At 35.7% G+C, this 231,474-nt stretch overlaps 2 protein-coding genes across 5 annotated transcripts; one reads left to right on the top strand and one right to left on the bottom strand.

Moving 5' to 3' along the window:
• The first annotated feature begins 60,517 nt into the window (after positions 1–60,517).
• Positions 60,518–199,113, top strand: ABI3BP (ABI family member 3 binding protein). The gene is made up of 74 exons (XM_087937347.1): positions 60,518–60,708; positions 86,052–86,231; positions 96,387–96,446; positions 101,399–101,531; positions 103,767–103,948; positions 106,057–106,109; positions 113,313–113,361; positions 114,373–114,450; positions 115,004–115,096; positions 117,070–117,147; positions 118,597–118,671; positions 119,915–119,989; positions 121,553–121,624; positions 121,907–121,978; positions 128,189–128,263; positions 136,932–137,009; positions 140,185–140,265; positions 140,390–140,458; positions 141,209–141,274; positions 141,973–142,041; positions 142,275–142,355; positions 142,726–142,794; positions 143,110–143,190; positions 143,582–143,650; positions 143,996–144,076; positions 144,449–144,517; positions 144,832–144,912; positions 145,719–145,799; positions 146,172–146,240; positions 146,555–146,635; positions 147,027–147,095; positions 147,895–147,963; positions 148,278–148,358; positions 148,751–148,819; positions 149,165–149,245; positions 149,617–149,685; positions 150,000–150,080; positions 150,468–150,536; positions 150,882–150,962; positions 151,335–151,403; positions 151,718–151,798; positions 152,190–152,258; positions 152,604–152,684; positions 153,057–153,125; positions 153,440–153,520; positions 153,912–153,980; positions 154,326–154,406; positions 154,779–154,847; positions 155,162–155,242; positions 155,634–155,702; positions 156,045–156,125; positions 156,496–156,564; positions 156,880–156,960; positions 157,346–157,414; positions 158,610–158,651; positions 159,157–159,225; positions 161,344–161,403; positions 162,612–162,686; positions 164,193–164,267; positions 171,580–171,654; positions 174,460–174,534; positions 177,175–177,231; positions 177,809–177,883; positions 180,863–180,970; positions 181,432–181,539; positions 182,577–182,693; positions 184,960–185,025; positions 185,323–185,535; positions 186,874–186,982; positions 192,621–192,700; positions 193,258–193,287; positions 194,906–195,067; positions 195,863–195,985; positions 197,555–199,113. Exons 1-74 carry the CDS (start codon positions 60,630–60,632, stop codon positions 197,668–197,670), a joined length of 6,102 nt encoding a protein of 2,033 aa, XP_087793473.1. The 5' UTR covers positions 60,518–60,629; the 3' UTR covers positions 197,671–199,113.
• Positions 199,114–202,689: 3,576 nt separating this feature from the next.
• TFG (trafficking from ER to golgi regulator) lies at positions 202,690–223,104 on the bottom strand. 4 transcript variants are annotated; one of them, XM_026700838.2, is made up of 9 exons: positions 223,010–223,104; positions 217,623–217,729; positions 216,641–216,840; positions 214,612–214,695; positions 213,712–213,858; positions 212,776–212,943; positions 209,681–209,821; positions 205,982–206,074; positions 202,690–203,481 (listed from the first exon to the last, which is right to left on the bottom strand). In XM_026700838.2, the coding sequence occupies exons 3-9, from the start codon at positions 216,822–216,824 to the stop codon at positions 203,105–203,107; spliced, it is 1,194 nt and encodes a 397-aa protein (XP_026556623.1). In that variant the 5' UTR covers positions 216,825–216,840; positions 217,623–217,729; positions 223,010–223,104; the 3' UTR covers positions 202,690–203,104. The 4 variants fall into 4 exon arrangements, with proteins under 4 accessions (XP_026556623.1, XP_087793475.1, XP_026556621.1 ...); XM_087937349.1 differs by having other exon boundaries at positions 216,641–216,837; XM_026700836.2 differs by having other exon boundaries at positions 202,690–203,484; positions 223,010–223,103.
• Positions 223,105–231,474: the final 8,370 nt, after the last annotated feature.

Raw genomic sequence — 231,474 nt, 5'->3', positions numbered from 1 at the left:
GAAAGCTGAATGAGAGGCTTTCTTTTGCTAATTTCAAATACTGCATGTACCCTATTGGATGCCAGACCAAAAATAAAACAGAAATAAGATAACTACAGTAGAACCAGTCTTTAAAACTAACTAACTAACTAACTAACTAACTAACTAACTAACTAACTAATCAAAGAGCCGTTTGTTAAGGAAGAAGTAATTTACAGATTTCCAAGTGGAATTTGGTAAAAAAAAAAAAAAAAAAGCAATAGCACTTTTGAGTTATCAAGATACAATATTTCTTTCTGAGGCCTGGGAGAAAAATTAGGTGAACCATTATCCCATTCCTGATCAGTAATCCCAAATTTATTAAAATGATTTTATATCTTCACTGGGAAAAAACCCTACAGAAGGGAAGTAGATGCATTTAGTTTCTAATATTAAGGACTTACTATAGCAAACCAGCTTCTCAGCTATGAATTACCAAGTGGCTAGGTTGGTGCTTATTATGGACTATAGCCATTGTAGACCATGACTGGTCATTCCCTTGTTTCTTACCCTTCACCTCTCTTGGCTGTTTCTTGTGTGGGCTGATCTCCACGTTCCTGCCTTCTGATTCTAAAATGGACCATCTGGTTCAGATGCTAGAATAATCAAAGCAAAAACAAAAAACAAAACCACACACAGCTTGTTCTTCTGCTTCATTGCAGAGTGAAAGAAATTATGTAGAAAGGAAAGCCAATAGTTTATGATATTCACTAAAACTTTGTTCTAATATTACTATATTGCAACTTACAAGTTTGGGGGGAAAATAAAACTTTTGTAGTAATACATTGGTGCGAAAGCAAAGGGAGCATGATTCATCTGGTATGGACAGAAACTGAAAGTATGACAGTGGGAAATGTAAGGGTTGGATGAACTGTGGAGCTTTTTGAGGGATAGGAAATCATGGATTGAAGAAATAGGCTATTATTGGAATAACTGCTAGATATAATAGTATCTATTATATATAATAACAACAAGAACAACAATTCCAAGAACAACAATTCCAGCTGCTTACCAACAGAATCAATAGCAGCTAGGTAATTTAGAAAGGAACAGCTGCATATGCTCTGGAGGACCTACACTCTGAAGGGGCAAAGTCACTGACTGGAGCTAAGCTTTCACTATATCATTGTGCCTAATTCCCACGGAAGGACTAAAGACAGTCCAGGATGGAAAATTTCCTTTTCCCTTTTCAGTGGGGATATATTTGCAATGAGCAGTGAGTGGCAGGAGGGTACTGTCATCTGCTCTTGCACTCAAGAAATAATGAGTGGCCTGTAGTGGTGGGTCAAATATAAAGTGCCCTAAAGTACATTCACTCCTAGTCTAATTTAAAGCAAGGATGGACAGTGTGTCATCACCAAGTTCCTTCTGTGTAGCCCTCAAAATCCCATTTGTTTGTTTTCAAATAACACAAGCGCTTCACAGTTAAAAATCAAGGAATCTCCAAACTCCCCCCAACCTTTTCTTTAATATATTTGGCATAATTCATACTGAGGCCTTAGGCCCATCCTCAACTGTTGTGCAGACTTGGCTATCAGAAGAGTCCCTTCTACTAAATAAAATCTAACTGTATGATGCTCTTTATATGAATGGATATTTGTGGAATAACATAGAAACCACATGAAATAAAAAATCGTTCTACTTTCAATTGATGTATTGCAAAGAGAGCTCATTATGAGTGTTCCAGAACTCTAGAAGTGATGGAGCCAAAATAAACAGGTCATTTAAAAATGTTTTGAATAAGTAGAGACTATTTCTAAATAGTTTGCCAAAAATCTTAGTGTCACTGTGTGCTGCCAAAAGTTGACAGTGAACTACACCATTAAATCAAAATGGCCAAAGTGAAGACTCTGGAGTCCATGTTGAAGTTTCAGGAGGCTATTACCTGCAGACCATGTTATCTTTTCCTGGTGCATAAAGGAGCATCTATTACACAATGCTTCTGTCTCTCTTTCATTGTTTCTTCCATCATTACACACACACACACACACACACACACACACACCATCACCACCACCACCACCACCACCACCACCACCACCACCATTACATACCTGAAAATGTAGAACATCATAATCTTTTTTTTAGGCAACATAGTTTTCCAATATGTATTGAATTCCTTCACTCTATCTTTATTACTTTATTTCACCGATTACTGGCAAACAGATTCTTACTTGTCCTTGAGTAAAGCTTTTAATTGCCCTATATTGATTTCAGTATAACGGGTTGCTTTGCATTGATGTTTTTTTTTCTTTTGTTTAAAATAACAAAACCAGAACTAAAAAATATCTGACTAAGGGCTTATCCCCATTACCTCACTGCCCCGTGATTGAAGTAGATATCTCTATCCTTTTCACTCTGCCTACAGAAATATGTCTGTCCATTAGACCTGCCCACAGAAAGTAAAACAATTGGCAAACAGAGTCTTGAAACAGGCATAGCAGTCTCAGCTGAAAATCTTGCAAACTATCATCGAAGTGTCTCCAGTTAGACAGGATTTTCCTAAGCCAGTTAAGAACTGATCTGCCACTAGTACAAAATACAGTAAGAACGCTTTAAGGGAACAATGTGAATATGACATAATATTGTAAGATGTTCTGAATAGCATTCTGTGGAAAAGAATCATAGTGCAAAATCAATATGGGAAAATGAGATCAATTTGTCCTCCTATACTACAAAGGAGGAAAATAATAAAATTCCTACACAGATATCTTACCTAACACGTAATTTGGCCCTGAACATCAAGACTCCTGCTTGCTCCTGCCTCAAAGCAATGCAAAAAAAAAAAAGTCTATAATTTCTCTAGAACATCTGCAGGTACCGTAGAATTCAACAAATCAGGATGTCCACAAAAATGACATCAAGGGCAGCCATTCAAATTTTGTAGATCCCTTTTGATCTCAACACTTTTCAGACTCTATCTTGTGACACTTACTTAAATAAACATATTCTATAAATGTCTGGATTTATGAACTTGAAATAAATTTATCATTTATTTTGTTGACCCGCTTTTTTTCACCATATTCAGCACTTTCCTACTCAAGCAAGGAACTATCAGTAATAAATCTGAAGTGTGTGGGAGGCTATGAACAAACCTGTCACACCATAAAAATGGTTCTTTTAAAATATTTCAGTGCTTACAAACAACAGTTTTTGCTAGTTCGTTCCAAATTCTGACAAAGTGGTGCCAAACTTAAATGTTTATCATCTGCTGTTTGTAGAATACTACATGTCAAATGAAGTAAGATGGCAAAATGCTAAGCCTCTGGTAGGATAGCCAGAGGGGGTGGGAGGCTGTGGTGACTTAGTGGCCAAACATATGCATTACAGATCAAGACCCAGATTTAATTTATTTCATTTCCAGCTACATGGATCTGAAATTTGTCTGGTTAATTCCAGTAATGAACAATTCTGCTATGCAACTATTTATGTGATTTTCCACCGCATTATCTACAAAGCTTGCTTTTATTTAAACCTGTTTTTAATTTTAAATCTCTGTTTCTTCTACTACTAGGATGCATGTTATACTTCTCTTTTTTCTATGAAATATTTCTAGCTCAAACCTATAAGTCAGTGGATATGTTTTAAACAACTAAATAAGACTGAATGAAGTAGACTTATCTACTGAATTATTCTTTGTTTAGATTTTCCAAACATAAGGAAGAAAAATCTAAAAGTTTAATTGGTCTTTATAGCCATAATCCTCTGCAAAATTGCCTATTGCTATATCATTCCGCAAACTGATTGTAGTTTTTACATACATTCTCCTTCCAATTATTATTCAGGATAATAATTGTCATTGAATGATCTTTACCTAAATTGTTCTGAGATTGTGGAATGATTTCCTTTACATTAGGTCTTAGTAGTTCTTCATACTGTCATTTAGAATTTTTTTCAGTGTGTTATCTTGGCTAGTTAAAAAGAATGTTGAAACTATGTTAAGCTATATTATAAAGTTATATTTACTGTACTTGCTTTGTTCATTCTTTAAACTGCCTTGAGCTTTGGAAAGGGGAAGCTTTCTCAATTTGTAACATATTGTTATGACCTGAGTCAGATGTTGGCAACTCACGGCTCCAGAGCCTCATGTGGCTCTTTGACCCTTCTCCTGTGGCTCCCTGCTGACCTGGTCACATGACCCTAGTGTTTTTTCCATATTGCTCACAACTGACTGCATTTTGCGATTCCGCATCCTTCGCAGATAGTTCAGATTTGTCTGTGTTGGAATCTCAGTGTGGTAATGAAAATAAACATAAATAAGACCCTGCATCTGACCCCACCACCCACTAAAGTCACTAGAGACATTTTAATTCTATATGCAATTTGGTGAAAAAAATGTAGGAATATCAGCATGGTCCTCATACAGGGAAAACTGTTACAGATGCTTTAACTCTACATACATTTTATGAAGGACCTGTCAAATGGCATAGGCCAAGGGACTGGTACCTTAAATACTCAAAGAGTCATTTGGACCCATTTCCCACAGAAAAGAAAACACTGGGAGCCACAAAACCTGGGTGGCATGGTCAACCCACATCACTCTCACCTAGTCACATGACCTCCCAGACATGCCTACCCAGGTTTCGTGGCTCCTGGTGTTTTCTGTGGGAAATGGGTCTCTCTCTCTCTCCCTCTCTCTCCCCCTCCTCTCTCCCTCCCTCCCTCCCTCTCATTTCTGTTTTTCTCTCTTTTTCCTCTTGCTGAGGTAATTCCCCATTAGGAGAATGAGCAAACACAGGGAGACGTTGTGAGAATGGTGAAGAATAACACACCCACAGCATACAGCTACTCTGTATAGTAAAATGTAGGTTTTTACTTCAGAACAGAACAGAACTAAACAACCCAGGTTTCCATTTGAGGAACCACACCCAATTACACTTTTAGCATTTCCTTAAAGAGACAGTATTAAAATGTCTATCCTGGTTTATATATTTCCAACCCAACTATTAGGTGACTTACATTCCTAACATTCTCCCCTTTGGGTAGGACAATATATACAACCTTACATTCTAAGTCCATAATCCTCACAGCAAGCCTTATGCTTTACAGAGCCTTGAGCTTTTGTAAAATGATCTGCGATGTTATTTTCTGACATACACTATTCCAGCTTAATCATCTTACTTTGCACACATTTAAATATCTTAAATCTGTGTGTTTTGTTCTTGTCTTAACAGCAATATTCGAAGCCATCTATATTTCTGATTGGTTATCTTGATAAACAACAATAGAATCTGTTACATCAATTCCCATATCAATTAATAGTTGCTTATAAAAAACTAAATCTGTACATAATAAAGACAAACATGAGAATTCAGCCTCCATTGTTGACAAATTTAAACGTTTCTGTCTAATAGACCTCCATCCAATCGACACCTTTCCCAATAATACTACAATACCCGATATAGATTATAGTTGTGACTCGGAGGGTTGAGCCTGCTCTGTTAGAAGACCACAGACTCGAGTAATGAGGAAGAGGAGGATTTGGCCTTGAGTTTTGAACCTGCCTTGCTGGAAGTTTTGGAATCATCTCCCTCCCCAGGACCTTCCTCCCTGGTTGTGCCTCAGGTGTTGGCAGATAATCAGGAGAGTGTGCTGGAGTCCTTAGCTGAGGATCAAGCCGAGGAATGCTGGTTTGATGCAAGGCAAAGACGCAGGCAGAAGCGTGAAATACAATGTAAAAGGAAAGGTCAAATCAGGAACTGATTTGAGAGATGGACACGCCCCTCAGGACATAAAAGAGGGCATGTTAGCTCTGGATCAGGACAATTTGTTTATTTGAAAAAGCAGCTTGGACAAATCCTCTGTGCGGTGTCTGCCTTTTGATTTGTGGTCTTGTTTGGTATCGGACTTGGCAGACAGCTTCTGGAAGACTGCCAAGGAACTTCTCCAGTCAAAGGAATTTAACTCTGTCATTCCTGGTCCTGTCTGTTTATTTATATTCCTTTGGAGGCTTGGACTCTCACCTTGTGGTCACAGGTGAGACAGAACAGATTTATGTGTATTTATGTCTGTAACAAAACTGCACCAACATATGCAGTTAAATTCAGTTCATCTTTATGCTCCAAATACAATGCACAATGCATTGTTTGTTTCAGATATCTTAACACATGCTTAGCAGCTTGCCAGTGCCTTTCAGTCGGCTCAATATTAAAATCTGGCTAATTGGTTAACACTGTATGCTATATCTGGCCTTGACCAATTCCTGAGATAAGATAAACTACCAATCAAGGACTGACAAATGTTCTTATCAAAAACAGGACTTTGAAAATCACTGTGGCTAAACTCCTGGCTCATCGGTGTTTTAGCCGGTTTACAAAATTCCATTTTAAAACTTTTTAGTAATTGGTTAATTTTATCTGCCTATGAGATTTTGTATCCTCCCCTAGTTCTATCTATCTTTAAACCAAGATATTGTTTTATTTCTCCTAACTGTTTTATCTTAAATTTCTTCTCTAACAGTGAAATTTTAGTAGCTTCTTGTTCAGTTTTGGTGATTAATGCTATGTCATCAGTAAACAATAGCAACAATGAAATTACACCATTACTTTCTTTTTTAAACAAACATAGATCGGTCATGCCAGCTACAAAACCTATCTTAGTTAATTCTTTAACTATAAACTGGTTCCACTCATATCCTGATTGCTTTAAGCCATAAAGACTCTTTTTCAATCTCCAGCAATCAGTTGTATTATCGTTTTTGACACCTAAAGGTTTCTTTAAATATATAGTGTGTTGCAACGGTGCATGCAGATATGCCATCTCTACATCTAAAATTATTTACAATGTATTTCTCCTTAGCTGCCCACACTAATGCTGCTCGTAATGTTGTAGCCTTCAGACTAGGTGCAAACACCTCAGCGTAGTCATTTGCTATCTGGTTGAACCCGTGTGCTACTAACCTGGCTTTATGGGTGACAGTACCATCTACACTAGTCTTAATCTTATAAATCCATTTACATCCTATGGCATGTTTATCTGGCGGTAACCTGACATTTTCATATACCTCCAGTTTTTGTAAGGATTTCAGTTTCTTATCCATTGCTTCCTGCCAAGCAGCTTGATCCTTAGCAGGATACAGTTTTAGTTCACTATAGTTACTTGGAACTGTATTCATTTGGCATATAACACTAGCCTGATATCTATTAGGTGGTCGTGTTACTCAGGTTGAATGTCTAGGTATTACAGGGCTAGTTGGTGGATTCACCTGTGCCACATGCTCCTGTTCTTCTACCTCCTCCTGTGCCTGTTCTCCTACTCGCTCCTGTGCCTGTTCTTCCTCTTTAATGGCTATTCGTAGTTTACTTAATTCATCTTTAGGGACTATTTGGGTGTCAATAATAATATCGTTGCTGAATTCCATCTTTAGGGACTATTTGGGTGTCAATAATAATATCGTTGCTGGATTCCTGTTCCAGTTTATCCCACCCAACGTGCTCAAGAAATTTTGCACTAGTGCTACAATAAACATGAGCTGTGCCTTGATCCCAAAATCTAAATGATCTATGGTTGGCCTCATAACCTACGAAAAATAACTTCCTAAGTCTATGTTGCCCTATCATTCTTATTTGTGAGGGTATATGCACCCATGCTGGAGCTCCTAGATAACTTAAGTAACTCAAATTTGGTTTTCTGCCATGCCAATGAGTGAACAACAATTCTCCAGTTGTTGTGTTAACTACATTGTTTAAAACATGATTACTACACATTATGGCAGTGTTTCAGGTAAGCCTGAATCAGATAACATAGTATGAGCCATGGCTTGTAACGTTTGCCCTCTTTGTTCTACAAACGGATTATGTTGTGGTCTGTAAGGTGCAGAACGTTTATGCTCGACACCAGCCAATTTCAACATAGTTTGGAATCTCTTATTAACAAATTCAGTCCCATTATCAGTAACTAAAGTAATTACTTTACTCCTCATTTTTCTCTCTGCAAACCTTAGCCAATTAAAGAAATGTTGGAATGTTTTTGTTTTGTTTTTCATGAGATAGCAGAAACCGTACCTTGAGTAATGATCCATTATACTCAAAACATAACAGGCACCTCCCAAACTAGGTTTCTTAGGACCAATTATGTCAGCAAACACAGCCTCTAAAGGTTCTTTGGTCTTAAAACCATTAATTCTGTTTGCAGGAGTAACCTTGCTTTTCTCTTGGCTACAGGCATTACAGTTTAAATACTTGCTGCAGAGTTTCAATTTTACTCCCTCTGACAATTCACCAGGTTTTTTTGAGCATTTTGAAATTAATATGCCCTAGACGTCTATTCAGTAAATGTATACATTCATCACGTGGCTTAACATTGTTATAAACTGAGTTAGCCATCTGCACCTGGTCATCATGTATCACATATAAATCATTCTCTAAAGTAGCAGTAACACTTTTACCCTCTTTCTCTATTATAGAGAAAGGTTAAAGGTTACTACATAAAGGTTACTACATAACCTTAACTAAAGCCCTTACTGATAACAAATTAAATTTCAGTTTAGGTACATACAACATAGTTAAATGCTCATTTATACAAGAACAATATGCAGTACCTTCACCAGAAGCTTTCATCTTCCATCCATTTGACAATGATACATGTTGCTTACTTGTAGACATCGTTACAAACCTCTCTCTATCTTTCGTAATGCACTGCGATGCTCCACTATCAACAACCCACAAATCATGGTTTACAGTTCGATTGCTAGACAAAGCTAAACTAACATTCTTCTTAGCCTTCTGGTGATTACCAGTATTCTGTTGTTTTCCTTTCTTACAGAATCTAGCTATATGTCCCCTAGCCCCACAAGAAAAACATTTCCTAACAGTATAGGCAGTTGAAGACAAATCGTCTTCTTGTGGTTGTTCCTTCCTCAGTTGGTCCCTATCCAGCCATCTTCTTGCCTCTTCTTACAACCTTCTGGTTATGTCAGTCAATGTTAGTTTATCTCTGGGCAGGACTTCCAGTGAAGATATGTAATCATCATAACTTTCATCCAATGAAGAAAGAATGATGTAAACTTGATACAGCTCTGAAAATATCAGTTCCTCTTCATGTAGCTCTTGAAAAGTTCTTTTCATGAAGTTCAGATGAACTAACACATCTCCACCTTTCAGAAGATGTGCTCTAAACAGTTTACGTGTAAGATGTATGTGTGCACCTACACTGTCACAAACAGAAAATCCTCTTCCAATTCTCCCAACACTTAGCAGCAGACTCTTCTCCACAAATATGGACTAGCTGCTGGTCACTCAGTGTTAGTCCAATTATACAAAGAGCTCATTCGTTGTTCTGTTCAAAGTCAGAAAGCTTCTTGGCATTGTGCTCATTTTCTGGATCCCAAGCATTTACATCCGGTGGGTCTTGAACTACATTCCATAAACCTTCTCTACACAGAAGTAGACTGCACTTCATAGACTAGGAAACATAGTTTGTTCCATCCGACCGGGTTATCAGTGATAGACTTGTTGAAGGGTCTTGTGCCATCTTTACCAGGATAGTAACTCACAATTAAACAGTAAACAGCTGTCTGCATACAGTACTGTGTATTCACACCAACTCTCAGTTATCTGAGCCTGGTATGGCCTGGGCTCATAACCAGTGTTTAGGTAATTCCCTGTTAGGAGAATGAGCGCACGCAGGGAGACATAGTGAGAGTGGTGAAGAATAACACACACACAGCACACAGCTACACTGTAGAGTAAAATGTAGGTTTTTACTTCCAATAAATGTTTAAGCAAAGTCCAAACAAGCAGTCCAGGTCATTCACAATTAAAGCAGTCAGTTTTCAGTCCAGGGATAATCCAAATAACAAAGTCCAGTATCAAAAACAGTTCAGTAACAGACTTACATCAACTCCAAGAATAACAGTCAATAGGGCAACACTCTCCAGAATAGAACAGAACAAAACTAAACAACCCAGGTTTCTGACTCCAACTTATGGCCGTTTGAGGAACCACACCTAATTACATTTTTAGCATTCCCTTAAAGAGACAGTATTAAAATGTCTATCCTGGTTTATATATTTTCCAACCCAACTATTAGGTGACTTACATCCCTAACATCTCTCCCTCTCCCTCTTCTTTCTTTCTTTCTTTCTTTCTTTCTTTCTTTCTTTCTTTCTTTCTTTCTTTCTTCCTTCCTTCCTTCCTTCCTTCCTTCCTTTCTTTCTTCCTTCCTTCCTTCCTTGCTTGCTTCCTTCCTCCCTTCCCTTTCCCCCTATCTTTTTCTTTTATACTCCTTGAATACAATAACAAATCCAAAATAAAGTAATTAATTGTGGAAAATTGATTCTCCATAATATTCTAAGTTGATAGAAGCTGGTGAGATTGAACTAACAGCAATAACACACACACACACATTTATTTTGAGTTTGACAATATAATACATTATCCAAAATTATAAATAATCTTATTTTCAGATGCATTTTTGCCACTTTTGTTATTTCCTTAAAAAAAAAATCAGACTTGCTTCCAATTTGTGCCTTCTGGCAAACTGCAGTTTTCTTGGCAAGAGATCTAGCTTGCCATTGCTTTCATCGTAGGTCTGAGAGAGTGCTCTTTCTTTCTCTTTCTTCTTTTCTTTCCCCTTGTTTCTCTCTCTCTCATTTGTTTTCCCTCTTTCTCATTCTCTCCCTCCAGCTTTCTCTCATTTCTCTCTCCCTTTCTCTCTCCCTCTCCTCCTTCTCTCTCTCTTTTATTTCTCTCTTCCCTTTCTCTCATTATCTCCCTCCATAATTTCCTCATTTCTCTCTCTCTTCTTCCCTTTTCTCTCTCTCATCTCTCTCTCTCTCATGCATGCACGTGCTCGTGCACACAAGTGCAATACCCACCTGGACCGGATCCCAGCAGCGGTGATGACTCCTCTTCCCACTGCCGCCACTTCATGCTCAGATGAGTAGATAGTCGCACTGCACATGAGAGCCAGGGCTCTTCCCTCCCTGCATCGAGTGGCAATGGTGGCTGCTCCTCCCATTCCCCTCCTTCCTGAGCCAACACGAAGGGAACCATGGTTGGCGCTGAGATGTTCATGAAGAACACAGAATGGCAAAATGCAGCCAGTTGCAGGTAGTGTGGAGAAAATGCTAGGGTCACATGACTGGGTCAACAGGGAGCTGCAGGAGAGGGCTCTGGAGCCATGGGTTGCCAACACCTGGCATAGGCCATAAAAATGGCGTATTCCACCAATGGGGATATAGTGATAGTAATCTAGAAACTATGAATTATAGGCCCAAACTGAAAAGTTGAGCTGCCTAGGTTTGAGATGATTATCCCAAGCATAAATAACTGGAATGATAGAAAAGAGAGGGAATTCTTTGCAGTTGGCTTGAATGGATCAGCTTTCTTTATCCATCAGAATATCTCTAGATGAAGATCTGTCAGAGCCTTGATTTTAGATTTGGGATTCAGCCAGGATTCAAGTCAGCCAAGAACAAGTTTCTAAAGAGACTTTAGAATTGGCAGCCACACAAGTAATTCTGTGGTGCTTACTTACTGTTAACAACACAATCCAAGCTCCACACATAAAGCTGATTACTTAACAAGTAATTTGAAAACTTTTTAATTCTGGCCTTTACAAGGATTTTCCCAGTTCAAGGAAAAGAGAACTGCAGTTACATAAAGCATCTAAATAAGAGTAATTGCAAGGATCTCAGATACTTCATTTGGGAACCTGCAAAATCAAGAATAAATTATCTGCCACCACATTTCAGACACCAAAAAATTTCAGGTCTCAAGGGAATATTTATATGCTGCATATTATATTATCTATATGGTATGTACATGTGTTTTAGATCTCTTTCATGGATGCTTTTTATCATTCTGACTGCCATATTCTACATGCCATCAGTTCTTGCTATGTAACCAGCCCATTTCCATTTCAATGTTTTTACTCTCTTGATGATATTGTATACAAGATGGATAGATGACATCAGCAAGTATTTCAGGCACAATTGGCAAAAGAACGCTCAGGACTGTATTGGTTGGAAACATGCAGAAGAGGCCTTCATCTTGCAGTGGACAGACAATGGCGATGATGATGATGATGATGATGATTATAATATACATGTGTATGAGTGGATATCTGAATGGATGGATAGATAGATAGATAGATAGATAGATAGATAGATAGATAGATAGATAGATGATAGATGGAAAAATGGATAGAGGGATAGAACGAAAAATAGAGATAGACAGAATGCCACTCAGAGTAAAGGCTCATATTGGTTATATATTTTGGAAATCAAAAGTAAAATTAGCTACAGAAGGAAGGGAGAGTTTTAAAGAACAGAAAGTGTGGAAGGTACTCCGAAGTGCTATACAAAGGAAAAACAATCAATCCTATAAGACCTCTGAAAGAAAAAGTTTTAATAAAGTATGCTGTTTAGCACAAAATAAATTAAAGTACTGTATGCTCCTTTATTTATCCAAGCAGACTCATGTGAAACAGTGGTCAGTTCAAATAATTATTGAAAGTGGTGGTCATTCAGTTCTGTGATAGTAGTATTGTACTGTATTTTTACTGCATTTAAAGATGTTCGATTAATTTTATTATTTATGCTCAGGTAATCACAGAAAACCAAAACATCTTCTAACAGTATTGTCAATACTTAGATTTTATTTGGCAATGCTCTTGGCATAGGGTTGCTGAAGAAGACAATTGGAAACTTTAGTTAATTCATATTTCTGCAGGATTTCTAAAAAGAATTAAATTAAAAAAGATATGCTTGTACTATTACAATTTTACTGATAAACTACTAATTTTCCAAAGTCAACTTATGCTTTCTTCATATGTCAGAAATACAAATATTGATGGACTGTTTCATTCTTACTGTAATCTACATGAATAGTTTGGTAATAATCAGATTTTTAAATCTGAAGACTATCTGAAATATACTGGGACTACATAATTGAGGGACTATTTGCAGTGATACTCCTTGAAAATAGCTTGTGGCAGGTGCAAGCTGTGAGTGCTGGTATCTGCCACAAGCATGAATGGGGCTGCATGAACCACAGGCAGGGAACCCCTGCTCTAGAGTAATGATGACTTTGATTGGGCCTATTGAGAGGACATTTCAAAGACAAGGAGTGTCCACTACCCTCTTCCCCCCTCCCCCCACGCCAGTCTACCAACTTGGAAAGATTGGTGAATGCTGATCTAGAAAACGTATTTTAAAGAATGGCTAATGATGACATTTTAATTTAGCACAGCTAAAATGAATGTTTTTACTTACATTTATGTCATCTTGGTTTTATTAAGTAACAGGAGATTAAGAACAGATAGACAGTGCTTAAAATGCCCATGATTATGTTAATACTAGGTTTTTAAAGATTTGAACTAAGGGGGGAAATAGGATCTTGGCCTTTTAAGATGTTTTGCATTCAATAGTTTGACATTATACTGGTTGCATCTTTTCTTTGTGACATCTTATGTCATCACCTCAAAGAGTTAAAAGTTATCATTGAGAACAATACAACAATCATGGTATGCTTAGTTTTCTCATGGGTTTACAGAGAATTAAGTAAGGTCTTGCTTTAGATATACCTTTGACAAAAATTGAAGTCAAGCTGGATTTAGTTTGGTGTAAAATGTAATGCTTACCTAATTCTTAACAATTCCTTAAAACTAGGAATTGTTCTAAAATGAACTGTGGTTATTTACTAATAAGTGAAAGCACTTTCTTTTTGTTTGAAATATTTCTTCATTATCATTATTTTCTCAAAACCTTGGAATGAAGTTCTAGAACTAAATCATAGTGAGCTGTGGCTCACATACATCTATTTAATAAACCTTCCCAAGTATTTTCTTTCTTAAATCTTTTTAAAAATAATGTGTCAGGAATGATTACAAGTGATAGACACTAGTCAGCTGTTTGATTTGTCTTTTCTTTTCTTGAACAGCTGTTCCTGCATTAGTAGTGTGGCTCCTCCTAGAACTGAGCCATTTTATAATCTGACACCATTACTAACCCTAGCTCTGTGAGATTTTGCCAGGCAGATAGCAAATCACTTTTATAGCACTATGAAAAATCTCTGTGTTAGGTAGTTTACAAATATTGTATGGAACCTAGGTAGTGCTAGCTTCTTTAATTTCTTTCCACACTTTCTCATTTTCCTAGATTATATTTTTTAATTCTTTGGAGTTATATTTGTTCATGAAAGAAACCACTTGTTTAGTTCTGTTTATAGTTGAGATCTATTATTAGCTAGGAATTTTTTAAATATTCCTTGGACTAACTCTAATAGTATCTAATATCTGAAGGCTATTACATACAGGATTCAAAATTCTTCTACATCTGAATCCTGATCTTATATGCTTTAAACAGGGACCCTCCAGAAAATGCCATTTTTAAAGTTTAAAAATATTTCCCTCCATCCATTCAGAACATTGCTATAGTTATAGTAGCATTAAAATCCCACGCTTCCTGGACTAATCAGTTAATTTCCAGATAATCTCAAGATCAAGTCATTAAACCTCTTCAGACCAATTGCATCTCATCAGACAGTTTGTAAGACGTTATATATGCCATTCAGCTGGAAAGGAAACTGAACAGGGCCCCAAAACAATGATGAAGGAGTGAAACCATGTGTAGAAACGATGATAATTGCTTGATATTTTAGTAAGCAAGTTGCACTAGGAATATTACAATTTGTTTCAAAGAAAATAGGATATATGTGTGTGTGTGTGTGTGTGTCTAAGATAAGGAAGAGATTTCTTGTGGTGAGTTGGGCAAAAAATAAATTTAATAAATAAGTACGTTTAATTAATCAAATTTATATAGACTTCCATCTCATCAGAGGTGACTGTGGAGCATAGACAACTGTAGAAAACTCTAGAAAATAGGAATAAGAAAATAAGAATACTTTTAACCTTCTTTTTTCCCTTTTTTTTCTTTTCTTCCCTTTCTTTCTTTCCTTTAAATTTTTCCCTCTTTTCTTTTCTTTCTCCTTTTCTTTTTTTTTGTTTATTTGTGTATGTATTGTTGGTTGATTTTAATTGTAAAAACTAATAAACTATTTTTTTTTTAAAAAAAGAAAACTGTAGAAAAAAGTTGCAATGCTTTGCTTTGTTCATATGCCAACATAGTATTTTCTTTTACTGTATTCTTAAATTACTTTTTAAGCTAAGAATGAAGTAAATATTGTTTTTTATAAAATTTGAATGGGTGTGATCTTCATTTAGTTGTATGTCAAGTGGGTTGATGTCAAATTCTCTAATTATGTTTATTTATTTATTTTATTTGTCAATCACTTACAAGATAATAGGTATAAGTATATACAGAGTTATGAATACATGAAATGGATACATATAAGAAAAATAAAAGAAACAATAGGACAGGGATGGTAGGCACATTGGTGCGCTTATGCACAACCCCTACAGACCTCTTAGGAAAGGGGTGAAGTCACTAGTAGACAGTCTAAGGTTAAAGTTTTGGGGGTTTGGAAAGAAACCACAGAGTCAGGTAGAGTATTCCAGACATTGACAACTCTGTTTCTGAAGTCGTATTTCCTGCAATCAAGTTTGGTGCAGTTAACCTTGAGTTTGTATCTTTTGTTTGCTCTTGTGTTGTTATGGTTGAAGCTGAAGTATTCATTGACTGGTAAGTCATTGCAATGGTAAGTTGCAATGTATGATTTTTACCAAGGAAATAATTCAAAGCAGATGAATTCTGTGAAAACCATTTCATAAGCATTGTGTTTGTTTCAGCAGACCAAATATTTTAGAGTTTTCTGTTGAAGAACCAAAACATTGGTAAGAGAAATCATTTCATTTTATTTAAGAGCTGCACAAGACATGAGAGAACATCAGTATTCCACTGACATCATTCTCCTATTTTATTAAAGAGACAACACCACATTTAGATAGAGTTGCCTTTTCATAACATTTTCTTAATAAGGGCATGAGCATTAGCCTGGATTTTATGCTTATTTTTAATGCATGGCATTCATCTATCATCACATCCTCTATAGTTATGTCACATCTAATATATATTATGCCATGACATCCTGACTTTTTAATGTAAGCTTACTTGTATGTTTGTGTATGGAAGTCAATCAACAGATTGGATAAGCATTTGCATTACATCTGCTTTTGGGGTGTTTTGAGGTTATTATTTGGCTTATAACTTGAAAGCATTTCCAGGTTGTCTTGATTCCTTACTTTTCCTTTTAATTTAATAAGACTAACAGTGATCTATCATATATTGTCAAGCAAATTATAATTGGCTTCTTGGGTATGTATGATTTAAAGTAGTAACACATCTGGTTAGTGTCTTTTTTGAAAATAAGTATAAACTATTCTACTGGCACAGACTTTTGAAAGCTAACTGGAGCCTTAAGATCTGGCCAAGCAAAATCTATGCACTAGTAGATAAGTAGATAGGCTAAACGATTGATGTCTGTATCTTTTCTTATTGTGAAAAAAGGTATGTTTAAAAACTTGTAGTATCCATAAATAATGGTATAAAAGCTTTTCTCTGTTTTGTCCTACATTGCCATTGATAACAAATTTGTAATAGAATAATATACAGTGTTAAAGGCCAGCCATGAAGCTAATTTGAGTAAGAATTTTGTAGGACAGCTTCTCTTTTAACTGAAATACCACTGAATTGAAATATATCTTCTGGCTTCTACTTAAGCTGAAGTTGATATTCAATATTTTTTTAAAAAACTATTATTTTTAACTTTTAGAAAGAATAGGTACTCAGCTGAGAAATAGTAAAAAAAAGGAGTGAAAGAAAGAAAAAATATTTAAATAAATAACTAATTTAACAAGTTTGGAAATAAACTTCTCCATTTGCAGATTGACAGGACTATATAGTTAATTCACTGTGCATTCCCCTTTGCTGATGAAACTTAAGAGGGCTTTAATTAAATAAAATAGATAGATAGATAGATAGATAGATAGATAGATAGATAGATAGATAGATAGATAGATAGATAATCCAATATATATTCTGGATGATCTAGAAAAAATATTGCTTCAGACTGTAATGAAGTTTTTTGCATCATTGTACATAGTTCTGTAAATTTACAGTAGGTGATCAGTCCAGTCTAAAAATTAATACTTTAGTAATACCTTACTAGATATTAACCTAGTAAGCATAATCACTTACTAGAAAATAAGAAGATTCAAAGTTCTTTCTTTTGCTTTATGTTTCAGGAAAAGGAGATCTATTTTTATTATAATGGTTATAAGTAATGGCCAATTCTTGAACTATGGAAAGGAACTTCTATCATTTGAACACCTTTGAGGATTTCCAAGACTCTGGAAAAACTAGTTTTGGATAGTTGTGGGAAGTAAAGTCAAATACTGGATTTCATCCTATTGTCAAAAACTGAATTTTCCCCTCTGACTTTAAAGGGTAGAGGGCCTGAAATATCATCTTCTGAATACTTTTGTAGAGACAAAAATGATCCCTAAGGAAGAGAGAGGAAGGAAAAAGAATTGTATTTTTTTAAAAAAACAATGAGTACTTCTTATCTACTCACGTATTTATTGCTGTGATTATTTAAAACATGGAACACAGGGAATTATTTATCTTTTTTATTACTTGTAGCCTGTACATTCTGTCCCCATAAATAAAATAATTAATAATACAATTCTATGCATTTTCTTAGTAAAGAAATCTGATTTACTCTCTGCAACCGGGTTTATGATTACAATCTTAATTAAAGAAATAACAGATATAGAACTGCTTGTCAACTTCCATGACATAATTAGTTGTATTTGACAATTGAGACGTAGGCAGCTTATCAAAGTAAGATTTAGCTAGAATAATTATGGCGGCAAGGAAGTATTTTTATGATATATCTTTGTTGATTCATCACACAGTTGGGGGAAAACAATAAGAAACATTGAGCAAAACTCTGTCAACCTGTCATCATTATCTCTGAGCATTCTTGCAAAAAGAAAGGAACCAAGACCTGGGCTTCCAGATTTTGTTTGCCAACTAAACTTCCCAAGATTCACTGCCCCCTTGCCCTCTGGAGTACTTTTCTGCCCTCCTGGGAATCCAGATTACATTCCACCACAATACCTTAAATGGGCTAACTACAGAATACACCAACATCCAGGAACCATGACTTCCATGGAATTGAAATTTGGCAAATTATATAATCTTAACAGAATTGATAATGAGATGCCTAGTTATATTGCCTAATTGAATGGAAAATTATTCAAGATGGGGAAACTAGGAGTTGTTAATACAGGTGGGGAGGCAGTTTCTCTGGGGCCAACCACCCCATGGCTCTGTAGGCCTCTGTGTCTCCCATACAAGGTTACACAACCAGGTTTTGACCCTTTTGTGGCACATGATTTAAATCAATTGTCCTTTTTTTCAATCCATTTCCATTAATTTTCAGAGAGGAGGTGTCTCTCCGTAGTCCCATAAAATCTTCTCTCAAACTTATTTTAAATAGTTATGTAGTTGTCAACCAATACAAAAAAAGTATGCTACAGGATTTTATTTTTTTATTTTATTTGGTTTGTCAATTGCTTACAAGATAATAGGTATAAGTAAAAACATAGTTATGAATACATGGATACATATAAGAAAAATAAAAGAAACAATAGGACAGGGACTGTAGGCACGTTGATGGGCTTATGCACGCCCCCTACAGATCTCTTAGGAAAGGGGTGAGGTCAATAGTAGAAAATCTAAGGTTAAAGTGTTTGGGGTTTGGGGAAGAAACTACAGAGTCAGGTAAAGTGTTCCAGACATTGACCACTCTGTTGCTGAAGTTGTATTTCCTGCAATCAAGTTTGATGCGATTAACCTCGAGTTTGTATCTATTGTTTGCTCTTGTGTTGTTATGGTTGAAGCTGAAGTATTCATTGACAGGTAGGACATTGCAATGTATGATTTTATATACTATACTTAGATTGGACTGAAGACAGCATAGTTGTAGGTTTTCTAAGTCTAGAATTTCAAGTCTGGTGGCATTCTGCAATGAGTAGAATGAGTAGAGGATGGAGAACTCTTCTTGTGAAATATTTCTGGACTTTCTCAACTGTGTTAATATCAGATACATAATGCGGGTTCCAGACTGATGAGCTGTATACAAGTATTGGTCTAACATAATTTACTGTGCTTCTACTGTTGTACACATTCTTGATTATTTACTGATATTGACAATGTATCAATTAGAAAATGCTACAAGAATCTTTTCTCTTGAATTTCCTTGCATTTTCCCCAAAGTTTCCTTTGACTGTGAATGAAATTCAATTCCAGGAAGTCATTAATTATTTTTGGGCATTTTCTTTCTCAATAAACAAACTTTTTATGTTTCTTTTTTATTTTGCTCAGCCATGAATGTGTAAAAATCCTGAATTGTTGCAGTATTGGTTTGTTAGTACTAAGTTTTACTAGAAGAGCTTGACACTACACACTATTACAAAAACCTATTAGAAGAATATCATGCTGAATTAGGACTTTCCATTATTTTCTTTTTCTTCCCAAAGTATTGTAAACTAGATGAGGGTAGGAAGTAAACTAATTGAATGCCAATTGTGAAGCAACCATTGGCTATTTTGGGATAAAGTGCTTCTTGAAAATTATACATCATGCTAAACAATGGATCATTCAATGGTGAGAACAAATTGGACATACTGCAGAATGGGAATATAAAGTTTAGGGAATTATTTACAAGTGGAAAGACCAATGGTGTGGAACAACTCATAGTTTATGACATAAATATGAAAACAAAGTTATTAGAATAGGCATGGGTGAAGTTTGAACTCTCAACTAATTCAATGTAGTATTAATAAGAATTTGTGGAGCTTATTTTACTCTTTTAATCATGCTTTACAATGTCTTTTTTATTAATTATATAGCAGGATGAGTCCTGGTATGCTTTTACAATCAAAACTAACTTTTTGAAAGAAAGAAATTTTTGTACCTCGAAGGCCAAATGAGCTAACCCTCTTCAAGGGAGTTAGGAATGAAAAAAAAATTAGATTATGTTTGTTATCCAAAAATGTAAGGAATTCATGAAATAAGTTTATTTCACTCAAAGTCAATGGCAGTATGTTTGGGGCAAATTAATTCCTGAAGAGTTATACAAAAATAGTATCTTAAATGATTAAATAAATAATTTCCCATAATTCTGAGGTTCTGTGACTACCCAAGGTATGGCACCAAGGCAACACAATCAGATAATCAATAGGAGTCCCTTTATTAGCTTCAACTTTGCCCCCAATGTCCTGGTTACCTTCTGGCTGGAGAAAAACTGTCCCAGGAACAGCCTTTGACTGCAGAGAATCAAGTCCAAAATGTAGTCAACAAAAACTGTAATTACAGGTCCAATCAAGGCAAAATGAGGTAATTAGTCCAACAGGGCAGGAGTAAGAATTGCAGACTTGAAGACATAGCAATAACTCAAAATGGTTGGGAAGATGCCAGGAACACAGATAAGCAAAGTCAACATAAGATAAACTCATGTTTGCTCCCAGCAGCTGACGCACTCAGCATGCATTTCTTTTAAACCCAGCTGTGGCTAATGAAGAGAATCAGAGCCCTTTCCTCCCCCTAAGCCACATTGCTCTCTTCTCTATTCCTCCCTGCATGCCCTATGATGAAGAGGGGGTGGACCTGGGCCTTCCTCTGAACTCCCTCTCCCTTGTACTATATCTCCCCTGCTCTGCCCAGCTGGACTTCGCCCTTCTCCGGTTTCCTTCACAGCCAACGGAGCCACTCTCCACTCCCTGTCAGCTGTTTGTCAGATTCAGACTCCAGCAAGGGCATGACAGGTTCTATTTATTTCTGTTTCTAGCATGGCTATAATGCAAACTTTGAAATTTAATAATTTGCTTTTAAATTTATTTATTTTTTATGTATGTTAGGACAATTTTGGTATAAAGTAACTGGACTAATTACTGGTAATACACATTAACACACAATCTTAGACTTTAAGATTTTGAGAAAGAAAGGAAAATATCTATTTTTCCATTTCTTTTATTTTTTACTCCTTAGTTTCTATATTAGAATGTAAAGAATCTCAATAATCTTCGTGCATCAAAGTATACTGTTAGTACATATTGTTTTAATATTCATATTTTATATTTCAGGGATTGGCATTACAGATGAGAACCACTTTAGGATTTCTGCTGAATATTTGTAGATGTATATAGCTTTGGATTTTTGTAGCCATGCCAGTTCTAAATACAAGCCATGTGTAATGTGAAACCTCTTGGCATTCTTTGTTTAACATACTTTCCAGTTGAAGTTAAGCAGGTGAAAAATAACAGTGTAGAGTTTAAAACACTTGAACAAATTCCTGCATGATAAACATCAAGTCTGAATGCTCAATATTATCTGCTTTTTATTGTTCCATTCCATTGGTATATCATCACATCAATAACAACTTTCTTCTACACAATAGACAACAATCTCTCATCCCTTGATTGGCAATCTCTATTCACTGGATGCAATACTGTAGAAGACCATTACAACATATTTTTACTTGAAGTCAAAAGAGTCATCAAACTATATGTACCAATAACAGCTCCAAAAACCAGAAAAAAACAGATTACCCATAACAATAAGGAAGCTTCAATCCAAAAAGAGATCACTTTGGTGGAAAAACAAATCTGGTCACGTTGCCAACTTCAAAAGCTGATACAAAAATTTATGCCACCAGATAAAGACTGAATGCACCAATTATCACATTAAACGAGAGGAAAACCTTCTTTGCACCAAATCTACCCATGCTTTTTACAATTTTGTAAACAACAAACTAAAAGTCTCAAGGTCCACCCCAACCCTGAAAGGACCTAATGGTAAAGACTGTAACGATGACACTATTAAAGCCAACTGTTGCAATATCATGACACATCAGTAGGAAGTCACGTACTCAGAAAACCCAATACACATATAGGGCGACACTATAGGAACAGCAACGTGTAAAACCTGAGTTGGCTATAGCATAAGGATTAGCCATATATGGCAATATTCCCTATTCCTGTCTAACCTCATGTGTAACCTAAACCCCCCGCTTGCTGCACAATCAAAGAGAGGTGCGTAGTACTATCTGGGTTCCTCTCACCAAAAGAAACCTTTGTGTCGCTGTCATCTTTGCCATCAAGAGGAGCCCGCCCAGACAGTCTGCCTGGGTGCAGGTCGTCAGCTGATTCATCCTGGCACTGGGACCCGCAACGCATCAACTGGTGACCCCGACGTGATCGTCTCAACGATACGTCCCCGACAAAGCGTGATTCTTGTCTAGGAATGCGCTTCCTTCACTCCTGTACTACGCACCTGGAATAGGCTCGCGCATCGTAAGTATGGGCTCCTCACTTTCTCAAGTTCAGCTTAAGCATAGGGTTGAACTTCTCTCTTTAGTGAAGAAGGCAAATTATTTGCAAAAGGCTAACGGCACAAATGTATATCCTCTGTCAAAAAAGTATTTGGATGATTTTTTGAGTTATGTTCAACAACACTGCCCCGCATATCCCGCGGAAGGCACTCTTAAACGTTCCTCTTGGGAACAGATGGGGAAATGGATGCATGAACCACCTAGGGCTCTGCCTCAGATTATTTGTTCTTGGCGTGCCATTATGGCTGCCCTTAATATTCTCTTTCCTGATGATTCTATCCAGTCTTCCTCAGACCCACCTTCTGTTGAACTCTGTCCTGTTGCTGCCTCGGCACCTCCACCCTACTCCCCCCCACCCCTTGACTCTTCTCCGAACCCCTCTTCTCTGTTGCCTCCTTCCTCCACGGTGACAGATCCTCCTGTCCGTAATGCCTTTCAATCGGCTTTGGTGGAAGGAAAGCTATCTGCAGATGATCTTTCTTGTTTCCCTATGATTCTTCAAACCCCCGCAGCTGGGGGTAATCCTGTCCCTCATTATACCCCATTGGAGTGGGCTTTGTTAAAGGAATTAAAAACTGCTGCTTCTAAGTATGGTATTCCTGTCGTACAACTCTTCAGACCTCAGCCCAAAAAGCAGAATTAGCAGCCGTCATCTTAGCCTTGGAAAAATTTCCTCACATTCCAATCAATCTTATCTCTGACAGCTTGTATGTCACTCAAGTAGTATTTCACATATATGGCTCTTATCTTTCCCCCTCTGTGGAGACTTCCCTTTTAGCACCTTCCAGGTTACCTCTCCGAGGGAAATGTCAGAGCTGATACTGCTTGCCAACAGGTTTTTGCTGCTCAAACACAACCTGCCCCCTTAACGGCAGGAGAAAGCCATGCTTATTTTCACCAAAATAAAAAGGCTCTGGTCAAACAATTTGGCATTACCATGGCTGAAGCAATTGCTATCATCCAACAATGCCCCACATGCAGTCTCCAAGCGAAAGCTATCCCTCAAGGGGTTAACCCCAGGGGACTTCAGGCATGTGATACGTGGCAAATGGATGTTACTCAATACCCTCCTTTTGCCCCATGGAAATATCTTCATGTTACCATTGATACTTATTCAGGATTCATATTGGCCATGCCCCAAAGGGGCGAAAATGCAAAACAGGTAATCAACCACTGTATTCGAACCTTTTCAGTGTTGGGATGTCCAAAAATACTAAAAACGGATAATGGACCTGCCTACACAAGCTCTGCTTTTTCGGAGTTTTGCCATCATTGGTCCATTAACCACAAATTTGGAATCCCTTTCAATAGCCAAGGGCAAGCTATTGTAGAAAGGGCAAACCAAACGCTTAAACAAGCCCTTGATCGGTACACGGGGTCAAAAGGGATTAGCCCCCCCAACCTCCCGACACTGCAAAATCTGTTAAATGTCTGTTTGTATACTCTTAATTTCCTTAACCTCACTGGAAACCCTCCCTCGTCTGCTGTGTCTCGTCATTTCACTAAACCCTCTCTCCCCACTGCAAGACCACTTGTCTATTACAGGCAACTCCCAGATCCAGTTTGGAAGGGTCCTGCTGAACTTATCACCTGGGGGCGAGGCTACGCTGCAATTCAGTTACCTGAAAAAGTTCTCTGGATTCCTGGTCACTGTGTGCGCCCTTGCCACACCTCCCCACCTGATCAGCCACAACCCAACGCAGACTCTCTGGATCTCCACTGGCTGAAGCTCCATGATGAATAACTGCTTCCTCTTCTTCACTGCATTATTTTCTTCCTTTTTCCTACAAACATTGCCTGCAAACCCCCTCAATCTACACCAGCCAGTGAAACAAACTTGGACAATATATGATGCCTACGATCGTGTCTTATTTTCCATCAGCAACACCACTCACCCATACACCTGGTGGCCTACCCTCAAAGCTGACGTCAGACAGATATTGGTAGGCCTCACCGCCTACACCAGCACGACCGAGACACCCACACCTTCTCCGGGATTCGTCCATCGCTATCGATTTTATATTTGCCCTGGACATAGCAGACTCGCGAGAATATTCGCGTTTGCAGAGGCCCCGCAGACGCCTTCTGTGCCGCTTGGTCATGTCTCTCCACTGGTTCTATCTCCTGGTCGCCACCGATCAAAGACGATTATATCTTTGCCTTCCAAAATGGTTCTTGGCATCAAGCTGATTGCCCCTCAGGGGGCATATGGATTCCATGTAATCCCATGTATATTCTGTTTTCAGCGGGAGGGAAAAGGCTGACTACATGGTGGGAGGCGGGTCTTACCTGGGGAATCCGGATTTATGCTGATGGGTACGACTATGGCAATACCTTTACCATAAAACTCATCATTGAGCGGCCCGCTATCCAAGTAGGTCCCAATAGAAACATATCCCTGGTAGAATATCGTCCAGGCCATACAGTTCCCCAACCTTTGCTACAGTTAATAAACTCTAGTTACCTCCTCCTCAATGCCAGCAACCCTGCAATTACCAATGATTGTTGGCTGTGTCTTAATGCAGGCCCCCCTTACTATGAGGCCGTTGGTAGCACCACCAATTTCACTGCCCAAATATCACCTTCATCTTGTCGTTGGTCACAAGGTACTCAAACCATTGGTAACATTATAGGGACAGGATATTGCCTGGGAAATGTACCTAACACCACAAGTCATCATTGTAACCAGACTTACTTATGGCTCAATGGTATTTCAAGGGCACTTTGGAGTACTGGTGGGAATTTCAATACTGTTTTTCAGAACTTGTATTTTGTTCCAGACAACAATTCATGGTGGACCTGTGACACTGGCCTCACCGCTTGTGCTCACGGCCCCACCATCACTCAAAGGAATGGTTACTGTGTTCTCGTTTCGATAGTCCCAAAAATAACTTACCACTCTGGCCAAACCTTTCTGCAGGATAACACCAATTTTGCTCGTCCTAATAGAGAGGTAGTCACCACCCTTACCCTTGCTGTATTACTAGGACTAGGAGCTACAGGTGCTGCTACGGGAATTGTCGGTCTAGCAGTTAGTAATAATCAATACCAAACTTTGCGTGCTGATATAGACAAAGATCTTGAACTTCTCGAACAGTCTATTTCTCACCTTAAAACATCTCTTACATCCTTATCAGAAGTTGTTTTGCAGAATAGAAGGGGCCTTGATCTGTTGTTTTTAAAAGAAGGAGGGCTATGTGTAGCATTAAAAGAAGAATGTTGTTTCTATGCTGATCATACCGGATTAGTACAAGATTCATTAGATAAATTAAAAGAGCGGTTGGAAATACGCAAAAAAGGAAAGGGAAGCAGGTAACACTTGGTATCATAATATGTTTAATTTCTCCCCATGGCTCACAACACTTCTTTCCTCAATTGCTGGACCATTAATATTGCTCCTATTGCTGTGTGCCATGGGCCCTTGTGTATTTGGGAAAATAATGCAATTCCTCAAAAAACGACTGGCCATTATTGATACTGAGATTACCAACATAAACATGCTTGTAAGAATAAGGTCTGAGATCAACACTCCAGCAGAAAAAAGGTCTCTATTGGCATTCACTTCGGACTCGGAGGAGAACGAAGATGAATACCCAGAAAAAGGAGACAGCCCTTGCATTCTAATATGCCGGCAGGACTTGGACTCGGAAGAGGACTAGATCCTGCAGCATAAAGAACAGAGTGGCCTCAAAATAATAAAAAACAGAGGAGATGTTGCAATATCATGACACATCAGTAGGAAGTCACGTACTCAGAAAACCCAATACACATATAGGGCGACACTATAGGAACAGCAACGTGTAAAACCTGAGTTGGCTATAGCATAAGGATTAGCCATATATGGCAATATTCCCTATTCCTGTCTAACCTCATGTGTAACCTAACCCCCCCCCCCCCTGCTTGCTGCACAATAAAAGAGAGGTGCGTAGTACTATCTGGGTTCCTCTCACCAAAAGAAAACTTTGTGTCACTGTCATCTTTGCCATCAAGAGGAGCCCGCCCAGACGGTCTGCCTGGGTGCAGGTCGTCAGCTGATTCATCCTGGCACTGGGACCCGCAACGCATCAGCCAATCTCTTTAACACATTCTTTGGCTCAGTATTTGTAAACAGCAATGGATCATGCCCAGTATTTCCTAGTCGAACCACAGAAAACTACAATGATCTAATACATATCAATTTTACAGAAGACAATGTTGAAAAAGCACTACGCAATCTAAAACCATCTCTATCTATTGGACCGGATGGAATATGTGCCTACTTCTTAAAAAAGCTATCCACTGCCATAGCAGTACCTCTAAGCATAATCTTTGAAAAATCTTTCAGGACCAGCTCCTTGCCTAACCTATGGTTGCGGTCATCCCCATCTTCAAAAAGGGAGACCCCAGGAGGACGGAACTGGCATTGCGATGATACGGCATGTGAACTTGGAGGTCTTGGATCGCTGCCGATATCTTTGCTCCTGGACAGTCCTATTAGATCTAAACTGTCCCGAAGAGATGTTGAAAGTAAAGAGCGCATCCTGTCGATTCCAGGGATACTGCAAAGTCCCTGGTAGATCCGGGAGAAGCTCTTCTTGCCAGCGGCAAAGAGGCAGCCATTTAATGACAGCTCTGAAACAGAAGAGAACAGAGAGAGTGTGCCAGTTTGGTGAGAACTTTTTTCTTATTCTAAGATCTGAAAGGGTGCCCTAAGGAAAAGAAAGAATCTGTAAAAGTTTTGACAGAAGTGATTAGGCGGCGATTTTAAACAGGAATGTCAAAGTAATGTTTTTTTTCCCCTCATTGCTGGATTTTCTATATATGACCTTGTATTTTGAAACTGGACTGGTTTTTTTGTTTATATCTATTTTTTTTCTTCTCCTTTTTGTTGTGATATTTTAGGCTAGAGGCTCCCTTTAGTTATTTCATTTTTAAAAAATATCTTTTTCTTTTTTTAATTAATTCTTATTATATCCTGCTCGGAAAAGGAGGAAGAAAGTGAGAGGAAAGAAACTTTGTAACTCTGCCAACTAGAGGCTTTAAAATATTCTATTTCCCTGTGACCAGACTAAGCTGAGAAAGAAAGAACTGAGACTCTTTTTCAAGGACATTGCTATTTGATAAGATAGAGGGGAGAGCATGGGAGAGTATTATTGCAGGTGCTCTTCTGGGTTTCTATCAACAGCTGGAGTCTAGTGTTGAAACTTAGGGGGGAAAGGGTACTATGTTTTTGGAGAAGAGAGCTATAATAAGAGCCTTGGATAATTAAACAAAGTGTAGTGTGCCCTTTTTACTTTTTCTAAGTTGTGCTATTCCTCCTCACCAGCTTTATTGTATTTCTTTTTATCTTTTTTTTTTTGTAATAACTATATGGGTTTTGGGCTTTGTTGGAGCTTGTCTTTGTTTTTCTTTTTTTCTTTGGAAGTCCAATCTCTACATTTGCTTTTTATCTTAAAGGAAAAGCCTTAAAAGCCTTTTTTCTTCCTTTCCTGGTATTTTTGTTTTTTCATCTACCTTTCTGGTTTATTCTTATGTACTTTTTTCTATTTGAGACCTTTCAATTGGATTAAGGTGTTGAAGAATTTTTCCTTTTCCTTTTTTTCTTTTTTTTCTTAAGCCTTTTTTTTCATCTATTGATTGGATTAAGGTATACAAGAACCTGAAGAAATTTTGTCCTCCCTTCTTTTTTCTTTTATTATTATTATTGGGCTTCTTTTTTCTACTATTTTTATTTTGAACTATAATTGGTTACTTTACAATTGGATTAAGGTTTAGAAGAACCTGAAGATTTTGAATTGCTTAAAATGAGCAGGAAATTTACAGCTCCTGGTTCTTCAACTTCTACTTCTTGTTCTCCACCATCTGGAGGACAACGTTCAATACAGACAATGTTAAAGCAAGAAAAAGAACAAGAAAAAGTGACTCTGCAGATGCTTTTGCAAGGAATTCAAAATATTCAAGCAAGATCAGAGAATATTGAAAAGAGAATAGAGAACATCAAACAAAGAACAGAGAACATTGAACAAAGAACAGGGAAAACCGATGAAAAAGTGGAGAACATCCAACAAATGATGTTGAAGTATGATGAGAGATTCCAAAAAACTGAAGAAGAAGATAAACAAAGAGACAAGAAGATTGGAGATATTGATAATAGATTAACGGTGGTTGAACAAGATAAAAGTGGTATGTTGAGATGGGAGATGCATAGATCAGAATTCTATCTTAGATTCCAAAACGTAGAAGAAGAAAAAGGACAAAACTTAGCTGAGATAATGATAGAAATACTGGCTGAAATAATGATAGAAATACTGGAAATAACTCAAGAGAAGATGATGGATGGAATAGATGAGGTTTATCGAGTTTTCGTGAGATATGCAATGAGAAATAGCTTACCAAGAGAAGTTCACATTAGATTTACAAAGAAAGCCATTAAAACACAAATATTGCAAGTGACAAAAGAGAAAACATTGAAATACAAAGACAAGGAGATTGTGGTCTTGAAACAAATACCCAGAAGAGTGAGAGAGATGAGAAGAGAATACTGATTCCTGACTAAAATGCTACTTAAAAAAGAGGTGAATTATAGATGGCTGATTCCAGAAGATTTAATGTTCACATGGCAAGAACAGAGACATAGAATTGACTCAGTTGAGATAGCGGAATTATTCTATACAGAATGTTTTGGAGGGAAAAAGGAAGAGGCAGAAAAAGAGATCTCACTAATTGAATTCCAAGAGGACTGCCAAATGGCTACTGAAAAAGAAGAAGGTGCAGTAGGTGGAAAGGTGGAAGCCAAAGAGCAACATGAACTAAGATCTACGAGAGCTGCTAAACCTAACTATAAAATATAACCATGGAAGAGAAAAAAATGATTACAATTAATATAAATGGACTTAACTCAGCCGTTAAAAGAAGGAAAACCTTTCATAAATTAGAGAAATTAAAATTTGATATAATTTGTCTAAAAGAAGTACAAATTAAAAAACAATATGAACAATTGTTGGTACAGCCAAAATTAGGGAAAATATTTACTTCCTTGACACAATGTAAGAAAGGGGGAGTGGTTTTATATATTAAAGAGACCACCCCAGCAAAATTGATCTATACCGATGATGATGGAAGAATACTAATGGTGGAAATAATGGACAATAATATGAAAACACTCCTGATTCCAATTTATGCTCTGAATGACAAACAAAAAGAATTCTACAAAAAATTACTATGAAAATAATCAAACTGGACTATGCTAATATAGTTATGATGGGAGATTTTAATGGAATTGTAGACAATAAATTGGACTATACAGCACAGAAAACAAGAAAGCAAAATAGAAAGACTCTCCCTAAATCTTTTTTTAAAATGGTAGATGAAATAAACTTAAAAAATACATGGAGAGAAAGAAATGCTAAAACTAAACAATACACCTTCTATTTAAATAGACACTTATCATGGTCCAGAATAAATAAGATATGGATGTCAACAGAATTAATAACTAACATTCAAGAAATAAATATTGAAACAAGTACTTGGGCAGATCACAATCCAATGACAATTAAATGGAAAGGACAAAAAAGAAGATCTAGATGGACGTTAAATAATACTATTTTAAAGGAAAAAGGCTTCACACAGTGGATGGAGAAAGAATTGGCTTTTTTGTTTAGAGAAAACAAAAAAGAAGATACATCATTTCAGAATGTATGGGATACAATGAAGACATATGTTAGAGGCTTGATAATAGACTATACAAGGAAAAGGAATACTATGAAAAGACTAGCCTCTAAGGCCCTAGAGGATGAGCATAAAAGACTTGAAAAAGAGCTACAGAAAATGCCACAGAAAAAGGACATCAAGTTAAAAATGGATATAATTAAACACAAAATGGGTCAAATAGAAAAAGAAGAATTAGCACAGAAAATTAGAGGTGCTAAACAGAACTATTTTGAAGACACAAACAAACCAGGTAGATGGTTAACATACCACTTTATTTATTAGAAATTAAACTAGAAGAAGAACAAGTTAAAGAAACTATGATTGCTTGGGGGAAGAATTTTGGATATGGGATCGATTTAGAGAAATGGCAAAAATTGTGGTGTCAAAATTATAAAATGACAATGTCAACAGCATATAAAGAAAATTTGTATAAGATGTTTTACAGGTGGCATTTCCCCTGACATGAATAGCAATAATGTTCAAGAATAAATCTGAAAAATGTTGGAAATGTCATCAGACACCTGGCTCATATTACCATATGTGGTGGACTTGTGCGGATGCTAAAAAATACTGGACTAAAATCCATATGTGGTTGGAAAAAAATTTCAAAAAAACAGATAGACTTGAAACCAGAGCTATTTTTATTGGGAATTTTACCTGAAATATATAGTAAAGACTTGAAATACATGATTGTAAATATATTAACAGCAGCTAGGATTGTATTTGCTAAAAACTGGAAAAATGAGAAAATACCATCACAGGAGGAAATCATTAGGAAAATATTGGAATGTGCTGAAATGAGTAGATTGACATTTGAAATTAGAGAACAAGAGGATAAACAATTTTATAAAATTTGGGATCTTTTCTCTCAGTGGTTATACAATAAAATACAGTAATGAAATACGTAGACTTTTAGAAAGCAATAAATATATAAAGATGTACTTTTTTCTTATTATATCTACAAAATGATTTTAGGATAGATTTGGGGTGATAATATGAACTGTTACAAAATAAACTAAGTAAATTATGGCTATCCTGTAAAACATGAATGAATAAAAGTATAGTCAAATGATTGATTAATAATGATACTAAGGTATTTAATTTTTGATTGACAATATGAGATCATATGCTATGTAATTGTAATTGAAGACTGTGAAATGGAAGCATAAAACAATGTGTAAACCAACCGGCACACTGTATGTACACCTATGGAAGATAGCTTGATGTTTTTATGTTTGTTTGTTTAAGTTTGTTTTTAAAAACCAATAAAATTTATATATATATAAAAAAAGGGGAGACCCAGTTGAAAATTACAGACTAATCTCTTTATGCTGCGTCACCTGTAAAGTCATGGAATCAATTGTTAACCAATCCATTATCCTCCACTTAGAGAAAAACAACCTACTCTCCAATAAACAATTTGGTTTCAGAAAAAAACTATCCTTTTTTTCAGAGGCAGGCCGGATTGGACAGACCAACGGGCCGAATGTGGCCCGCGGGCCATAGTTTGCCCACCCCTGTGCTAGACCAATATTCGAATACAACTCATCAGTCTGGTACCCACATTATGTATCTGATATTAACACAGTTGAAAAAGTCCAGAAATGTCTCACAAGAAGAATTCTCCACTCCTCTACTCGTTGCAGAATACCTTATGCCACCAGACTTGAAATTGTAGACCTAGAAAACTTTGAATTACACTGTCTTCAGTCTGATCTAAGTATGGTATATAAAATCATACATTGCGATGACTTACCAGTCAATGAATACTTCATCTTCAACCATAACAACACAAGAGCAAACAATAAATACAAACTCAAGGTTAACCGCACCAAACTTGATTAGAGGAAATACAACTTCAGCAACAGAGTGGTCAAAGTCTGGAATACTCTATCTGACTCTGTGGTTTCTTCCCCAAACCCCCAAAACTTTAACCTTAGACTGTCTACTACTGACCTCATCCCTTTCCTAAGAGGTCTGTAGGGCACCAACATGCCTACCATCCCTGTCCTATTGTTTATTTTATTTTTCTTATATGTACCCATTTCATGTATTCATAACTATGTACCGTATATACTTATATCTGTTATCTTGTAAGTGATTTACAAATCAAATAAATAAATAAATATATAAATACATACATACATACATACCTATATCGACTTTTTGAGAGCACAGGGAAACTTTTGAAGAAAGGACTTATCCCCCATGAATATGTTGATTAATATAAGTACATACATATTAATTGTTGCTGTATAATCATTCGTTACTTCTGACTCTGTGATTCAGTGGTATTGGAGAAAACAAGAGCAATAAATCAAGAAAATAGTAAAGCCAAGGATTGTCCCTCTTACTTTGGAAAAAAATTAATTTAAAAAAAGACTAGAAGTAATCTAAAAGCAGATGTGGGGAGAAACATTTAAGAAAGATACTGAGAATAAGTGTTAGATGTGTTTGCACATGGTGAAGTCATGATAAACACTTAATAAAATGATAATCAAGTGATTAATCGGCTTATCAACCAATTAGAAAGCTCATCTGCAGTTCCTATTTGATGCAGCATAAAACGATTCAACTGTTATTTCTGAATTACAGGAACAGATGACATTGTTTTCAGCCTGTCTCTACCCTACTTGGGTTATGACCTCTGCGCGCATACATTTGTTTTCTAGAAAACAATTTTTCCCACCTATGTATTTAATCTGCTAATCAGCAATATTTATGATACACATTTAAATGCAGATGTCTTCATATTTTTTGTTAATTCTGTTAATTAATCTCATTTTGGATTTGGATCTGATGACTATTTTGTCTATTTTCACTGCAAAGTTGTTGTTGTGTTGGAATATGACATATCTGTTGGCCTTTGATCTTTTTTCCTTTGAAAGTCTTTGAGTTATCCTCTGCCCTTTTACTTGTATTAAATTTAAAATTCCTTTAATATCTTTATAAACACAATTATTTCCAACCCCAGGACATTTGATGCAAATATGTATGTTGTATCCAGCTCTTCCTTGAAGTATCTTGAGTTCAATTCTAATTCTATTTGCCCTGTTCTGTGCACTTCTGCGATAGTCTTATAAACTCCTACCCTTTTCATCTTCATTGTCTTATCCATTTCAGCTGGCAATAAATTACATGATACTCTGTGAATCACCAGCTGTTCCAGATTATGTCCAGTTGTGTAACTCCCATCATGATCATTAAAGTGTTTACTGTATGTTGTTTTGCCAGAGCTCTTTCTTTTGATAATGCACATGTTATTGAGTGGTTTACTCTGCACTAGTTGGGCTTCTTCCCAGCTCCATTCTTTCTATTCACTCACTGTCCTTTGCCAGGTTGTTATGTTAGTATCCTTCACTTGTGGTATGAAGAAAACTGTATTTAAAATTTAAAATGTTTAAATAAATCATGTGGAATCAATATAGGTATCTTTCTCCAAATATGTATAATATCGATATATGTATCAATATTGATGCATAATTATTTTTCTTAATACTAATTATTTCCAAAAATATAGAAGTATTTTCATCCTTCTCAATATCCCCAATTTTGTATTTCATAAGATTAATCAAGAATCAAATTTAATCTTTAACATTAACAATTATGTTTTTCCAGAAATTGAGAAATATAGTGTTTTAGTAAACTAACATTAAACATAGATTCATTCATTCATTTATTATTTAATTTTATTATAGCTGCTCAACTCCAATGAAATCCCATGAATTAAATAATATAATCAAATGCACCTATGCATTCATATTGCATAGGTTGATTATACACTAAATTTGATTTGATTATACACTAAAAATAATTATACACTAAAAATAATAAAATTTGATTATACACTAAAAATAATAAAAAAGGTGAAATGAAGCAGAAATACTAATATTTCTCTTGTTAATTTGATGCTACGTTTTTTCTTCTGAAATTAGAATATTAAGTTGTTTGGTTCATTAATGGCTTAGTTCTCCAGCTGAAGGCAATTATACAGGTGATAAAATATGTTGATGTTTTCTAACTTCAGGGTGTGATTATTCTTATGTCTACTTCCACTAACTAAGGGCTTTTTGAAGCAGCTACTGACCATTTGCAAATAAAGAAAAATCACTTTTTAAAGCAAGGGATAGCTTTAAACAAAAATCTAAACCCATTTACCTAGCAATTTCAGTTATGAACAAAAGGTTGATTAAAAAAAGGAAGTTATGTTAAAATTTCAGACCCGGAAAGCCAACAAAAATCTCTACTATTATTTCCCAAAACCAAAGCCATGGATCACCAAAAACCATGTGCTGAAAAGATTAGTCGATATAGAAATAACAGTTCCACATATTTATGCAACACTGATGTACATGGGAGAAAAATGTAACATACTTAATACAACATCCCAGCACAAAAAAGATGGAGAAATATTGATTTAATTGACACATGTGTACTAGAAGTCTCTTCTGTTTCCTAGGGCTCCAATTATGTAACTATAGTTACCAGTTGCACATTTGAAAAAAGCCAGACGTATTGCATCTGTGAACTTGATCTCTGCAGAATACATTGTTTGATTGTTTTATTTTGGTTCAGCTCCCAACTTGCTTGGAGTTGTGAATTCATTTAAGCTTTGCATATTGCTTTGCAGACTTGGTATTTCCTGTCTTGGTTTTTCCTGTAGAAAATAATCAATAGCCTTTTGCTTACAAGCGTTCTTTCTCATTTTAGAGATATATAAGTACAAACATCTCTTTTTTAATGTCCTTGTGGTGATCATTAAAACTGTGATGATTAGATTTAATTTAGTATCCATGAACTTTAACAGTTTAAATATTAGACCTCTTAAATTGGCATGTCCATCTGAAAATAAAACCAGTTATAATTATAACTGGTATTAGCATTCTAAATCTTCTTAAATTAAATATTTTCTATGATGATTATTTGTTATGTCAAGTTCCAACTGAATTTTATCATCTTTGTTTTTTCCCCCATTAGCTATGTGCAAAGAGAAACCAAACTGCACTCCTTAGCCAAGAACTTTGTTACTTAAGTTATTGAAACACAATCTTTCTTTAACATGTCAAGCGTGAGCTTTCTTATGTCAATGCACATGATAAGTGTAATGGGGAAAAAGCATGCTAAAGAAGCAACTTCTAAACAAATGTCTTAAAACTGCTGATGTGAGATAAAAGGGGGATCAATTAATGTCAACCAAGCTTTCTCTTTTTTTAAAAAAAGGTTTTCCTATAAGCCAAGTAGATTTTGATGCTTTTTTAGAAAGCTCTGTACCCCCGCCTCCTAAAAGAATGAAATATTTTGAGAAATATTAAAAAGGCAGTTTAAAGGAAATATTTTATCCTTTATTTATAAGGGAGAAATAAAAAAAATCTTAAAGGAGGCAGACACTAGTCCCAGGTTCCCTGCCCCAAGCAGAAACTGAGGAGGCCAGCTTTTAGAAATGCAGATTTGGCAATCCATTCAGAAAGACTAAATCAAGACAGAAACTCAGATAAGCAACAAGCAAAAGGTTGACAAAACATCCAGGATTTGCATTTTCCCTTTTGTCTATAGAGCCAGCCATGACCCCACAGGAATCTAACAACAGTCACAAAATATTAAATGACATATTATTGCAGAAGAACAGGAAGTTCAAATTCAAAGCCCAAAGAAAAAAGCCAACCATTCTCACCTCCATTTTGTCAGTTGCAACAGAATCACAAACCTTAGTGTTCTATTCATCATTAAACTTTCTTTCCAATCAGCCTTCATTTTACTTTATTCCTGGATTGACCCAAACCAGATAGATTTTCCATCCAACACTTTCATTTCAAATGATTCCATATGCAGTATTATTTGTTGGAAAGAATATTTTTTCTCATTTCTGAATTTTTATTTGTTTCTCCTGACTGTATGCTTTTGAGATAGATAAAATAGCAGTGAAAGTTAATTACTGTGGCCTTAATCAATGTGATTTGACTAGTTTATCATTTATCTTCATCTCTGTGCATTAGGAGAACAGGAAATGTATGTAAGACTTACTCCTATATTGTAAAGTTGGAGTCTCTATACAAAACCCACAACTAATAGTAGTAAATTAAATTTCATACATTTGGAGTTGCCAATTTGCCACATTAATATTCTACTAAAAAGAGTTCAAAATAAGAATAAATTTTAAAAATGCCTTTTGCCCTGTATAGTATTTTAAGATGTATAAGAACAGTAGGCTTTTAACAGTGCAAAATAGCAAACAAACAAAAGAAAAAACTAAATGTGAATTAACTTTGTTATAGATAGCAGAAACAAAGAATGTTTTAATGTATATTTAGAAAATTGCCATGGTAAGAAGAATTAAATCAGAGATGTTAAACAGTGTTTGAAATATAGAGAATGATTAAGGATCAGTGTCCTTTCCCCCAACCCAATCATTAAGTTAAATAAGACTTATTTTGGTACCAAAATCAACCCAAAATCCTGGTTACAATGAATCCAAAAGCTAAATTGCCCCAGAGTCTGCTAATGGCCTTTTGAAAGAAGCAAATCCTTTTCATCTCTCCGTTGAATGATGGCCCAATAGCATAAATCATAAAGCTGCTAAAAGTATTGATTCACAATATTTGTCATGTCTCTGGGATATATTACAAAGCAAGCCAAGACTTGATATTTTCACTCATTGGCTTGTTGGTGACACCACATTTTACTTAGATAATGCTGAGGTTACTATTATTAATCCAAAAGTACCATAGCAGAAGCAGGTATAATTGAACATTTTCTTCACAGTGGCCAGACACAAAAAGTTTAGAAAAACCTCCACCACCACCACCACAACAATAACAACAACAACAACAACAACAACACCTGGACTATAAATAACAAAACTTGAAGGAAATAGGGAGATGTCACTGTTTTATTTAGAAAATAAACTTATCACTATGGTATCAGAATTGAATCTAGATGAGCTTGGAACTATCCTTTACTTGTCTTCTGTTGAACAAATCACTGGGAAGAGCTCCAAGCATAACATGTGGTACAATTCATCTGAGACTGTTTTAAGGATAAAACATAAAATAATATGTAAAAAACCCCAAACCACATGATGAAATGTTCACATTGGAAATTCCCCAGTTTTCTGCTTGAAGATTCCTTCTGATTTCATTGCTGGGCAGAATACCAAGGTGAATATCACATCAGCTTAGTAACAATGAAAGCCAAAAGTTTGAATTATCAGCCAAATTCCAAAGATATATAATATTTCATGTGTCATTTCTGCATTTCTGAAATTGATGCGATCTTGTGTCAAGTAAGGATTTGAAAACAACAAAAATTATATTGTATGGCTTTTGTGAAGTGCTATTGGGTAATGACAAGTACACATTACATCTTTCTTCTTTCTACTTTCTAACGACATGCAGATATGACATCCCAGGATACTTGATTATTTCATGAAGTTCTAATAATAAGTGATGTTATTTTGTTATAAATCTAATTTTCAGGCTCTAAGAAATTAAAGAGGGACTCGTTCTTTCACATGATACTTTGCTTTTGACATTTATCTTGCAACTTCATTAAACAACAAAAGCAGCACAAGGTTAAATGAGTGTGAAAAAATGACTGCGAAATAAAATTCTAACCCTAACCCTTTTACAAAATGTATGGGCACTTAGAACTAAGAAAACTTAATTATTAGGTGACTATACAAATTGGTTGATGCATTTTGGATTCATTGTAACCAGGATTTTGGGTTGATTTTGGTACCAAAATAAGTCTTATTTAACTTAATGATTGGGTTGGGGGAAAGGACACTGATCCTTAATCATTCTCTATAGCCGCTTTGGACCAAGTTAAATTTTTAGAAAGCTGTCCAAGGTGAAAATTGGAGGCACATTTCTCCTGAATTTCTTGGTTTCTTCCAATACTATTCAGCTGAATTTTTAATTTACTCAGATCCTGCTTTTATCAGGAGTATTTTTTTCATCCATTGCAGTTCTAAGCATATTTGCTTCAATGTATTCAACAGAACTTTCTGCATTGTATGTATGCTCAGCATGCAGTGGAATAGTCTATTGTAGACCTTTTGGGAGTAGGATTATAGCCTTACACCAAAAATATACACACACACTAATTTCTGCAGAGATTCATTATAGTGCACCATGTGAAAATGTTTTATATTGAAAGAAAAGTACCAGAATTTACCATCAAATTATTTGATGTCTTTGGTCCCACCCAAGTTATAAAGGGTAGTAAAGAGAATTATTGAGTACCACTTTGTCTTCTGGCAAATTAATGTTTCAGGCCTGGGCCCTGGCAATGCTCATTAGGGTAGCATTTTGTAGGTAGAAATAACTTCTATGGCAAGAATTTTGTCCATTTACAAATCATATGGTTTCAAAATTCTAAAAAGCTTCTGATCCCAAATATATGTTCTGTTAAACATTTAAATGAAAACATTTGTGAAACATACATGAAAACATTTGTGAAAATTTCCTGACAAAAAGTATGGAAACAGAAACATTAGGAAGATCTACCAAAGTAATCATAAACCTATTGGCTATATATATTTAATATAAAGTCAGTAATCAATCTTAGGATTAGGATGGCTAGGATGGCTATTTGAAGAAAAATAGAATATACATCTCTCTCTGTCTCTGTCTCTCTCTCTCTCTCTCTCTCTCTCACACACACACACACACAAAATGTTATATTTTGTACTATTACAATGTTGTGCCAAAATCTAAAATATCTGCACAAGATATTTTCTAAGTTGTTGTAATTCATAATGGGGAGGAGAGGCACATATGAATAATTTATCCATATCTTTGCACATATTCATCATGTCTACAAAGCACTGAGAACAAAATATTTTTGTGCAGTGAAGTTTGGTACAGTAGTCAAATCACTAGCCAAAAAAAGACCCTTTCGAGTACAGAAAGTTCTAGCTCATTTAATATTGGAATAAAATATACACTGAGGTCACTTTTAGCTATGTGGCTGTAGTTATTAACTACATTTTTGTTCTATGTTCACAGTTGAAATATTGGCATTAGTTTCAGGAGTAAGATGTGCTTGATTGTCATGGGAATTTAACTGTTTATGTGAGTTTAGTTTATTGATTAGCCCATAGGCCATTGTGCAAAGTTTCAAACACAAATTATTACTAAAATCCGATAAAAAACAAATTAAATCAATCAGCAATGCAAAGTAAAGAATTAAGGGGTATCTGTCTACAGCCTTTAGTTTGAGAAGGTTATTCTCGGATCCCTTAATTCTTTGTGGTTATTGGAATTTCTCTAAACTTATTGAGGAGACCCTCCTTTACTTCAGATCAAGATCACACATGCCTTTTAGAGTCTTTCTAGCATGCAAGAGCATTGATTTTACTGCAGAAAGGAATTGTTCCTTATAATAGGAATTATTTGTCTGTTGGCTTGACCCTAGTAGTAAAGTTGTACAAAGGTGAGTCAAATTGAGTTTGTAGGGTATAACAGCAGAGAAATCAATTAGGGGTTTTGTTTTTGTTTGCCATTCAATACTTTTTTGTTTTTTTTGGTCACTTGTAACAGTATTATATATTACTACTACTGCTAATAGACATGGTAAATATTATGTAAATAAATTCTTATGGCTTAATTGCCCAATTTATTGTTTTAGTAAAAATTATTTCCTTTTATAAATTAATTCATGCACTCGGACACAAAGACACAAACACAGAGAAACACACAAACAATACATGGACAATTTATTTTATAGCATAGGATTAAGGTTTACTGTTTATAGTATTGCAAGATTATATTAATGAAAGTTACTAAAAGTTACTAACTAACTAAAAGTTACTTTGATTATGTTCTTTCATTTCAAAAAATGTTTCTAATCACTGTAAAGGTGAATGAGTTGTAAATGTAATACCCAGAAATTGTGATAATATAATGAGAATTAATTTTGTCCAGGAAATCAGTGCTAGGAACATAACTCAGTAATCATTTTCTTGGAAATGACATCATAATTGGCTGGCAGACACCTTTTTTACATGTGTACTCATCAGCATGGTTTTTAATTTGCTACAGCTAATGCGTGACAGTCAAAACCTCTGGCACTGTTTTTTATGCAATATGTTGAAGATTTCCTACAATAGTCATAGGAGCATGTCAGCACCTCATATCACTTTGTTTGCCAAGAATATAGCCACACATTACTCATATGTTATCAACAGGATAATCATTGCCAATTAAACCTTATGAATGAGTAAATTCTTTCCTCTTACAGTTGACTTATCCTACGATATTCTGGCTAATGGGTGTGTGCAGTTAACTCAACAAATACAATACACAATACTTGTTTGCCAATGTCAGTTGACTCCAACAGGAGAAGTGTTTCATAGTTTGTGTAAATTGCATGGTGAATAGGAGCAAATACATGAGTTATTTAAATCTCACATTTGTATCTGTTGTCAATAAAGTAGTTTACAAACATGGAAAAACAAAATTTATATAAAAATAAAACCAAACTAATTAAAAGTGACTCATTTAGCTTTCTCAGCTGGAAGAACCACACCCAATTTTCAGATATAACACTCAGGGTTTCCTTTTCAGTCTTGGGTAGAAACAAAACAGATTTTTTTTATTCCATATCTCCAGAAGCACTTAATTTTTTTCCTTGGTTAATCCTTTTTACAAATCAGTGCTCCAAACTTCACTATAGAAAAGCAACCCCAGCAAACCCTAAAATCAATTTATACTATTACTCTCCAAAGTCATGAAGCCTAGTCCTTTAAGAGACAACTGTGCATGACATATATACTATTTTTCCCTAAATAAATGCAATAGAAATGATCGTAGAAAATAACACTACTAATGGGGGATTAAGTTTTTTTTTAATTTGGACTGCATATGCTTTCTGCCTGCAGAATAAATACAAAGATGAAATTATAATAATTTGCAGTTAGGGAGCTGGACCTCTGGCTGTTCCATACGCCTTTGTTGAACATGACATGGTAGTAGAGTAAATAAACTTAGGAAACAAGATAGAGTTTGCACCCTTCTTTTCTCTTTTAAATACAACCAGAAACAAAACTATTTTTCCTAATCCCATCAGAACCAAACTGATCCTTCTTGCATCCAGACAAATTCTCCTTGCAATCTCTTCTAAACCAAAGAATAGAAATACCCTCCAAAGCTTACAGTTTAGCCCAAGGACAAACTAAGAAAATCATAACCTACAACCAATCTTTCATTGGCTGTTAGCTGACATTTCCTTTCCTTTAACAATGGACTTCTCCAGATCTGCTGCCCTCTTGAAAGGCCAATTTTGTCTAGAAGTGAACGATCCCCAAATATACTGACAAAGACTTGCCTATCTTCCCAAACTTGCCAGCAAATCAAATCCCTGAGATTTCCCATCTTGCAGCTCTCTATTTCTATAAAAATTGTTGTCCAGGTCTCTCCTTCTTATAAAGCAGGTAGCTAACAATTATTGCAACATAACATGGCTACTTTCCTCAGCATTGTGCTCTTTCTTCATACTGAATCTGCAAAATATACATTACATAGTCAGTGATAACCCAGCGTAACTGCCGATGCGTGTTATCTGCATAAATTAAAAAATGTGATTTGAAAGTACACTTTTGCAGCTTGTTATCAAAAAGAAGGCTTGAGAAGCTTTAAATTATGCAGATGTTTTTGGGAAATTGGACTGTTTCTACATTTTAAAGTATATTTTGATACCTATTTTTCTCCAGCCTTCATATGTTTGAGGATAGTGAAACATTGTAATGCTTTTGCTGTACAATCATGCAAAAGCTGTTAAAGGTGTTTTCTTCTCTTCTGGAAGTTGTGGAATAGAATATTTATCATTAGCACTCAAATAAAATGCAAACACAGGTCAGATCCCTAAATGATTAATAATATCAACACTACTACTTTTTTCATCGCAAAATCAGCGATGTGATTCTACACTAATCTAAATAGTGTGGTAACATTTTCATATTTTCATAACATTTTATTGTAATAATAAAATTTGAATTAAAATTTAGTGTTCTGACATTTTCTGATCTAGTAGCGCAGCAGCACAGCCTTAAACTTATTTCCGATGCCCAGAAACAGATAAAAGTCATGTTGAGATGCTAAGGAAATGCTCTGTAGGAGCATTGTATAAATATATCCAGGATTTAATGTCATTTTGCATGCACTGAATATTGTTAGCAGTGTAGGTCAAATATTTTAAATGAAAATTGTGTCTTTTGTTTTTTAGCTGAAAACCTGTTCGACCAATATATAAAGTACCTATCTATTAATATGTAAAAGTCCTACATTCTTATCTTTCAGCTTTTAGTTCTGCAGAAAATTGAAGTGATACATACCATCTATCAACCAATTTGAAAGATTATTTGGAAAGCGTTTATTTTAGATTTGTAATATTTATGAATTAAAAGATAGAAGGAAAATCAAGAAGAAAATTCCAAGTATATATCTTTATGACAAGCTGAATAAGCATTCTAATCCTTCCCCCTTACTTCATTTAGGACATCTTTTAAAAAATGTTGTATATATTATGTTGTAACCAATGAAATTCAGTACAGCAGAATGTCATTTTCTAATAGAACTGGCTGGATACTTTTAATTACAATGATATAGACATTTTTGGAGTCTTACAAATTGTAGGAATCCATGTTTCAGATCGTTTAATTATGTTACACACTTATAAAGGATAAGTTATTTCAAAAAATAAGGCAGGAACAACTTAAATATTTTATAAGGATTATGCTAAGAAATATGTAGAATAGGCTATCATAAATCATTACTGTGTGCTTTTACACAAAAGATTTTGCATGCCTATGGTATTGGAAAGAGAAACCTTTTGTGAAAAATAAAAAAAAAATTAAATGAATTTTCTAAGTAAGAAACTTTGTATGCACCCAAAGATAAGACATGTGGAAAATAGAAATAAAGGACAGATCTTTACCAAAATAAATGGCAATTCCAAACGTGAACATAATAGAAATAATACTACATACAACTGCAGTTGCCAAAAAGCCAAGGTATTGGGATCATTAGACCAAGTATATGACAAAACATCAGGATCTTACCAAAAGATATACAAAAATTCACAGTAATCATCAGTTTTATTAGTACAAAAAGCTGCATTTTAGTTAAGAAATCTGTAAATCAGATCAGTTGAATTCTTGAAACTCTGTTTCAAACCTACTTTCCAGACCTTACAGAATACCATTATTCATATTACTACCTTGTAATGTAATTTAATCTAAAACTGTCCTACTCTTTGTTGTCTTAACTAAATAGTTTTGCTTATTTCCTTCTATTATGTATGAAGCAACTGTCCCTTCCCCAAGTAAATCCAGAACCACAGAATTGCAATGATAAAAGACTACTTAGAATATTGAATTCAATTCAGAGTTCAGTGAAAGAATCCAAATTGAAGTACAGTTAGTTGTTGACTTACAACCAGAATTGAGCCCAAAATTTATGTTGTTAAGGGAAGCATTTGCTAAGTGAGTTTTGCCCCGTTTTAAGTTTTTTCTTGCCATAATTGTTAAGTGTATCATTGCAGTTGATAAGTTAGTAAGCTGGTTGTTAAGTGAATCTGACTCCCCATTGACTTTGCTTGTCAAAAAGTTGCAAAAGGTGATCACATGACATGGGACATAGCAATGGTCATAAGTATGAACCAGTTGCCAAGCATCTGAATTTTGATCACATGATTATGGGGATGCTACAAAGGTTGCAACTGTGAAAAATGGTCATAAATCACTTTTTTCAGTTCTGTTATAACTTTGAACAGTCAGTAAATGAACTATTGTAAGTTGAGGACTATCTGTATCCCCAATAGTTTTTTGTGGTCTCCTCCGTATAAACACATCAAGTGAAGAAGAGCCTACAACTTTTCTATTGAATTGCTCTGCTTTTTTATAATGTTTTTCTATTTTTTCTGTTTTTTTCTAAAGACTTTTCTTACATTCAGTAATCTTTTCGGTCCTTCTTCATGGACTGGAATAATGGATAAGAATAATACTAGAGTTTCAACTTCTTGACCAACCAATTCATATCTTTAACATATATAATTCATTTACTGTATTTCTATCCTGTCTTTGTTCTGTCAGGAAATTCAAAGCAATGTGTTGATTTCTATATAGATATTGTAATTAGTCACTCTCTCAACACTAGGTATAAAACAATTGCAAAGTGAAGGAAGATGGCTTTGTGCCTCAGGCCAGGCTAGAAATCATGGCCTTGCAACTTCTAACTTACAGTGGTGCTTATAATCACTACACAAAACTAATTCAATTTGTAACTACAGCATAATAGCATCTTTGTAATTCCATGAATGACAGGCTCCAATCTTTGTTATGACAGAAGGATAAAAACATGGGTTCTAATCGAACATTCCAGTCATCCTAGTCCCTGTGGTATTGCCACATGAAAATATGGATTCTGAAGGAAGTCACTGGGTCAAGTATGTGTTATAAAAAAGGTCCATGAAATGTTTTTTATAATTTTTTGTTGTTGTTCTTTAGCCCTTAAATCAGACCTGAGTCCTAGAAGCTATGTAGATATGTCATTTGATTCCCAACTTCTGCCATTGTTACTTTCTCATTGTGGAAGAAAATAAACCAACCAACCAGTCTATTAACCATTCTCTGAAGGCATGATCTAGATCTGCAAAGATACATGGCCCCCTCATAGGTAAATGTGTCATGCCCCTGGTGGAGACTGACTCTGAGGAAGAGGAGGAATAGCCAACAGGGAGTGGGAATGTGGCTCCAGAGGTGGTGGAGGAGGCTGGGGAAGGGCAGAGGCCAGCTGAGCAGTCAGAGAAGGATCCAGGCCCATCCCCTATCCATCCTAGGTCACACAGGGAGGAGAGGATCAGGGAAAAGTGAGGTCTACTCAAGAGGAGGTCTACTCATGATCCTCCTCGTGGCTTGCAGCTGGGAGCTATGTATATAAGTTTGTAACTATGCAGTTAGAATTGCTGGAGTTTTCTTTGAAAGAGGTTTATCTTTGCTGGCATTCTTCCCATGGACTCTCCTCGGTTATTTTCCTGGAGTTTATGATTGGTTATCTTGCTTGCTTCGGTTTGTTTTGATTTTCTTTTTGCCTCATTATTTACTTTTGTGTCTTTAAACTGTGCCTAATAAAATAGTGAATTTTAAGTTGAAGACATTACCGGACTTTAATGTAAGTTTTGGGTTTAGGGTTATTTTGAGAGACTACGGGTTATCACAAAATGTCTATTTTCCTTCTTCCCATTATTCGTAGTATATCATGAGATTTAAAGTAAACAAATCCAAGAGGACAGTGACTCATATTTCCCATAAAAAGTTTTAAAAATTTGAGATTTGTGCCAAAATAAGAAACAGCAGAATTGTTGATTAAATATGTATCAGTGATACAGAATGACAGTAAAGAGATTCATCATTTCCTTGCAATTAGCCTAACTTAATTTTAGAACTATAGGTTTACTCTATTCTTCTCTTTTAACTTACTTTTCACTGCTCCTCCCATGCCAGCAATTCAATCATACTGAAAGAGAAATATGGTGCTTCACATTCTAAGTGTTGCAATGGGGAAAGTGGACCTATAAACTGAGTCCTCTGTTTCTTATTCCATAAAGAAATAGGCAAGAAGAGCTGGGAAATGGAAACCCCTTCATAATCTAGGTAAGACATTGTCCACTCACATGTTTGAGTGAAAGTTGCCAGGAAGATTTCAGGTGAGGGAGATATAACCTACATTTTGGAAATGAAGAAGTGCTAATACAATCAATTAAATGTTAACTGCCCAAGAACTGCCTTTGTACTCTGAAGATTGCAGTAATTAGCGCTTATAGCGACCACTTTCCTTTCACGAGTAGGGAATATATAAATGTAGGACATATAAAGAATATGTCCTACATTTGTATATTAAAGAGTCCCATTCAAGTCAAAAATTGATTTCCCCCACAACTGAAAAACCAGTAGGTCAGGAATGGAGAACCTTTTATGGCTCACTCAGGAATTCCGGGAGTTGAAGTCCATAAGTGATAGAAGAGCCAAGTTTCCCTACCCCTGCTTTAACCAATCATTTTATCTTCTCCTTGGAGATTGGCAAGCCTTCATGAAATGCCCAGAAAGATGGATCACACAAGGAATTCCCCCATAAAATTTTTAATGATTGAGCAAATACATGCTCCCAATTTTTAACTACACCCAAAGCTTTCCAAAAACAAAAGATTCTAGGAAATATGCAAGGGAAATACAGTATTTATCAACATATCATCAGTTCATTTTAAAACTGTTTAAAATTTACTCCTTGAGTTCCCTCCATATTTTCACATTATATCTTCCAAATCTAGTTTTGAGAAGAAATGTATTCCAGGCCAAAGTCTTAGTTATCTGTACACAAAGCTTTAAAATCCTAGTATTCCCAGGAAACATTGTTTTTACAGAAAAAAAGAGCATAATGATCGTCTGAAAAAAAAATGTAGTGCCAACTGCTGAATAAGACAATCCAAACCCCAAAAATAAAAAAAAGATTCTTTGCTTTCTTGTTGCCTTTTTCCTCTGCTTATTCAGAGACTGGACTTGGAGAGAGACGCTTAACAGCATCTAAACTTTAGGATGTAACATTCTGTACTTTATTTTTTAGGAACCTGAGTCTACCTACCCCTTTTTCCAAATCTAGTCACCAGTTATGATAAAAAAATAATATTTTGTGTGTGTGTGTGTGTGTGTGTGTGAGAGAGAGAGAGAGAGAGAGAGAGAGAGAGAGAGAGAGAGAGAGATCAAGGAAATCCTAATCTGTAAATTAGACATCATCTAATCCTGTTGTTCGATAGTATTGCATGGATTCTCTCTGCACAACTTTATAGATTTGAAGGAAAATCTTTTACTATAGCTCCTTGAGAGAGATTATGATAAAATTACCAGATTTTTCTATCAATTATTACCCCGTTTACATATTTTATATCTATATTATTGCAAGGACATTTGCTAAATTTAAATTCCCCCCTCCATCCTTAGTTCATAATCTTATCTCTGTATTATTATACTCTGATGATGCTGACATTTTCTCTGTTTCCCAAGTGGGATTGTGGGTGGGATTGACAAAGTCTGCACATTGCATTGTTCTGCCAGACTGAAATAAAAAATTAAGGCTATAATTTTTATAAGGGTTTAAGCTTGCTTGCATGTGAAAAGTTAATAGCATTTCAGACAAAGGCCTACAAATCTCTTGGCATTCATCTCCAATCTCTTGGAAGCTACAGCTCTCTAATCTTATGCTGCAGGCAAAGCTATGCAAATCAAAGGGAAATTAATTAAATTAAATAGAAATTAATTGTGTCTGATGCAATTACTTTTAAGTCCAAAGTCTTAAGCTGTTTCCTTCACTGTGCAGTGTTATGTGTACAAAGATGCCTCGGCACTAGACTCAATGCAATTCAGATGCCTAAAATCTGAGCTTGGATTCCAGGTTCAGTTACCCATTTTCTTTTTCAATTACAGACAGGGTATATTTTTGTTGAGGCCCACCTAAGGTTGTAACAATTAAATTATAGACTGAAACAAATTTTGGAAGTCTCTGTACCTCTAGAAATCTACATTTTTCCATGAAATAACAAAAAAAATGCCACTGGTATACTGATCACTGTCTATCTATCTATCTATCTATCTATCTATCTATCTATCTATCTATCTATCTATCTATCCATCTATCTATCTATCATCTATCTGTTCTATCGCCAAGACAAAGCAGACTCGGATACCGGAGTTGAAATCAGCTCTTTATTAGCAACTAGTAACTTCAACTGAAGTTGAGCCGCGGCAGCCCTTTTTATAGCGGCTGCTCGCAGCTCACAACCAATGGCATGTGTTTAAACTTCCCGCCACTTATGCGGCCAATCGGAACTTGTTGTTCTTAACTTGTTTTGGGGTCTGGGAGCTTCTTTTATCGCTCGGGTTTTTTTGGGGGGTGGGTGGGGTGGATTCCTGCTTCATCAATAAGGTATCACAGGAACTCGACCTGGTTTTTAACTTTGAGTCCTGCTTCTCTAAATTTTGCCAAAACTGCCCTTAATCGGTCTTTTAGTTGTTTTTCGTTTTCGGCTGATATTAGTACATCATCGAAGTAGGGAACCACCCCTTTTAATCCTTGGAGGAGGCATTCCATTAGATGTTGGAAAACGCCAGGGGCCACACTGACACCAAATTGTAATCTATTGCATTTAAATGCTCCTCTATGCATTACGATGGTTTGCGCCTCTGCTGTCTCAGGATCAATGGGTAATTGTTGATATGCCTGTGCGAAGTCAAGCTTCACAAAAATCCTTCCTCTCCCCAATTAATGCAACAGATGTTGGACTACCGGAACGGGATATGCGCTCTGTTGCAATGCATGGTTCAGGGTGGCCTTATAGTCACCACAGATGCGCACAGACCCATCAGGTTTTATAGGAGTCACAATTGGGGTTTCCCATCTGGTGTGGTCGGTTGGCTCTAGCACCCCTGAGCGATGAGCTTGTTTAGTTGCTTGTCAATTTTGGTCTTAGTGCAAATGGTATCTGTCTGGCTTTAAGCCTGATGGGGGCTACGTTCGGGTTTAAGCTAAATGATATAGGGGTCCCATGGTACTTGCCTAAAGTCCCATCGAATATGTCATGGAATTCCTCCATCAGATCTTTCTCCCAGCCTGTCATGGTGACACTGTTGATCCCTGTCACTTCGATTCCGAGCGGTTCGAAACATTCTAACCCGAGCAGGCTGGGGTGATCTCTGTCAACGATGGTTAATGGAAGAATCTCAGTGTGTTTTTTATATCTTACTTTGAAATGTCCCAGTCCCACTACTGGTATCTTGTTACCCGGGTAGTCCTTGATGATCAGGCTTTGCTCTTCAAGTTCTCTACGTTTTATGTCTGGTATCAAACTTTTTACTGTGTTCCATGATATCATTAATAAGTACGAACTGGAGTCTACTTCCATTTCACATGGCTTGCCTTCTATCAGGACAGTGATTCGAACCTTTTTAGTGTTTGTTGTTCTGGCTGTCCCAATAGTGATTGTCTGATGCATTTCTTCCTTTTGTTGAGCCATTGATTTCTATGATCTTGGCTCCAGCGACTTCTGATTGGCCTTTCTTTGTTTCTGGGGGGTACTGCCATGTCTCTTTGGACTATAGCTCTTTTTGTTTCGGCAGACCCTCGCAATGTGCCCCCATTTTTCACAATGCCGGCATGTGGCATCCAAGAATCGACATTCAGATCTCGGGTGGTTTCCGCCGCAACGTGCACACTGAAATTCAGGTTTTCTCCCTCATCTCTCTCTCCAGTTCCTTTCTGAATGGAGTCTGTTTACCTCTTCATCTTCGGAATCGGTTGATGATTCGATATCCTCATGGTGAGAGGTTGTGGCAGTGTGCTTTTGGGCTCCCTCTGTTTTTTTCTCTTTATTCAGGCTCGGACTGTTCATTGTATTCATCTGCTTCATTTTTGCTGCAGACTTCTTTGCGGCTTCAGCGGCAGTTGCTTCAGCAATGGCTTCGTTTGCAGTGATGTTGGGTCGGTTTAGCAGTTTGGTCTGTAGGGTTGCGTCTCTTAGTCCAAGGACTATGCGATCCCTCATGGCTTCATCCATGTTGAGGAACTCACATGTCCCCCCCAATGTCTCTTAATGCTGCTACGAAGTCTCCAATATTCTCACCTTCTAGTTGGTCGCGCTTGTAGTATTCGTGTCTTCTAATGAGATTGGATACGACCGGCGCGTAATGGTTTCTCAGAATCCGATTTAGGTCTGGCCAGGCCATCTGTTTAAGATCATTTGGTCTTGCTAATGCCTTGGCCATTTTGAAGATAGTCAGGCCACAATGTGTTAGGAATACGGCTCTCTTTCTCTGCTCAGTGATTCCTTGCAGTTCGTTGCTTTCTAAGAACATCAGGAATCTGTCAATGTAACTCCCAGTCTTCTTCAGCTGGGTTGAACAGTGTGGATGGTGAATTGTTGCCGGCCATCTCATTGGTCATTCAGCTATCATTGCCACGTGCTTATGGTCTTTGTCTCTTCGATCCCACCTTCGTCGCTAGTGTTCTATCGCCAAGACAAAGCAGACTCGGATACCGGAGTTGAAATCAGCTCTTTATTAGCAACTAGTAACTTCAACTGAAGTTGAGCCGCGGCAGCCCTTTTTATAGCGGCTGCTCGTGGCTCGCAACCAATGGCATGTGTTTAAACTTCCCGCCACTTATGAGGCCAATTGGAACTTGTTGTTCTTAACCAATTGTTATGCTGTATTAACTAACCAATAGGAATGTAGTATTAAAAGTCTGTATTTGAATACACTACACTATCTATCTGTCTGCCTGTCTATCTATCTATCTATCCCACCTTTATTATTATTTCAAATAACTCAAGGTGGTGAACTATCCAACATATCTTCCTCCTTCTATTTTCCCTACAACAACCCTATGAATGTGGGTTGGACTGAGATAGAGTGACTAATCTGAAGTCTCTCACCTTTCCTGGTTAAGTCAAGACTTGAACTCATAGTCTCCCACTTTCTAGCCTGGTATCTATCTTAATTTCTAGACCAAATTTGCCTTATATTCCAAAGCCTATACAACTCAGCCAGTAAAAAGCTTAAAAGCAAAGTTAATATGCAAATGGACAGAACTACATTTCATGCCACCTCTATCTTGATCTCATACACCACCACCCTTTCAGTATCCCTAAATATATAGCAACAGCAGTAGAGTTAAATACTGCCCATAGTGTTTTACAGCACTATATATGTTCTAAATTTCTATATAATCACACCAAGGGAAAAACTGTATACCGCCTGTTAATTTGGAAAATCTAGACACTCTTTCTGGTACTGAAAGTGATACTCACCTACTTCAGGTTCCCTCCAGATTATTAATCCTGGCAGGTAGAATACTCAACCTGGCAGCAATAGAGTATATATTTTATTACATATTGGAGTTTCCAGGAAAGTGACTAAATTTTGCAATACAGTCAAAACCACTGAATTGAATTGGAATTCACCTACTGTAAAATTTGAAATGTATTGTCTTCTTCAGTTACTGTCCTTAACCAGTATAACCAATTTATATTAATGGGTGTTTTTATTTTGTTCCATATTCCTACCTGGACATTTTGTCCCCATATATTATTTTAAGCTCTTGGACTTTGGCTGAAATAAAGCATATTTATCTATCTATCCTTCCACATAGAAACCATTTTGACAATTACTCTGTGAGAGATACCAACATAGCAACTGTTTTGTTACTCCTTCAGCTGTAATAGTAGGAGTTCAAATGGCTGCGTGTTACAGCTTCATAAATCATTAAGAATTGTTGCCCAAGTTATTTTCTTTTCTTTTCCAACCTGTTTTTCTACTGTAACTATAAAGAGTGTCAAGTCTTTTATTATGTGATAAGCTGCTGTGGGACTTTCCAAGAAGAACTAATGCCTTTCAGAACAATGGAGTATAAGAATTAATAATAGCAGAACAGTAGGTTATTCAAATCATTTTGACAATAAAGAGAATTTAAATCCATCTGTATCTTCTTACTTATGAAACACTCTTTTCTGCACAAGTTGCTGTTTGCCCCATTAGAAACAACATAGGACTGAATGTTTACTGTATTACCTTTTGACCAGGAACCATATCTTTGCCTAATAGAATCTTATATTATGGAACAGACTTTACTATTTAACACTAATAAGATTTACTTATTACTATGGAAGCATAACAAATCCATGAATTCTACAACTGCATTAAAAAGAAGTAGGTCATGCTGTACAATTGCTTGAAATAAGAAAATCAAATATTAAATCATGGGTTATATTGTAAATTCTTCAAAATCCCCCTTTCTCAGTATAGCATATGTTATGTAACATTCTTTGCTTTTGGGGTTGTATAAACACTAAATGGTAAAAGACTTCTATAATATGTGATTGTTTATTGGATTGCTTAGTTTTGTCAAAGGATTGCAAAATATAGGATTTATTATGAGTACAGAGCAGGAAGTTCAGTTAAATGGATCAGTGGAACTAAGATGATAGACATCATAGTAAGTGTTATGTCCCTGGAACTTGCCAAAGTTCCCACCCAGGTCTGTTCAAGCTGCGGGGGCATTTGCTGCCCCTCATTGGCTGACTTACCTCGACAGCCGGCTATAAAAGCCGGCTGCAGGGTTCGGTCAGCCGCTGTTCGTTGGAAGCCTGCTCTAGGCAGAGCTGACACGTCCAGTCCTTTATTTCTCAAATAAAGTCTTGTTGCATCCATGCCCTGGTCTAGCCTCTCATTGCTCAATCTACAACACTGGCGACGAGGATGGGATGGCTACCAGAGGCAATCTGCAACAACTGAAATCACTTTATTGCTGAGCCGCAGCCGCGCCGCCGGAGAGCTCGGTCAGCAAAAGCGAAAGGAAGAGCGTCTGTAGCCGCTCGGTTAGCAAGCTACAGGGGAAAGTGAAACGCTGCGAGCCGCAGCCGCTCAGCTCAAAGGGCGAAATTCAAACGGCTGTCGCTTTGAATTCGAGTCGGAATACAGCGCGGTGCTGTCATTCCATGAGTCTCTGACGCCAACACAGGGCGCGAAATTCGAATCGCTGTCAGAGGCGGCCAGCTATTGCCGCCAACGCTCTCCAGGAGCGTGAAATTCAAATAACGCTGCCAACAGCCGTTGCAGCCTGAGCCACAAGCGTTAACCCAGAGAGAGCAGAGAGGTTCAGTGGAGCCTCTCAAGAGCTGAAGTCACTAGTCTGGCAAAACGCTGCAAACGGCAGCCACTACAATCACCTAGAGCGCACAGGGTCATTTTTTCCTTCCCAGAGAGATTTCACAGCCGTGTAACCAGCTGAAGTTCGCAACATGAACTCCAACCCAGCCTTCCCACCGTTCAAGCCTGATGAGGAGAAGTGGGAATCATACAAAAATCGTTTTAACCACTACATCGATGCCATTGGTCTGGCTGATGCAGGAGAACACAGGAAGAAGTCATTCTTCCTCAGTTATTGTGGAGCCGTCGTTTTTGATACCGCCACAGCACTCCACGTGAGTTAAAAAATGTTCCCTGGGCAGAATTGCTGGAGATCCTCACCAATCATTACTCCCCCAGGCCGTCACAGATCGCGAGGCGTTTCACCTTCCGGATGAGGAAGCAAGCTGAAAAGGAAACCGTCAACCAGTACATGGCCGCCTTGAGGACTGCAGCTCTCCACTGCGGGTTCGGGAACTACTTAGATGACATGCTCCTCGACCAGCTCGTCTGCGGGGTCAAGGACCTTCACCTCCAAAGGCGACTGCTTGCCAGGAAGGATCTCAACCTCTCCCAGGCCGTTGAGGAAGCCTTGGCTGCAGAACTGGCAACCCAGTCAGCCACCGAGATTCAAGGTTCCGTTCCCAAACAAAGCTGTGCCACCATCCACTCAGAAGAGGTGGTCAACGAAGATGATCCCAACGATCAAACAGACATCCACCGCCTCGCTCATGCCAAACAACCACAGGTAGGAACCAGGCAAGAAAGCAACAGTGCACCCAAACACATCATCCTGTGCCTATCCTGTGGCGGACCGCACTCGAGAGCTTCGTGCAAATTCAAGGGTGCCACCTGCAACAATTGCCACAAAAAAGGCCACATTGCCAGAGTCTGCCAGGCCGCACACAACTCAGCACAAAGGGTTCCTTCCTTTTCCCATTCTGGACCCCAAAGGCAAGTACTAAATTGTCACACTTGCTACCATGCTAACCACACCTGTCATTCTATTAGTAAAATCACGCTCTCCATTTTATTAGAAGGTAAACCTTGTCGTATGGAGGTTGACACGGGGTCAGCGCTCTCAATCATCTCTTGGAGCACACTCCAGAAGATTCAGCCCAGGCTATCCAGAAACCAACTCCAGAAGTGCCAGCTCACCTTGAGAGACTATCAAGGGAAGGACATTCCAGTACTCGGCAAAGGCAAGTTCCTTGTTAATTTTAAAGCTTTCAAAGGCCACCTGCCTCTAGTGGTAGTTAACGGCAACCTCCCTAGTCTCCTGGGGCTTGATTGGTTCCCCTACCTCGGCCTAGGGGTAACAGGAGTCCATGCTGTCTCAGCTTCTGACACTGACTCCTTATTCACTGACTACTCTGACGTATTCAGTGATGAGCTGGGGTGTTATAACGGTACCCCCATCTCATTTGCAGTTGACCCCAAGCAGTTCCCGTCCGACTGAAACCACGTAGGGTTCCATTTGCCATTCGGCCTAAACTGGACGCGGAACTGGACAAATTATTAAAGCAAGGGGTCATTGAACCCACAGACTTTGCCAAATGGGAGACACCAATTGTCACACCCTCAAAAAGGACGGCAGTCTGAGAATTTGTTCTGATTACAAAACAACAATTAACCGCTTTCTACAAGTTAGCGCTTACCCAGTCCCGGTCATTCAACATTTACTGCACACTTTTGAGCCGGGCAACATTTTTGCCAAATTGGACATGTCACAAGCGTATCAACAGTTCCCTGTTGACAACCAAACAGCCGAACTACAAACTATTGTGACTCACAGGGGTGCTTTCCGGTGCAGGCATCTCCAATTTGGCGTGAGTGTTGCCCCTGGCATTTTTCAATCCCTTATGGAGTGAATACTACAGGGCCTCCCTGGTGTAGTACCCTACTTCGACGACATATTGGTCTCGGCCAGGGACAGACCCCAACTCTTCCAGAGAGTCAGAGCAGTGTTAGACAGGTTCAGACAGCATGGACTCAAATTAAAAAAGGAGAAATGTGCCATTGCCACTAGACAGGTGGACTTTCTGGGCTATAGAATTGACGCCTCAGGCATCCACCCCCTAGAATCCAAAGTCAAGGCAATCCATGAGGCACCCACGCCTACCACTAAAGCCGAGCTACAAGCCTTTTTGGGATTATTAAACTTCTATGCATCATTCCTACCTCACAAAGCGTCAGTAGCAGAGCCTTTACACAGACTCTTAGATAAAAAATCACCTTGGCACTGGGGACACAAGGAAGACACCGCCTTTCGCACAGTCAAATCACTGCTCACATCAGACGCAGTTCTGATACAATTTGACCCACGTCTTCCATTAGTACTAGCAGCTGATGCATCCCCTTTGGGATTGGAGCTGTCTTAAGCCACAGACTACCCAACGGCTCCGAGGCACCAATCGCTTTTTTTCCAGAACGCTCTCAGCAACAGAGCGTAATTACAGCCAAATTGATAAGGAGGCTTTAGCTGCAGTCGCAGCGGTAAAGAAATTTCATGAATTCCTTTTGGCCACAACTTCGAACTGATCACAGACCACAAACCTCTCCTGGGTCTTCTCTCCGGAGACAAGCAGACTCCCAAGTGCTGTCTCCCAGGATGACGAGATGGACCTTGTTCCTGGCGGCATACTCGCATAAGCTCATCCACCGCCCAGGGAAAACGTTAAGCCACGCAGATGCCCTCAGCCGCTGCCCCCTGCCTGCTCCAGCTGAGGATCCGGCCCCTGTCCATGCCATCTTCGATGTCACCGACCTCGACCTTCCTGTCACCGCCCTCGACATCGCCACCAAATCCAAGGCTGACAAAACAATCGCCCAGGTACTGGACTGGGTGAGGAGGGGGGCGGGCACTAACCTTGCAACCGAGTTCACACCTTTTAAGACCCGTCAACAGGAACTATCTAGCTTGCAGGGCTGCCTGTTGTGGGGCACCAGAGTCATCATCCCGGCCTCACTTTGCACGCCAGTCTTAGAGGCACTGCACGAGGGCCACCCGGGCATCGTCCGAATGAAGGCACTAGCTCGTAGTTACGTCTGGTGGCCTGGCTTGGACGACGACATCGTAAAGTGGGTAAGCTCTTGCCAACCCTGTCAGGAATCCAGACCATCCCCTCCAGTCACCACCCCCACAAAGTGGGAGAGCGCCAACGCGCCTTGGTCAAGACTTCACATTGACTTAGCCGGCCCAATACACGGCAAAACCTTCCTGGTGGTCGTGGATTCATACTCTAAATGGATCGATGTGGCCCAACTATCCACGACCACCACGCAAGCGGTTACCAAGGCCTTGACCCATCTATTCGTGACACACGGTCTACCAGATACTATAGTTTCGGATAATGGCCCCCAGTTTGCCTCAACAGAGTTTAGCCGCTTTGCCTCCAATCTTGGCATCTGACACATCTTCACGGCCCCATTTCATCCTGCCAGCAACGGATTGGCAGAGAGAGCTGTTAGGTCCACAAAAGAAGCGTTAGCCAGATTCAGCAAAGAAGACTGGCACCACAGACTCTCCCGTTTCTTACTAAGCCAACACTCAACCCCATGCATGGTCACCAACAAATCCCCAGCTGAACTCCTGATGGGTAGACGCCTAAGAACTGTGTTGGATAGGCTCCACCCTCACTATTGCCCTGACACCCCTCTTGCTTCAATAACGGGGGTCAGAGATTTTGTCTTGCAGGAACATGTCTTTGCGAGGAACTACGCTGGAGACCCACTGTGGATTCCAGGGGAGATTGTAGCCATCACCGGTCCCAGGTCGTACCGAGTCCAGCTGGAAGACGGCCGCATCTGGAGAAGGCACCTGGACCAGCTAAGGAAGCGCCAGGGTACCCCCGCCGGTGCTGGGTCGTGGGCACAGGTCAGTCCCCAGGTGCCACACCAAACTCTCATCGGAGACCATTCCAGAGGCTCTTCGCCACCATCACCCGAGCATAGGGAGCAGGCAGTAGACCGAGACTGCCCGATGGGTTCCCCACCTGAACTATCTGATGGAGCCGCGACATCGCCAGCCAGAAGCACTTCACCGGTACCAGCTCAGACCACCGAGTGAGTCCGCACTCCATCACCAACACTACCTGCTTCTTCGAACTCTGAGACACTTGGTAACTCGCCTGAGTTACGACGCTCGGGACGCCAGCACAGGCCACCCGCTTATTTAAATGACTATGCGTATTCGCATCTGGGGGGAAGGGGTGTTATGTCCCTGGAACTTGCCAAAGTTCCCACCCAGGTCCGTTCAAGCTGCGGGGGCGTTTGCTGCCCCTCATTGGCTGACTTCCCTCGACAGCCGGCTATAAAAGCCGGCTGCAGGGTTCGGTCAGCCGCTGTTCGTTGGAAGCCTGCTCTAGGCAGAGCTGACACGTCCAGTCCTTTATTTCTCAAATAAAGTCTTGTTGCATCCATGCCCTGGTCTAGCCTCTCATTGCTCAATCTACAACAGTAAGTAAACTATAGAACTCTGAACAAACAAAGAAAATATCCTGAATATGTTGAAAATAAAGAGAAATAAATGTAATATGAAATGGATGACAGAATTAAATTGTCAACTCTTCAAATATAAAATAGTGAAACCTTTAGGGGAGCTCAAATATAATATTCATATAAAATGTAGAACTATTTCATAAATTTATTAAAATTGATCTTGGAACTTCCTCTGCAAGCAACTCTATTGGCACCAAATAGGATTATTGATCTACAGTGTTTGCTAAACGAATAGAAACCTACGTGATTTTGGTTTTTTGCCCCCTTTTTGGAAATGTACCATCTTAATTTCTGACTAGGCCTATTTCATATGCTTAAGGTCTATTTTTCCTGTCTCAACAACTCATACAATTTTCTTTGTTTGGCACCTGTTTCTGGATGAACAATACCAGATGTTTAGTTAAGATTCTGTTCACTGTGTCTATATCTGAAAGGGACATTCATGACAAAAAGTCATCAAAATAGAGTGACAGAATAGAACGTGGTGGCTAAACTTTTTGGGCTTTCGTGCTGAAAATTGCGCTCGTGCTTGAGTGTGCACGCTTGCATGCCAGCACCCAAAAGGCAATGCACATTCCTGCCCACGCCTCCTGTGCATGCATGCACAACTCCCCTGCATGCTGCACATCTCTGCGCATGCACATGCAATTCGCCCCGCATGCCATGTGTCTCTGCACATGCATGCGTGTATCCTGAGGTCCCTGCCACCGAGCATGTGCACCAGATACCCGACAATCAGATGTTGGGCAGGCAGCGCATGCGCATGCACACTGGGAATCTTCTGGGTGACCTCGCACATGCCGGCAGAAGTGCTCTGCGTGTCACTTCCAGCATGTGTGCTATAGGTTCACCATCACGGGAATAGAATTTTCTATTATAATAGAAATATAATTTTCTCCTAAAAGTAGATTCCTCTTCATAATGTAGTCATTCACATATATTTTTGTTACATCTTGATCATAACATCATATTTGACTTTTGGCTCTCCTACACTGCAGCCTTCAACTGTATATTTCCTCTATTTATTTATTTACTTGCTTATTTATTTATTTGTTTATTTGTTTGTTTGTTTATTTATTTGTTTTGTCAATTGCTTACAAGATAATAGGTATAAGTATAAACATAGTTATGAATACATGAAATGGATATGTGTAGAAAAAATAAAAGAAACAATAGGACAGGGATGGTAGGCACGTTGGTGTGCTTATGCACGTCCCCTACAGATCTCTTAGGAAAGGGATGAGGTCAATAGTAGACAGTCTGAGGTTAAAGTTTTTGGGGTTTGGGGAAGAAACCACAGAGTCAGGTAGAGTATTCCAGACATTGACCACTATGTTGCTGAAGTCGTATTTCCTGAAATCAAGTTTGGTGCAGTTAACCTTGAGTTTGTATCTATTGTGTGCTCTTGTATTGTTATGGTTGAAGCTGAAGTATTCATTGACAGGTAGGACATTGCAATGTATGATTTTATATATTATACTTAGATCAGACCGAAGACAGCGTAGTTCTAGGTTTTCTAAGTCTAGAATTTCAAGTCTGGTGGCATAAGGTATTCTGCAACGAGTAGAGGAGTGGAGAACTCTTCTTGTGAAATATTTCTGGACTTTCTCAACTGTGCTAATATCAGATATGTAATGTGGGTTCCAGACTAATGAGCTGTATTTGAGTATTGGTCTAGCAGATGTTTTGTATGCTCTAGTTATTAGTGTGATATTACCAGAGAAAAAGCTATGTAGGATTAGGTTAACAACTCTTAATGCCTTTCTGGCTATGAAGTTACAGTGGGCTGCAGCACTTAGATCATTAGAGATGAGTACTCCAGAGTTTGGATCATCAACAAGGTCTTGACTATTCAGCTTGTATTTTATTTTCTGATATTTTTTTTGCCAATACATAAGACAGAGCATTTATTTGCTGAGCTTTGAAGTTGCCATTTGTCTGACCATTCTCATACATAGTTGAGGTCTTTTTGAAGGGTAGCTAGTAATAAGACTAGTTAAAGAACTTCCACTATGAATTTCAAAGCCTTCCTTAGGTTTGATCATAGCAATTTCTTGATGTTCTGTCCAGACCCTACTTACCCAGAGCCCCTGCTTGCTATTTCCCCAGCATGTCACCTTAGCTGGAAGCAGTGGTGGGAGCCAAATTTTTTTACTACTGGTTCTGTGGGCATGGCTTGGTGGGCATGGCTTGGTGGGTGTAGCAGGGGAAGGATACTGCAAGATCCCATTTTCTCCACACTTCACTAACCTGCTTTCCAGCTCCATTCTCTTGTGTAGAGCAACCAAAGAAGATTCAGCCGATCAGCTGAGACTTGGAAGGCAGAGAATAGATGGGGGCAAGGCCCGTTAGAGGTGGTGTTTGCCAGTTCTTCAAACTACTCAAAATTTCCATTACCGGTTCTCCAGAACTGGTCAGAACCTGATGAATACCACCTCTGGCTGGAAGGGTCTATCCTTGCATTATTCTATCAATCAATATATAAGGAAATCTGTGGATTCACTTACAATAACGCTTGTTAGAAAAAAAATTCAATGTTTTACTGGAGAACTCATAAAAACAACTGTAACCGTGGAAAGCAGTGTCCATTCACTGGGGGAAAGATTCAATCTTTCCCACCAATTTCTCAATTAACAGAATTATTAGTTTTTTTAAATTTGTCAATTGCTTACAAGATAATAGGTATAAGTAAAAACATAGTTATGAATACATGGATACATATAAGAAAAATAATATATATATATATAAAAGAAACAATAAGACAGGGATGGTAGGCACATTGGTGCGCTTATTCATGCCCTCTACAGACCTCTTAGGAAAGGGGTGAGGTCAATAGTAGACAGTCTAAGATTAAAGTTTTGGGGGTTTGGGAAAAAACCAGAGTCAGGTAGAGTATTCCAGACATCGACCACTCTGTTGCTGAAGTCGTATTTCCTGCAATCAAGTTTGGTGCGATTAACCTTGAGTTTGTATCTATTGTTTGCTCTTGTGTTGTTATGGTTGAAGCGGAAGTATTCATTTAAAAGTTCAAGCTTTTAATATCTTTTATGTGTTTCAAGACTGTTTTTATTCCAGTTCATACAAATAGTGTGTTCTTGGGATTTATGCAAACTTTTAGAGTCATGCAAGTAATTAAACTTCTACACATTTTATAGAAGGAATCTCACATCAGAGCTCCAAGTGCTGTGTTTCAAGCAAGAGATTGGTAATACCATTATATTTAAATTATCTTTCCAGAGAGTTGCTATGATGTCACCCTGTCTCCTCCCACAGTGTAAACTAAACTGTCAAAGTTTAGCTGTCTCTGTGACAGAGAGAACCGCTCAGTTCCTTGCAGCTGCATTACCTTGTATCACACCCTTCAGCATCTTTAACAGTGGATTTTTTTGTTTGGAAGTATGATATCAAGATTGGTCTTTTTCCTTTTCTGTGGACATTTTGCACAAATCCTTGGAAATGCTGGGAAATTGCCAAAAGGCAAGTAGAAATGGTTCTCATACTTCGTAGGGAAGAAATGCTTAGCCTTAATAACAAAATCTTGTTTTCAGAAAATATGAAAGATTAAGAATGCAGTGAAGGAGAAATGAAATAGTAAAAATTGCAAAAACACATATAAGAGAGACAGAGACAGATGGAGTAATTTAAAACTCTTTGCATAAACAAAGGAAAGGATAAAACATACTTTTTAATTTCTTGACCTAAACAAGGAACACTGTAACCAGATGAAAAACTAGTTTTGTTTATTTTTTTTAAACATTTACTTCTTAGGATAGTATGTAATATGATCTCTGAATTCTCTGGATTCAGTTCTTTCAACTTCACTGTAAACACTTTAAAACTGATTTGATTTATTGTATATCATCAATACTAGTTTTCCTCAATTACTTGTATTTAGTATCTATTAAAATGTATGCTTGCATGCCTATAAAATGCAGTGTTAAGGAATATTGCACTGGACCCAATTTTTTATAATGTGAAAGAAATTATGCAAACATTTAATTTTTTTAAATATATGTTAATCTGACATTTTAAACTTCTTACTGAAAACAATCTGTGCTGTAACATTAATATCATATTTATAAATCTTGATTAAACTGCCCAATACATTGGTACTTTTTAACCCTATGGTACTTCCCATTCTTTTATTGACTTCGCTGAAATGCTTTTTAATAGAGTGTATGCTTCACAAATGCGCCCAGTATGTCTAGAAATCCCTTAAGTACATTTTATTTTTTTATTCAGTGGGTGGAAAAAAGTTAAGTTAGAAAAGATTATGCATGTATGACTTATTTCATGTCAGGTGAATAATGACCTTTTCCCACAAAACAATGTGTTTTTTTTTATTTGTAATTTGAAAAGCTTATATCCTTCCTACACAAAATGTAGTCTTTATCAAATGCATATAATTGTAATGTATTTATCAAAGGAACTGCAGCAACATGTTTACCTTCTGAGTTAAATAGTATAGTACTTTCATTACAACATGTGGATAATTCTATATATCTTCCTTATCTCTTTTATGGGATAATAATCATAACTATCTGAATGCAGAATTCTGACACAATATTTTATTTTGTGTCAATGCTTTTTGGCCCAATGCATTAAGGCAGATGTTTTCTCAAATTAAATGGCAAGTGAAAATACTAATTACTATTTTTCATTTTTCCAATTATTCTTGACTTTGGAAAGAAATAACCATCTACATATTCTAGTTTTCCAAATATGTACAACTGTAGTCTGAGGCTCTTTCTAATATACTGCACTTATTGCAATCTGAGATATTCCAAAGATTTATTTTTAGGTATTTCAAATGTTTTAGGTATTTTAAACATTTAATGACATTTGTTTCTTTGAACTCTTGAATTATTAAATTTAAAAAAAATAAAGAACACACTAAAGTTACTTTTTCCAGTGTAGCATTTCTATTCACAGTCTTCATAAAATAGTACAAAGATTCCAGCTAACAGCAGTGCTTTGAAATCAGTTCATAATGCTAAGAGGTGCCAAAGTTATTTTTGGGTAGACTTAATCATTTCAGTGAATTTTATTCCTGGCATTAAGTTATGAATGTAGATGTCCTTTTCCCAGTACAAAAAAGGAAGGGAAGGGAAGGGAAGGGAAGGGAAGGGAAGAATTCCTTGGTACAAGAAGAGGAAAAAAATCCTTTTTTTTTTTACCAAGCAAAAGAAATGTAATAGAAATAGAAAACCAGTAAGATGTTTGGATGTTAATTACTTGGATTTAGTATAAAAACTGTTTATAACAAATGTGCTATTCTTAAACCATCAATACAAAGGCTTTACCTTTTGAAATGCTGCCATTTTTTCATATCACATTTCACTCCAAAGAAATTTCAACTTGAAAATGTTAGTAGGGAAATAGTATTTTCTGTAGTGGTTACCTAAAATTTGTTTGGTACTTATAGAATCAATCAAAAGAGATTAAACAGTTATATCAAATCACCACCTGAAGAACAAATGTGACTAGAAATATAAGGCTCTCATCATGGTCATAATTTGTGATGTCATAAAATGGTCGATCACACACCGACCCAACTTTATGACCTTCTTGTAGCAGTCATCAAGTGAACGTAGTGGTCATTACATAAATGTGGCAGTCATTAAGCAAACCAAAAGTTCATGAAAAAAAAAAACAGAAATAAATATCGGTTTTCAGCAAACCCATCATAAAATGTGGTCCATAACTGAAAGATGCTGTACGTGGCCATAAATGCAACCTGGCTGCTCAACAACTGTAGTGCAGTCATGTGACCATGGTGGGCAATATCAGAACTTTGAATCCAGGCCATAAGTAACCCTCAGGAATTGTAGGTCTATTGAAATTTTGAACAGTCTCTAAATGACTGGTTGTAAGTTGAGGACTACCTGTAATGCCACAAATAGGATTTTTGATACATCTATAGTAGAAGTATGTAAATACAGTTTCTTATAACCTTATTTTAAAGATAAGTGTATTAATCTGAAACTCCTTGCTATTTCTGCCTTTGACATTTTATGGTTTCTTAACTAGCAAGACCCTGTCCAGATCCTCATCTCTAATTAAACTGACATACATGAAATATTAATTTGAATATGCCAAAAATAAAAACAGAGGTAAATGTAGCATGATTGCCCAAATGAGTGGATCAAACAAAATCTATTCCATTTACTGTATGCACTTTAGAATTTCAGATCAAACTCAAAAGTCGCTTGCCTTATTTTCTATATTATATCTTTCTTTAAGTGTTTAAAAACATGACATTTTTACACAGGTCAACATGTCTTTTTAAGGCCATAGGCTTCTTTCCAAACACTTTCTGGAATACCTGTGTATCTATACAATATTGATTGTTCATGTGGATATTCCAGAAAGAGTTAGGAAACAGTTTTCTATACTTTGAGCATGGTGCTAGCTTCAGTCCTTCAAATATTTTAGGAAATGATTGCTGTATATGTAAACTTATTTCAGATAAACATTGACAGACAAGTAATGCCAGAAGCATCCTGCAATAGCTGCAGATATTTAAAAATTAAGCTGTCTGTTATATGAAATGGAGTGTATACATAGATGTGCCCGTGTAGCTGCAGACAAGGAATAACAATACTGTTAGTAATATTTATTTTAATTTCCATTTCACATGAAATATTAATGGCTGGGCACAAGTAAATGTGGCTAGATGATGTACATATCTGTAAGACATTTAAAATGGGAACAGAGCTGCATTGTCTAATGTTTGTGGTATGCATTTACTATTCCATTTTTTAGTTGTTGACATTTTTAAGTGTTTCTCAAGTTTAGCAAAACCGCAATTCAGTTCTCATCTATTCAGAAGTTTTATTGATTCTCATGTTCCTAAGGAATAAATCCCTAAGAATACCAAAAGACATATTAGTATATCAAATACTATGCAATGTTATATGGAATTGTATTAGGTAAAAGGAAATGCTGGATTGAACATTGTTTATTAACTGATTAATTTTATGACTCAAAATTACATACAATTAAGTTTAAAATATGAATACATTTATTTTTCTTTTAAAAATGCAACTTACAGGTAGTTCTTGAATCATGACCACAACTGAGAGCAAAATTTCTGTTGTTAAGTGAATTTTTCCCCATTTTATGATCTTTGCATCATTGCAGTTCTTATGTTAGTAAAGTTAAGTGAATCCAGCTTCCCTATTGACTTTGCTTGTCAGAAGTTGCAAAAGGCAACATGATTCCAGGACATTGCAAGTATCATAAATATGAATTAGTTACCAAGTGTCTGAATTTGGGTCATGTGACCATGGGGTTGTAAAAATGGTTGTAAGGGTGAAAAACAGTCATAGGTCACCTTTTTCAGTGTCGTTGAACTGAATTGTTGTAAGTTGAGCACTACCTGTATAAAATTGAATGTTGTGAGATAAATTATAAATCCACAGCAGCATAGCAAATAAACAAAAATAATTTCAGTAGTTAATAAAAATAAGTAAAGTACTTTAATTAGGCATTTAACTTAATTAGGCATTTAACACATGTTATATTGAATAATGAATCCATACTGTGATCAAATTAGGAAAAGAAAAAGCATTGTTATATAAAAAATAGATTTTCTATTGTGAATAAATAAACTCAAATCAGGACTTCAGAATTGAGATCAAATCATATATACCTGATTGTTTAAGTCCTCAGCCATACATTTTCTTCTGCCTGTGTCAAGAGATGTCTTCAATACATAGGTACCAGCTATTTGTTAAATAGCCTCATAGATTAAATAGCTACAGAGATACTAGCTATTTGTTAAATATTTCTTCTCGACAGGCCTTTAAATTGGTGATACCCGCTTAGGTTCTATTAAAGCAATTGGACATAATGTTTTCCATCAGAAATTCAACACCATCTTTACTAAAAAAAATGGAATTAACATAGAAATGTCAGAAATTGGTGGCTTTCAGCATTCCAACTGTCTCATTGAAGGAAAGGCTCTCAATAGCCCATTGCTGCTGAACAGGACAGGACAGGACAGGACAGAACAGGACAAACCATAACTCATAAACCAGTTTTATTTTTTAAGACTTATGAAGGAATAGCAATTCATTTCTTCTATTAACTTTCATTGTCACTTCACTTAAGACAACTTCTGTTGTCCCACTCCCTTTTTAATCAATGAACATTTTTCCCATTTGCAATAAGTGTGGAACTTTTCTAAAAAGAAAAACAGCATGATTTTCCAACAACTATCCTTACTTGCCAGAACAGGGTTCTTTTGCCCTTCCTTTTTTTCTCTTATTGCTGCATCTGACTTACCTCTGTGCTTTCACTACAGCAACCTCCAAAGTGATAGATTCCACCTTCCTGTAAAGGCAGCAATTTTGTTTATCTAGTTTTATGGGTATAGCCCTGTGATGGCGAACCTATGCTATGTGTGCCAGAATGGCACAAAAAGCCATCTCTCCTGACACGCCAGCTGTTGCCTGTTGCTCTTCTGGGTTATGGAATGCACATGCATGCTGGCCAGCTGGTCTATGCACATGCATGTGTGTTAGAAACTGGAAGACCAGGTGGCCAGCATGCATGAGCGTGCTGAGAAACTAAGCTCCAGTTTCCAGTGCTACCACATATGTGCATCGGGGAGCTGCTTTTCTGGTTTTCGGTGCACTAACATGCACGCGCACTCCCACTTCAACACTCAATGCCAAAAAGATTAGCCACCACTGGTATAGCCTATATAATAAAGGCTGATGGACTGAAGCCAGCAAGTGTTTATGAATTTCTATATATGTGCAGAGTGAACAATCCACAAGAACTCCTACTGTCTGTCAATTATGCTGCTTATACAATGTGATCTTATGGATAATTATGCAAAAATCATTCCCAAGTGTTCCTAGATGCTTATCTATAAACAGATTCAGGATTGCAGTATCCAATTGTTCTAAAATATACAATACTAATAGTAAGCTTACTTGGTGTATGTGTTCCTATCCATTAGTAATTTGTGTGATTATCAATAACAGTTTATACTTCATTCATTCAACAACAACAACAAAAAGATTCACAATAATTTGCAGAAATCTGGAGACATTTTATTTAGTTTCTTCACTGGATTATGTGAACTATGACCATGTTGTCTATATAAATATTACCTATGGGCTATTTCAAATATATATTTTACTAACAACTTGGACACTACAGACATTCAAATCTTCTTAGAATCAAGCTCAGCTTCTAGGTATAGATTCATGGAGCTGATTTGCTATTGCCTTCTTCCAGGATGTTGTCCATCCTACTGCCCTCACTCCCTCAGTCTAAATTATTTCTCTGAGATTTCCTACTGGTTTTGTCTGCTTAGCTTTGAGTTCAACCAAATTGCCCAGGTACATCTGTTAAATAGCAATTTAAAAAGTTAATCATGAATTCCATACTTTTATTAGAATTGTACCTGTAAGTGCTGACATTTTTGTATGCTTACTTGCTTTTTAACAGAGGCTAATGTACATAATGGATACCTTGGAGTATGTTATGAATGCTTTAGTATGGAACCAGGCATGGAAGACAGAGTAAATGGCATAAATGATATTTTAAATATGACAGTCTAAACTCTCCTTTAGCAATGGTGCAACATTTACCATGTAGTGTTCATGAGGCATGATGGAATACTAATTGTGAGAGGGATCTTGGAATCTTAGTGGACAACCAGCTAAAAATGAGCCAGTAGTATGCAGTAGCCACAAAAAAAGCTAATGCAATCCTAAATTGCATTAACAGAGGGATACAATCAAGATCAAGTGAGGTACTAATACCACTCTATAAAGCCTTAATAAGACCACACCTAGAGTACTGCATCCAGTTTTGGTCACCACATTATAAAAAAGATGTCGAGACTCTAGAAAAAGTACAGAGAAGAGCAACCAGGATGATTAGGGGACTGAAGACTAAAACATATTAAGAACAGTTACAGGATGGCTACTCTAGTAAAGAGAAGGACCAGGGGAGACATGATGCCAGTCTTCCAATATTTGAGGGGCTGCCACAGAGAGGAAGGAGCAAGCTATTTTCTAAAGCACCTGTAGGCCAGACAAGGAATAATGGATGGAAACTGAACAAGGAGAGATTTCGCCTGGAAATAAGGAGAAACTTTCTGAAAGTGAGAACAATCAAGCAAAGGAACAGCTTGCCCCGGAAGTTGTGGGAGCGTCATCATTTAGACTTTCAAGAAGTGATTGGACTGCCATTTGTCAGAAATGCTGTAGGTCTCCCGCTTGGTTGGTCTAGATGACCTACAAGTTCCCTTCCAACTCTGATTATCTGTTAAATCTGTTAAATCTGAGTTATATTTATTTTTAGCTACCACATAGATAATTTAATCATGATAAAATCAATCAATCAGAAATTCAGATAATCCAAAGAAAGAAGCATTAATAAGGATATGATGTAACTTTCTCCAAGGTTGTTTTGATATACAATACAATAGATGACATTTTTTCAAATTAAGAAGCTACGTTCATCAAAGTTTTTAGAATGTTATAACAATACACTAATTGAAAGGAATGTCACGGTAATTCACTGTGATCAAAATAGATTTCTTGGACAATAGGAAACATTAAGAAATATAAAAAAAGAATGTTTGCAAATTAAGAGGTTGAAGCTGCTAGGTCAATAATAGCTGCAAAGGAGAATTAAACCAAATGCTTTTTGTCTTGGTAGGGTCATGGGATGAATAAGGAGGCATAGATTTTTTTTTTCCCAGAAAACAAACATTAATTGAAATATGGATGATATACCATAAACTGATGATATAGTTTAATCTGGATGATTTGGATAAATAATTGGAAACTGATGATGATAAAACTTGTACTTAACATACTTGGTATAGTCATATTCTATATTGATGGATTATGTGCCATTAGTCAGGGTTAATCTTTAGCAACCACACAGGTAGAACTTCTCTAGGGTGAGAAGTTGCAAACTTCTCTCCTCAGCTTGGCTTTCGGTCTTCCCACAGCACATATATCACTGTTCTGAATCCATACATCTTGTCTTCTCTATCACTCCACCTTTCCTATTATAGATTTTTCAAGGAATCTAGGTTATTGCATGGTATATCTAAACAATAATAATGTGAGTCAAGTCATAGTGTCTTGAATGAGAACTCATTTTTTTCTGTGATCCATTTGTAAATTAAAGATATTGTATAACAGTTTGCACATTCTGTTAAATCTTTTTTCTTTGATGTTGGCATTATAGATAGGGACAAGTCTCTTCCAGTCTGGTAGGCACTGTGTTCTTCTCAGATCAGCTGGCACAGTATGATTCTTCATCTATTGCTTTTTCCATTGCTTGCCATATTTCTGATATTTCATTATCATTAATGTAATGACAATAGTATTGATTTAACTTCATCTGTAAGTACTATTTGTTTATATATTTATTTCAAAAGGTAAAAATTCCAAGATAGGCATTTAGGATTAATAAAGCGTGGGTTCCTATGGGGCCAGTCAGCTACATGGTCCTCTATGCGCCCCCCTGCAAGGCTGCAGAGTCATGTTTTGACCATTTTGTGTAAGGCCGAGGGTGGTGGTTCATTTATAGGTCCTTACAAGTAAGAAATATCTTTAAGGTATCTTGGAATGGGACACTCCTACTGTAGTCGATGTGATATCTCTACTACAGAGAATATTTCCAACTTTTAAAATCTTTGAATCAATTATTATTTGCTCACTGGTGATGTTTTGCATACCAACTCAAGGCTAGAATTTCCTTCTCAGTTTGGAGTTCTTTTGGAAGATTTTCCCTGTTCTTCTATACATGTTTCCATCTTTGTTGTCTTTACTGATGTTGTAGTGCTGTCTCCAGTCTCATCTAACAATGTTCTGAATTTTTTTAAAAAATTCTTCCTGAGATCTTTGTCCTTTTTGGCCTTAGGTTCTGTCTTGGCTATTTCCACATTTTTCTGACATCCAGATTTCTACTTTTACTGTTTCTTGATTTTTTCACATTCATGCTTAAAAATTCTTTGATTTTACTCAAAAATTACTCTAGTTTTCTATCACTAATGTAATGTTCAGGATTTCAAGCTTGTCCCTTATGTTTCCTTGAAAATGATGGGTATGTTCTCAAAATAATATTATAGAAATTGATTGTGAAAACTTGCCTGGTAACCATATTTGTGCAATAGATCTTGAAGAGTAGTTAATTACAAACTGAGAATGAATTGACAGTATTTTGGATGCAAAACGTCAAATATAATTTTAGGATTCAATTTTAAAAAGTATAGTTTTGAAATCACTGGAAGTAATCATTTCATATGATTCTGTTCTAATAAGACTATCCACCCTGGAATAATGTATCCAGTTCTCAGAACTACAAAAGAATAAATCAAGAAGAGAATAAGTGATGCTCAGACACTATCAAGTTCTCTAAAAGAAAATTTGAAGGAACTCCAGTGGACTGAGGAAGAATATATTAATATTTAAATATCTGAAAGTACAGTACAAAGCATAGAAAAAAGTAAAGGGAATATTTTTGTTTAGAGTGCAGAACACAAAATAATGCATTGATGTTGTAGGAAGGAAGATTCTAACTGAATGTAATCTACTATATAAAAATTTAGTTCCATTCTGATCAATTTTGGAATGAACTGAATGACTAGTGAGAGCAATTGCCTATGTAAATTTTCAGTCATCCATGGTTGTCCTAAAGTTCTTTTTCAAAAGCAACTAGGTTTTCTTTGTTTTTTTCCTTGAAGGCATTTCACTTCTCATTCAGTCAGCACTAAAGAAACTTCTTGGATGAGAAGCAAAAAGTTCTCCAAGAAAAAACAAAGAAAGTCCAGTTGCCTTTTGAAAAAGCACATTTGGAATAGTGAGAACACTTCAATAATAACACCAATTACCAAAGGAAGGAGTGAACTTCCTTACACAGGATTGAACAAGAGAGATCTCTGTTTCTGAGCACTCTTCTTCAAAATATTTTTTCTTAATGTATCTGCATATGTTTATTTAGTATTTCCTTCTGCAAAATCTGTACTGACAAGCAAGTGCTCCTCTGCTAGCATGGAATTCTCCAATTATGAACAGCTAGAATTTTTGAAGTTCTAATGTAATCATAATATGACTCACATTGCTCATAGTAAAGGTTGTCTAAATGTTTTATAAAAACATACTTTAGAAATCAGGAAAAGCCAACCACTTTTTAAAAGTATGTACAGTGTGTGCATTTTGGAAATAGCTCTTTTATAACAGTTTTATATAAAAGATATTAATTTATGTAAAATTATCTAAGGGAGTTTGGAATTCTATTTTTCCATGTGCAGGGTAGACCTGCAAAAACTGGCTGGAATGGGACTAAATTTTATATGGTGGAAGAAACTGGTAGAAAAAAGAACAAATTGAAAAATGGGCCATAGCTGGTTTGGTGCTCTGGAGAAAAGAATTCCAGAAAAAAAAATATTCCAGTATATTGTATACCAAAGAGACAAGCAATTGGGTGGTAGTTTCTGAATGATCCACTGCAAATTCCTTTTTATTTTTCTAAAAGTCATGTGATACAGACCATATGTTGCATGTACGTATTTACACAAATATTGAGGCACACCACATGACAGGAGACCAGAAATACCAGCAAAGAAGGTTGCAAATGAAGATTACATGACTGTAAGATCCTGCAACTATTGTAAGCACAAACTACTGAAGTTCCCAGATGCTCAGATTGTGAATATGTGACTGGGGGTGGGGCAGGAGTTACCAGGTGAGTCAGAACTTTGAAAACTAGTCATAAGTACCATTTGTTCAGTGGCATCAGACTTCAAATGGTCACTGAACAAGTGATTTTTCATCAAATACTACCTGTAGACAAAGATAAAGATGCAACACAAGAGCAGAAAAACATACATACATAATCAGAGGCTACATATGTACACCTTTTCTGGTTAAACCTTTCCATACACATATTTGCATAGAAACAGTCACATATAGTAATAGCAATAACACTTAGACTTATAAACCACTTTATAGTGCTTTAGAGCCCTCTCAAAGTGGTTTACAGAGTCAGCATATTGCCCCCAACAATCTGGGTCCTCATTTTACCCATCTAGGAAGGATGGAAGGCTGAGTCAACCTCGAGCCTGGTCGGATTCGATCTGCCAAATGGCAGTAGGAGTAGCTTGCAGTACTCCACTCTAACCACTGCGCCACTGAGGTTTCTGATATATGCACACAATACTCAGAGAAATATAACATGTATGATTAGTCTGTAAAAAGAAATTGCACACATGGGGACATATTATCTCGTCACACAAAAGACTACATACATATGCCCTTTGGACATTGTTATTTACTTCATAGTGTTGGGGGGGTTTGAGGGAAGGCTATCTCTTTTTAGAATTTCTAGTTCTTAGGTAATATCTTCTGACTCAGTTTGTAATTGCCCACTTGAATGTGAGTTTGTTTTTCTGCAACATTTGTTTTTCCTGAGTTATCCTTCTCTACTCCAAGTGAAAAGACCCTTGCCTTTCTTGAATTGCTTGAATGTCATCATCATCTTTACCAATTTTCCCCAGTAAAATATACCTGATGGCTAATCATTCTTTCTCTTGAAATATCTTTTATTTTTCTTTTCTTAAATTCATCTGAGGTCTTCCTTATCGCTTCTGTCTTTTCAAAAGCCAAAAACCTAACACAAAGTTAAATATTTTATTCAACATCTTATTTTCTTCTTTATGAAAGCCTTTCATAATTGGTAATACAAGGGTCATTGTTAGATATTTTCCAAGCAAATGCTCAGGTGGAATTGTCTAACTTCATTTTTAATTTGTAGCCATTATTTTTTATTATTGTTCTTATATTTAAAGACTGCCTGACTCCAAATGATTTATTGTGACCATTCCCACCTAGATTAAATAACATGATCATTGTGTACTGCTTCCTGTTTCCTGTATTTTAGTACCAAAAGTTATTTTTGCTAGTTATTATTGAACTGAAAAGCCTACCGTTCTGTGGAATAAAATCAGGGTTATAAGTGGAAAGTATTCTTCTAGTACAAAAATGAACAACTTGAGGCCCTAGTCTTCATGAGGCCTCAAAGACCTTTATGTTGGAACATCATCTGACCTCAATTGCTAAAGTTTGGAGCATTCTTTCCCACAATTTTGAGATTGAAAGAAACATATAAATACCAATATTCAAAGACGTTTTGGAAATATATAAAGTCTATATTTTACATAATGAAAAAATAGCTGTCTAAATCTCCCTACCTCCAATTAAAAAGTGTCTATGATAATAGTATGACCATACCAACTGTGACATTTGCCTGTGTTAAACTGTTAAGTGCAGGCTCTTGTCCATTCCTTCTCTAGAACAATTCTTGAATTATTTTTACATTTTTTTCTAACCAGAATAGGTATATGACACATGTCCTAACCAGATAATGTTAGACTAAGTATATAAGGTATATAAATATTATTTCATACTGTTAGGTGCCCAGAACTCAAGTTTCTAAGGGTAGCAGAAGTATTCTAGAAAATGAGCAACCTCAGAAAGAAAAATGTTGACCTTTTAACCTGAATGATAGAAGGTGGAACTCATCCTTTCCCTATTCCCAATGTGAATTTCGTCTGAGTGAGCTTGAAATAGAAGTACCCTTTAGACCTCTTGGTGACATTTCTGTAAATACAGTGTTTACAGGAACCTGCTGGCAAAAGTAAAGTCAAGGGCATATGACTCAATACTGCAAGGGTCCCTTTGCCACTATTATTATCAGGGTACAAATCAGAGTTCACTCTACTTTTGTGTTATCATCCGAATATATTAACTTTAAATAAAAGTGTACATCTTTAACTGCTTTCCCATTTTGTGGTATCGTGATTTTTGAAGTAGTTGTTATTTTCAGTTTTTAGAACCATGAAACTCTGAAAAACGCTGTGCAGTTTTATCGAGTCACTATTATTAAAACACCTGTTAGATTTACATTTGTTCACAAAACTAAGAAACTAGATCACTATTTGAATTAAATTGTTATTTAGGCAGATGGTTTGGGGATGCTTATTCTTAAGGCATTTCTTCATGATAGCCTAGTATCAGCCTGTTCTTGCACTCCTGGAATAGTGGTGATGGGCTAAGTGATACTTGTGAATATGTCCTTGTTTGCATTCCATTTAAAATACTCTCTAAATCAGACAAAAAGGACAATGTAGTTGTGAGGCCAAAATGTAATATAAAGAAACACTGTTATTACAAGTATTGAATAGTATAATAAGAATAAAAACAAGTGCCACATTTTAGGTCATGTCTTACATTTTATTAACCTTCCAGCTGTCTTACAAGGTTACCTCATTGAATACTTTCCAACAATGCAGTATTACTAATACCTCTGATTTAAAATGGTTTCTCTGAGGGGATTAGAAATGTGGATCAGATGGCAAGCTAAGGTTTTATCTGACAAAGAGGACAAAGAGCTAAGATACCTGAATTAAACTTGGAACAGAATGAAACAAATATACATGACTCAACTTGCCAATGTTACAGAATAAGTACAATAAAATCCTATCTATGAAAACAAGATTAAACAAGTTGGATTTTAGAAGACTGCAGATGTTTTATGCTTATGGAACAGCATACTATTATTTTCCTTACCATCAGTGCTATTAAAGGAAATGTAATCCTTCTGTTTGTAGTGAATGAGCTTAAAGATATTTATCTGTGGTGTATTATGCTCATTTCTGACAGTACAGTCTAAGACTATTATGTTAAAACTGTTCCACGAGCAACAAATGTAGTTCAACTCTTTCTTACACTTTCCCAACTCATTTTAGGTAATGTTTCATATCTTATAACCAGTAAGAACTTTATATTAACTTATTTAACCAGTCAGAACTTTAAATGAATCACAGAATATCTGTACTCTTTATTATCTTCCTTCTTCATTTTCATTATAATCACATCTTATGCTATTTAAATGATCTTTTGTAATAGAAATTTTAAAAATAGAATGAAATCTATTGTGCCTTTGAATAAATTATCTTAACAATCTGACTATGTAAACAATGGTGACCATGGTATAGAGCAGGGGTGTCAAACTCACGTCGTCACATTGTTGTCACATGATGTATGGAACTTGTTTCCTCTCTGCAGGGGCAGGGCCAGCACATGATGCATCTGGCCCGCGCCCTGTGAGTTTGACACTAGAGCAATGATTCTCAATCTTGTCAACTAGAAGATGTGTGGACTCAACATCTACAATTCTCCCAGCCAGTCACACATGTTCAAGCTACCAAGGTTGAGAAACACAGATTTTCTTATGTTTCACTGACAGCTGTGACTGATATCTTCAGAGACTAAACGATCTGCTACACATACCACAAGAATATGAGGGATTGACTGGACTTCTTTCTTTATAGCCAGGTTTCCTGACTATGTGCATTGCTTACACCTTCCTTCCCTTTATTCACACTTTCCTCTTCCACTGCTTACAATGACTTTTTAGTGCAGATTGAGCCCTATATTACCAAACCTACAACCAGAAGGTATATTTTTATTGCAGGATCCAATCTGGATCAGTCACCAGGATCAGAGGTTTAGACTTCCAAGCTTTCTGACTCCTCCTGGAACCCAACCTTCAACACAAGTATGAAAACTCAAAAGACTAGATGTCTAGTCCCGGGGACCGAACCAGTCTGAATCCTGCAACATTATCCCGGAACATGTATATTTGCCCTGTATATTTTTATTTGTTTCTATCTGACTTTATTATTTTTACAAATAATTCAAGACAGGGAGCATATCCAACATACCTTCCTCCTCTTATTTTTCTCACAACAACAGGTCTGTGAGGAAAATTGAATGGAGAGAGGAAAATTGAACTGAGAGAGAGAGTAACTGGCCTAAGGTCACCCATCTGGCTTTCATGGCTAAGGCAGGAGTAAAACTCATGCTCTTCTACTTTCTATCCTGATGTCTTAACCCTAGACCATACTGGCTCTATGTACAGCTTTAGAACTATACTGCCATATAGTCCTGACACTACTGCAGTTATTTTTTTATAATTTTTATAAACAATCTTCCTTTATCACAACCAAATGGATTTATTAAGATATTCTTATTTTAGGAGGTTATGATTTGATCTTGTTGCAAGATACCATATTGTATGAAGGGAAAAAGGGGGAGTCTACACATGGCAGAGAGAATGATCAAGAATAGCAGAAGCAGCCATTACTTCTTGGTTAAACCAGATAGCAAGCAATGACAGGAAAAAATTCACATGTGGAAGTATTAAATGTTAACTTTCAAGAGCTAGTCTTCTGCAGACATTGAATGCCTTCAGGGCAGCTTGCTACTCCTTTTATGGACTTAGGCAAAACAGGTGCAATATTTCACTGTTCATGACTTAGTCCATTGTCTCAAATCTTCAACTGCAATTTTACTAATCTCACTTTGTTTGGTGCAATTTAAATTCTGTCTTAGTAGAAAGCTATTAATTCATCTCTTACAATGTAATTAAGACAAATGGATACTTCTCAGAAAGGCATTTTTCTTTCATGAAATGTTTACAATATGACTTAAAATTTATTTGGTCTCATTTTAAACATACACACTAGTAACTTATTCTTACAGTAAATTATATTGAAATAGCAGTTCTCATCATTTTAGCTTTATTTGAGCTAGTATGGTTTGTTTGTTTATATGCCACATATCTAACTGTCAACTGACCCTGGGTAGCTTACAACATCCAGGGTAGCTTACAACATTTATATAGCTTACGTAAAACCAGACACAAAAATATTAACAATATATATTAAAATGAACAAAAATAAAATTAGTTTAAAATCATGGGCTGGAGGTGGGATTTTCTTTCTAGTCTATTAATTACGTCCAATGCAGAAAGGCACCTACTGAACCTCCAGGCCAATTGGCAGAGCCAAGTTTGAAGCTCTTCTGCAAGGCCAAGAGGGTGAGAGCAGATCTCACCTAGAGGAGTACAATAGTTCAGAGGGTGAGGGCCACATCAGAAAAGGCCCTTCTCCTGAACCTTACCAGCTGGAATTCTTGGACCCTCCACAGTATTCCTCTTCTGCCAGAAGAAGTGGAATGTGTTAATCTCATTGGGATGAGAGTGTTCCTCAGATAACCTAGTTATGATTAATCATATGCTCAGAAATGGTTGCTTTTTGAGAGTTGTATCCCAAGGTTTCAGGTTATTAATGAGCATGTATAGCGGAAGCTAAAAAAAAGTTATTACAAGCACATAAGAACATTCCAATGCTTTATCCCTATGCAAATTTGTATGCAACACTGTGACACAAGCACGAATGGACAAAGCTTGCATCCTGAAGTCACAATGTACACTTCATTCTTTTGGCATTCTGGCTAGCTACACATACCTGTGAACTAATCTTTGGGTATATTAATATGATAATATGAAATGTTCACACATTAACACTAACAACTGAGAAAAGTTGTTCAGTTATGGGAATGTGACAATAAACACAGCTGGTTAAAGGAAGCAGAAAGAAAGTTGGCAAGAGAGAAATTGATATATCGCCTAAATAAAAATAGGTGACCTTAGAGAATAAGGTATGTTCAAGTTAAGAGCACAGCTTTAGATTCAGTATTTGCACATAACTCTATTTATGCCTGTTTTATATCTCTTTTGCCTGAATGGCAAAATATCATTGTGCCATACTTCTATATACAGTATGGCACTTTCCATCAAATCTAGAAAGGTATAATACTGTTCACTGAAAATCACAGTTCATAGGCACTGTTATTACATAAGAAGTAAAAGTAGAAGAGTTTGGGTTTATATTTTAATATCAAATTGAATACCTCAACATGTCAAACATGAAAAATAATGAAGAGGAAATAGTCTTTTCATGACTTTAAAAAAACAAATATTAACATATGCAGATTTATAAGAGTTATCTTGTGGAAAGAGAGCATGGTCCTTGAAAAAATTGCAAGGCAAAAACTTTCCCTTTAAGTGGGCAACAAAAGTTGAGGGGTTAAAAAGACTGTTCTCTCAACAGCTTTTGATAATTAGAACTAGCCACAGTCTTGCTAGCTTGGTCAACATTGTCTTCTGGTGGGCTCTTGCAGTAAGGTTAAGGGTAAATGTTTGTCTTCTTTGTCTTTCAGTTGTCTTTATTATTGTTTATGGTTAGATTATACATTTGTCAGGGTAGAAAACATGTTTTGATTAGATAACTTTAAAATAATGACAATCACCAAACAACAATTTATCTTGCTACTTGTTCTTTTAGTATTGACTAAACGCTGAATTATCGGATTTAATTATTGTATCAAGATTTATTCATATTCAATAAATTCCTATCACCAAGCATAATCTAATATGTCATAACATATGATTATAAAACTGTCTTGATCTTAAAATTTTAAATGTGGAGGGAGGGAATATTACATGATCTGAGATTAGATACTTTTGATATAAATATAAAGGAAGGAAAGAAGGAGAGAAGGAAGAAAGGAAGGAGTGTCCAATTTCCTTTGCAGCAAAAATGAGTACATTTACAAAATTCTTTCTTATTTTATGATTGCTAAATTCCCTCACTATTTTCTGTTATCCAAATCCAGTTCATTCTATTCAGGACTTGCTTGGCTATCCTTGGTGCATTGAAGGAGGAAAAGTAGGTTACACCAGCTGACTAGCCATGCTAGGCTTGCTGGCTCTTCCAGGCTCCTGCTCCGGTCTTACCTTGCCTTGTTTTGCCTCATGTTGCTTTGCCTCATCTCTGGCCAGGTCCAATGCCAACTTCTGGTCTCCACACGTATGAATGCAGATAGGTTTTCCCACTGAAGTGGTACCCATTTATCTCCTTGTATATTGCATGCTTTTGAACTGTTGGGTGAGCAGGAGCCAAGGAGTAAGTGGTGGGAGTGTACCTTGTCTGGGCTCAAACTGCTGGACTGCAGATCATTTCTGGCTGGCAGTTCCAGCGTCATGAAGCCATTGTGTACCACATCCCCTTATGATTCTGGTATAAGTCTGGTTTAAATCTAGGCCTCCATGTAGACAATATTTTATGATTCTCAGTTATTAGAAGTATTTGCTACTTAAACACATTTGCCTTTAGAACTATCTAAATATTTAAATCATACCATAAAAATAATTAATAGCACAAACTTTCCATCAAGGTTGTTCTTCAATAGAAATCATTGGTGAACTGAAGGACTAAGAGCCAGTATATTTTCAATCCAATAATGCTGTTACTTCTTTATTATGGTCACTGATTAGCATTATGCAAGCTAAAAAAAGAAATAAACAGATTCTCTGCTTTAAGTAAAATTCCAACACAAAATTCTAACTACATAATTGAGGCAATCAATAGTATGAGTCATTTCAGACAGACTGATATGATAATCTAGGTAGATACTTGTCTTCCAGCACAATGTACAGATTCAGATTAGAAATAAGGAGGTCTGTTAGTTAAGATTTTGCATTTTGAGACTGAAGAGAAGACAGAGGTCTTGAACAAAGACATTGCCAGCCTCACCTACAGTATGATACAATTTGTGAAACACATTTAAAATAATAACCATATTTCTTGTAAAATACAGATTTTTTTTTAAAATGTACCATTTTAGACCGTTTAAATTCTGCTTCAAACAGCTCCAGATTTTTCCTTGATAATGGCCTCATTTTCCAATTAAACACCAATTTCTGACATGGTGCCCTGCCATGTGGCATTTGTTTCACACACTAGACAATGCATGACTTGAATCTCAGTGTATAATGTTGTTCTTCTTTGTTACATAACACCAGTGTCACAGTTTCCAACACTACAAACATGTATTAAAAATGTGCCAGAACATACTTTCTCATAAGTAAATGGAACAAATTGCAATGTGCCAGAAAACAGTTGTGTTTTGGATGAGGAATTACACCAGAATTAGCCAAAATATTTGTTGTATCATTTAATGAAATTCAAAGAAGCTTGTAAATAAATTCGCTTTAGTTGAAATTATGAACTAAATTCATTCCTCAAAATTATATCAGATTTGTTTACAATATATGGCCTACTATTAGAATCTTGCATTGTTGGTAAGGCTTTTTTCTCAGGCATTAGATGCTACAGGTAGTCAATGACAGATAATTATAGCTACTGTAGGAGAACATCTAACATTTGGGAGCAGGATTGGAGATGAGAATTGGAAAGAGAAATCCTTGTTTTCAAAGGAACAAGAGTTGAGTATAATCTTCTGTATGATCATATGATTGTCTTAATTTGAGGATAGATTTTCTTTTTGTATGGCTGTGACAGTAGGATCATACAGAAGGTTGAATGCCAAAGAGTTGGTGCAAGGAGAGGAAATTAGTCAATCCTAAAGGAAATCAACCTTGACTGCTCTTTGGAAGTACAGATACTGAAGCTGAAACTCAAATACTCTGGACTCCAAATAGTAATAGCAATAGCACTTAGACTTATATACCGCTTCATAGTGCTTTACAGGATATTGACAGAGTCAGCATATTGCCCCCAATGATGAGAAAATGACAAAAGATGAATCAATGGAAATCCTGATGTTGGGAAAGATTGAAAGCAAAAGGAGACAGGGACAGCAGAGGATGAGATAGTTAGTTTCATCAACATAATGAACATTAATTTGGAAAAACTCTGGAAGACACTGGACATCAGAAGAACCTGGTATAGCATGATCATGGAGTTGTAAAGAATGAGACATGACTTAGTAACTGAACAACAGAAACAGTTTCTTCCCACAATGATTTTTTTTTGCAAATAACTTTTCTTTATAGTGTAGCTACGCTGCTTTTTACAGTGGACTATAATTTTCAAGAAATAGATTTGAACCAGAGTTTTTTAGATGATTTTAATTCCTACCTGATCCAATATTAAATAAGCAACTGTGACTTTAGAATATATTATCCAGTTATATATTAACAGTGCTGTATCTCATTCCTTCAGTTGTTGATCATACTATCACTCATTATTGCAGCAATAAATGCAACCAATACACTTTTTTTATTTTGCAGCATTTATATTGGACTTGAACTTTTAGTGAGCAACATTTTAATAGTTTTTAACCCATTTGCACGGAACCCTGGATAATGATTCTTTTTCAGAAATACTTTTTCTTCTTCCTCTTCTTTCTTCTCTTCTTCTTTTTTCTCTTCTTCCTCTCCTTGAATATTTATTATCATAGCATCTGGCTGCTTCCCTAGTAAAATATGAAAACTGTGCATAATAAAACTGGCAAACTCAAAAGCAATTTGTCATAAGTTTCCCAACTAAGTAGGCACTGTAAGACTAATGGACTTTTTCTATTGGTTTCTTCATGCATTTTTCATATTAGAACCTGTTAAGATACTCATGTGTCTCAGAACACATTTACTGAAATTAATTTTAACATGTTACCATTAAAAGGCTATAATCTACAGAAGAACATTGACATATTAATTCAAACTATAAGTCTTACTTCATGCTATCATTTAAATAGATTTATTGTTAACTAACTTGACATATGGTATCAATTTCCTTCATCTTCCATGATACAATAGAGATTTGGGAGGGGGGGGTGTTTAAAAAAAGTGGTCAGTAAAAAAGTATAAAATAAATCATAGTTTGCTGATTTCAGCAGATACCATGGGAATTCTACAGATGGACTGAGCAATTTAAAAACAGTGCAGATGTTTCTTTTGTTGATCTGCCTTTTTTTGATAGCAAGAGAATCACAGCTAAATCTGGAAATGACAATGGCACAGCTTTCTCTGATAATTTGTTTTTAATGAGGTGAATCTGGCTTCATTGAGCCATGTAGATGTGCCAATGAATGTAATAAGGTTGGATTTCTCATGTGTCTATAACAGGTGCGGTGGCTCTGCAGCTCTCACCTCACAATCAGGAGGCTGTGAGTTTGATCCCAGGTAGAGGCTAATATTTGGTCCTGCTTGAGCAGGGAAGGTGGACTAGATGACCTCCAAGGTCCCTTCCAACTCTCTTATTCTATGAAAATCTTTTGTTATAAGGAGCTTCTGTGGTGCAGTGGTTAGAGTGGAGTACTGCAAGCTACTTCTGCAGCCAGCTGCCTACAGTTTGGCAGTTCAAATCCCACCAGACTCAAGGTTGACTCAGCCTTCCATCCTTCCAACATGGGTAAAATGAGGACCCAAATTGTTGGGTGCAATAGCCTAACTCTGTAAACTGCTTAGAGAGGGCTGGAAAGCACTGTGAAGTGGTATATAAGTCTAAGGGTTATTATTATTATTGTGACTTGGCACAAGAGTCTTCTCCAGTGGATAATCCATTGATTTTGTTGTATGTGTAAAGGCAATGAAACCTAGCAAATCATGTTACTAAAATTTACTGAAATTCAACAAAACCAGTTAATTGACTGTATTCCATCAAGTCAATGTTATCTTTAAGTGACCACATAGATCTTTTTCCAGAATGAAGCTAAATGATAACTCCTATATAAAAACAAAATAGCCAATTATATTTCTTCAAAATACTGGAATTGTACAGATTCATATCATTATGATTAAGTAATCTGCAACATACAAATAATTAGTTAACTGAAGCTTTTAGTTTTGCATCTGAAATCTATAATTCCCAGTACGTGTAAAAATAGCAAGAATTATCTTTTTTAATATTTATCACATGTGTATAAAGGTAGGGTTTTGATCACATGATTGCATCTTTCTACCCCCCCCCCACCCATTTTGAAGCTGGTAACAATGTTGAACAGATGGAGTTTTTCCATACAGCTTGAAATTGTCCAATATCCAGAGCAGGCTTTCTAAATATGACTTAGGTAACAGGTAGGATGAGTGTGAGTTCATTTAGATTTTGAACATCATGAGAGATAAAATAGAACCTCATGGAATGCCCTAACAATTTTGGCTGAGAGACCTTTAGCTGACTACTCTTAGATATCTGAGGATTTGTTCTGATAATCATTAAGAAAGATGGAGCAACAAGATGGATTTTTGAAGACAGATTTGAATCAAAATTCTATCCCAGATTTTTAAAATAATAATTTTGTTTTGGTGAATGGCTATCTAATGACGATTGTTATTTTAATACTGTTTTCCTAATATTATTTTAGTTTTAAAGTTCTTGACAATCTTCCTCTGAGTAAACTAATAAAATTAATCAACTTTCACGGGAATCTTGTGCTAATATTGATGTATTTAACATATACGAGCTTGATCCAGGTCCTTCTTGGCTTCTTAATAGCATATAAAAAGAAATGGTAGAACTGAGACATGGACATTGTTTCACTTTGGAAAAGGGCAACACTGAAAGTCCTGAAGAAAGCTATGGTGCACCTTTGCTTAAGGGAACTCAAAAGAATACTATAGGAAGTGGGTCAATTCGATTCCTGAACAGTCATATTACAATTCTGACATGGGATAGAGAAGCCATTGACCACTCTAATTTTTGTAGGAACTTTGATGTAGTTTGGTAGTCCTCTTAGACCTCTCATTGGCATTTTATGCCATCGACTACAGTATTAAGGAGTGCTAGACATTAATATGGAAAGAAACAACCATTCTTAAGTGGTTCCTCTGATATCTCAAGATATAATTCTAATCTATGATGATGGAGGAGGTCAGGATGGTGACTATTTTCACAACATTTGTTTCTTCTCTGCTCTTGCTATGTAATATATTCATAGCAATGTTATGGTTTGATATCATCAATACACTGATATTTGGCTCAATATTATGATCTTGGGCCCCACAAGGGATGTTGTCAAAATCTGCTCCTGGTGTGTAGAGACTGTTGAAGTATGAATGGGACAAAATAGGACAAAGTTTATTTCAATAAGACAGAATTGCTGCCCTTGAGATAATGTTACTATGACTTGAGGTTTTGTCTTAGGTTCACTTTTCCTGCTGGAAGGGCTGGTAGTAGCCATAGCCAAAAGTATCTTTATCCAGTTCAGGTTGATAGCATAGCACTTGGACTTATATACCACTTCACAGTACTTTTACAGCCCTCTCTAAGCAGTTTACAGAGTCAGCATATTGGCCCCAATAATTTGTGTCCTCATTTTACCCATCTCAGAAAGATGAAAGGCTGAGTCAACCTTGAGTCTGGTGAGATTTGATCTGCCAAATTGCAGCAGCTGGCAGTCAGAAGAAGTAGCCTGCAGTACTGCATTCTAACCACTTCACCACCATGGCTCAGGTTGATGGGCAAGTTCCAGCCTTTTCTGGAGCAAAATGAATTGGCTACAGTGACTTATGAGTTGGACTTCTGTCTCTGAAATCAACCTGGAATAGCACTTGGTCCAAATGTAGTGGGCTTCACTTTTCAGAAAATAATTCATGTTTCATTCAGTGCTCTTAGGGGTATTTGTCATGAAAATTACATTGTATGTAGACATACCCATTGCCAAGAAGCCTTGAAAGATAGAAAGATACAAAAGCATTTAATGCTATTTGTACAGTTCAGTTGTCATAAAAATGTAACAAAAAGAGATATATTGATTATGGAAAGCAAAAACACATAAACATAGCATGCGAACATCCATTTTCTGAGCAAACTCTCTCAGAACTCAACAAAATATTTATCTTTCTTTTTTTTTGTTTATGAAAAAAAACTTTATATGCTACTTCAAAATTACTTTTGTTTTCTTTTCTCTGTCCCTAATTATATATAGTGGTACATTCCAGAATTGTTACTTCAGCATATCATTTCATTCTATTTAATAACTGACTTAAACAATGTCATTTTTTTTAAAGGTTTTGTATGACCCATGACCCATGACAAATCAAAGACCTGGTATATTTTTGTAGAAAGTCAGCAAAGTAAAAACTGAAATATAAAAAACCCACAACCAAGGCCATATGTTGTATGGCCTCACTTCTACATCAAAAGATATTTCATGTATTCCAAAAACTAAAAGGGGGAACTAAGCTCTCTTGACTCTAGGGATTAACCAATATTGAATTTCCTTAGCATATTTATCAGTGTATATAGTAGTTCCATTGTTCTTTTACATGACAGCACATATTCATAAAGTTGATGTTGTGCTTAAACAAGATAATGCATTGCAAAGTGCTGAATTTAGGAATACATTTTTGTTTGAATCCAGATCTTCAGTGAGCTCAATATTACCTCTTAGTGTTTTCAGCTAACATAGTAACATTTACAAATGAATTAAATTATACCTGTTTCATGACAAGAATATTGTTCAGAAAAATAATTTACTACCTACTACTAGGTATTAGCATTTAGGTTTCCACAACCTGTGGTGTATATGACAATATAGTTTATGGATGTTTATATCTGTTTGGACAAGGTTACTATAAATTACAACAATGTTTTTGGACATTGTGATGTGTTAGACTGATAAATATCTCAACAGCTAGCAATGACCAGATTTCTCATCAGATTTGAATCATGAAAGTGTTTGGTCCAGTAATCTGTTTATTGACTAATGATCTATTTCTTTATTTAATTGTAACTTTCTGACACTTTAATTTGTATTTCTTTTAGTGTTTATTGGCTACACATTACTTTGAGCACCTTGATGATAGGAAATATAGCTAATGAAAATAATAAATAGATATATTGCAAACTAATTCAGAAAATTGCTGACTATGTGGATACATTTGACATAAAACTGACTATATTATACTACCTAGTGCAGCATTTCATAAGATTGTCAACAGTTTGAAAATCATACATACTATTTGGTATAACATACAATTGAACTGCAGCACAATTAATGTCACTCAGTTTAATGAATTTATAGCGTATATAGCATCACTTTGGGTTTATTATTCGTAATCCTACTTTTATATAGCCCACACTGAGAACAATTACAATAAAAGTATTTTTGATGACTCTTATGAAACAATGATCACAAACAAAACAAGCCAACTTATTTATAATGTCAGCCATTATTTTACTTACATTGTATAACTAGCTGGATTCCTCCTGTTTCGTGATGAAATTATGTGATCAGGCTATGCAGGAGGCTTTCTTTCTTTCCTCTTTTCCCATCCTCCTTTCCCTTTTTCCCTTTCCCTTCCTTTCCTTTCCTTCTTTTTTTCCTTTCCCTTCCCTCCTTCCTTTCCTCCTTTCCTCCTTTCCTTTCCCTTCCCATCTTCCTTTCCTTTTTTCCTTTCCCTTCCTTTCCTTCTTTCCTCTTTTCCCTTCCCTTCCTCTTTTCCTTTCCTTTCTCTTTTCCATTCCTTTCTATCTATCCATCATCTATCTATCTATCTATCTATCTATCTATCTATCTATCTATCTATCTATCTATCCAGCAAAAGTGTTGTAAAATACAATCTTCCAACTGTTGTCCCAAAGGTGCTTTTTTCAGGAGCCAACTGGACTTTCTGGTTTTTCTTTGAAGATGTTTTGTTTCTCATCCAAGGAGCTTCTTTAGCTCTGACTGGATGGTGTGTAATGCCAAAGTCGCTTCCTGTTTGGAAGTATAGTTTGCATCCTTTTAGAGAGTCGTTGAGGCAACTTGGAGGTTTATCTGTGTCCTCGATCACCTGAGTGGTGCAAATGGCTATGAAGTTATTAAGGGATGGAAATGTGAGGCAACTGGCAGTTGGAACAGGGTTCTTTTCAGGTGGGGGGGGGGGAGTAGATCACAGCATCAAAGCATATTATTAATAATATATAAAATACTAATGCTCTGATGGTAATTTCGATAAATCCTTTCTTAGTGAGCAGCTAGAAGCCAAGAGGAACATATGTGTCAAATTTCAAGTTCGTAGGCTTTACAGTTCTGGAGATTTTGTGATGCTGCGCAAGTGGTATTTGGTGTGTGTGTGTGTGTGTGTGGTGATTATTTTATGCTGTAATCAAATTTTTCTTTATCTTGTTCTTTTGCTACATTTAGTTAAAAAACAAAGCCTGAAAGTTCAGATCAATGTAACCAGTGATGCAGTGTGCATGAGATACATTCGTCCAACTCCAAGCACTAAACTGGAAGGTTTCGTCCTGGGGTATGGAAGCAACTTCTTCTCTAACCAATATATTCCCCTACCATCTAATGGGAAAATGTACATGACTGAAATTGGTAAGGCTATTTACAATTTATAGATTATTTTCTTTTTTTTAATTATTGCACAAATTGTACATATATTTTCTTCTAGTTTGGGCTCAAAGATAGAGGCTTTGAAAGGAAAAGAGACAGTATGTGCTACCAATACTTGTTTGTTTGCATGTTTCCAATTACTGATGTTTTTCAAAATATCTGAATATGTAAACAGGCTAATTTGACACTATTGCAAATATTAGTAAGGACACAGCTTTTTTTTCCAAGATAAGGATCGCATGTTAGCCAGTAATTTTTTGATCTGTAACTAATGTTACAACACTTAGCCTTAAAAACACCTGAAGCAAATTTAGATTTAGACTTAAAATTAAATCAGAACTAACAGATCTGGGCTGCAAAAAACTAGATAGTTACTAGTTAGTTACTAGATGGCTCTGATAAATTCAGAAACCCTGTTTGCTGCCCTTTTTGCAATACAATGTCAGTTTCTTCTTAAGGCAGATTATTACAAGTAAGAACTTTGCACTTGGTGAGTAATATTCATGAAACTTTAGAGATCCTCAAAGCAATTGCTGGCAAGCATCAGGGCAAATTTATTTCATAGTACCATAAGTGTTTCCATAGTCAGCTGTGTTAAACAAATGTTCAGAATGGAGAAGTAGTTGGACTGGAACTTTTAAATACCTTCTGGCTATTTTTGGCAAGTTTAAATCTCTGTTTTCCAAGATGGATTTCTAAGGTTACAAACCCTTGTGAATACTTAGCATTGTGTTGCACAAGACTTTTTCTCCATTTAGAGCAAATATATCCAATACATACCTTGTAATTAAATACGTTTTTCTTTATAATTCCAGACATTTGGAAACCATGCTTTTCCTAGGATTAAACTAATCTAATAAATAAAATCAAATTAAACACTTTCCAGGGAGTTCCACATAATAATGAAGTAAATAAATTCACAGTCTTTATAAAATTTAGAATTGTTTGATGGATATGACTGTAGATCCATTGGTTGCAACAACAACAAAAAACAACAGCCCCCTCACCCAACCAACTGGCTTATTGCCTGTGCCTGATGTCAGTTTGGTCTGTGTTCAACTCAGCACTGCCCTGGTGAGTGGGCAGTATCCTAGTGTCACCACTAGGAGCAGCAGACCTCATTGCCTTTATAAAATCTAGAATATTATACTCAATTGTAATTTAAAAGTGCATCCATTTGCAAGTAAACTTTTTGCAATAAAAATAGTTTTATATTAGTCAATGAAAAGAAAAGAATGAAAAATGAACAGAATAACAGAGTTGGGGGGACTTTGGAGATCTTGTAGTCCAACCCCATGCTGGAAACCCTATAATTATATCAGCACGCAGATTTGTAAAACAAAAAAAGCATTGTCCTTAAAATAGAAAAATAGAATAACAAATGTAAATATTTTGAAATGCAACATGCCTAAAAGTGATGCCAGAAAGAACCAAGCTAAACTTTCAGGTACAATTCAGTACAAAATGACACCCAAATTGCATTGAAAATTTGAGATAATTTGGCAAAATTCTTCAAAAGTAAATCTTATTTTCACTGTATTTACTGCAAAATGTATAATAATGGCAGATTTTACACAACCTTATATTAGCAATAATGTTTTATAAAATCTGAAAATAAAATCGTATACTGAAAATGTAGATGATGCTAAACAGAACACAACCCTTCACGTGATTAAAAAAACCAAATGCAGCGATACCCATTGTTAGGAATATAAGTCACCTAACAGTTATTTGGGTTGGAAATATATAAACCAGGATAGACATTTTAATACTGTCTCTTTAAGAAAATGCAAAACTGTAATTAGGTGTGGTTTCTCAAACGGCCATAAGATGGAGCCAGAAACCTGGGTTATTTAGTCTTAGTCTCAGAAGAGAGTGTGAGCAAGTCTTAGTTTCCTTCTGTTGGAGAATATTGCCGTTCCTTCTATTGACTGCTATTCTTGGATTTGATGTAAGTCTGATACTGAACTGTTTTTGACACTGGACTTTGATATTGTAATTATCACTGGATTGAAAACTGACTGATTTACCTGTGAATGACTTTGTGTTTGAACTTTGCTTAAACATTTCCAGAAGTAAAAACCTACATTTACTGTACAATGTATCTATGTGCTGTGTGTGTGTATTATTCAAACACTACTCTCAATACGTCTCCCTGTATGCACTCATTCTCCTAACGGGGAATTACCTCAACAATGGTTATGGGCCCAGGCCATACCAGGCTCAGATAACTGAGAGTTGGTGTGAATACACAGTACTGTATACAGACAGCTGTTTACTGTTTAATTGTGGTTACTATCCTGGTAAAGATGGCACAAGTCACTTCAACAAGTCTATTACTGATAACCCAGCTGGATGGAACAAACTATGTTTCCTAGACTATGAAGTGCAGTCTACTTCTGCATAGAGAAGGTTTATGGAATGTAGTTCAAAACCCACCGGATGTAAATGCTTGGGATCTAAATAATGAGGATGATGCCAAGAAGCTTGCTGACTTTAAACAGAACAACGAACGAGCTCTTTGTATAATTGGACTAATACTGAGTGATCAGCAGCTAGTTCATATTCATGGAGAAGAGTCTGCTGCTAGGTGTTGGGAGAATTTGAAGATGAGTTATGTTCATGACAGTGTAGGTGCACACATACATCTTACACGTAAACTGTTTAGAGCACGTTTTCTGAAAGATGGAGATATGTTAGCTCATTTGAATTTCATGGAAAGAACTTTTCAAGAGCTACATGAAAAAGAACTGATATTTTCAGAGCTGCATCAAGTTTACATCATTCTTTCCTCATTGGATGAAAGTTATGATGATTACGTATCTTCACTGGAATTCCTGCCCAGAGATAAACTGACATTGATTGACATAACTGGAAGGTTGTTAGAAGAAGCAAGAAGACGGCTAGATAGAGATCAACTGAGGAAGGAACAACCACAAGAAGAAGATTTGTCTTCAACTGCCTATACTGTTAGGAAATGTTTTTCTTGAGGGGCTAGGGGACATTTAGCTAGATTCTGTAAGAAAGGAAAATAACAGAATACTAGTGAACACCAGAAAGCTAAGAAGAATGTTAGTTTAGCTATGTCTAGCAATTCAACTGTAAACAATGATTTGTGGGTTGTTGATAGTGGAGCATCACAGTGTATTACTAAAGATTGAAAAAGGTTTGTAAAGATGTCCACGAGTAAACAACATGTATCATTGACAAATGGATGGAAGATTAAAGCATCAGGTGATGGTACTGCATATTGTTCTTGTATAAATGAACATTTAACTATGTTATATGTACCTAAACTAAAATTTAATTTATTATCAGTAGGGGCTTTAGTTAATCATGGTTATGTAGTAACCTTTAGGGGAGATAACTGTATAATAGAGAAAGAGGGTAAAAGTGTTACTGCTACTTTAGAGAATGATTTATATGTGATACCTGATGACCAGGTGCAGATGGCTAACTCAGTTTATAACAATGTTAAGCCACATGATGAATGTATACATTTACTGCATAGACGTCTAGGGCACATTAATTTCAAAATGCTCAAACAAACTGTTGAATTGTCAGAGGGAGTTAAATTGAAACCCTGTAGCAAGTATTTAAACTATAATGCCTGTAGCCAAGAGAAGAGCAAGGTTACTTCTGCAAACAGACTTAATGGGTTTAAGACCAAAGAACCTTTAGAGGTTGTTTTTGCTGACATAATTGATCCTAAGAAACCTAGTTTAGGGGGTGCCTGCTGTATTTTGAGTATTATGGATCATTACTCACGATACGGTTTCTGCTATCTTATGAAAAACAAAACAGAAACATTCCAACATTTCTTTAACTGGCTAAGGTTTGCAGAGAAAAAAAAAAGAAAAGTAAAGTAATTACTTTAGTTACTGATAATGGGACTGAGTTTGTTAACAAAAGATTCCAAACAATGCTGAAATTGGCTAGTGTTGAACATAAACGTTCTGCACCTTACAGACCACAACATAACTCGTTTATAGAACGAAGAGAGCAAACATGGCTCATACTATGTTATCTGATTCAGGTTTGCCTGAAACACTGTGGGGTGAGGCCATAATGTGTAGCAACCATGTGTTAAACATTGTAGTTATCACAACGACTGCAGAATTACCATTCACTCGTTGGCCTGGCAGAAAACCAAATTTAAGTTACCTACACATATTTGGAACTCCAGCATGGGTGCGTATTACCTCACAAGTAAGACTGAAAGGGCAACATAGAGCTAAGAAATTATTTTTTGTGGGTTACGAGGCCAACCATAGATCATTTAGATTCTGTGATCAAGGCACAGCTCAAGTTTATTGTAGTGCTAGTGCAAAATTTCTCGAGCCCATTAGATGGGATAAACTGGAACAGGAATCCAGCAATGATATTATTATTGACACCCAAATCGTCCCTAAAGATAAAATCAGTAAACCACGAATAGCCGTTAAAGAGGAAGGACAGGCACAGGAGGGAGTAGAAGAACAGGAGCAGGTGGCACAGGTGAGTCCACCAGTAAGCCCTGTATTATCAAGATGTTCAACCTGTGTAACACGACCACCTGATAGATATCAGGCTAGTATTGTATGCCTAGTGAATACAGTTCCAAGTAATTATAGTGAGCTAAAACTGTATCCTGCTAAGGATTAGGCTGCTTGGCAGAAAGCAATGGATAAGGAACTAGAATCATTAAAAAAACTCGAGGTATATGAAAACGTTAAGTTACCACCAGGTAAACATGCTATAGGATGTAAATGGGTTTATAAACTGAAGACAGGTGTAGATGGGACTGTTACCCATAAAGCCAGGTTAGTAGCACAAGGGTTCAATCAAACAGCAAATGACTATGATGAGGTGTTTGCACCTAGTCTGAAGGCTACTACATTAAGGGCAGCATTAGTGTGGGCAGCTGAGGAGAAATACGCTATAAATCATTTGGATATAGAGACGGCATATCTGCATGCACCGTTGCAACACACTATATATTTAAAAAAACCTTTAGGTATCAAAATGATAATACAACTGATTGCTGGAGATTGAAAAAGAGTCTTTATGGTTTGAAGCAATCAGAATATGAGTGGAACCAATGTATAGTTAAAGAATTAACTAAGATAGGTTTTGTAGCTGGCATGGCTGATCCATGTTTGTTTAAAAGAGAAAGTAATGGTGTAATTTCATTATTGCTATTATTTACTGATGACATAGCATTAATCACCAAAACTAAACAAGAAGCTACTGAGATAATCTCACTGTTAGAGAGGAAATTTAAGATAAAACAGGAGAAATCAAACAACATTTTGGTTTAAAGATAGATAGAACTAGGGGAGGATACAAGATCTCACAGGCAGATAAAATTAAACCAATCAAACAGACTGTTTATTATCATAATTGCTATATTCTCCTGGTTACTGAATAGTACTTTACTGAATAGTACTTCTGATCAGTGAAATACAGTTCCTATAGATTACTTCCTTTGTGGTATGTATTAACTTCTGGATAAAATTTCAGTAATTGTAAACCTGTGTAGTGCTAATCCCTGTAAGGGTCGCTGGAGTCTGAGTTCTCCTGGCTGTCTTCGTATGGTGGCCAGTCCGCATTGGTCCCTCTCTGATGACCTCTACTTGCTAGGGTCAGATGATGGGGTGGTGGTCAGCCTCCTCCCAGCAGGCAGGTTACGTAATGGGGTGGCATTCAGGTGACTGGTTGGACCTTCTTCCTCTTTCTCTTTTCGCTCTCTCTTTTTTTAATAAGTTTTTTATTTTATTTAAAATACATACAATTCATCTTTCATTTAATGGTGTGTTGTCTGGGAGGGAGGGAGGGAGAGAGAGAGAGCTGATGCATCAGATTGAAATGAGGCCTAGTTTAGACTGAGCCCCCTTTCCACATTGAAACATCTTTGGCTTCTATTAAAGGTTTTGTGGATGAAACATGGTCAAGACTATCAGGAAGCTCTCACATTTTGTTGAAGCTTTAAACAAGACCCATTGGACCAGAACTCCACCCTAAAAAAATACTTTTCCCCAGTGTATTACAGTGCCAATTCTGAAGAAGGCAAAACCAAAATGTACTGGTAAATTACAAGAACACACACACATAGATTCCCTTCTAACCCTGCTGGAGCAGGTGATTGCACTAGAATAGATATCTCATTATCTTTCTCCTCCCTCCCTCCCTCCTTCTTTATTTTTTTCTTTCTGTCCCTTCCTTCCACTCCGCCTTCTTTGTCTCTTTTTCTTTCTTTCCCTTTTCTCTTTCTTTTCTTCCTTCTCTCTTTCTTTCTCTCTCTTTTCTCTCTCTCTCTTTCCCTCTCTCAGGCTCACCCCATTGACTTGGTGCACTGCTCTGCTCGGACTTGCTTGGACAGGTTCCTCTGGTGCAACAGGCTCAATGGGGTGGACCTGCGGGGCCGGCACCTAGAACATGGTGGTGGCATGTTTGAAAAGTAGAGCAAAGCCAGAGGTCGGTAATTTTTGCTGCCAAGAATCACAAAAGCTTCTGGATTGTGCACAAGAAGGGACACACATGTCTATGCAATTCAGCAACATAAAATAAAGAAATACAAATAAAACAAATCAACAAGAATAGGCAAAGCATCTCTGATTAGATTCTATTCACTACTAGAATCTGATCAGAGATGATTTGCTGATTCTAGTCCAATTACCTGCTCCAGCAGGGTTAGAAGGGAGTGTGTGTGTATGTGTGTGCATGGCTGTCAAAACTCCCAAAACAAGTCAAGTAGCTCTGGGGAGGCCAGTCATAAATTAGAACACTTGCTAAGCAACCGGCCATTAAGTGAGGACCACTTGTATTTGGTTTGCCAGGTACCTGGCCATGCCGACCCAGTCACATGACCACCAAACCACACCTACCCGGTCATGTGACCAGCAAGCCATGCCCAGCCAGCAAGCCACGCCAGCCAGTCATGTGACCAGCAAGCCATGCCCACCCAGTCACATGACCAGCAAGCCGCACCCTCAAATTAGACCACGCCCACAGAAATTTGAATCCCACCCCTGTGGGGGGCACTGAGGATGAGTTTGTAGCACCAAGGGGGTGGTGGACTGAAAAAGTTTGGGAACCACTGCTCTAACAAACTACATCCATATTATGGCTAAAAAAACTTCATATCATCGTGAGGATCTAGGCTGGAGTCAGGAGAGTCTTTATCTTTCTCAGCACAAAAAGGTAATCAAACTATTAAAAGCAGGTAGAACGAAAGAGCTGTAAGAGCTCTTTTAAATACACATACATGCATACATACATACATACAATATTAGTTGAATAACTACAAGGATTATCAGATCTATACTAAGTGGTGTGTAAAATATAAAATAGGAACACCTGATCCCTTGATTGGATGTGTAAATTTGCTCAGAAATTCTAGGATAAAACTATAAATAAATTTATTAAAATTCTTTAATAACTCTTTAATCAAACCAAACATTCTATTTGAGAGTCTATTATGGCACTTCTGGTTCCTTTTTGCCCTAATTCTACTTCATCATTTCTGAATGTAAAGGTAAACATTTTCAGGTAAACATATATCTTGTATGTTCTGTTGCTTCAGTTCCAGTTTTCTTAAGCTCCAGTGTGATTGTCTCCTAATAAGGACAAGAATTTGGTTTAATATGTTCAACAAACCCTCTCTATGAAACCTTGTAATTTCTGCTTGTTTCTTTACTGTGGGTTATTGCCCCTTAAAAGTAGTCTGAAAAAGTGAAGACAATCTTACAGAATAAAATGTAATAGACTAGAGGACATAGTGAAATAATTACATGATATTTTTTGCCAAGCATCAACATCACTTGAGTTCATTGAGTTTCCACACAGTATACAGATGGAAAAATTATGATTTACAGTCAGTTTTGGACAAGACTCCATATTGCTTTCCAAGATTGTTATGCAAAACCAAATACTAAGAATTTAAAAAGCTATTCTTTACAAGAAGAAGAAAGTACCATGTTTGATATACTTACCGGGGCTGAAGATGGTAAGGTTTCCCCAATATTGCAACTTTTCTATTGATCAGAACAAAGTACTAGAATCAGCAGTATGTTTTTCCAATTCTTCACTTTATTGAAACATATAGTATAAACTATTCCAATAAATCTGCAAGAATTACAGATGGGCAATTCAAGGAAACTGAGCAACAGTACAATATTACAGGCATGCTTAATCTATAAAAGAAATAATTCAGCATACTTCTGCCTGTCTAGAAAGCATTTTCAGGTAAACATACATTGTGTAAAAATATTCGTAAGACCATCAGGTGAATGGCCAAATATCCATTAGCCTGGAATGGAGGTAGGAAAAAGCCTGTTTTAAACTCGGAGCACAGAATTATATACAGGTTTAGATTTCTTTGCACTACAGCACAGCGAATTGTCTATTATGTTAATGTATACATTTTCATTCTTGTTGACAATAAACACAGTCTTGTTACAAATTAAGCCACTTCCATATCAGAATTGAGGTTCTGAAGAGGTGAGATTTATCACTGAGTCCTGGTGCGATGCCTAAAATGTAGTTAAATGATCAACCTTTAAGATACTGTGCATAATGTGAAGCAAGTCTATGACTTCCAGTGTTCTTGTGTATTTTACAAAAAAATGAAAAAAAGTGCTATAGTGAATAAATGCACATTTTGGAAATACACATCTTTCTCCTTAACAGTATATGGTGATTATGATCTGGAAAAGAATCTCTCCCTTTATAATTTGATCTACTACTTGCCTATAAACATAGAGCGATTGTAATGTTAACAGAGGTTACATTAGGAGGATGGAAAGGAAGAAATGGATGAGGTAAATAGATGTATCAGTAGTCATCCTAAACACTAAAACCTGAGATAGGCTCTGAGTAATCTGCCCCGAGTCTTCAGAAGAAACCTATCTAATTCTTAAACACAGCCAATGTTTCAGCAGTTTCCTTCCATACTTGCTATAGAGTGTAAGAAAGATGATTTTGCTAAGTAGCAAATCATATTATCAATCTAAAATATTTAAAAGTAACTCAGACGTGCCTAATTCATTGAATTATAAGTAAAGAAAGAAGGTCTGACATATTATTATAGCCAATTTCAATAAAAAATAGTTTCTACTTAGGAAGTTGATTGGTCTACCTGGAAGGACTTAACCCACATACACATGACCTGAAATTCCTAAATTCTGTGCATACAGTAGTAGACTGATTAACATGTTTATTATCTTAAAGTTCTAACTAATTTCAAGTAATTTTTATGTTCTTAATTAAATCACTGTTCGAGATATTTCATCATACTGTTTTTGCTCAATATAACTTGAATAAGTATGGAGTTTAAGATAACTATTTTGGTTAATTTTTTTATATTTTAATTAAAACTCTGCTTCTTATCCATTGAGAAATTATATCTATTTACACACACATTACTATGTAAAAAAAACCCTTTCTCTCTCTAAATATTGTTTTAATCAGTTTATATTGTGATTAAGCTCTGGATGACTTAACTGGTTTTCACTAGAAACATTAAATGAATTTATGACCTGTTACCATGTGTTTTTCCAGAGAATATAAAATCCAGATAATTTGTTAGTTTATGAGTAAAAATACCAGCACATCGTGCTTTGTTTCCAAAAAACCAATGATTTCAAAGAATTTGACAACTGCTTCTCAGTCTGTACAGTCAGAAGGGAATTTATTCCAAAAAATTGCAGTTAGTTTTAGAAGAATACTATCTTTGTATGTGCATGATTGCTATTACATCAAGGCAATAAGTGAATATTTAACATTTTCTTGTAATCCAAAATAGTTCATCTTTTTCAAAAAATTGCTTGAGAATTATTGATTACTTTACTACAATGTGAAGGTGATTAATGAGGGATTTTAAAATATTGTTTTACTGAAATTGAAAGTTCTTAAGCAATATAGTGCTGCTAAACTTATTATAGGCATCCCTAAAAATTCCACTGATACAAGATATCTTAAAGTCAAAAGTTGCATGCTATTATATTCTCTATGTATTTTGGAGATGGACTTGAATGACCTAAATGTAATGCTAATGAAACACTAATAATATAGTAGAAGAAATAGTATGACATGGTTTTGATTATTCAAGTATTTACTCTTTGTCTGATTTTAACAGTTATAACTTGTATTTTCCAGATGCAGAGCCAAGATACTTGATTGTGGTGAGACCAGTTTCCAATAAGAAATTCTGCTCAGGTATTTCAAAACTATTAAACATTTTTTTCCTTAAAAACTCAGGAGGTCTATATTTCAATCAAAGTAACCTACCTTGAATTTGAACAAGTTAGAGTTAAGCGAAATATAAATTTGATAAATAAAAAAATAATAAATATACATATATTATATAATAAAATATATGTACAATTTCAAGACATGAACCAACCTATTCAACTTGTTTTTAAGAAGAAACCAATGTTAGCAAATTCAGCAATATCTTGAAGAATTACATATTGTTCATGTTCATAAAATCAAACCTGTGTTAGCTTCTTGCTTTTTCTTATGATGTAATGAAATAGTGGAAGGAGACTAAAAGAAGAATGATTCTATTGATATATGACATGCATCCAGAAGATTGTTTGCTCTGTTGTTTCACAAATCTGAGTAATAATATTTTCTGCTATTAATTTAGAGATAAATTAGCCCATGTTTTCACTTAGGCTCATAAACAGTGAGAAATAATTGACACAATTATTCACATGTATGATAATGGAAGACATTCAGCTCTGACAAACTGCAGAACAATTCCATATTTCTGCAGAGGTTTCATGTTGCTGTAAGTGCCTGCACTACTGAGTGCTATCTTCCATGGAGCTGCCAATATGCTACTATTCTAATTCTCTATGTTTGCTATTTATGCCAAGAGCAAAAAATACAAAACAAAAAACAAAAAACCAACCCTGGCTTTTGTATAGGAAGATCAATGAAGCTGCACTCAGAGCAACTGGAAAAGATGAAAGAAAGGTGCTTCTTTACCTTAGCTGTTGAAAAGAAGGGAGAAAATCTGGAGATATGACAAGATGGTCAATTATCTGTTTTTTAGGGAAAAAACACATTTGAAAACTCTGTTTACCTGCCAGTTCAATGATGTGATGGAAGGCTACTGCCAATCTTTAATTAGCATGTTGCCTGCATATGGAGCCATAAGAAGATGAGACAAGTTCACTGACATGAATTGTATTTATTGATTTTGAAAGGTCTAACTTTTGCTGTTTACAAAAACAATATAATAAATACAAAATAACTCCAGCAATAAAAACCAAATCCATTTAGTAAACCTATGCAAAAAAAAAAAAAGCTTGTTCAATTTCCTCATAATTTCCAGAAGCCATTCATTGATTAAACTTGCAGCAATTTTGGCAAAGTAGAGTCATGTGGGTCATCAGGAGAATATTGTTCCAAAAGGCAGAGAAAGCTTCTCTCCTGTGTCTGAGAAGCCAGCCTTCTCAGAAACAAACAAACGGTGGGCAGTTACTGTGGGAAAGAGACAGTTCTCCAGCTAGCTATTTGTTATGACATTTAGAGTTTATAGGTCACCTGGAATCCAACTGGTAACCAGTGTACTCATGCTGCAGAGATATTACAATGACCTAGCAAGGCTTGCCAATTATTGCTTCTACCACACGCTTAAGGGTAGCCGCCTGTAGAGTTCATTGCAATAGTTTAACCATCAGATAACTACTGCTTGGGGAGGGTGTTCCATTAGGAATGAGCACAACTGGCAAACAAGCTGTATCTGTGCAGAAGGCTTCCTGATCACAGCTGCAACCCACTCCTCAAGCAAAAGCTGATAGTCAAAAAGTACCCCTAAATTACACCCATGTATTTGGTATATAAACATATAGTATTTAAGTAAATCACAGCATTTGTTGTCTCATAAAAGAAAATAGGAAGGAAGAAGGAAGAAGGAATATTATATATGAAACTACTTTTTTGAATGTGCAAGGCGGAAGTCTCTCTTTGTTTTTGAATCTAAACAAGATTCAGAAAAAGAAAAAAAGTAGAGAATTCTAACCTGAAAATGAAGGATATGTACCATAGAGGGAATCATAAAGATTCCAAAATAATATTCTGCTTAAAAAAATCTAGTCAGGCAAATTAAAACAAACAAACAAATACAGCAAAAGGTGACTTGGTGGGAAAAAAAGAGACTATCCTGATTTCCATGAAGATAATAGGCTTCTATATTAAGCTAAAACATTTTAGCTTAATAAACAAAATGATTAGGCAACTGGAGGCTAAAACATCAGAAGAATGATTGCAGGAATTGAGTATATTTAGTTTAATGAAAAGAAGGACTCAAAGTGACATGAGAGCAATCTTCTGATATCTAAGAGCCTTGGTGACGCAGTGGTTAGAATGCAGTATTGTAGGTTCATCCTGCTGACTGCCAGCAGTTCGATTCTCACCAGCTGAAGGTTGACTGAGCCTTCCATCCTTCCAAGGTCAATAAAATGAGGAGCCATATTGTTGGGGGCAATAGGCTGACTCTGTAAACCACTTAGAGAGGGGTGTAGTGGTATATAAGTCTAAGTGCTATTTCTATTGCTAAGAAGAGGAGATCAATCTATTGTCCAAAGCACCTGAAGGCAGAACAAGAAGCAATGGATGGAAATGAATCAAGAAGAGAACCAATCTAGAACCAAGGAAAAAATTTCCTGATAGTTAGAACAATCAATCAATCAGTGGAATGGCTCCCTCCAAAAGTTGGGGTGCTTCAGCACTGAAAGTTTTTAAAAAGATATTGGACTACCATTTGTCCAAAATGGTGTATGGTACCCTGCCTGAGCAAGGGGGTTGGACTGCAAGAGCTCCAAGGTCCAACTCTCTTATTCTGTTCTGTTATTTAAAACAGATGCTTTGTAAATTGTGCTAGCTAAAATCAAGCACTGCTCTACAAACTGTTAAAGCAACTACATCCTTTCCAAGATTCACTGATTACTTTGCAAGCTGTCCCTAGTTGTCTAAGTATGTCTGTACAGACATTTCTTCCTGAACCATGAGGACTAAAATAAGAAGTTCCCTTTCAGTTTTACTGATGCTAATCTCTGGCCAGCATTGCCAGGTATTGGCCTCTTTCCATGAGCAACTCACGTGACTCTAATTAATGGATAATATTTATTTAGTAGACACAAAAAGTAGCACAAACATTTCACTTTTTTTCAGTTTGTCTGAGTTTTGTGGAACAAAATAGAAGCTATAAACCAATATGTCTGGGAAATGCTTCATGGAAATAAAACCACTACATATCTTTAAACAATAACAAAAACTCAGTATGCCTTTTAGCACTACTTACAACTCAACCCCAAATCTTATGAAATTTATACATATTCTACTCAAAACCCAAGGAATAGAAATCTCATTTTGTTTTTGTTAAAAGACGGACAAATTTGTTAGAGAGTGATCATAAAACTAAGCAGTATTCAAGGAATTAAGAAAGGGACATTTGGAGATGAGAATTTAGCATATGTGTATGCATACACAAAGACATATTTAAAGGTATGAAGGAAGAATGAGTTAGAAATTAAAGTGGAGAAATCTGATACAGAGGGAGAAATGTTAAAACTCAATTGAATGTGCAATTCGCTATATGCCTATGATTATGTATTTTTAGAGTTTCATTAGTTTCTTCAATTCTCCTAAAATATAAACAATTGCAACCCCAAATTAGCTACTAGCAACTTAAAACTTCCATCATGAAATTACTTATGAAAAAGTATAAATTATTTTTTCTCCTAAAATTTGGCACTAATATACTCAAATTGGTACTTACGTGACAGCCTAGTTCACCTAATACAGATTCAGCATCCCTGAGTACTGCCTTAATTATCCACTCATAAAAAGAGTATCAGCAGCAAAGTGGCAGCAAAGATACTACAATCAAAGTCTTGTTTGCTTTTATGTTCACTGTGTGTAGGACACACGTGAAAATGAAAAATAGGCAGAGTTTCAAGTGTACTATCACTGCCACCATCTTGGGTTTTTTAATTATATTCTCTGGACACCCTTGACTCAGAGTGGGGTTCTTTCTCAATAGAAAAAAAATCTATCGAGTATACAACTATTGATATACAAGACTCATATCAATAGTAAACCAACTTGCTTGTGAAAGTGCTAAGTATGGACAATTTTTTTTGCTTGGAAGAATGCTTCTGCTCAGAGATTTTGAAATGACAGACTTATTCCCACCACACTTTCCCTTGTGAATAGAAACATGTAAATAATGTGCTCTCTTGTGACTGTGGTACTTGCTTACAAGAGATGGGTTTCCTTATCTGATGAATTTGTGCAGACAATCTAAGTGGTTTTTTTAAAAGAATTGGAACTTTGTTCAACTTTTTCATGAATAACTTGGATTAAGAATAAAGATTGGGCATGTGAATTGGGTAGCTGCAACATTCAAGTTCCAATTTATATTCTTCAAGTTTTAGTGGATAATTGCATGTCATTTCCTAAGGAAGTCATGTTATAACATGATTGAAGGATCTTTTTCCATGAGAACAGTATGATTGTTGGCAATGGGGAGTAATATATACACAAAAGTTTCTGCTGTAAACTATTGTATGTACCTGTGGATGATCTTTGGATGATTGTAGATAGAAAGTGACTTGGCAGAGGAAGCATTACATTACTTCTTATATGTTGGAATATAGATGGAAAATTATTGCCCAAAAAGTTCTGTAGGGAAATAATTGTGAGTAATTGAATATGTAGAATAAACAATGTTATCTGGTTTTGATTATCATGAGGTTCTACTATAGACATTTTGGGAATAAATATCTGCCCTTGACTGTATCATTTTAAAATATAAGAGATGTAATCTTCCCAATCACTTAAAATTAAGTGATTCTAAATTGAAAATAGCTCATCAACTATGGATTTAAACTTTTCTCATCAATATTTAATTTTAGCAATAATGAAAAGAGGGATGTTATATTCTAATGGTTCATAGTCTACAGACCATATAAATTTTATATGATAAATTTAGAAGCCTTCTGATATACAATATGATAGATAGATAGATAGATAGATAGATAGATAGATAGATAGATAGATAGATAGATAGATAGACAGACAGACAGACAGAGAAAGAGATAGAAGGGAGGGGAGAGAAAGATATAACAAAATGCAATTTTATATTTCTTACATAGGTAAAACAAAGACACCCAAACCCCTTCAGCTGGTAATAGGTACTTTAACTCCAACATCTGTCTTCCTCTCCTGGGGCATATTAGTCAATCCAAAGCATGATTGGACCACGATGAACAACTGTCCAAATGACAGGTAATGGAATGGGTTGATACTATAATGTTTTTCCATAATGCATCTGTTTTATATGCAAAAATGTGTTATATTCATGAAATTACTGTTGGAATAGACTTGCACTATAATAATTAAATTCTTGCTATGTTTCTTTTTGTGAAGGTAAAAGTGTCTTTACTCTAAGCAACTTTTCTCAGAGTAAAAGATAGTGTGTTTTGGTTAAGATTTCAGACTATGCAGAACCAGCTTCTTGTCCATCCTCAACCACAAAAACTCACTAGGTAACTTTGGACAGTCCCATCCTCTCAGCCCAACCTCTCAACTTATTGAAAGGGAATAGAATAATAAGAGACTCATGTAAACCACTGTAACCATACACTATTTATATAATGAAACAACTAAGTGAAACTATTTCACTATTATCCTTTTCTGAATTACATTTATTATGTTTTACCTAGACCTCATATATCCACAGTATCATTCAGTCCTATAATCCCTGGTGCTCTGTACAATTAGAAATGATATTATTCAGCTATCTTTGATGTAAATTGAATATACTTGTAAACAGAGTCATATCTTTATTACCATTATGGATGGATGAATGGATGAAGAATGTCAACAGAAGTGAAATGAATTAAAAAGATAATAATGATAAAAAGTGATTATAAGTGAAGTAAAACAAATCACAAACAGTAAAACCAAAGTAGTTGGGAAATTTTTTTTTAGAGAATCTAATCTGTTCTAATGAATATGATATATGTATTTAAAATAAAAGAATAATGTAATGGCACTGTAATTTGAGAGTCATTCACATAACAAACCCACAACTGACAATAAATCAGCCAAGAATTTATCATGTGGCCTCTATAAAAGTTGCTAATTAGGCTGCTGTTTGTATGCTGATGTAGATAAAGTGCTATTTCAACATATTTGTTCACATACATTCTATGATGCTTTGCAAATGAATTTTATCATGTTGGGATTAAATAAAAACTACTAGATTAAATCGGAATTGTCATAATTTATGAAGAAATGTTTCTATGCCACAGGCAAGTTCCTAAAATTATGTTTGCAAAAAAGAAGTTCTGTTATTAAATTACACAGATTATACATTATACAGTCATAACACTGGCAGATGAGAAAAGTAGATTGTGTTTTAATGGAACATTTAAAAGCTTCTGTATTTGCAAAGATATTTACAATAAAATGAAAAAATACCTCTTATTTATACAGAGTAAGGTTCTCCAACTAGCCCTATGGAAGATTCCCTGTGGCCTGCCAGCTTCTCCCATGTACTGTACTTTAATCCTTTCCAAACAACACAGAGAAAGAAAGTAGGGATGTATTCATCACTGTTTAGAAAGGAAGGTAGGATCTCTTGATTTGTTCAGTGGGACGGGTTATGAGCCAGCTGGAGGACTGCTGGACAAGGAAGGAGAAGCATCTTCCCTTTTAAAATTTTTGCCAGCTTTAAGTCAGCTGGAAGGTTGCTCTTTTGTCACTGGGGATCATTGGATCCCTTGGATTGTTCCCTCCCTGTGCTATCCAAACTAGCTCAGGGCTGACCAGATGAGGAAGAAGAAGCCAGCTGAAGGATTACTTCCTTTGCCTGTGAGGGTGGTGAGAAGTGAGCTGTACTACATTCTCTTTTTCCATAAATTTGTGAAATTTGTGTAAATTAAAGTTATAAAGATCATGTGACATTTTTAAAATATCATTTGTCCAAACAAGCACACTGTTGCTTCTTTGTAGCTGTTCCATATCTTTTTTTGCTGTTGTTGTGAACCATATCATATTGAGCAAAATAATACCATTCCATTAAATTTTTGTTCATTTATTTATAAAATAATTTTTCAAGACCCTTGAATATTTGCAAAATGTCCAATGTTCCCCTCAGACTGAAAAGTTTGGAGACCTCTGCCATATAACATAATGTAGGTCAGCTAATTTAGCATGGTTGCTAAGAAAACTGTATGAGGGAACACTGGTCAGATTTGCCTGAGTCTGGATAGTTGGATTGAACTGATTCAAGACACTTAACTCAATTTAGACAATGAAATTACTCTGTCTAATATCTCAAATATCACCATCTCAGGTTCCTTTTTCCACAATTCCCTCAATTCAAGAATGTGTGAAGTAAAAAAAACCCACAAAGTTTGTGACAATACACAATAAATTTGTATTTTGCTTTTAGCAAAGATGCACACAATGTCCTTCATTTTCTTCAGTCTGAAAGTTTACATTGTTATTGACTAGATTTTATACAGTGCGCTACAGAGAAAAGGACAAGAATAAGAAATGGATCCTACAGCTTTGTCCAACTACAGAAACAGTGGTGGATAATTTGAAACCCAACACTATTTATGAATTTGGAGTGAAAGACAATACAGATGATGGGATCTGGAGTAAGAATTTCGTTCACAAAGTGATTATATCTGGTAAGTAATTTATAAGGGTTTCAACCTTTCACTGCTTAAAAAGCAGTTTAGTTATTGATTGGATTTTAACCTGTCTGATTCCAAAGAGAATGTACATGGATAATAATTTTTAAAAGAACATGCAATTTAAAAGAGGAACATAACTACATAACATAACCAGACATGAATAACACCCAAACTAGATAAACTATCTTCATAGTATCTGCCTGTCCAATTCTATATGGCATAGTTTGCATGCTCTAGATTCTTTAAATTAAGCAACCTGAACTGTGCCTTCTAGATTGAAATTACCCCATGATTTGTATGGCCATGACCCTGCTATTGTAAGAAAGGCTATGAAAAGCTTGCCCTTTTCCCAGGCCTTTAGCAAAACTGAATGAAGTACCCTTGGATTTTATTTTATTTTTTGTCCTTCCCATTCCAGTCTGGTTTGTGTCACCTAAGAGTATCCATTCTGTTCTAATTTTCTCCTATCACAGGATGTATTCATAAACCCAACTACTTCTGATCTTTCCTAGAGTACTTCAAAAAATAAACTGTCTAATGAAACAAACAAAAAAAGAACTAAAGTTAAATTAGTGGAATATATAAAGGATTCATTAGTATAACTAAGCCTATTATGTCAATTATGACCATTCCTGTTTATGTAAAATCTTGTTACATCCCATGTTTTAGGTTAATATAAAATGCTATTGAAAGGACTGACTTTGAAAATTGTTAAATGTTTTAGCTTAGATGAACCCAGGCAATTGATTTTGAAAGCATGAAAGAGAAACATTGTCATGCCCCAGTTGGAATCTGATTCTGAAGGAGAGGTGGAACAGCTTACAGGGAGTGTGGCTCCGGTGGCTGTGGAGGAAACTGGGGAATGACACAGGCCAGCTAGGCATTCAGAGGAAGACCCAGGCCCAGCCCCTCTTCATCCTAGGGCACGCAGGGAGGACTGGATAAGGGAGCAATGTGATTTACAGGGGAGGAAAGGACCCTGATCTCCTTCATGGGCTGTAGCTGGGAACACTGTTTAAAAGGGCAAACTGCACATGGCAAAGTTGCTGGAAGCAAGCATGCCTTATGTTTGTCAAGGCTTATCTGGGTTTTGGCATCCTCCCAACTGTATGTGTCTCGTTATCTTTTGGAAGTCTGCAAGTTATTATTCTGGTCTGTCATGTTAATTACTTCAGCATGGTTTGTGTTGGTTTTTTTATTTCTACTTTATCTGTATTTTGGGTTTGGACTGCATTTCTTCCCTCTGTAGACTGTTTTTGGAAGAGTTTGATCTCCCGTTGAGGATAATTGGACATTGGCGGCCAAGTTGGAGGCATTAAAGGGAATTTATCTACTTTGGTGACTTTGTAATTTTTGTGCCATGCCCCAGGTCATCACAAACATCTTCTTGCTTCTTCAGTTAATAATAGCCTGTTTCTGAGCATGTATATGTATAGGTGCTAGTTATGGCCTATAAAACTGAATAAAACCTAGGCCAAGTCCACTTGAAGTTTTGGATTTTTTTTTTCATATTGCCCTATTCAAAGTACAATCTTTCTGAAGTACTTTCCATTTTGCTAATACCAGGAATATTTTCAGCAAGATAAAGAAGATCTTACAATGACTGAGCCTAGATTTTGAAATATACCGCTATAGGAGTATAGGACAGCCATTTTTATGTCAATAGCTTTTGGCAACTTATTTGATATGCAATTGACATTAGTTTTATTTTATATATATATATATATATATATATATTTGTGTGTTTTTTATTATTTTAATTTTTGAACTAGTTACTATTTGTATATGCTTATAGCATTATCTTTAGGGGAATGATGGGCTATAAATGTAATAAAGAAGTAAAATATGAGTACTTACTCATAAATATCATCCAGCTTAGTTAGATCACTGACTTAACTGCAGAAATCAGCTGGAGTTTAAACAGTTTGAGGAACAGAGCAATACATTCATTAAAATTATCATTAACTGTGGTATAAACAATGGGAAGTAGTAAGAAATCACATTACATTTGGAATTAAAAAAATAGTGTATTTATGTATCTTTATATGACTAGAGGAGGGTTTTTACATATATATCTATATATCTATATTTATTTATGTCAGGTAAAAACAAAGAAAATGGAGAACTCCAGAACAACTACAAAATCCATAGACAGGTATGAAATGACAATTATTTTTATCTTTATAAATTAGCATATTTTCTATGCAGGTAAATTGCCTGCCCATTATGGTTGAAATTTGGGATAAATGTTAAATGACTTCAAATGGTTGTTAAATGAACAGTCACACCTCAAGTTCTACCTGTACTATATATCACATATGACTCTAAATTTTTTTCCTTTTCCATGTAAAATGTAATAATATATGAAAATACTGCTATTAAAACCTGTCTAATAATGCTACTCACTTCTCACATCAGAACTATATTTCATCCAGTTATAGATCAAGGTGAAGATAAGTTGGATTTAATTGTCTTGTTTGTATTTTATATTAAATATATTTTTGATTATGTGTATTATTCAAGAAGATTTTTAGAGCTGAAATACTTGGATTATAATTATTTTATCTTTGATATGTATAAGATGATATTTTCCTTTGCTTATTTTTATTTTTCTGAGCGCAGTCTAGTATCTATATAATTCACCAAAAATTACTTTTTTAACATACTTATTTTAATTTTTATCATAAATAAGCAACACCATTACAATATTTTAAGATGCAGACATGCAGGCAGTATTAAACTATAAGCATCTCCATTTCTGCTCATACACTTCAACATTTACTTTTAGATTACTATGTATTTAATGCTGTTGGAGATCGTTGAAAGTACCACCTTGGAAATGTCTGACTCTTCAGTGTCCTGATTCAGGCTGAACAAACACACCAACTTTATTTACAAGTGGTTCATTGTCCAATAGTATTCCAGTTAATTACAAAAGCAACTACACTGTTGGCTATGCAGACACATATATGCCTTGGAAGATATAGTTTAGAATTTAGTCCCAAATCAAAACATAGGAGAGCACAGTTTCAGGGAAGTGGAGCATAGCCATGACAGAGAAGGAAATGTGATCCACAACAGTCCAGGAATCAAGTCCCAGAAAAATTAGTCAGCTGACCCACGTCAAGGAGCCACGAGTTAAGGAACAAAACAGGAAGATTGAACACAGGAACACAGATCTGAGATTGGTGAGTTGTTTCCAACATATGATTTCCAGATAAGTGGAAGTTGTTTTTAAACAGGCCAAATAGATATATGGCTCAGTTATGGTCATTGGCATCTTCTCAAGGAGGCAAGATCACATCATAAACAATATGAATCTATGTAAAATCTCCTAAATTGGAAATTCCAACTGTTCCATTTATTTAGATACCTTGATGACTACTATATGGATTTTCTTCTCTCCCCTCCCCACCCCCACTCCTTCTTTCCTTCTTTCTTTTTTCTAGAGTTTAAGGAAATTTCCTGCCCTGCATCATCATCATCTTGTTGACATCAGAAGCTGAATCTGATTGTAGTATAATGATTTGTTTAATTTATAACATCTTAGTTAATTTACAGGATAGTTAATTTACATCTACTACATTCTATTTAATTTGTTTATTAAGAAAATGTATATGGCCAGTCAACCCACTCACAGAAAAGATCAGGACAGAAACCAATAAACCCCCACATCATTCTAGTATGTTAGAGAATATATTAGCAATCCACCTTGAATTTAAACATAGTATATTTCTACAGTCCAGCACCTCATATTTAAATTAGAACACTGATCTCTGAAAATTGCATCTATGTTTAAATCTTTCTTCCCCTCTATGCCAAATATTTCATATGTAAGATCATGAACCCTTTTTAGTTGTTATCAGTGGGTGTTGCTTCTACTTGCAGAGAAAGGAGCAAGAATAAGCACGCTATTTTCATTCTCCCTTAGCTGTCATTCAGTTTTTGTTCCATGAAAAATATGTGTTGATAGATGACTTTTTGTAATTGTGAAAACTCTTTATGCAGTTAAGAATTCTTGAATAGCATAGATTCAGGGGTGGGATTCTACCAGTTCTGTCCAGTTCTGTAGAACCAGTAGCTCTGAAGAGCAGCAGACCTAGAACCGGTTCTATGTCTGCTGCTGTTTTGGCCCACCCACCTGCCCGGGCTCTTACCTGACCATTATTTCCTGCTTTTTCACCCTCAGCTGCTGTGCAAGGCACAGCTGCAGTTGAAAAAGCAGGAAAAAAAAGTGCTTTTTCAAACGCTGCTTCTTTGCATGCAGCGCTGCTCAGTGGTCCAGGAAGCAAGCTGATGACGATTTACAGGCACGCATGCAGCATGCAGGAAAGCACATCATAAATCACCTAACCGGTAGTTAACCCTGTCGGATCCCACCCCTGCATAGATTCAAGCAGTATTTTTCTACAATAATGTTCTATGAAAAAAAAAGGCAAGGCTATTGAAGATGGGATTCTTGGGACCAGAGAATGAGAGAATTAGTTCATTTGTTCTTTTTCTCCTTTTATTGCATAGAGTAGCAATATTACAAGAATAACTAAAGATAGATTATAAATATTCTGTATTGCAACATTATTGCAAATGTAAAAAGACTTAATACAGGTAGTCCTCAACTTATGATCGCAAATGAGCCCCAAATTTATGTTGTTAAGGGAGACATTTGTTAAATAAATTTTGCCCCACTTTACCTTTCTTGCCCCAGTTGTTAAGTGAATCATTGCAGTTAGTGGCATAATTGTTAAGTAAATCTGGCTTCCCCATTGGCTTTGCTTGTCAGGATATTGCAACAATCATAAATATGAACCAGTTGCCAAGTGTCTGAATTTTGATCACATGACCTCAAGGCACTACAACAGTCATAAGTGTGGAAATAGGTCATAGGTCACTTTTTTCAATGCTGTTGTAACTTTGAACAGTCACCAAATGAACTGCTGTAACTTGAAGATTACCTGTAAACACAGTTAACATGAAATATTTTATTAGACCAATTTTCTTCAAAAGGTATATTATTGTCATGCCCTTGTTAGAGTCGGACTCTGAGGGAGAGGAGGAACAGCCGACAGGGAGTGGAGGTGTGGCTCCGGAGGTTGGGGAAGGGCAGAGGCCAGCTGGGCAGTCAGGGGAAGAACCAGGCCCATCCCCTCTTCATCCTAGGACATGTAAGGAGGAATGGAGAAGGAAACAACTTGGCTTACGAGAGAGGAAGCGGACATGATCCCCTCATTGGTTGCAGCTGGGGAGAATAGTATATAAGAGGAATGGTTAAAACACATCGTTGCCAGAAGCAAAGCATGTTTTATTTTGATCTGAAGTTATCTTGGTTGGTGTCCTTCCAACAGACTGTGCCTTATTATCTCCTTGAAGCTGGTAATTACTTATCCTGGTCCGTTATGGAATTTCTTTCATTGTAGTTTGTTTTGGTTTTTTATTTCACCTCTATCTGCTCATTAAGTTCAGACTGCATTGCTTTCTTTTGAAGACTATTTTTGCATAAGTTTTGTCTCCAACTGAGAATTATTGAACAGTGGGGCCAAATTGGAGGCATTAAAGGACATTTTTTTACGTTTTGAATTTTGTTATGTTTGTGTTACACTCCTGGTCATCACAATTATAATATTACATATATAATATTATGGAAAAGGTACAAAAAATATCCCCACCCCCAACTAGCTTAATATAAAAGAGAAGTTAAGTTTAAAAATTAAGTAGGCAAAGCTTTAGAACTTGTCAGAACGCTGAGACTTTGGAATGGTCCAAAGGAGCTTTGCAATTTTGCTTTCTTTGTATCATTAGGAATTGTACAGTTGCATACCAGAAATCAAAAACAGAACTTGGAATATATATTTCCTTTTACTTTCTTTCTCTTTCACCATCCTGTTATAGTGGATTATTTTGTAAAATGTCCTTTGTAAAATGTCCAGATTTGTTCTATGAAAATAAAATAGTTTATTTTGTTTTATTTAACAATGTTTTGTATAACAAGAGATGTCCTCAGGAGCTAAAGAGATCAAGATGATATCTGTGTCTGCAGAATTGAAGTCTATTCCTTTTTTTACATATTTTGCACCATCTTGACTTTTTAAATTACTTTTACATACACTCTTGCCTAACATATTCTTTATGTGTGATAACTGGCTATATTTTATTTGAGAATTGATCATCAATCGAGTATGATTTATTTATACTATATAATGTTGACAGACTTTGCTACAAACATGTACTGTAGTTTGGGAATCAGTGAATATTTTACCATGTCATCTAAGAAAAGTTCAGTATTTTCAAACATGCTTTAAATTGTCTTAACTAGCTGCTTTGGCAAGAAATGTGATTAAACTAAACTAAACTAAACTAAAAAAAGCAATTTGCAGCTGACTTATGCAAAGAAATTGTTTTGTGTAAATTACATATGACTACATTTTTCAAACAAGGAGGAGCTGGAATTTCTCCCAACTGTTATATTTAAAGAGAATTTTAGAAAAAAGAAGAACTATTCAAATTTCTAATATATCTTGCCATTGTCAAATAATTTTAAAATTTAGTGATACTGACTTATATTTTCAGGTGTCATATTAAATTTTTTTTCCAGCAAAATTTCTGTGTTCCAGTTTTAACTAACAGCATTGTCCACTATTTAATCTGGAAAATATATTGAGATCATAATTTCTTGAAAAATATTCAGAAGAAAATTTGTTTTTGTTTTATTTTGAAACAGAGGAAAGAGGGGGTGTTATTGTAATATTATGTTTACCTTTCCCTAAAATTCAGAAAATGCTTTCATGGAAGTCTTTTTATCTTCTTTTTATCTATGCAATAAAAAGGCTGTAATGAGGTTGTAATGAGAAATTTTGGCTGGTTCAGAATTACACAATGAAATTTAAACTGGGCTGGGCATTCGCATCTAATGTCCCCAGTCCTGGCTCATCACCTTCTATATTATATTCTACTATAGTAGTTTTATACAGTATCAATGTGCTACATGTTTTGGTTAAAAGCACATCAATTTTATATTTGACACATTTGAGTCAAATAGAATTGACTGCATCTGGTTTCTTTGTTGTCAATTTTGTCAATAAATTTAACTGTAGATCTATTGTTACCTTCACTTAATGATCTAATTTATACATAATGTCTTATCAAAGATTTTTTTTTGTTTGAGGCTTAGAATATTTTGACCATTCATTTCAAGCATTATACAATAATTTATTTTTGTTAGCAAATGACACCTGAAAATTGCAGTTTGCTTATATATTCTGGCTTTGTTAATATATTCCCTGTCTTAATCCAGAATTTGGCTTGTTCCCAGATTATTACTTACTCATTTCAGTATTCCATTAATGTTTGCTAAGTATTTGCAGATCAAGTGGGGGGGACAAGTACTTCTCGATTTATAAATCGAGTTAGCAATCATTGGAAGTTACAACAGACCCTCCATTCCACAAAGCTATTTATAACTCGATTTCAAGTTACAGCTGCCACAGCACTCCCATGATCATTTGTTCTTGTGACCAACCGCAGAGACACTGCAGCGCAATCCCTCACCTATGTCTCCCTCACATCCTGCACCATTGGGTCCCTAAAGGCACTTTGCCGCTTTTGCCATCCTGCTGGATTCCACATAGTCTTCCTCACCTCAGTCACCAATTGCTCAATTAACTTCTCTGGACCTCAGGGAGGGAAGGAGAACAGGTTTCTTCAATGGCCACAAGGCACAATCTCACAAGCAGCCATCTTTTTCTAAGCACTCCTGGATGCTGCTTCAACTCTATGACTAATGTAACCTAGCCCTTTGTAGTTGCTGTCAGATTTCGCTTGTGGGATTTTGCCATGTGGTCCATCAAAGGAGCATCCTGTCCTCCTTTACTACCCTAACTTCCTGAGTTCTGTAGATCTTCAGAAGATAAGTGACTGATTATGAAGGGAGTAGTTGGAGACCCAAGCGGCTGTGGGGACCCAAGAATGCAGTGGTGGGATTCAAAAAAAATTATTACCGGTTCTATGGGCTGGCTTGGTGAGCGTGGCAGGTGAAGGATACTGCAAAATCTCCAGTCAGAGGTGGGATTTGCTGGTTCTCAACCTGCTGAATACCACCTCTGCAAGGATGGGAAGCAAAGCATGGGATATCAAGGGATGGAAGAGACCTTGGGAGACTTGAGGCAGGTGAACAGGGGGTGGTTTCCCCCACTTCTGAGGCACTCTGTGCTCCACTTAACAACCTGCTCATTCATTTAATTATTAGAGAGAGCAGGGATAGAGGAATTGTTAAGTGAAACAGTTCACCTGTAATCAATCAGTTTGATCAAGACATTATTTTATTTCAATGTAAGATTAATTCAGGTTTAAACTTGACTTATTCAATAAATAGCTAAAATGACCTTGCCTTAGTGTATGCGAATGATATATATTGTAAGAATTTTATGAGTACTTATTAATAGGATTGCAATGACAATTTTTTAAAAATGGAATTAATTATTTTTATCTTCCATTGCATTTTTCTCAAAATATATTGATTGTTCCTGACATATCATGAAAAAATGAATTTTAAAGGCCGTATCTTTACTTGTGATGGATTTTCATTTTGGGTATAAAATATCATGGCATAACTAATTAAGTTAGTCTTTAAAGGATTTTTTTGTTCATACAGTATCAGTTTAATGTAGGCCAAAAAATTAAAATTTGGATGTTGAAGGAATGGATCCAAAAAAAGCTTTCATTCATTAGATTAAAACATGAGGTGATGTTTAACTATGGAGTACACACTGAAAGTTTTGTTTCTGGGGCCTCTTTAAAGGGTGGTAAAAATTCCAAACTGCACATATGGGGGTAGAGCTCCATCCACAATATAAATTAGCCATTCAAGAAGAGAAAGTAGTTTTTCTCAACCTTTACAATGTTATGATGTGTGGATTTCAATTCCCAGAATTCCCCAGACAACACTTCTTTGGATTATCAGCACTGGACAAAAACAATGAAAAATATTTTTTCTACTATAGGATTGTGAGGGGAATATATGTGGGTTTCTTTTCAAATGAACATTCTGACTAAGCCTCTAAGAATCTTTAAAAGTTTGGAAACAGTTTTAGTGCTTAAATTACAATATTGTTCCACCATTTTAATTCTCTGGTTCATTCAGCCACTGGAATGGATATTCATGACATGCTTAAAATACTTCATAAATCATTTACTATGAAATAAACAAAACATTTTTAATTCAATTGTGATCTGATGTACTTGCTGTGCATATGAAAGTTATAGGCACCATTGAGAAAAATAAATTTTAGAAGGAAAGAACAATATTTGTGTCTTTAAATATATATACAGGTATTTCATGTATCTATTTTTTTTTACTTTTCTTCAGTTTATACCAGATTCAAAAACTTTTGTTCCAGTTAAAGTAATCAAACAAGGTAATGTAGTATTTTGTGTGCTTATATTTATAGAACAGAAAGAATGTGCATGAAAAAAGATGTGTTGCTTATATGCAATTGGAGAAAAAATACATCTGCTTAACTTAAGTACGCTGGAAATATTCTAAAATATCAACTCTTTCAGCAAATTCAATTGTCTCAGACAATTCCCCTCAGTGAGAGAAATCTTGCATTAGTCAGGTTATATAGCAGAGCTTGTCATCCTTGCAGAAAATTAAACAAAACCTGGATTGAGTTTACCCCACAACACATACAATGGTTTGGCAGCAAAGCAGAATCCCTCCTTATGTAGCCTTGTGGACAGGAATGAATCAAGGAAGGTTATGCAGAATAACTATCACAAGCTTTTTGCAAATAAAACTTTACTGATATCAATATATTTACTTTGATCATTCACAAGGTGCTGTTCTCTGTATCAAGTAGGTTATTAAAAACATACGAGTATCATTTTATAAGTTCTGATTTAGTATGTTTCTTTCCCAACCAAATACACACACCCTACACTATCTTCTACTTAGCAAAATTGGTATACAGCTTTTGAAAGGTTTGGAAGGTAGTAAATGGTGATATCTACTATAATTTTGCATATGGTCATTATATCAGGAATTCAGAGATCTGATGTTAATCAATAATTAGTGCACTCTTGTATCTGCCAAATAAAATAAAAAGAAAAGAAAAAGATGATTTTTAAATAAAATCATCACCTTGAATTTTTAGTATCCTATCTGGAGTTTCCAAAGTTTCTTTGGTAGTTTTTCACCTTCAAATCCACATTTTCATTATATAATGTTACATAATACTAAATATTGTGTTTCATAAATAACAAAAATATGTATAATTTAATAAAAATGCAGTTTATAAGAACCATTCAGAATCTTTCGTATCAACCAGATATGAAAGATTCTGAATGTCAGATTTATTATATCAAAACATGTCAGATTTATTATATCAAAACAATTTCTAACAGTTTCATTCTTATTACTTCCACAGTTCTTCAAAATATTACACATCGGACACAGTCTGAAATTCTACATAAAGGAAATTCTCCTTTATCAGGACCAATATTAGGTAATTAAGATGGTCATTATTTTTTATAAACATTCTGTGACTTACTTTCACAACTTATTTGTGGGAGGCTCTGAGTCTAAATGGATATAATAGCTAAACCAATTCTTATTAGCTTGTAGTGCATTTGGAGTACAAGCTAATGGACTTTTTATGATAAAGAAATTTAAAGTACACAGTTAAACTTTTCAGTCTTTGGTAGTGCCAACTTTGTTGGTAACATAATGCTTTATTTTGTTAGCATTATCACTTGAACAATATCAACATTTTGTCTTGGTATTCTACTATACATATTCAGAAAAGAAGTAAAAGGGTTTTAAAAAGCTGGTGTATTGTAATTATATAACATCTCTCTGGGATGGTAAAGGATGCCTATTACTGGCAATTATTGAAAAATAAACACATAATTTTCTATACTTATAAGATGAAGCTATAATCCTTTTTCTACCTCTACTCTGCCAACTGATTCTTTCTACTACTGATTTTATTCTCTACATAACTGGAATCTTAGAAATGCTTCTAACCGATTAACTGATTCATTTATCTGTATGTGTAGTGCACCTTATTGTTCCTGATTTCAATGCAACAAAACAGAAACCTCCATCTTCCTCAGGGTTGGATATATTTGAAAAACCAAAACAAAGTGTAGGTAAGTAGAAAACCTTGGGTGAATAGAATTTTTCTCTCATTCACATAGGAGTGTCATATGTTTAACCATGGCCATGATGTGAAATAGCAGACAAGCTGTTGGATGTATACTCATGTCATGCCCCTGGTGGAGACTGACTCTGAGGGAGAGGAGGAACAGCCAACAGGGAGTGGAAATGTGGATACGGAAATTGTGGAGGAGGCTGGGGAACGGCAGAGGCTGACTGGCCAGTCAGAGAAGGACCCAGGCCATCCCCTCTCCATCCTAGGGCATGCAGGGAGGAGAGGATAATGGAGAGACGTGGTCTACTGGGGAGGAGATGGCCTTGATCCTTTCAATAGGCTGCAGATGTGATAACTGGATAAAAGGATGGACGTGCATACGGGCAAGTGCTAGAAACAAAGCGTGGAAATATCTCTAGTTTATTGTTCTTCTGAGTTTGGCATCCTTCCCAGTGTGTGTTCTGATATCTGTGGATGTCTTCAAGCCCTTATCTTGCCTCGTTTGTGTTGTTTTTTACTCTTTATAATTTAAATGGCATTTCCTCCTTCTTGTGTGGGAGTTTTTTGTCTCCAGTCAAGGATATTTTGAGCCTGGAAGCAAAGTGAAGGGGAAAAAAAGGGCTTCCCCTGTTTTTGTGACTGCTTATTTTGTATCCCATCCTGGGTCATCACAACTCATCTACCAAAAGGCCACCTTTTTTTTACTTACTTACTTATTTACCTGTTTAACTAGTCACAATTTATGCTGAACTAAGGCAGAAGACAGAACTGTGCCCATCACTTTCTTCCACCCCTAGGAAGGAGGTATGGCAAACCACTTCTGAAAAACTTGGCAAAAATATTGCTGGAACTTGTGCAGGCAGTCGTTGAGATATTGGCTGGAAGGAAAAAAGGATAAAGATAAAAATCTAACTATATATAGCCTTGTTTCATTACTCTTTATTTAGAATGATATTATGACAATAAGTGAGAAGACTAAATTCTGCTATAATTCCAGAATCAATTGACCTACAGTCAGTACAAATTGTTATTTAATGAGGACTTTAAAAGTGAGGCTTTGTAGATAAAGTCCAACTGAGTGCAGTTTATAGTTGTTTCTCATGTTCCAAGTTATTTGCGACTAGTGACTTTTTCCATTTAAGAATCCTATGAACTGAATGTTTCTAATTATTACCTGTAAAAGTTCCAAAGTCTATTTGCTCAATTTTTGTTTGTGATAAATATGCTAAAATTAATTGCTTAAGTCATGATGTGCTTCAGAAGCTAATTCAATTGTATCCCTATCATTATATTTAGGGATCAGTGTAGACTTTAAAAAAATACCTAACAAGAATGGAAATGTACAGAAAATTTTGATATAGTTTTGTGTAACAGTTTATTTGGCATAATGTTTCTCTCAAATTACTATAATTTGTTTAGATATATTATTTATTTGCTGTTTAGTTCAATTACTATGGATATTGTTATCCTGATAGATTCAGCAATATGTAGCATAATAAATAAACAATTTCAACCAGACCATAGATGGTAGTAGATGGTAGAGTTAGTTATCATTTGTCTTTCTATTTTCTATTATGTCCACAAAGAAAACATTTCCTATATATATTTGGAAAAAGATAGATTTGCATTTAAACACATTTTAATTTTTTAAATCTTGTATCAGAAAATTTATGTAGAAAAACCTCTGAAATATAAAATAAAATTATTACCTAGGAAATTTGTATTTAAAATAATAGACTTTCAGACAATATGGTGTATTTATATTAAGGAAAGTTGAAAATAAAGATTCATGCACTTTTATTTAGATTGTACATATGGAAAACCAAAATATAGCTTTAGCAATTTAAGCAGTAATTAATCAATGTATACTGATTCAGACGGCCTGACTAAAAGTAGTCAACCTTAATTGCAGATATAGGCAATATATATTTCCTTTTAAACTAAAAGGGATTGCATTTTTGCTTTATGCAGCTAAGAACAAAACTCAAGAATGGATCCCAAAATCAAACACATCAGAAGTCAAAGAAATTGCCCCACAATCCCAGATTGGTGATTATTTTGTTCTTTCTTTGTTTCTATATAGTTATTTGACAAGAACTTTTATTTAATTGTTTATACTGAGCTAATATTACTTTACATTAATCACATCTCACATTATTTGGAAAAATATATTGAGAGACATACATTTTCCTGATTTTTATTGCTTATTTTATTCAGTGACTTCTAGAGAACCAGTGAATATACATTAATGTGTTTTGTGCAGTTTTGTGAAGTTTTAATTCAGGAAATAGCAGTTAAAGATATATGAGAAGAGCATATAATCCATGGATGGAAGGCCCCTTTTGTCCATTAGGGAAGACTGCTGGACATATGTCAGAAATAGTATTCACCCAGACCCATTGCTCAGGCATTACTGAACCTGTGCTTTTAAAGCCATATATAGTATTTTATATCACACCTGACTTTCTAGCAGAGTGCAGGTTCAGAATTTAGATTCTTTTTTAGCAGTTCATTTTTCTCATGTTCTTACAGTGCTGCACACTTTACAAATAAGTAAGTATGATTGGAATCAAGCTTAACATTTGATAGCTACATTGGACATAATTGTTAATTCTTGGCAACAGCAATAAAATAGTTTGCCAGTGCTTTTGAAATCTTATCAGTTTCTTAGTCTAGTTTACAAACCAGGAAATACTTTTGGTGATAGTCTCTCCAAGTACTAAGTAGGTCCATAACTGCTTCTAAGCTCAGGTATAATCTAATGTATTTTATTAAAAGGAGTTCATGTCCTTCTTAGGAAGAAGATATAATTTAGCCAGGGTGAGATTCTACCAGTTCGCACCTATTCGCTAGAACCAGTTGTTAACATTCTAAGCAGTTCGGAGAACCAGTTGTTGTTCCTGCCTAATCCTGTAAGGAAGGCAGGAAGAAAACATTCTGGTGTTGCTTACAGAAACTGCCTTTCTGTTAACCCTTATTACATTCTTGGCAGGACTAGACTTCCTGTCTCAGGAATGTCTCTGGAGTTTTTTTCCCCTCCTTTGCTGATACCTTGTTTGTGTGGAGTGACCATTCAAAGTTACAATGGCACTGAAAAAAGTGACCTATGACCATTTTTCACAGTTACAACTGTTGCTGCATCCCCATAGTCATGAGAGGTCAGACGAGGAGATGCGTGCCTTGATGTGAGTGATATTGAGTTGGCCATACCCAGCCAATAACATGACCACCAAGCCATGTCCACCAAGTCACATGACCACCAAGCCACACCCACCACCTAAGCCACACCCATAGAACCAATTGTTAAAAATTTGAATCCCACCCCTGAATTTAGTTTACTGATAAAGTTAAATTTAGTTTAAGCTAATAGTTTCTCTCTCTCTCTCTCTCTCTCTCTCTCTCTCTCTCTCCCTCCCTCCCTCCCTCCCTCCCTCCCTGCATCCCTCCTCTATCCATCTATCCATCCATCCATCCACCCATCCATCCATCTTCATACAGCTATGGCTGAACAAGATTTGGAAAGGAGTAAACATACAGCATCTGAAGTTCCAAAAGATTCTGCAGTCAGTCAAGGTAACATATTATTTCCATGCTTTATTTTGCTGTTTTGAATTACCAATTAACATGTACTGAACTGAAACAGTGCCATAATGATGCAGGTTTTTTTTTCAAGCTATGAGGTGCTATATTATCTGTGCATTTCTAATTAAAGCATGGGTTAACTTTTTGAATAATTGTGAGATTGTGCCAAAATAGTTGTATAGAAAGGGGCATAGTAATGGCATGTAAAAACAGCACATTTTATAACATTATTCAGTTTTAATTTGTGGAATTTTATGTACAGAACTGCAAGTGCTATGTTGACAGAAAGTAAGGAAAGGTTTTTCAATCTGATTCACTTTATAAAAGCTGGAAGTATAGTTCATGGCCAAAAGTTCTATTGGCTGTAAGCTCTGAGGCCTGTAGTCCTGTCATATCTGGAAAACATCTGGTTATGAATGGCTAATGAAAAATAATAGTTCTTATAAAAATGGCCTTAACTTTTTTTTAAATCTCTGGAAATGAAATTAAATTTTCAAAGCCCAGAAATGAATCATGTAATACGCTTATGAATATTTTATATTTATTGAAATATAGTTCAAGTTATTATAAAGACTGCTAATCAAAGCCCTTCCCAGTATATATTCCAGAGAGAATAGGATAGTGAAGAAAAAGAATATAGATATTAAGTGAAATTGCTTATACCTAAAATGTTATTTAACAAAAGTTTATATTTCTTTGTTTAAATGGTAACAAAGTGACTGTTCCCTTTTTTCAGAAATTTAAAGAATAAAAAGAGAAAAGCAACAGAATTTTTGAACTAGAAAAGAATTGCTGATAGTAGTAGGTGAAATAGATTTCCCATAGTTAATGAGATTTCACTTTAATTTGGAAGAACAAAAAAATAATAAGGAAATCCATCTTTAACAGAGGGGTATGTAACACCCTGTTAATGTAATGCAATCTAATGTTTGTTTATTGAAAAATAAGGCACACTTTATTCAAAGGGACCTTTTTTCCCAGGAATATATATTTCCTGTGTCTTTTCCAGGAATATTTCAACAGTAAGATTTTGAAAAATATTCTGTCATCTAATATTTATTTATTAATTGCTCACTGAATTATTTCCATTTCCTCTATTAACTGAAAAACAGCTTTTGGAGCAATGAAATGAAAACACAAAATACTATCTGGTGAAACCTGCTTTGTTTGAACTATGCCATATATTTGGTCATTTGGTGTGTAAAGAAAAGGTGTTACTTTTGATTTCTTTTAGTTCACACCGAAAGTGAACTGGAATCTTCAAAACCTAGCAAAGTTCCTATGACTGAAATGCCACCTGTCACATTGGGTAAATACTTCATTTACATATCGCAAAGCTACTAGTAGTGCTACTAATATATATAGTACAAACATTATATTTAAATCAATTAAATACCTTGCATTAATGTATTTTTTTATTTTTTGATTATTGCCATCAAGTCATTTTTTTATTTCTAGAAATTACATACATAGATTTTTTTTTCGCATGACAAACTACCCCTAATCTGACCATTTAGGTCTTTTAGCAGTGCACTCATTGTAACCGAGTCCATCTATCTTGTTGATAGTCATCCTCTCCCTTTTTTCTTTCCACCTTTCCCAGAATTAAAGCCTTTCCTGGAAATCTAGATCGTCAAATAATGGTTCCAAAGTCTGTTCACTTGTATTTTGAGATTCCATTGTCTTTGCCATTATTGTCAGCTTTGATTTTATGAAGCTGTCTTCAGCACACTATATATACCCCTGGAATTCATGCTTCATGGTAACTTTAAAAAAAAAAAACATTAGCTAAGAGTACCACCATGAAGATAAACCTATCTTGGAACTGAATCTTTTGCCTTTGCAGTATTTACTAGTAATAATATTAGTACTTCATTTATGTCACTTAAAGAAAATTTCTTGGTTTTCCCAAGCCATCTTTGCTATTAATCTAGCAGTGTAAAATGTTGTGACTTTAAGAATCCATTGAAAAACCACTAGTAGAGTTTACCCTTGTTTTCTATTTATGGTAATTTTAATCATCACAATAAATTCCAGTTTGGTTATAAAAAGGAATGACTTTGTTTTAGTAAAGGAATAGCCACAATCCAACAGACATTAAACATACTTAATCTCACTGAAATAAATCTTCATCACGATGAATCACTCTGTTGGATTCCAGTCAATATCTTTTTCAATCGCATTTTAACAAAACAAAATGATACAATTCTCAAAATACAAGCTTTTACAAGCTGGTGAGCAACAGAGTCTTTTAGATATTTGTAAATTCACATATTTGTTTTTTTGAGCTATCTTTTTGGAGTGGCATTGGCCATTAGCTTAACCATACACATTGTTCTCTCTTTCATCCTGTACAGATGCTTAGACAGGCAGTCCTCAACTTACAATTGTTCATACAGGAAATGTTCAAAGTTACAATGGTACTAAGCAAAGGGATTTATAGTATGACCCATGCCTGAAGTTAGGGACATATAGGTGGGTGAAGGAGTTGTAGGCAGTTGTTCATTTTACTGAAGTTCAGAACTAAGAGACATCAAACCTGGAATGGTTTGGATTGGGGTGGATACTTACTTAAAAAGTATAATCCTTGGTTAAATGGCAACTGGGACTGCCAGGATTGCAGTCACTTTTGTTGCTTCACATTTACAACAATGTCACTTAGCAATGGAGAGTCTGGTACTAATTGTGGACGTGAGTCTATTTCCCTCAGTCTGATTTAGTAAAAATGTTTATACCGTCATTATGTAAGCAGAGAGTGTGTAAACTATAAGATTATGTCCACTATATTATATCATTAAATCATAAGTATTTTTCAAGATTTGTGAAATCATATAGTGGCTTTTCTTGTTTTATTTTTGTTTTTAATATTTAGATCTTCACAAGTTTCTAGGACTTCCAAAAACAAGACCATCTCCTAGGCCTCAAATGCCCACAGAATCATCAGGTAAAGATGATTTCTTTTTAATATTATTTTAATTATATTTTCACTTTGAAATTCTTCAGAAAGGATTAGCATTCTTAGATTATTTTAGTCCTAAAATTCCATCTTGACAACATTTAAGGTTTTTCTTTAGTCTTAATGATAGATTTAGTCTTTATATCATAAATTCTTTGATTGGCATTAAATTATGTCCTGAAAAGGCTTATGGTAGAACAGTCATAATTTTTAATATAAATTTGTACCAATGTTTTATTTTTTAAAAAATGACAATTTCCTTTATTTTAGTTTCAAAGAAAATGCAGCCAGTTCCTTTAGAACCCAAAACACCTGTTCCAAAGACTATACAGACAAAAGCAGGTAATTATTTTTCTCCAATATTACATTTGAATAATGCAGTTTATAAATAAAGCTGTTTTGTATATGTTCAAACAATATTTAGCTAAAGTTACTTCCATTATGATGACTCTACTTCTGGTTCAGATCCAGTATAGGCTTACAGTAAAAAACCCTTATTCTCAGTGTTTAAGCTTGGAAAGTTTAAAGACTATTGTGAATCATTTTCAAATTGTCTCTGAAGAATTGCGGAGTAGAAATGAAAATACCCACTCATCAGGTACGGAAAAGAAATATATTCCTAAATATAACATAGCTATTCTATCTGATTCCAAGACAGTATTCAGAGTACTTGCATGCACAAACATATCCTGTCTTTATAATTGTGATAGATGGATTTCTCATTGTGTTTTGTTAATCAAGCTGTAATGGCATAGTTCACACACATAATACTAAATCATAATAGGAGAGTCTCTGCATCATGCTGAGACAAAAGCACAATTCACATTATGGTTTATTATTTCGCATGACACACAAAATTCGGATTTAGGTTTAAGCAGCAGGAAGTTGAAGCTGAAAAGAAAGAAAAATAAGTCTTTTCTGGTCTTCTTTTAAGGAAGCTATTTGTGACTGAATGTATCAAAAAGGATTAAGGCATCATAGTGGGTGTTTTTTGTTTTTGTTTTGTAAAAGAGAGTGTGTTGTAATTTGTTAAATGAATTTTAATAATATATTGATCTTATTAGAAACGGGCCTGCTGTAAAAGGATCAGGGCTATGATGTTAGTTTTGAACAACTTGAATATTAAACTAAAAAAATGTACTTTCTGTCCTGCACAAACAGCAACTTCAGAAAGGTCAATTTTTATGAGAGCATTGACAAAGAGAGGATGTTTTAACCTCAGATAATATATGTTTCAGATACTTCCAGCTAAACAATATTGTCAAAGATAAAAAAAATTATTCTACAAGAATCTGTAGTTAACATAAGATAGTTAACCATAAGGCTATTTTTATTGAATAAAAACATTTTAAAAATTGTCATCATAGATTTAAAGGTGTTTTTTTCTTTCAATTTTCCTTAACTCCTTTTGATTCATTAATGAATTGATATTACAAAGAAGATTTTATACTTGGCTTGATACTTATTTCAAATAAATTTTCTTGGGAGACTTCAATAAATATGTCCAAGCAACATATTTAAGTGTTTTAGTTGTATGAAATTGTTATAAAATTTGTTTTTTCTACAGGAAGCAATCTTGGTGGGCTACTTATTATAAATTTAAAGTTTCTGTAAAAGACTTCTTTGTTAAAATGGGTATTATATTTTATCAGCACACTAATAGTTCTGAAAATATAATCTGAATCTATCTGTAAATAGAATAAATGCCATTGCTTCAGCCAAAAACTATGATTCATGCAATTTTCCTAATAAAAACTCTTAGGTTATGTCCTTTCTGTTGGCAAAAAACCGTTTTTCCAAGTTAGCATGTTTGTAAATGGACTTTAAATTTAATTAGAAACATAAACATGTTTTATGCATACCATTTTTAATTCATCTAACTTTTTTAAAGATTTTCCTGTTTTTGACACCTTTTCTACGAATATTATTATTATTATTGTTGTTGTTGTTATTATTATTATTATTATTATTTTGTTGGTCACACAGTTAATCAGGTATTTAGACTGGATTTGGCAGTCGCAAGATTAAGATTCTTGTGGAATTTTAATCTCCATTACGAGTTAATGCTTAGAACATGGCTGCAAATGCATCAGGCAGGTTTAAATGTTTTTTTACATTTTGTAGTAAAGTTTGAGGGTTCTCATCAGATTAGTATCTGTTGGGGAAGGTAGATTTCCAGAAATTGTTGTTAGGGAAATTTAAAGCAATGATAGATAGTGAAAGATAAAGATTATGATGGTAGATGAAATGTGATCCTTATGGAAAGTTGGTTCAGAAGTGAATAGGGACATTTTGTTTAATCTACTTATTTGGATATTACACTTCCTATTGTTTTGTTATATTGCCATGCTTCTAATCTCCTTACCAACTGCTATTGTAGTAATTTTACAAGGGAACTGAATATATAATTTCTTTCCTTTGCCACCTAGCAAAGGAATGGTATTTATTTGTGTGCTGTGTTTTCATAAAGTTAGTTGTTTTGTATCTGGCCCTGGAATTGTTTGAGGGGAAAGGTCTGCCTAAGGTTTTAAATTCATGACAAAGGTGATAACAGAAGGAATCCTTATGGTATATAGAAATTTATCTCCCATTCCACATCAAGAAAGCTGATGGATTGCTTATTTTAATAACAAAAAAAAAGAAATATTCCATCTGTGAGAAATAAGATGGGCAAAAAGATGCATAGAAAGCATATTCACCATAGCGCTTGAAGGATCTTGAAGTCTACTAGACTAATGTCCTGCCCAGTGGGGGACTATCCTCTTACTATCCTAGACAAATGTCTATCAAATCTTTTCTTAAAAACTTAAAAACTTCAGGAAATAAGCTGTTCCCATACTTAACGGCTCTCATAGCTGGTAAACTTCTTCTTTTCTCAATTTAGGATCTGGGAAGTGTTCACAAATTGGTACTAGTCTTACCTTCAAGCAATATAGATATTAAGTCCCACTTCCTGTCTTGTACCATCCTATCATGCACTGGAATGCATGCCTCCTCTTAGCCTTGTCTTCTGTAGGGTAAACATATCAAGTTCATTTAACCAGTCTTGGTAGAATTTGGCCAAGTCACTTAGCCAAGTTTTCTCTCTTCTTGGTATTCTTCATAATTCCTTAGCATCATCTTTGTATTGTGGCAACTAGAAATAGCATTCCAGGTGCTTTCTGACCAGTGCTTCATAGATAAGTATTATAACTAATTTTGACACAAAACTTTGTTGATGAAGCTCAAAATTAACTGTTCAGAAATATAATCTATTATTGAAGTAGATGTTAGCTCGATGTTACCATTTAGATTTTGATGATAATAAACTCTTGCCCAATTTTTTCCTTTAATTTTAAGCACTGAAACCTATTTATAGGGTGTTTTTCTCCTCTGGTTCTAAACATTTAGCTATGCATTCCATTAATACATTACTTCCCACATTGTCCTCAAATTGAACTTTTTAACTTGGAGATAACAAAGAATGTTTTTGTTGTACTTTTCTCCCCATGATTTTATAGCCCAGGTTTTGTATGTTTTGCTTTTACTTTAAGAATTGATTGCAGTAAGGCCACCACTGATCCCCAAATCAATTGGAAAAAATGTGAAACTACATACATGGGATTTGGGGTGTATTAATAATTAATAATCTGACTGGAGTGCTAAAATTTGGTCAATACATTTTCAGGTTTAGGAAAAAATGGATTAATTATAGAAATTAATAACAAATATAGGTAAATTAAAATTACAGTGACTTTCACTATAATTGTGCCAACTACAATAAAAAGCCATAGAAAATAAAAGTACATTATTATTTTTTTCTCAAACATGAAGATTCTCTTTAACAAGTATATGTTATTTTCCTTAATCCATTAAAAGGCATTGAGCCTTTTAATAGATTAAGGATACCAAAAGATTGGTATCCTGCCCTTTTTCAGGCAGAGGCAAATTCTAAGGCCCAGAAATGACAAACATGGAAACCTAGTACAGAAGATGTAATGTACCAATCACAACATTTCATTTCAACTTCAGAGGTCATATAATTTGACCACTCAGTATAGGCTGGGTTAGAAATCAATGAAAAACTATAACTGATTCCCAAAGAAACTTCTTGAATTACGTTTCCTGATAGCCAATTATAATTTAACTTCGAAAGTGAAAGAGTTTGTGGCTCAAGATAAACCAACATTTTCACCAAGCACCTCAAACTCCTAGAATATATTCACTGAATCCAGCCTGTATTTATTTATGGCTTAATAGTACATATTTCAGTTTTAATAACAAAGCTAAATATGAAAAATAAGCTGCCTACTTCTTTATCTCTTTTCATCACTAAAACTCATTTAAGTTTTGTTATAATTGTTAAACTTATTTGGTTTTATTCTTTAGTTCTCAGTAGAGAGATCTGCTATTTCTGTAAATAATGAAAAGCAATTGAGAATCACATTGCTTTGTTGAAATGCATATTATGTGCTAATCCAAATAATTGTATTCTGTAAATGAGAAGAACATGTTAGCTGAATGGAAAGATTTCTTGCCTCTTTTTCAAAACCTTTAAAAGTGGTGGTTAGGTTAGAAGATTTGGTGAATTAAAAACTCTCTGATATTTTTCAATTTACCAAACTATTCTGTAGCAGAAGATATTCCAGACTGTGCTTTTGAAAACACTGAGAAATAGAAATGTATCAGCTTTAAACTCTTAATTGGTAGAAGGAAGTTCCCAAGTATTCTTTTCAATAAAAGAAGGAGATTGCTGTTATTCTTCAAATGGAAGTTATCCTTTTTTGATTCTCTGAAATAATTGAGTTTTTATCATTCATACATATAATTGTATTTTGGGCTGGTGCTTCTATGAGCAAATGTTTCATTTCTTCATTACAATCCTGTAATTCCATGCCAGTTTATTTGCATGACATAACTTTGGAAGTCATTCTTTACTAGAAAACTTCAGAAAAAAGTAGATGGCTTTGTGTCAGAGAGCTTGTAATAGAACCTCCACAGAGCAAGGATGGGAGTAGAAGGCCTTTAAAATTCTTTCCAACCATATGATTAAGTAGAATGGTTAGAATTCTCTAAAATGTAATGTTTGGCATTCATTCTGATAAAAGCTATAAGTAGACCAGCATTTGTTCAAATTTAGCTACATTTTCATGAACAGAATTCTTATCAGTGTGAAATTTAAATTGAGTGCTTCATTATAACAACTAATAAATGGGTGAATTAAAAGCAATAAATATTGACTATGAAAATGCTTCATTGTCTATTATAACCAAAATATTTTTCCACAGGCAAAACCTTTTTTAAAAAAAGATTGCTTTTCTTTTACCATCTTTTATACATTCATTTTTTTCTCTAGCAGTAAAAAATGAACCCACTTTGGAATCTTTCCCATCCAAAACATCTAAAACTCTTGACTGGCCAAGGGAAACCCTGGGTAGAGTTATTTTTTCACTGGAAATGATTGTACTGAGTTTTCTATTTCATCAGAAACATTTTCATTCCATGAGAATTAATTTGTTTGAGAATAAAATAGCCATTCCTTCCATACTAACCTTTGTCTATTTTCATCTGCTTTAAAGCCTCTAAAAAAGCTTTGAAAATTGTGGTGCATAATTTTAGATTTGCATGAATTTCTTTTTATTATTATTATTATTCATTTTTATCTAGAGCCATCTTTGTGGGTAGACTGCCTCCTGATTACTCACTTGTTTTGGGAACATTAAGATCTTAAATTATGTACTATAAAACATGCATTATGTCTTTATCATCTTCATCAGCTTGTTGGTCCATTTCTAACTAAATTTCTTCATCATTACAAGATCCTTGCATATGCGATTTTATGTGAGATATTTATAAATCACTCCTGAACAATTTTATATATAAAGTTGATGATCTTTTCAGCACCATCTGAAATCCCATTAATTACATTGAAATGGAAGGTTTCAGCCACCTCAAGAAGATGGCTTGACAAACCTGGTAATTAAAAACCTTTAAGCATGCATGTATATTAATTTGTTTATGAATCACTATAATATGAATTTATATTTTTGAACTTGAATATGAGCAAAAAGTCATTATATGTACCCTTGTAATTAGTATACAAACTTCTAATAATTCTTATTTTCAGGATTTGGTGGGTGCCAATTATTTTATGTTGATTTTATCTTGTATGTGAAAGGGAATTTTGAGTCATGTTACATTTTCACATCTTGTACAATCACTTGAAGAAAGTATGCAGGTTTAATCCTTCTTTCTTTTTGTGCTTATATTGAAAAGGAAAAACATAAATGATTAGTTCAGTATTATGCAAACATTTCTGATTAGCTGGCTCTTCGGTACATTATCAAACCAATGTCTTATAGTGTATATTTGTATGTGTGTATTTGTGTATGAAATAGAGGTATATATTGGCTTTGTGTAGATATAGACATATTGGTATGTGCATGATGATTTTACTTTCATTTCAGATATTAAAAATAAATAAATAGGATAAATAGGAATATTTGCTTTCAGTATTATATATGAAATTTATTTTTTCTGTATAGTGGTTGAATTATGTTATTTTATTTTTAGTGTCTACTCTACCATCTGTGAAGCAAAACATACCCCAAAAATCTAGGATTACTGAAAAACTAGAAGCATCTCCAGGTAACAAAAATCTATTTACAGGTTATATAGTTCTAACTGTATTTTTCAACAGAACAGAATATATGTAAATCAGACTTACATACAGGAATCCTTGGTGACCTCTGACTTTGTATGTTTGCTTGCAGACTTTTCATTACCCAACTAGGTATCAGAATCAGTGGAATCAGTGGAATTTGTTAGTCAGTGGATTTGCTAGTCAGTGGGGTTTGCTACCTGTTTATATAAAATAGCTTGCCCTGACAGTGTTGGTAGGGTCATTTTCTCCTTGATAATATCTTGATTAAGGTTTCTGCCTGATTGTTTGGTATTGATCCTGCTTAACTGGATGTTGGAGAATATTTCTGGTGTTTTTGTTTCCTTCTTGGCTTTTTATTATCGCTTTTCAAGGCTATGTAATTATGATTTATCTCTAAGTGTCTACTGATGGCTGATTTGTCTGAAAACCAAGGTTCCAGGATTTCCCTAGCATTTTCTTTATTTAGGCTGGTCTGGGATGCTCACAATTTTCCAGTTGAAACTATGGTTGTATCCATTTAAATGTTATGGCATTTTTCCTTTGAAATTTGTAACAAACCCTCCTTTTTGCAATGGCAAATAATAAAACAATGATATTTTCAGAAAGAGTAGACTCCAGTCATTAAAAAGTCCTCAAGAAGCTGTTCTGAGCATCCTCCCACATGCAATTTTGTAGTAGGCAGAAAGCTAGAGAAAGTGAGAAACCACAGGAGGGCTACAAACAGAAAACCATGACTTCTGGATGATCTTACAAATTCCATGAATGAAACAAGATGCTTGTACAATAAAAACCTGAATGCATACAGAAGTGTTATTTATCAAATGAGCGGTCAGAATATTTGTTTTTAATTAGCTTTAAATCATATGAGATTTTCATTCTTATTGTCTTATAGATGGCAATCTGGATATTGAAATAATTTATAGACAAACATTATAATGTTTATGTTTATCTTTTGATACATTCAGATAAAGAACTTAAGAGTGGCATGTAATAGAATTGTGTGATGATAATACTATCTACTCAATTGTGTCTGATTTCCTGCAATTCCATGGGCCAGTTCTCTTTACATTTTTTCCAATTGTGTATGGCTTCTTTCAGTTGTTTTATGCTCTGGCTGGTGTCAGCTTTGATGGAGTCTAGCCATTGTGTTTTTGGCAGCCTAATTTCCTTTTACCACTGATCATTGGAAGCATAACTGCCTTTTCCAGTGAGTTCAATCACATGAAATGGCTTAAATAAGTAAGGCAGAATTTTATGATTTTTTCCACCCAGCAATATGTCTAGTTTTATATGCTCCAATGCTTACTTATTTGTCACCCTTGCTGTCCAAGGAATGAGCAAGAGCCTTCTCCAACACCACACCTAAAATGATTCGTTTTCCCTCTTGTCTAGTTTTTTCATGATTCAATTATTGCAGCTGTGGGTAACTATTGGAAAAACAATAGCATGGCATAATCTGTATTTAGTTGCCAAGCTGATGTCCCTGCTTTTGATTCATGTTTATTCATTTTCATCATTGCTGTGTGACCCAGTGCAATTTGACCCTTTATTTCTGAAGTGCATTCATTGCTTTGATCAATTGACAATATTAGGAAAGTAAATTATTGTACTCGTTTCATCTCTTCTCCATTGTTATTTTGACATTTCTATTCCCATGCTATTTGATCTATAGGAAAAGGCGAAATGTCTGTCTCTCTCTTTAAACCTTTTGATCATGTTTTCAGCCTTTTTTGGTTTCTGAGAAGAGACTTTCATTGTCAACATATCGAAAATTGTTGATGTTTTTTCATCTAATCTTTAATGTATTTTTTGATTCTTCAAGCTTTTACATGATCGCTTTGGTATATGTGTTGAAAAAGAAAGGTGAAAAGATGTTTTGTTTCCACAGTGACTTTCTTATTTATGTACAGTGACTGCAGAACTTGAATAGATGTATTGGCATTCCCAGGTCTTCTAAGACTCTCCACAGTGTGTTATGATCAACATAATCAACTTTCTTACAGATATTGATATGCTTTGATATTCCTGAGATTTTTCCATAATCAAGTATAGATTTGAAATATGGTCAGTAGTGCCATGCACCATTCTGAAGCCAACTTGAATATTTGGTAATCTGGTTTATAGAATTCTCCTCCATATATTTATCCAATCTCTACAATTTATATAATTTTAAAACCATCTGTACTGATTACTAGCACCAGTTCTTTGACAAAGAATTCCATTAATTTAATTAAGTATTTTTTTTCTATCTATTTTGATTCTTCTAGGGTGGGTGGGTGATACATTGTAAGATAAACATAAAATCTTTTATCAAGCATGTAATTTATATATATATATATGTGTGTGTGTTTTCTTACGTTTTTGCGGGTACTTACATGTATGGCATTCAGCTTTGTTCGGGTATCTTCCCACGTCATTGTAGTTGTGCTTTTAAAGTTGTAGCAACATTTCAGCAGAATCTCATCTGCCATCATCAGGCTTCTTTTATATATATATAAAAAACACAGACTTTTTTCCACCTTTTTAAATTAAAAAGGCCCAATAATGTAGTCTTCTCTTGCAGGCAACTGCCCTATATCTTTTCCAATGTCTTTTTAAATACATTGGTCAGTATTATAATGCTTACCATAGAGCATCATTATTTTGGAAATTTTATCTTCAATCCCATTTTACTGAAAGGGAATTCCATTGGGCTCTGAAGCCAATTCTAGGGGGAATATTTTTCAATGGTCTTACAATTTAAGCTTATGTTCTCTAATTATCACAATGTCTCAGTGGTTCTTGTTCACATTCTCAAAGGTAATTACCAAGACATTTTAAACAGGAAACACACACCTCAATTTCTTATTGTTCCACATGCATACATCTAGAATCTTTTTCCAACAGTACACAATTATTATCTAGTATCTATGTGGGTAATTTTATACTGTTAGATAAAGACTTCGTTTTTGTAATTTTACAAAATACCTGGTGAAGATAGCTAAATCTATATCTTTCTGCCTGATTTTGACTTTTTGAAGTTTGTCTTTCATGTTTACACTCTTTGTAGCCCTGTTACATGACATTTTATGCGGACCATATAAATGGATAACAGGCAGTTGCCTTTCGGGAAATTAGTATTATCTGTCATAGGTATTATTTATCTCTCCTCCATATACTAAAATAATCATTGTTGTTCAAGAGTTTAACCTAGGCCAGTACAATATATCTTTTCTCTAGGAACATAAATGCTCTCATGGAAAGTGAAGATCTCACCATGAAGAGACAAGGTCTTTTGGAGTAGATGCTAAATAGCCATAGCTGCAACAAAAATTAGCTTCTAGAATAATATTTTATGTGATAGTATCTAATTCCCAAATGATGTTTTTCTATTTTTTTCACTAGCAGAAAAAGAATCACAACAGAAAACCACTCTATCTAGCATTTTTAAGATCCCAGAATTGCCAAGAACAACAATCGATAAAAATTAATTATGTTTACATAAAATTGCAGGAAACTAATTTGCATATATTCTTCAATTTTATATAAGTGGACTATTTCCATAATAGTAGTGGGTGGTCTCTTTGTCTGGCCATGGTGTACCAGCTATTATCTTATGACTGAATTGGCTGTGCTGTTTCTTTGCTTGGTTTTGTTTAAGTTAGAAATCCTAAATGAAAACCATACTTTGTATCAGATTTGATAATCTCATACTTTTAATTTGAATCTGAGTGATAGTTGGTAAAGTCCCACACTATCTACCATTATTTGTATGTGATTGCTGTCATTTGCTGCTTTTCTGAACAGCTTTGTATTAATCAAATGTTTAAACTGCCATGTTCTCTAGCCAGCTATTCTTATTCTTTCTCAGAATGATGTCAATATTTTTTACTTTTGGTTGAATTGGCTACCATTTAATCAAACAAATTAAGTTATGAGAGAAAGTCACACACCACTTTAAGAAAGAGATTAAGGAATCATTTTCCTGAATCTTAACGGATATTGAGTGATGAGTGTATGCTAGCTTCTACTGGAACAAATAAAATAGATTGGGTGTAGTATTTTGTCTTTTTCTTTTCTGTCATAGAAACTCTTCATAGCCCATTAGTAAAACTGAAACTTCCAAGTTACCTTGATTTGGCCCTAGCAATTCTACTCTTTCTATTTGAACTTTGGTAAAGACAAAGTTTTTAGAAATGTATTTTTACATATGCATGTTTGTTAGATGGAATTGCCACCCAGGAGTTATAATTCTGAGTGTGGATTTAAACACTGAATTGGGCTGTAAAAACAAAAATATTGAAAAAGAAGTCTTTCCCCTTTTCATTATGATAAGAAAGAAAAAGAAATTATTTGCAGTAAGATCCATATGTTTAAAGAATTGATTGATACTGACCAAATTTACTGTGCTAGTTATTTTGGGGGGGACACAATGGAAAATTCGTAACATCAAACTGCACAGTATTTTATTGTGTAAAAAGGTGTGAAATAGGTCATGCCCCTTTTAATAGAAGCCAATTTGACAATTTACTACTAAATTTAATAAGCTCAGAGGAAATTATTCATGTCATAGCATCAAAATTGAAATCAACAAAAATAAAATTCCAAAAATCAGTTATGGCTAAATTAGTGAGCCAAATGCTATACATATAGAACCGGAAAAGTAAAGCTCTTTAAAATCAATAAAACTTGTTTCTAATCATTTTAATGTGATTGTATTTCATTAATTATTTTGTTCAAAAAACAAACTCATTTCCTTTTGTTGTAACAGTTGTTTAGAAACTGCCATGTGGGAAAAAGAGGGAGGTAAAACCTTAAAAATACAAATAAAACCCGACGTATAAATTCCTATTTATTAACCATATGGGATGATTTTATGCAATTTTGGATTTAGATGTGCACAAAATTCTCATCTAGTTCAAAAATGCTTGTAAAGAAGCAGTTCTGAGTGCACAATTCTTTTTTTTTTTTAAAGAGAAACTGTCATTTTTCCTTTTTAACCTCCAGTTCGGGGGGGTGGGAATTCCCTGTTTCCAAACTCCAATTTCTTCCCCATCTGGAAGAGCCAAAGATTACACTGGGTAATTGCTATGTACTTTCCTATAAATGTTTTGTTCCACAGCGTGGATCAAGCTTGGACAAATATTTCATAATAACAGAACATGTCACGTTGTTTTTATTATATAACTAACTAAGAAACACAAAATAAAATATACTAATTATAAGGGTTCTTTTGACATCTAGAAATCCAGTAAGATTTCATTATTATGTAACGTCTTTATGCTATCATTTTATGAAATTACTGAATTAATATAATCAGACAATAATTTGGTTAAACATTGGTTGCAAATAGCAGTACATGATAATTAGATTACAATTCTGAAAGCATTTAAAATATTCATAAACAAAATAAAATTACATAAAATTGCTAGTGGCTTCATCGAGTCCATTTTCATTAATTGAAAATATTCTGGTATTATTAATATTAATACCTGTATATTCAAGTTATGTTAAATCAAAAGTGAACTGTTCACTTAATAAGTTCTTGGAAGCTGAATATCAAAAATCTCCGATTCAGCCTGGAATCTTTGGTTCAGCCTCATCCTTATCAATTTCTTTTAATTTAGTGTCTCTAATATCTTCCTCCAATAAACCTAGCTAGAAAGTTACCTTTCTATTATCTCTCTAGCTGAAGATGGACATTATGTCTCCACTGATTTAATTATTGCTTGAAATAGCACAAGCCGCATACCATTTTTAATATTGGAATAAGTGACAGGATTACCTATGCATATAAAAAAAGGGAAAGCCATCTTCAATGTTTTTCTATCAGAACAAAATGTGTGAAGATAAATCTGAAGTAAAACTAGAATTGTTTATGCATATAAGGTATTCTTGAGTTCACTACCTTAGGATTCCATATACACACTATTTTATTCAGGAAGAATGTTGAGGACTTTGCTACAATTAATTTATATTTCCCAAGAAAGTAAAAAAAAAAGTCTGGATATAGGCGTTACTTCTCTCCATGATGTTTGTTACAATTATCTTCCATACAGCATAATGTCTTGTATCCTTATAATAAAAGATAATCCAGGTAAATGAGAAGCAATTGATGTGAATTTTTATTTAAAATATTTTAATAATATTATTTAGAGTTATGATTATGATTTATGAGATCAACATGTAAACCTGAATATATTAATAAAGAGATAGATTTCTTCTAAAAATATGCCATGGATTTATTTTTGGTTGTGATAAGAAAAATGGAATTGGTGATACTTAATCTATTCCCAAAAAGTGATCCTTAAAATGGCAGCTATCTGGCATGTTTAATTTGGAACATTAGTTAAGTAAATAAAAAATAACTGGACAGGGTGCTAATACAATTCCTTTGTATTTAATTATTTCCCATAAGCATTTATATTTAACAAATCTCTTTCATTTTTTTCTATTTTAAGCAGTATCCTACAAAGTTGATGTATTTCCTTCTTTAAAAATGTTTGAAAATAAGAAAAAAATGATCCTAGGAATTTTGGCCTAAACTATTTTAAAGATGTGCCCTTGTGAAAGTTCATTTTTCCAACAATGTCTATATTTAATTTTCAAGAACAGACTCTAGTGTTTCATTTATAAAATATAGTTTCTTTGCATCCTTTTTTGCTTTATAATTTAGTTCCCCTAGTTTATCCATATTCTCTCTCAGACTAACCTATTTCATTGGGTTTTGTTGTGGGAATAAAATGAAGACTGAGCCCATCATAAGTTGCCCTAAGTTCCTAGGAGGGAAGATAAAAAATTTAACAAACCATCTAAACCAAAAAAATGTCAGCAGTTATACATGCACTTCAGTATTCTAGAGAGTAAGCTCTACTGTTTATTTTTAAAAAAAAAAAAAACCACGAGCTTATTTTTTCAAGTTGCTCAACAAATGTACATTGTAATAAATTATTTCATTATCACAACATTTAACAAGCCTTTAACATTTAGAGAAAGTTCAGGGTTCCCTATAATGTTAGCTCTGTCACATAAGGATTGGATGGAGTGTCCAAAGAAGAGATGGGAAATTTGATACAATGTCTCTGAAGAAAGGAGAGATTCCATCAGTTTTGAAAGAGTCAGTGGTCTCTCCATTCCTCAACAGGTCACTCCTGGACCCAACATTGTTAAAAAAAAATGGTTCCTACCTCATCAAAGCAGCTATCAATTTGGAAGTGTGGCTCCAGATCATTGACAATTTTCTCTCTCTCTGCAGAGGTTCCTTCTAGACTCAGTGGTCCTGTTCAAAGAGTAGGTGGAAATTAGGTCAGGCAGACCTGGCTTCGACTGATCTGCCAATTGTGGTCTTATCTGGAAGATGATGTCCTAAGGATAGTTTTTTTATGCTCTTGTCATTTTGTAACTGGACTAATGTAATTTACTCTACGTGATGTTTTTCTTTAAGATCACCCACAAATTGCAATATGTAATTGTAATAAAATGCAATAACTTTCCACTTCAAGACTTGTATATTTAAGTTTTTTGGGGAAGGCCTTTTGGAAGTGATAATTGTGAAACCCTGGGTGTAGAAATTGGTTGTGTCGTGTCATGTATTTATGATGTTATATGATATATATGTTGTGTGTTGTATATTTATTATTTGCTGTATGTTATATGTTATATGGGAATATTATTTGTCCCATCTAGAAATCTGGATTAAGACAGTAAGATAGCTAGATAGCTAGATAGCTAGATAGCTAGATAGCTAGATAGCTAGGTAGATAGCTAGGTAGATAGATAGATAGATAGATAGATAGATAGATAGATAGATAGATAGATAGATAGATAGATAGATAGAATTCTTTATTGGCCAAGTGTGATTGGACACACAAGGAATTTGTCTTGGTGCAAATACTCTTGGTGTACATAAAAGAAAGGATACATTCATCTAGAGTCAAGAATCATAAGGTACAACACGTAATAACAGTCATAGGGTACAGTAAGCAATCAAATCATACTAGGAAACAGTCAATAGAAATTTTAAGGATTCAAGCGACAAAGTTACAGTCATACAGTCACAAGTGGGAGGGGAGGGGTGATAAGGAGTGATGAGAAGATTAATAGTAATAGTAGTACAAGCTTTGTAAATAGTTGGACAGTGTTGAGGGAATTATTTGTTTAGCAGAGTGATGGCATTCAGGGAAAATCTGTCCTTGTGTTTAGTTGTTCTGGTGTGCAGTGCTCTATAATGTCATTTTGAGGGTAGGAGTTGAAATAGTTTATGTCTGGGATATGAGGGGTCTGTAAATATTTTCACAGCCCTTTTTTTGACTCATGAGGTATATATGTTCTCAATTGAAGACAGGTTGGTAGTAATTGTTTTTTCTGCAGTCCTAATTATCTTCTGAAGTCTGTGTCTGTCCTGTTGGGTTGCAAAACCAAACCAAATGCATTGAGTCAATAAATGAATATGCTAAATACTACCTATTCAATGTAGTGTTTCAGTATCATTCCTGAAAAAGCTTTTCAATTTATATGAAATCCAGACTCATATACAGTACTAATTATCTGATATTTTAATTGTCTTTCACAAATAATATGCTATTAAAATATCCCATGAACAATACCAGACTTAAAACCCTGAATCTTTAGATTTCTTTCCTCTGTTTCAGTATGATATCTTTTATACTCCAGCAGTTACCAACAAATTGGTTCCACTTCCTGCTACAACAAAGATATCTGTCACTGATGGACATCCAGTGACAACAATGGGTAACATATCTTTTACTTCAACAACTCCTCATTCTCATATTACTTTCTTCTCATACTCATATGTATCTATCCATCATTTTTACTGTAGTTGTACTATATTTACATATGTTTTATCCACATATGCAATTTATTTATCATTAACATTTTAATAAGTTATTTAAATACTGTGTATTCCTTATATAATGATTAAAAGAGGTATTTGATTCACTAAATTTTATAAACTTTGAATCTAAACTGTTGCATTCTATTGAATTGTACTAAATCTGGGTAAATTTGTGAGCCTCTAAAATAAGAATATCAAATGTGATATGAGTATGTGTAGGATGAAAGTAATAGAGTCCATGATTCCATGTCTGACAGAATTAGGCATATGCTTAACCGATTGGATGAGTAGACTTAGTAAAGTAATAGCATAATGTGCACTTGATTCTTAATATGTTGTAATTTTTGCCCCAATTGGGCCATCATTGCATTGAAACCAGTCACACAATTTCAATTGAGAAAGGGATAATTGAAATCAGATTACTAGAAAAAAGTTCAATATATTACAAGATAAAACTTTACAATTAATCTATGAATAATTTCATTAGTTATTTCTAATTAGTATTTAAATTCCAATAATTACTATAATTTGATCAACATTTTTAAAAATATTTTCAAATATTTTCAAAAACTCCACCAACCACATCTGGAAAATCATAATTTAATAGTTCCAAAATAACCTGCTGGATTATTTTTATTTTCATAAATAAGTATTTACTCTTAATCCCAATGTAGAAAAATGTTTCAGAATACAAAACTTTCTTAACTAGGGTAGAATGTTGCAAATAAATTAAGTAACTCAACTGATTGTTTTTTTAAAAAATAACTAATAAATTTCTAAAAGATTGAGACTATGTTCTCAATAAAGTACAGCCCAATATTTGAAAATGATTATATTAAGTCATATAAACAAAAAATGTTGAGAGGCGAAAGTTTTGCCCTTCACCTGATAAACATTACCCTAAAACTTTTGTGCTATCAGTGAGACATACTTTTGCAGTCAAAATTCTCTACCCTTTGCTGAATTCAACTTAATTTTAAGTCAAGGGTCTTCAAACTTGGCAAGTTTAAGACTTATGGACTTCAATTCTCAGAACTCTTGAGGTAACATGGAGGAGGAATTCTGGGAGTTGAAATCCACAAGTTAAAGCTGTCTATTTTGAAGACCCCTGCTCTAAGTGATACATTTTTAAAAACATGTACTTCATGTCACTAACATTTCAAGACAAATTTGAGCTTTGAAAATACAGTATTGTTTTTCAATACGCTTTTACCATAGCAGATAATTTTTTCCCTAAACTATTCATAACATCAGAATCTCACTTATTAAACTTGGTAATTATATCTTTAGATATCTCATAAAACCTTGGGTGATTTTATTGTACAAAGTACATTAATAGTAGCTATTAATGTGAGCATTTCTCGAATTCAAAATCTAGAAATCTGAAGCAATTTCTCCTTGATACACACATAGCTAATCATACTATAATATGCAGAATTATAAAAGTAGGAAAATAAGTAAACAATTTCCATTTTTAGAAATACTAGATTATTTGTCCTTTATATGAAAATGGAATCAATGTTTTACAGGATTTCCTTACATATCACAATTAAACGATAAAGTTGTGGTAATCAGTCTTACTACAAAAAAATAATAATATGCAAAATAGAGGGATTTACAGGATCAACTTATAATTGATCATTTAGCTCATTTTTCACCTATCTATTCTTTTAAATTTATAACATACCATCAATACTTTTCTCTTTTTTATTGCTTTTCAACTCAATTCCCCTGGGGTTTATTTTTGTTTTGTTTGTTCATGAAAATTCTTCTATGCAATATTTTAGTTATAAATTATTGCTATTATAATATTTTAAGTCTGTATGTTTTCCTGTTGTACCATGAATTAATTCTTGAGTGCATCCTACTTTAAGCTTCTTATGAACCAAGCCCTATTTCATAAAAATCTAAAGAACCTGATTTTACAATGCCAGAACCAGCAGACAGGAATCCTGGCAGACTGACTTTTTAAATATTGCATTTTTTATATATCTGTTAAAATATTCTTGAATTGGATATATAGTTTCAAAGACCCCAATATGAGATTCAGGCTTCATTAAAATTTTATAAAATTCTGAAAAACCATTAATGAAATACAGTGACAGGATTTTTTGCTTATTTTCAGCCTAATTCAGATTTTTGAAGATTGGATCTTATGCAACCTATTGCAAAAGAAATATTTTATGCAATACATCTTAATAAATAATAACTATGATCACTTTCAATAACATAAAGCACATTATCTAGGTTTGATAGATTGGATGTAAATATACCATTCAATCCTAGTATACTTTGCACTAAGGAAGAAAGTTCCCTTCTAATACCCACACCGAAACTCAAATTTTCTGTGCATGGTAATATGTTTTTCAATGTTTCCTGAAATTTTATGTCATGCGGTAATTAGTTATCAATACATTAATGTGGCCATTAATGTATGAATATCTGGAATGCAAGTTCTCTTTGACTTATATCTAGCAATAAAACACAAGCAAGACAATATTTAAACAAGCAAACTTGACTTAAAAGAGAAAGGTGAATGCAAATGAAGTTAATACAATTAATTACAATGTCAGAATAAATTGTGAACTTCAAATTTGAGAGCCAATGCAGGAAAATTTGTTTATAAATTGGCACAATATAAACACGTTAGACATCAAAAAATAATTGTCCTCAGCAAACTCCGAAGTTAAACAAATCCATTGTCCTTGAAATAATAATATGTAGCTCATACTAAACCAGGTCAAACTTACGGCCCGCAGACTGGATGTGCTGGTCATGCCCCCAGTTTAACAAAGGGGGGGAAAGTCATGATACATCTTGATGACAATGTGAAATCACGAGTTTGACACCCGTGTGTTTAACAATTCAAATATCTCTTCTTGAAATTATATTCAATACTATTCTTTCACTTAACTGTCTTTTTCTTTCCGGAGAATATTTCAGGAGTCAATTCCCCTACAGGCTCAAACTTTGGTTATTTAAGAAATACTTTGAATATTAATATGTTCCCACCAAATTGAAAGTCCATCCTTTCAAGATACTGTATTAATTCTCAACTGGATTTCTTTTCAGCTTCAAAAGAAATAAACCCTGTTCCATCAAAGTCTAAAGAATTCGACTATACCCAGCCAGAAGAACCAGACAGGAAATTTGGTATAATGATTTTTAAATATTTCTTTCTGCTACTTTACAAGATAACTATTTGAATATGTCTACTGTGTTCTTATACTATATGAATATGAAATCCATATTTTGGGGTTGTTTGCTTTTTTTGCAGTTTCAACTGACGATGATAATTATCTTCCTAACCTCTTGACTACGCCAGAATTTCCAATTACCAAACCTGGTAATTTTATGTTTCGATATTTGATAAAATCTTGCACATTGTGATTGAAGGCTACTTAGAAACAAGTAGATTCAAGGCTTAAAGAAACTTTGACAGATATGCTTGTTGATCATATGCAAAGCTTTACAACATACACCCACAATATTGGAAGAATCCAACAATTAAAAAAATTCTTGTAATTATTTTTCATGGGATTTCACACATAGGTACATATCACTCTCTCTGAATTATTTATTCTTCAGTTCAAAACACTTCCAAATATATGATTACTATCAGATGGTATTTTGAATCTTGTACTTCCCTTTCAAATGTAGATTAATTTTAGACAGAACTTCCTTTCAACTTATTTTAAACAAGCCTGCTTCTGCAAAAGTTTAAAGAACCTGACTACATCATGCCAGGAATACCAAACACATCTTTCTATTTCTGGAATTTATATAATGTATTCCTTTCTGAAATGAACATGAATTCCAGGCTTCCTTGAAATTATAAAATGCATAAATTCTTCCATCATAAGTGTTGTACAAAACTGTGTAAAAAGGAATAGAAGTACACATTCAAATCTGAATACATCACACCATGCACAACAAAATTTCTTTAATGTCCTTTATTGGAGATTAAAATTAACATAAGACAGTATATCATTTCATAATAAAACCATGCATAATGATGCCTTTTAAGAAACATGGGGTACCTAAGTGTACAGTGTCAATATGGACATTTATTTTGGGATTGTTTGCTTTTTTTCAGTTTCAGCTAAAGATAATTATCTCCCTAAAGTTTTCATCACATCAGAACCACCAATCACCAAACCTGGTAATAATGGCTTCACATATGTTTGATAAAATTGAATATAGTTTGTTTGTGTCTGAGAATGTATAGTAAACACAAATGCAAGTAAACACAAAGAGTTGTTGCACAGGCTGAAACTTTAAAAGACATACCTGTGGATGATACGTAGAGCTTCAATACAAAGATGCATAATGTTACGAGACCATCCTTATTGTATAGTGTTACTTTCGATATTGATTTTATCAAGGTATAACTCCCATTACCCTGGGAGGATACTGACTTCCTCATTTCAAAATTCAATCATACGATTAGAATAACATCGTATATTGAATCTTGTACTATGCTGTTAAATGTAGATTAATTTTAAAGGGATAAAGACCCCAACTACATCATGAATGAAGACATCAAACATGGTAGAGTGACTAATTTAACATGCTTCTCTCTACCTCAAAAATGTATCTAATATATTCCTTTCCGAAACGAGCATGAACTCCAGACTTCATAAATATATTCTATTCCAACCAGAAGACACAGAACCATAAAAACCAAAAATTTCCAAGATCCCTTTACATGAAAGATGAAAATTCTTCCAAGTCAGTATATTTCTCTATAGTACCTGATCATTCCATTTTAAGATAAAATAACTCTTAGGCTGACATAGGTGAAACCATGTCCACATGTAAAATGTGAACTTTTTGAAGGGATTGTTTGCTTTTTTCTAGTTTCAAAAGAGGACAATAATTATCTTCCTAAAGTCTTCAGCAGGCCAGATCTTCCAATTACCAAATCTGGTAATTATGTGTTATCATATGGTTATTATAAAAATGTAGACAGAGTGACAGTATTGAGAGAACATTCACTTTTTTCAAGCTACTTTAGATCTTTGTTTTCCCAGGTTAAAATCTGTTACCCTTTGAGAATTCTTTCTTCTTCAGTTCAAAATGGTTTCAAAAGTAACATGGTATTTTGAATCCCATACTTAGCTGTCAAATGTAGATTAATTTTGGACTGGACTTCCTTTCAGATTCTTATGAAACAAGCCCGGTTCCGCCAGAGTATAAAGAGACCGACTACATCATGCCCATAGTACCAGACATGAAACCTGGTAGAGTGACTTTTTTTAACATTCTTCTTTCTACCTCTAGAACTTATCTAGTATATTGATTTCTGAAAGAAACATGAACTCCAGACTTCCTAAATATACTCTAAATATATTATGTACCAAAGTGTACAAAAAGGAAGTGAAGTAGGCATTCAATCCTGAAGACATTAGACCAGGCACACCAAAGCTTCTTTGATGGGCCTCCACTGAGGTTTTAAATTCCTCTAAGGCGATATGTTAGTTAATTGTAGGACCATGTATAACAATTCATCTCAAGGTAGAAGGGCTCATCGGCAACTTTGGGTACATAGGTGTAACCCTCTCCTTGAATGTGAACACTAAATTTATCTTGGGGTTCTTTGCTTTTTTCCAGTTTCAACTATGGATGATAGAAATCTTCCTAAAGTCTTGACCACAGCAAAACTTCCAATTACCAAACCTGGTAATTATATGTTGTCATATGTTTGATTAAATTATATGTGGATTGATCGTCAGTAGATAAAGCATTCATGGTGGTTGTTTAGAAATAACGAGTCTGTGCACTGAACAGAATTGGAACAACCTGCCCAGAGATCACATGTAGAACTTCATTACATAGATGGATAATATTGGAATGCCATATAGATTTTATCGTGCTACTTTTGATGTTCATTTTCCTAACATAACCCATTTCTGATATGATTAGCATCACAAAGAATTTGGAATCCTATGCTCCCTGTCAATTTAAAGACTAATACTATACTGGACTTCCTTTCAGTTTCGTATGAACCAAGCCCTGTTCCATCAAAATTTAAAGAACCTGGCTACATCCTTGCAGAAGTACCAGATAGGAAACCTGGTAGAGTGACTTTTTTTACGTACTACTCTCTGTTCCTTTACAGCATGACTCCTTACATCTACCAAGTTTAATCTTATCAAAAGGATTTACAAAATCCAGACATTTTGGAAATTAATAGATGCACAAGTATTAAGCATATTACTGAATTACGAATGCACTACAACAACGAGTAGAATGAAGGGACACTTTCCAACCAGAAGATAGAGCCCCGCAAAAACAAAAAATTCCTGCATCCCTCGACATGAAATTCTTCCAAGCAATATATTTCTTTGTTATAGTGTCATGACTGATCATCCCATTTTAAGATAAAACAACTCTTAGGCTGACATAGGTGAAACCAAGTCCACATGTACAATGTGAATTTATTTGGGCATTCTTTGCTTTTTTCTAGTTTCCACTGAGGACGATAATTATCTTCCTAAAGTCTTGAGCACGCCAGATCTTCCAATTACAAAATCTGGTAATTATCTGTTATCATATGGTTGATAAAAATGTAGGCAGTGTAGGCACTGTCGGTAGATCGTGCACTCTTGGTCGCTACTTCGAAGCGAAGGGTTTCTGACTGAAAATAACTTTGAAAGACTTGCCTGCAGATAATATGCAGAGCTTTAGAGATGCATAGTATTGGGACACCATTTACTTTTTTTCAAGCTACTTTAGATCTTTGTTTTCCCAGGTTAAAGTCTGTTACCCTTTGAGAATTCTTTCTACTTCAGTTCAAAATCCTTTCAAAAGTAACATGGTATTTTGAATCCCGTACTTCTCTGTCAAAAGTAGATTAATTTTGGACTGGACTTCCTTTCAGATTCTTATGAAACAAGCCCGGTTCCGGCAGAGTATAAAGAGACCGACTACATCATGCCCATAGTACCAGACATGAAACATGGTAGAGTGACTTTTTTTAACATTCTTCTTTCTACCTCTAGAACTTATCTAGTATATTGATTTCTGAAAGAAACATGAACTCCAGACTTCCTAAATATATTCTAAATATATTCTGTACCAAAGTGTACAAAAAGGAAGTGAAGTAGGCATTCAATCCTGAAGACATCAGACCAGGCACACCAAAGCTTCTCTGATGGGCCTCCACTGAGGTTTAAAATTCCTCTAAGGCGATATGTTAGTTAATTGTAGGACCATGTATAACAATTCATCTCAAGGTAGAAGGGCTCATCGGCAACTTGGGGTATATAGGTGTAACCCTCTCCTTGAATGTGGACACTGTAAATTTATCTTGGGGTTCTTTGCTTTTTTCCAGTTTCAACTATCGATGATAGAAATCTTCCTAAAGTCTTGGCCACAGCAAAACTTCCAATTACCAAACCTGGTAATTTTATGTTGTCATATGTTTGATTAAATTATGCGTGGATTGATTGTTAGTAGATAAAGCATTCCTGGTGGTTGTTTAAAAATAACGAGTCTGTGCACTGAACAGAATTGGAACAACCTGCCCGCAGATCACGTGTAGAAGTTCATTACATAGATGGATAATATTAGAAGGCCGTATAGTTTTTATCGTGTTAATTTGATGTTCATTCTCCTAACATAACCCATTTCTGATATGATTAGCATCACACAGAATTTGGAATCCTATGCTCCCTGTCAATTTAAAGACTAATACTATACTGGACTTCCTTTCAGTTTCGTATGAACCAAGCCCTGTTCCATCAAAATTTAAAGAACCTGGCTACATCCTTGCAGAAGTACCAGACAGAAAACCTGGTAGAGTGACTTTTTTTACGTACTACTCTCTGTTCCTTTACAGCATGACTTCTTACATCTACCAAGTTTAATCTTATCAAAAGGGTTTACAAAATCCAGACATTTTGGACATTAATAGATGGACAGGTATTAAGCATATTACTGAATTACAAATGCACTACAACGAGTAGAATGAAGGGACACTTTCCAACCAGAAGATAGAGCCCTGTAAAAACAAAAAATTTCTGCATCCCTCTACAAGAAATTCTTCCAAGCAATGTATTTCTGTGTTGTAGTGTCAGGACTGATCATCCCGTTTTAAGATAAAACAACTCTTAGGCTGACATAGGTGAAACCACGTCCACATGTACAATGTGAACTTTTGGGGGGGCGGCATTCTTTGCTTTTTTCTAGTTTCAACAGAGGACGATAATTATCTTCCTAAAGTCTTGAGCACGCCAGATCTTCCAATTACTAAATCTGGAATTATGTGTTATCATATGGTTGATAAAAATGTAGGCAGCGTAGGCACTGTCTGTAGATCGTGCACTCTTGGTGGCTACTTCGAAGCAAAGGGTTTCTGATTGAACATGACTTCGAAGGACTTGCCTGCAGATAATATGCAGAGATTTAGAGATGCATAGTATTGGGACACCGTTCACTTTTTTTCAAGCTACTTTAGATCTTTGTTTTCCCAGGTTAAAGTCTGTTACCCTTTGAGAATTCTTTCTACTTCAGTTCAAAATCCTTTCAAAAGTAACATGGTATTTTGAATCCCGTACGTCTCTGTCAAATGTAGATTAATTTTGGACTGGACTTCCTTTCAGATTCTTATGAAACAAGCCCGGTTCCGCCAAAGTATAAAGAGACCGACCACATCATGCCCATAGTACCAGACATGAAACCTGGTAGAGTGACTTTTTTTAACATTCTTCTTTCTACCTCTAGAACTTATCTAGTATATTGATTTCTGAAAGAAACATGAACTCCAGACTTCCTAAATATATTCTAAATATATTCTGTACCAAAGTGTACAAAAAGGAAGTGAAGTAGGCATTCAATCCTGAAGACATCAGACCAGGCACACCAAAGCTTCTCTGATGGGCCTCCACTGAGGTTTAAAATTCCTCAAAGGCGATATGTTAGTTAATTGTAGGACCATGTATAACAATTCATCTCAAGGTAGAAGGGCTCATCGGCAACTTGGGTTAAATAGGTGTAACCCTCTCCTTGAATGTGGACATTGTAAATTTATCTTGGGGTTCTTTGCTTTTTTCCAGTTTCAACTATCGATGATAGAAATCTTCCTAAAGTCTTGGCCACAGCAAAACTTCCAATTACCAAACCTGGTAATTTTATGTTGTCATATGTTTGATTAAATTATGTGTGGATTGATTGTTAGTAGATAAAGCATTCCTGGTGGTTGTTTAAAAATAACGAGTCTGTGCACTGAACAGAATTGGAACAACCTGCCCGCAGATCACGTGTAGAAGTTCATTACATAGATGGATAATATTAGAAGGCCGTATAGTTTTTATCGTGTTAATTTGATGTTCATTCTCCTAACATAACCCATTTCTGATATGATTAGCATCACACAGAATTTGGAATCCCATGATCCCTGTCAATTTAAAGACTAATACTATACTGGACTTCCTTTCAGTTTCGTATGAACCAAGCCCTGTTCCATCAAAATTTAAAGAACCTGGCTACATCCTTGCAGAAGTACCAGACAGGAAACCTGGTAGAGTGACTTTTTTTACGTACTACTCTCTGTTCCTTTACAGCATGACTTCTTACATCTACCAAGTTTAATCTTATCAAAAGGGTTTACAAAATCCAGACATTCTGGAAATTAATAGATGCACAAGTATTAAGCATATTACTGAATTACGAATGCACTACAACAACGAGTAGAATGAAGGGACACTTTCCAACCAGAAGATAGAGCCCCACAAAAACAAAAAATTCCTGCATCCCTCGACATGAAATTCTTCCAAGCAATATATTTCTTTGTTGTAGTGTCATGACTGATCATCCCGTTTTAAGATAAAACAACTCTTAGGCTGACATAGGTGAAACCAAGTCCACATGTACAATGTGAATTTATTTGGGGGTTCTTTGCTTTTTTCTAGTTTCCACTGAGGACGATAATTATCTTCCTAAAGTCTTGAGCACGCCAGATCTTCCAATTACAAAATCTGGTAATTATCTGTTATCATATGGTTGATAAAAATGTAGGCAGTGTAGGCACTGTCGGTAGATCGTGCACTCTTGGTCGCTACTTCGAAGCAAAGGGTTTCTGACTGAAAATAACTTCGAAAGACTTGCCTGCAGATAATATGCAGAGCTTTAGAGATGCATAGTATTGGGACACCATTCACTTTTTTTCAAGCTACTTTAGATCTTTGTTTTCCCAGGTTAAAATCTGTTACCCTTTGAGAATTCTTTCTACTTCAGTTCAAAATCCTTTCAAAAGTAACATGGTATTTTGAATCCCGTACTTCTCTGTCAAATGTAGATTAATTTTGGACTGGACTTCCTTTCAGATTCTTATGAAACAAGCCCGGTTTCGCCAAAGTATAAAGAGACCGACCACATCATGCCCATAGTACCAGACATGAAACCTGGTAGAGTGACTTTTTTTTAACATTCTTCTTTCTACCTCTAGAACTTATCTAGTATATTGATTTCTGAAAGAAACATGAACTCCAGACTTCCTAAATATATTCTAAATATATTCTGTACCAAAGTGTACAAAAAGGAAGTGAAGTAGGCATTCAATCCTGAAGACATCAGACCAGGCACACCAAAGCTTCTCTGATGGGCCTCCACTGAGGTTTAAAATTCCTCAAAGGCGATATGTTAGTTAATTGTAGGACCATGTATAACAATTCATCTCAAGGTAGAAGGGCTCATCGGCAACTTGGGTTAAATAGGTGTAACCCTCTCCTTGAATGTGGACACTGTAAATTTATCTTGGGGTTCTTTGCTTTTTTCCAGTTTCAACTATCGATGATAGAAATCTTCCTAAAGTCTTGGCCACAGCAAAACTTCCAATTACCAAACCTGGTAATTTTATGTTGTCATATGTTTGATTAAATTATGTGTGGATTGATTGTTAGTAGATAAAGCATTCCTGGTGGTTGTTTAAAAATAACGAGTCTGTGCACTGAACAGAATTGGAACAACCTGCCCGCAGATCACGTGTAGAAGTTCATTACATAGATGGATAATATTAGAAGGCCGTATAGTTTTTATCGTGTTAATTTAATGTTCATTCTCCTAACATAACCCATTTCTGATATGATTAGCATCACACAGAATTTGGAATCCTATGCTCCCTGTCAATTTAAAGACTAATACTATACTGGACTTCCTTTCAGTTTCGTATGAACCAAGCCCTGTTCCATCAAAATTTAAAGAACCTGGCTACATCCTTGCAGAAGTACCAGACAGAAAACCTGGTAGAGTGACTTTTTTTACGTACTACTCTCTGTTCCTTTACAGCATGACTTCTTACATCTACCAAGTTTAATCTTATCAAAAGGGTTTACAAAATCCAGACATTCTGGAAATTAATAGATGCACAAGTATTAAGCATATTACTGAATTACGAATGCACTACAACAACGAGTAGAATGAAGGGACACTTTCCAACCAGAAGATAGAGCCCCGCAAAAACAAAAAAATTCCTACATCCCTCGACATGAAATTCTTCCAAGCAATATATTTCTTTGTTGTAGTGGCAGGACTGATCATCCCATTTTAAGATAAAAAAACTCTTAGGCTGACATAGGTGAAACCAAGTCCACATGTACAATGTGAATTTATTTGGGGGTTCTTTGCTTTTTTCTAGTTTCCACTGAGGACGATAATTATCTTCCTAAAGTCTTGAGCACGCCAGATCTTCCAATTACAAAATCTGGTAATTATCTGTTATCATATGGTTGATAAAAATGTAGGCAGTGTAGGCACTGTCGGTAGATCGTGCACTCTTGGTCGCTACTTCGAAGCAAAGGGTTTCTGACTGAAAATAACTTCGAAAGACTTGCCTGCAGATAATATGCAGAGCTTTAGAGATGCATAGTATTGGGACACCATTTACTTTTTTTCAAGCTACTTTAGATCTTTGTTTTCCCAGGTTAAAGTCTGTTACCCTTTGAGAATTCTTTCTACTTCAGTTCAAAATCCTTTCAAAAGTAACATGGTATTTTGAATCCCGTACGTCTCTGTCAAATGTAGATTAATTTTGGACTGGACTTCCTTTCAGATTCTTATGAAACAAGCCCGGTTCCGCCAAAGTATAAAGAGACCGACTACATCATGCCCATAGTACCAGACATGAAACCTGGTAGAGTGACTTTTTTTAACATTCTTCTTTCTACCTCTAGAACTTATCTAGTATATTGATTTCTGAAAGAAACATGAACTCCAGACTTCCTAAATATATTTTAAATATATTCTGTACCAAAGTGTACAAAAAGGAAGTGAAGTAGGCATTCAATCCTGAAGACATCAGACCAGGCACACCAAAGCTTCTCTGATGGGCCTCCACTGAGGTTTAAAATTCCTCTAAGGCGATATGTTAGTTAATTGTAGGACCATGTATAACAATTCATCTCAAGGTAGAAGGGCTCATCGGCAACTTGGGGTATATAGGTGTAACCCTCTCCTTGAATGTGGACACTGTAAATTTATCTTGGGGTTCTTTGCTTTTTCCAGTTTCAACTATCGATGATAGAAATCTTCCTAAAGTCTTGGCCACAGCAAAACTTCCAATTACCAAACCTGGTAATTTTATGTTGTCATATGTTTGATTAAATTATGCGTGGATTGATTGTTAGTAGATAAAGCATTCCTGGTGGTTGTTTAAAAATAACGAGTCTGTGCACTGAACAGAATTGGAACAACCTGCCCGCAGATCACGTGTAGAAGTTCATTACATAGATGGATAATATTAGAAGGCCGTATAGTTTTTATCGTGTTAATTTGATGTTCATTCTCCTAACATAACCCATTTCTGATATGATTAGCATCACACAGAATTTGGAATCCTATGCTCCCTGTCAATTTAAAGACTAATACTATACTGGACTTCCTTTCAGTTTCGTATGAACCAAGCCCTGTTCCATCAAAATTTAAAGAACCTGGCTACATCCTTGCAGAAGTACCAGACAGAAAACCTGGTAGAGTGACTTTTTTACGTACTACTCTCTGTTCCTTTACAGCATGACTTCTTACATCTACCAAGTTTAATCTTATCAAAAGGGTTTACAAAATCCAGACATTTTGGACATTAATAGATGGACAGGTATTAAGCATATTACTGAATTACAAATGCACTACAACGAGTAGAATGAAGGGACACTTTCCAACCAGAAGATAGAGCCCTGTAAAAACAAAAAATTTCTGCATCCCTCTACAAGAAATTCTTCCAAGCAATGTATTTCTGTGTTGTAGTGTCAGGACTGATCATCCCGTTTTAAGATAAAACAACTCTTAGGCTGACATAGGTGAAACCACGTCCACATGTACAATGTGAACTTTTGGGGGCATTCTTTGCTTTTTTCTAGTTTCAACAGAGGACGATAATTATCTTCCTAAAGTCTTGAGCACGCCAGATCTTCCAATTACAAAATCTGGTAATTATGTGTTATCATATGGTTGATAAAAATGTAGGCAGCGTAGGAACTGTCTGTAGATCGTGCACTCTTGGTGGCTACTTCGAAGCAAAGGGTTTCTGATTGAACATGACTTCGAAGGACTTGCCTGCAGATAATATGCAGAGATTTAGAGATGCATAGTATTGGGACACTGTTCACTTTTTTTCAAGCTACTTTAGATCTTTGTTTTCCCAGGTTAAAGTCTGTTACCCTTTGAGAATTCTTTCTACTTCAGTTCAAAATCCTTTCAAAAGTAACATGGTATTTTGAATCCCGTACGTCTCTGTCAAATGTAGATTAATTTTGGACTGGACTTCCTTTCAGATTCTTATGAAACAAGCCCGGTTCCGCCAAAGTATAAAGAGACCGACTACATCATGCCCATAGTACCAGACATGAAACATGGTAGAGTGACTTTTTTTAACATTCTTCTTTCTACCTCTAGAACTTATCTAGTATATTGATTTCTGAAAGAAACATGAACTCCAGACTTCCTAAATATATTCTAAATATATTCTGTACCAAAGTGTACAAAAAGGAAGTGAAATAGGCATTCAATCCTGAAGACATCAGACCAGGCACACCAAAGCTTCTCTGATGGGCCTCTACTGAGGTTTAAAATTCCTCTAAGGCGATATGTTAGTTAATTGTAGGACCATGTATAACAATTCATCTCAAGGTAGAAGGGCTCATCGGCAACTTGGGTTAAATAGGTGTAACCCTCTCCTTGAATGTGGACATTGTAAATTTATCTTGGGGTTCTTTGCTTTTTTCCAGTTTCAACTATCGATGATAGAAATCTTCCTAAAGTCTTGGCCACAGCAAAACTTCCAATTACCAAACCTGGTAATTTTATGTTGTCATATGTTTGATTAAATTATGGGTGGATTGATTGTTAGTAGATAAAGCATTCCTGGTGGTTGTTTAAAAATAACGAGTCTGTGCACTGAACAGAATTGGAACAACCTGCCCGCAGATCACGTGTAGAAGTTCATTACATAGATGGATAATATTAGAAGGCCGTATAGTTTTTATCGTGTTAATTTGATGTTCATTCTCCTAACATAACCCATTTCTGATATGATTAGCATCACACAGAATTTGGAATCCTATGATCCCTGTCAATTTAAAGACTAATACTATACTGGACTTCCTTTCAGTTTCGTATGAACCAAGCCCGGTTCCATCAAAATTTAAAGAACCTGGCTACATCCTTGCAGAAGTACCAGACAGGAAACCTGGTAGAGTGACTTTTTTTACGTACTACTCTCTGTTCCTTTACAGCATGACTTCTTACATCTACCAAGTTTAATCTTATCAAAAGGGTTTACAAAATCCAGACATTCTGGAAATTAATAGATGCACAAGTATTAAGCATATTACTGAATTACGAATGCACTACAACAACGAGTAGAATGAAGGGACACTTTCCAACCAGAAGATAGAGCCCCGCAAAAACAAAAAATTCCTACATCCCTCGACATGAAATTCTTCCAAGCAATATATTTCTTTGTTGTAGTGTCAGGACTGATCATCCCATTTTAAGATAAAACAACTCTTAGGCTGACATAGGTGAAACCAAGTCCACATGTACAATGTGAATTTATTTGGGGGTTCTTTGCTTTTTTCTAGTTTCCACTGAGGACGATAATTATCTTCCTAAAGTCTTGAGCACGCCAGATCTTCCAATTACAAAATCTGGTAATTATCTGTTATCATATAGTTGATAAAAATGTAGGCAGTGTAGGCACTGTCGGTAGATCGTGCACTCTTGGTCGCTACTTCGAAGCAAAGGGTTTCTGACTGAAAATAACTTTGAAAGACTTGCCTGCAGATAATATGCAGAGCTTTAGAGATGCTTAGTATTGGGACACCGTTCACTTTTTTTCAAGCTACTTTAGATCTTTGTTTTCCCAGGTTAAAATCTGTTACCCTTTGAGAATTCTTTCTACTTCAGTTCAAAATCCTTTCAAAAGTAACATGGTATTTTGAATCCCGTACTTCTCTGTCAAAAGTAGATTAATTCTGGACTGGACTTCCTTTCAGATTCTTATGAAACAAGCCCGGTTCCGCAAGAGTATAAAGAGACCGACTACATCATGCCCATAGTACCAGACATGAAACCTGGTAGAGTGACTTTTTTTAACATTCTTCTTTCTACCTCTAGAACTTATCTAGTATATTGATTTCTGAAAGAAACATGAACTCCAGACTTCCTAAATATATTTTAAATATATTCTGTACCAAAGTGTACAAAAAGGAAGTGAAGTAGGCATTCAATCCTGAAGACATCAGACCAGGCACACCAAAGCTTCTCTGATGGGCCTCCACTGAGGTTTAAAATTCCTCTAAGGCGATATGTTAGTTAATTGTAGGACCATGTATAACAATTCATCTCAAGGTGGAAGGGCTCATCGGCAACCTGGGGTATATAGGTGTCACCCTCTCCTTGAATGTGGACACTGTAAATTTATCTTGGGGTTCTTTGCTTTTTTCCAGTTTCAACTATCGATGATAGAAATCTTCCTAAAGTCTTGGCCACAGCAAAACTTCCAATTACCAAACCTGGTAATTTTATGTTGTCATATGTTTGATTAAATTATGTGTGGATTGATTGTTAGTAGATAAAGCATTCCTGGTGGTTGTTTAAAAATAACGAGTCTGTGCACTGAACAGAATTGGAACCACCTGCCCGCAGATCACGTGTAGAAGTTCATTACATAGATGGATAATATTAGAAGGCCGTATAGTTTTTATCGTGTTAATTTGATGTTCATTCTCCTAACATAACCCATTTCTGATATGATTAGCATCACACAGAATTTGGAATCCTATGCTCCCTGTCAATTTAAAGACTAATACTATACTGGACTTCCTTTCAGTTTCGTATGAACCAAGCCCTGTTCCATCAAAATTTAAAGAACCTGGCTACATCCTTGCAGAAGTACCAGACAGGAAACCTGGTAGAGTGACTTTTTTTACGTACTACTCTCTGTTCCTTTACAGCATGACTTCTTACATCTACCAAGTTTAATCTTATCAAAAGGGTTTACAAAATCCAGACATTTTGGAAATTAATAGATGGACAGGTATTAAGCATATTACTGAATTACGAATGCACTACAACAACGAGTAGAATGAAGGGACACTTTCCAACCAGAAGATAGAGCCCCGCAAAAACAAAAAATTCCTACATCCCTCGACATGAAATTCTTCCAAGCAATATATTTCTTTGTTGTAGTGTCAGGACTGATCATCCCATTTTAAGATAAAACAACTCTTAGGCTGACATAGGTGAAACCAAGTCCACATGTACAATGTGAATTTATTTGGGGGTTCTTTGCTTTTTTCTAGTTTCCACTGAGGACGATAATTATCTTCCTAAAGTCTTGAGCACGCCAGATCTTCCAATTACAAAATCTGGTAATTATCTGTTATCATATGGTTGATAAAAATGTAGGCAGTGTAGGCACTGTCGGTAGATCGTGCACTCTTGGTCGCTACTTCGAAGCAAAGGGTTTCTGACTGAAAATAACTTCGAAAGACTTGCCTGCAGATAATATGCAGAGCTTTAGAGATGCATAGTATTGGGACACCATTCACTTTTTTTCAAGCTACTTTAGATCTTTGTTTTCCCAGGTTAAAATCTGTTACCCTTTGAGAATTCTTTCTACTTCAGTTCAAAATCCTTTCAAAAGTAACATGGTATTTTGAATCCCGTACTTCTCTGTCAAATGTAGATTAATTTTGGACTGGACTTCCTTTCAGATTCTTATGAAACAAGCCCGGTTCCGCCAAAGTATAAAGAGACCGACCACATCATGCCCATAGTACCAGACATGAAACCTGGTAGAGTGACTTTTTTTAACATTCTTCTTTCTACCTCTAGAACTTATCTAGTATATTGATTTCTGAAAGAAACATGAACTCCAGACTTCCTAAATATATTTTAAATATATTCTGTACCAAAGTGTACAAAAAGGAAGTGAAGTAGGCATTCAATCCTGAAGACATCAGACCAGGCACACCAAAGCTTCTCTGATGGGCCTCCACTGAGGTTTAAAATTCCTCTAAGGCGATATGTTAGTTAATTGTAGGACCATGTATAACAATTCATCTCAAGGTGGAAGGGCTCATCGGCAACCTGGGGTATATAGGTGTCACCCTCTCCTTGAATGTGGACACTGTAAATTTATCTTGGGGTTCTTTGCTTTTTTCCAGTTTCAACTATCGATGATAGAAATCTTCCTAAAGTCTTGGCCACAGCAAAACTTCCAATTACCAAACCTGGTCATTTTATGTTGTCATATGTTTGATTAAATTATGCGTGGATTGATTGTTAGTAGATAAAGCATTCCTGGTGGTTGTTTAAAAATAACAAGTCTGTGCACTGAACAGAATTGGAACAACCTGCCCGCAGATCACGTGTAGAAGTTCATTACATAGATGGATAATATTAGAAGGCCGTATAGTTTTTATCGTGTTAATTTGATGTTCATTCTCCTAACATAACCCATTTCTGATATGATTAGCATCACACAGAATTTGGAATCCTATGCTCCCTGTCAATTTAAAGACTAATACTATACTGGACTTCCTTTCAGTTTCGTATGAACCAAGCCCTGTTCCATCAAAATTTAAAGAACCTGGCTACATCCTTGCAGATGTACCAGACAGGAAACCTGGTAGAGTGACTTTTTTTACGTACTACTCTCTGTTCCTTTACAGCATGACTTCTTACATCTACCAAGTTTAATCTTATCAAAAGGGTTTACAAAATCCAGACATTTTGGAAATTAATAGATGGACAGGTATTAAGCATATTACTGAATTACGAATGCACTACAACAACGAGTAGAATGAAGGGACACTTTCCAACCAGAAGATAGAGCCCCGCAAAAACAAAAAATTCCTGCATCCCTCGACATGAAATTCTTCCAAGCAATATATTTCTTTGTTGTAGTGTCAGGACTGATCATCCCATTTTAAGATAAAACAACTCTTAGGCTGACATAGGTGAAACCAAGTCCACATGTACAATGTGAATTTATTTGGGGGTTCTTTGCTTTTTTCTAGTTTCCACTGAGGACGATAATTATCTTCCTAAAGTCTTGAGCACGCCAGATCTTCCAATTACAAAATCTGGTAATTATCTGTTATCATATAGTTGATAAAAATGTAGGCAGTGTAGGCACTGTCGGTAGATCGTGCACTCTTGGTCGCTACTTCAAGCAAAGGGTTTCTGACTGAAAATAACTTCAAAGACTTGCCTGCAGATAATATGCAGAGCTTTAGAGATGCATAGTATTGGGACACCATTCACTTTTTTCAAGCTACTTTAGATCTTTGTTTTCCCAGGTTAAAGTCTGTTACCCTTTGAGAATTCTTTCTACTTCAGTTCAAAATCCTTTCAAAAGTAACATGGTATTTTGAATCCCGTACTTCTCTGTCAAAAGTAGATTAATTCTGGACTGGACTTCCTTTCAGATTCTTATGAAACAAGCCCGGTTCCGCCAGAGTATAAAGAGACCGACTACATCATGCCCATAGTACCAGACATGAAACCTGGTAGAGTGACTTTTTTTAACATTCTTCTTTCTACCTCTAGAACTTATCTAGTATATTGATTTCTGAAAGAAACATGAACTCCAGACTTCCTAAATATATTCTAAATATATTCTGTACCAAAGTGTACAAAAAGGAAGTGAAGTAGGCATTCAATCCTGAAGACATTAGAACAGGCACACCAAAGCTTCTTTGATGGGCCTCCACTGAGGTTTTAAATTCCTCTAAGGCGATATGTTAGTTAATTGTAGGACCATGTATAACAATTCATCTCAAGGTAGAAGGGCTCATCGGCAACTTGGGGTACATAGGTGTAACCCTCTCCTTGAATGTGAACACTAAATTTATCTTGGGGTTTTTTGCTTTTTTCCAGTTTCAACTATGGATGATAGAAATCTTCCTAAAGTCTTTACCACACCAAAACTTCCAATTACCAAACCTGGTAATTATATGTTGTCATATGTTTGATTAAATTATATGTGGATTGATCGTTAGTAGATAAAGCATTCCTGGTGGTTGTTTAGAAATAACAAGTCTGTGCACTGAACAAAATTGGAATAACATGCCCGCAGATCACGTGTAGAACTTCATTACATAGATGGATAATATTAGAAGGCCATATAGTTTTTATCGTGCTACTTTTGATGTTCATTTTCCTAAAATAACCCATTTCTGATATGATTACCATCACACAGAATTTGGAATCCTATGCTCCCTGTCAATTTAAAGACTAATACTATACTGGACTTCCTTTCAGTTTCTTATGAACCAAGCCCTGTTCCATCAAAATTTAAAGAACCTGGCTACATCCTTGCAGAAGTACCAGACAGGAAACCTGGTAGAGTGACATTTTTTTATATACTACTCTCTGATCCTTTACAAGATACGTTCTTGCATCTATCTAGTGTAATCTTCTCAAAAGGGTTTACAAAATCCAGACATTCTGGAAATTACTATATGCACAAGGTCTGAGGATATTATTGAATGCTCTAAAAGACCAAATAGAATGAAGGGACACTTTCCAACCAGAATACAAAACATACAAATCTCCTGGATCCCTTTATATGAATGATGAAAATCCTTCCAAGGCAATATATTTCTTCATAATGGTGTCATGCCTGATCATTCCATTTTAAAATGAAATAACTTTTAGGCTTTTATAGCCAAAACCATGTCCACATGTACAATGTGAACTTATTTGGGGGTTGTTTGCTTTTTTCTAGTTTCAACTTTGGATTATAATTATCTTCCTAAAGTCTTGACCACCCCAGAACTCCCAGTTACCAAATATGGTAATTATATTTTCTCATACGTTAGATAAAATTGAAGATTATTTGTTGTTGCAACATAATTCATTCCCCAAGGCTGCACTGAGCATAACCTTTTAGAACATGCCTGTGATCATCTGCAGCACTTCGCTACACCAGTGCATAGTATTAGCAGATCATTCACTTTCATTCATGTTACTTTGATCTTTATTTTCCTGAGGTTTAACCCCATTACACTTTTAGAATATTTTCTTGTTCAGTTCAAAATCCTGTCATAAGATATGGTTACTATCATATGGTAGTTTGAATCTTGTACCTTCCTGTCAAAAGCTAAATTAAATCTAGGCTCGACTTCCTTTCAGCTTCCTATGAATTAAGCCCTGATCCATCAAAATTTAGAAAACTTGACTACATCTTTTCAGAAGTACCAGAAAGGAAACGTGGTGGAGTGACTTTTTATTTACTTTTTCCCCCTTTACTACAAGAACTTCTTGAACCTAATTTTATTCAACAGTACTATGAAGTCAGTACTATGAAGTCAGTTAAATTATAAATTTTATAAATTCTAAATGTTGTGGTCCAATACCGAATCACCCTGAATGTACTCTTTATAGAATGGGAATAGAGGTAAACTTCACAATCCAAGACATTCACCATATACATTAAAACTTCCTATGAGAGTCCATATAGAGGAATAAGACCCATCTGAGGCAATATTTTTCTTCATCTTCAGATCATGCATTTTATGATGGAATATTTCTGATTCATGTTTGTAAAATATTTAAAATTATTTTGGGGTACATAGGTGTCCTTCAATGTTGACATCCTAAATTTATGGGGGGGGGGTTGGTTGCTTGTTTTTATTTTCAACTGAGGCTTATAATTATTTTCATAAACTCTTGACCATGCCAAAGCACCCATTTACTAACCTGATAATTGTTATGCATTAGATAAAATTGTTTTCAGTATGATTCTTAGTAGATATGTAGATCATGCATTCCTGGTCACTCCTTGGACATTAGTATTTTCTGGATTGAACAGAACTTTGGAACATGTGCTCAGGTGCATTAATTCTTATTAGTTTCTAATCTTAGTTTCTAAGATTATGTATCAATTTCTGTTTTTAAAGCTACAATATTTTTTGTAAATTAGTGTTGCAGTTACAGGCATTCTGAAAGGTTTTCCATATTCTAATAGTTCCCTTTTTTCCCCGGTACAGTTTTGGAACCTATTACGTTTAGCAATGAACTTCCAATAGTAGGTAATAGTGTTTTCCTGGCACACTGATTAATTTTCTTATTTTACTTTCTTGTTCAGAAATCCATTACATGTTCTTTTCTGTAAGATCATCTAACATCATCTTTTTTTCATTAAATCCCATCCTTTCTCTAGGTTTGCTAGTCATTTAGCACTGAAGACTTTTAACCATTCTATTTATTTTTTTCCACAGTACTGCTTTTTCTTTCTTTCCTTGCACAGTGATTCAGTCATGTGAAAATAGCTGGAAGTGGCCATATTATACGCAGTGAACTCCCACGTGTTTATAATTTCCATTTCTTTTTTAAGCTGGCTCCTGAAATTTTCATAAATCACTAATTTTATATATGTATTGAGGCTACTCTTTCCAACCCTTTTGTCTGGCTGATTTTGTACACTTCATATCCACAGCATGTTTCTTCATCTTCACCTTCACATTCAATTTTAAAATGCCCGACATGACCCTATTTACATCTTAATAATTTTGAAGATATTTTTTTCTTTTTCAGATGCAGAAACCAAGCATCATGTTCCAATCACTAAAACAACAATCAACCCATTGCTACTACCAAAATCTGGTAAATTTTTATATTGTTATTTAAATTTTCTCCATGTGTCAAAGCCTGCATTAAAAAAAAACCCTACATAATTTGGGAATAAAAATTTATTAGTCTTGTCCTTTTAGCAGTGTTTTTCTTATTAAATTTGTCTCTGAGAGGCGTATAAGAGAAAGTAATCCAAGAAAAAAAGCAACAAATAGTAATAATCAATAATAGAAAATCTGGCCCATACTCCTCTCATGGATCCAAAAGCAATAGCCACTCAGTCATGGAAGGGATGATCTTATTTTTCCCCTTCAGACTTCCATAATCTACAGATACTGTGACAGAACCTCAACAACTTTTAGTTGTTTGAGTGAAGACAGATTTATATAGTTGACTGTCATCAGAATACCGATAATGCTTTTTACCTCATGCAGAGGAATAATCCACTCACCCCCTTCATTTCATGTAGATGTTAAAAAGAAGTAGGGATGGCATAGAGCTATGATGCCCCACAAAGAAGAGCTTTCAGACTAGACTCCAAAACCACAGCCAGATAGATGGATGGATGGATGGATGGATGGATGGATGGATGGATAGATAGATAGATAGATAGATAGATAGATATTTCTAATTCTAATTATGCCAAATGAATTTCTCATAAGAAACCTGATTTCAGTATCTCTGCCCGTGTACAATAATAACTTCTAAATAAAACACTACATGTTTTATTTCTTTTCCCAGCTGTTCTATGCATCAAAATCTATTTAAGCAGGGGTGGGATTCAAATTTCTTAAGAACGGTTTTGTGGGCGTGGCCTAATGTCTGACTGTGGCTTGGTGGTCATGTGACTTGGTGGTCATGGCTTGCTGACTGGATGTGCCTTGGCAATCACATGACTGGCTGGGTGTGGCTTGTATGTAAATATTGTAAATATTTATGTAAACATTTAATTTTTTATTAAAAAGAGCAACTTTACCCAAAATCAGGCAAAGCAGGCAGGCAGATTGAGTTGCTCACAGAATCACAGATTCACTTAGAGATCTACCATTCTACAATCTTCTATCTGAGTCTGCATTGAAAAATAGAAACTTCAGTCCTAAAGAAGGTTCAGCTCTGTTTTTAGATTAGCTAGAAATCAAGAAATCCAATGATTTCCTGCTTTCTAGCTAATCTAAATCTCCCAGCACAGCAGAAAAACTGGTGGTTGGGAAAAAGAAAAAAGAAAAATTGAAACTTAGCAAACAAATTTGATGGTGCGCATGCCAGGTAAGGAGTGAGTGGGCGGGTTGGGAAGGGGAGGACCCAGGCAGTGGCAAAATTTGCCAGTTCTCCCAACTGGGCAGAATCATAACAACTGGTTCTATAGAACCAGTCCAACCAGGTAAAATCCCACCCATGCATTTAGGTATTAAAATGTATGTCCCATCTATATTTTATACAATATTCAGTGCTTACCATGACTAAAAATACACACAAAAAATAAAAATAAAAAACAATTACTTTTATACCAATTTTGTTCAAATTTAAATAAATTCAACTAACAAAGTTTTAGTAGAAAAGTTGGTTTTTTATGACTTCTCGAAGTCCTGGGAGACTGGAAGCCAAATGTGCTTCCTAGGAATGCACATTATGACCTGGGACATGCACATTATCACCCTTCCCAAGGAACGAACTGGGTCAATTACTAGTGAAAGTGAGTTGATTCTCAAAAGGGCGTCTTCTGATAATCTATGGAGCCAGATTGGATCCATCAAAAGAGACATGGCACTTCAAGGAATGAGATGCATTTTTAGCTTTTCTGGAGGAAACAGTGGAGTCCTTTGTGGTCTCTGACCTTGGTTATTTTATTTCAACAGAAAACCCGCCACCTCTTTCCTGTCAGTTACTACAAAAGCAACTTAAAAGGCTTGGGAAGCCCTTTTGTGTCTGAATAGTCTCATCACTAATACAAAACTAGTCAGCTATTGACACCTATTTCTTTGTGCATAGGTTTAAACTATTATAAAAGAATGTTACGTGTCTTTTAAATTCTATAAAATACACTTTGTTCACATGTGCATGTTGGTAAATGTGCCAGTCAGTATACAGCCCAGGGGTCTGGAAAAATGTATCAATCAATAACTAGCATTCATGGTTTTTTTTTTCCTTAAGAGAAAAATCATGCCAAACATAAACCTCAGACCAGCACTGAAGTCCCACAGCCTCGGCATGGTAAATCCCTATTTATTTTGTGTCAATACACTGATCATGTTGGTTATTTTAATATTTTGGCCATAGCTAGGAATTCTTTTCCTAAAAGTGTGATTTAATACTTAAAGAAATCTAAGACATCCAATCTATACTGCATAATCAGCATCATATGTTCTTATAATAGTATTGTATGTTACAGTAGATCACATTATGTTCTCATTAAGAGTTAACTGAAAACAGCAAGAAAAATATTCTGTGCTCTTAAAGAGATGTAGTTTTATTTTTACACTGAAAATAATTTGGAAAAAAGGATGATAATGATTGCTCATTTCAAAATCAGATTATGAAAATACTTTCTCAATAGTTTTTGATGGATGGAAGTGCTCCGTCGAGCCTCGCTGTGCAGCAAAAACTGTGCACGTGCAGCGTGCGCACATTTTCACCGAACCAGCACAGACCTCATTTGAACTCAAATGTTTTTATTTATCTTTCTTGTCACTTGATGAAACAGCTCCCTTGAGTAAGAACTAACACATTTTTTTAGTTAGACACGCCAGTGGTTTTAGTTAAATAATGGAAAAGAGCCTGAGAGGTGGTTTCTCTTGTATAGAACTCAGACCCACCGTACTCCATTGTATCCAATTCAGAGAATTAATATTGTAGTTTAGTTTTTAGCTTTTTTTAATCAGTATTTTTATAACAGTATTTATATTTATAGCATCGCGTTTTATTAAACAGTCACATTATTATTACTGATTTTTATTGGAGATAGATAGATAGATAAATGATAGATAGATAGATAGATAGATAGATAGATAGATAGATTAGAGACAGAGAAAGGTGTGTGTGTGTGTGTGTGTGTGCATATATGTGTGTGTGTGTGTGGTTTTTTTTTTTTTTTCTTAAGTTTTCGTGGGTACTTACATGTATGGTATTCAGCTTTGTTCGGGTATTTTCCCACGTTATTATAGTTGTGCTTTTAAAGTTGTAGCAACGTTTCGGCAGAATCTCATCTGCCATCATCATTCTGCCAAAACATTGCTACAGATTCTGCCATCATCATTCTGCCGAAACGTTGCTACAACTTTAAAAGCACAACTATAATGATGTGGGAAAATACCTGAACAAAGCTGAATGACATACATACATACATACATGGACTGTTTTTCTGAATTCTTTATAGTTTGGTATATTAAAGTTTTAAAAAATGTCAGTATAATTTCTTACAGCTCCTAAGGAAGCACATGAAGTTCCAACCAGACCAATAACTCCTTCCAGTCCTGATATAACCCCAAACAAATCCAGTGAGTAATTCATTATTTTGACTTTCAGGAATTTGTTTTAAATATATTTAATAGAGTTCCATCTTACATAGTCACATAAAATAATGTGAGAAAAACACATATTTGTGTATAACTAAAATGAAAAACTGAAAAAAAACAGTTTAATAGTTTTGTGTCTATGTTCGCATGTGTGTGTGTGTGTGTGTGTGTGAGAGAGAGAGAGAGAGAGAGAGAGATGCATTTCAAAAATGGTGGGAGGAAAAACCACACATTATAAAATAAAAGTTAATTGATTTTTCAGTAAAAATAGAAACTTTATTATCTGTTAAAATATAGGACAAACATGCTAACAGAGTATAAAACAAAAGAATGAATTCATTCTTAGCAACCAGAATAACATTTTTTCTTTTAAACCACATTTTTGGCTTATTAAAAAAAAGTTTCCTTTTTTGTAATTTCTCATGTAAAAGACATTTCCAGGTTTAGAAAATAACCAGGAGATTGTCTTTGCCATTATCCTAAACAATTTTTGCAACTTGGATTATGCTCAGAATACCTTTAACATGAGAACATTGCACAACAGATGTAAAGTTAACCCTTTATTCTATATATTTAAATCAGTACAAATTTAACTATTTTACATGTTTTCTATTTGAATTAGAATATCCATTTTCCCCCTTATATTAATGAAATCTAATGTAATTTGAACAACCAGTAAGAATTTTTCAAGTTAATTTGAAATAAGTAAAGTAGGATTATTTACTTATTTTTAAAAAAACCTTTTCAAGCTTTTGCTATTTGAAAAAGTCATATTCCCTAAAAAGAATTATCTGAAAAGAAAAAAACACCTTAGATTAAGGCACAAGATCAAGGCACAGGACCCAAATGAGTTGCAAATGCCAGCATTCTTGCCAGATTAAACAGCAAAATAGAATCTCCCTTGGAATAAAGAGTTGTAACTATTCTTGTTTTCCATTTTCTCGAGAAACTGAAATTCTGAAAATGCAGCTACTGAAAGGATGAATTAAAAATTGCTGCTGTTATGACACAGGAAGACATGGTCTCTAACATACATTCAATTACATTGCAAACGGAGTTTCTATGACAAACTCCTGCAATTTAGATGGGAAAAAATTGTTTTCTCTGTTCTTAATATACAGTACTCTAGCTGGTATCTACCACATTTGTTAGAATTAGCCTTTCCGAATTTGCACAGATTTGAAAAAATTGTGTAAGAATGGATTTTGAGCCAGAAAAAATTCAAGTGACACCATCCTTCTTCCAAGAAAAAAGGTACTCTGGTGTCAAATTTGCAATCTAGACTGGAAACTGTTAATCCAAAGAATAAATTTAAAACTATAAGTAAAGCAGCAAAATTCATCGATTCCCTTCTAGTTCTTCTGGTCTCTCTTGTGAATTCTTTTGTGAATTCTATTTTTTTTTGTAATTGCTATTTCTTGAATCACTATGATAAAAATTTTTCACACAAGGACATCATTTCATATTAAATTTGTTGCTTCTTTTCAGGTCTAAATATCAAATATCATGATCCATCCAAACCTAAAAGTCATCCTGATCAAAAAACACAACAATCAAAACCAGGTAGATATATAATTGTTATTTTATATCACACTGTTTCTTTCACTAAAACTGCACCATTAAACTTCCACATTGGGTATATTTATGACTGCATACAACAAACCCAAAAAGGACAGAATGTTGAATATAGTAATTCTTAGATTGTAACCACTTCTTTCTTCCCTTTTATAGATTATTTACATAAAATAGTCTCATTCATTGTGTATAGTTTATCTCAGGATTCATTTTCAGAATCTTTTGGCTCTTTCTCTCTCTTTCCCTTACTCCCTCTCTTTTTATATACATTTTCAACTTGTATTTAAATTTTATAGTTTGCTCAGGAGTTCAGTATAATTATTTAGTCTAACAAATTACTATGGAAACTTTAAAAATAATAAATAAGATCCCTTTTAGCATATGCAAAGCATCCTATTGTTACCCCATCCATGATAATTACCATGAACTTGATCATTAGTGTCCATAAATCCAAAGAAAGGTTGAAATGTTTTCAAAAACTGTGTATGTACTTAAATTCTCAACTTAAAAATAGGCATTATAGAAATATTTAATACCAAATGGCATGATTTGATAGCATGGTTGTAACAATAATACTTAGACTTGATACTGCTTCATAATGCTTTACAGTTAGTTCTAAGTGGTTTACAGAGCCAGCAAATTGCCCCGACAATCTGAGTCCTAATTTTACTGACCTTGGAAAGATGGAAGATTAAGTCAACTGTTCCTGACTAGCAGGCTCATAGCCTGCAAATCTGATTGGCCCGCTGAAAGCCGATCGTGATTGGTCGCCATAGACTGATGCAATTGGCCAGTAAACGGGCTGCCGCGATTGGCCCTGCCAAGAGCGGCAAACTCAAATCGCCTTCATTGGCTACCTAGCCGCAGCCAGCCCTATATAAGGGGCTGCTGTGGCTGGGGTTAGTTGCTCAGATCTGAAGTCACAAATAAAGAGCTTTAATTACTATCTGAGTCTTGCCTCCGTTCTTGAACCGTCCTCCCAGATATAACACTGGCGACGAGGATGGGATGCAGAGGCAACAGAAGCTATTGAATTGAGCTAGCCGAAAGAGCACGTGGCTGACAGAGCGCAACGACGGCGACATGGCCAGCAGCGCTATACCACCCGCACCATTTGATCCAGCTAGCGAAGATTGGGACTCATACACGGACAGATTTCAAATGTTCCTGGAGTCCAACAACCTCAAAGATGCCACGCCCAGCAAGAAACGAGCCGTTTTTCTAACCCGTTGTGGACCAGCCGTTTTTAAGATGGCTAAAGCCTTAGCCAAGCCAGCTGAAGTTAAAACCATGGATTGGGACACCCTTGCTCTCATCCAGCGCAACCATTACGCCCCAGCCGTGCCAACTCTCATTCGCAGGCATGAATTCTATCAGAGGGACCAACGTGAAGGTGAGAGCGTTGGGGATTTTGTGGCAGACCTGAGGAACCTGGGTGGGTTGTGTGGCTTCGCCAACCTCGAAGAAGCCATGAGAGATCGCATCGTCCTTGGCCTCAGAGACCCAACCGTCCAGAGCAAGATCATGGCCAAGGGAGACATCTCGCTTGCAGATGCCATAGCAGACGCCACAGCAGCCAAAGCCACTCATAAATCGGCAGCACGAATGCGTTGAACCAGCGGGACCAACCGCCAACCCACCAACGATGCTGGGAAACTTTCAGACAAGTACACATCAACCACCCATCACGAGGACGTCGAGTCATCCTCAGCGAGGAAGAAGAAGTCCATAGGCTCTGGTAAGAACGTGAGCAACGGGACCAGCGGGGCCGCAAAGCCAACTACCAATGCGCCGGATGTGGGGGAAACCATCCCCAATCTGAATGCAGATTCTTAGATGCCATATGCCGTTTTTGCGAGAAACGGGGACACATCGCGAAGGTATGCAGAAACAAGAGAAATTCCAGCCCCAGACGGAGAGGGAGCAGCCCAAAGAGAAACGATGGCAACGCCACCATGCAGTGGGACCACCCTAGCAACCAGTGGAACCGGTACAGCAGACCCCGAAGGTTTAACGACGCTCCCAGACGAGAGGAGGCTCATCAAACCATCACCATCGGCCACGCTTCATCACTTGACGCTAAAAAGATCCGAGTAGAGGTCACGATTGAAAACAAACCATGCAACATGGAAGTCGACTCTGGGTCATCACTATCCATGGTATCCTGGAGAACACTCAAGCAGCTAGTCCCCAACATCCGACGCCAAGACCTCAGCAGTCAGAGACTCATACTAAAAGACTATCAAGGCAACCGGATTCCAGTCGCAGGTACCCGCCATGTGCAGGTCTCATTCAAGGGACATAAGGCAATTCTACCACTCACTGTCGTAGACCGAGACCGGCCAAGTCTATTGGGTCTTCAGTGGTTCGCACCACTAGGAATCGGAGTGGCTGAAGACAATGACTGGGAGGCAGCTCTCGTCCACGATTTCCGAGAAGTGTTCAACGAAGGCCTAGGCAAGTACAAGGGGTCCCCCATTTCATTTAATCTTCGCCCCAACATAGCACCCATTCGTCTAAAGCCACGCCGAGTTCCCTTTGCTCTTAAATCCAAAATTGACGAGCAACTGGACAAATTAATTGCGCAAGGCGTGTTAGAACCTATTGACCATGCCCGATGGGAGACACCAATCATCACCCCCATAAAATCTGACGGGTCCATAAGAATCTGCGGTGACTACAAGGCCACCCTCAATCACGCGCTACAGCAGAGCGCCTACCCAGTGCCAGTTGTTCAACATCTCCTGCATTCACTTGGGGGGGGGGCAAAATATTCGCAAAATTAGATCTGGCCCAAGCGTATCAACAGCTACCAGTTGATCCCGAGACTGCAGAAGCCCAAACTATAGTCACACATCGTGGTGCATTCAAATGCAACAGGCTCCAGTTTGGTGTAAGCGTAGCCCCAGGCATCTTTCAAAGCCTGATGGAGAGACGATTACAAGGGATAAAAGGGGTCGTGCCCTATTTTGATGACGTATTAATAGCAGCACCCACAAAAAACCAATTAGAAAAACGCCTCAGAACAGTCCTACAGAGGTTCAAAAACGCTGGCCTCAAGGTTAAGAAGGAAAAGTGCCAGCTTTGCACAGAAAGGGTGGAGTTTCTTGGCTACCTCCTTGACAAGCAAGGAATCCACCCCACAGAAAAAGAATTGGCAGCTATCAAAAATGCCCCAAGACCCAAAAACAAAACCGACCTCCAAGCCTTCCTGGGACTTATCAACTTTTATAACATCTTCCTGCCCCAGAAGGCGACTGTTGCTGAGCCCCTTCATAGACTACTCGATAAAAGGGCATCCTGGAATTGGGGATGTCGGGAGGAACACGCCTTCCAGCAAGTAAAAGACCTCCTTACCTCAAAGGCAGTACTAATTCAGTATAACGAGACACTACCTTTGACTGTCACGTGTGATGCCTCACTATTTGGGGTAGGGGCCATCCTGAGCCACGTCCTACCAAACGGCTCAGAAGCACCAATTGCATTTTTTTCACGAACTCTATCAAAAACAGAAAGAAACTATAGCCAATTAGATAAGGAAGCCCTTGCTATTGTCTCTGCAATAAAACGATTTCATGAATATGTTTATGGGAGACCGTTTTCTATTATAACGGATCATAAGCCACTACTTGGGATCCTGGCGGGCGACAAACCTTCTCCACACATTCTCTCCCCCAGAATGACGCGATGGTCGGAATTTCTCGCTGCCTACGACTATCAATTAAAGTACCGCCTGGGGAAATCTATTCCCCACGCAGATGCCTTGAGCCGCTCACCGCTACCTGAGCCACAGGAAGACCCAGCTGTCACACTCCCCGTACTGCAAATAGAGACAATGCCATCACCTCCACTAACGGCTCAAGACATTGCTTTTGAAACCAAAAGAGACTCTTGTTTGGCACGAGTTCTTGGCTGGGTGGAGAGGGGATGGCCAGATTACGACATTTAAGGAAATGTTTAAGCCGTTTAAAAACAGACAAACGGAACTTTTTTCACAAAAAGGGTGCGTTTTGTGGGGAGACCGAGTTGTTGTACCAACTAAGTTACAAAAAAGGGTCTTGCAAATGCTACACGATGGACACTCAGGCATTGTACGTATGAAAGCGCTGGCAAGAAGTTACGCCTGGTGGCCAGGTATCGATAAACAAATTGAAACCTGGGTCGCCTCTTGTAACAAATGCCAGGAAAACCACTCAGCTCCACCTAAAGCCCCACCAACAGAATGGGAAACACCCAGGGGTCCTTGGTCTTGCATTCATATTGACTTTGCGGGACCTACGAGAGGCCACACCTTCTTAATAACTGTTGATGCCTACTCAAACTGGCTTGAGGTCAATAAAATGAAAGCAACCACTACTGAGGCGGTCATTAAAAAACTGAACAGACTCTTTGCCACACATGGGTTACCAGATGTCCTGGTCTCTGACAATGGGCCCCAATTTACTGCCTTAGCCTTTGAACAGTATTTAGCGGAATGGGGCATCCGACACGCACTCACATCGCCAGCTCATGCTGCGGCGAATGGCCGGGCTGAACGAATGGTTCAGTTTACGAAAAAAACCCTACAGAAAATGGATCAAGGCAACATCCACGACAAAGTCACTAGAATGCTGCTCCTACAACACATCACACCAAACAGCACGATCAACAAGTGCCCAGCTGAACTCCTGATGGCCAGGAAACTCAGATCGCCTCTAGATCGTTTGCACCCTGCCTACACCCCGGAAAAGCCCCTGGGTTCCAGCAGCAAGCACCGTGTTTTCAAGGTAGGAGACCTTGTTTTCGCAAAAAACTTTTCTGGGGATCCCCTTTGGATTCCTGCCCAGGTAACTCAAGTTACGGGCCCCCGCTCCTACCGTCTACTCACCACTGATGGCAGACCATGGAAACGCCATATTGACCAACTGCGCTCCAGACTAACCACATCTTCCAACCCTGACCCTAACTTTGACACTAGGGGGGGAGGGGAAGCAGTGAACTCAGAATTAGAACCAACACCTGTCTATTCCGAGCTATCACCGAGATCACCGCACCATGGTTGGCAACACTCACCAGCTGCAACTGAGACTGGACAGTCGAACGCTTCGCCAGGAAGCAGCAACCAGGCAGGTTCAGCGAGCCCCGGGAGCCAGAACAGTAACAGCGAGGCTGAGGACTTCATCACCCCGGAGGCACCAGAGGAGAGCCCTGACCATGACACCGGTTCACCGTTCCTGTTTGATCCAGCAAGCAGTCCATCTGAACCCGGGTTTGAACAAGGTCAAGCGGAACTGCGTAAGTCAGGCAGACAGGTGCGAAGACCTGCTTACCTGCGAGACTATATTACTCCACCCCTTAAATGGAAGCAAGAGGGAGGGGTGTTCCAGACTAGCAGGCTCATAGCCTGCAAATCTGATTGGCCCGCTGAAAGCCGATCATGATTGGTCGCCATAGACTGATGCGATTGGCCAGTAAACGGGCTGCCGCGATTGGCCCTGCCAAGAGCGGCAAACTCAAATTGCCTTCATTGGCTGCCTAGCCACAGCCAGCCCTATATAAGGGGCTGCTGCAGCTGGGGTTAGTTGCTCAGATCTGAAGTCACAAATAAAGAGCTTTAGTTACTATCTGAGTCTTGCCTCCGTTCTTGAACCGTCCTCCCAGATATAACATCAACCTTTAGCCGACAGGATCAAATTGCTGGCAGTTGGCAGAATTAGTCTGCAATATTGCATTCTAACCACCATGGCTCTTTATAAGCATTTACTTCAATACTTATCCATACAAGTTTGTTCATATAAGCTATTGATAAGCTAAACACAAGGGAATCCTGCTCCATTTTCACTTGCGGCACACAGTATTGCTGCCTTTATTTTTCTAGCCCCACTTGCAGATTATCTGTGGACAATTCATTTACCAGCAAAACATCAATCTGTATAAGCAAAAGGAACAGCGAATAGAAGTCCCAGAAGCCCTTGTGTATACTAGGTGGGGAGCTCATTCAATATAAAAGATTATGAAATTGCACAAAATTACTAATATAAAAGAATAAAAATCTTCTATTTGTTTTAAATTAATAGGAATTAAAATAGCATCAGAGAAGTATTTTAAGGAAATTGGGACTTATTAAGAAAAAGCCCTGGTTCAAGTCATTGCTTGACCAATCTGAGGGAAAAGAACTCTGAAATTCATTCAGAGCAGATGGTTTTTAAAATGCAAATAATATTGTATTATAGAAATATAACTATTACATTATTAGTATATACATTATAGAGCATATGCACCAAAACAAATTCCTTGTGTGTCCAATCACACTTGGCCAATAAAGAATTCTATTCTATTCTATTCTATTCTATTCTATTCTATTCTATTCTATTCTATTCTATTCTATTCTATTCTAGAAGTACTACTATTACATAGTAATACTATTGTTTACTACCATACTACTTTCATATAACATCATTATCTAAATGCCTGATTGGCCAAAAGTAGATATAAAGTATATAAACCCTACTTGGCCATGTTCTCAAACTCAGATTTCCTATAATTTTTAAACTGGGATTACATCAGAATGTAGATTCATTATATAAATAAATTGTCAAACAAGGGTTAAAACATTTGCATTGTTATAACATGAGTTTGGATTGCCTACAATTGAAAACCTGAAATTGTATATGCAATTAAAATATTTTTATTTCAAATTTGATTCAGATTCATTAGAAGTATAAAACACCTGAACTGCTACAGAATCTTGAAATATGTTTTGGATGATTCCAAATTTGTATATATGCAATTAAAAATATTATAAACTTTCCTTATTGCAAAATGATTTCTTTCTTTATCATGTCCCAATAGATATAGACATAGAAAAGGGTCACACTCACACTGAGAGCAAATAACTCTGAATACTGACTACTGAATAAAATACTTCATTAATCTTTCTTGGCATCTTATAGGATGATAGAGCATATTAAATGCACCCACATTCTCTGCACACAATGTTTCAAGGAACAACTGGAGGCATGTCCATCTGTGATTGTTACTTCCCAAATTAAAAAAAGCCAAGCAAAAGGCAAAATGAAAGAACTGACAAGGATTAAATTTGTATTCATGAATATATGGCTCCCACTCAGATGCATGGATATTTGTTTTCCAACTATTCTTTTAATGCAATAAAATCCTTCTGCCTAAGGGTTGTTGTTTTTTCATGTATTAGAGAGTGAATTCTTTGGAACAAACTACATTAAACAAACTACTGAAAATTAACCTTCTTAATGTTTCCAGCTCTTTCATGATGAAAAAAAAATCATTTTTTGTCCCACAGAAACTATTCCATTCTCTCAAGATCTTATTACAACTATGGTACCTGTTGCCCCTGAAAAGACAAAGGAAACACTTGGTAATCATGTATAATAAAAAATTATGCTCTTCTCTTGTTTGTTTGAAGGACAATTAATTTCCAGAAAAAAATGTTTTGTACTATTACAAATAATAACTATTTGCTTTTTTCATACATTTAGCTGTCCTTGGCACAAATATGCAGTAAACATTGACTTTCACATAAAGAGTTTTAAAATAGCAGCACCACTTTAATATTATTGTTTTATATACTGGTAGTTGAACAATATAGTTGAACAACCTGGCAAGCATTTTATACCCAAGCATTTTATCTGACCTCTATCATATTCAGGTTACTTACACTTCATCTAATGCAAACTGGAGCCATTTCTTTGTTTCATCATTCCAATTGTTTTTGGAATATTTTTTTCCATTTTACTTTCTTAATGTTCTACAGTTAAATGTTCTCCATCAAATTAAAATAAGGAAGATATGTATATTCGGGAAGAAGAAGATCAAGAAAGGAGGAAGGAAGAGGAGGAGGAGGAGGAGAAAGGAGAAGGGGGAAGGAAGGAAGGAAGGAAGGAAGGAAGGAAGGAAGGAAGGAAGGAAGGAAGGAAGAAAGAAAGAAAGAAAGAAAGAAAGAAAGAAAGAAAGAAAGAAAGAAAGAAAGAAAGAAAGAAAGAAAGAAGAGGGTGAGGGGGCAACTGGTCTGAAGGTGGAAGAAATAGAGAAAGAAGATCAAGTCACCAGTGTCTGAATCTTATTTGCTTCATTAAACCTCATAATATATGTGATTCTCTCAGTGAAGGGAAACAGCCACGACTGATTGTACAGAAAGTACCTGTAGCTGTTCCTTTGCAAATGCAGAATGATAGATAGAGAAGTATTTTTACAGGTAATTATTAGTACTCAAAACTATAGGTTGCCATACAGTATTCATATCTATTAGTATACTACAATTCTATCAATGTGCTCCATGGTCATATTATGGACACAGCCACAATGTCTCCAATTATGTCAACAAAGGAAGAAAAAAAAACACCCAGTGCAAATTTTGGATTAACTTTAGGTAGACATGAACTAGCCATAAGTGTTATAAATAAAATAAAATGCAGAAAATGATAGTCCAGAAATTTCAAAAATTCAGTGTCATTCAAATAGAAGTTTTGAATTCACGTAAACATGTTCTGCAAATATTATCTCTCATAATGAAAATACTAAGCAACGTAATACTTGTCATTCAGAAATTTTTAAAGACAAAGATGATGGTGATAATGATGACAAAATATTGAGGCAATAGCAACATTGTCTTTCTTTTTCAACCTTCTGCCCATGTGACTTTCATACCAGCTTTTATCAGCTGTTAACAGATGCATTTCTGCACAGTATAATTCAGTTTAAATTCTTATTTCACTTTCCTCCAGTTCATTCTTAACCAATCAATTTATCCATGCTAACAATGCTACAGAACAAATCTGTAACTGAGTCTCATTTTCATATTATCATCCATATTTTTAGTTTCTGTATTTTTAGATCAAGGTATCCCAAATTCCCCCTTAGAGACTATTTAGAAGAGAAAAAGGTTTCCAAATCTCAATTTTCTGTAAAAAATATTGTCCTGTTGCCAGATTTAGCACAAATATCTCAACACAAGAAGAAAACTTGTCAGAAAATTTGCTTCTATACTCCTGTTTTCTTCTCTATTTCTGAAAGAACACTAGAAATCCACTGCAAAAACTAAAATCACTGAAATTACAACCAACAGTAGTGTTTGATGGAAGATTTCTGCTCTTACTTTGTTTCGTATCATATCAAATTTGAAAAACTTTTCTTTGGGACAAGTTATATATCACTAGTTGCCTTGAATATTTTTGTATGTACAGATATACATACACACAAATATTTTGACCATGTTTGAAATATGTACTCAGCTGTTACATCTAAAATTATTAGGAACAATTATATTTATACCTTTGTAGTTAACATAATCACAGGCTCAAATGTGCAGTAGTTTTCAATACCTCTATATCATCTTTTATCAATCCTATTTCATGTTCAGAATACCTGATATAACGATCAGTGGTCTCTTTTGTGAATGATTTGCAATGGGATCTGAATGATCTCCTAAACATGTTGGATCTCTTGGCTTCCTGTGACATTCTTAACCATGGACCACCTGGTTTGATCTTACTTGGATCAGAATGACTGAAACATGATGCATATTCTTACCACATCCCAGATACACTGTTATCCTTAGCTTAAAAATGCCCCAGGAGCTACAACAGGCAAAAAATGCAACTATGCTTGTTGATCTATGTTGGATACAGAAGCTGTTACCAGTAGGCTTTTGGGTCAAGTCAACATGCTGGTTCTGGCTTACTTCTTCTAAATTCCTTTATTACTTGGGTCTTCATTGCTCTCAGACCACTCACTTCGTATGGGCACCTCTGTGAATTCTCGCTGGTAGAGAATTGGGTGAACAAATACGACTAAAACATGCCATAGGGAAATTAATAAATAATTTATTCCTTCATGATTATCAAAAATAGCATCATTTTTATTGTAACACATTGATTTATATTGTAAAGATTTTTCCACATAAGTTTTGTTTTGTTACTCTCTGTCAGATTCTAACATTGGTAAATAATGTCTTTTTTTCTACATTTCCTATTCAAGATATTGTTTCTCAGAGCTTGACTATTTCTCCTTAACACTGGTTATATATTATCGCTCTGTTTCAAGTCAGCTACCAGAAACACATGCAATAATCTCTATTTTTTCTAATGACTTTAAGTCATGTACTCTTATTTGAATAAAATACAAGCCATGATTCCATAATAAATATCCTATTCCCTTTTTCCAGATCCAAAAGAAACACAACTTCTTCCTTCAAAACCCAAACCATCTGACAAACAAGGAAAGAACAAGACTAAACCTGGTAGTTAAATTTTGATCAAATTCTCATAGATGAATTTTTGAAACTGCTATTGTTGTTTTGAAATCTAACTGATACAATATCTTGAAATACATAAACATTATTTTAGTTATCCATAATGACTCATAACAAAGCTATATAAAAAGTAAGGTGTTTTTTTCTAAAGAGCAAATATGTTAGGTATTATTGGGTATGCTACGTGCTAGTAAGTTCTTTTTTATACAATATATCACCCACCAATGTAATATTACATTTCAAAGTCAAATTTTAATATATTATATGAACAAGGTGTTCTCTCTCTTTCTCTCCCCCTCACACACGCTCACACCACACCACACCACAATTGCTGTCTTCTAAATTTGATACAAGGCTTCATGAAAAAATGCCTGAGGAAAGTTTGGCTTTTTTATTTGCACAAAAAATTATGTTTCTTAATTTTTGATTTGCCCATTGTCTGTTATTATTTAACAGGGCAACCAAATTATAATGGAAGAAAAAGTAAAAGGATGTAGGAAAAATGAATAATAACTTTTTATTCATCTCATATTTCTTATTTTCAAGCTAAATAATAATAAATGATAGGCTGGCAGGACTCTTTATGTATTATTTCTATAAAAATAACTGCTCAGCCATCCAAAGCATATTGTGTCTCTTAAAAAGCAAGGAGAACAAACTTTCTAGGACACTACTCTCATCAGGCCTAATTAATATGACCATTGATCATGGTCTATTAGGATTTGACATTAACAACATCTAGATTAACGATAGTGAACCTTTTTGGTGTGGTGTGCCAAAAGCACGTGTGCCAGCACCCACAATGCAATGCACTCCACCACCCCCACGCATGCACACACAACAGCCCCAAAATACTGGAAGTGATGAAACGGGCCCATTTTTTGGCCTCCAAAGGCTGCAGAGGCTTCCATCAAACCCCCAGGAGGGTGAAAACCGCCTTCCTCTAGCTCCAGAGGCCCTCAGGAGGCTGAAAATGGGCACTTTCAGTATTTTCGATAGGCCCATTTTTCGGCCTCCCGAAGCTGCAGAGGCTTCCCTCAAACCTCAAGGAGGCCAAAAAAGACCTCAAACGGGCTAAAAATCAGCTGGGAGGCCTGCACATGTGCAGTGCAGGTAAGTTTGACTGGAGCTCACGTGCCTGCACAAATGGGTCTACGTGCCACCTGTGGCACGCATGTCATAGGTTTACCATTAGGGATCTAGACAATCAGAAATCAAATAAGCAAACCAAAGCCTGGAAATTTTGGGGCTAAGAGCAAGAACTTTAATTCCTTTTTAGTTGCAAAAAGAATTCCCATAAGGAATGTCTGAATGCAATCTGTCCTTTTAGCTTTGGTTTGGCTTATTACTAACAGAGATGGAGAGAACCCCTCACATCTGCATTTATTTTGCAGTCTAAAAGATAAGATTTTGACAATAATTGGGATTAACAGTTAGTTACTGATATATTTTGGTTTGTTTGCTTTTGGGTTTTAGCTATTCAAACTACTAAAAATGCAGCCACAGCAATACTGCAGAGCCAAAACATTAGCAATATAAGCATACAAATCTTTAAAAAGGATAAGGATGGGGACTTGGTCAAAGGCAGTATCATGTGGTGATACAAAGTTTATGATAGGATATAGCCAAAATCACATTGAAAACTAAATGGATATGAATGATGTATAGACAAGACTAATCTTATTAAAACATAAACATTTGAGTTAATACCAAATCTTCCTTTGGTGCTAAAAGAAAATTAAGAATGATTTCCAAAATCATCATAAACTGTTCTTTTAACAAAATAAAAGGATACTAGGAATACATTCAATTGTGAATATTAATACAATAAGTAGATGTATACAATAAGTATGAGCCGTGGTGGCACAGCAGTTAGAGTGCAGTACTGCAGGCTACTTCTGCTGACTGCTAGCTGCCTAAAATTTGACAGTTCAAATCTCACCAGGCTCAAGGTTGACTCAGCCTTCCCTTCTTCTGAGGTGGGTAAAATGAGGACCCAGATTGTTGGGGAAAATATGCTGACTCTGTAAAATCACTTAGAGAGGGCTCTAAAGTGGTATATAAGTCTAAGTGCTATTGCTATAGATGGCAGTGTGTTAAGATTCTTTTTCTTGCAATAATCTTGTTTGTTATTCTATTTCCAAATCTGGCTCAGAGAACTACCTAACTGTGGCTGTGACTTTTCTTTTGTTCCCTATATCTTAACTGCAGCATACCCAGAATCAATTCAGCTTCACATGTTTCCAATTGTTCCAAGATATTATGGATGATTTATTTATTTATATCTTGATGTTAACTGGAATGAGGATTTAGTCACTTAAATTTTATGCAGATTTATGAATCAGTGTGTGCGCACGCGCACGTGTGTGTGTGGTGTGCGCGTGTGTGTTATGTATATATTACATAAATTCTCCACCTAAGTGTAGAAACTGACTATACAGAATACTACATCAAACAGATTTCTGAATCAGAAATCGAATTAATTCTAAATTTCCTGGTGCCAAAAATTTAATCTTCCTAGAACACCTGTAAGATTGCTTTGATGGTCTAGTACTTTCTGTTTTGAAAGTCATAGTCTTATTCATATTCCATTTAAAAACAAAACTTAACATGTTTATTTTGTTTTAGCTCCATCTAAACTGAACAACAAAGTGACAGTCACCAAAACTCCACGTTTGAGAAAAGGTATTGCCTTCAAAACAGGAAACCCAGTCTACTAAAATCAATACAGAACAATATTTTAGCTGATCAGTTTATTACCTTGAATTAAAAGCAAAACTGTTTCTTGTCCTTGAAATACTGAACCATTTTTTGGATTAATAGAAGATTTGTAGCCTAAGATTGAACTGTGCTCTCCTTGGTGCTCTCTCCAGCCTCAATCACATATGTAATGTCCTGCTTGTTTTCTCACTTTCAGTGTCTCCATAAATATTCAGTGTGATTCTTCCCACTAAATAGTTGTCCAAATTTTCTTTAGTATGTAATACTGCAGTTTTTTTCCAAAAGCCTCTCCAAAACACTGCATAGCAGTCAGTGTTTTGCTGTTGCAGATCACAAACATAAGCTGTATTTCAGTATGTTTACCTTTCCTCTTTTATTAACTGGAGCTAGCTAAGATACAACTTCTGGAGAGTTAATTTGGTGTAGTAGTTAAAATCAGTGAATAGGAATGAAGAAAGCTGGAATTTTAATAACCATAATGAAAATAAATATATTATTGTCTCCAATCAGGTCCTAATAACCTTGACATTCCTTTTTTCAGTTGTCCACAGAACAACACCAGCTCCTCCTAGAACTAGAACAACAGGAGGATCGTCCTGGAGTAAAACACCAAGAGGTAACACTTAAATATTATTCCTGATATTGTTGAAATGTTTAGTAGTGGCACCTTTATTTTGTTGCAGGTATGTTTAATGGTATACCTTGTGGTCCTTTGCTTATCTCTGTAAACAGATAAATAGAAAACAATAATATAATTGTGAAATAATTAGTTCTACAATCAAATGCCAGGAAGTAAAGCCATTCAGTAGACATGTATTTGGTGCTCTGTTAATGTTTATTTCACATTAAGAAAGTAACAATAGATGCAAATAAAGAAAAAGATGTAATGTGAACCATAATTAACCCTTAACCCTGAGATTCTAACTGGAATTATTGAAGTGTAAACATGTCCTAACTTTTGGATTTGCCATAAGTACTTCCAAGAAAAAAATCTAGTGGTTCTGACAATTTAATTGCAGCCTGAAAAGTGAAGACTACAGAGAGAACAATTTGCTTACTCATTAAAAATATTTGTCAAGATCGAGCAAAATAAATTGAGTTAAGTAAGACAAATTTGGATTTAAAAAGTTTGGATTAAAAAAAAATCAAATTATATAGCTTCTGAAATAGAAAACTACTTCTATTTCATATTAGATTTTGATAACCCATTCTTTACTAATTCTTAAATCAAAATAAATGTTACATTAAAAATAAAAGGCAACAAATATTGTGCCTTTGTATAGAACAATTAATAATGTACGTTTTATACATTTAATATAAAAGAGAGAGTTTGGTATAGTGGTTAAGGCCTAAGAAACCAATTCTGAGTTTTCCTGGGCACACAACCAGCTGAGTGATCCTGCACTGGTCATTCTCTCTCAACCCTAAGAAGGAGGCAATGGAAAATGATATGAGAAATAAAATATTGGATTGTGTATTATCTAATGAACTCTGTTTCTCTATTTCTGTGCTTTTATGCCTACTTTGTAGATAATTTATATTCCCTGAATTATCACATTTTCTATAAAAATATATGCTTAGAGGAATATCCAGACCCTTTTCTTTTAGATAATGTAGCTATTATTTGAGAAATAAGTTTAGTCTGACATTTGTTCTTATTAAGAAATACATCCCTGACTAATGAACAGAGCCAATTCCAAGTTAATGGGAATTTGGGCAAAGTATCTTTGGGCATGGACTCTCACCTGTCAAAGCAGTCTAATTGTTTACCTGGCTTTAATGTCCATACTTCAAGCAGCAATAGATGGTTTAGTTGGACATTTTAATGTTCCAAATATCCATGACCAAATGCAACTTTTCAGAAAACAAACTAAAGGAAGTTTGAGGCAGACCAATAGTGGACTCTGCCAGGGACCTCAGATGTCGAGAATGGCTGAAAGATGCCAGTTGATGATGTTTCTATGGCAATGAAAGCTTTCTGTGTAAGGTTTTCCATTTTAGATCATTTTTCAATTGTCAAACAAAACATTTCCTTTTTTTTGCACTGGTATTTGGAATTTTAAAACATGCTGTGGGCTGTCTTACAAAATTGTGGATTGGGGATTTCACCAAATAGCTACCCCAGGAACCATAAGCAAATACAAAACTGAAAAATGCTTGGAATAGATGCGCACAAGTTGAAAATGTAGGTTGCAGTACTCAGAAATGTAACATTTAAAAAAAGATTTTTAGGCTTTTTTACTTACTTATATTGGCCACCCAGTAGATTATGAGCAGCATACAAAACTAGGGAAAAAAACCACGTAAACAGGAGCTAAAAGTATTAAATCAGACAATCCTGACAAAATTGTCCTAATAAGCAACAAAATCAACAAAACAAAGGGCCGTTAAACAAATAACAAACTTCAAACCTGGCTTGGCACCAAAGCTAGATTGTCTATTTTCTATGCTGCCACTTATGCCATACAATGCAACTAGGACAGATGTTGTATTAATATATATTTTCAAAAAAAATGGTGAAAAATGTTCAGTCTATGTTCCTGAGAGTCTAAAACGCACATGTTCCCTCATGTGGAAAACAGTCTTCTTCATACAAGATACAATCTTACATATGTGCTGCATGGAAGAGAGTTTTTAAGCTTGCTTCATTTAGTTCTTTTGAAAGGAAGTATGATAATATCTTCAAAGCTGAATGCATCTATTCTTGTGGGATCAGTGAGATTGAGCAGACCAATGTGTTATTGTGCTGCCTCTTTTACTATGATCTTTGCATGGAATAGTAGCTACTCAAAAACAAGATGGGTAGAAAGAATTCTCATCTTATTCTTAGACCAGTGTTCTATGATTACAAAGAAGGTTGCAGCTGTTTTCTGTCAGTTCTGGTGGTACTGTATATTACAATTATTGGAATGAAGTAAGTTCAGTTAAAGTAAAATGGTATGTTTATGAATAGGATTTACTTTGACTATGTTTCTACTGATTTTGTGACCGTTTTAAAATATTTAACATTGGTTTTTTTTCTTATGTTTTTTAAATTTTATATTTTATTTGTGGAATTCTTATAACTGATTGAAATACATTATAACTGATTGCTAAGCTAAGTAAATCTCTGTTCTCCAAAATTATCTTAAAAGTTACATAGGATTTTGCCCACTATTCCTTTCACAGTCTTTATATATACAGACAGTATTTAATTGGGAGATTTATGGGGATTAGTCAGAAGATCAGCTGAAACATGATCTTCATATAGCTTCTTTTTACTGAGAATTGAATCAGAATGTTCGACGCTTGAGTTAAGTGTTGTCTTTTAAGTGGCTTGACTACTCTCTTTATGAACCTAAAAGCACAGGAAGATTCAAATAAATAAGAAAGAAGGAGTAAAAAAAAAAGAGTATGGTGTTATGCATAAAAGAACCTATCATGAATCAGGTCAAAAGTCAGTACAGTATTTTCTATTCTCATATTGGCCTATAAGAATTCAACCTTTAACATACAAGTAAAATAGTACTCACTTTCTCAACAATATTCCTCTGTTTAGTGAGATAACATATAGCTACTAGCTGATAATACTTTTATCTTTATTTTTAATTCTAAGGTGAGAAATTAAGAAATGAAGATGTTCCAAAGCCGCTTCATCCAAGCTCTAGTACTAATTCTAGCGTATCAGTGGATTCCACAGTTGTAAGAAAAAAACCAGATCCAGGTAAAATGTGTTCACTATGCATTACATAGTATTTTCCCTGATCTTTATCCAGTGTCATTCTTATCAGATTCATTATATTGCATATAAAGAATAATAATAATAGAATAATAAAGAAAATTGGCTGTATTTAAACTTCCTCTTCCAAGCAGAATCTTGCCATGGATAGCAGTATCTTATTTTTGGCTTTATGGAAAATCAAGCTGCTGAGATGGATAGATGGATGGATGGATAGATAGATAGATAGATAGATAGATAGATAGATAGATAGATAGATAGATAGATAGATGAGACAGAGAGAAATGAGAGAGAGATGTGTGAAAGAGATGAGAGGTGTGTGTGTGAGAGAGAGACAGAGACAGACAGAGACAGAGACACAGAGACAGAGACAGAGATAATTGACTGAAATTACATGATGTGTGGTTCCTCCATTAACAGTGGTGTCTTGTAACATTATACAATAGCTACACTACCTGGTTCTCCACGACCTCCTTTAGCTCCTGCCAGACCTACACCAATACGAAGAAAACCTTTACCACCCAACAATATAACTGGTAAACCTGGCCGTTCAGGTATGTCATCCTTCTAGGGTTTTTTTTCTTATGTTTATTCTCATATTGCACACAGTTCTCTTTATCAAGGGGTACTTATATTCAGTATAACTAGAAAACAAGTGTGGCCGTGTAGCAAAATGGACAGCAAACAAATAAATAATAAAGTAAGCCTTTTGTTTATTAAATACAATTGATAGTCATGTGATCAGTCATCCAAACATTCATTTGAACCTTTTGCAAAGATATTATAGTGCTTCCAGGCAAAGTATTTATTAATCCTTTGTTATTCATGGGATTGATAAGCAGAGAAGAAACATTACCTGCCCTGTGTAATTCTTCTGTGTCCCCCCCCTTCCCACATATATACTTTTTACCAATATTCTTTTGCCCACAGAATATGCATATCCACTTGTAAGTCGTTATTCAAATAGTGTACTATGCAGGAGTTGATATTTGATATTTGATATGAGAAATATTGTGGGTCTACCCACAACAAACTTGTATTGGAGGGACAAACAAGAACCCAGTGAGAGATTTTACAGAAATATTTACTATTACACAATTCTTCAGAATGGGGATATGAAAATACAAATTCAAGCTTGCCATAAGAAAGAACATTCCAACCTGCGGGCAAACAATAGCAATACAGAATTGTATTGTACATTGTAAAGTGAATTTTGGCCAATTTTTCAGTTTTTTTTTTTTTTACAATCGGAATAAATATATTTTGTATAGATAAAGTGGATTAAGCTTACTTGTTTAACCTGTTAATTGCATACGATGCCATATGCTAATTAATAGAAAATAAACTACAAACTGTATAGATATGGAGTACTAGAAACATCTTAAATACATTTATACATTGACCACTTATATTCAAGAATTTATATTTGGGTGAAAATTCATATCTGTCTCTCTTTGTGTAAAATTACTCAAAGAGAACATTTTTATTAATCCCTTTGATTAATGAATGTCTTTTACCATTATGACATGTTTACTTTACAATCAAGCTGTGTAAATTCAAATTGATTCAAATTCTTTTTATTTCCCTATAGGAAATGTCTCAATACCACAAGCATCAACATCTATAGCAAAACCCACTTGGCCAAGTTCCCTTGTGAAACCAAATTCACCTAAAAAGCTACCAACAGCAGCAGCTTCTCCAGATTACGGTAAGTATGGAATAGCACAGTTCCAAGTTCCATGTTTTTATTAATCTCAGTCTTGTAGCTTAACACCTAAATTAATAGCAATTCCAATAGTTACGATACCAATCCAGTGCACATTTTTCTTACATTGCTCTATTAAATACCATGCCTTACTTCTGCAAGCCTTAGAGAGTCCTAACAGGTTGACTGCAGGAAAGTTGGGACTGAGATAGGTTTGATGTTGCAGTTACAACCATTTGCATTTGCTCCTGTAATAACAATAGCAATAGCACTTAGACATATACCACTTTGCAGTGCTTTGCAGTTCTCTCTAAGTGCTTTACAGACTCAGCATATTGCATAATATTTGATCCTGCGATATGCCTAAGAAAGATAAACATGACATCCAAGACAAACAAACAAACTATGAAAATAGGCATTAAATGTGATTCAATTTCATAAACCTAAAATAGTTTTAACATACTCATGCTAAAAGAATTTGAATGGTTCATTCTGAATGGTACCCCTTATTGTTTCAATCAGCTCCAGAAGCATTATAAAATTCCATGCTAATTCTCACTTATTTCAAAAGGACCTGTATATTGAACAATGGTGGGATTCAATTTTTTTTTAATACTGGTTCTGTGGATGTGGCATGGTGGGTGTGGCAGGGGAAGGATACTGTAAAATCTTCAGTCAGAGGTGGTATTTGCTGGTTCTCTGAACTACTCAAAACTTCCGCTACCGGTTCTCCAGAACTGGTCAGAACCTGCTGAATACCACCTCTGGTATTGAACCAGTCACTTAAGATTATATTGATCAATATATTTAATTTACATTAATTTTACTTGACATTCTTTTCTGCTAGAAGAATATTGGTTTATATGTTTCCCTAGCTATTAAGATAAACAGCATGATTTAAAATAAAGGATTAAATTAGCTTAATTTCAGCATTTTTAAGTGTTGCCCTCTCTACAGAGGTAATAAAACAAATAGATTATTGAAATAACTCTCCACAAAAATGTTCAGAAAAAACAACCCCCCTTTTTTTTAAATTGTAAAGAGTTATAGCATCATAAAGTTACTAATTTGGGAAGCAATGGGTTGAAACGAAACCCTTGCAAGACTGAGTGGTTCTACGTTTGGGATTCATTGGCTCATGGAGAATTGGCACCTTTGGTCTTAGATGAGGTAGTACTACCCCAAACAGACAGCATTCATAATCTAGTGGTTTTCCTGGATTCATGACTTTTCCTGGACTTGAAGAGCAGGTGGCAGTCATGGCCAGGAAGACATTTGTGCAACTGCGGGTTGTGCACCAGTTACGCTCTTTCCTAGACCAACAGTCCCCCTCAGTCACTCATGCCTAATCACTTCCTGTCTTGACTATTACAACGCGCTCTACATGGAGCTGCCTTTGAAGAACATCCAGAAGCTCCAGTTGGTGCAAAATGCAGTTGTCCACATGGTTTTGTGCACACCCCAGTGTGCACATGCATCACCTCTCCTGCAGGAGCTGCATTGGTTGCTGATTTGCTTCTGGGTGCAATTCAAAAGTTATCATCTTTAAAGCCCTTCATGGCTTGGGACCAGGTTATCTTAGGGACTGTCTCTTGCCAGTCACATCTACCTGACCTATCAGAGCAGGGAGGCAGGGAATGTTGTCAGTCCCATCCCCAAGGGAGATATATCTGGTGGGACCCAGAAGAAGGGCCTTCTCCATGGTGACTCCCTCTCTCTGGAACATCATTCCCCCAGAGATTAGAATGGCCCCCACTCTAATACTCTTCTGGAAGGTGCTGAAGACCTAGTTCTGCCAGCGGGCCTGGGGAACCCAGAGCAGGATGGAGCCCATTAAATGGCTCATGTGATCTGCTATCATTGGGGCGGGGTGGGTGGGAGTTGGGAAATGATTCTGTTATATTGTACTATATTAATTTATTTGATTCTTTTTGTTAGTTTTTATTGTTTTAAATGTGGTTTTATATTCTGTAAGTGGCCTTGAGTTGCCATGGGCAAATAGGCGGCAATATAAATTCAATAAATAAATAAATAAAATTTACTAATTTGATTTCTTGGATTAAGATGATCAAAGTTTCAACAATTCAAAGCAACTTTATTATTTTACAATGCTACATTTCCTAAGAAAATGTTAACATGATTCCAAGCATGATCTAAGAAGAGGTTTTTAAATAAGGTATGATTAAAATGAGAGCTTTTGAACAAAAAATGTTTTTACAAGGTAGAAAATCAGGGTTTCCATTAATGTTTGCTATTGTTGTTTGCTTAGGCAATCCAATGTTCAGTTCTATTCCTACAACTGAGACTGATATTACAGGCACACCAAGGTATACAGGTATGTTTAAAATATCTCATAAGAAAAAAAAACTGCTAAGCAATATATGCTCTTTTTATCTTTCACTTTCTTAAAATAAATTCTTTTTAATAATATTGTGTTATTTTATAAGTAGACCTCAGAGGGCAGAAAAGATTCTAATCCTCCTTTATTAAGAAGCTTATAATGAAAATGTTTTGTGGGAAGCATTTTTCTATGTGAACAATTACTGAAGTAATATATCACCATCTAAAGTAATTTATTTTTGCTTTATCATCTCTTTTGTACTCAGTGCACATGTTGATCTTATCTTTTCAGGTGACCATGTGAAATACCTGAAAAAAAAAGATGATGTACCTTGTTCCATCACAGATACTATGCAACTCTTTCCAACTGATATGGGGGACAACAGAGACATGGCTACTAGTGCCCCCCAAAAACCTCCTACGAACCTCACTGTAGTGACTGTTGAGGGATGTCCATCTTTTGTGGTACTGGATTGGAAACCACCTGAAAATGAAAGTGTAACAGGTTAGAAAGATTTTTGTCTTGTCCAGGCATTGTGTAAACATACACACTTCTTCAAAACTGTTTTGAAAAGTTGGGGACTGATTAGTGTTCTTCAGCCTATTTTATTAAAAGTAATTTTTATAGATCTCTGATCTCTATTCTAACTAAAATTTATACCCTAATTAATTAATAGATGATCTTTAGATGGTGTTATGACCCAGGTCACCTAGTCAGAGGTAGGCATCGATAGAGTCCTTTATTCCTCTGATTAAATGTCACAACAAACGCCCATAGAATGGCCAGTACAGCTCCACTCTACACTACCCAGAAGCCAGCCACCCTCAGTTCCCCAAACAAAAGTCAGTAAAGAACAAAGAAAGTCCAAAGAGAAGGTACAAGCCCACAGGGCGAGGCCCAGAGTCAAGGTACAATGAGCAAGGCCAGTCCACAGGGTAAGGCCAGTCCAAAAGACCAAAGGTAAATCCACAAGGCAAAGGCAAGGCATAGGCAGGAGCATGAGTTAAACAATTGTTCCTGATAAAGATAAATTCCGCTTGGCTTCTCCTTAAGTCAATCCATGCCAGGTGTTCCTTGTGAGGAGGGACAAGGTGACCTTCTCAAAGTAGCCTGACAGCCCTCCTTTGAGCTTGCCTCCACTCTACTCTCTGTTGCGGTCCACTGGCAGCCTGCGGAGATGGCAGCAGAGTCGGACAGTGGGGAGGAACGGGACTCTGGGGAGGACTCGGATGAGGGTCCTGCATCCAATACAAAGATGCATTCTCTTCATGACAACCAGTATTTGGAGCACATGTGGGTGATCTCCTGTTTCCTCTTGTCCTGAGATGTTCTGAAGAGCCACTCGAATCACTGGTTGTTGTTTTTCCCTACAGTTCTTGGCTCCACTTTCATGGAGATATCTTCAGTCCACCATTCCTCCTCCAAAAGTTCTGGTTGAAAATATTACGAATTATGTCCTTTTTGATTATAATTAAACCAATATCATAGGCTAAGAAAGTTGAGGCAGTCTGTTTTGATCACTTATTTCTGTATTGATTTCTACCTTAGCAATTTTTTAAAAAATATGACACATTAAATAAGGCTATGCTGGTTGGAGAATTCTGGGAGTTGAAGTCTACAAGTCTTAAAGTTGCCAAGTTTGGAATCCTCTAGTCTCTATTAACTATACAACTAAAGGGATTTTTTATTGAACTCCTGATAAAATCTTCTAATTAAAAAAAAACTACTTTGAACTATATTTTGTTTACAGTAGGAGGAGGAAGGAACAAAATAGACAACAGATAAAGATGTTTTACAAAGTGAAATGATGTATGGAATTGAATGTGATCTTCTTATTTTCAGAATATAAAGTTGTATCAACAGAAAATGGAGGCACAGTTGGAAAAGATAAGTCCATTATAACCACAAATCAAACCCATTCTACAGTGGAAAACCTGAAACCTAATACAAGGTGATGTTCTTATAATAATGAATTTAAATTTACATTTATTTATACACTGCAAAAACCTCTATATTATTCCATTCAGTCAGTTTTGGGAATGTGCATAAATTTACCATACTAAAGATAATGTATCAAAATGTAACTAACTTCAGTAATAATAGCAGGTAAGATTGTGCCAGGTAAAAGATATTAGGCTTCAAATATGTTGCAAAAGAGCAGTTTTCCTATATTACTAAAGTAAAGGTACCATCTGTAGTTGGGGAAGAAAAGCATTTCTAACCAGGCATGGAAGCCACATAAAATGGCTGCTTCCTTGTTCCTGCCACTCCAATATCATGACATGGGGATCTACAGTATCTCTTCCATCTTGTTCATATGGATTAGGCTGAATCCACTCAGAAAGGACAGTCCAGAAAATGTCCTGGACCCAAGATCAAAAGCAGCCTTTTGAATGAAACTGGTAAATATGTGCATGGCCAACCAGCAGTGCAATATGATGTAACACTACTGAATTTAGACAAGCAAATGGGTTGTTGCATTCAGTAATAACTGAACTTCTGAGTAATCTTCATAACAATAATCCATTATGGAGATGATGAGGGCAAAAGTTACTATTCACATGTTTAAAATACAACTTACTAAATAAGAAAGTCTGAATGAACTGACAAAGATTATGGTAGTATCTGATCCTGTTGCGCTAGCCTGTGTGTCCAGAGTTTAAGGATATTGATCAATTAGCCTACATCATATAACAAAAATTCAAGACAAAACAATGGAAGGCAACTCTGGAGAAGACTCATTTGAGAGACCCCCAAACCTAATCTTCTTTCTTTAGTTGTCTGTTGAAATATCCTTTCTTTTTGAGGAGCCATCCTGTTCATATGAACATAATATGAACATAAGTGGAGTTACTCATACATAACACACATAATCATTTCAGATAGAGGAAGAGAGAAAGAAAACATTACAGTAAAAATAGGACTTTATCTTAACTTTTTATTAATTTATGCTACAAGTTAATGAAGGATGCATAATGGTCTATAGCTAGAATAGGACATAATTTCTTGGCATCAAAACCCTGCACTTAGAGCAACTTCTTGCTAAAATTAGTTAATTAGTTAACTTTATTGACATTGCACCTCCTACAATGAAGTCAAACATCATCTTCAGTGCACATCATGACCATGAAAATAAACACAAATACACATCCTTCACATTCCACACATTGAACCGAAAACCCCCAATATCGCACCAACACTACACTATACAGTAGAATTCAAAAGAGCTACTGCCCTGGGATAGAAGCTGTTTTTCAGCCTATTTGTCATTATTTTTATTATTCTGTACCGTCTGTCAGATGGTAATAGTTCAAAAAAAGGGTTCCCAGGATGAGATGGATCTTTGAGAATGTTTGAACTTTCTTAAGGCAGTGGGAGCTATAAAGCTCTTCCAAAGGAGGGAGAGGGAAACCAATGATCTTCTGGGCAATGATGTTAACCCTCTGGAGTGCTTTGCTACCTGCCACTGTGCAATTGGCAAACCATATAGAGGTGCAGTAAGTTAAGATACTCTATGGTGCAGCGGTAGAAGGTCACCAGCAGTTTTTCATTCAGTTGTTTTCTGAGAAGTCTCAGGTAGTATAATCTCTGCTGGACCCTTGTGATGCAATGTGAGCACCCCAGGTCAGGCCCTCTTTTATGGTAACACCCAGAAACTTAAAACTGGACACTTGCTCCACTCGGTCTCCATTGATAAGCAAGGATGTCTGATCTGTTTTTTTCTATAGTCCACTATACTTCCTAATTACCATCATTCAATATTATATGATGGTAACTGATGTTGACTCACTTTTCTCCTACTGCTCAGGAAGGGCAGCTAAAAAGGGCACCCTCCTTTACTTGGACCAATTCTCTTTGAAGGGGCTGATAGCTTCTCTTTTTCCTCTGTTGATAGAACTTTTTTCAGAAAGGCCATGTCTAGAATAGCTCTGTTGAAATAATGAAGTAACCTAAATAATGTGGAAAAATATTAACGAATGGTTCCAGCTAGTGAATTATTATGCTTGCTGCTAGGCCTGGAATCCATGGTAGCATAATATGTCAATGATAATGATTCCCTATATTATATGAATGGAATTATGTCTGAACATTCAGCCATATTGTCCAGTGTGGATTATTCTGCAAAGGGTTCATTTCAACAAAGACTCAAGAATGTTTATGCATACATGTTGGATTGCAGCCAATGTATAAAACTAGTCAGGGGTAATTGGTGGTGCATGACATTTATTGTTAATATAACTATTATTTTAAATTGGCCAACCATATCTTAGTTTTTGTGAAGATTTTACGTATTGTTTGTTAATTGCTTCACATTCCCAGATGAAAGCAACTGATGAAAGACTAAGTCACTCAAGTATAAAAATCCACAACATGTAATATTGTTTTTGAATGTTTGTCAAGACAAACCTGACTAATTCCAACAGTATTTAATAATCTGAAGAAAACTGAGTAACCAAATTATGGGCAAAATATTTTGTATTTTCTAGGTTCTTCACTTTAAGAAAGTGAAGTTGTATTTTTTTCTTACTTTGCAGTACTGAAAACATTATTTCTGGTAGCTTTCCCAATGTGAAAGCCAAAATTACTCCTCACCCAAAGGGAAAAAAAGAAACAGAGCAGTGATACAAATTGATTTTTGGTTTCTGTTGCCATGAGAGATGGAACACCTGCATCAGGACAGTGTCTTTAAGAAGTTTATGGAATTTTCCAGCAAACCAGATGTCCAAAAACCAAAACCAAACTAAAAACCCTACTCCAAACCCCAAATTATACAGCAATAAACTGCTAGAGATTTAAAGAAGTAACATACAAAATAAGCATCCATAAACTTTAACATTTAAAATATGGGTGTACAACACTTAATTACAATGCCTATTGACAATTGATAGGGCTAATCAGGGAATAGGAAACTGGAAAAAAAGCATTTGGTGATCTTAGATATCCAAAGTCAGAACTTTTGAACTTATGTTTTACAGCAGCCAGCTTTACAGTTGATGATATTCTATCAGTGTTTTAGTTGTCCAGTCTAAGAAAATAAATGTCCTTAACTATCATCAGTATCAAACTTAGGTATATAATTACTCTTATGATGCATATTCCTAAATTACTCCATTTCCTTTTGCATTTATCTCTAAAGAACCTGTCACTTATCTTTTTGACTCATAATTATGTGCATTTTCCTACATCCGTATATGAAAAGATGTACCTAAACAGATAAACTTCAGATTTTATGACCAGTTGCTTTTGTGGTGTGAAGACAGTAACTTGGTCCTCCTGCACACACTCATAGAGGCAGGCATGCATTTTGATCATTTAATTTGAGAGAGAGGAAGGGAAGGAGAGGGAGAGGGGGGGAGAGGGAGAGGAAGAGTGACACAGAGAAAGTTTATATATCCACCAGGCTAGAAGCCAAGAGACCATGAGTTCTAGTTCCGCCTTAGTCATGAAAGCCAACTGGGTGTCCAGTCATCTCTCTCAATCCAACTCAACTCACAGGATTGTAGTAGGGAAAATAAGAAGAAGGTGTATCAGATATATTGGTTGCCTTAGATATTTGTGAAATGTAAATGTAAACATAATAAAGGTAGGATACAAATAAATACATAAATATATATTTCCCTTTATTTTTATATGTTGTGCATGTATGTACACATACACACAAACACACACACACAGGGCAGATTTTTCTTAAACCAGTTGAGAGTTAAACCACAGCTGCACAAGATGGAGCAGGATTAAGGACTGTTTAATTGATTATGTACTATGAAGTCAGCATTAACTCCTTGTGACCACATAGATTTTCTCCATGAATATTTGTCTCTAACTTGGTCCTTCAGAATTTCCAAGGTGCACCCATTGCCACTGTAATGGTATGCAGTCCATTTGCTCCTGGTTGTCCTTTCCTTCTCTTTCCTTCCACTGTCACAATATTATGGTCTTCTTCAGAGAGCTAGGTCTTTGCATCCATTTGTTCAGTGACTATTCAAAGCTACAATGGCACTGAAGAAATTGACTATGACCAGTCATCAAACTTCAGCCCATCAAGTACCCTCAGGGCATGTAATAAACATTTGGGCCAGCATTTATGGTTGCTCTCTCCCGCTGCTACCCCAGCTGTCTTTTGTTCTTTGCCTAGGAAAAGGCAGAAGTCCCAAGAAACCAGGCAGACACCAAGAAGTAATGTGGACAAATACTAGGGAGCATGGGATTTAAGGCAACACAGACCTTGCTGTGGTATGGGACTAGCTGGTTCTTGCAGCTGGGCAATGTGCTGAGACTTGGAAGTCCCCCTGGCACTGGACCTGAAGTAGAATAGAAGCCTCAGGGCAATGGTCGTGGGCTAAGACTTCAGTCACCATGCCATGACAAATCCCACAGTTCCTAGTGCCTACCTGCAATACCTGCCACACAGTGCTTAAGTCTTAGGACCTAAGGACATGGGACTCCTGCCTTTTCCCACATCACTTTCATGTGAGGTCCTTGCTTTTTATATTAACTTATTTGGTCCTGGATTAGTACAACAATTGGGACTGCTGATATCAGCCACAATGCAATGCAGTCACATGATATAACACTTTAGAACTGCATCATTTAGCTATGGTAATCCTGATCTCAGTGCCAACATAACTTGAGGACTATTTGTGACTGAAACAATAGCAATAGCACTTAGACTTATATACCACTTCACAGTATTTTACAGCCCTTTCTAAGCAGTTTACAGAGTCAACATATTGCCTCCACACTCTGTGACCTCATTTTACCAACCTTGGAAGCAGTGGTGGGATTCAAATTTCTTTACTACCAGTTCTGTGGGTGTGGCTTGGTGGGCATGGCAAGTGAAGGATACTGGTGTAAAATCTCGAGTCAGAGGTGGTATTTGCCGGTTCTCTGAACTACTCAAAATTTCCGCTACCGGTTCTCCAGAACTGATCAGAATCTGCTGACCACTACCTCTGTTCGGAAGGATGGAAGGCTGAGTCAACCTTGAGCCGGTGAGAATTGAACTGCTGGCAGTCAGCAGAATTAGCCTGCCATACTGCATTCTAACTACTATGTCACCACAGCCCTAGCATGGCAGTATGAGCCTGTTAAATTGGGATTTCACTGAGAAATTTAAGGATACAGTAAATTCCACCTTGAACCTGAAAATTAGATGGAAAATTTGGAATGAAAAACTGGTTTACTTTGGGCCAGTCACTCTCTCTCATCCCAACTCAACTCACAGTGTATTGTGGGGAAAAGGGAGGAAGAAGGGATATTAGGTATATTTGCCACCTTGAGTTATTTATAAAAAATAATAAAAGAAGGATAAAAAAATCTTTTAAAATTGTTTTAAGGATAAAAATTATCCATTTTAACAGTTGTTTGTCTATCAGTTATCCAGACAAAATGCTGCTTAGGGTATTGTCATTTCCTTAAATATGTTTGAAACCAATGTATGTTGCTAAATTTTTAAAAATTGGCAAACCATATTGATATTTTAAATATTAAAGTTACCTTAATTATATATGCCAAATACATGTTTCCTATTTATTTCATACCACATTGTAAATTATAAATGAACTTTGTTATACCTTTTTTCTTTATAGTTATGAATTTGTTGTGATACCTACCAACCCTCTTGGGGACGGTCCAACTAGTGAATCAAAAACATTCAGAACTGAATCAGGTAAGAATTTCAATAACTGCATCAATTAGATATAGCCCTCCTTTAATTCTTTATAATTTTATAGAGGAAAACAAATAGAAAATTATAATTCTGCTTAGATCAAAGAGTTATAGCGTTTCAACAAACTTAAAAATTATACTTGTTTTAAATTGGAATTCAGAATGAACAATTAACATTTCATTTATTAATGCAAACCAATATTGGGTTGATGTAAAATTTCTTTTAAAAAATAAAAACATGTTTAAAAATTCCACGAAGTGTTTATATTATGACCATTTTAATCTCATTTTGGATAAATAAGAAGTATTAAATACTTTTAAACATATTTTTCAATAGTTTGAACACAACTATTTGTTGTTCAAACAGATTTGTTTCTAATGTCAAACAACTTTCTAATTCTAAAAGTGCATGCTAATAACATTTTTTTAAAGTTTATTTTATAATTTCTTTACTATATGTGTAAAACTTTAGGTAGAAAGTATGTTTATTTCTTGAATCCTGATCTTTGTGCTTGTTCTTCTCTTTCTGTCTGCTTCTGTCCTTCTCTTTCTTTGCAGCTGACCCAAGAATAACAGAATCTATTTCAAGTAAGTTTTCTTTACAAGTAGCATGCTTATTAGAGAGACGGCATAGTGCGTACATAGCAGAAACGGTTTACAAGAGAAAAGCATTTTGCCTATCTTTTACAATCTGTGTCTTTGGAAATATGGTGGGCAGCAATTGGAGAACATTTCTCTTAAGAAAACAAAATAATAATAGTATTGCATTGCATTGCATTGCATTGCATTGCATTGCATTGCATTGCATTGCATTGCATCGCATCGCATCGCATCGCATAACATAGGTTTATTTGGCCAAGTGTGATTAGACACCCAAAAAATTTGTTTTCAGTGCAGAAGCTCTCAATATATATGCAAAGCAACAATGTAATAATAAACATAATATGATCCAATAAGAGGAGGTAGTAGAGAAGATGAGAAGGATAATAATACTAATACTACAGGGTACATATACTTTATAAAACAATTCCGTGATTAGGTGTTCAGCAGAGTGATGAGGGAAAAAAACTGTCCGTGTGTCTAGATGTTTTGGCATGAAATGCCCTATAGTAGCATCCTGAAAAGTTTATTTATTTATTTATTTATTTGTTTGTTTATTGATTGATTTGATTTGATTTGATTTGATTTGTCAATTACTTACAAGATACAGGTATAAGAATAAACATAGTTTTGAATACATGAGATAGATACTTATAGGAAAAATAAAAAGAAACAATAGGACAGAGGCACAATTGGTGCGCTTATGCACGCCCCCTACAGGCCTCTTAGGAAGGGGGTGAGGTCATAGTTGAAACAGTTTATGTCCAGGATGTGAGGGTCTGTCTGCAGATGTTTCCTCAATTCTTCAATGGAAGGCAGGCTGATTGCAATTGTTTTTTCTGCAGTTCCAATTATCCATTGGCGATTGTATTCTTCCTATTTAGTTACTGTACCAAACCAGATAGTTATCCAAGTACAGATGACAGTAATTCCTCTGCAGAACTGTATTAATGGCTATTGGGACAATGTCAACTTCCTAAATTGATGCAGGAAAAACATTCTTGGTTGTGCTTTATTAATGAGGGCTCTAATGTCAGGTATCATTTCAAATCCTCAGAGATTATAAAACCCACAAACTGCTGCTGTGCTATCAAATATAGTAAAAGTAAATTAAGCAATATTATTCTCATATATATTTATTTATCTTCAGTTCTCTCCCCAGATGTCAGACAATATTATTTTATTTGTTCATTTATTGAATTTGGAATCAGCCTTTTTGACAAAGAATAGTGTGAAGGGAAGTTAGCAATAAATATATATAAAATCATATGATTTAACAATTACATGAATAAAAATAAAATAAGAAAGAAATAATATGAGAATTCACAATAATATTTTGTCTTGGTATTACTTTTTTCCTATTTTAGTAATTTCCTTGTTATTTGTTATTTCTGCACTTAGTTACATTTTGTATTTACATTTTATACTTACATTTTGTATTTACTTCCACTTACTACAGTATGTATTTTATTTTCACTTATGATAAGAAAGGGTAAATATAATAATGCTAATATTCTTATGCATTGCTTTTTTACTTATATGCTCTGTTTATGTCAGATGTCTATTTTGGCATATATTATAACAAGAATCTCATATTGTCTTGCAGTGGGGAAAGATGCAATTTGGACTGAAGTCAGATTTAATTCTGATGACTATTCTGAATGTAAGGGAAAACAGTATGTCAAGAGGACTTGGTACAAGAAGTTTGTGGGTGTTCAGTTGTGTAACTCCCTTCGATATAAAATTTACCTCAGTGACTCACTTAAAGGTATAAAATCAAAACTCTCTTAATTGATTATTAGCAAGAAAGCATATAGGGGTGGCTATTTATATAGGTTTATATAGGTATTTATATTGGTTCAGTAATATGTCTGAACTTAGATTTCAGACACAGCAATTTTGTAGAATTGCACTGGATATTTGTAAACATGATTCTTAAATCTAGGAACGTTTATGAAGTGTGACATCCAAAAGTTTGTAGTCATCACCAAGACAGTTCCATCAGTATCCAGGCAACATGAAACATCATGGATAATCAGCATGGAGGATACAATGAAATATCATGAGTATTCTTCTTCATGCTGGCAACTATTGAGTTTGAGCATATATAGTTCTATCCCTCAACACAGGATTCTTGCGGGAATGTGCTATGGAAAAATTCTAACATGTTCTTTGTAGATCAGTATATAAACATATAACAGATCAATGTCAACTGGGAGACTGAAATTCTCCAACTTGAATATCTCAGAACTTCTGTTGCTTTGTATGCAGTAAACATCCATGTATTAATCATCTTCCCTAGTTTAGCATAGTGTTTATATTTGTGTAAATGTGGGAGGGAACACACCGGGAATGGTCTTTGCCTAAAGACTGGTGGAATTTGGTTAATAATGGCAACAGAGACTGCTGGGACAATGTGGTCATGATATGTATGTCTAAGTGCTATTGCTATCTTACAACTACATCACTTACTGATGGAAATTTCGCTACCAATTACCATTGTGACCCATGGCCTATTTGTTCTTTAGTTAATTGAATTGAAATCGTATTTTAATATTTCTAGGCACATTTTATAATATAGGGGATCAGAGAGGACATGGAGAAGATCATTGTCAATTTGTGGATTCATATTTAGACGGAAAGACAGGACAAATGCTTCCATCAGATCAACTGCCTTCCAAAGATGGTATGTTCTAAACCAAGGAAAACAAATGGACTCTTAAGTATATTTCCCACCTTTAAATGTAATACAGAGTTGTCGTCTTTGTGATAAAAGTAGAACAAGAGTCAACTCTGATACAGTACATACCTGACAACTAAGTATGCATTCATAACCATATTTATTTTTACTTTTATATGCAGACCCAATTCAAATCCTGTGGCTTTCAGCAGTGTACAAAAATACAATTATAATTAATACAAATTCATTAAAATGTATTCAAAAACAAAATGGCAAACAGAACTGAAAACTTCTCATTTATTCACTGGAGACTCAGTTCATGACTCCAAAGCCCAAAGGGGGGAAAAACCTGCTCTTAACTGCCTCCCTAAAGGCCTATAGAATTGGCATCAACTGCATGATGAGTGGAAATTGTTCAAAAGGCTGCCCAAAGAGGCTCTGTCTCCTAGATCCCAAACAATAACATTGTTTCAATGAAGGGATCATAAGTACACCCTCCCTAGTGGAATGTATGGAACAGGCAGATACCCTTGGCAGCAGATTGTTCTGAAGCCTAAATTCCTGAACCAACTTCCAAGGCAGTTCCTCCTACAAAGCTTTAAAGTGCTCCATTAGATTATTCATCTCTCCAATTGCGAAATAGGAACTGAACACAATTTGAATGAGTATTTCACAGTGGTGGGGTTCAAAAAAAATTACTACCGGTTCTGTGGGTGTGGCTTGGTGAGCGTGGCAGGGGAAGGATACTGTAAAATATCTAGTCAGAGGTGGTATTTGCCGGTTCTCCAAACTACTCAAAATTTCCACTACAGTTTCTCCAGAACTGTCAGAACCTGCTGAATACCACCTCTGGTATTTCAGCAATGCAAGAAATGACCATCCCAAAGATTATAAAATTAACATTTCGTTGGCAGAATGTCCTTTTATCAGGAAAGCAAACATAAAAGTGTATTTTGTCAACTCAATCTGCTTGATGACCTTCATTTGGCCAAATCAATTTAATGGTCTATTAAGAATAGGTAAAACTAAGTTTAAAAAACACAGCTATACAGAGGTCTTTATTCATATTGACATTACAGATTCTCAATTCCACTATTACTAAGCAAACTATTGCTTTTATTACTATTTCAGTTATTATTAAGCAAAAATCAGTCTTGTAATGATTTTAATATTACCTCCAAATCAATTTATTTTCTTGGCTTAAATTCTAGTTTCTCAAGCGCTACCTGTGCAGATATGAATTATCTATTGTATTTACTTCTATTTTGTATCTTGATGAAAATAAAATAAAAAGGGCATTCACCCTTAGAACTTTTCTAAATAATACTTATCTGGAAAATAATGCTGCTATAATTGTGTATGACCCTGAAAATTATATTGTACAAGAACCATTTAAAATGTTGGTTCCAGAACAATTCTATGTGTGCTAAAATTATCATATGTAACATACATCTGTAATTAAATTTTGCTTAGACTTCATATGTTCAAGAACACTTTAAAAATGTAACTACTTAATTATACATATGTGCGTCAGTTTTCAATTTTTACTAAATGTTGAACTTTTCTTTTAACTAGGTTATTTTAGAGCTGTTCGTCAGGAACCTGTCCACTTTGGAAAAATAGGAGCCGGAACACACAATACTTATGTTCATTGGTATGAGTGTGGAACTACAATACCTGGAAAATGGTAGAACAAGAAACAAACTTATCTTCCATGCTTAGAGAAAACAGTTTGTCGTGATATTACAAACTGAAATCTAGTGAGAATACTGCGTTAACTTTCAATAGCATTGGCTGCTTAATTATAAATGTTCAGATTTGCAATTATATTGCAGAAAGAAATATCATAAAATAATGTCTTGGGAAGCTGGCTCCCTAATAGTCTTATATTATCTACTTATTGTAAAAGGTGTAGTTTATTTTTTACTATTGTTGTGATATTTTGAGGCACCTTTACTGAAAAGCAGATAAGAAAAAAATATCTTCTGAATTGTATTAATGTACATTGCCAATGGTCACATTCTACTTTTCACACATACTTAAATTATTCTCTCTGTTAATTCCTGGACATTTTTGCCACTTTATAAAAAAAAATCCAGTCCAATTGAAAAGCTGCAGATTTTATTCGAACTTTAGATAAAACTGACACCACATAAGCTCTGATTTCACATTTGTTCAATTAAAATATCATTCAGGAAAAAAGAATCATCTTAACTGACCCCATACCAATATCTATTCTACCATCCTAAATACCTTTAACATTGTGCAAGAGCTCCTCAATACAAGGTAGATTTCAGTTCAGTGATACAAACTTTTATTCTTCACTCCCAGTATAGATTGGATTGTAGAAACAAACAAATAAAATGACATTAAAATTGGTTGTATGTCAGAGTTATTGGTTTTGATAGAATTTACTGGTATATGTAGAAATAACACTGAAATGGCTGTTCTATTATTGTCTCCCACCAGAAATTGAATTAGTTCATGGTAAATACACACACATACACACACAATCAATTTACAGTGGGGAACTATATTGTTATGGTGAAATAAAGATGCAAAAGCCTTAATATATTTTGCTATTGTTAATGGAAGAATCTTTCTCAAAAATACTGTGTACTCTGGTATAGATATCTGAATACAAAGTACACATGCCATTTAAAAAGATAATGTAAGTATTTCAAACAAATTTACTTCTTTAAGAACACAGCAGACTCAATAATTTACTTCTTAAAGCTGTTTTGTGGGAAATGGGTATATTTCAGATTGGCAGTGTGTAAATCATATCAAGAATGTAATTAGAGTTTTATTTCAGTTAAACATGGAGAAATGTGGCCTAGTGTGTTGTATAGAAGCATATCTAAAGTACATGTATTTAAAAATGTTTTGTATAAAACTGAAGAGTAATGTGATGTTTTATAAAGTGGAAAATGAAGTGTTTTTGAAAATAATTTTGCTGTTCCCTGCCTAAAATGCTAAGTTTGTATTACTTAAACATTTAAACATTATAAAGAGATGTAAGTTTTAATGTAAGGAAATGTAAAGGACATAAGGAATATCGCTTTGGTTGTTTATAGAAAATATAAGTACACTGCAGGTACATTGTACTCTTAATAAAATATTTTTAATCATTATTTGATTTATTGATATATTCAGCCTGCACAAAGCTAAAATTACCTAATTTGAAATGTCGCATTCATTTTTTGAAAAAGGTGAGAGTGGGGATTATTTTGAAGATTCTTTTTGCACACCATTTTTTAAAAGAATCCATTAGAAGGATTTTCAGCATCCTTGAGATCATTTTGAAATAATGAAAACAGACATGCAGGACAGTATTGCTTAAAATTATCAGATGACTAATTCAAAATACATAAAACTTTACTTCATAAGCTTTTTAAGATATATATTATATTGAGACACCCCCATCTCAAAGATCATTTAGAAGGGTTTCAAAATTATCACAAGCTTGTCCACAGAAAATTGAAGGGCTTGACAATTTTGTTATTATATAATGTGCCATTTGTAAATTTTTGCCTAAATATAGAACATAAACATGGAAAGCTGGAGGACTATATGAATCATGTGCAGAGACGAACACAGATATTGTTCTGTGAATTGTGTGTAGCTAGAGACAAAGAACACAGATTTTTAGAATTATCAAGACGTGTCCAAATGATCCTTACAGGAATGCTTATGAGCAGCCTTTAGTTCATTGTTAGGATTCTGAAATTTGTTATCAGTTTGCCTTGGCAAAATTAAACATCAGATACTAATAAATGTTTTATGAGTTGACACATTAATTTATTTTATTTACAACATATCCAAAAATCAATACATCAATTCAAGAAAACTGTAGTCTATAAAAAACACCAATTTAGCAACTGCATTTTGTGCTGTCTGAAAGTTCTAAACACTTTTCAAGGAAGCGTCACGATACAGCTAATTTAAGGCATAACTCATGAAGCTGGTTGGTAGCTAAACTAGGTAAAAGCCCCTCTGGGTCTCTGAAATTGGGCTATTAGAATATATGCAAGTTGTACATCTTTACCAGAACAAATTACACTGCAAGCCTTGCGGTGGCTTTTCTATTGGCAACGAAGACTCTTACGTTACTTGAATTGAGATCCAATTTGTTAACTTGTGTCCAGTTTTTTGAAGCTGATAACCAGTTGGGAATTCCACATTTTTTTGACATCCAGTAGGAAAAAAGAAACAATCAGGATATTATTAGCTGTAATAAATAAACTATATAGTGAGAGTTTAACATGAAAAAAGGGATGAGTTTTACTGATTATTGTGGAGAGATCAGTAATATCCAATTAACTTGATTCAATTCAAATGAAGTTGATTCTTTGAAGCAGTCATTTGACAAGGCAGACAGTACAGACTGGTAACTGCTAAGATCAAAGAGTATCTCTGAAGAAATAAGTGTGCAATTGATACCAACATGTCAATTTCTTCTGAGCATCTTCTAGCAGCTTTATTCACCACATTTTCAAGGTAGGTATAATGATAGTTGTGATCCATTTTCAATAGAAAATGTGTGTAATAGAACATGTAACGATATGTAAGAAACACCTTGAAAGCCAGGGGATAGATGCTGCCTGGGGAGCCATCTCGTAAGAGAGTATGGTATACCTGCTTAATGGGTGAAGAATAAGATTCAGAAGGCACCTTCCTTATCTTCTCAGACAGTGAAAAAGATGGCAGCAGATTTGTATTTTTACAGTTACAAGATTTGTTAATGTAGCCTTACAAAAAAGTGGAATCAGCTCTTCTGTTTGTTTTCTGTTCTAGTTTACCTGGGAGGGCTAACATGCATAAAGCTTCTCTCAAAACAGATCAGAAACTTTGAAGTTAAATGTTGGGTGCCTCAGGTTTTCCCATGTTACATTCTATTGCATCAACTGCATTGGCTACCAGTTTTCTTGCCGGTGCAATTCAAAGGGGTGCTTACTAGCTAAAGCTTTAATGGCACAGGATTAGGTTATTTGCAGAACTGCCTTTCACTTGATGATACCTGCCTGCCCCACTAGACTGAATAGGGTGGGCATGGTTCCATGTCCCTTTCCTGAAAGATTGCCATCTAGTAGGATCTAGGACGCATTCCTTTTCCAAAGCTGTTACTACATTATGGAACACCCTCACCCAGGTGTTCCAGCAGGTCCCCACCCTTTTAGTTTTCCAGAAGGTCAACAAGATCTGGCTTTTTATCTAGTGTAGACCGTGAAGTGGGAGCCCTGGTGGGGTAGTTGTTGCATACCCTGGGAAGGGGATGAGAAAGAATAAAGTTTTTAGTTTTTTCTTATTGTTTTCATGCTTTTTGTATTGTTGTTATAAGCCTCCCAGAGTTGTAACTCTAATATGGATGGCCATAGAAATCTTTTAAATAAATTAATAGTAAACAAACTTTCTTAAAACAAGATATATTTAAGTAATTGTTACGGTTCGCAGAAAAAAGTGCTGAATTGTAAGGTTCAAAATAGGCATGGCAGAAAACAAAGAATACAGTACATAGGTAAAGATAATTAAATAACATACAAAACCTGGATCTCTCACGTGCCAAATTGAAGTGCAAGGAGACAGGCACAAGATAAACTGAATAACACAGATATTGAAAAGCAGCTCTAGGGCAGAGTGAGGAAAATTTACCAAGGACATATGCTGAAATTCTGGGGTATGCTGTAATTGACAAGAATATTCAACATTTATTGAAAATAAACATTTAAAAAATCTGTTCAATAAAAGATAGATGCTAAAGACAGTATGAATCTGTTGCATACTTTATAGTTACCATATCGTTTTTCTTCGTTCCAATATTTTGGATAATCAAATTTTAAGACTGGTCTCAATTAATTTCATGTGTTTTTATACAACAGCTAAAAATAATACAGGTTTTAATAAACCACTTTAGTCTTTGATATTTGGGCATGATTTAGAAAAAGAAGAAAAAGTGTTGAGCAGGGACATCTGAATAAAATTCAAGAAAAGTGTTATGTGAATAATGCTCTAAACCGGGGTGTCAAACTGATGGTCCATGGGCTGGATGCATCATGCACACCCACCCCAGCTCCGTGAAGGGAAAAAGGTTGCAATGTCACATGATGGCAACATAACACAAAACATGCATTCTAAACAAAAAATCAATACTCATGAGCCCTTCTAAACCCATGATCTCACCTTACTGGTATTCTGATGTACTTCACTAAGTGTGCCATGGTAACATCACCTTAACTTACAAACAATAATTAAAATTGTTAAAATCACACTTGACCAATAAAGAATTCTATTCTATACTATTCTAAAATAAGGTATTTATTAGCTAATCAAAATGTTAAGACAACACATAACAACAGCATTCTGTTTCCAGTACAAGAATTTTACTGCTTGCTGAACACTGTGAGTCCTAGACAGCTATTAATATGTTATGAAAGGCATTTTAATTTATTTAAGTCATTTGAGTTTTTCTGCCAAAAACTGCCTTGGCTATAATGATCACTTAAGTATCTGTCATTTTTGCTGATATATGCAAGAAAAATAACAAATTTACACAATGTTTACAACAGCATTTTTCAGCTGCTAAAATAATAGGAATTGCTTCAAATGTGTTCTTCTGTGAAAAATGTTTCAACAAAATCCAGGGACTGGAGACTTAGTTTTCTGTAGAAAGATAGGTATAACATTTACTAAACAGACTTCTCTGCAACTGATTGAACAATGATTTGAATGGTTTTATTCAATTGTATTGTGAAGGTTACAATTTATATGTATCTAACTTTTAACAAGTGGATCTAATTTAGCACTTAATTTTATTAGTAAAACCAATTTAAGTAAGTCAGCTAGAGGTTCACCTAGCAGTTTAAATGGCAAGCTAGAACATCATCTGCTTTACATACATTTAGGTAGTGTTTCCAATAGGACAAATATTAAACTAGAAAGCCAAGCAGGAAACAAGATTCTTTTGGTCATTTATCCCAGAAAATTAAAGAGCAAAGGTGATGCCATACAATATTTTGCCTTTCAATATTTTTTAAATATCAATTAAAGAATCTTCTTGTCTGTACAGGTGGAACAGCATCAGCAGCTGCTTGGATTTACCTGGGGCTCTTTAACAGCATAGTTTTCTTATCGATAACCAGGACCTGGCTGAGTATAACCCTGGCCAAATGCAGGGCGACTGCGCGCATAAGGATTAGGGCCACTTGGAGGAGGAGTCATAGTAGTTCCAGGGGGTGGGGTAAAACCAGGTCTTGGCTGATAGGTGCTGGGCTGGCTAGGAGCCATTCCAGGTTGCGATGCTGGAGTTACGCTATAATTAGCAGATTGGGAGGCCTGAGTTGTATAATTTTGTGGAGCATAAGTGCCTGTTTGATACTGCTGAGGAGGCTGAGCTGGCAGCTGTGGAGCTGGGCCAGGAAAGCCAGGAGCTGGAGCCTGGGAGGCTTGCTGGCTGTATCCTTGGAACTGCTGTGCTTGTTGAGGAGCAGTCTGTTGGCTGTAGCCTGCTAAGAGATCAAAGTAAAACAACAGACTTAGGTGAAAGTAGAACTTGCTTCTTTGTATTAGCATTATTTATTTATTTATATTGAGTTTTACATAAAAACAAATAAAAACAGTTAGAAAAGAAAAAGGGGCAAGGAGGGGGGGAAAAGACTACAGTTATAAAATATAACAGCTTCCAATCTTCTCTTCAATAGATATTGACAACCTATCACTTTCCCTATCTCTTCCAGAAATCTCTTCAACCCCACAAAAGTAAGTAATCATCTTTTTCTATTATGAAATCTACAGATTGTTGATTCATTTTTATTATTTGTTTAGCAAAATGCCCATAAAAGATTCCCAGCCTTTTAGAAAAGCATTTGACTAAGCAGGGAAGTTTCACATTTCTGCCAATTCTAACAGTTTTATGATTCATTCCTCCATTGTGGGAATTTCAATACTGTTCCATCTTTGAGAATGCCATTGTTTTAACTACCATTGCCATACACATAATTAATTTCTGTGTGTGTGCACGCATGCACTCAAATGTGTATGCATATTCTGGAACAGTTACAAAATTTAAGTACAGCTGTTAAAAAATGAATTGAGAGTTCTACAGCGCTGTATTATGAATGTAGTGTTCTGTATGCATGGAGGAACAGTTTCACATAGCTGCATTCTAAGGGCTGATTTTTGTTGGTGAGCAAAATAGTTTTTTTAAATATCCAGCATCATCAAAAGTACAGTTCACACACTTCAACAAACCATATGTGTGAAAAAAAATCTATATAAACCATTAAAAAAAGTGACAAGTAGAGAAGGTTGAACTATATGAATTTGTATTATTTATGCATAATAAAATTATATAAACATAATATAGTATATTTCACATATTTTAATAAGTAAAACAGATGCACGTTTTAAAGAAGGGTGAACCAAATGGGAAACATGTTTTGTTTCAAGCTTGTAACAAAATAGTCCCATTTAAAATGTTTCATAAGACGGGCCAATGATTATACTCCATCAGAACAAAACCTATAAAGGACTTTGAGTGTTTTGTTCCAACCACAAAATGCTATTTTGGGAACATATTTTTGTTCTGCACTCATAACACCAATAATAATCCATTAAAAAGTGAGAAGTGCCCGTTTCAACATTGTTTCTAAAACCAGATTGCTAAAATCATCTGACCTCAAAAGTTTTAAGACAAAAATTTTAGAGTTCAAAATGCTGTAAGTATTAATTATAAGCATATGTGTATGTATATATGTTGATCCCAGCGTGAAACAATCAATATACATTGGAATGCAAAAGATTATCTCCAGATATCATTTTCACAAGTACAAAAATGTAGATAGGAGTGTATATATTTTTAATTCAGTGTTAAGTTATATCACAAATAACTTTCAAAGACAAATTAACTGGTATGTGAAACAAAAATCTGGAAGGGGTGGGAGACTAAGAACTCCATTTATTTCTTGCATAAAACACACCTGAAGCTACTTGCAATGAAACCTCTCCAATGACTGGAATCCTGTTAGCATTAAATACCAGATACATAATAATTATTAAAAAACACAGGATCCTTAAGAGAAAGCAATGACTAAAATATACTTTGAAGTCAATTTTGAACTCACCTGAATATGGGTTCAAATTTTACTTTGAAACAATCAAAAGCACAACTAGACAGTTTTGGTTTAACTAAGCTGACCTATAGCTGGTGATGATACTAAGTAAAGATTATCATCCGTAAGGTACAGTGTAAAGCCTTCTAAAACTTAAAGAAAAACATACATATTACGCAGAAAACTGAATGGCTTCTTTGTAAAGCATCACAAAACTAATTTCCATACACAGGAAGAACTGTTGGAAATTATACTGATGCTAAAACTCAACAGGCATTCATTTTATGTGTTTGTGGGAGCTGGACCTTAGATGCTGTTTTGGCAATGATTCATCCTAAACAAAATGTTCAAGGGAAATGTAAGCCTTGAGATGCAACTTTTCTTCTAGAAGTCATCTGACTTATTGGCATTTGAAAATATTTGACTAGTTTCACTGTAACTGTAGGATTCTAGATTTTTTCTAGAGGCAATCTGCAATCTGGTGGGATGAGCAAACAAAACAAACATTGAACATTTTCTACTGATTTTATTTTTTATGTTAAACTCAATTATCACAATAATGCATTCCATCTGGTTCCCCAAACAGTTATACCCTATTCCCTTTAAAAAGACCCTGAAATATGCATGATATATATCATTATATGTAAACTATTAAAGCAATCAGCTGTGAGCAAGGATAGCATTCAGTTGCTACTTAGGAATATATACATTATCACTCCAAAACAGCTTTAAAGTTATCTAAAAGTACCTAGAGTTGAGAATGAAAGAGCTTTAAAAGTATTTGTGCATTAATAACATTCCTGTTTTATTTTTACTTTGAGAACTAAACTACAAAGAAGTATTCAAGTAATTACAAAACTATTTAGCAATGCTGAAGAACCTGCCACCACCTTACCTTGATATTGTACACCATATTGTTGCTGAGGTTGAGCTTGTGGTTGTTGAGAAGGATATCCAACCTGTTGTGGATACTGTTGATACATTTGGCCTACCGATTTAAAATTTATACAACTTTAGTTCTTGCCTGGCCTTATCTTTTTCATATATTGTTCTCTTAAAATAAGAGTTTAAAAACAAATATAGAATTAATTTACAGAGAGTTTTCAGCTTAAAACTATTTGTGTAGCAATTGTTCAAAGTTACAATAGATAGCACTGCCAAAAGTGACTTACAACTAGTTCTTGGATTTACAACTGTTGCAGCTTCCCATGGTCACATGATCCAAATCTGAGTGCTTGGCAACCAGCATGTATTTCTGATGGTTCTAGTGTCCTGGGACATGTGATCGTCATTCGTGACCTTTCCAGACAGCTTCCTCCAAATCGGAGAAGCCTGGTTCACTCAACGACCACCTGATTTACTTAACTTAACTCAACTTCCCTGTAGAAACTTCGAGCTTGTTCTCTATGCCACGACGGAGAAGAATGGGCCAAGATGGATGTTACAAAGTTGGAACAGCCGAGGAACACCTAAGCATAGTGCTGGAGCAGAGACTGGGAATGGTGTTTGGAAAAGGGTAAGAAGAATCTATATTATTTGTAACTACCCCAAAAGACTATAACAGAGAAGAATTGTGCTAGCGGCGGATAGAAGATAGAAGAATTTGGAAATATAAAGAATTTTAAAGTTTTTTTTTTAAAAAAAATCTAAAATTTGAAAAGGAACTAATCTAGGAAAACATTAATTTGGAATCGGCAATCAGGCGGGATTTGGCATTAATCTGAATGCTGAAAATAACTGTTCTAAAGAGGAGTAATATTTGATTTTTAAAATTGTTGAAGTTAAATAAAGAAACGGAAAAAGGAGTGGCTGTGGTACTCGACTAAAAGTGCCACTTGCTGATGAAAGAAAAATCCTAATGGCTTTATTAAAAGAAGAAATTAAAAAAAGAATAAAAGAAAGATATTATAATAAGTTGGAATATATTATAATCAAAGAGCAAGGATAGAGGAGTCCACCTCTGGAATTATTGGTGTTTTGGACTGATTAAAATTGGAAATAAAAATTTGAGGACATTGATATTTTAAAACAAAGAAGAGACACTGGTTCAAATAAAATAAAATAAATTGGATACTGGACAATTGGAATAATAAGCAATATAAAGTTGAGTGAAATATGTAAAGAAATAAGAATATATTTGATCTATGAATGAGATATGGGACAGAATGTTGGATTTATGCACTAAAATACAGAATATAGAAGAAAATTCAGAAATGGCGACGACAGTAGAAGGAGGAGAAAGAACAAAGAAGGGGGAGGAGTCAAAAGAAAGAGGAACCAGTGAAATGGAACAAAAGGATCAACAAATAATACAAAAGAAGAAAAAAGAAGTTGAACGTAAGATATCCATGATAGATATAATAAATAAGGGGGGGATATTGAGATGGAAATGCTGATAAATGAAATGGTTAGAGAAATACAGAGAGATCAAAAGAAGGTGGGGGAAAACTTTGAAAAAAGGAAGAGAAAATATAAGGAAATTATGATAAATAGAGGAAGGATTAAGGGGAAAAGCCAAAAGATGATAGTAAATGACAAGCAAGCAAACAAAAAACAAATTAACATAAAATAAAGACTTAGAGATAATGGCTAGAAATGGAAAAGAGGGAGACTCCACATGGAGAGGTATACTTATATTAAACATATATAATAGATTTTGAGGAAATGGGATTAAGAAGTAGAACAAGAAGGGATAATTTTAATGCAATAGTGATGAAAATAAGAATTTATAATATATTATATCAAATAAAATAGAATGTTTATGTAATATATAAGTGATCAATAGTTAAAATATGAAAAGAAATGTTATGTGGAGCCTGACAGAATAGATATAACTATATAGTAGGATAATATTTTTAATGAACTATATATTTTGTTATATATATAAGGTAATAATGTTGTAAGTCTGAATTGATTGGCTAAGAGAAACTATATTTGTGTTAAAATTAGATGTTAGAGGGAAGGAAACATATAGAAAATAAAATATAAGCAATAGTGGCATATGTAATATTGGGGAAACATAATAGGGGATAATACTGTATAAATTAAGATGGAATTTTTGAACATTTAAAGAATGGTATGAAATTGTAAACATGGTCAGCATAAGAATACATGATTAACGAAATTAGAGATTGATTAATATGTTTTTAATGAATTAAATATTTTGTTATCCACTGGTACAAAGTAATTAGGATATATTGTTATAAATTTGATAATATAAACATGGTGAATGTAAGAATGTACAATTAAGGAAATTAAAGAAGGGATAACTATAAATTAAGATGAAAATTTTGAATGGCTAATGAAATGATATGATTAGATTAGATTAGATTGTAAATATGTAGAATATATGAGAAAAGGTAGAGAATGGATTAAAATAAAGAGACTAATACAAAATAATTTATGAGAACATAAAGATGAAAAAATGATAATAGACAATGAAGTGATGCTAGAAAGTTGTATCTGTGATTATGGACATGATTGATTTAAAATGTAAAACACCTGAAACAACACTGTTCTCACAAAGATGTATTTAAACAATTAAAAAATAAAAAACTTTTTGACAGAAAAGAACTACTTGTAACTGATTATTTTCTAGGGTCAAAAGTAACGTAGCAAGAATGTAGTTTGCATTTTCTCTTCCAACCCATTTCCCAATGAGAATATACATATGTCTATATGTTATCAGAATACAGTTGCCTTTTGGCAGTAAATAAAAATTTAGAGAAAGACAGTGATCTATTGTTTGCAAAACACTTTGGAAGAAAACTTTTACTTTATGAACAGGGGAGTACGCTTCCTTCTCTCTCTGCAGGACCACTATCACTAACTGCCTGCTGAAAAAATACCTACCAAAAGGAAGATAACAGCAACCACAGAAGAGCCTGCATAAACACACTGCTTTGGAAAGCCAGTTTTGTGTGTATATCTTTAGGTCAGAAACAATATTGGAATTTTCTATCATATGTCTGTGAAATGAACCAGATGTTTTAAAAATAATATTTCTAACTATTTATTTAGAAAATTTAACTAGTACTTCCAGTAATAGTGCTTCATTTTAAGCCACTATGCTAAATCCTTCAAATAGCCTTTATGCTTTCATTTTAGAGAACTCTTTGTTATGACTCAGCATTAGTGCACCACCTAGCGCTAGGTTACACAATTTAAAAAAATTGTACATTATGCATGTTTCCTGTATTTGATTAATTAAAACAGCTAAAAACCATCCGTTAGCATATAAAGCACTTTAGAGTAATATAAAACACCCCCAATTCCAAGAAACAGAATTACATATTGACAGTGGAAAAATGAAGCAGTGACTAAACATAAACGAGTGTGAACAAATATGGCTTGAAAACAAAGATTTTTAAAAAGTCAAAAATATCATAAGATAGAAATGCTTGAGAGAAATCAAAAGGTGAAGCAAACAGTCACGGAAGTAAAGACAACAAGACCAGAAACAGTTAAAACAAAACTGCAAACAGCCAAAAGTGGTGTGGAACTATAGGAGCAATCATAAACTCTATCACTTTGTGAGATATGAAAGGGCACATATGTTCACTGGGAGTGGGATGAACATGAATGAATTGCTTACCATCTATTTGACCAGATTGGGGCTGAGATCCTCCATATGATGGTTGTTGTGGTTGAACACACGGTGGATGGGCAGCAGAGGATGCAGAAGTGATGCTGTCAGGTGTTCCTGAACGTTCCTCTACGGGGGCACTGGGTGGTCCTGGAAAAGAAAATATTTTGAAAAGAAAATAATGAACAATAATCTGAAATGCAATACAATATTCTGGAATCCAATATTCTTACTTTCATTAATAAAGGTGGGATGCAAATAAACACCATAGAGTAAGATAGCTGCAGAACTTCAATAAAATTAATTCTCTGTGTCAGAAATGCATAGCTTTCCAGTTTGCCTTCAAATGGATGTTTAGATTCCTACTTCAAAAAGTAGGAGCCATAATGAAACCATTGAAATAAAATTCAATTTCACATATTTTTTGTCTTCTTTAAATCAAATTAATTAAATATAAGTAATATTGCTTCCTATATAGCTTTCCTTTCTCTCATTTAGAAATCACTACCTGATGATTACTTTTGGAAGTCATACCTAAGGTTTTCAGGTCATATGAATGTGTTTTGTGACATTTTTGCCAAAAGCCAACATTTACTTCATTTTCAAAAAAAAATACTACACCGTGATTAATTGGTTTCCTTAACAAATGTGGCATTTGTTAACAATCGTGATGTTCATTTAACAACTGCTACAAGAAAAGTCATAAAATTGGGAACATAATACATATTTCACTACTTAGAGAAATATTTTAAATAATGCAAATAATTTTTCAAATACTATGCAAATATGCTATTAGATTCCAAATTAGCAATTTCTGTACAGCTATGGCAGTACCATTGTGGGCTCTAACTACATTTTTAAAATTCATTTTTAAATTTAAGTGTTGCCATGTCATATCTGCTTTAAAATGCTGCCATCTGCTGTTTGCTTATATTACTTTTTGAAACTCAAATAGTAGTATTACTGGACTTGATACTGACCAAAGTAATTTTGATCACCAGCTGTTTTGACCATTAGCAGACAAAACTAACTATGTTGAGTTTCACAATTATTCAGAGTTATACCAATTCTAATTGATATTAACTTCCTATAATGTACCTTATAATGCTGAATTAATCACTGTTACAGACAGATTCTGGAGTGTATCCAAAGGAGCAGATACTAAAACTTCATCATAATCAGATATTAATCCTACTAAAATATTTAACTGGTATTGAAGTTAACTGGAACTTATTTTTAACAGGCTATTCCAAGCTAATTAAGTTGAATCCAATCCACTTCGCAGCATACTGAGAACAGCTATGAATCCAATCCATTAAATCAATGTTGCAGCTTTATTTTTCTACTGAACTTCATGGTTACTTCTGCAATAAGTAGTCATGTGTATCTACTATGCAGTAGCAATTCTCTGTCATTTCAAAAACACTCTGCTAATAGTTAGCATGCAAAAAAATAATATGGGATTTTCCTCTACAGATTTAATTCTCCATTTTAAAAATTCCTTGTTTTTTAACTATTAATCTTCAGGTGTGAGATTAATATACTGTCACTGTTGCTATTTAGAAATTCAGTATACATATATTTCCAATATACAGACTTCTCAGATTTTGAAAGTCAGATTTATGTAAACCAAGGTAATCCCTGAGTATGTTATTAGCAGCTGTTAAGAACTAATTGTGACTGCCTACTGAAACATCACTTTCCATTGCTTAAAATTCAACCAATGTGAACAGATAAATCCTTAAATCTGCACAGGCCTAGTTATGATCCTAGTAAACTAATACAGTAATAAATTGTCAGCCAAATCTGTCTTTATTGTATTTATATCTCAAATTTTCACTGAAATATGAGTAGTCATCTCAGTTTTGTCTTGGCAACTATCTTCTGATGTGATTTAAGTTGAGAGGGAATGCCCAAAATCATGCAGTACAGAAAGTGGGAACTTGAACCTGGTTGCCTCCAGTTTAAGTGCAACAACTGATCAAAGGTAGTCCTTGACTTATGACCATAATTGAATCCAAAATTTCTGTTGCTAAGTGATACAGTTGTTGAGCTTTGCCCCATTTTATGCTTTTTCTTGGCACAACTGTTAAGGGAATCACTGCAGTTAAATAGTAGCATGGTTAAGTGAATTTGGCTTCCCCCTTGACTTTTCAGGGAGTTGCAAAAGATAATCACATGATTCCAGGACACAGAAACTGTCATAAATACATGCCAATTGCCAAGCATCTAAATTTTGATTACGTGATCACGGGGATGCTGCAACACATTTGTTAAGTGTGAAAAATAGTCATAAGTCACTTTTTTCAGTGCCACTGCAACTTTGTACAGTCAGTAAGTGAATGGTGATTAAGTCAATGACTACCTGTATGATGGTTCAAATGTATACTTTGTGGTCTACTTAAGAGATATAAGCTTGTACTGAATTCAAGTTGGAAAGAAGTATATTAAAGACACTAAAAGGGAAAAAAAAAAAGAGAAAATTGAACTTCTGTTCCATTGGGGGAGTAAACATCATGCAAAAAAATTGAAATCAAAATTTCTTCATGTACAAGTAATCATCACTTAACAACCACGATTAGAATGGAATCCTGGTTATTAAGCAAGATGTCACATGAATACTGCACTCGGCAACCCTGATTCCAGCACTCCTGGTTGCCGTCATTAAGTGAACACACCGAGCTAAAATCCTTATTTTCCTTTGTCTTTGTGCCCTCTCTCCCTATCAGGGAGTCCTCCTGGCAGGTGGTAGTAGCTCCAACCTTCCCTACCAGCTTCTCCATTGGCTTTCTAAGGAAGCCACTAGAGGGGATTGCAAATGGTGATGAGATGCTTGGCTATGAGTCGTAAGTGCAAGCAAAGCACCCAGACTGCAAGCACATGACTACAGTGGGAAGAGGAGAGAGAGAATGTGTGTGTGTGTTTTGGTCAGAAGTACAGGCATGTAAAGCACTCTTTCCAAGGCTGTTGTTAAACTGAATAGTTGTTAAGCGTCTGGTCCTTAAGTGAGGACTACCTGTACCGTCTATAAAATTTCCATATGCCTGGCCAATTCTGAAAGAGCAAACTTCAAGCAACTGTTTCAATAAAATACATATTCTTACCCGACACCTGATCATCTTTCAGCCCAAATGCTGACAAGACATTTTTGTTGATCTCATCTTGATTTTTTAATGGATCAAAAGCAGACATACTTGCTGCTATAACTTGAGTAGACGGCTTGACAGTTGAATCGGCACTAGTAGGCTTGTCTTCCCTACCCTCTGCAACATCTGCAACACAGATTGAAATTTTTAGAGACCTGAGATTATGCTAGCACTTAACACTGTTAGTAACAAGCCTAAATGTTACAGACTTAAAGCAATTATAGCAATGCACAAAAAGTTTTCAGGTCACAACTCCAAACCCAAAATATTTCAATTGGATGTTATCAGAAATAATTCCATATTGGGGAAAACACTGAATCCTCACCTAAAATACATCATTCAAACCGATTTTGCAGTCAGAATACTTATTTTAAGAAAGGAAAGGCTACTTGATGTAGTCTTTAATGGGCTAGTCTAAAATCCAGGAGATTGTGCCTTCTAGTCCAACCTCAGGCACAAAAGCCACCTAAGTGATCTTGGCCATTTACTATGCCGCAGCCCAAGCCACTTCACAGGGGCTGTTACGACTAGGAGGAAGCATTTATGTTTGCTACCTTGAATTACTTAAAAAATCATAAAGGTAGCATAAATGAAACTAAATGAATGGAAGTATTATAGGCTGCATTGGGAGAGTTTATGGGGCTGTGTTTTTCTGTTTGCTTCTTCTTCTTCTTCTATTATTGCTTTGTTATGATTATGAGGCACTCAGAGCTCTTATTTTAATATGGGCAGTCATATAAATATTTTAAATAAACTAAGTGTAAATGAGGCTGGAACAGATGTTCAGAGAAAAAAGGATTCCACCCTTGACCGTTTGTACATTTCTACGCAAGTATAGCTTATGAGAAGGGGCATTTACATCAATCTATTTTTAAGTAACAATTATCAACTTACCATTTTCAGGCAGACTAGTAGAAAATCCTGGCTCAGCAGGAGGTTCTAAGCAATCCAATAAACGATTCACTTTGTTGCGAAGCTCTATCAGTTCTCTGCGGAGGTATTTTACCTGATTTGATTCTAGCGGTCTTGGCTGCCCATTAACTATAAAACAGATACCACACTAATAAGTTTTCACAAGACAAGACAAAATAGTTTTAAAACCTTATAACCAGGGGTGGGATTCTACCGGTTCGCACCTATTCGCTAGAACCGGTTGTTAACTTTCTAAGCAGTTTGGAGAACCGGTTGTTAGAAAAAATTACTGGCCTAATCCTGTAAGGAAGGTAAGAAGGAAACATTCTGGTATTGCTTACAGAAACTGTCTCTCTGTTAACCCTTATTACAGTCTTGGCAGGACTAGACTTCCTATCTCAGGAACATCTCTGGAGTTTTTTTCCCTTCCTTTGCTGGTACTTTGCTTGTGTGGAGTGACCATTCAAAATTACAATGGCACTGAAAAAAGTGACATGACCATTTTTCACACTTACGACTGTTGCAGCATCCCCACAGTCATGAGAGGCCAGGCGAGGAGATGCATGCCTCGATGTGAGTGATACTGAGTTGGCCACACCCAGCCAATAACATGACCACCAAGCCATGTCCACCCAGTCACATGATCACCAAGTCACGCCTACGACCTAAGCCATGTCCACAGAACCAGTTTTTTAAAATTTTGAATCCCACCCTTGCTTATAACTTGTACATAACTTGTATGAACTTTTTCAGAACAAATGATAGGTACTATCCATGTTCTGAACAGTTACACAATTTCATGGGAATGAAGGAAAATTTATTACCAAGGAAAATTGGGGGGGGGGGGAGTATCAAGCAACTGTTAACAATATTTTTACTCACCAAACAGTGTCAGTTTCAGGATTCTACTGCACTGAATTGCAAATGAAAGATCTGAACTATCAAAGATTGTTATAAGATCTCCATCTGTTAATGAAAGAGAATGAGGAATCAGAAACAAATCCCCCCCTCCCAAAAAAAATCTTCACATATCAGTCATTTAAAAAATCTGTTTCCAAAAGATAGCAAGCAGTTGGACAGGGCAGGAATCAAATAAAACCTGGAAGCACAGGCAGAGTTGAAAGTGCTGCCAAAACTTCTTCCAAGGCTTTTCTCTGTATTCTGCAAGTACCCGGGGGGGGAGTGTGGGGCAGCGCTGGCGCTTTGATATCATAAAGATTCTTTGTGATATATATTTTTTTTAAAAAATCTCCTGGCCAATGGAGCCTGCAGCCTGCCTCCTCTGCTAGCATGGGTGAGTCCAACCAATCTCATTGAAATGACATGGTCCCTCAGATAACTTGGAATGATGCCATAAAGGGCTTTAAAACCAACACCTTGAATTACACCCAGAAGCAAACAGGCAGCCAGTGCAGCTCTCAGATAAGTTGTTTCATAGTCCAGTCTTGGGACCCCAAAGCTTCCAGCACCACTTCACTCTGCACCAACTGTAGCTTCTGAATGCTCTTCAAGGATAGCCCCATGTAGAATTGTTACAGTAATCCAAGCATGAGAGGACTATGTCTTATGACAGAGCACAGGGATGTTACTAAAATATTAAGCATAGATTATCACTGATGGCAAATTTAGCACTAAACGTTTAAATGGAAGTAATTAAAGATATTCACAGCAAACTTTGCTAATAGGTACCTTGGGTATATAATACTTAAGGCTGTGCTATAACCATAATGCTGCCCCAATATGCAATTATCGCCAGTCAATAACAAGAAGTGCCATTAAGCTTATCCAACAATTACAAAATGCAACCACTCAGTTTATGCATTTAACTGAGTGGTACATACATTGAAAATTATTGGAAAGAAGTATTTGGGCTCTAGTACAAGCAGAATATCTCTTTGCCGTTTATTGAAGTATATAGTTTTTCAGGCTTCTATGTAAATTCTGAAAAAGGATGTAGCTATTCTAATAGTCACGTTAAATGCAATGCTTTAATTATTCCATGGAAACAACTTTTTTCAAATACTCAAATGAAAACCTATAAACAAATGTGTTTGTTTTACTTATTAAAAATTCTTCATTTAAAAGAGCTGTAAAGAAGTTCTGAATCATTTATGAAATGTGTAAGCTCTATTAATATTCCAACAAAAACCAGAAAATGTTTTTTTTAATGGTTACAGTGTTAAACAAAAGAGGAAGTTTGGATAATATATAGATGAGAAGTACTATCTGAGGATTTCCATTCAGATTGAAAATTATAAAAACTGCATACATATAGGTCACAATTTATATTTACTGCTTTTTACTGTCTCTTCGGGGATTCACAAAACACCTCTGCTCTCTAACTGTGGCAAGGTAGGACTATATAAATCTCCAATTGAGCTGTAAGAGTCTTTATTGCTGCCCAACAGATTCATCAAGGACAGATTATCTTTCCAAGCTATTTCTTTCATCCATCTTCCTCTTCAATACGTCCATTCCACTGGATAAATTTCACATTATAATCATTTTCTATGTCACTGGTCCCTAAATCTTAGTTATGTGTTCTTCATATTTTACTATAAGTTATCCCACACTTGCATCATTTTAAGGCAAACAGCCATTTTAGACTGGTTTCAAACATGTGGCCAATGGCCCAACACAGAAGATAAAACAAAGGAGATACATATACAAGTATTACTGTACAAAACATTACTGTATACAGAAAATATGTTGCAATTTAATCAATCATACTGTAACTGTACAATGTAAAATTCAATGTAACTAAAAAAGATCTAATTATACTGGAATTATTCTGTTTCATGGGCTTTGCATGCACTAGAAAAAAACATGTTCCAAAGCAAAAGCTGAAGACTTCCATTAAGGTTTTTTATTATTAGACAACATAAGAAAATGGAAGGTAAAAATATCCTACCTTCATCCTTATATTTTATTGTAACTTCATCGTTGCTCAGCAGTTTTCCCCTGAAAACTCTCTGCATCATCAGCACCAGCTCATCATAGGTGATATCCTCATTGTGAATTGGAATTCTCCTAATATCATCACCCAGCTGAGCTTTAATTATAAGCTTTCCACTCAAATCCAGTTGTCCATTCATAGTTACTACAGGTCTTCTTACAGAGATACAAAAATGGATTAGTAACATGAATATCAATTTAACCAAAACACAAAGTTGGCTCATGGTAGGGAGAAAGAACAAAAGTCTTCCCCACCCCCCAGCTCTGTATGTGTGTGTTGTGTGTGTATGTTCATATATGTGTATAAATAAATGACAGAGCATTAGTAATAGGAATATCTCATTCCCTGGCATTTCAGTAGTTTTGTAAAATTCTGAAGGAAGTTAGATTCCTTTCAAAGTGACTCAAACTGAATTTGTATTTTAAATTTTGCACAATTGTCCTCCTTAAAAAATACTCCTGTATTTGGTATACTAGGAAATAAATCATTTAAAACATAATTTCAAAAATGTAGACACAGGGAAAAATGTGAAGTTATAATGGACAATTGCAGCTTTGTCAACCATAAATAGCATAGCACAGTACATTATTGACTACAAGAGTGACACAAGCATCAAGATATCCATTGTCAGCATTTAAAGTTCCCATTTTAAAAAAAGCAAGAAATCTAACGGGGAGATTCTTATCTTGTAAGATTTCTGGAGTCATAATATGAAATCTCACAATTTTTGTATTGATTCTCAAGAAGGATCAAGAGATTTTGGATGATTAATTTTTGTGGGGGAAGGTAATGAAAACATTTCAATTACTTTAGATAAAATTGGTTATTTTAAAGAGTTGGACCCAATTTAAATGACATATCATAATAAAAAACAGGAATCATTCTAACTTCATGATACTTTGATAAATTCTATAAAAACACCAAATTTGTAAATTACCTGTTTTGCACTGGTTCCCAAAAGAATGATTCTTTTTACTTTCAGCTGGATGTCAAATGCCCCGCCATGCAGTGCTGATTAGCAAAATAGGCAGTAGTGCACAATACCTACAACAAAACATTAAATTAGGTTTTATTGCTATATCTCAAGAGACCAATATCATTCATGAGCCAGTCTACATATGTTTGCATTCTCAAGATATAACCCTGAATCTACACTGATTTCACTAATCCTTGACTTTTATTATTGCCAAAATATCCTGCTTTTTAGGTATTCCATTAATAAGTAACCATATTACATAGTTGCAATTTTATATTTCATCAAACCAAGGTAGAAGGCAGTTTAGAAAAAACTGATCATGATATTTGGTGACCAAAAGGTCATAGTTCAAAACTGTTAAAACATCAGTTCTATAAGTCTAGAATCAAAAACTGACACTTGCTAAGATTAATGGCTGGAAATAATGCCTGAAAATGAATGTCTAAAAAGTTATAACCCCTATATTTTACATTTTTCCCATATAAAACAAATTTTAATATTTAATATTAGCACTCAATTGTCAAAACCACAATATGATTTTATAATTTGTTTTTATCAATATTCAAATAACCATATTCAAATAACATGTATAACAGCATATTGACAGCCAACCCTTCCCTCCAAAGCATACAAAAAACATTCCCTAATTCTTCATTGGATGTAAAGTCCAGACATATGAACAAAATTCTGAATTAATTTTCCCTATGTTGGAGGACAGGAAAGGAGAATACAGAGGATCTCATTCAGCAGGTAATGTACAGTATGAAGAACAATAAATCCAAGAGCTGTTGAATATATTGAACTGCATTATCTTGATTTAAAACTTGATTAAATAAAAGTATTATTCACAACGCGGGAGGGAAGGAGGGAGGAAGGTCAGAGAGAAAGTGTAAGCAATTTGTTTCAATTATTACCAGTACTATTTATTTATTAAGAAAATGTATATGGCTGCCCAACTCACTCTCGGTGACCCCAGGTGCCTTACAAAGATAAAACCCAGTACACAAACCAATAAACCCTCAATCTCCTAGCGCAGTGGTCGCCAACCAGTGGGCCAGGGACCACTGGTTGTCCATGAGAAAATTTTGCTGGTCCGCAGAGAAATGTCACCCCCAAAACAATTAATATAGGCTGCGCGGGAACACAAGGCTACATTGCCCACATGGCCTAAGGGAACAAGGTAGTGAGGGGAGGGGGGAAAGGGCGGAAGGGGGAACTTGCCCCACTCACCCCACACACCTGGCCTGGCCACTGGGCTGCTTCTTTCCACTTCTTTCTGCTTCTGCTTTTGGCTGCACACAAGAAAAACAGCAAAAGTCTTTCTTTCTCTACCAAACTCCGCCAGAAATGAGTCTCTGGGACCCTGCAAGGCATCCTGCTCCAAGAGGCTGCACTACCACAAGTCTCACAAAGACTCATTTCTGGCGGAATTTGGGGGAGATAAAGACTTCTGTTGTTTCTGCTGCTTTCTTTGCATGAAGCCAAAAGTCTCCCCCCCCCGCCCCGAAAACAAAGCTGGAGACTGTATCCTGTGATCCCAAATAAAGAACAATCAATCAACAGGAAAACAGGGTGGGGAATTTTCATGCAGGCTTTTGGGGGGATTTTCCCAGGGTCTCTGGTCCACAGGATTTAAAATTATGAGTTTGGTGGTCCAAGGTCTAAAAGGTTGGCAACCCCTGCCCTAGCGACAACAATAAGACCAGCTACATGATGGGCTCAATGCATTACAAAATAAATACTGTATAATGCAGGAACAAGCATAACCCAGTAAAATAGTTTGATGCAAACAAGAAAAAGGCTATCATTTACTGCTATTTAGATATTATTTAGATATATTTAGATATTAAGCTTAAATCCAATTGAGAATTTGTAATCAAATCTTTATTGGTTAATATACATGTTTTTAAGTTGCAGTAAGAACTGTGATGCAATGTTACAAGGTCGAGAAGATAATCTCTGACTTTATGTTAACAGAGAAATAGAAATCTTTCAGATATTCAGGAATTATTTCCTATTTGGGAACTAATCTTCTCAATCATTTGTACACAAAATACAGTTAACCTATAACATTTACTGTTTTTTTTGTCATGACAAAACACCACTTATTCTTATCTTTTGTTGTATATTTTAAAGATCCAAATGTAAAGAACATTTTGAAATAAAATTCCTCCAAATGTGTTTTAAAATGTTATATTGTTTAATGACTACAGACTCAACATTTCTTCTGCTTTATCTTTTTGTTTGTAATCTAACAATTATATTGTACAACAGGAAAATATAAATGAGTTAATCTATAGCGGCATACAGTAATTTTAAAAACCAATTTCCATTTCAGAATCAACACTGAAAGATACTCTGTAAGAATTCTACCAGTATTTATGATGTCATAAAATTTACTATCTCTGCTGTATCAAATTAACTAATGCTCTGTCTGGAACCTTTATATTACTGCTCTAAATGTCATCCTTTGAGTTTAATTTGTAATCAAGAGACGGCCAAAATCTTACAAGTGAATTAAGGTTCCAGTGCAATTTTCATTAAAGGCAGATAATTTGGGACATGTTGGCCTAAAATCCTATTAGGATTTTACTTATCTAAGAATAAGTCTTACTGAAATCAGCAACAGTCTATTTCTAGGCATGTAAGACTTGTACTGTACATACGTTAGGAATTATAGGTAGTCCTCAACCAATGACTACAATTGAGACCAGAATTTCTATTTTTAAGCTAGACAGTTAAGTGAGTTGTGCCTAATTTTACAACCTTTTTTTGCCAGAGGTGGTTAAGCAAATCACGGCAGTTGTCACGTAGTGAATGTGGTCATTAAGCAAATCTGGTTTTTCCAACTGATTTTGCTTGCCAGGAGCTGGCTGGGAAGGTCATAAAAGGTGATGGTGTGACACACATACCCATGCTGCAACCAGAATATAGTATGTATTATAAGAATGTGCCAAGCAAAATTCGATTGGAAGTTATGTATTATGTATTATATTGAAGGTCATAAACTTAAGGTATATATTGAAGTTTAAATAAGAGTTGAATGGATGTAATTAAAAGATATAAAGGTGTCATACTCCAATTATTAACTACAGGAGAAAATTTGTTTAATGAGAAAAGATAATATGAAATTGAAACAGAACAGACAAAATTATAAATATAATGATTTGAATTAAGATGAGATAATCAAAATAAAATTGAGCAAATTAAAAGAGGGGAAAAACTATATAGAAAATGTAAAATAGTATAAGATATGGAATAGAATACAAAAAGGAGCATGAAATTTAGTTTTTTGTCTGTATAAAGAAAATTCAACCCAGGACCATGCTATTTTCAAAAAAGATGTTTTACTTGTATTTTGTGTGTGAAAACCCAAATAAAACTTTATTGGGAAAAAAAACTATTGTGACCTGCTGACAAGCAAAGTCAATGGGATAGCCAGATGCACTTAATAGCCCTGTTATTAACTTAACTGCAATGAGCCACTTAACAAATGTGGCAGGAAAAGTTGTAAAATGGGACAAAACTCAACAAATGTCTCACTTAGCAACAGAAATTTTGGGCTGAATTGTGGTCGTACCTCGAGGGCTACCTGTATATGTATCTCTGGTTCAGTTTGAAGGATTATAAAGCAGTTATTTTAATAAAATCCTCCTTAGGGGGAGATGCAAGGAAAGTTTATTTAAATGTATTATTTGATTATTTATTTCACAATGATTATAGCCTGCCCCAATCCACAGACTCTTAAAATATTTTAAGTGTATTTTCATATGAAAAACACCCATCTCAGTATATCTAACATGATTTAGTTTTATTTTAAATATACAAAAAGCACCACTACATTTTACAAGTTTATCCCAGAAATCAAGCTCTTCAATTCCAACAAAGTAACTTAATCACATTGCAACTTCATTGTTGGAATAATTCAAAAATAAAAATAAAAATTGAACACTTCTCCGTAGAATGTTCCACTTTGACCAGTGATTAAGTATTATAATAATATGGGAGGTGGAATACCTACATTGTTGAGCAAATAAAAAGCTCCTGAAGTAAAGAAATTGATAAAAGCTTGGATTCTTGAGAATTTTCAAACGAGGCAAGTTTCCACATGTCATAAATGTGGAATAAATACATCCATTCATTGCAAAAGTCAGATTTTAAAGCAAAACCCTCCCTCTAACAATAACAGAGTTGGAAGGGACCTTGGAGGTCTTCTAGTCCAACTTCCTGCTCAGGCAGGAAACCCTATATACCATTTCAGACAAATGGTTGTCCAATCTCTTCTGAAAAACCTCCAGCGTTGGAGCATCTACAATTTCTGGAGGCAACTTGTTCCATTGATTAATTGTTCTGTCAGTAAGTTTCTCCTTAGTTCTAGGTTGCTTCTCTCCTTGATTAGTTTCCATCCATTGCTTCCTGTCCTGTCTTCTTTGGAGAATAGCTTGATTCCCTTTTCCTTAGATATTGGACTGCTATCATGTCACCCTTAGTCCTTCTTTTCATTAAACTAGACATATCCAATTCTTTCATGCGGTCTTCAGTGCCTCAATTGTGAGTCTCCACATCTTTTTTTATAGGGTGGCAATCTACCTTGAATGACCTTGGCCACTATCTTTCCTTCTTCCAAGTAACAGTCCTTTGGTGGGGAAACCATGTTTTTCACAGCCCAGTCTTGTGGAAACCTTAATTTTTACAGAGCTACAAACTGCCCATTGTAAAGTATCCAGCATCAGACAGGGTTGGGGAGGGAATGCCCCCCCTCAAAAAAAAAAAAAAAACCAGCAAAGTTCTTCTTGCCCTAAAGATTGTCCTAACTAGGGGTCTCCAACCTTGGCCACTTTAAGGCTGGAGGACTTCAACTCCCAGAATTCCTTTGCTGGCTGGGGAATTCTGGGAGTTGAAGTCCTCCAGCCTTAAAGTGGCCAAGGTTGGAGACTCCTGGTCCTGACAACCCCAGAATAATGCACTGCGCCCTATAAGTTTCCACTGTTTGGTCGCAACAAGCCGATAAGGCTGCTCGCCTTCGGGCCAGAAACGCTGAAAGGGAACCGGGCGCAGGAAGCGGCAGCAGCTGACCGGCGCTCAGCGAGCTCCTTCCTTTTCAGGAAAAAAAATGGAAAAGGAAGTTCCGACTGGGCTTCCCTTTTTCTTCCCCTGGCGATTCTCCGGCCGGTTACCTGCCCCCCGCCTCACATAACACATACAGAGCAGCTCGGCCGCGCCCATTCAAAACAACGCCACGGTTCTCCGGCTGCCTCAATTTTGTCTCTTCTAGCACCAGGTCATGGGCAGCGCCTCCCTCAGCCACGCAGGCAGCCAAACCCGGCCTAAAGTCCCCCGATACTCACCGCCGCCGCCGCCGCCGCCGTACGTGGCAAAGGGAATCTGCCAAGGTGGTCAAGGCCCCGCCCTCAGTCCAAATCTCCGCGCTAGCGCACCGCTTTCGCGACCCGACAGCGGGTTCCTGGCCTGGAAACGCTTCGTCACAGGAAAACGGAACTGCGCAGGCGCAAGAAGAGTCGCCGGGGAAGTCGTAATACGCAATTCGGACTCTTCCGCGTTTGTCTCCATAACTGGACGAAGATCTTTTTTATTTCTACACGGGATTCAACTGATTGCCGGAAAGAGTCTCTTGTGGATTTGTGAAATTGACACTTTATTGTAAAAAAAATCGATAACTTTTGCAGTGAGAAGTGTTCAATGTCAATGTTTATCCTTTGCATTAAACATTTTTTAGTTGGATTTAGGGCGGTAGGTGAATGCGTGTTCAGTCGAAAGTTGCTTTTAGATTCTGCTGTGAGACCATTGAAATTCGATGAAACAAACAAACAAAAAATGTCCACCTGCTCCCAAGAACTCAATTCTGCATAATAGGCATTCGTTCTTCTCTCACAGCCACTTCGGTGTGACATAAGTGTCATATAATTTAAATTATAAAATCCCGTTATTTAGGACATTAGGACATTTTATTTTAATTTTTACATTTTTGAACCGGCCAGCTTCCTCAAAGAGGGAGTATGCCATCTTGTACAACATGCCAGTTTTAATACACTTGGCATTGCCTTCTTATTCATAAAAATATCCGCAGAAATTCTGTCAGCAGTAGTAGGGTACCATGTATCTTTTGCCTTGCCTTTTTTTCTGCAATATCCTGCAAAATTGTGCTATACCGTACAGCAATGCATTCTAGGAGGTAGAGTTCACTCTAGGTCCACAAGTGTGTAGGCATGCAAGCCTGTCCTGCTGATTTGATGAGCAGTAAAGCAGTATTTTTCAGCTTTAGAAGTTCAGCGGACGGCTACGATGGTACTATACTGATAAATTCATTTCTCAGAGGTTTTACAGTAGATAAAGTTCTAACACTTGACCTGAAGGACAGGTGACTTCATGTCACCAAGAAGTATTTTTCTGAAAAAAGGGGGAGGGGGTATGCAACCTGGCTGCACCTTAATAAGTTCAAAACCAGTCTTGATAAGCAAGTAGAACAAATTTAAATAGAAGAGCTATATCTACAGAATAGATAGGAAAAGGACACATTTTGGGGTCCTTGTGAACAGTTAACTGAAATCTTAAGAGAACTGAATTGTAAAATATTTTGTATAATAAAAGCTATCCTGGTAATTAAGCTTGTGCAATAGATTACCAGTCTTAAGATCTTTATTTCTTTTAGAATGATCAAAGCTAGTGATGTTATGTCATAATTACAAGCCAATGGTTTCATTTTAACCTTGTCTGACTTGTTTTATTGCCAGAGGGTTTTCATACATTAAGACTCAAGATTAAGTAACTGACAAGCAGGGAAATATTTCAGGTTTTTAGCCAGGGGATGAGTCTTCTGATTTCCTTAAAGAACACATAGACTATTTTAATATTTATGCACATCTATATTAGACAAAGGTTAATCTATAGCAGAAGCAAGTTTTTCACATACTTATCATTTTCTTCTGAAATCTTTGACCAGTGATTTTCATTTTTACTGTAGAGTGGTATCTTGATGTATAGGCTTCCTGTTCTAAAAAAGAAACAAAGTTCATACTGTGTGGAGGATCAAAGTTCACAAAGTTGTGTCTTGCAGAGATGGTATTAATTATGCTGTTGAATTAATAGTATTCCAGGGAGCAACACAGATGGCTGAATATTGTATATCATGCTTGAATAACCAATAAACTCACTGGTTTTAAGTGAACTGATGATGCGAATATTGATGTATTATGAACTGGATCCATATATCATAATTAGGCTTGGCTTGTATGACATTTATGATTAATTAGATTCACACAACTGGTGGAGGTGTGATAATTGGGTTCGTTTATTATTATATTTTTATTCCTGAATTTATTTATTTTATAAGTAACTCAAGGCAACAACAACAACACACATAATTCTACTTGTATTTTCTCCACAACAATTACCCTGTGAGATGAGTTGGGCTAAGAAAGAATGACTGGCCCAAAATCACCTTCTGCTTTCATGCCTAAGTCAGGACTTGAACTCACAGCCGCCTGGTTTCTAGTCTAATACCTTAACCATGTCAAACTCAAGACCTGTGAGCCAGATCCAGCCCATGATGTGGTTAGATCTGGCCCATGGGGGTGTCCTGGAAACAATCTGGCCCATGGGGGTGTCCTGGCAAAGGTCCGGCCCCTGCTGCCTCGGCCCCTTCATATCATGCCTCACTTCAGCCAGCCTCACAGAAACGATCGCAGTGTATAGTTAATTGGGAAGTGGGATAGTTAATTAGGAATTGGGAGCTGTCCCCTTAAGGGAATGCCTCATGGTAAATGTAGTTAATGCATCTTGGGAAATGTAGTTCATGTCATGTGGTCACATCTGTAACCCTGATTAATCACTGAATTGACCCTTGGTTGAGTTGTGGGAGGTTCCTTCTCTCTTGCCTGGACCCCAGCAGCGTGCTGCTACCTCACCCCCTTGCTCCTTCATTATGGGATGAAAGATTCTTTTACTGTTCTGTCTTTTATAATTACTGGCTGAATGTATAAAGACAGACAGGCAACCTCTACAAAATCTTCCATACAAAGCTTCTTTATTGGTCACAAGGCGTCCTCAAATATAACTCACGGCTATGTCGAGATTCATCTTATGTCCAATTCTTTTACACTGAAGTCAGCTATGCAGGACAAGGCCAATAAGATACAGCTGCTGCCAGGTACCACCAGCCTCCATGCTGGAGGAGGCATCTTTGAGATGTCAAAATAAATGAAGATGGTGGTTACAACCATGAAATCATAGCCCACCCCCTCTAATTGTTCACAAGTTAAATGGAACCATGGGTTTGATTGCAAAGCCACCTGGTCTACATTGACTGACATTGAAATCCATACAAAATATTCATATGGAAGGTGTCATTTTTTAGAAGATGCGTCTTTCACTGGATATGAATTCAGAAAGTGTGCTGAGCCATAAATCATGATTCAAATCTTGACATTTTTACACCTAAACCTCACCCCTGCCAATAGATTCTGGTTCTGGTTTACATCCCTATTGATAAGATGGCTTTCCATGGATTCTACTGCAGCAGAGAAAGCCAGGGAGAATGCAAATCACATGGCTGTATTATTTAAATTATTAAAAGGACTAATTGTTTTAGATTTTATTTCATCAAATTAATGAAAACTGGGAGAGAAGAATGCACAATGACATGGCAACCTGAATGGAAGAATGCAGGTATTTAGTATTACTTGTCTTCTAAAATAATTCTTTTATTGCTTTGCATGAAAACACTGCTTGGAGAAATATAATGACTGTTGAGAAAGGAAAAACTACACATATAAAATGGTTTTAATGATTTTTAAATGGTGATTATAAAACTCAAGCATGACCATAAGATGGGCCCTATTTCTAAATATGTTTGACCTATGAATTATTTTGATAGAATAGAATAGAAGATAGATAGATAGACAGATAGATAGATAGATAGATAGATAGATAGATAGATAATAAAGCAATATAATTTTGAATTTGATATATTATAAAAAGATAGAGAAAAGTGAAAAGAAAGTGAAAAAGGAAATAAAGCAAGGGAGGGGAGGAGAGGAGAGTGCTTCTAACCTTCTTAGAACAGTATCCGTGCATTTACTGTATATTTAACCCTCTCTCTCTCTCTACATCATAATGTCCTTCTTTCATTCACTACCTTTTCTAATAATCAAAATCCATAAATCACCAGTAGCCGAAATTCAACAAATCAGGAAGGAACTGATTTGGGTAAGGCTGGTGAATCTGATCATAGACAAGTATTTCTTCTCAAGTTTTTTCTTCTTTTTCTAGAGACAATTGCCAGAGAAGATTTGTTAAAAGGGATAAAACCCTAAAATGTTGATGGACTGGGTACTTATGCAAGAGCAACCTGAGGCTATACTTCCAGTGTCTTGCTAAATGGAGCAAGATTGATGGCCACTTGGGCAAAGGCCTTTGTAGTAGTGACATTTTATTAATGGATAATCACACTAAATGACTGCTTCAGTGTTGAATTATGGTTTTCTGATATTAGAATATCATTCAGGATTTTAGTATACTATGGAAAAATTACAAATATACTTTTGTTTTTGTTATTTTCTTTGATACTATAATAAATAATTGTAATAATGTTTACTATTCATTATTGCTCTTTTGAGCAGATTTGGACCCCACTAGGAAATTATAGTTGCTGAAATATTTAGAAATGGCGTCGATGAACGTGTGGCGGGGGCTCTAATCATAGAATCATAGAGCTGGAAAGGATCTTGGAGGTCTTCAATATCCTGCTCAAGGCAGGAGCTTTTTAGCATTTCAGTCAAATGGTTGTTCAGCCTATTTTTGGAAGCCTTCAATGATAGAACACCTGCAACCTCAGGAGACAAGCTATTCTATTGATTGTTCTCACTATCAGAAAATTCTTCCTTACTTCTAAGTTGAATCTTTCCTCTTTAACAAGCGTCTGCACATTATTTCTTGTCCTGCTCTCTGGTGCCTTAGATCAGTGGCCCCCAACCTTTTTTGTGCCACGGCCCGGTACCGGCATCACAAAATGATCCATGGCCCGGTACCAGCATCAGCACGCATGGCAAGGCGAGCCGAGCAACCGGCCAGCCAGCCGTCCCCTGCTTCTCCCCACCACCTTCAACTCCTCCTTTGTACCTGTGTCAATGGGCTTCGGGATGGCTTCGGAACGGTCGCTCGGCTCGCCTTGCCTTGGGTGCTGAAAGAATCCTCGCGCCTTAGTTTTGTTCGAAGCCGCCTCCCCGCTTCGATGATACTAAGGTGTGAGGATTCCTTCAGGACCCAAACGCAGCTTTCCAACCGGAAAAGCTCACCGGAAGCACTTTCTCATCAAAACAAGATGGCGGTGCCCAGCAAACCGGCGGCCCGGTAGAAAAATGTTCCACGGACCGGTACCGGTCCGGAGCCCAGTGGTTGGGGACCCCTGCCTTAGATAATACATCAATCCCCTTTTCTTTTTGACAGCCCCACAAGTACTAAAAGACAATTATGTACTCTCCAATCCTTTTCTTCATAAGCTAGACATACCTAGCATCCTCAACCGTTTGTCATATGATTTAGCCTTCAGATCCTTTATCATTTTTATTATTATTCTCTTCATGCTTTCCAGGGTCTCAACATCTTTTTCAAATCATGGTAACCAGAACTGGATGCAATATTCTAAGTGTGGTCTCACTAGTGCTGTGTAAAGTGATATTATTTCTCATTGTCCTGACACTCTCTCTTTGTTGATGCAGCAAAGGACTGCATTTGGCTTTATTGGCAATAGTTTCCTTTGTTCAGTACAGCCTATAAAGGTTACTTTAGATCATACTTTCATAAAATTTCATTTCTAGTAAAAATTTGTTTTTCCTAGGCAAAATCCTGATTTTTCAGGAAATAGCAAGTTATTTGCTTTGTCTGTTTAAATATTAAATTATTATTATTTATTAGACATTAAATATCTAAATAAATAATAATTAGAATTAATATTTTAAACAAGGTCCCATACTATATTATATGAGCTGGATCCAGGCTTCCAGAGTACCCAGTGGCTGTAACATAGGTCTGAGTAATTAAAGGTAGCTGTCTATCAGGCATTTGCTGACTACTCTCCTTAAATATTTTTTTAAGAATTACAACTTTGTGTCTGTACAGGAATTACATGAGCTGTAAATTTCCTGCATGCAACATGTCTTCATTTAAATCCTCTAGGCCAGTGGTGGGGTTCAAATTTTTTTACTACCGATTCTGTGGGTGTGGCTTGGTGGGCATAGCAGGAGAAGGATACTATAAAATCTCCAGTCAGAGGTTGTAACAGATAACAGATAATCAGAGTTGGAAGGGACCTTGAAGGTCATCTAGTCCACCACCCCCACCCAAGCGGGAGACCCTACACCATTTTTGACAAATGGCAGTCCATTTGAAAGTCTCAAGTGATGGCGCTCCCACAACTTTAAAGGTCAAGCTGTTCCATTGGTTGATTGTTCTCACTGTCAGAAAGTTTCTCCTTGTTTCCAGGTTAAATCTCTCCTTGTTCAGTTTCCATCCATTATTCCTTGTCTGGCCTACAGGCGCTTTAGAAAATAGCTTGACCCCTTCCTCTCTGTAGCAGCCCCTCAGATATTGGAAGACTGCTATCTTGTCTCCCCTGGTCCTTCTCTTTACCATATTAGCCAAGCCCAGTTCCTGTAACCGTTCTTCATATGTTTTAGTCTCCAGTCCCCTAATCATCCTGGTTGCTATTCTCTGTACTTTTTCTAGAGTCTCAAAATCTTTTTTGTAATCTGTTGAACAAAACTGGGTGCAGTATTCTAGGTGTGGTCTTACTAAGACTTTATACAGTGGTATTAGTACCCTTGATCTTGATTGTATCCCTCTGTTAATACAATTTAGGATTGCATTAGCTTTTTTGGCGGCTGCTGCGCACTACTGGCTCATATTTAGCTGGTTGTCCACTAAGACTCCAAGATCCCTCTCACAATTACTGCTATTAAGCCTGGTTTCACCCAATCTATATGTTTTCTTGCCTAAGTGTAGGACTTTACTTTTCTCTACATTGAATTTCATTTTGTTAGATATGGCCCATATCAAGATCCCCCTTGGGATCTTGAGCCTTACTTCTTCGGTGTTATCTATTCCTGCCAGCTTAGTATCATCTGCAAATTTGGTAAGTTCTCCTTCTATTCCCTCTTCTAAGTCGTTAATGAAGATATTGAAGAGGACTGGGCCTAAGATTGAACCTTGTTGCACCCCACTGCTTACTTCCCTCCATGTAGACTTAGACCCATTAAGGACTACTTGTTGAGTATGGTTTGTCAGCCAGTTGCGAGTTCATCTAGTGGTGGTGCTATCTATTCCACTTTTTTCTAGCTTAGTAAGAAGTAGGTTGTGGTCTACTTTGTCGAATGCCTTGCTGAAATCTAAATATATTATGTCCACAGTATTTTGCTGGTCTACTAATTTAGTCACTGTGTTGAAGAATGAAATAAGATTGGTTTGGCATGATCTGTTCTTAACAAGGTATTTGCCGGTTCTCTGAACTACTCAAAATTTCCGCTACATGATCTGTTCTTAACAAGGTATTTGCTGGTAATTTCCGGTTCTCTGAACTACTCAAAATTTTCGCTACTAGTTCTCCTGAACTGGTCAGAACCTGTTGAATACCACCTCTGCTCTAGGCCTTCTGTGCTCATTTCAGGAAAAGGAGCCAGCCCACTAGTGTAAGAATATCTCTTTTGATTTTTCCTCTTTGATGAGGTTCTTCAACATAAGAGGCTCTTGTCTCTTTTTAAACAATAGAAATTAGAATCCCTTTGTTGTCTATCTGAAATCTAATTTGTTCACCAGGCTTTTATGGTGAAAAATAATCTATACTTTTGTCACGTTGCTGCATTGGGGGATATTGCAATGAGTCTAAAAGAGAGTGTACTTTAAGAACCAAATGAATGGACATAGTTTCTAATGACTTTCCCATTAACAGTTGCTTATAAATTAAAAAAAAACATCTGTCCTTGGTTTATTCCTCCAGGCAAACAGCGCAAGATATGGCTCAATGCCATTCTTTTTTTTTTTTAATGAAGTTTTATTTGGGTTTTCACACATACAAAATACAAGTAAAACATCTTTTTTGAAAATAGCATGGTCCCAGGTTGAACTTCTTTATACCGACACAAAACTCAATTTCATGCTCCTTTTTGTATTCTATTCCATATCTTATACTATTTTACATTTTCTATATAGTTTTTCCCCTCTTTTAATTTTCTCAATTTTATTTTGATTATCTCATCTCAATTCAAGTCATTATATTTATACTTTTGTCTGTTCTGTTTCAATTTCATATTATCTTTTCTTATTAAACAAATTTTCTCCTGTAGTTACTAATTGGAGTATGACACCTTTATATCTTTTAATTACATCCATTCAACTCTTATTTAAACTTCAATATATACCGTAAGTTTATGACCTTCAATATAATACATAATACATAACTTCCAATTGAATTCTGTTTGGTACATTCTTATAATACACACTATATTCTTTAAAAAAAAGGAGGATTGTAAATATATGTAATTATAAACCTTCATTCCATTCCAGTTCAGTTCTGTCATTAATAATCATTAAAATCTTAACATCTTTAACACTTCTTTTCAGTTAAATATCATATTTCCTTAAAAACCACATATAATCTCCATAATTAATTTTTCCCTTATTTCTCTTCACATATGTTTTATAAATCATTAAATATACCTTTTGTTACACTTATTTATTGACAAGCATTCCACCAAATTACTATAGCTATTTTATCAGACATTTTAATCATACATTGTTTCAT

The sequence above is a fragment of the Pseudonaja textilis genome, chromosome 7 (genome assembly GCF_049901715.1).
Source record: "Pseudonaja textilis isolate UNSWEBS1 chromosome 7, rPseTex1.2, whole genome shotgun sequence".
NCBI lineage: Eukaryota > Metazoa > Chordata > Lepidosauria > Squamata > Elapidae > Pseudonaja > Pseudonaja textilis.
The sequence above is the reverse complement of the archived record's forward strand: the minus strand, read 5'-3'. Positions and strand labels throughout refer to the sequence as shown.

Excerpts from the sequence above, each read along its gene's own strand:
- ABI3BP (XM_087937347.1), top strand. The coding sequence starts at position 60,630 with ATGATATCAAGATTGGTCTTTTTCCTTTTCTGTGGACATTTTGCACAA. Across the intron at positions 152,685-153,056 it reads AGTACCAGACATGAAACCTG|TTTCAACTATCGATGATAGA; the intron begins GTAGAGTGACTT and ends GCTTTTTTCCAG. Across the intron at positions 180,971-181,431 it reads AAGAAAAAAACCAGATCCAG|CTACACTACCTGGTTCTCCA; the intron begins GTAAAATGTGTT and ends ATTATACAATAG.
- TFG (XM_026700836.2), bottom strand. The coding sequence starts at position 216,824 with ATGAATGGACAACTGGATTTGAGTGGAAAGCTTATAATTAAAGCTCAG. Across the intron at positions 213,859-214,611 it reads CCTGAAACTGACACTGTTTG|TTAATGGGCAGCCAAGACCG; the intron begins GTGAGTAAAAAT and ends TCTGTTTTATAG. Across the intron at positions 206,075-209,680 it reads CCAATCTGGTCAAATAGATG|GCCAAATGTATCAACAGTAT; the intron begins GTAAGCAATTCA and ends TTAAATCGGTAG.